This window comes from Serinus canaria, chromosome 18, assembly GCF_022539315.1.
Source record: "Serinus canaria isolate serCan28SL12 chromosome 18, serCan2020, whole genome shotgun sequence".
Classification (NCBI taxonomy): Eukaryota; Metazoa; Chordata; class Aves; order Passeriformes; family Fringillidae; genus Serinus; species Serinus canaria.
The window spans coordinates 2120152-2398698 of record NC_066331.1 but is presented as its reverse complement, the minus strand read 5'-3'; the positions used below and the strand labels follow the sequence as shown (position 1 = coordinate 2398698).

At 50.7% G+C, this 278547-nt stretch overlaps 10 protein-coding genes and 1 long non-coding RNA gene across 16 annotated transcripts in view; 6 read left to right on the top strand and 5 right to left on the bottom strand.

The window, feature by feature from the left end:
• SLC16A6 (solute carrier family 16 member 6) overlaps positions 1–5294 on the bottom strand; it is an 8888-nt gene extending 3594 nt beyond the window's left edge. The window contains exons 1-5 of one of the 2 annotated variants that reach the window (XM_050981305.1): positions 5119–5294; positions 2825–3066; positions 2079–2222; positions 1284–1412; positions 1–407 (exon numbers count right to left, since the gene is read on the bottom strand). The exon at positions 1–407 is cut by the window's left edge and continues 415 nt beyond it. In XM_050981305.1, the coding sequence (XP_050837262.1) occupies positions 1–407; positions 1284–1412; positions 2079–2222; positions 2825–3059 (915 nt within the window). In that variant the 5' untranslated portion in view covers positions 3060–3066; positions 5119–5294. Of the gene's footprint in view, positions 408–1283; positions 1541–2078; positions 2223–2824; positions 3067–5118 lie in introns of those variants that run through there. The other variant, XM_018918877.3, reaches the window with a different exon arrangement.
• LOC127060242 (uncharacterized) lies at positions 3077–12103 on the top strand. Its single transcript, XM_050981306.1, has 3 exons — positions 3077–4354; positions 8369–8549; positions 11966–12103. The coding sequence occupies exons 1-3, from the start codon at positions 3675–3677 to the stop codon at positions 11975–11977; spliced, it is 873 nt and encodes a 290-aa protein (XP_050837263.1). The 5' UTR covers positions 3077–3674; the 3' UTR covers positions 11978–12103.
• A 374-nt stretch (positions 12104–12477) lies between these two features.
• ARSG (arylsulfatase G) lies at positions 12478–32438 on the top strand. Of its 3 annotated transcripts, none has more exons than XM_050981303.1 (11): positions 12478–12879; positions 13190–13377; positions 14158–14205; positions 14284–14395; positions 14681–14881; positions 17455–17645; positions 18375–18455; positions 22235–22343; positions 26782–26902; positions 31475–31565; positions 31862–32438. In XM_050981303.1, exons 1-11 carry the CDS (start codon positions 12677–12679, stop codon positions 32137–32139), a joined length of 1623 nt encoding a protein of 540 aa, XP_050837260.1. In that variant the 5' UTR covers positions 12478–12676; the 3' UTR covers positions 32140–32438. The 3 variants fall into 3 exon arrangements, with proteins under 3 accessions (XP_050837260.1, XP_018774419.3, XP_009092562.3); XM_018918874.3 differs by having other exon boundaries at positions 12479–12879; positions 14741–14881; XM_009094314.4 differs by having other exon boundaries at positions 12480–12879; positions 14744–14881.
• Positions 32439–33285: 847 nt separating this feature from the next.
• On the bottom strand, positions 33286–53513 carry WIPI1 (WD repeat domain, phosphoinositide interacting 1). Its single transcript, XM_030231109.2, has 13 exons — positions 53348–53513; positions 51531–51613; positions 50102–50271; positions 46503–46599; positions 43068–43165; positions 41953–42045; positions 41638–41708; positions 40853–40960; positions 40330–40494; positions 40092–40199; positions 38635–38756; positions 37832–37932; positions 33286–33825 (listed from the first exon to the last, which is right to left on the bottom strand). The coding sequence occupies exons 1-13, from the start codon at positions 53416–53418 to the stop codon at positions 33778–33780; spliced, it is 1335 nt and encodes a 444-aa protein (XP_030086969.1). The 5' UTR covers positions 53419–53513; the 3' UTR covers positions 33286–33777.
• Positions 53514–63296: 9783 nt separating this feature from the next.
• On the top strand, positions 63297–81123 carry PRKAR1A (protein kinase cAMP-dependent type I regulatory subunit alpha). 2 transcript variants are annotated; one of them, XM_030231578.2, is made up of 12 exons: positions 63297–63417; positions 64336–64399; positions 67260–67438; positions 72478–72651; positions 73274–73365; positions 73557–73618; positions 74098–74144; positions 74675–74833; positions 75260–75320; positions 75585–75706; positions 76290–76371; positions 78588–81123. In XM_030231578.2, the coding sequence occupies exons 3-12, from the start codon at positions 67262–67264 to the stop codon at positions 78758–78760; spliced, it is 1149 nt and encodes a 382-aa protein (XP_030087438.1). In that variant the 5' UTR covers positions 63297–63417; positions 64336–64399; positions 67260–67261; the 3' UTR covers positions 78761–81123. The 2 variants fall into 2 exon arrangements, with proteins under 2 accessions (XP_030087438.1, XP_030087439.1); XM_030231579.2 differs by lacking the exon at positions 64336–64399 and having other exon boundaries at positions 63299–63417.
• Positions 81124–83629: 2506 nt separating this feature from the next.
• Positions 83630–102072, bottom strand: FAM20A (FAM20A golgi associated secretory pathway pseudokinase). Its single transcript, XM_050981490.1, has 11 exons — positions 101712–102072; positions 95539–95720; positions 94832–94882; positions 93472–93550; positions 92248–92340; positions 90717–90832; positions 88595–88775; positions 87925–88034; positions 87363–87444; positions 87205–87264; positions 83630–84277 (listed from the first exon to the last, which is right to left on the bottom strand). The coding sequence occupies exons 1-11, from the start codon at positions 102017–102019 to the stop codon at positions 84013–84015; spliced, it is 1527 nt and encodes a 508-aa protein (XP_050837447.1). The 5' UTR covers positions 102020–102072; the 3' UTR covers positions 83630–84012.
• LOC127060250 (uncharacterized) lies at positions 101921–107931 on the top strand. 2 transcript variants are annotated; one of them, XM_050981491.1, is made up of 2 exons: positions 101921–102020; positions 104882–107931. In XM_050981491.1, exon 2 carries the CDS (start codon positions 105250–105252, stop codon positions 105706–105708), a length of 459 nt encoding a protein of 152 aa, XP_050837448.1. In that variant the 5' UTR covers positions 101921–102020; positions 104882–105249; the 3' UTR covers positions 105709–107931. The 2 variants fall into 2 exon arrangements, 1 of the variants encoding a protein (XP_050837448.1); XR_007779056.1 differs by lacking the exon at positions 104882–107931 and adding an exon at positions 104286–104719 and having other exon boundaries at positions 101931–102020.
• A 6352-nt stretch (positions 107932–114283) lies between these two features.
• LOC127060246 (uncharacterized) lies at positions 114284–114996 on the top strand. Its single transcript, XR_007779049.1, has 3 exons — positions 114284–114581; positions 114805–114825; positions 114965–114996. It is a non-coding gene; the product is annotated as an uncharacterized LOC127060246 (long non-coding RNA).
• Positions 114997–122953: 7957 nt separating this feature from the next.
• LOC103819966 (ATP-binding cassette sub-family A member 9-like) lies at positions 122954–156175 on the bottom strand. Its single transcript, XM_018918872.3, has 39 exons — positions 155791–156175; positions 152024–152136; positions 149779–149989; positions 149398–149556; positions 148775–148875; positions 148005–148228; positions 147019–147157; positions 146238–146423; positions 145564–145696; positions 145008–145173; positions 143920–143978; positions 142861–142971; positions 142288–142463; positions 141871–141990; positions 140643–140781; positions 139661–139751; positions 138986–139125; positions 138411–138530; positions 137697–137856; positions 137286–137452; positions 136706–136833; positions 135964–136101; positions 135014–135127; positions 134352–134522; positions 133967–134080; positions 133665–133772; positions 133048–133116; positions 132410–132501; positions 130574–130685; positions 129451–129565; positions 129101–129192; positions 128017–128180; positions 126755–126830; positions 126165–126259; positions 124805–124924; positions 123717–123857; positions 123472–123551; positions 123324–123379; positions 122954–123223 (listed from the first exon to the last, which is right to left on the bottom strand). Exons 1-39 carry the CDS (start codon positions 155807–155809, stop codon positions 123134–123136), a joined length of 4809 nt encoding a protein of 1602 aa, XP_018774417.3. The 5' UTR covers positions 155810–156175; the 3' UTR covers positions 122954–123133.
• A 1789-nt stretch (positions 156176–157964) lies between these two features.
• ABCA5 (ATP binding cassette subfamily A member 5) lies at positions 157965–196688 on the bottom strand. The gene is made up of 40 exons (XM_009094311.4): positions 196589–196688; positions 193247–193381; positions 192298–192409; positions 191924–192128; positions 191291–191449; positions 190287–190384; positions 188817–189046; positions 187450–187591; positions 185986–186174; positions 185036–185183; positions 184026–184194; positions 182702–182760; positions 182136–182246; positions 180526–180701; positions 180036–180155; positions 178710–178848; positions 178502–178592; positions 177694–177833; positions 176119–176238; positions 175038–175239; positions 174629–174798; positions 173429–173562; positions 172422–172559; positions 171468–171581; positions 171064–171234; positions 169421–169534; positions 169027–169164; positions 168275–168349; positions 167735–167826; positions 166490–166616; positions 166295–166412; positions 166106–166197; positions 165774–165949; positions 165167–165242; positions 164994–165088; positions 164115–164234; positions 163399–163548; positions 162005–162084; positions 161741–161796; positions 157965–160895 (listed from the first exon to the last, which is right to left on the bottom strand). The coding sequence occupies exons 3-40, from the start codon at positions 192400–192402 to the stop codon at positions 160788–160790; spliced, it is 4947 nt and encodes a 1648-aa protein (XP_009092559.3). The 5' UTR covers positions 192403–192409; positions 193247–193381; positions 196589–196688; the 3' UTR covers positions 157965–160787.
• A 9412-nt stretch (positions 196689–206100) lies between these two features.
• Positions 206101–248836, top strand: MAP2K6 (mitogen-activated protein kinase kinase 6). The gene is made up of 12 exons (XM_030233301.2): positions 206101–206192; positions 230830–230896; positions 231771–231819; positions 233475–233588; positions 236343–236462; positions 237033–237149; positions 237596–237647; positions 239853–239980; positions 240993–241070; positions 242477–242616; positions 245543–245588; positions 248623–248836. The coding sequence occupies exons 1-12, from the start codon at positions 206177–206179 to the stop codon at positions 248698–248700; spliced, it is 1005 nt and encodes a 334-aa protein (XP_030089161.1). The 5' UTR covers positions 206101–206176; the 3' UTR covers positions 248701–248836.
• Positions 248837–278547: the final 29711 nt, after the last annotated feature.

The window sequence follows — 278547 nt, the reverse complement described above, 5'->3', positions numbered from 1 at the left end:
CAGGCCAAAGAATGCATAACAGATAAAGCTATAGTCTCTCATCACAGAGAAGTCCAGTAGTTTGGTTTTTGGTTCTGGAGGGGTGCTGTTATTGTCAACGGGGTTCTGTCCGTGTTGCTTTGGTTCTTCACTTTTCGGCTCTGCTTTGGTTTTTCCAGGCACATTGCTGGGTGAGGTAGTTATATCGACTCCTGAGTCTATGGACTCTATTGAGGTGCACGTTTGTTCGTTTTCAAGCATGTACTTTGTCTCTGTGGACTCCTCTGGAGGCTGTGCTTTCACTTCTTCCTGCTCTCTGATGACGATGGGGCGCAGCAGCGAGCCACAGGCGGTGATGCCCAGCTGCAGCACCCCGACAGAAAGCATGCTGTACCTCCAGCCAATCTGCTCCTTCAGGGCCGTGATTGCTGAGGGAAGAGGAGAAGTGTAACTGGGAAAGCCTGTAGTCACACCGAGGAATTGAATTTACAGCCAGGGAAGGGACTGGAGATGCACCCCCGGAAGGTTCCAGGTGCCTCTCGAAAAGGCTGAGCAGGGGTCCCTCTACCCAGGGGTCTGGCACCCAAATTCCTCCCCTCTGCTGCAGCAGACAGAAGCTAAAAGCTGTGGCTTTTACCACCTGGCTAGCAGATGCCACCCTCTAGGTAGCCTTTTTTGAGGTCTCAGCAGGTCCAGGGACAAAGGGGCTGTTGTTTCCAGTGAAGGAGGGCAAACTCAGTGCTTGAGTGTCCTTTCTCAGCTGCCCCCACCCTGAAACCAGGTAGCAGAGAGAGTCTCAGCTCTGCTCAAAGGTGCACGTCACCACCTAATTACCAGCCTTCCTTTGCACCCAAAGCAGCTTTGCAGCGAGGATTAGCCCAGAGCACACGAGCACAGCAAGCCACATGAACCTCAAGGGCAGAGGTGACAGGGCTGTGATGCCTGGGCACAGGTCCCCAAAAGGCTGGAGCACTTTGGCAGCCCATGTTGAGCACAAGCCCAGTAACCTTTAGGAGCAGTTCTGTGCACTGTGTGTTTTAAATAGCTGAAGTTTCTCGGGCTTATTTTTAGCCTGCCAGATCTATATAGGGAGCCCGGCGGGCTGCATATCAGCCAGGCATGTCCTGCACTGGCACATGGCACCGGGGGGGCTCGGGCAGTGTCACACCCATCCCTGGCACTGCCCGTCACTCTGGGTGCCACAGGCATGTGAGCAACCACTTGTGGGCACCGAGCTGGCCTCTGGCTGTTTGCTTGGGGAAAGGATTTGTGCCTTTGGCACTCCCAGCACGTGGGCATCGTACCTGGTGCGAAAGAGAAGACGGCGAAACATTCCCCTGTAGATGCCACCGCTGTGACCAGCGAGCGCCTTTTGTCAAAATACTGTGATAAAATGGTGACAGTCGGGAGGAAGGAGAGGCAGTATCCCAGGCCTGTGAATAAATGCCAAAAATTGCCATAACAACAAGTAAAGGAGGGGGAAACACCGATGCAAGAACCCGTTAAGTCGGTTTTCCCGGTGGTCATTACAGTATCATTTCGGCCAACTCAGCAAGTCACCCTGGAAGAAAATCATTGGGGAAACCAGAATGTTATTTTTTTGTAAATTGGAAGGGGGAAAAGAAAAGAAGAAAAAAAGAAAAAAGGAGAGTAAAAACCCAAACCAAGAGACCCAGCCTCCCAAACCTGCTAGACAATGCCTTCTGCTCCCAAACAGCCAGCGGGGTCCACTTTGAGGACCTCATCTGCTTAAAAGTATTTGAGCCTGTAGCAACTGTTCCCCTAAGCAAGGCAAGCTCCTGGCCATGGACATGAGCAGAACACCCAGGCCAGGCTGGAGAGGGGGAAAAGTATCAGGAGAAGAAACCAGAGACAGAGGGAGCATTAGAGGATTTGGTGCTGGGCACAGCTTTGGTCTCCTCAGCCATCCCAGCTCATCAGAAGCCACCGGTGCTGCTGCACGAGCTCAGGGCCAAGTCCAGGGCGGTGCCCGGGGTGGCACAGGCACAAAGCCAAGCCTGGGGCCCATCCTCGCTGCGGGATCAGCTCGGGAGGGGCAGCAGCATGGAGCACAGGCAGGGGACAGGAGGGTGGCTCACCGGAGACGATGCCGATGGTGACGTACATGTCCACCACGCTGCGGGCGAAGGAGGCGATGACCATGCCACTGCTGACCAGCAGCCCCCCGGCCATCACCACCAGGCGGTGCCCGAAGCGGTTGCTGAGGACCGTCGACAGAGGAGCTGGAGAGGGAGAGAGCCATGGTCAGCACCCACCTCAGCAACTTCACGGCCACCATCTCCTGCAGAGGCTTTCCTCATGCTCCTGCCCGGCTCACCGTGAGGTGCCACCTCCTTGCACAGCACGGCATCACCCTGGAGCCACCCTCAGAGCACAGCTCACAGCATTTAGGACGTGCTACAAAATCACCAGAACCGACTAAAAGACAAGCACGTGGCAGCCTGGGACAAATCTCCAGCCACATGCCTGGATACCACTGGATTTCAGCAAGGCTCAAGTTATTTCTAATCCTTTTCACTGCAGAGTTTGCTTTGAAAACTCTGGGTTTTGCCCCTTGCTGGTGAGACCTGAACAACTGGGTCAGGCTCAGTGGCACGGACCCTGTCCCTGCACCACCCACAGACATGAGCTGGGGCTCAAAGGGACTGCCAGGCTGAGCCAGACATTTCTTGGCATTTGAGGAGCAGTCTCTGAGCTTTATGGCTGTGATTTAATTTATAATGGAGCCATTAGAGGCACAAAAGTCACAAGTGCCAGGTCCTTGTGTGCTGAGTCAGCAGCAGGACTGCCCCTTGCACCTGGGTCGAGCGCCTGCTCCTCTTACCTGTGAAGGTCTGTACAAACACACATATGGATATTATCCAGGATATCCTGCTGTTGGTTTCGTCAAAGCTGTCCATCAGGTCGTTGAAGAAGACTCCAAATGATTTTATGATGCCGTATGTCAGGGCTTCCACCACAAAGAACGCAAAGGCGACCGTCCAGCCCCATCCTCCGTCAGGCACTTTAGTATAAACGTTTGCAGAGGTGCACGGCATCTTTACAGCTTTGACCGTCATTTTGGATCTGGGAAAAGAGGGGAGAGGCAGCCAGGCATCAGTTTAAGCTGAATTTTGCTGGAAGAGGCACAGCCTGGGAGCTGTAGCACCCCTAAGGCACCACGAGCCGGACCCTGTGCTGCCAAGTGTGGGAGTTGGGCTGGTGTTTCTGCCTCTGTCCCTCCGTGGGCTCCTTCCTGCTGCTGCCCTGTGAGCCCAGCACCAGAAACTCACAGCTCAGCACCCGGGCGAGCTGTTCCCAGCAGGCAAGCCCGGGAGCTGGGAGCTGTCATCTGTCTGTCGGTGCACGGGGGCGGATGGATGCAGTTCGTGAAAGATCCACCGCGGAGCCCAGCGCGGCTGGGCTGGGCTGGTGGAGCCGCAGGAGCCCCCAGGGCACCCATCGTCCCCAGCCTGGCTGTGCCCAGAACGGCAGCTCAGGGCTGCCCACACCTCAAAACAGGGGTGGGGACTTCCACACTACCACCAGCTCCCCTGCAGCCCTTGGCACCACTGCCATCCCCGGGGCAGGAGGGGCTCGACGGGATCACCCCATAAGATAACAGAGTGTCCTCAGCGTTGCCCCGTGTCACCTGGGTGCTGTGGGGGTGGCTTTGGTCCCACACAAAGCTCCCCATGGAACCCCAGCAGTGCCACGACTGCACGGGAGGGACAGCACTAGTGTCACAGTCAGGGACAGGACACTGTGCTGGGGTCACTGCTATAGCTGCACAGGGGGACAATGTCAGGGTTACAGTCCTGGGCTCACTGCCACACCCGCAGGGGGGTCCCACTGTGCCGGGGTCAGCACCGCACCTGTGCAGGGGGACAGTGCCAGGTCACTGCCACACCGGCACGGAGGGAGCACGGAGCAGAGGCCACTGCGGCACCACACGTGTGCAGGGGGACAGCGACAGGATCACCTGGACTGGGGTGGGGGGGTCAGTCCTGGGCTCACTGCCACACCCGCAGGGGATCCACTGTGCCGGGGTCACTGTCACACCTGCGCGTGGGGACGGTGCCGGGGGTCACCGCCGCACCTGTGCGGAGGGGACGGTGCCGGAGTCAGCACCGCGGGACACAGCGCGGGTCAGCACCGGCGCTGGCTCCCGGCAGGGCGCGGAGCGGTGCCCGCGGTGGCCGCCCCGTGAGCCGCCCCGTCCCGCCCGGACCTGCGGCTCGGGCGTGCGCTCCCCCCGCGCCGCCGTCCCCGGCAGCCACCCGGCATTTCCCTCCTCCATTTTAGACTCGGCTCCTCGGCTCCGCGCTCCGAGCCCCGGCCGCAGCCCACCGCGGAACTCGGCACGGCGGAGCAGGCGAGTGCGCGGCACCGGCCCCGCGGGAGCCCGGCCGGGCTGCGAGCCCACGCCGGGGGTCCCCGAGCGGGGCAGGGGGGTCCCCAGGCCCCGCAGCCCCTCCTGCGGTGCCGCATGGCGGGTGCGCGGCTCCCGGGGGATCCGCTCCGCCAGGGATGGAGCGAGGCGTGGGCTCCTGCATCCCTCCCTGCGGTGCTGCCCGCGCCGGGCTCTGCTGCAGCCGGGCAGGGCGAGGGGCACGGGCGGGACCCCCGAACTTTGCGGGAAGTGCCTGGAGACCCCCCGAGAGAGGGGACGGGGCTGCCACGAATTCCTGTGTCACTGCACGGGGAATAAGGGGGCGAAAAGCAGATCGGGAGGAAGCACGCTTAGGGAACAGAAAAAAAAAAAAAATAAGGGAAGGAAAAACAACCCAGAGAAACCGCAAACCTGGGCGTATGTTTTGTACATTTAAAGATTAAAAGAAATAATGGTGGCCGGGGAAAAAAATTGAAAATGAAGAAGCCGGAGCGCAGGGGCCCGGCGTGGCCCCCCCTTCCCTGCATCACTTTCCCAACATTTCAGCCCTGATTCCTGCATCGCCGGGGCCGCGGGCTAAAAATACAGGGATGCGGGCGAGGGGAGGTGGGGAAGGAAAACGCTGGAAAAAATGAAAAATAACGTTAAAAAGCGCCCTAAAAGAGGGGGAAAATTAAATAAAAAAGGGAAACAAAGCCCTCCCCCACCCAGCTCCCCCGGAATGCCCGGGCGGGAGCCCCACTCACCCGGTGCTGCGGCGGGGTCAGGGGCTGCCCATGGCCCGGGAGGGCGAGCGGGCGACCCTCGGCGAGGAGGCGGCCCCGCTGCCCGCCGGCCTCCGGCCGCTGCTGCTCCCGCTGCCCGCGGCGGCGGCTGCTGCTGCTCGGTGCTCGCTCGCAGCCCTTTTATACCGGCTGGAGCCGGTCTCCGCCGGCGGCTCCGCAGCGCCCATGTGCGCGGCGCCGGGCCCGGCTCGCCCAGCGGCGGCACCGCGTGTGCGGGAGGGGCGGTGCAGGGGCGGCCCCGCGGGCTCCGGAGCATCCCCGGCAGCCCCCGCAGCCCCCGGCCCGCACCTGCCCCGCACGGGGAGCTCCGGCAGGTGCGGGCTCCGGAGCATCCCTGGGCTGCGGGGTCCGGAGCATCCCCGCGGTGCGGGTGGGATGCGGGAAGCACATGCCGGAGCCCCCCCGCCCCCCGGTGGTTTTGTCCCCTCCGAGCATGATGCGGTGTTGGGGAAATATGCCCCTTGTTTGTATTTTTCAGGACAAAACATCTCATTTAGTTGTGTTTCTAGGGAAAAATGTCACTCTGGGTTGTATTCTTAGGGGAAGCCACTTCCTTTAGTTGTATCTTTAGGGAAAACCTCCTTTCCCTTAGGGAAAATCTCGTTTTGTTGCAATTTTAGGGGAAGAACATCTCCCTTGGTTGCATTTTTAGGGCAAACATTTTTCTTGCTTGAATTTTTAGGGGGAACCATCTCTCGTGGTTGTATTTTTAGAGAAAAAAATCTCCCTTAGTTGCTTTTTTTGTTTTGTTTTTAGGCAAAAACCTGTCCCTTAGTTGTATTTTTGTGGAATACATTTCCTTTAGTTGCATTCCTAGGGAAAAAAAAAACATCTCCCTGAGTTAAATTTTTAGGGGGAACTGTCTCTATCAGTTGCATTTTTTGGGGAAACATCTCCCTTGCCTATATTTTTTTTGGGAAATCATCTCCTTTAGCTGGACTAAAGAAGATGATTTTTTAGGGAAAAACATGCCCTTTTGTTGCATTTTTAGGGAAAAACATCTCATTTAATTGCAATTTTTTAGGGAAAAACATGACCCTTGGTTGAATTATAAGGGGAAAACATTTCCATTGGTTGCATTTCCTAGGGAAAACCAACTCCTTAATTGGATTTTTAAGGGAAAACATGTCCTTTATGTATAAAGCTTAAAAAGTAGGGATTTGTGAGTCAAGCAGAGCAGGAGAGACCAACTCAGCACTGGGGAGGGAGGGAGGGAGCAGGGATTCAGTCAGCCTGAAATCACAGAACACCCTGAGCTGGAAGGGACCCACAGGGATCATGGAGTCCAACCCCTGGCTGTGCACAGACACCCCAAAAACCCCACATTGTCCTTGAGAGCATTGTCCAGGCTCTCTTGGAGCTCTGGCAGCCTCAGCTGGCTGCTGCTGCTCCATCCTGCTCCTGCTCTCCGTGAGCTGGGCACAGATGGATGCTGCCAGGAGGATTTGGAGTCTTGCACCATTCCCAGTGGGCTTCTGCCTGCAGGGAACAGCAGAGGGGTCAGACTGGGTGGGTGACCACACTTCTCACCTCAGCCAGGAGCCCACCACTGGGTGCTGGGTTAATGTGGAACCTGCTGATCCTGGTTCATACCCCTGGCAAAAGCAGCCAGGTTAAAATGTCCCTGCACTGCAAGGGCTGCTGTGTTTGGCTTGGCCAGAGTCCCTTCTGCTGCTTTTCCCTTCATTTTTCCCAATGGGATTGCTGCACAGCCAAGGGCAGCAGGTAGTTGGGGTAAAATTCTCCAGATTGCCCCAAATGAGGCAAATTGTTCCATTTTTTTGGGGAACTTTGGGAAAGCTGCTGCTGGTTTCTCTTGGCAATGCTGGCCCAATAGCTGCTGCCTCCAGCAAGTGCTGCTGCACTCTGGGAGGTTTCTGCAGTCCCCTCCTGAACAAGCTGAAATCCTTTTGAAATCCATCAGAAATCCATCAGAAATCTGAGTCCTCAGCCATGGGAGTGCACCCTGTGTGTCCTTGAGAGCCTCTTATCTCCCTGTCCCACAGGAAACCCCTTCCTCAGAGGGAGCCTTTGAGCTGGGTGTCCTTCACCCATGCCCTGCCTTTCGGGGGGCGCAGATAAAGGGTGAGCACCAAAATCCCGTTATACAAACTTTTCACAAGCTTTTCCTTGGGAATGGGTCACCCTCCCCGTGCTGAAATTCTTCCTGGTAAGGACAGTGCAAGTGCTTGTGGGACAACAAAAGAGGTTTGTGCCTCCAGGGCAGAAATAAGAATGCAAATATCTTTGGCATGAAAAACCCAAAGCATTTGCTCCTCGGTATTTCTTGTCGTGTTCTGCATCTCTCTCTGCCTCACCTTCCCATTCCTTTCCTTTGGGCTTTCCAAGAGCAATAAGGCTCTGGGGAGCCCAGGGGGCTGCAGGGACTCTGTGGGGGGACAGGGATGGTGGCTGCAGCCTCCCCAGCCCCACTGTACAACCCTTTTCCCCCATATTTTGGGGGAATTTCCCTGCTGCCTGCCTGGCTGTGCCTCACTGGGATCCTTTCCCCGGCACATCCATGGTGGGTCCGTGCCGTGCCTGGCAGCGCTGGCAGCAGGACGTGCCTCTCCATCATCCCAGCAACTCCAGCAGCAGGGCTGGGGGCTGAGGGCTCTGTAATCCACGGGGAAGCCGAGCAGGAGTCCTGGCTGTGGGCATAAATCAGGCGGGAGCTGGAAAAGGGGGCGGGCTGGGCAGAGCAGGGGAGCGCGGGCCCCTGCGCCGAGCGCCGGATGGCTCAGGGACTTCCAGTTCATTTATTCTGCCGGGGTTTGCCCAGCCCTGCTCGGCATGTGAAATGTTTTCTCTGAAAGACCCAGCAGTGAGATGGGTGAAAAACATTCTCCTGTCCCAGGAGCTGGCAGAAATCCTGGTAAATCTGCAGAAGTATGTTTTTGTCGGTGCTGCTTGTTCTGTGAGGAGAACTAGTATAAACTATGCCAGTAGAAAACCTTTTTCCTGGAATGAAGTCCTGACTGTGCTCAGAGCATTGTCAGGACGGTGGTGCTGGGAATGGAGCTTGGCTGGTAAACATGTCAGCCCTGGGGAGGGCCCAGGGGGCAGACACAGAGCTCCTGCCCCTCTGCCCCACGGGCAGACCCCTCACCAGGTGCTTGCTGCCCTTCTCTGCTCTAATCAAAATCTCTGGAATCTTAAATTGAAAACAAGCCATAGATTTGTTTTTCTGCCCTGCCATCCATCCCCCCAGGCTGTGGCTGGACATCCCCCCACGGGGTCAGCACCAAGAGCCTCACCATGGGGATGTGTCCCCATCCCGTGTCACAGCACAGCTGAGCCATCACTTCTGCTTGCCTGCCTCAGTTTCCCTGACCCCTGCTGGCACAAGGGGTGACACTGGGAGCTCCTGGAGTTGTCCTGGATGGCAGCAGGTACCCACTCTGCTTTGAATTTCTCATCCTTTGCTGTGTCCTTTTCTCCCTGCTCCTCGTGGCCAGGATGGGGGATCCTGCTGGGACTTTGGGCAGGACCACTGGGCGGGTTTGGGCTGGAGATCAGAGCTGGCACCCCCTGGGTGGGTTGTGAGCCCCGGGAGCTGGCAGGGGGTAGCTCAGCACAGCTGGGTGTGCTTCAAAGGGCGTCAGGTTTTTCTGGGCTCCAGCCACTGCTTTGCTCTCCAGGCAGGCGTGAAAATGTGAAAGAATGTGAAAAATGTGAAAATGATCATGCTGGCCCCAAGATTTGTAAACTTTCTGGTTAATGTGTAATAAATACATGACAGATAATGCCAGCACAGTGTGGGTGACCCCTCTGTGGTGTCACTGCCAGGGGTGACATCCCAGAGAGGCATCTCCCCTCCTCTACACTGGGGCCAGCCCGGGGGTGTCCAGCTTGGAGAGGCTTTGGGGCTTTTCTAAACTGGTTTATCTGGTTTGGACTTCTCCAGGCTCCTGTGAGTGCCGTGGCTGGCTCACAGAAGGCAGGTTATTTGTTTGTTCAGGGCTGCCCTGGTCCAAGGTGCGTGCTGTGCCAGGTGTGCCATGTCCAGCTCTGCCAGCGCCGCTCATCCCCAGGCTCAGGTGCTGGGAGTGATCCCTCCCAGCCACTCCTCCAGCTGCAGCCACCTGGGCACTATTTCCTGCTTGGCACAGGGTGAGGTGCCACAGTGTTCCTGCCAGCCTGGGGAATCTCTCCTGAGTCGTTTTGATCTTTGCAGGAAGAGTTGAAAGTTGGTGGGGTCAGCTCTGGGTGGGGCTGGCTGCAGCAAAGCTGGAGGGGAGCAGAGGGGGTGCAGGTCCTGGTGCAGGGGGGGTCCCAGGGGGCTCCCACCTCCTCCAGGGGGATGTGAACAGCCTGGACTCACCGGGAATTTGAGCTGGAAAGGGTCAGAGAGGGCTCAGAGTGCAGAGTTGATGCCAAGGGTGGCCTCACACTCATGGATGTGGTCTGGATGTGGGCATTCCACAGGCTGTGTTCCACCTCGCCTTCAAACAGCTCTGAGCATCAGGAATCAGCAAGTTTTGTTTGATCCTAATGCATGAATTTGAGCCCTGAAAGACTTTCCCTGTAATTTAGGGAGGAGAGAGTGTCCTTTGAAAATTGTTTGGGTTGTTTTTGTTAGCTGTGTCATCCTGGCATCCCTCCCCAGAGTAAATGGAAGGGACAGAGGTTTGTGGGTTCGGCCGCTTTGAGGTGGGCTGGGTTTTTCTGTGGGGCTGCAGGTGCAGCTGGGGGTCCCTGGGGCACTCTGGGGGTGCAGGGCACCCCCTCAGGACCGGGACTGGGTCTGGGATGGTGCTGCTGGGAGGATGTTTGGACAGGCTGGGATTTGGCACAGAGACCAGCTCAGCCTGGGAGGGGCTGGGAGCTGCTGGGTGCCAGTGGAGGTGCCAGAGGGCAGGATTAGCTGGTGTGTCTTCCCAGAAAGCCTGAACACCACCTGCCTGAGGAGATCAGCTCAACTTGTGGTGCTTTGTTCTTTCCCAAGCCCCAGTTCTGGCACAGGGTGATATCCTGCTCTGTTGTGGAGAGTCCCAGACAGGGGACCGGGATAGGGCTGGGATGGGGCTGGAAAGGGACTGGGATGGGATTAGGATGGGGCTGGGATGGGGTTGGGATAGGCTGAGGTCTCCCTGACCACTGTGAAGTTGGAGGCTCAGTTCTGTGCTGCCCTTGGCCCAGGTGGGCTCAGCCCCTGGACCCAAGCAGAGCTGCTGCTCCTTTCGAGTCCCCATCCATGAAGAAATCCAAGGAAATTGCAAAGGAATTTTTGTTTTGAAAATAAAGGCAGTTTAGTCACCATCAAACATGTCCAGAGACCTAATCTCAATTGTTGGAGCTGTGGGGATGCAGAGGGTGCAGATCAGGACCTGAGCTTGTGGGCTTTGTTGGGGCAGGGCTGAGCAGCCTTTCCCAGAGCTGAGCCCCCTCCCACAGCTCAGCCCCACCACCCACCAGATCCCACCCCCATTAGGTGATGTACTGAGAGATCCCAGCCTTCATAAATTAACACTCTGGGCTATGAATTATGAATGGAGCCACATCTCTGATCACTGCACTGCTCTGCTGACAGCCCAGGAGATGCTGATCCAAGTGACAGCCCAAAGCTTTAAAAGATGAACAGCAAAACCTGGGAATAATTTACTTTGCAAGCTACAAACCGCTTGGCCTACAGATGGGGCTCATCCTATTCCCTCTCCTGCCTCCTCCTGTCCTGTTCTTCTCTTTTGTTTCCCAGTACTGTCTTCTCTACTCTCCCTCTCTGTGTTAGTGGGTGTTGTCCTGCTTGGCTGTGTTGGCCATGCCATGGCAGCTGCATCCCTCATGCCATGTCCCTGCCCCAAGGTTGCTGGTGCCTCTGGGGACAGCTGGGTCCTGGCCATCCCAGCCCAGCACAGATCCCACAGCCAGTGCAGAGCTCCTGGTGCAGGACCCAGCAGGATTTTGGCAGAACTCTGCGGCTCCATCCCCCTTTGGCCATAACTTTGTGTTCAAGACATCATATTCCACAGCTCCATCTGCTCCGTGGAGCTCTGCCACAGCTCCCTCTCTGCCATGGTCCTTGGAGGCTTTGTCCTTGAACCTTTCCATCTCTGGAGGCCACATCCTGCCCTAAGCAGCTGGATGTGCTTAATCCTGGCTGGTCCTGGGGGTTTTTGCCTTCTGGGTCTGGATTCCTGCCTCCTCACCTCTGGGGCAGCTCCCTCCAGCAGCCGGGCTGTGCTCCCTGCTCTGGCAGTGGTGGGGCAGAGGGAGCAGAACTGAATTCAGACAATGAGCTTCAGACACTTGCCAGCTGCCACAAGAAAGGCAGGGCCCTGTATGAACCCCTCACAGGGCTGCAGCACTTGGAGAAAGCCCTTGGCAAGCAGGAGGGAGAGGGGGATGGCAGGAGCTGGGGATGGCAGGAGCAGGGGATGGCAGGGACAGGGGATGGCAGAAGCAAAGGATGGCATGAGCTGGGGATGGCAGGAATGTGGGATGGCAAGAGCAGGGGATAGCAGGAACATGGGATAGCAGGAGGAGGGGATGGCAGGAGCTGGGGACGGCAAGAGCAGGGGATGGCAGGGACAGAGGATGACATGAGCTGGGAATGGCAGGAACGTGGGATGGCAGGAGCACAGGAAACCATCCCAGCCTGAGCAGTGGGTGCAGGAAAGGGGCACTCAGCATTCCCAGTCCTTTCCAGCAGTTGAGCCATTGTGAACCAGGCAGCAGAACAACTTCAAAGGCAAAGGCCTGGTGTCTGCAGAAGCTGCTTTGCCCTGGTGTCTGCAGAAGCTGCTTTGCCCCGCGCTGGGGTGCAGGAGCACTCCCCTGTCCTGACTATATTGTTTCCCTTGCACAGGGGATGCTGTAACCAGGTGAAGGATGGACTGACAGAGCCCCTTCAGTTTCTTCTCAGCCTGCAGGGAAGGAGCCAGTTTTGGACACAAACATCCCTCTGGCTGCGGCGAGGGGAGAGGAGCTGGCGGATCGAACCCGCTCCTGGAGGGGAAAATACCGCTTCGGTTTGGTGTCTAATTAGATATTTACCAGGAAGGAAGGAAAGATATAAATAGGGTGACAGTGACTTCAAAGGGTGTTTTTTGACTTCTAAGAATAACACCTTTGCTGGCGCCGGTTTCGGGAATATCGGCTGTGCCTGGGTGTGAAAGACGGAGGAGGTGTCGCAGCTCGGTCGGCAGCCAAGGGAGCAAACCCAGACCCCAGCCCTGCTCCAAACCCAGACCCCAGCCCCACTCCAAACCCAGACCCCAGCCCCACTCCAAACCCAGACCCCAGCCCCCCACTCCAAACCCAGACCCCAGCCCCACTCACCCGACCCACCCCCTCCCAACCCAGACCCCAGCCCCCCACTCCAAACCCAGACCCCAGCCCCACTCCAAACCCAGACCCCAGCCCCACTCCAAACCCAGACCCCAGCCCCGCTCCAGCCCCACAGGACCAGCTGAGGAGGGGACAGAGTCCCTGGAAAGCTCAGCTGCATCCACAGAGACACATCAGGGACAGTTTGGGGAAGACAGACAGTGCTGCAACACGGGCAGGAGTTGGCACCATGGGGACCCCACCCCTGTCCCCGTGGGCAGTGCTGGTGCCCACCCTGGTGCTGGTGGGGCTCTGGGCTCCCTGTGTGGTGAGCAGGCAGCCCAACTTCATCGTCATCCTGGCCGATGATGTGGGCTGGGGGGATCTGGGTGCCAACTGGGCAGAGACGAAGGAGACTCCGCATTTGGATCAGCTGGCTGCCGAAGGAACGAGGTAATGTCTGTCCCCCTTCCCTGCCCTCACCCTGCACCCCTGCTTACTCTGCCCTGCAGCACAGGGGAATTCAGCCCTGCGGGACTGGCAGGTGAGGAGATTTTGTTGGTGTGGGTTTGGGTGCATGGGGAGGGCAGCCAGAGCCTGGCACCTTGGGGTGCAGGTCCATCCATCCCTGCTGGACCCTTCATCTGCCACTCCTCACCCTCATCCCCAGAGGAAAAGGGGGAATGTCCAGAGGAGCAGGGAGGGGCAGGGCAGTGTTAGAGCACACGGGGTCTCGTGAGTTGCAGGGTTTTTCATTTTGCAGGTTCGTGGATTTCCACTCAGCTGCCTCCACGTGCTCCCCGTCCCGCGCCTCGCTGCTCACGGGGCGCCTGGGGGTGCGCAACGGGGTCACCCACAACTTCGCCATCTCCTCTCTTGGGGGCCTCCCCCTCAATGAGACCACCCTGGCCGAGGTCCTGAGGGAGGCTGGCTACAGCACAGGGGCTATAGGTAATGCCCAGAGTGCCAGGGCCAGCTGGGGAGGTGGCAGGGGGTGCCCTTGCAGAGGAGGTACTCGGGTGAAATGCTGGCAGTGAAAGGGAAACCTAAAGGGTCACGTGAGAGAGATTTCACACATCCCCCTTGGATTTTGCAATGCCAAGCTTAAAATCTTCCTTTTCAACGGTGCTGCCGGAAATCCAGACTTCTCCATTTCATCTCTCATTGCTTTATCTCCCAAGGAATGTGCTGGGTGTTCCTTAGCAAACAGGACTGGCTCTGCCATCCTGCATCCCACACCACGGGCGATGCCACTGGCCGTGCCACTTTGGTCACCCTCCTGTCACTGTGGGTCCCCCTCAGCCTGCACAAACCCTTTGCATCTGCAGCTCCTGCTGCTGTGCTGGCAGAAATTCCCTCTGTTTCTTCATCCCCCCCAGTTTTTGCAGTTCTCCCTCTTGGATCAGAGCGTTCAGTGGGAGCAAGCACGTGCTGGAGGTCAGAGGATGAAGCTGGGTTTAGGGAGGGGTGAGGAAGCTGTCTGCTCAGAACACAAACACATGAAAGAGCCTTTTAAGGCTGGAAACACTCGCTTTGCTCAGCCATGAGATACCTTATGCATTTTTTCTGGGTTTTCTGCAAAAATAGACGGCATTCTGGAATGGCAGCCAGCACAAACAAGGAACCTTTCTTGTAGCTTGATTAAAGCCCCCAGTGCTGCGGGCACCTTGTGGGTGAGGGCTGCCGGTGGCTGTGCCACCTCTGAAATGATGTTCTGTGACTTCCACGCAGGCAAGTGGCACCTGGGACACCACGGCCGCCATCACCCCAACTCCCGTGGTAAGGGCTGTGCCAGCAGGGACAGGCAGAGGGCCCTGTGGCCACCTTGACCCTGCTGACCCCTCACTTGCCTCCCAGGCTTCGACTACTACTTTGGGATCCCCTACAGCCACGACATGGGCTGCACAGACACCCCTGGCTACAACCTACCGCCCTGCCCGCCCTGCCCGCGGCACAGCCCCGCTGCCAGGTACGGGCACGGGGTTCCAGTGCTGGCTGTCTGCAGCAGTGTCCCCAGCCCTGAGGATGCCCTGGGCTGTGTCTGCAGCAGTGTTCCCAGCCCTGAGGGCGCCCTGGGCTGTGTCTGCAGCAGTGTCCCCAGCCCTGAGGATGCCCTGGGCTGTGGTCACCTCCCCTCACGCTCTGTGCACCCAGTTTCCCCCTGCAGGGCATGGGCTGGGAGCTCCCCGTGCCATGGGGACATTGGCATCACTCCCTTTGTTCTCCCTCCCTCCCTCCCTCGGCTTTCTGGAAGCCAGGAGATCAGCCAGGCTCCGTGCCTGCTCTGTGACAAGCCTGGGGTGCCTCTTCCCAGCAGGGTGGCAAGGAAGGACTGTTACACAGAGGTGGCCCTGCCTCTCTTGGAGAACATCACCATCGTCCAGCAGCCCGTGGAGCTCGGCAGCCTGGCCAGGCGCTACGCAGAGGAGGCAGAGCGGTTCATCCAGAGGGCCAGGTGAGGGCCACCCACTGTCCCCTGTCTGTCCCCTTTGCTAGGAGAGCTCCTGGGTCACTGCAGGACTTCTCTGCATTACGCTGGTGCAATGCCAGGGGAGATGGGTGGCTCAGATTTGGGGTATCCATGGCTTGGCTTCCTGCTGGAGGAGGCACTGAGGCTCCTCTGGTGTCCTCTAAAGGGGAGGTGTGTTTTTAAAACCATCGTTTTTGAGGAAAGTCAAAGCCTTTGAGTGGGGCTGTGCCTCCTTTCTGGGGGAATGTGGGCGATGTCAAGGTCTGTCCATCCCTGCATCCCTGCGGATGAGGTGGCAATGGGGTGGTGGAGGTGCCTCCATGGGTGTTAAGTGCTGGTAGGGGCTGTCAACAGGCGCTGAGTGGTGCTCAGGGTGGGACCAGAGCAGCACCCAGAGGTGTTTGAACACGCCCCACGTGTGAGATTGGATCCATTTTGAGGATAAAGCACCCGGAGATCGCCGGGCTTCAGGATCTGCCTCCCCAGCCTCAGAGCACAGGAGGGGCCCGGCTGTGTTTGTCCCCGAGGAGCGAAGTGGCTCCTCCGAATGAGGCCCCCGAGCCCTGCTGACGGGTTGTGTAATTTTAATCCCCATTACTGGCGGATTACGAGCTGTGACTTTGCAAAATGCCTCCCTGCAGAGTGAGGAGAGGAAGCGCTGCCGGGCAGCCCTGCCTGAGCCCATCCCCTGCCTGCATCCCGGGATAACGCAGGCCCGGGGAAGGCGGGTCCTTGGGGTAAGGTTTGTGTAACAGAGGTGAATGAAGGGCTGGGCAGGGAGCAGCACATGGGGAAATGGCTCTTTATAAACCTGGCTGCTCTTTTGTTGCATAAAACCTGTGGTTTGTCCCTTTGGGTGCCAAGGATTGGCCGTGGGGTGGCTTGGTCACATTTGGGATGCTGAGGGTGCCCAGGCTCTGGGCTGTGGGGCAGCACCAACCCCTTCTCCTGCCAAACCCCCAGCCCTCCAGGCTGCCTGGGTGCTCTGTGAAAACGGGTGTGTAAACTCCGGGTTAATAGGAAAAGCCTTTAAACTCCCAGAAGTGTTTCGGGGTTATCTGTGTTCGTGGAGAACAGGATTAGGCAGGTGCCTGCCTTTTCTTCCCTTCCCTTTGATGGCTTATTCCAGTTTTCCCCTGCCTGACTCATTCATTACAGGGCAACAAAAGAACACCGGATTTGCCATCTCGGTGTTTTTTTAACCAGTCGAGGTTGAGCAATTTGTGACAGTGAGACGTGGCACTGCTCGAGCACAAGCGAGCGTGGGAGCAAAAGTCAGGGACTGCTGTCTTCAGTTATTGATTAAACTTTTGCCTCATCTTCAGGACAGTTCCGAGGTGTCTGTGTGGCAAATGAGAGGGATGTTCAGCTGAGCATCACAGCCACGAGTCCATCTGGATGCTGGAGCCAGGAAGCAGCTTTCCCTGCTCCAGGGGCTCTGGCATCCCATGGGAAGAGGTCTCACGGTGGCAGTTTGCAAGGGGCACATGAGCTCTCCTGACCCCCACGTCCTGCAGGAGCAGGCAGGGTGCCAGGGGGACACAGGGGAGATGGGTGTGAGCACCATGGATACCCCAAATCTGAACCCCATGGCTCAGATCTGGGGTGTCCATGGCTTGGCTTCCTGCTGGAGGAGGCACTGAGGATCTTCTGCTGTCCTCTAACGGGGTTGTGTGTTTTTTAAAACATCGTTTCTGGGGAAAGTCCAGGCGGGGATTTTGAGCAAACCCTTCACGGGGCTCCAGCACCGTGAGGGGATGCAGCAGCTCTGGGCAGGATGGGGTTTACTCATTTTCCAGGCCAGGTGGGTGCCGGGCAGAGGAAGGAAGTGCCGACACGCACGTTGGAAGGGCCCCAGGGCTGGCAGGAGGCGGCGATGGGGCCGGGCGTGTGGACGGCCGGGACACGGCCCCAGGATCCGGCCCCTCCTCGCCGCTGGCCATCCCACCCTTCCCCTCCGAGGTCCCTGAGGAAGAGCAGGCCTCGTTGGAGCAGATAAATATAGCTGTAAACAAGCAAACAGGACGTGTCCTGGGCTGATGCAGGAGCGGGCGGGCGGCGGGGCAGCGCACGGTGGCGGACATGCTGCGGGGCCGGTGGCACTGCCAGGGCTGTGCCCGGGGCGTGTGGGTGGCCTGCTGTGCCACATCCTCTGCCCACAGTGCCACCAGGCCGGGCACCTGCTGGGGAGGGGGAAAAAGGGCCAAAATGGGCCCTCTGAGGGAGGGGAGGGAGGTGTGTGAGCGCAGCAGCATGGAGTGTTTGGAGATGGTGGAAGGGGCAAATCCACCCCAAATGGGGGCACAGTTGACAACAGGGGGGCAGGGAGGAGAGGTTTAAGCAGCAGCAGGGGAGAAGTGGCTCAGCTCAGCCAAGCCTCCTCCCTGTAAGGAGAGGGGTGCCTGGAGCTGGGTGATGTACGTGGGGTGTTTTCCCCCCAAGGAGCTGCGGCAGAGGCAGGAGTGGAAGGGCCGCTGGTTTGTGTCCCCAGGCTCAGCAGTGCCACCACCCCAGTGACCTCCTGGAGGCTGAACTCTCTCCCTCTGTGCCCTTTGCAGTGACAAAGGACGTCCCTTCTTCCTCTACCTGGCCCTGGCCCATATGCACGTCCCGCTGGTCCCCCCGCTGCCCCCCGCTGCGGGCAGGGGCATCTATGGAGCCTCCCTGGCAGAGATGGATGCGCTGGTGGGACGGGTGAAGGAGCTGGCTGACAGCCTCGGGAGGGGCAGCACGTTGCTGTGGTTCACAGGTACTGCAGGAGCACTGCAGGGCTGGGGTTGTGGGGTTCACATTCTCTGAACCTGAGAGAAGCAGAGAAAACAATGATCGAAACAATTCTTATCTCATTCGCTGCTCCTGTGTTCTGCCAAAGGGGGGTGACACTGGGGACTGCACCTGCAGGTGGGGGCAGGATCTGTGCTTGTCCTCTGCCCTCGATGTCCCCTGCCCTCGATGTCCCCTGCCCTCGGTGTCCCCTGCCCTCGATTCTCCCCCTGCTCTGGGAGTGGGGAGTGGTCCCGCCATGGGGATGGGTGGGGGTCCCAGGCCGCTGTGGCCACTGAGCTGGGTGGTGCCCACCCTGCCACCCCCCTCCGGCTGCGGGGCTGAAGTGCTGGGGCCGTGACTAATTAAACCACAAATCCTCGTTCGTTAAGAAGCCCAAATCCGCTCTGTGTCGCTGAGCAGCCTCCCTAATGAGGATGTCTTGCTCCTGATGACAGGAACCGCTCGGCCGCTCATTAACACCCAGAGCTGGTGGCACCGTGCCCCCCCTGCCCTGACCTGGCTGCCCTCCAGCCCCTGCAAACAATCTGCTAAAAACCAAAATCCATCAACCAGCTGCTCTCGCTCGTGTGGGGAGGCATCACAGGGGTGGCAGAGAGGGATGGAAGGGTCACTTGTCCTTGTCTACCCCTTCTACTGTGGGTGTCCCCTGTGGTCCTGGTGTCCCTCATGGGGACATTTCTTTCTCTTGCAGGTGACAATGGCCCCTGGGCACAGAAGTGTGATCTGGCAGGACGCCTAGGGCCATTCGTGGGTGCCTGGCAGAGGCAGAGAGGTAACCTGGCAGCGTGGGGGGGTCCCAGTCCCCAGGGGCACAGGGGGGCTGCTCCACAAAGCCCCCAGTGCCCACCGAGGGGACAGGGGCAGCATTGCATTCCCTCCAGCCTCACCCTGGCTGCTGCCCTGGGCTCAAACACACCCCAGTGCTATTTTTTTCTTTCAAACAGTCAAGCTTCCCCCAAAACTGCTGCGCGGGGTGGGCTGGGGTCCCCATTACCCCGGAGCTTGGGGTGAGTGTGGTTTGGAGATGGGATGTTGCTATCTGCCCCATCAGGGTCTCACAGCCCCCAGCCCCATCCTGCCCGGAGCAGAGCACCCACCACCCTCCCCACACCCCAGAAATTTGCTTTTCTTCCTCTCCACCGTTTTGTTGGGTTTTGTTTTGTTTTGGTTTGGTTTTTTTTGTTTTTTTTTTTTTTTTCCTTCACTCTTTCCTCCTTTTCCGGCCAAGCCATCTGCTTGGTGGGTTTATTTCTGCCGGGGCAGCCAGAAACATTCATGAGTCAGGCGTTTCCCACTTCTGCTTGTATTACGCGGTGTTAACGTGCCAGGCTCGGCTGGCCGTGCCCGGGGTCAGCAGTGAGGGTCATCCTTCTCCTTTTCCTGACACCCTGGCCACTCCACCGTGACCATTCCCTGGGCAAACAGCGCTGGCTCAGTCCCATTCCCAGAGCCCTTCCTTCTCCTGGCCCCGGGGATGGAACGGTAACCTTAATTTTCTAGTAAACAAACCCCGCTGCCGGCCCCGGGTTGTTGCTCTTGAGCAACCCCCGGTCACAAGCCCGAGCAGATGGTGCAGAAGCTGTTCGGGAACAGGGCGAGCAGAACACGAACCACGGCCCCTTCCAGCCCCTGTGCCCTGCAGAGCCCCCGGCAGGGAGGGAAGGACGAGCTGGGGCTGGCAGAGCGCTCCGGGCTCCTGCAAGCACCGCCCGCCTGCCAGCCTGGCTGCAGGGTGCCCGCACTGCCCGGGCTGCCAGGGCTGGGCTGGCACTGCCCGGGGATGCCAGGCTGGGATGCTCGGCCTTCCCAGCCCGGGGGATTGTTCCTGGGCAGGGAAAAGCCCCCGAGGGGTGGGAGGGGAGGGGAAGGCAGGCTGCTCCCTGGCTAAAAACAAAACAAACAAAAAAACCCCATTTACTTCTATATGTTTCATGTGTTTCCGTATGTCTCTAAATGTTTCTATTTGTTTCTATGTTCCTGTACATTCCTACATGTTCCTATATGTTTCTAGCATGTTTCTACACATTTCCAAAATGTTTTTACACATTTCCAACATGTTCCTACATGTTTCTGTTTCTAACATGTTTTTATATCTTTCCAACATGTTTCTGCATGTTACTACACATTTCTATATGTTTCTAACATGTTTCTATATGTTTCCACATGTTTTTGTATGTTTCTGCATGTTTCTGTATGTTTCTACAGGTTTTTATGTGTTTCTAACATGTTTCTATGTTTCTACATGTTTCTATATGTTTCTAACATGTTTCTGCATGTTTCTACATGTTTACAGGTTTCTAACATTTTTCTATACGTTTCCAACATGTTTCTTCATGTTTCTACATGCTTCTGTATGTTTCTGCATGTTTCTATATGTTTCTATATGTTTCTGTATGTTTTCTATATGTTTCTACAAGTTTCTATGTTTCTGCATGTTTCTATATGTTTCCTGTAGCTCCATCTTTTGTTTTAGGGTCCAACCCTAAATTCCAGAGGTGTTTTCCACCGATTTCAGGTGGTCCCTGGAGCTGGGAGAGAGCAGCAGATCCGTGTGTGCTGCCCCTTTCTCTGTGCTTCCCACAGCCCCCAGAACTCCTCTCCCACCTTGGGGTCAAAAGTCCAGCAAGGGGAGGGATACTGGGAGAGAGAAAAACATTGAGGGGATGTGATGCTGGGCATGTTTTGAGGCAGGTTGGGGAAGTTCCAGACCTGGTGTGTCCCTGTGCTGAGGACCTGCTGTGTGTGTGGTGGGACCAAGGTTTTCATCCCACCACGGGAATGCAGAGTTCAGCTTTCCTGGAAAGCCTGGAAAGTCCCCACAGCAGCAGGGCTGCATCATCCCCACTCTGGAGAAAATTCCCTGGTTGGGTTTGGGTGTTTCAGCCCTGTTTACTTCCCAAAGTGTTAATGTGACCTCATTCCCAGGCTGCTCTGACCTGACCAGAGGTGCTGGGGTGGCTTGGTCAGGAAATATCCGTCTGATGTCCTTCCAGAGACCCCTGACCATGCCTGGAAAAACCCTGCAAATGCATCCAGGAGGATGAGATTTTTCATTTATCTGCAGAGATGGGGCTTGATATTAATTGCTGTAATTGCTGTGGTTTCCTGGGGGAAAGACCAAAACTTTGGGTGGGGAATGGGACAGATTGGGGATGTGCTCAGTCCGTGCCAGGGTCAGAAACCTTTTCCCTGGGCTGGTCCTTGTGGCACCTGTGCCACTGGTGTCCTTGTGGGCATGGCAGCATTGCCTGGGGGCATGGATCAGCATCGGGTGGCTTGGGGACAGCTCAGGGGACAGCTCAGGGGCTCTGGGGACAGCTCAGGGGACAGCTCAGGGGCTGTCTTGGGCGGGCTGGGAACAGCTCAGGGGCTCTCTTGGCCAGGCTGGGGACAGCTCAGGGGCTCTCTTGGCCAGGCTGGGGACAGCTCAGGGGCTCTCTTGGCCGGGTTGGGGACAGCTCAGGGGCTCTCTTGGCCGGGTTGGGGACAGCTCAGGGGCTCTCTGGCCGGGTTGGGGACAGCTCAGGGGCTCTCTTGGCCGGGTTGGGGACAGCTCAGGGGCTCTCTTGGCCGGGTTGGGGACAACTCAGGGGCTCTCTTGGCCAGGCTGGGGACAGCTCAGGGGCTCTCTTGGCCGGGTTGGGGACAGCTCAGGGGCTCTCTTGGCCGGGTTGGGGACAGCTCAGGGGCTCTCTTGGCCGGGTTGGGGACAGCTCAGGGGCTCTCTTGGCCGTGCCCCCAGGAAATGGCTCGGGGCGAGTGCCGTTGCCATAGCACGCTGAAAGGCAGCAGCACAAAAGCTGCTCCTGGGAAGTTTCCTCTGTGAATCGCCCTGGGATTTTCTCTTTGCCCCATTCCCAACCCCTTCCCCCTCCAGCTGCCTGGGGCCCTTTGGGCTGCAGCCAAGGCAGAGGCTCTTCAACCCCCTTCCAGCCCTTTTGATGCTCGGTGCTCCCGTTTTGGGGCTCAGCACCCCGATTTTGGCGCTCAGCACCCCAGCCCCACTGCTCAGCACTGCAGGTGGAGGAAGGCACTGGCAGCTTCCCCTGCATCTCAAATCCAAGGGCAGGGCAGAGTGCTTTGGTGCTGTCAGGGAGAGGATGGATCAGGTTCATTAACTGGCAGGAGGGTTATTAGCAGGATGGTATTTTTAATGAGGCAGGTTTCCAGCAGCTGGGGGAGGGGGGGCTGTTGGTGCTGAGCCCTGCAGGGGACAGAAGCCCCTGGAATAAATTCCTACATTTCCTGCCTGCTCCATTCTCTCACCTGGCATCAAAAGGGGATGGAAATGCAATGGCTCTGGCAGCTGCTGCATTTCTCATCACTCACTGGAGCAGAGAAACGCAAACCAGTGCCCAGCTGAGACCTCTTTCTTTTCCCTTTGAAAAGCTCCTGCAGTTCTTCTCCCTTCCCTGGCCCAGTGAAACCACCCTCCTTTGGGGTAATTTACACCATCTCTGCCTCTGAACAGTTCCTTTTCCAGGGGAACTCCCGGCTCAGGAGGTGTTCCAGCATCAGCAGGATGCTGAGCACTGCCCTGTCCTCCTGCAGGTGGGAGCTCAGCGAAGCAAACAACCTGGGAAGGAGGGCACAGGGTGCCAGCCCTGGTGTACTGGCCTGGCCGTGTCCCTGCCAGGAGGACGAGCCAGGCTCTCCTCAGGTAAGAGCCCCTCGAGGAGGGGGAGACCCCATTTGGAGGGACCCCCCCACCCCCACGCTGCCACCCAGGCCATCACCTGGGTTTTGGCAGCAGCTGCCTGCTCTGGTTATCCCCTGCCTTGTGCCAGGCTGTACTTTTGTCCTCTCCCAAGACTTAATGGCTCAGCTGAGAGGAGCTGAAAGGGCTTTTTGTGCGGCTGGAGGGCTGGAGCTCGCAGCCACCGCCGGGCTCCGTGTGCTCCTGGCCGCGGTGGCCGAGGGCTGCCGATAATTAAAAGATGACGATGTCGTCTGTGCCCAGCACGGAGCAGGCTCGGGCTCTGCGGTCTGTGAATGGCTTTCTGTGGAGGAGGGTGCGGTTGAGAGGAGGGGTGGCGCTGGCAGTCCCTGCAGGAGGGCAAGGGGAGGGTCTGTACTGCCCCTCTCCCTGCAGCACCTGCAGCCCTTCATGTGCCAGCTGCACCCATCCCTACAGCCCTCCTGGGCAGCAGATGTGGGGCACAGCCTGGGGCAGAGCGGGGGGAATGTCCCTGATCATCCCTGATGGGTCCCCATGGTGCTGGGGTCAGGCTGGAGGGGCTGGGGCCTTGTTGGATTTTAGGATACCCTGTCCCCTTTCATCCCTGATGGGTCCCCACGGTGCTGGGGTCAGGCTGGGGAGGTTTGGGATTACTGGGCATTGGGATGTCCTGTCCCTTTTCATCCCCCATGGTGCTGGGGGTCAGGCTGGGGGGGTTTGGGGTTACTGGGAATTGGAAAATTCTGTCCCCTTTCATCCCTGTTGGGTCCCCAGAGTGCTGGGGGTCGGGCTGATGGCTTGTTGGATGTTGGGATGTCCCCTTTCATCCTTGAGGCACACGGGGTGGTGGGGCTGAGGGGTTAGTGGGCATTGGGATATCCTGTCCCCTTTCATCCCTGATGGATCCCCATGGTGCTGGGGTCAGGCTGAATTTGGGGTTACTGGGAATTGGGATGCCCTGTCCCCTTTCATCATTGAGGCACACAGGGTGGTGGGGGCTGGGGGATTGTTGGATTTTGGGATGCCCTGTCCCCTTTCATCCTTGAGGCACACAGGGTGGTGGGGGCTGGGGGATTGTTGGATTTTGGGATGCCCTGTCCCCTTTCATCCTTGAGGCACACAGGGTGGTGGGGGCTGGGGGATTGTTGGATTTTGGGATGCCCTGTCCCCTTTCATCCTTGAGGCACACAGGGTGGTGGGGCTGAGGGGTTGCTGGGTACTGGGAAAGAATGTCCCAGCTGCTGGAAGCAGGTCCTGACTGGTGGGCCCTGGGGCAGGGTTGGGTGTTTCCAAGGTCCCTGAGATAAGCTGGAGACACTCACTCGTTCCACAGCCCCAGGGCAGCTCTGGGAGCTGGGTGTTTGCAGGCAAGGGAAGGTCTGAGCCATAAGCTGAGTCACTGGTGTCTGGTGGAGGGGATGGGGAGCACGTAGCACCCGTGGCTTCCCCTCCAAACCCCCCGGGCCGTGGGGCAGAGCTGCCAGCCCCTCGGGCAGCTGGGGCAGCACGTGCAGGATCAGTGCCCGTCCCATCCCCCTGTCCCTGCCTCCAAGCCCAGGAATTCTGATTATCTCCTCGAAGATCTTATCTCCTGCATTTCCCAGCTCCAGTCTGGCAGGTTGGACAGCTGGAAATCTAGAAATCCAGCAGAGGCAGGTGCAGCACTCCGGGTGCTTGGGGAGTGGCTCTGTAGCTCTCCAGGAGCCACATCCAGCTGCTGTCCCCCCCAGCAGAGGCTGGCACTGCCACGGGGCCATGCCCAGCTGTGCAGGGTGGTGGTCTGGCATCAGGAGGGGGCACCCCCTCTTTGGGAGCAGCACAGAACCAGCCTGGGGGGCTGTGAGCGATGGGTCACGCTCAGGAAAGTGTCACCAGCTGTGGCCTGATGTGGGACAGGGAATGTGGAGGGACACGGAGGTGCTCACAGGACTGGTGGCTTTTCTCTGTGCCTCTGTCCCCTCGGGAACAGCCCCCAAGGACCAGCAGGTACAACAGGGACACTGAAACCCCCCCAGCTGATTGGGAAGAGCGAGCAGCTGGGGAGGGAATGAAGCAGGAGGGGCTGGGAGCCCTGAGCACACAGAGGGACCTCGGCCAGGTGGGATCCCCGGGAGGAGGCAGGGCTGGGCAGGGCAAGGCCTCACCCATCTGCAGGGATCTCCTCCTCCCCTGGGGTTATGGAAACACCTGGCTGGGGCACAGAGGCTGCTGGAGCTGCTCAGGACCTCGTGGCTGCGTGTGCTGCCTGGCCAGGGAGCGCAGGGTGAGCCAGGGTGAGCGTGCCCGGGGGCAGGGAGCTGCAGCCAGCACAGAAACGCTGCTGCCTCAGCCCAGACCAGCACCTGCACGCTGGGCTCTGCACAAAACTGCCTCGTCTGCTTTTCTTAATTATGGTTAATTGTCAGAGCCACCCACTGTGCTCCTGCCCTTCCCTGCCCCAACCCGAATTAGGGCATGGAAGAAGTAGGTCAGGAGGGTGGTGAAGGAGGAGATTGCACCATCCTGGCTGTGCTGGCAGCGTGGGGCTGGGCAGGTTGGCTGGGCTGCTGGGGTGTGGGGAGAGCTGCCTGCAGGCCAGGCAGGGCAGTGTTCTGTGCCCCATGGTGCCCGGGGTGCTCAGCACCACGGCAGGGCAGGGCTCCCAGCCTTCAGGATGCCCATTGTCCCACAGGCAGGAGCTGCTGTCCCTGGGCACTGCCAGGCCCTTTTCCTTGGTGGTCAGGTGGCAGCAGGATGCTGGAGTGGCTGTATGTGTCAAATCTCTCTTGCCAGGGCAGGGGCTGGCAGCATGGCTTCTCTTTACCTCAAGTGGATGCCAGGATGTGCCCACTGGTGCCTTTGCTTTGATGCCAGCTTTGACCAAAATCCTACTTTTCCTGCCTTTTTCCACGGGTTACACCTGCCCATGGCTGGGGAAAGCTTCAGCCACCTCTGCCCTCAATGATGTTGCTCTCCCAGCCCAGTGCTGCTCTCCAGAGCTCCCACCCACTGGGGCAGGGCTGCCTGGGACCATCCACGTGCATTGAGGTGGGAGCTGGGTCCTGGAGGTGCTGGGCAGCCCTGGCACCAGGGGCAGGCTGTCCAGGTGAGCTGCTGTTCTGGGGGTCCTGCAGTGCCCCCAGCAAGGTGCCTGCAGGGGTTGCAGTGCAGAGCCAGGATTTTCTGGGCGCCTCCTGGCTCTCAGCAGTGTTTGTTCTTATTTGTTCTCTCTGTCTCTTAGCAGCTAAATGAAAACTCCTTCAGTGGGAGAGCCGGGGGCTGGTGAGCCCAGGGCTCTTTCCTCTCTCTGCTCACTCAGCTGCCACCAGCTCCAGGCAGGAGGCACCCAGGGGCAGGAGCGTGGTGGTGACAAGGTCACAGGGGCAGGACCAGGGCAGCACCCTGGTGACCCCAGTTCCTGGTGCTTTTGCCTCCTGTAGCAATTTCCTTGTCCCAGCCAAGCCCCCCGAGCTGCTGGCACGGGGGTGGGCTGAGCCCTGGCAGCAGTGCCAGCTGTCAGCTCCTGTGCCACAGCCTGGTCTCTCAGGGCAGAGCTGTGATGTGTCACTTGGCCACTGTCCCCTGGGGCCACAGGACACACCCTGGTGTGGGTGGTTCCTCTTAGAGGTCTGGGGTCACCTTGTGACTGCATCTGTGAGGGAGAGATGCTGTTGGTGACATTGAGGGGACAGAAACTTGTGCCCCAGAGGATGTGGAGGGTGAGAACTGGACATGGGGGCTGTGAGCAGGACATTCCCATCCCACTGGAGTCGAGTCTGGACCCCTTTGGGACACTTGGCCAGAAGAAGGGAGCCTGTGCCCAGGCTGTGAAGGGCTGGGGGATCCCATCCCACCCCATGCAGCTCCTTCACATCTCAGGATGTGCCAGGTGGGGACAGTCCTGTCCCAGGGCACAGGCAGCAGGTGGCAAAGCAGGGACTGTCCCTCTCTGCATCCCCAGGGAGCCAGAGGCCCTTCCCCGTGTCCCTCTGCTCCTGGAGGGACCGAGGTGAGCCCTGGCTGCTCTGCTGTGGCTGTGCCAGGCTGGGGCTGGCACTGGGGAGGCTGATGGGGCTCTCCTGTCCCATCCTGGCAGCTCATGCTGTGCTCTGTAACAGCCACTCTGCATCTCCTGGGCACCAGGAGCTGCTGGCTCTGGCCTGAAAACCCCTGGGGGGCACTTTCTGCAGGGGGTGACTGACCTGCTGCCTTCCCACTGCCCAGGGGTTCAGTGCCCTGCTCCCCCGTGCCCCTGCCCCAGGGAGAGGCACATCCTGACTGAATCTGGGGGTGGCAGGGCTGTGAAGCCAGGGCAGAGCTGGGTTCAGCCTTTTAACCCTGGGTTCCCTCTCCTGGGAGGGATGTGGGGCACAGGTGGGGTTGGGGAGACCCTCTGTGGATCCTCACTCCTTGCTCTGACGACTGTCCCCTCTTTTCCCAGCATCCTGGACATCTTCCCCACGCTGGTGGCCCTGGCTGGGGCAGCACTGCCCCCAAACAGGCGCTTTGATGGCTTGGATGTGTCCCCAGTTCTCTTTGGCTGGTCGGATGTGGGACACAAGGTAAGGCAGAGCCACCCCTGGTGTCACCCCCCCCGACAGCAGGTAAAACAGGTAGGTGGTGCCTTGGTTTGAACAGCCAGGTGTGTGCTGAGGAAGGCAGGAGCCAAACCTCTGCCAGAGTCAGACCATGCCCTGCCCCCTGTGTGTCAGGGTGGTGGCACAGTCCCATCCCAGGGGGGCTCAGGGTGGTGGCACAGTCCCATCCCAGGGGGGCTCAGGGTGGTGGCACAGTCCCATCCCAGGGGGCTCAGGGTGGTGGCACAGCCCCATCCCAGGGGGGCTCAGGGTGGTGGCACAGTCCCATCCCAGGGGGGCTCAGGGTGGTGGCACAGTCCCATCCCAGGGGGCTCAGGGTGGTGGCACAGTCCCATCCCAGGGGGGCTCAGGGTGGTGGCACAGTCCCATCCTAGGGGGGCTCAGGGTGGTGGCACAGTCCCATCCCAGGGGGGCTCAGGGTGGTGGCACAGTCCCATCCCAGGGGGGCTCAGGGTGGTGGCACAGTCCCATCCCAGGGGGGCTCAGCCCTCCTGCAGTGCCAGCTGTGGCTCTGCTGGAGCAGGGATCCTGCACAAGGGGGGAGTTTTCCTCTGCAGCTCCAGGGCTGCTGGAGATGGGCCTGCTCTCCCTCTGGGAATGCAGGGCAGCAGAAAGCTGCTCCTCTGGGAATGCAGGGGGCAAAGGCTGCTGGGGTGTCCCAAAGCTCAGATTGGATCCAGGGAGGAATGCTTGGCTCCTCCTCTGGACGGAGCATCTCCCCATGGGATGGTGGAATTTGATCAGCCCTGCAGGGACACTCCCTGGCCCAAAAGGGCTTTGGGTTAATGAAGATTTTTTGTGCTTCATTCACAAACCTGGGATCAGAGGTGGAAATGCCTGTGCCTGCAGCTTGGCACCTTCCTGTGTCTGTGACCCCAGGGACCCCAGCCTGCGGGTGCTCAGGCTCGTGGCAGCCTGCAGTGCCCAGCACAGCCCCTGTGGAACATCAATGTGGGCAAGGGCAGCTCCCAGGGCTTCAAACCTGCTTATGCCCATTTATTTATTGCACCAGATCAAGGCACAACAAACTTGTGTCTTGATCAAACAGATCAAACATGAACTAACACAAAAAGTGTTCAATCAGGACAGCCCTCCCCATATCACCCCAAAAAACACAGTTTGCAGGACAAGCAGGAACCAACAAAAAAAAAAAAAAAAAAAAAAAAAAAAAGAAGAAAAGAAAAGTGGCTTTAATAGCAGTCCCGTGGATAAATCCTGATTTTGCTTTTAAAGTACACCCTCCTGCAAGCACAGTGAGCCAGCTCCCAGCGGGATCCTGGATTTGCTCTCAGTGTCCATCAGGGGTTTGGTATTTGCTTTGTATTTATGGAACCCTCTGCTGAACTGGGAGATGGAGCAGGGAAGGGGATGGGATGTGGCCAGCACGCTCTGCTCTGCTCTGCTCTGCTCCTCGGGATTAACCCTGCTGGGAGCAGGGCACTGGGGGCTGCTGGGAGCAATGGTTTGCTGGGAATGAGCCTTTCCTGGGAATGAAGTTTTCCTGGGAGCAATGGTTTGCTGGGAGCAATGGTTTGCTGAGAGTGGTGGTTTTTTGGGAATGATGGTTTGCTGGGAAGGAGGTTTTCCTGGGAGCAATGGTTTGCTAGGAGAAATGGTTTGCTGATAGTGGTGGATTTTTGGGAATGATGGTTTGCTGATAGTGTTTTTTTGGGAATGCTGGTTTGCTGGGAGCAATGGTTTACTGGGAGCAATGGTTTGCTGGGAATGATGGTTTGCAGGAGCAATGGTTTGCTGGGTGTCAGGGTGCAGCTATTCCTGTGTGGGACTCCCCCCAACGGATGGGATCACCCTGCCATGGGGTGGGGTGCCCTCAGAGGGCCCCACAGCCCCGTGGGGTGGGGGCAGCAGCCGTGTCCCCCTCCCTCCCTCCCCTCCTGGCTCCTCGCCTCCCACCCCGTGCCCCGGGGCGGCCGACAGTGACCCCGTGCAGGGTTTCCCTTGACACAAATCCTCCTGAAAGCAGCTCCTTTGCTCACTCCAATGCCCAATTTCCACACTTTCCTAATTGGGGTCGCTGGAGCTCCCAATGTGGGCTGTCCCAGTGTCCCAGCCTGTGCTTGCTGCTGGCACAGGCGGGAACGGGGCTGGGGTGACACCAAGGTCCTGCTGAGAGCAAGGGCTGTTGGCAGGAAAATAAACCACATCCTCCAAGGAGCATCGAGGGTACCAGGGGCTGTAAATCCCTCTGTCCATCAGCTCAATGTGAATAGCCCAGAGCACCAAGTTCAAGCAATGAATTTTCAGGAGAGAAAAGGCTTTCCTACCCCGCTGCTTCTCTATTTTTTATTTATTAAAATAATGGCCATGGATTAATGGAAGAGTTCCAGATCTGGGAATGTTTCTTGAATCAAAACAAGCTCCTTAATTATGCAGTAAATTATAGCAGATTTTCTAAGTGTGGGGTTTTAAGAGGTTTAGGAACGTGGCTGTTTGTAGGAAGGGAGATTTGAGTGCCCTTGGCAGCATCCCAGCTGTGCTGTTAAAGGTGTAGGCAAAGCTTTAAGGCTGGAGACAGATTAATTGGTTCAGTTCCTGGTCCTTGGCTTCACAGGGCCTTGAATATTTGCTGATTCTTGCTTTGGAGCTCTTTTATCCTGCCCAAGGAGTGTCAGCAGAAGGGCACTCTGCAGCACAGCTTCCTCCTTGCTGCACCAGGCTGCACCACCTCTTCCACTTTACACCCTTCTTATTTTCCCCCAAAAACAGAAAGATCCAACCAAATTACAAAAGGTGATTTCTTAACAAATAATTTGCCTTACAACAGAGGGCAATAAGAGAAAAGTGAGAGCATTTGGAGATCACCCCCTACCCTGAATGCTGGCATTTCTTGCATGAGGTTCCAACCAGTCCCATGTGAGATAGTGGCTACATCCAGACCAGGCAGCATGGGATGGACACCTCGGGGTGCCTGGGATCCCTGGAATGCTCTGCCAGGCAGTGTGGATGGACATCTTGGGGTGCCTGGAATTCCCTGTGCCAGGCAAGGGTGGGATGGACACCTCGGGGTGCCTGGAATTCCCTGTGCCAGGCAAGGTGGGATGGACACCTCGGGGTGCCTGGAATTCCCTGTGCCAGGCAAGGTGGGATGGACACCTCGGGGTGCCCAGGGTGCCTGGAATGCTCCCAGAGGGGCAGGGCTCTGTGCCGGGCACCTGCTCAGGCACTGCTGCACTCATCAGCTGTGAGGGCTGTTACTAAACTTGGCACTGCAGCTGCCTACAACTCCAGCAGATGTTTCTAATTTTTAGCACAGTGGAAATTTCTTGAATCACTTTTAAACTCAAATCCCAGGGAGGAAACCTCAAGTGACTCATCCCTCAGCGAAGGCACTGGCTCCGCGGCAGATGTTATCGGAGAGAGGAGCTGCTGGAGTGTCCAGCTCACTTGTCTCCTCACTCCCCAGTGCCAGAGCAGCCATCCTGTGTGGATCAAGTGTCCTAAATACCAAAAGGGAGAGATGTGACCCAGCCCTCCCTCCTTCCCTCGCTGCTCACCCCGTTCCTGGCTGTTGTCAGGGAAGGGAGCCCTCGCACAGCGGGGTGAGTCAGACGGACGGGAGGGATGTGGGAGTGATGTTCCAGCACCTCACCTTCCCCTCTGCTCCATGAGCTCACCCTCAGCTTGTGGCTGGCTGCTGGCTCCAGCCTGGGGCTCAGCTCCCTTGGATGTCCCCACTGCTGGCTGAGCTGTGAGCACCCAGTGAGGTGCTGGGTGCACCCAAGACCACCCTGGTTCCCAAATATTGCTCAGGAATTTAGTGATGGGACAAGGGGGAATGGTTTTAGGGTAAAAGATGGGAGATTTAGATTGGGTGTTAGGAAGAAATTCTTAATTTTAAGGGTGGGGAGGCCCTGGCACAGGTTATACCAGGTTGTGTCCCGTCCCTGGAAGTGTCCAAGGCCAAGTTGGATGGAGCTTAGAGCAACCCAGGACAGTGGAAAGTGCCCCTGCCCATGGCAGGGGGTGGCACTGGATGGGCTTTGGGGTCCCTTCCAACCCAAACCATTCTGTGATTTTTTGATAATCTGCCCTGCTCTGCTGAAAGCCCCAGAGCCTTTGTGATCCCTTTCTTTCCAGGTAAATTCAGAGGGTCCTGCAGGGCCAGGAAAGTCCAAGGGAGATGTTGGTGATTCCTGGGGCTCTTCTGCCACCATCCCACCGTGGTGGTTTCAGTTTGAAACCGGGCAGAAACACCAATTTCACGCAGTGGTTTCAGTTCACCAACTTGAGATTTCCCAGCCAATGCACCAATTGATGTGGTGGGTTCAGTGTTGGCTAAATGCCCACGTACCCTTCAGAATTATTTACTCATTTTCTTGCTGTGAAACACAATCAGGAGGAAGGCAAAGCAGCTTCAGCACTCACAGCTCTGCTGGTTGCTCAGAGTCCAGGGCCTGAATGATGGCTGTGAATGTGTTCAGGGATGGGATGTAGCTCATCTGGGGAGGGATTGGATTTCATGGAGCAGGTTTACCCTGCCATGGGCTGACAGGAACTATCCTGTCCTTCCTGCAGGTTCTGCTGCACCCCAACAGCGGCGCAGCCGGGAAGGTGGGCGAGATCGAGGCGCTGCGGCTGGCTCAGTACAAGGCCTTCTACACCACAGGTACTGCATCCCTACCAGAAGGTCTAAAGTCCAGGAAAAAGGCTTCTGGAATTCTTAGATCCCTGCAGATGCAGGTGAAAACCAGCTCAGGTTAATTCAGCCAGGAGCAGAGCCAAGGATGTGCTGAGCTGTGTCTGCAGGGTGGTGCTGCAGCTTGGGGTTGGTCTCAGGAATGCTCTTGGAATAAGAGTTGGGATGGGGTGGGAATGGGCCATCCTGGGTGGGTGGGTGAGGAACACAGAGGTGATCCCTGGACCTCTGTGACTCCGGGGTTTTTCTCCCATTTTCCTCCCTAGGAGGGGCCATGGCCTGTGATGGCAGCACTGGGCCGGCGCAGCGGCACCACCCACCCCTCATTTTCAACCTGGACCGCGACATCCAGGAGCAGGAGCCTCTGGATGTGGCCTCCAGGGAGTACCAGGCAGTGCTGCCTGCCATCAGCAGGGCTTATGCCCAAGCCCTGCAGGACATTGCAGCAGACAATGTCTCAGTTGCAGATTATTCCCAGGATCCAGCTGCAATTCCCTGCTGCAACGTGCAGCACGTGGGCTGCCGGTGCCACGAGGACCACTGAGCCAGGCAGGATCCCCACGTGGAAAGCAGAACACCCTGGCTTTGTCTTTAAGCAAATAATTGCTCAGGCTGCTCCTTTCTCAAGGGTGGTATCTGTGGATTGCAGGCTGGAGGTGGCCATGGAGAGGGATGGAGGCTGTGGTTCCCTTTGCTCCCTGCTGGGAAGAGGGAGGTGAGCTGGGTGTGGGTCTGGGGGAGCACACAGAGGGTCCCCTTTGGACCCTGGGCATGTGGAGGGGTTTTTGTAGGGCTCTTTATCTGGGAAACAGACAGCTCTTGGATTAAAACTACCTTCTGTGAGAGCTGGCTTTGGGAGAGGAGTCCTCTGGGAAATTTGTTTGGTTTTCCTCTAAACAGAAACCTTACAGGAGCAGCTGTGGGAGCACAAGGCAGGGGAGGATGGGGCTCACAGCCTCTGGGGAATCAGCCCTTCTGCTGCACAGACCCTGCAAGTCTGGTGGCTGCAGAGGGAAAATTCCTGGCTGGCACAAGGGGAGTGCTCTGGGAACAAAGCACCTGCCCCTCAGCTGCCTGCTGAGGCTCTTCAGAGGGGTCATGGCAAGACCCAGCTGCCTGTGGAAAGAAGGAAGGGGGTCCTGGGCCATCCACGTGGGAAGGATGCTGAGCTTGTCCGGCCATGGTGGAGCTCAGGACTCTGCTGGGACATCCAAGGGTGTGGGAGAGGCTGTTCCCTGAAGGTGGCAGGGAGAGAACTGGGGCTGCTCCCCATCAGCTCTCAGCAAAGAGAAGGGTCTAACTGTGGGGTTTAGGGAGCTCAGGGTCCCTGCCCTGGGGTCTCCCAGCAGATCAGGGCTCCAGGCAGAGGAGCTGCTGCTGCTGATCCCAATGCAGGCACAGATGGAGTGGACCAGCTCCTGTGGGGCCAAAAGCCTGGGGAGCTGCAAAGGCAGAAATGAAGGTGCAACTGAAACCTGAGAAACCACTGGGATTTCTCAGCAGCTGAGTGAGGGTGTTCTGAAACCATTCTGGATTCTGATTTACACACCCAGATCTTTCTTTGGCTGTAAGAGGACTTGTGTGGACTCACCCAGGTGTGCTGCCCTCACCCCAGCCCCCAAAACCCCTCCTACTCCCCAAACCTAATCCAGACTGACACCTTTAGGGCCCCAAAAAGAACAGCAGGAGCTGCCAGGGACAGACTGTGACTTTATTCTGTCTTTCAACATAGCAAATGGCATCTTCTCTAATATCACTGCAAAAATACTTTGCCTGGGTTAAAATAGTCTGTATATACTGTACAAAGACATAAGTTTAATATCTCTTCCTATAAGTACATTTATACACATAAAACAGCATAAATTAGAAAAGGGACAAATGGGTATATAAAATTCTGGTTACATACAAATCTGATTAAATTAGCATTTACACTGTGGTTCTAACATAGAGTTTGTTAAATAGAGCCATGTGCATACAGTACATTGACACCCCACCCAGACACAAATTACAACAGGGGCTAACAGGGCCAGGTGTTCACTTACACAGAGGAAAAACCCTGGCCCAACCATCATTTATATTTTTTTTTCTCATCTCGGGGACTCACAGATCTGTTCTTCGAAACTCCTGGCTTTTCCAGAGCACCTCCCAGCAGCTGTCCTCAGCGTGGCTGTTTTGCTTCTCCTCACGACCTCTTCGCCTTGCCCGGCTGACCTCCACGGCACAAGATTATCTACCAAAATCAAAACACAAGGGCCTTACTTTTCCCAGCACCAGGGAGCTGTTCCAGTCGGTTTTACGCACATGGGAGGAGCAGGGGGAGGGATGTCCCGCAGTGTTTTACTTTCCATTCAAAGGCAGATTGGGGAGAGGTTTATTTATTTGCTCTCCCCCTCCCCAAATTGACAGTCCTGGGAACAGGAACCATCTGGATCAGTGATAAGTGGGTCTGGCCTCTGGCTGGCACTGGGCTCAGCAGAGCCAGGCTTTGGGGAGTGCAGCTCCTGGGGGTGAGGTGCATTTGCCTCACTAAGTGCTCCCAAAAAGCTCAGCTCTGGCGTGGCTGGAGGGAAAGGTTTGTGCTGGGCATCCCTGATTGCTCTGGGGTCTCTGGATGGATCCCAGAGTTCAACTCCAACATGTTAGACAGGATTAGGGGAGAAAAAGCCCAGCCTAAACACCAGCAAAGCCTCTGAGTGAAAGAGTAAAGCAGGAGCAGAGAAGAACAGGCAGCAGCAGACCCTGATTCACCTCCCATCAGCTCCTCCTGCCACAGAGATCCTGGGTGAGATGTGCCCCTGCTCCTGATGAGGTGTGGGCAGCCCTGGCACAGATCTGTCCCAGCTCCAGCCTTGCCAGGCATGACCTGGAAGGGATGTGAACCCCACAGCTCCTGCTGCAGAGGGCCTCTGCCAGCTCCTCCTCCCAGGTCTGTCTCTCCACGAGCTGCAGGACCATCACTGGCCAGGTTTCCAGGCACAAGCATTGACACTGGATGGCACAACTCCCAAGGGACCTCAGATAATGTACTGATAAGCTGGGCTTAATCCTGCAAGCCCCAGCTGCCCAAAATGCCACTCTGAGCTACAAGGGCAGGAGCCAGGTTCTGCCAAGCTCCCTCATCCCCTATGACACATAATTACAAGTAGAGCCTCAGTGGAAAGTCTGTGGCCTTTCCTCTGCTACCAGCCAGCTGTTAAAAAATAATCACTTAAAATAATTAAGTGTCCATATCCATGCAACAGAATGAGGGAAACACCATCCAGCAAAGAGCCAGGAGGAATCTGGGCCAATACTGCTTCCACTGAGGCAGAGATGTATCTGCAGCCTGGTTTGTTGCATCAAGATCTGTGGTCTGGAGCAGCAGAGGGGTGTGTGGACCCCATGATAAGGCACTGATTTCTGCCCTGTTGTAGATCCCCCTGGATTTTTGCCCTCCAAAAAGCAGCAGCATCCTTTGGCAGCACAGCAAAGTGCCCAAACTGTTTTTGGAGCATCCAAAAACCGATGGGAAGGAGATGGTTTTTAAGAATGATGGAGGACCAGTGATGGGAAGCTGCCTTTGAAGAGCTGATTACAGTCTCACTTGACTTAATGAAATGGCTCTCCTGACAAAACCTTCAGCTCTGGGCCCTGCAGCTAAATGCAGGATGGATTACCTCTGCCTGGAAAGCACTGACCAACCTGCTGGAAGAAACCATCCTTCCTGCTGAATCCCAGGAGTTTTGGGCAGATCCCCAGGTTGCACTCCCCAGCTGCACACAGGCTGTGCTGCTTGCAGAATCCTGTAGGATTTATTTTGCCAAACCTCACAGCACCACTGCAGTGCCCTGCCTGGCCCAAAATACACCCCAGCAGCTCCCTGCACCACTGGAAACCTCACTCCCAGCTACACCCACAGAACAGGGGTGGCTGCTCAGGCAGGTGTGCAGAAAACAGCCCAAACTGCCACAGTTTTGCAGCCAGAGCTGGCTTTGCTCTTCCCACCCTGTAAAATCTTCTGATCCTGCAGGGTGAGAGCTCTGCAGCCTCCTCCCTGCACAACCAGCACAGCACCCATGGCTTCAGCCCCCTGTCCTCCTCAGTAACGCCTGAGTCCTTCCTGCCCAAGACCAGCAGTGACTTGGGAGTGCTTAATCCACCCCATCCATGCAGGAATTGTCACTGAACTGGTTTAACCTCCTTCTGCAATCCTGGCAGCAGCAACAGCAGCATCCACGTTCCCTCTTGTGAGGACACTTTTTATGAGTCCTCCTTGGGCTCCTCATCTCCTCTCTGATCTGTCCCTCCTTCCACTTAATGAACAGGCAGGGTTTGACAGATTTTATGTCAGGCTGAAGCTGGTTTTCCTCAGTCTTTAACAGCTGAGCCTCTGAAGTCTTGTTTGAGGTCAAGGGAAGACAAGAGGTTTCAAAATGGGGAGAAACTGTGGGGTTTGAGCACTGCTGTTTCTCCAGAGCCATGTCTGAGTTCAAAGCCATACCGTGGGCTGCGGGTGAATATTCCATTTTGTCACAAGTTTTGAGGTTTTGAAAAGTCTTTTTGTTGCACACTGGAAAACAAACAAAACCCTTCCCATGTTTCCGCAAAGCCGAACGCTGTCAAAACATTTTTGTTGGATAAGGTCAGGTTTTCTCCCCCTCCTCCTCTGCACAGGAGTGACCGATGCCTGAAACCCCCTTCACTGAGACTGGAGATCTCAAGTGCTGAGAAAACAGCCAAGTGCAGCGAAATCCAGAGCATCCAAACATCCTGAGTGCTCCCGCTGCGAGGGCAAACCCCAAACCAGGAGCGGGGGCTTTATCTGGAAGCTCCATTTGCTCAGGCAAAGTTATCAGGGAGTATTTTTGGAAAGCACCTTCCCTTCCCACACCACCTCCTCCCTAACAATACACATGTCACTGCTCTGTCAGGTTAATGACAGGATTTGGAGGGATCAAAGTTCATTTCATAAAGCACCTGCTGTGCTGCAGCAGGGGTTTGGGGCTGCTTTCATCCAGCACAGTCCCAGCAGGAAGCCTCATTCAGGAGCAGCGTGATCCCTGCCTGCTGGCATTTGCTTGTCCCCAAACCATGAGTTCAAGAGCAGGTTTAGCAGAAGGAAACAAAGGATTTCTCTCTGTCCCTGCTGCTCCTTCCAGGGGCCTGGGCCATCACCTTCTCTGTGGGCACAGCGAGGGAGACATTTTAAATATCCTTCTTGAGTAATGGAGTTGGACAAGTGGGAAATTCCTGCTCCCAGTTTGCAGCAGGGAGTGCTGCAGGTAAGGAAAGAAATAATCTGAGGGTTGTGTGAGTTGAGCTGGGTTTAGGTGGTGCTGGCTCAGAGGGAGTCATCAGCCAGCCTCCTTTTATCTAAGTAACACTTTGCCTCAGCTCAGAGGAAGGTGCCTCACAGAGGTCAGCTCAGCACATGGAATGAATCCTGGAATAAGGTTTGTACTTCCTCCTTTTCAGGCAAAACTCCAACAGCAGGATATGTAAAAATGAAGTAAGGAATTCCAAAAGCCTGCCAAGGCTGCAACCTGAAATCCATTACAGTGTTCTGCTGCATTACTGCTATGAAGACACCACTGATTACAACCAGATCATAGCACAGACCAACATTTGTCCAATTAGGGGTTAGATGCTTAATTAATGAGTGTGGAATAGGAAAAGGAGCCAGAAAGACACTGCCAGGCTGAAGTCAGATTGAAAAATCCACTAGCTCCTTCCAACGGTAACTGAGAAAGTGCCACATAAAAATCATAAAATGGTTTAAAACTCTGTTATTCCTTTCATCTTTGTACTTGGAAAAGGAGTTTCCTTCTCAGTTACCTTGGAAATGAAGAGACTGGTGAGGTTCAGGTATGTTCCAGTTGCATTCCATGAACTAATACAACTGACTGAAAATGCAACGGGGTATTAAGTTTTTATTTCTAAATTCTTCCAATTAAAACTAATCCTGGTAATATTAGAAATCTGCTCAAGGCACAAAGGTTAGGTCTGGATCTGAACACCATTCAGGAAGTTTGTTCAGATCTATCTCTGCTTAGGTTTGATCACTTTTGCCCCATCCCCAGCTGCTGCTTAGTGGAGGTGTCATTTTCCTGGCACTGTCCCTAGAACCCATCCAGTTATTTGAGGCTTCCCAGTGAGCTGGGACAAGGAGGGGGCCATGGAATCTCTTCTGGGAGAGGTTACTACTTCCTTCTCAGCATGAGGGTTGCACTGCAGGTTTAGGGGTCCCGAATGCTCACAGGAGGAAACTCATTCTCATCATCCAGACAGACTGGTCCAGTTGCAAACTCGTGCTCCGGGATAACCTCCCCCCGCAGGGCTCCGCCGTCCTCCGAGTAACCTGGCCAGGGGAAAGAAAACACCAAGGGTTACTGCAGGAAGGGATGGGAGGAGGCTGCACAGAAGCAGCAGACACTGTTACCACCTCTTTAGCACTGAGCTGCTTCCTCTGGCTTCATGGACTGAGGAAGAGGAAGGTGTCTCCATGGATACTATGGATTATGGATGAACTACATGGCCGACTCCTGTGGCAGCAGCTTTCCTCCTCCTGCCACGAACCTAAGCACCAACTTCAGAGTAAGATCTGCATTTGGATGTGGATCTTACACTTGGGAATATGAGATAGTCACTCTGTCTTTTCCTGCAGCAGTTTAGTGCAAGGTGTACCAGCTTCAGAGACTGTGGCAATCTCACCACAAAAACAGTGACTGTGTCAGTGACTGATACAAAAACAGTGTACACCCATGGTTACAACCCCTTGAAACCACCTGGCAGCAGCTGCTGCCTGCCAAAGAGTGGTTCCTGCTCTGCCCTGGGCCTGTCTGTGGCATAGGGAGCAGAGCTGGCACATGAAGCAGAGCAGAAAACTCGTGCCCTGTTTTTGTGGCAGGGGATGAACCTGGTGAGCTCCAAAGTCCTGCAGCCCCAGAGTGCAGTGCACCTGTGGTGATCCTTGATGAGCCCTTGGAATGTGGGACACTTTCCACTTTGCCCCAGGTGGTTTTGTGGCTTCTGCCTGAGCAAGGGCAGATGTGGTGCTCACCTGGCATGGTCGAAGTTGAAGGCACTGTACTTTGTCTGGCTACAGTTGCTGCATAAGATTGAGGTACTGGAGGCTGAAGGTCATTTTCTTTGTTCTCCTCCATCTTTCCTGAGCCAAGCAGACTAATTGAACAGATGAAGAGATAGGAGAAGAGTTAGTTCTGATCCTGACTGTTCCTTCCCAGCTCCAGCTAAGACAAGCCCATGCATCCCCATCTCCTCGAAGCACATCACCCATCCCCATCACTGCATGCAGCAGCCCCAGCAGTGCTGTGGACAGGGGAGCATTGTGCTCCACAAGGAAAGCAGGGGGTGAAGAAGGAGATAGGGGAAGCACCACTTCGGCTGGAGGACAATGCTGGCATGGGAACAGAAGGGAGCAGACTGACCACAAAAGCTTTAGGTTACAAAGGCAAACAGTGTTTCTAATCACAGAGGGGGCTCCGAAGGGCTTCCAACAGGAGCAGACTAGATGGGAAAAGCAGCCCTGGCTAGTTTAGGACGGAGTTTGAGCAGAGATATCGTATGATGTAATGTAACTCATGACCCAAGGGCCCTTTTCAGCCCTCTGATGCTCAGAGGAGCCCACATGACAAGGCTGGGGGCTGCGGGCGGCGCGCGCTGGACAGCGCAGCTTTGAAGTGCTTTTGTTTTGTGGCTTTTCCAAAAGCTGCTGGCACTTTCCTGGCTGGCAGCCACCTCCCGGCCTGGAGCACATGTTACATCTCACCCCACCCCAAAGGCTTCACATCTGGAGCCAAGCAGCCCAGATGTGTGCGGGGGGGTTACGTGCTTAATGGGATTTGCATATGGCCTGAAGAGCGGCGGGGGAGGCTCTGTTTTCACAGAATCCCAGAGTGATTTCAGTTGGAAAAGACCTCTGAGATCATCGAGCTCAACCTTTGACTGATCACCACCAGCCTGTCACCAGACCAGAGCACTGAAGGCCACATCCAGTCAGTCCTTGAACAACTCCAGGAATGGTGACCACACCACCTCCCTGGGCAGCCCCTTCCAGTGCTTAACAACCCCTTCCATGAAGAAATCCCTCTGCTTTGGCACTGGCCTTTGTTCACAGAAGCTCACAGTGTCACTCCACACCATCCTACCCCCAGTCAGCTCTCCAGCACCCACTCCAAGCTGGAGAAGGTGCTCTGCTCTCCTGCCACCATGATGGTCAGAGCTCTGCTGCTGGAGGCATCTCCTAAAGCCCAGCCTGCCCAGTCTAAGCTGGCATGTCCCACAGCTGCCATGGCATCTGAGATGTCTCAGGTTTCTCCTGTGTCCCTGCCTGCTGATGTGCTCCCCAGCCACGCCTGGCAGATCAGGTAGCTCCAATCACAAACTCAGTTCTAACTTTCTTGCTCCTACAGCTCCATTTTGTGCTGCCAGGTGAGATTTCCCTTCGTTTCTTAAAATATCAGCTTCTGAATGAGGTGTGAGTGGAGGTAGAGTTACCTGTGAGTTTTAATAAGGACACACTCCCCTCCATCCTGGGGGTCCAGGTTATAGATGTAGAGATGTCCATCCGACGTCGTCACCAACAGCCGAGGCAGCTTCTGAATCCTGCTGGGAAAAGCATCCTGAGGCCAAAACCCTCACCCACACAGACACAGCAGCACCCAGAGCACTGCTCTGCAGGCAAGGGGGTGAGGTTAGGCTGGCCTGGCCAGGGCTCAGCAGGGTCAGTACGTACGTGGACAGGGCACAGATGTTCCTCTGCCCGGAGATGTTCAGCCGGACGGTGGCAAAGGCTCGGTCCTGGCTCATCATGCCTGACACCTGGGCAGGGAGGTAGTTGGTAGCAGCCTGGAACATCTTTCCCATGTAACCACTCCAGGTTGGAGGCTCCTCTGGCCGGCTGAGGGGGTCACAAAGCAGGGTCAGTGGGGTTAGCATGATCAGGTGACAGAATGTCAGGAACAGACCTGATCTCACACAGGTGAAGGGTTTTCTGGAGCACCTTTACACTGTACACCAGCATGGCTGGAGATCACAGGGGACAGTGGCACCTAATAAAGCAGAGAGGCCTGGAGAGCCTGACAGCAGGGGTGTGTGGCTTTCCAAAGAGTGAGTCCCTCGGGACACAAAGACACTGTGCACCTGGAATTGCTCATGGAGAGTACACGGTGAGGACATGGAGAGCAGCTGTGTAAACACAGAGCTATGAAGCAGACACAGCCCTGGGGCAGGCAGGTTAAGCCAGGCTAACCCCTCACCTGTCTGTGAGATGCTCCAGTTTGAAGATGTGCACGGTCTCCGTGTTGCTGGAAGCACAGAGGAACTGGGAATCCATGCTGAACACCAGGGAGCTGATGTTCACATACCTAGAGCCAAGGACAGCACTGGTCACTCCCACAGCAACCCATTCAAGGGCAACTGCTGGGTTTGGCTCACAGAGGAGGGGATGGGCAGGAAGGAGACCCATCCATGGTGAGGATCACCCTGCACAGCTGCTGCTGAGCCTGTGGGCTCACTGATGAGCCATTCCCTAATCCCTTTGCTCAGCAGGGCTGGGGGTAGCCTCGAGCTAGTGCCAAACAGCCAGAGAGGTGGAAATGTCCTTGCTCACAGAGCTGCCTGTGGAGGGAACATCTGTGCCAGCCTCACTGCAGCTTCTGGTACTGCAGAGACCAGGGAAGATATCCAAAGTGCTGAGCAGTAGGATACAAACAGCATCTCCTGCACAGGTTCAGCAAGAATGAGGTCTCTGACAATTTTGGGGACTTCATTATTTCAAATAAGAACAAAGAAAGGACAGAGTAAATGGAGTGACCCCACGTCTGTTCCCTGCCATCGCCCTGTTCTGTGACACACTGGAAGGAATCAATGAGCTGGGCACAGCCTGGCACAGTGACATTTCCAGCTGATACGTTTGCTCTTGTTTTCCTTCTGCAAAAGATGCCAAAGCCACCAGGATCTGACGCTGCCCTGTGTCCCTGTGTTTACACTTTGGCTCCGGGAGCCCTCTGTGTACTCGTCACTGCCAGAAGAATGAACTGACCTTTTCATCCCTCGCCGGAATTCATAGAGTTTTTGCCCCCCAGGAATGGAAAATACACGAATGACTGTGCCCTGCAAAAAATGCAAATGGAAATACCACGTAGGAGCAGGCCAAGGAGCCTGAGCCCATTCCCTGACACACCCAGGAAACTCAGGATGTGCAAATGCTCCTGCTGTTTGCCAGCTGGGCTCAATCTGATCCCATACACTGACCAGTCAGCGGCCCTTCTGTGCTGGCTGTGATTAAGAAGGGGCAGCTCAGGGTGCTGATGCAGCCCTGGGCAGAGGGAGGGTACTTGCAGGCACACTCACTCACTTTTTCAGAAGCACTGGCCAACTTGGAGCCGGTGGAGTTGAAGGCGAGAGCAGCCAGAGGCCCATCATGGGCAGGAATGGTGCAGGCTGTTTTCTGTAGGGCACAAGGGAACGTGAGAGCAAAGGCACACAATGGTCCTTGGACTGTGTGGGCAAAGGGACACAATGGTCCTTGGACTGTGTCAGGACAGGGCGTTCCTGCCTTGCAGGCTATCCACACCTGCTGATATGGATTCACAGGATCATCATGTGCTGATGGCATCCCTTCAACATCCTCAGCACTTTACCTCTGCCCTGCCTTGAGTTCATTCCCCAGCTATTACAGCCACTGTGATTACAGGACACTCACCTCAGGGGCAGAGAACCTCAGCTCCCTCCCTCTCCAGGGTTCAGGATTGTGCCTGCAGCCTCTCCAAAGCCTAGCCCTTCCCTGCAATTCCCTGTGCTGCACAGTATGTCCTGCTGCAGTGACACCACCCTGGTACCTGCAGGGAGCCCCAGCCCTTGCAGCACCTCCTGGAGCAGAAGCATTTTCCCTTTGCTCTGCTCCTCCCCTGCTGCAGATCCTCAGCTCTGGCTGCACGTACAGAGCCACCAGCCTTATGTAACTCAAAGCCTTGGCATAAACAGCAGATAATCATGACCCTGCATCCAGCCAGGGACAGATTTCCTAAGGGGACTTTGGACACTTTGCCCTCTTTGTGACTTTGGGTCAGGCATCCCTTCCAGCCCACGGCGAGGCAAAGCTGCTCCAGGTCCTGTGCCGTGCCTGGAGCAGCTCCAACCCCCCTGACCCACGCTGGCCACATCATTCCCATGGGATCTGCTGCTGACGCTCCCACAGCAACCCCAGCGTGAGCCTGGCAGTGGCCTCGGGCTGCAGGGCAGTGGGTCACGTTTCCCTGAATATCCTGTGCTGGGAGATGCACGTCCTGATCTCAGAGCTGTCTGCTCTAAGCAAGGGGATACGTCCAGATGTGCCTGTCAGGCAATTCCCTCGCACTCCAGCTCGGTGGAGTGTATTTATTCATCCTTCCCAAGGGCCCCGTTGGCTTTGCTGTGGCTCTGTTTGTTTTCAGCCCCTGCCGGTATCCAAAGGCTGAGCCTCGCACTTACCAAAGTATTTCCGTCGTAAAGCGCGATCTCTCCGCTGGTCGCGCTGCCGGGATAAGCCAAGTAGGAGTTGGCGTGGTTGATGGAGAGAGCACACAGACCTGGCAGGGGGACAGGGACACGGCTGAGCCTGTGACTGGGGGGAGGACAGCACGGGGCACGGCGGGGGTTCGGGCTCCGGCTCCTTCTGGGACTGCTCGGCCCCGGCACTGGGAACAAACACCTCGGCCGTGGGGACATCTGCTGGTACGGGACAGAACGGCGGCTGTGCCCTGCCACCCTCCCTGAGCACAGGGAACCCAGATCCGGCTTTTCAGCACGCTCTGGGCTTTCCCCCTACTCCTGCATTATCTCCCTGGAGAAGGCAGGAGTAGGTGCATGAAACAGCACATGTGGGTCTGAGCGCTGACAGCACTCCTGTCCAGCCACATCTGCACATGTCCAGATGTGCACAAGGTGTAGGAGCTGGGTTGGAAGCTCAGAGGAGCAGCCCAGTGTGGGTGCAGCTCCATTGCAGCCTGGCTGAAGGCAGTGCCATTTCCTTCTGCTCTGAATGGAAAAGGGAAGCAGAGAAAGACAAAGGAAATGCGCCAGCTGCGCAGGGAGTTTCCAGGCGACAAGGAACTTGACTGTAGTGAAATCTCAAGCACAGGGGGAATTCTTCCCCATAAGAGCCATGTGGTTTTGTGCCAACATGAGCACAAAGGTACCCAAATGCTCCTTTCAAAGTGGGCAGGAATTGCAGGATGAGACAGGGACGGATGGATACGTGTGTGGGTACATCCATCCGCCTGTCCCCCAGGTGACCTCGGAAAAGAGCATCTCTTCCTGCCTCTCGTCCTGCTGCTGGCTGAGGATGCAGCCCAGTGAATCCTGTCACACACCAAACGTGCCTTGCTCGCTTCCTGCCCCACATCCGTGTGCTCCCAGCCCTCCCAAACCCGACTCAAGGCTCCAGCATGACCTGAGCTTCCGGACCCGCGGCGGGGGTCCCACCTAATCCCACATGCGGAGGAAGCCGCAGGGTCAAAGGCAGCGGGGACACCCCGAAGGGGACAGCAGGACAGCCACACACTGCACGTAGATGGGGCGGGATGGGACTGAAGGGGCCAGCAGGACAGCCACACACCGCACGTAGATGGGACGGGATGTGCCGTGCCGTCCCGTGCAAGCCCCGTGTCAGGACACGGCCCTGGCCCCCACCCAGCAGCAGCGGGGAAGGCTCGGCCGGAGCTCTCGTTTTAGGTCATTGTTTATAACCAAACAAAGAGAGCACAGCGCAGCCAGGAGCTGCAGGATCGGCCAGAGGCCCCAGGGATCCGCTCCCCATCCATCCAGAGGCATGCACATCATCCAGGAATGGTGCACCGGGAGAGGCACGAGGAGAGCAGCAGCAGCAAAGGCGGGCAATTAAAAGGCAATTAAGGAGGGAGGGAGGGATGGGAGGAAGGCAAAGATAGCCCAGAGACTGCGGCTGTGATGAGCATCCTGCCCCCTCCGGATGGTGATCCCCCGGCCCGGGCAGCACGGGGGGATCAGCAGAGCCCTTTCAGACAGGATCAGGGAAGGCTGGAGCTAAACAAAGCGAGCTCTGAGGCGGCGTGAGTCACCCGCTCCCTCTGCTCCTCTGGCCAGCAGAGCAGCCGGAAAACCAGGCCAGGGGAAAACACAGATGTGAGTGTACTGGGCTGACCTCGGGGACACACAAAGAACAAGGATCACAGGGCCACAGGCAGCCTTTGAAGATGCTCCTCTCCCCTCAGCAGCAGCCCCCCAGCCACAGTGAGGGTTGGTGCTGCAGTGGTGGGCTCAGGCAGGCTGGCACTGCTCAGATGGCACCTCTGGGAGTGCCACGTCACAGGTGGCTTCCTCAAGCAGCATGGAAAAATGCTACTGTGTCCAGGAAGCCCTGCCTTGCCCTCAGGCCAGCAGGTCCAGGCACATCCAGGGCTTGGGGGGAGCCACAAGGTGGTTTCCAAAGCTGCAGTCACTCCTAAGATGTGCCCCTACACACACAAGTCACCGCAAGCACTGTGACCTCCTTGGTTCAAATCCTGCCCCCGATGTGACTCACATGAAAAACAACTGTCTTGGACACCGTGGGCATTTTCCTCTCCTACGTGGAGGAGGCTGGATCAGGAGCCAGGTGCTGGCCAGGAACAGGCAGAGGTCTCATTTTGACTGGCCAGTGTGGCTGCAGCAAACCCTGGTCCTGCCTGTGCTGCTGTCACTGTGCCCAGGGCACACACTTTAGGGGGGTGGCACATTTTCTATGTGCTCCTAAACCCCCCAGCACAGATTCCCACTCCTAAACAAGCTGCACAAAGAGCACTGAGGCTGGACTGCCCTGACCTACTGGACACACTGTCCTTGGGTCAAGCTTAGGACCAAAGCAGGTGGCCCAGGGACAAGAGGGGCACTGCACTTGTCACTCAGCTCATTTCAATGACAGCTGCTGCAGTAAAAGGGGTTTAAAACACTAAGCCCATATGAAGCCTGTGATCTACAGCATCCCAGTCCTGCCCTGCTGCTCTTAAACCATGATCTGATCCTCCAGCCTCTCTGCAGAACAGCTCCAGGCCTGGGTATCCCTGCCCATCCTGCTGCTGGGCCTTCTCAGGAAGGTTTTAAACTTTAATTATATTTGCAGCATTTAGCATGTTTAATCCACACAGAGAGCCCATCTGGTGAGACCTGAAGTAGGTCAGGGGAGCTGCTGGCAGAGCATCCCTTGAAAGCCCCGAGGCCAAGCATGAGCACATCAGCAGCTTCCCAAGCACCCAGCCATGAAAGGATGCTCAGGACAGCCCAGCACCACAGGCACCCAGCCAAGCTTCCCTCTCTGCTGCTAAAAATAGCCTCTCCCAGCAGCAGGAAAGCCGGATTCCCCCTGTGCCACACCCACAGGATCTGTGCTGCAGCCACCTGCCCTGCCCCTGGGCTTTGCAGTAACAGCAGGTGGCAGCTCCTGGGAACTCCCTGGCACGGACTGAGGCTGTGCCTGGCTGTGTTCTGTCCCCAGTGATCACTCTGGGAGCTGACCCCAAGGGCAAGTCAGACCCTTCTGCCCATTTCTGCTCTCCTTTGATGTATCTGCTCTGGCCAGAGCAGGGGTTCACTCCAGACAGGGCAGGGTTTTGCTCAGGACAGAGCTGGGTCACAGCCCCAGGGCTGACAGAGCTCAAGGAGAGTCTGGCAATGCTCTGGGCTCAGGGTGGGATGTTGGGATGCTGCTGGGCAGGGCAAGGAGCTGGATTCAGTTATCCTTGTGGGTCCCTTCCAACTCTGCTTATCCCGATTCTCCCAAGCCTGCCTGACTGCCTCCATGCACTTCTGACTTCCCAGTGCTGGGTTAGCATGCACAGGCCACAGGCTGGCTTAAATTCCAACAAAGCTGTGGCTCTCCAAAGCTCCCTTTCACAGTTCTCCCATGCTCACCTGTTGTGTTGGGAGGTGTATCCATAATGGTCTTCAGAAGCTTCATGTCCTTGATGTTATGGATGTAGATGGACTCTTCCAGGCACACCACCAGCCTCTGCAAGGACACAGGGGACATGCACAGAACCAGCAGTGCCTCTGGCTGCTGGTCCCACACTTCCCAAACCCAAACCTTTGCTGTCAGACAGACTCAACAGGAATTTCCCACACACTGAAATGGAACAGAAACGTGATCTTTTCTGCTTCTCCATCCCCTCTCACATTGGGGTTTGTACAACTCTTGTTTTCAGAGTTTTTGCATCCAGTCTTGCTTTAGAGAGAAGACAGAACACTGTGACTTCTCTGCTCCTCTGCCTCTTCCACACCCCCAGGAACAGGAAAACCCACCATGGTTACACCCCACCACAGGCCTTGACTGCCATCTACCCCTCCCTCAACTTTTCCTTGCAGTTCTTAACAAATTACTTTCTGATCACCAAGACCTGGCAGCAGAGGCTGCAATCCTGCTTGTCAGTGTGTCTCCAGAGGGGAATGCAGGCCCTTTGCCCTGACTGCTTCCTGATTGGGGACACAAATGGAGCTGCTGGCTCTGCCACGGCTGCTAAACTTAATGCACCTGCCCAGCACATCAATGTTTCTTTTCCCACTTGGTATCAGCAGGGAAAACTCTGCTTTCTGTGCCCTGCAGAACTGCAGAAACACAGAGCTGAGACACATTTGCTCAGGGACAGTCACCCTTGCACCATCTTGGCTGAGGGGCTGGGGTTTCCCAAGTTCAGGTGCTTGTACCACTTCTGCTGACCCTGCCAGGAACATCCAGCCAGCCACGAGAGGCTGCCAAGCCAAGGGGAGGCAAGGCAGAAAGGCAAAGGGAAGCCTGATGCTGTAACCTTAACCCTGGGCCACCACCTCTGTGGCCACTCAGCTTTGTGTCACCACAGAGGCTTTTTGCACAGAGGCTTTTTTTGGGACCAGGCTTTGGGTCTGGCTGAAGGGCTGAGCTTTGTAAGTCCAGCAAGTGCACAGCTTCACCTCCCTTAGTGCCAAGAGTCCAGAAGCACTACAAACATCCCAATAAAAGCCTAAGCCCAGACCCCATCCATCCTGGAGCACCCAAATCCATGTCCAGGAAGCCTCCACCTCTTCAGAAATGAGGCCACTTATTTAGTATCTAAATGTGGAGCTTAGTCACTCACTTGAAACACCCACATTAAAAATCCCTGCCTTGCTCCACCATTACTCTCAGATCAAACTGTTTCCCACTTCTATTCCTGCTAACCACAGCATCTGGGGCTGTGTCAGAGCCATTTTGCATTTCCAGGAAGACTTTGCCTTTTCTACAGTAAGAGCCATCCACTTGCAAGCAGAGGAGTATTTATACAGCTGATTTGGGCAAAGCCACCATGTGCTTTCCCAGAACGGGCTGCTCTTGATGTCCAGGTGAAGGGAGGTTTCCAGATGATGGCAAAGCAGCAGCCAGAGATGCTGGCACCCACAGGGACAAAATCCAGGAAAGTTTGGGATGTGAAGAGGCAGAAGAGGTCTGGACAAGCTCAGCAGGATCTAGAGAGGGCTGGTTCACCCCTCCTGGCCTCCATGCAGCCCTGTGGCCATGTAAGGGGCACTGGGATGGGGTTTATCCTCACTGTGCACACAGACAGAGCCTCAGAGAAGGTGCTGTGATTGCTACACGGGGTCAAGGCACTGCTAATTGTCCAAAATGTCACTGCCCACCAGCTCGTGCTGTAGTTTGGATGGATCAGGTGTGTTTGGGGGCTGAAATGGGTTTGGACACAGCCAGATAAACACCTCAAACCTCCCCAAAGAGCTCACCAGGGTTTCAGAAGTGAATGAAAACCCAGCAGTCCCAGAGCACAGCCTGATTCCCCACTTTGAGACAACTCAGGATTTACCTTCACACATTCAGAGTTAACATGGAGCTTGGAACTAAGAATTCCCTCAACAACAGAGGGGTTCGCTTGTTTGCACAATGAGGACTTTTTCACAGAGAGAACAGATTAAAACACGCACCTTTTGTTTGAGACCTGTTCCTGGTTAATTTGTCACCATTTCCCTGAGTTAATGCCTTGTCTGGATTTGTCCTTCTGTGAACTCCCAGGGGAGTGCAGCTTTCCTACAGAAGCTCAGGCAAGAGTTCAAGTGTCACATGCAGAATCTGATGGGCACCAGTTTAACTCCTGAATGGAGACTGAAATAATGATTCCTCTTCAGCCTACCCAAACTGGGAAGGTTTAGATGGGACTTGAGGAAAAAGTTCTCTGTGGAAAGCATTGCAAATGTTCAGGGCAGTGGCGGGGTCACCATCCCTGGAGGGATTTAAAAAATGTGGCACTTTGGAACAGGGTTTAGTGGTGGCCTTGGCAGAGCTGGGGAATGGTTGGACTTGATGGTTTTATTGGTCTTTTCCAACCTAAATGACTCTGTGATTCTGTGTTTCTAACCATCTGTAACACCTCCAAATCCCTCCAGGTGTGTCTGTGGCACAGCCAGAGGATGAGCTCAGGCCAGGATTTGAACCCCAGCTTACAATAGAGCCAAGAAATGTGGATTTAAGGTTGGGACTGTGCATCACTTTCAGGCAGCACAAGGGGAGTACCCCAAATGTATTTTATGTATTTTATTCACACCAATCTCCTAGAGCTGCTCAGCAGAACCTCCCAGTTTATTTATACACACACATACCTATCTGCAATTCAAAGGAAGTCTCTCTTTTGCCAGTTTCACTGTAAGCTTAAGTGAAAAAAATCAATTTAGGACAGATTTAATTGTAGTGCAGGAACTCCTGGTCAAAGACAGCTTTACTGGAAGCTCAGCCCAGAGAGCTCACTGCAGGTCTCACTGTTGCTAACTGAGGAGAGGCTGATTATATACAATTACCCAGACTGCTCATTTCTTCATTGTAAAATGTCCTCTGCTTCTTAGGGCATATACTTGGAAAATAATTATGGACAAAAAGAAAAGATGACTTAAAATGCTCCAGAAGAGCTCAGGGTTGCATGAGGCTGTGTCACATCAGAGAATAACACTCTAAAACTCTCATTGTAAATGGCCTGAGTGGGTTTTATACCTTTAAAACAAAACCAAGGCTGTTGGCAGCACTTGGAAAGCAGCTTTTTGCCTTATCCACAGATAAGTGTGGAAAAGTTACTCCTGGGTTACAGATAAGTTACTCCTGAGTTTTTGTAACCAACTTTGAAGGTCTCATTTTCAACCAAGATGGCAGAGGTGGGCCCAAAATCAGGATGTGGAATCCAAGGGAGGGAGGAACATGAAAAGGTGTTTTTTTGGCAGAGCTGTGTCCTGAACAGGCAAGAAGGCAGATGACAAAAAGCCTTTGTGTAACTGCCACCAAAACAAGGCCTTGGCTTTGTTTTCCTGAAGGAAACAGTGAGGGCAGCTGATAGCACAGCCCTGCAGCTCCTGCCAGAGGCCTCTCACGTGGGGCTGGGAGGAGAAGACAGGCCCACCCCTCCAATCCCACTCAAAAACCTCCCTGCAAACCTCCCAGGCTGCTCCCAGCTGGAAGGGCAAAAGCAGCACAGAGCCAGAGCGGGCTAAGTGTGGGTAACCCCTCTCACCTGCCGGTTCAGGCGGATGGACAGGATTTTACTGGAATAGCTGTAGTTGCAGATCTCTGTCCCTTTCTTGAAGTGGTAGACATTCATTTGCTGTGGCTTGGCATGGCTGACCACAACCACAAGGCTGCTGGAGAACAGACGCTCCACGATGTAAACATCTGGGATTTCATCTGGGCACACAAGGAGAGCAAGGCAGAGCCTTCAGCTGGGCTTCACTGCAGCAACAAGACTCAGCTCAAGAGGGGATGGGGTTGGGAGGCTCTGTGCTAAGGTGTTCTATCATTTTGTAAAAAATTTCCCATGCCTGGCACAAAGCAATTAGGTGGGAGCAAGAAGGGGTAAAAGAACCTTCCCCTGAAGGCAGAAATGAAGCACCAGAGAACACATCCACTGGATGAACATACCCAGCTCTCTTTGACAGTGCTGCTGTGCCTCCCTCCCGAGCAGGGCCCAGCTGAAGCCAATGCTCAGGCCCTCCAGCTGCACTAGATCCTTGGGAAGGGGACATAAAGGAACTCCCTGCCTTTGGTCAGGGGAGTTTCCTGGGGATGTGAGGGGTTTAGTGAGGTGAGGCAGGAGCTGGCTGTGGTTTGGTGTTTTTCTGTGTGGTGTCTGGTTTCTCCCAGCCTCCCTGGGGAAGCAAACAGTGGCTGCAGTGACTGTGTTTGGGATGGCTCCTGCTGTGTGGAGAAGGCACCATGCAATGGTGCTGGTGGCCCTGCACCTAAATCCCCAGGGACTGCAATTTCCAGCCTGCCCAGCCCTGGGTGATGCTCACCTTGGGCTGGGCTGCACTGGAGGAACAAAGGCTGCCCCACAACTGTGATGTGGGACTGGCTGTGCCTCAGCCCACCACCCTGAGTGTGTCACCAGCAGGGACCTGCTTCCCTTTGCCTGCTCTGGGGAAGGAGCCTGGACCCTGCTCCACATGAGGCAGCTGTGTCTGATTGCTGAGGCTCCTCCTGCAGCCACTGAGAACATATCCAGGGATGAACATACCCAGCTGGGAGGTGTTATCCTCAGTGCAGCTCAGCTGAGGCAGCCTGGAGTCCCTGCTCCATGAGGCCAGGCTTGTTTTGGGCTGCTCAGTGTGTGCTACATGCTGCTGTGAGCACAGCTAAGAGCTGCAGGCCTGCTGGGAGTGACCTTCTCTACATGGAAAACCTGTTAAAAACATCTTGCTTGTAAATACCACACTGGATTAAAGCCTGGGAGTTCTCCAGCAGCTGAACTGGAAGCCTGTGGGCTGCTGCTCATGTACCTGAAAAATTCTAGTGGGAAACTGCCTCGGAGTGCTGGGCTGCAGCAGAGACTGCTGCTGTCAGGATGGCAGCAGTGGAAAAGAACTGGGCCCTAACAAAGGTGAGGGATTCTCACAAATTGAAGGTGCTGCTGGTCAATGTTCCTCCCAAGGAAACAGGAGACTTACTGCTTTCATGGACCTGGTCCAGTTGCTCCACAGAACTTAAGGAGAAAAGTCTGTATCCAGTTGTGGTTCCAATGGCCAGGGAGCTGCAAAGACAAAGCAAAACCCTGCTGGTTCAGAGCTGAAGCCTTCCAGGTGACAGCAGGAGTCCCTGCAGGGATGGTGTACTGGTTTTAACTGGGATGGGGATTTTTTTTGCCATATTAGCTTGGACAGGGCTGTGTTTGGGGTTTGTGCTGAACACAGGGTTGATAACCTGGGGATGTATTTGTGATTGTTGAGCTGTGCTTGCACAGCCAAGACTTTTTCTGCTCCTCACCCCTCCTGTGAGGAGGCTGGGGGGGCACAAGGAACTGGGAAGGGACACAGCCAGGACAGCTGACCCCAAGTGACCCCGGGTACATCCCAGGCCATCCATGTCAGGCTCAGGGGATAGAGGAGGAGGAAGGGGAGGACATTTGGAGTGGTGGCCCTTGTCCTCCCTGCTGTCCTGGGGATGGCTGAGCCCTTGCCTGCCATTAAAAGTAGGGAATTAATTCCTTGTTCTGCTTTGCTTGCATGCGTGGCTCTTGCTTTAATAATTAATTTGTCTTTGTCTCAGCCTGTAAGTTTTCTCACTTTCATTCTTTTGGTTCTCTTTCCACCTCCCTGAGCAAGGAGTTGGCTGGGGTTAAACCCTGACATTGAGGAAATGAATAGTTCCTGGCACAGGGTCTGTGAAGGCACAACTTCAGATTCCAACCTAAATAATACAGAGTAACAAACTCAGGAATTCAGGACTCCATCTGAGCCTGCTGCAGTCTACAGAAGGCAAGCATCCCTCTGAGAGAGCAAACTCATCCTCTCCTATAGCCCTGTGGCTGCTGGAGGAACAAACAGGTCCAGATCTACCTGGGAGGATGCAGACAGGAACTGTGGGACACAGAAGGGGCTGTTTCCTCAGCCAGGGGCTGATCCACCTGTACTGACACAGGCTGGGGAAGCTCTGCTCTCACTGTTAAGGGTGGTGGGCAGAGTCTTGCCAAGCACTGTCTCTAGCCAGTTCCAGATGCAGTAAGCAGTGAGATCTAGGTCTTAAACCAGCAGCCAGCCCATAATAGCAATGTACAGCGTTTGCACTGCGGACAGCGACCAGCAGGTTCACGTCAGCAGCACATCCACATCCCTCAAAGCACCCTTTGTTCGGGCACACCAATGCAAAGCAGGGCTGCAAAGGAAAGGGCATTTCCAGGTGTGAGTGAGGCCGCTATCTCTGTTTCTTATCTCTGGGCCGATCCTGGCTCCGGGCTCCGGCTGCCACATCCGTGTGTGCCTCGCTGCTCCGGGCGGCTTCTGCTGTCCCGGCTGGGAAACGGGAGCAGGTTTAAGGGTGCGAGGAGCGCGGCTGTAATTTATCCCGAGCTGGGGCGGTGCTCTGGCACGGCTGCTCACCGGGAGCCTCCGGGGGGTGCTGGTGGCCCTGGGCAACGCCGCCACCGCCCCAGTGCCCACACAGCGCCCGGCAGACAAAGCGCCGGGAGCGCCGCTGCCCTGCCCGTCCCCAAGCGCTCCCTGGGCTGCGGGGGAGGCAAAGCCCGGCGATCGCTCGGCCTCCCCCGGGGCCGCGGGGGAGCTCACCGACAGCCAGCGGGGCCGGGGCCGCTCGGCCGGGCTGGAGCAGCCCGACCCCGGCCCGTGAGTGCGCGATGAAGCGGGGGTTTCTGCCGGGCCATCCCTATGGGGACCTGTCCCGCTCCGGGCCGCGGGGCCGGACCGACCCCGCCCGGCGCGGCCCGGCCCGGCCGCCGTCCCCCCCGCCCCGCGGCGGCCGCCCCGCTTACGTGCAGTCCTGGTTGTAGGAGAAGCAGCTGAGCGCCGCGGGCGCCCCCGGGGCCTCGGCCGCGGCCTCCATGGAGCGGGCGCGGCGCCTCGGCCGCTGCGGCCCCCGCGCCCGCCCCGGCCCCGCTCCGCCGCCGCACGGGCGGTGCCGCCGCCCATTGGCTCGCTCGCCGCTGATGGACGCGCGGGATGACCTATGGGATGAAGAGCAGGCGGGGCGGGCCCGCCCCCCGGAGTGGCGGAACCGCCTGCCATTGGCTGGCGGCGCGGAACAGATGCGCGTGGCCACGTGGTGATGTTGTGGTTGCATCAGACGGGCGCGGGCAGATGTTGAGAGCGCATCTGGCGGAGCGCGGCTGCAGCGGTGCTGCGAGGGGGACACGGCGACAAGGGGCCGGAGGGGGCCGGGGGTAGCCCTAGGGAAGGCGTGGGCGAGGGGATGGGGCGGGGAAAAGTGATGGTGGCGCCGCCGACCAGAAAACCAGTCAGTCCGCCTCTCCACTTCCTTGGCTAAGGAGTGCTTTGAAGAGTTGTTTTTGTCTTTTTATAGCATTGACATCCTAAAGCTAACGGCATTTGTGCATCGTTCCTGTGCTTAACACCGCTGCTGCCGTGGGGGGTCAGATCTACCGGTGAAAACACAAAGGAAAACAAACTCCCGAGCCAGTCGCTAAATGACAAATATTCCAGGAGTCAGTGCAATGACATTACCGGCGCACAGAAACTCTGCCGGGACAGAGCCTGCAAACCCCCTAATTAGATGAGTAATCCTCATGTGAGTGCTGAAGTCATTGGGCCCGGATCACTTGATGCGCACCGCAGGACTTTTGGAAAAAGAGCCACATGCAATACCATCCCTGTGAGGCAGATTCCATGTGGACACATATATCTGCCTGGATTAATCCCCCTCTGCTGCATGGGGGCCTTGGAGTGCCCGTAATATTCCCCTGTGAGGGAGTTGGAAGCCTGCAGCAGTGAAGATAGATTGATTTTGGGGAGGAAGTAGGAAAAGACACATCTTCAAAACACCATTTTGGAGGGAGGTGGATGATGGATCATCCCTAGGACTCAAAACACATGAGTGACACTGCAGGGGAATAATTTTCAAGACATCATGTTTGGGGGGGAAAACATCTTCTTTTCCAAGGGGCCTAGTGGGAAGTTCTAATAAAACCCAAACATGAACTAGAAAAGCTGTTTTTCCATGTCCTGAAACTGTCCCTGTGGATCAGCATAGTTTGACTTTGAAACAGGGATGTCAGACAGGAAGTGGGGTTGTGGAGCAGGAAAAAATTTAAAAACAAAACAAAGCCCTCCAACAAACAAAGCCAGGGAGACATTGCCTTGTGTTTCAAAAAAAGCAGTTTCTGAGCAACAGCAACAGCTGGATGTTTGCTGCTTGGGCAATCACCACAGTTTTAAAATGAAACCTTGATAAAGCACCCGAGACTTGGGTAATACAATTATTTTTGCAGTTTGATGCAACCATGTTGGTCAATCCTCTGAGCTCACTGCCTGCAAAGGCTGTTTGATCAGCAGAAGTGGGAGAAACAGGGAGTTCTTGTCCTCTGCTGCAGCGTGAAAAGTGTGGGTGGCCTTTGGAGCAGGTTGGGTACAGCTGTGTCACCATGATGGGGGTGAGGTCAGGGCAAGCTGCTCCTTGGGCTGGAAAAGCTTCTGTGTGTTGGTGAAGCCCTTGGAAATCTCAGGATCTGTTCCAGCTCTGGAATGTTGGAGCAGTTGGGTGTTGGGTGTGAAATGGAAGCTGGGGTGCTCTGGGTGGAAACTGAGTCTGATGCCTCAGGTTCAGCTTCTCTATTTTTCACATTCTGTGCTGCTTCAGTGTGTGGGGCTGGGTTCCCATCAGGGCATGCTGAGCTCTGTGCCCAGAGCAGGGAGACAAAACAATTCCTGCTCCAGCTGGGCACCAAGGACAAATGATCCCAATCTCAGGCCAGGAGCACAAACCCCGTGGGCTGGAGAGAGAAAAACAAGCAGGGTGGGACTGGCTGGGCCAAAGCTGGGCTGGGACAATGAACTGCAAGGTGGGAATGGAGCAGAGCTGATCCCAGGGAGAGACCCCGTGCCCGGCCGGGCATTTTGGGGCCATTTTGGGTCATCTTGGGGGCAGCCCTGGCTGGGCTCTGGTGCTGCCCAAGGTGGATCCATGGAGGAGATCCTTGGAATCAATCCCTGCTTTGTTCTGGGACTCTGCCCAGCCTCTGCTCCAGCTCAGCCTGCACAAGGCATCATTTCTGGTAAAGAGATGAGGTGCCTCAAACATAAAGAAATAGCTGAAGTGATTTTTCAGGAATACAGCTTTGGAGGGAGGTGACAATTAGGGTAGTAGTTAAATCCCAAGATATTTCCTGGGATCTCAGTGTTTGTCACACCTGGGGAAAATGGTCTGGCAAGGCCAGCAGAGAGCCCTGCCAGGCACCAGAAGGAGAGTCCTTGTGCTGATGCATGTGTTTGCTGGGAAGAATATATCAGGAATTGGCCTCCCTTTCCTGACAATCCTGTGACTGCAGTAACTACTGACAGTAACAACCTCAACTCAGTCATTAACTCCAAACCCAGTCCAGAGTGTGACCATTTGATCTTAAATGTTTTCCAGTGCAGAAAGCATGATGTGAGGGATGTTGGTTTGTGATCTCCACCCTGGGTGTTTGTACTGAAGCCTTAAAGAGGAAACAGAGGTGAAGAAGCTGGGAAACCAGTGCTGTGCCCAGAAGGGCCTCTCCCAGCCATGGCATCTTGTGTGCTGCCATTCCATATGGGAAGGGTTTTGAGAGCTTTCAGGCTTTTCCAAGGCTCAGAGTTTAAATTCCAGCTAAGTTCTTCCCTCTCAGATAAAGCCTGCTCCCACTGATAGGTCTGGTATTTGAAATCTGCTACAGGAAAATAAAAAGGTCTTGGCAGAGCTAAACCTGTTAAATATCTTTACATCCTTCACTGGAATTCCTGATAACCAGAAGCCTGTTCAGGCACTACAGCCTTGCAGGGAAAAAACAGGCAAAAGGTGAATGTGTAATAAGGTGAGGAAGCATTTCCAAGAGCAAGGAAGCCACGTTTTCATGTGGAAGGAGCGGGAAGATGTGGCACAGACATTGCTTTGCTCTTTTTTGTCACCCTTCCCAAGAGTATCGAGCAGGTGGAGGAGGAAGAAGGGGCTGCATCCCGACCTTTAGGAGCTTGAATACACCAAGAGTCGAGCACTGAAGTGCCAGTGGTGGCTGCTTTAGGCTCTCAGACAGACAATAAATGCTGCCATCTGGTGCCCCGAGCAGGCTGCACACAGCCGGGCCAGCGTCGCACCGCACACGGCGGTGCCTCCACACCGGGCTCCTTAAATCCTGCTCTTTGGAGTATCCCATGGGTTACACTGGGTTTGTTCAATCCTGCTCCTTGGAGTATCCCGTGGGTTACACCGCGTTTGTTAAATCCTGCTCCTTAGATTATCCAAGGGGTTACACTGGGTTTGTTAGATCTTGCTCCTTGGAGTATCCAATGGGTTACACCAGGCTTGTTCAGTCCTGCTCTTTGGAGTATCCCATGGGTTACACTAGGTTTGTTCAATCCTGCTCCTTGGACTATCCAGTGGGTTACACCAGGCTTGCTAAATCCGTCTCCTTGGAGTATCCCATGGGTTACACTAGGTTTGTTCAATCCTGCTCCTTGGATTATCCAGTGGGTTACACAGTGCTTGTTAAATCCTGCTCTCTGGACTATCCAATGGGTTACACCAGGCTTGCTAAATCCGTCTCCTTGGAGTATCCCATGGGTTACACTAGGTTTGTTCAATCCTGCTCCTTGGATTATCCAGTGGGTTACACCGGGTTTGCTAAATCCTGCTCCTTGGATTATCCAGTGGGTTACACCGGGTTTGTTGAACCTGCTCCTTGGAGTATCCAATGGGTTCCCTGTCCCTCCACTGCAGGAAGAAGCACTGACATCAGAGAGGGTGGAGCAGCCCTGCTAATGGAATGATAGAGAAGGGAAAGTGGAATTTCTACCTGCACTCTCCTCATGCATTGATGAGTTTACTCATTGTTTCTGGGCAGATATCTACCAGGGCAGATAAGAAGATTTTTCCTCTTGTGCAATGAAAAAGTGAGAAGAAAGCAGAGAGCTGAATTGGTTGCCAGAGGCCATTCTGAGTTTGGAAGAATCCTGATCACAAGATGCAGGTACCCCAGATGTCATCATTCAAAGCCTTTTTTTAATATTGTGATTCCTGTATTAAATATAAAAATGTGGGAAAGTAAAAAACAACAGACAGAACACATTTGCAAGAGTCACCAGCAGACTAACTGGTCTTGCTAAATTGTCTGGACGGGTTCTAATGTGGAGTGGAGAGCTCATAACTGGATGTTGCATTTCTTTGGAAGATGGATTAATGCTCTTTATCCTGTCCTCACTCTGGAAATGCTCCATTTCCCTAAGTAGCATTAGGCCATCACACTTGCCCTGCTCATGGATTATCTCCCTGGGGGCCTGACACTGCTCACAGGAGTGACACAGGCCAAGGGTGGCTCATCTTCCTGGCTCTCTGGGGTGCACACTAGACTCTTGAGTCTTGGAGTGTTTTCAGCTGAGAATCATGAGATTTGTACCACAGAGAGCAAAGCGGTTAAAACTGGGAGAGAGAAACTTTTCCCTTCCCTTTAACTCTTGGATACAGCATGAATTGTAACTCCTCTGTAATTATCTAAAGATCAAAAAATGTTCTGACGTGAGAGATCAGAACAAGCTGCATTGTGAAAGGGAGACTGGGAACACAAGAAGGTCCTGACAGCCAGAGGAACGTTGGGTTCCCACATGGCCTGGAGTGAGCAGAGCAGGGAGCAGCTGGGAGGGAGAACTTTGGGAGAAGCAGGCTCACTGCCCAAGCTCTTACCATGGAAGATTTATCACCTGGGGGACTTTCTCCTCTTCCATGCTAGAGGAGACAAGGAGGGGTTTGGAGGAGAAGTGCCACAAAACATTGGTGTAATAAATGCATTAATAGCAGAGTTCAAACAGAGAATGCAGGGCAGCACCTACACTGCCCACAGCACTCTGTGGTGCCCACAGAGCCAAGGGAGCCTCCATCCATGTGGATGCCATGCCCTGACTTCTTTTGCCAGCCACACTGGATCAGTTCTCCTGTGCCTGGCTTGAGGCTTGTTAAAGCAGTTCAATTACTGATCCCCATTACTGGAGCATCCAAACCTCTCATGAGCTTGGATCCATGCTCAGCCCAGAAAGTGCTTTTATCCTCATTGTGCTGGAGATAGAGTGAGGCTAAATGACTTCCACAGGAGAGGCTGGAAATCAGTAGGACAGCAGGGATCTAGAGCTGCAATTCTTAATCATCTTGCTGCTTCAGATGTAAGTGTTACAGCTGGAGAATGAAAAAAGGCTCTATCGTTTTCCTGTGGGCACACAGCGCGGGCCAAGCAAGCCTGAGCTGACATTTCAAAGACCTTTTGTTTTTCAAGTGGGTTCCTTCCATCTGGGAAAATGCTCTATTATCTTGGGGGGAGGGAGGCAGCAACTTGCAGAAATGGCTCGATTCTGTAGCCAGTTTGTTAGATGTTGGTCCAGACATTGTTTGGATGTCAGTCCAGACCAAGGAGAGTGGATCTGACCAATGTGTTTACTTTGCCACCTGCTTTCAGAGAAAAGCACATAAGCAAATTCAAATGCTTTGAATGCTTTTATGTGTGCATTTATCTTGCAGGAGAACTGTGTCCCAGATGATACTGGGAGAGGGAGCTCTCCCCAGACTGTGTTAAAAAGCACAAGAACTGAGCATTCTTTTCAATGGGGGTATTTACATTCTGTTACAAAAGAAACACTGGGAGTATTTCACAGGCATTCCCGGAAAAGAAGTGGGCAGTAGCTGCACACTATCTCAGTGCTCTTTAATTTGGTTTGTGTCAGAGAGATCTCAAAGTCAAGAATCACATTTGCAGATGCTTGGGCAGTTCATGAACTGCTGAGGCTGCCCAGAGGTTGTATAAAGTTAATGATGCAGAACAAGCCTGCTGACATCCAAACTGCAGGAGGCACAGACCTGCTGCTCTCCCATCTCCTTCTTTCTCTCTGGAGGCAAGAGCCTTTTTTTGCCCTACTTCAGGTGCTGTTTTCTATCTCCCGGGTCTTGTGGGGCAGACCTAGAACTGTTTCCCACTGCATTAATGCCTGTCCTCACTGGAGCTGAGGAGAGTCCTTGAAGTGCAGAGACACCTGAGCAAGGAGTTCCCAATAAATATTGTCAGGAGGCTGCTTAAAGACTTCTTGGCCTGCTGTTGAGGTGGAGGTTAATCCCTGGTCTAGGACAGAACTCCCTACGTTAGAAAAGAGACTGCTGAGTTCAAGTTCAGCCTGGCTGGGTGGCAGGAAGAGCACCATTATCAATGTCAGAATTCAACCAGGGTATCCTGGCTTTTTTAAAATGTGGAGCCTGTGGTTCAGCCAACACAGGAGAGCTGTGTGTGACAGAGCTCTGCTAATCACAGCCTCCCTCACGCTGAGCTCGTCAGCACTGACTCAGGAGGTGAAATGTTCCCAGTGTTGCCCCTTGGGTGTTGGGAGCCTTCCAGCTGGGAGCCACACTGGGAGTCTGAAGGGCTGTGCTGCAGCAGGCACGTCTGGCAGATGGAGATGGATTCCCCCAGTGGTCTATCTGTTAGATCTGGCCACTTCAGGGCATTTTCTTCTTGGCACTTGCTTCCTCTGTTTTGAGTCTTAGCAGTCATTTTCTTCTTCAAAGTAACATATGGAAATGGTTTGGGATCTGCCCATAGCAAACTGGTTCTGCACTGGGGACTGTTTGACACAGCTGACGTCAGGCAGACCGAAGGCTGCACACACCACCTCCTGCACACACCACCTCTCAGGGTCCACGGGGGTTCTGAGCCCATGACTCATGCTGGGCTGACAGCAGGAGGTTCAAGCACTGTCTTTCAGGCTCTTTTTGGATCAGATCAATTCCTTGCTCTGTTTCTTTATCACTTTCATGTGGCAACATTACAGATTTTACACTGTAATACTCATCCAGAGGCTCAGACTCCCTGGAAACACTGCATTGCTGAGGAACAAGTGTCCTTCTGCCTTCTGTCCCTGCATGCAGGGACACTGAAGTATCACACTGAAAGCTGTCAGCATCCAGAGTTTGACCTGGAACCCAGACGTCCTCAATATTGTTAAAAAGAATATATTTTTGAGTGTTTGGGTTTCTAATCTATGGATCTTCCTGTGAATCACTGTGTGGTGCTGTGAGCCAAGGTGTGCAGCAGTAAGAGAGGGTTATTTTCAGTGCAGTTAAAGCTTAAACAAAATACAAGGAGCCATGCCCAAAGGATACAGTGTGAGCTCATGAACACCTCATGGTCCACAGAGAGCTCGCAGGTTTTAATTCCTGATTTTCTGATGTAGATTTCAGGGCTGTTTGGGATAATGGCAGCTTCTGTTTCTGGATGAAACCTTTCTGTGCCACTAAAACTTCTTCTTTCCCCATTTACTCCACCCTGAGACAGCACACATGCTGCAGTCACTGGTCGGGAGTGTTCCAGGTTGTGCTCTACCCCTTTGAAACCCCATTTTTACCTCATGGGTGATGGGCATGCCTGATTTAGCACCTAAATCTGTGTGTGTGTGACAAAACCACTGGCTGCTTCAATCTGCCACTCATTTGATTCGTTTGGTTTCAATCCCAGAGGCTGCTCCAGGACTCTGCTCACAGAACATGGTCCTGAGTTGGGTGGTACCTTCAGTAGAAGCCCCTGGCAGTGCAGCCCCTGTGCAGCACCCCAGCTCCCCACTGTTAATTTGGCTGTCATTGTTAATTTGGCTGTCACTGACCTTTCAAGCAGCTCTTTCTGTTCCACGCACACAGCAGGGGTGGGTGACGTCTGTGCTCTTATTTCCCACCTTGGCTCACACCCTCCTTCCCCCTGAGCTCTCCTGTGCTCTCCAGCAGCCACAGCCCTGGGCAGCAGATTGCTCCATGAGAAACCCATGCATGAAGTAGTTTGAAATCAAAGTTGTGGGAATAGTGCTGACGGTAATGCCAGTTATTTACTCAGGAACGTTTAATTAGATGGTTAAGACCAGGATCTGACTTTAATTCAGACCAGACCAAATGGAACAGGGCTTTGTTTGTTTTTAATTTCCCTTACGTCTTCGGCGGTGTGAGAATTAACGCGTGGGGATGTAGGAGCATCAGCTCACGGAAGTGAGGTTTAACTTTGAGAAGTGTGATTTAACTTTGAGAGATAACCAGTGCTGACTCACTGGGGGAAGCTGTGTCCAGTGGCTTCACAAGACTCCTCCTGCAAGCTGGGTCTGTTCCCCTCCTCCTGGCTCCGGGACTCCAGCAGGGATTGCATCAAGCACAGGGGAATACTTGTTTCCCTAAGAAAGAGGACGTTGCAGAACAGGTTTTACACAGGGGCAGAGCTTTGTTCCAGATGGGATCTATCCCAAAACAGCACCAGGACTTGTCCAAACAAGGAGTGAGATGTGACACTAGCAGGCAGCTTGTAAAGAAAAAAGGGGAGGTAAAAAGCTGAGAAAGAAATGTATAGGTGGGAATGCAGATAAATTTTTGTGGTGTTCAGAAACTTCCAGTAGTTTTGAATTACAGAAGGAACTGTTCTATAACCAGGTGAGCAAGTAAATTGGTATTTCAATGCTGTTCTCTGACAGTGTTTTCAAAAATATTAATTACTCTTATTTATATTTTTCGTAAAAGTACCAGCTTTGAGCTTAATGTCAGAAAATCCTGGACCCTGGCTTCTAATTAACCCAGATCAGACAGAAATTATCAAAGATTTGGGGAATGTGAGCTCAGGGGCTTGACTGGGTCTGTCAGAATTGCAGGTCCAAGATCTACACCCAAGTTATTACCCTTTATTTCTTTAATATAAGAACTAATAAACAAGAAACCCCTCAGCAGGTAGTTCCTGATGGCTTGTGCATCACTGCACAAACACCACTATCTTCTTATATCAAAATATACATTATACTGTTGCTATTGACAGTAATTGTCACTGTACATTACGTGATTCTCCCATATGGGTTAAGCACAAGTGAGTGCTGGCTGAATGATGTAACATTAGAGGAAAAAGCTGAGTTATGTTTTGTGTTGCAAGATCAGCAAATGCACAGTTCAGGGTTCATTTTTAGGGCTCATTTCTCCTTCCCAAGCCCAGAGATGGGCTCTGACCGTGCCAGCATGGCCCGGATATAAAAATAATGTAAATTATTTCTTACAGCTTGGAGTTCAAAAAAGTGAATGGAGTCAAAGGGCTCATCTCAGCATAAAGACACATGAAATAATTCCCACATGGATTTTCATCGATTAGAGCGAAATCTTTGCCAAACTTGAATATCGTTTATTTCCCTCCACCTATAACATTCTCTGATCTTTTAGCAGGGTCCTTTCCAGGCCGAGGATTGCCGCGGCCGTGTCGGTGTGGAGTTGATGCCCCGGCGGATCCCGCTCCCCTCAAGGGATCCCTCTCCTCTCGCCATTCCTGCTCCCCTCAGGGACACACTCTCGCCATTCCTGCTCCCCTCAGGGACACACTCTCGCCATTCCTGCTCCCCTCAGGGACTCCCACTCCTCTCGGCATTCCCTCTATCCTCAGGGTTTCCATATCCTCTCGGCCATTCCGGCTCCTCTCAGAGTTTCCCACTCTTCTCGCCACTTCCTCTCCCCTCAAGGGATCCCACTCCTCTCGCCATTCCCGCTCCCCTCAGGGTTTCCCACCCCTCTCGCCATTCCCGCTCCCCTCAGGGGATCCCGCGCCCCTCAGCAGACCCCCACCCCACCCCGTTCCCGCCAGCCCCGCGCGCCTTAAAGCCGCAGGCTCCTCCCGCGCCTTTCCCCGGCCTGTGCCCGCGCCGCGCCCACCGTTGCCCCTTTAAGGTTACCGCGGCGACGAGCCCGGGCGAGAGCGAGGCGCATTGACGTCATGGCGGGCGGGGCCCGTCCGGCCGGTCGGTTTCCGGTGCCGCTGCTGCAGCGAGGCCGCGGCCGGGCCGGGACTGGCGGGGGGTCCCGGTGGAGCCGCCGCAGGTGAGCGGGGCGGGGGCAGCGGCCGGGTGGCCCCGGGGCGGTGGTGGGGCCGGGCGCGACGAGAACCGCGCGGGACGGGCGCAGAGCGGGAGGCTGCGGCCTTGGGGCGGGGCCGGGCCGGGCCGGCTGAGGGAGCGGGGCCGGGGCCACGGCTCCGGGGCTGCTGCGGGGGCAGCGGCGCCTTCTCGGGCCGGTGTCCGAGGGGGCCCCGCGGGCTGTGGGGTCGGGCCCGGCGGCGCTTCCGGGCGTTTGGGCCGGTTTGCCCCCGCGGCTCCGTGTCCCCCGCCCCGGGGGTACCGGGTCGGTGCCGCCCCGGTGGCTCCGGGTCTGAAGCGGCTGCAGCCCCACGCTGCGGAAGGGGCTGGGCGGGGCAGCCACGCCTTGGGCAGCTCGGGAAAGCTTTGGGATTGTGCAGAAAAAAAGGCTTGTAGGAATACATAGCGGAGTTTTCATTTTGCCCGTGATAGCGCATTTCCTGCACCGCTCTTGCCCTTCCTTCTCGCGTGGCCCGTGGCCGCTCACGGAGCCGCCGGGGCTGCTCAGTTAGCGCTGACCTTCACCGGGCGGGCTGGCAAAACAAAAGGAGTGGCTGGAGAACTTCTCGGCGCTTTCTTAGCCTGTGGGAAGGCCACGCTTTATGTTTATGCAACGCCCGATACACGTGTGTGTGTGTGTGTCCTTGAGCAGGGACTAGGTGTGACAGTCACGACACCTGGGTGAAGTGTTGGTAATTCCATATTAACTCGAAGCCTTCCGTAATCTCCAGCAGCAGAATTCGGAGGGGCACGTTGCTGTGTTGCCTCTGTGCCCTGGGTTTTCTTGCTGCTGCCTCAGCAGGATAAAACCCATGATGTGACTTCAGTGACTTGTCATTTCTCAAAATTATTTTGACTGAATCCGTTTTTTCCCTTTCAAAAGCTGATCCCGGGATCAACATATCTTACTGCATATAAATAAGCTGTTGCCACACTCCCTGTACCAGGTAACTTTCTTTATATTTCATCCAAAAATGCCCTGAGAAATTCTTTCCTGTTTCTTTGACTCTCACAGTGTTAATTTTCTTATGAAAACAATTGCATGAAATGTGTGTCTGTATACATGTATACGTAGAAAAGGTATTTTAAGATGGTTTTACAACCTTGTGGTGGTGTGAGCCAGGCTAGATGCTAAGCACCCACCAAAACTGCTCCATCACTGCCCTCTTCAACTCAACAACAGAAGGAAAATATAAGGAAAGGTTCCTGGACTAAGATAAGGGAGAGATCACTCACCGCTTGCCATCATGGGCCAAACAGACTCCACTCGGGGAAATTGGTAATAAATTAAACGAAATAAATTTGAGTAGGATAATGAGAAATAAAGCCAAATCTTACAAACATATTCCTGGCCCTCTCCCTTCTTTCCAGCCTTAACTTAACTCCTGATGTTCTCTGCCTCTCCTCCCCTCAGAGGATGGGGATTGCAGTTGGTTCCTTGCACGCTGTCTCTGCTGCTCCATCCTGCTCAGGGGAAGATCCTCACACCTTCTTGTGGGAGACAGTCCTCCATGGACTTCTCCGACATGAGTCCTTTTTGCAGGCTGCTCTCCAGCCTGCTTTCCCTTCCATGGCCACAACTCCTGCCACAAAACCACCCCAGCACAGGATTCCTGTGGGTCACACTCTGTGCATTCCCCTGCTCCAGTGTGGGGTCCTCCACAGGGTGTAGGTGGGTGTGTGCTCCCCCATGGATCTCCAGGGGCTGCAGGTGGATCTCTGCTCCCCCATGGATCTCCAGGGGCTGTGGATGGATCTCTGCTCCCTTTGGATCTCCAGGGGCTGCAGGTGGATCTCTGCTCCCTTTGGATCTCCAGGGGCTGTGGATGGATCTCTGCTCCCCCATGGATCTCCAGGGGCTGTGGATGGATCTCTGCTCCCTTTGGATCTCCAGGGGCTGTGGATGGATCTCTGCTCCCTTTGGATCTCCAGGGGCTGTGGATGGATCTCTGCTCCCCCTGGATCTCCAGGGGCTGTGGATGGATCTCTGCTCCCCCATGGATCTCCAGGGGCTGTGGATGGATCTCTGCTCCCTTTGGATCTCCAGGGGCTGCAGGTGGATCTCTGCTCCCTTTGGATCTCCAGGGGCTGTGGATGAATCTCTGCTCCCCCATGGATCTCCAGGGGCTGTGGATGGATCTCTGCTCCCTTTGGATCTCCAGGGGCTGTGGATGGATCTCTGCTCCCCCATGGATCTCCAGGGGCTGTGGATGGATCTCTGCTCCCTTTGGATCTCCAGGGGCTGCGGGTGGATCTCTGCTCCCCTTTGGATCTCCAGGGGCTGTGGATGAATCTCTGCTCCCCCATGGATCTCCAGGGGCTGTGGATGGATCTCTGCTCCCTTTGGATCTCCAGGGGCTGCGGGTGGATCTCTGCTCCCCTTTGGATCTCCAGGGGCTGCGGGTGGATCTCTGCTCCCCTTTGGATCTCCAGGGGCTGTGGATGGATCTCTGCTCCCTTTGGATCTCCAGGGGCTGCGGGTGGATCTCTGCTCCCCTTTGGATCTCCAGGGGCTGCGGGTGGATCTCTGCTCCCCTTTGGATCTCCAGGGGCTGTGGATGGATCTCTGCTCCCCTTTGGATCTCCAGGGGCTGTGGATGTATCTCTGCTCCCCTTTGGATCTCCAGGGGCTGTGGATGGATCTCTGCTCCCCTTTGGATCTCCACGGGCTGTGGATGGATCTCTGCTCCCTTTGGATCTCCAGGGGCTGCGGGTGGATCTCTGCTCCCTGGGCTGCAGGGCACAGCTGCCTCACCATGGGCTGTATCACAGGCTGCCAGGGAATCCATGTTCCAGGGCCTGGACCACATTCTGCTCTGACCCTGGGGGCTGCAGGGCTTTTTTTCCCACTCTTCTATCTGGCTGAAGGTACCATTTCTCCTCCTTCCTGAGATACTTTGTCCCAAAGGCTCTGCCGCTGTCCCTGATGGGCCCAGCCTCAGCCAGTAGCAGTTTCATGCTGGAGCTGACTGGTGTTGGCTCTCTTGGACATGGAGGAAGCAGCCAGCAGCTTCTCGCAGAACCCCCCTGTACCCCAAAATCTGGAGTGGAAACCCAGTACAAACTTGAAAGGGGAGAAAAATCTGCTTAAGAACGTTTTTGAAAGTGTCGTAGCTGAAGTCTTTGGAAAACATGGCATCATAACAGATGTTTAAAGCTGTACTCTTCATTATTTACAGTTGAAGAGGTATTTTGGGATCGCAGTGTATCCATGAAATAAGTGATGAGGTATGAGCAGGTTTCAATTACACAGGAGCTTTTTAGGAGCCATGCCTGTAATCCATAACTTCCGTTAGCAGACTCTGCCCTGACATTTTGGCTTTGCCTTCAACCCGAGCGTGTTTCACTTCCGAATGCTGGTCGTGCTTGGCCTCTCACATTTCCAGCTCCCACCCACCTCTCTCCTGGCCCTCATCCATCCCCCATAACCCCATACAGACCACACAGCTCCTGACAGGAGCCTCCACTCCTACAAAATCCTCAGTTCAGGCAGCAGGAAGTTCAGGTGGGATCTTCCCTGACTTGGAGCGCTCACAGAGCTCGAGTTGTTGAAGCTTTCTCAGATTTTCCTTTTCTGCCTGTGGCTGTAGAGCCCCCAGAGTTTTGATTTCTGATTTCTTTCCAGGTGTTAAATAAGTTCCCAGCATTTTCTTTAGCTTAGTTACTGCTCTGATAGGTAAAGGTGTTTTTTTGCTGTGTATCAGTAAGAACTGCAGCATAACTTTGTTTTAGGCTGCACCATCTTTGTTTCCAAAGTAGTTTCCAGTAGTTATGTATTATTTAACCTTCTCTTTCTGTTCCCTTCAGCCATGGCAGCTTCCAGCAGCAGCAGCAGCGAGGAGGAGCGGAGCCTTCGGGAGTGTGAGCTTTACATCCAAAAACACAACATCCAGCAGCTGCTGAAGGATTGCATTGTGCAGTTATGCACAGTGAGACCTGAACGGCCCATGGGATTCATCAGGGAGTACTTTGAGAGATTGGAGAAGGTAAAAACACAGAATGGAAGGGAAGGAGGGTGGGACAACTTATATTGGAATGTATCTTTGTCATTTAGGGGCTGAGCTGCAGATTTGACTGGTTGTGATGACTGTTTGAAATTGGAAATGGTTCTTTTGGAAAACAGATCCTGTTTTCCAGTAGTTTGTGCACCTCTGTCACACCAAAGCCTGTAGGACAGACCATAAGGTGACAAGGAGACTTACCCAGCTGGGATGCAGGTGTGATCCCAGCCCAGTGCTCCCTCATGGAAGCTGGTACACAGCATTCATGGGTGTGTCTGGAGCTGGAGAACTGGGTGTGTCTGGAGCTGGAGAACTCTGGAGATTGACCTTGCTGAATGCTGCTGAGGGCATTTGGATTCTTATATTGATTTCCAGTAATGTGGGCAGAGACAGGTGGTGCCACTGGTATTATCCAGGCCTAGTTGAAGATAAATGAAGTATTTGCATTGCAGGTCTTGGGAAGAGCAAGTCTTTTTCTGCCTTCTCTTGGGAGTCCAGTGTTGCTGTCTCTCTTGTGTTTGCCCTGAGGTTCCTTTGGTGTTTTTGTTTTTGTTGGTAGCATTCTGGGATCTTGGGAAGGGAAAGCATTCAGAGTTGAAACAGTGATTTCACACTCTTCTGACCTGTTAATTTCGTGTATTGATCACTAAGCAGGCAGGAAAAGGAGCTGCAGTGGAAATGGAAACTTAAAGGCTTGTGCAGAGGAAAGGTTGGATGCAACTGTACTCAGAACATGGAATTAGTAAATAATGCAGCTGTGACCTTGTGCAGCACTTGTTTGCAGGTGCTGCTCTCAGGACTTGTATAAGGCAGTTAGATATTTATCTTTTTTTTTTTTAGTGAGTTACTAATTGCTGCTATAAAGAAAAGGAAATTAACACTGGAGATCATAAATATATCCAATGGAAATTGTATTTTAATGGAAGTGTTCAGGATAAATACTAGAAAATTACCAAGGGGTGCAGACTACCTGCTATAACTCTTAGTTTCTTTGGGGGACATTTTGCTTATGAAATTAAGAGCTCTGACTTTTTTTAGTTGTGTGTATCAGCAACAAACCAGTGAATAATTGAGTTCTTAAAAATCCCTCGTCCCTTCCTGTTACAATGACTCCTTCCCCTCCTTGGATTCTTGAGTTTTGAGGTACTGCTAGGTTGGGAATTTTAAAACATCACCACAGGTACCTATAGACAAAATTTTACCAAGTAAACCACATTTCTGTGCTTAGAATAATCCTAAACCAATCCATATGTGGGGATGTAAAATGGGATTATTTGGGTACTTTTGTGCAGTGGATTTATGGTCAACATGGAGTATTTGGGAACTTAATTTGTTTTTTAGCAAGATAACAAGATCTGCTCTGAATTTAATGACATGAATGTTGGAATTGAATAAGTTGATGATTTTATTCTGGTGCACAGCAGCTTTTTGTGTACTTGGTCAGCCTACACTGAAGCTGAAAATAAAACTGGTTAGGTAATGTTTTCCCCTTAAATTGCTCTCACAATTTTGGTCAGGGTCTTCTCTCATGGTTTCCAAGTGCCCTCTAGTGCAGCTGTAGCTACAGGTGAAACTGGAGCAATTTTTGTGCCTCCTAGGGTTTCAAACTTGCTGCAGGTTCTCTGCGTGTTTTCCCCACTCAGCTGGGCTGGGCTGAGGTTCCCCAGGTGCTGTGGAACCTGCCCAGCTCTCAGGTAACAGAGCAGTGAGCATCCTGTGCTGGGCAGGAAACTCCTGACACCCCTGTCTGGAGAGCACAAATGCTCAGGAACGTTATGAACCAGCTCCAGCCCAGTCCTCAGCTCTGCTACAGCAAAAATGCCCAAAACTCACTCTGCTTCACCTCCCAAAATAATGTCTTTTACACCTGTAATAAAGCAGAGCAACTTTTCAATGTGCTTTCTGAATTTTCCTCTCTCTGACTGAATCTCAACCTGAGGTTTTTCTTAATAAGATTGATTTTTGAAGGAACACCATTGAAGACTGAAGTGAGCTTGCTATTTTCTCTCTCATTCTCTTGACAAGCCATCTCTTCCACTGCACACAAACAGAGCTGATTCACTGTCATGTTATTAAAATATGTTGAAGAAATTTAAACATGCTTTAGAATTTCTGTTCAGCAACATTAAAATTGCTGCCTCCGAGATGGTTACAGCTACTACAGGAATTCAGATGTCCTCCTCTGGGTTATGAAAGCTGGTAGATGAATCTAATTACTACTCATTGATTGTATAAATGGTTTTATTTCATCTGGTTGTGGTGTGCTAAGGCCTCTGTTGTCTTTGCTGTGTAGTGCTGCTTGAGCTATGGAAATTTAATGTAGCGATCATTATTGCAGCCTGCCAGGTGAATCCTGGCCGTTGGACATGCTGTCCTCTGGAATAAGTGCATGCTTGAAATATTGTGTGTGGTGCAGTTATGTGCACATCAGGCTTTACAGAGAGCTGGAATTAGGAAGTGTGATGGACATGTAGTCACTGCCCCCACTCCCCACCACCTGCCCTGAATATTTTGCCATTTTCCTAATGTTTCTTTTGCAAAGCTAGCTAGTTTAGGAGGATATATTCTGAAGTTGTGAATTTATGGCAGAGTTTTTTAAAAAATGCTTTTACCAATGTTTGTGGTTTTTTAAATCTGATATAAATGAAATACTAATTACCAGAGGAAGTTGAAGCTGTGTCTGGTGCAATGACAATTAGCAGGTTTTACAGTGTACATATTTCTGAAATTGTGAAGGTCTTCTGTAGCTGATCGACTTAAATCTGAGTATGTGGAGTGTCATCACTTCAGTATTACTTGTAATAATTGAAATGGAATTAAAAAACATTTGTTGTTTGACAGGAAAAATGATGCTTGCAGTTCATGACTGATGCTGAAAATTGTGAACTGCCTCATCAGCTGAAGGATCAGATCAATGCTTGGATGTAATAAATAGATTATTCCTAAATCTTTCTGTGATCCTGGGAATGTTTCTACTGATGAGTACAGAGCAAACTGAGTGTCTTTATCCATGATATGTTTAAAGTGAGGAGCTTCTAGACTTGAACAAGCAGGTTTTCCTCATAAACACTGGCTAGATCCAGAGGTGTCTGGGAATAACAACTGGCACCCTTTCTTTAGGTCCTACTGTAGTTTTCCTCTGATCTGTTGGTTTAATAAATGGGGTTTAGTGTCAGGAATTGTAAAAGGTGTCTATTAAAAAGATGAAAACTGAGATTATAGAATGTCGTGGCACAGGGTTGTCTGGCAGTGTAATATGAATATCTGGAGATTTACAGTTGATACAGTGATGTTTGGGGCTGATGATCTTGGAGGTCTTTTTTAACCTCATGCTATGGTTCTGTTTTGTCTCAGGGTGAATCTTGGTGAGTGTGTAGGGACTCTTTAGAGTAACTGGTGTATTTTAAATTAATACCTTATTTTACCCACCTGTGACTTGATTCTGTATCCATCTCCTGTGACTTGATTCTGTATCCATCTCCTAGTTTCTATCCTAAAAAAAAGAACATTAATATTAAATTTTGGGTCAGACAGAAGTTACCAGTTATAATTTTTTGTGTTAGTGCAGTTTCCTTCTCCCTGAGTGGGGCATTGCCCTGAGGAATCTCTTGAAGAGTTTTTTGATAACAACTCCCTCACTAAATGCTGCTGAAGTGCTTCAATGTCTGATCACAATATTCAATATTTTATGTGATACTGGAAAAAAACCAGCAGCTGGTGTTCACTTATTCAAAAACTGTCTTTTTTAATGGGTAAAGTATTTTGTATGTGAACAAACATGTTCTGTGGTTGATGGTGGGGCACTTTACATCAAACACTTATTACTGCTCAGGCTATTTGTAATTTCATCTCTGTTGAGACTCGTTCCTCTAAAGTCAGAGGACAGAAATGTGTTTTAAATACATTTTGCTCCCATGGTTGGGAAATGTGGCACCATTTGATCAATGGGCAAAGAGCAGGAAGTGAAACGTGAGGCTGTGGAGCTCCTTGGCTCTGGGAGAGGGGCAATGGAAACTCCCAGGAATGGGTATCCCATGGCCCTTCCCTCAGGCTGGTGTTGTTATCCAGAGCCTCTGCCCAGCTGGGATCAAGGACACTGGGACAAACCCAGCTTTTACAAGGGCTGGACCTCTGGGAGAACAGATGAGTCCTTGTTCTTTTACAGAATGTCCCAAACCCCTGTTTCCTAACGCTGGGAAAGTCATTTGAGCTGTTCTGATGTCAATGCTCTGACTCCAGGGTTGGCTGTTTTGTTTTTAATCTGATTTTAGTTGATTGAGGTGAATCTTTCAAAGAATCAAATTTCTGTGTGTCAAGTTAATTAGAATTTGTGTTATTGTAAGTACCCTGCTCTTCTAGGGTATCACTACAACACAGTAAGTAACTGAAGGAAATAAGGAAAACAAGTAACCTTGTGCAAGGTTTGGATGTGGTTTGCATAAAAAAATCCCACTTTGGCCTCCAGCATCCTTCCTCCAGCTCTTTTGAAAGCAGTGTTCGTGTTTCTTTCTCCCAAAATAAATGCTGGTTAATGAGTATCAAGTTGGTCCATGACTCAACCTCTTTCAAAAGCTTCTCATGTAGCATGGATTTCTGAGGAATTGCTCCTCTGTCTTTCAACTCCAAAAAGGCTTTAACACCTCGCAGCTGAGGGGAGCAGTTGGGGGTTTGCAGCTGGGGAAGTGCCTTCAGCATTTGAGGAATGTCCTCATCACCTGTTGAACACACTGGCAGAAACCAGAATCAACTTGTTCACACCAATAGTTTAATCAATGAAGAATAACTCAATAAAATAAACACCATTGTGATGTGAGTGGTAGGAATGAAAGGCTCATCTACCACGTGGTTTGAAAGGCCTTTGATCTCGGATGCTGCAGTCTCCTGTTTGCCTTAATGTGGGAATAATGGTACACAGGAAGCTCCCTGGTGTTGGCAGGCTGGGCTGGAACATGATACATCACTGCTTTCTTTTTCCCCCCCCCCTTTGGATTATGTGACACAAACATGTCTTCCTTCCTGTTTAGGAGGAAACAAAGCAGTTGTTGAATCAGCTGAAGTCTGGTTCTCGCTCCGACTCCCGGGAGGACGAGATCTCCCCTCCTCCCCCCCTCAACCCTGTGGTTAAATACCGATCACGACGTGGGGCCATCAGTGCAGAAGTCTACACAGAAGAGGATGCTGCCTCTTATGTTAGAAAGGTGCTCTGACTCTTAAACCTTGCTCAAAATTACACCCACAATCCAAGAGTTTATCTGAACCCACCTTCTATCCAGGGCATTAAATAACACGAAGCTCCTGGAGCCTGTTATGTCCTAATTGCTGTGAAAAGCAGACCTGTGTGTGTGGCTGTTTAACTGGAGGACAGAATAACCCATCATGCAATTAAACCATTCGTGCATTACTTAGACCTGTTCCCTTTGAAGTCATGTATATTTAGATGTGCATATATTTAGATATATAGAATGTGCTTCCAGTTATTTGGCAGCTGCAACAACATTTGGCCTAATGGCAGAGCAGGCTTGCTGCTGTTCCCAGGAAAACACAGGTTGAACAGATATTTCTTCTCCTGCAAAAAAACTTACAAACTGAGCATGGAATTATGCTTTTCAGTTGCATAAAATAATACAAGATTATATTTTCCTTGTGTTCAAACTCTCTGTAAACATTTACTATATTTGGGGTTGTATTTATAGTGCTTGAAAGAAAATGGAAAAACTCAGCCAGTGTTTTGTAACAATTTAAGTTGTTTATTTACCATGGGAAATACAGAAATTTTTCATGACAAAAATTAACCATTTGCTTTCTCTGATTCTCTCCTAGGTTATTCCAAAAGATTATAAAACCATGGCTGCTTTGGCAAAAGCAATTGAGAAGAATGTGCTCTTTACCCATCTTGATGATAATGAGAGGAGGTAGGAGGAAGTCTTGGTGGGGTTAAGGTTTGTGGAAGGGCAGAGTTCAGAAGAGTAAATGTGTCCCAAATCTGCAGTGACTGCAGTGGTCAGTGGAACACACTGAGCTCCAGGAGCAGTGTTGATGGGTTGGGGGTACAGATGTGTGGAGTTGTGCAGGTTTTGTCTGATTTTGGTGTCCTCTCCTTCAGTGACATCTTCGATGCGATGTTCCCCGTCACTTACATCGCAGGAGAGACTGTCATCCAGCAAGGCAAGTGACACTGGTTGCTCTGGGGAGGCATTTGGGGATGGGGAGCTGGCCTAGTGCTCTTAGTTTGTGTTTATTTTTAATATAAAAGCAGGCTCACTGCAGCCACACAATTTCTTGCTGTGTTTCCTGAAGCATTTCATACTAAAGTGAGGAGCTGGAGCCACTGGAGGAGGATGAGGCTTCCTTGCAGAGATTATCTGTTGGGAATATTGTCCCTTGATGACTGTAGAAATGTTATATCAATTTATGGATCTGATTGGCCTTTCCAGTAATCCTGGAGCTGCTGCTGATCTCCTGGGCACCAGTAGATGTCCCCTTTCACGGGGCTGAGAGGAGTGTGAAATCAGCAAAATGTGACGTTTCACCCTGCAAACTGTGCAAAAATTTGCCAACTTTGTTGGACTCTCAACATCAAAGTTGGCAGAGATGCCAGTTCTTTCAGTTTAGTGTATATTCAATTTTTTTTTTCTCTTCTTTAGGTGATGAAGGTGATAACTTCTATGTTGTCGATCAAGGAGAAATGGATGTAAGCGTTCGTGGTAGTTTATTAATGATCTGTTCATTCCTAGAAGAAGAATACTCTGATATTTGTAGGCCTCTTCTACAGACCCTCCCTTTAACAGCTTTGCTCATTATAAATTCTTACTTATAGAAGTTGGTTTTGCCCCTTAAGAGCTCAGTCTGGCTGCACAGACTGAGTTTAAAAATGAATTATTTGGACATGATACAGATGTTTTAAGCGTGCAGGGAGGAGTTGAGGTGTGGGGCAGGCTTTAAGAACAACCAGATTTTATTTTCTAGCCCAGCTCATTCATAGCTCTTTATGACACAGACCTTGTTGAGGTGTTGTTTCTCAGGAGTCTGTGTTGAGTCTGTGCATGAGATGCAGAAGAGAATCCCTTTGTCAAGGAAAATTCAAATTGTGCTGGGGTTGGAAGCATTGATAAAACCCTGAAATGATCAACCTTAGTACAGATGTGAGAATTTCCTTGTACTCCCAAGGGAGTAGAGGGCAGCAGGAAGCTGAGGGGTGTCTGACCATGCTCTGCCTTCCAGGTTTACGTGAACAGTGAGTGGGCCACCAGTGTGGGTGAGGGAGGGAGCTTTGGAGAGCTCGCCCTCATCTACGGCACCCCCCGAGCTGCCACCGTCAAAGCCAAGACCAACGTCAAGTTGTGGGGCATTGACAGGGACAGCTACAGAAGGATCCTGATGGCAAGTAGCCCTCAAAACTTGGATTTGTGCTTTGGGGGTTATGTATCCTGGGTGTCTGTCCTTCTGCCTGTCCTTTGCTGGAGTTATTTATTCCAAATCCTGCTGTCTCTTCAGTAATCAGAAAGCTGATTACTCAACGTGCATCTCTCAGGCACAGGGCAAGGGGGGGATCTTGCATTAGTGAGCAAAACAATGCCAGTGTTAAACTGAGCTGAGAGTGAAATAAGGCTGCAATAACTGCTGAGTGCTTTAGGAATGTTGCTCAACTGGAATATTACTGAGAGAACTCAATTTCAAAACATTTCATCTTGTGGGTTTGGGGTCTGTGAGACAGAACACTGTGTGTCTGGCTAAATTTGTTTATGTCTGGAGTTTTATTTAGAGTAGAAAGAAAACTTACTTTGTGTCCTTTCCTTTTTTTAATAGGGAAATACTTTGAGAAAGAGAAATATGTATGAGAAATTCCTTAGTAAAGTATCTATATTGGGTAAGTGAGCAGATTTTTGTTCTGGAGTGGAATCAGTTGCCACATTGTAATGAAGCTGTTACCCAGCATTATGATGATTACAGGCTGTTGTGGTAACTCATCACAACTGCTGCTCTGCATCAATCCAAAATAGCTCTAATTCAGGTCTTGATCACTGATGCACAAATGCAGGCAGAAATACACTGACCTCTGTATAAATACAGAGCAAAAGGTGTAATTTTTGCCTTGAGAAGACACTCCAGTAATGAACTCTTAACTCTGCAGAATCTCTGGACAAGTGGGAGCGTCTCACTGTGGCCGATGCCTTGGAACCGGTACAATTTGAGGATGGGCAGAAGATTGTGGTCCAGGGAGAGCCAGGAGATGAATTCTTCATTATCTTGGAGGTAAGCAAGCTCAAAATTACAAGCTCAGAACTTGACTTTTTTTGGTTGTTTCCCTAAGCAGGCACTTGGAGAAGAGCAAAACATAAGAATGTACTTCCAGAGAATCACTAAAGAAACATCATCTTGCTGGACATGCAGTAACTTGGATTTCGTTTTGCTGTTTTAATAAATGATACTTCCAGGAAAAGAGTAACAAGTTTCTGACTGAAAGCAGTTTATCTTTTTGAGAGTAGAGGCCTGTTCTAGAGAGCTGGTAATGCCTTACTAGTGTTCTGTCTGGTGGTTTGTGATTTTTCTGGCTTTTTTTGCTTGTCATACTATAATATTTCTACTGTTCTGAGGAAAAGCAGGAAGAAGTCACTGCTGTAGATATGTAAATGTTCAAGATGTTTAATGCCTAGGGAGGAGAGGAGCAGTTGTTCTTGTATATCAGTTAGATGACCTGTGCAAGGGCTGTGAAGTGGCTTTTGAACTGAGGCATCCTAACAATTTTTTCTGCTAAGCAGCTGATTCTGTGTGAAATTCAGTGTGTTTGGAGTGATGCTGGGAATTGCAGTTGTTTGACTGCTGTCATTTATTGAAGGGCACAGCTGCAGTGTTACAGCGCCGGTCAGAAAATGAGGAATTTGTTGAAGTGGGCAGACTGGGACCTTCTGATTACTTTGGTGAGTTATGTTGTGACAACTGTGGCTACAGACACCACTGTCACCATTTTGTCTGTGCTGTGTCAATGGTGGAGATGAGATGGATTTGCATAATTACTGTTTTGGGTTTGTGTGGTTGCTCTCAGTGTCGGGTGAGTATCAGAGTCACTTGGCACTCAGGTGTGCACACAGGATGTGATTGTTCCACACTGCTTTACTGGAAAAGATGATTTGGCCTGACCTCCCTGCCCTGAGCAGAGCTAAATTTTTAAATGTCATTGCTTTCCTCAGGGCTGTGTCCAGTTGAGGTTCCTGTGTCTCCAGGGATGGAGATCCCATAGCCTCTCTGGGCAATTTCTTTCTCTGGGTAACCAGCCTTGTTGTGCAGAGGTTTTTTTCCTTCGTGCCTGACAAGAATTTCCTGTTCTGCAGCCTGTTGCTTTCTCTCTGTCTTTCCCTGTGCAGCCTGGGTTTGTCTTTGTAGTCACTCATTACACAGCTGAAGACAGCACTAAGATAAGAAAATTCCTTCCTTGGCCTTTTCTCCAGGTCAGACAGGAACCTGGTCAGAACCTGCTCTTTAATGGTTAAATACAGCCCTCTCCTTCTCTAAACCCCTAACAATTTTCTCATGTTTTGGGTAATTCCTCTCTTTCCTCTTGCTAAAACCTTTTGGTTGTCCAGGTTTGCAGCTCTGTGGATGATGTAAGCAGCAAATCCTCTGTTGCAAGGCCTGAATTGGGATGGACTTGGGTGCATGGGCTCTGCCAAAGGCCTGCTTGGCTCAGGATCTAGGACTAGACTTCATTCCCTGTCATTTCATATTTTCTAATATTTCCCTCTGTGTTCTCTTGAGTTTCCCACTCTAAAACTAAATATTATCACAGTCACTGTGTTCAGGTGCTGCAGATCTTTCCTTCAGGGGTTTAACTCTCCCTTAGAACCTCCTAATTCTTTAGCAAGCCTCTCTTGTGGACGCTGCTGAGTTCAGGAGTTTTAATTGGGCACAGAGGAAGAGTTTTCCTCATTTCTTTGGAACATCCCTTCTGATAATGCAGGCAGGAGTGTTCTCCAAGGAACACCGAGTTCTTTCCTCAGTCCTGAACATGGAAAGAGCTCAAGTCCAAAACCAAGCAAACAAAGCCCAGAGTTGCTGCTCTGGTTTGTTCCATGCTTGTAGGAATGTTAGGGGTTGTTTCTGTTACTGATAACAGGGGCTTGTTAAAAACTGCATTTCCAAACATGTTGTTCAGCAGTTGAAACAAAGTTTCTGGCATGTTTGTGCAAAACTTAAAAAATGGGGATCCAGTGGGACTTCACAATGCTCCTTTTCCCCAGCCCCGTGACAAAGTCAGAGTTTTGATTCTGGCCAGCAATGGGTCAAAGGCTTCTGTCTGGTGCATGAATGTTTTATTTGTTTGTTTACTTCAAAACCATGCTCTTGTTGTCCTGAGTTTCCTAGAAACACCAGAATTGAGCAGTACTATTAGAAAAATAACTACTTGTTGGCTAGGAAGATTACTCTGTGAATTGAAACACAATCTTTCTTCAAAGAGACACAGTATTGAAAATTGTATTGAAAGTTTTTTAAGGTTTTTTTCAGAGAGACTTGAATGTGGACAGGCTTTTTAATAACAATCCACAAGAAGGGTTTTTTTTTTTTTTAAACTACCTTTACAATTGCTTTTAGTGTAATTACTTAGGCACTTGTTCTGAGCAGTGCTAAAGCCTGAATTACCTTCTCTGCAATTTCAAGTGGAGAAGTATTGTTATTTGCAGCGTGCTCCGTGGCAGGAAGGAATGATGCATCTGACTCCATGTGCTCAGAAGGATAATTTATTATTTATTGATACTATATTATATTAAAAAATGCTACACTAAACTGTACTAAAGAATACAGACAGGATACAGACAGAGGGCTAAAAAGATAATAATGAAAACTCGTGACTCTCTCCAGAGTCCTGACACAGCTTGGCCCTGATTGGCCAAAGAGTGAAAACAACTGCCAGCAGAATGCAATGAAACAATCTCCAAACACATTCCAAAGCAGCAAAACACAGGAGAAGCCAATGAGATCAGAATTGTTTTCCTTTTTCTCTGAGGCTTCTCAGCTTCCCAGGAGAAAAATCCTGGGCGAAGGGATTTTTCAATAAATGTGAATACCACAAAGAAGGGTCATTTCTTTGCCTCTTTTTCCCACTGATTGGTAACTCTGTTCCCTGTTTGTGCTGTCCCAGGTGAGATTGCTCTGCTGATGAACCGTCCTCGTGCTGCCACCGTGGTGGCTCGTGGCCCCTTGAAATGTGTGAAGCTGGACCGGCCCCGGTTCGAGCGCGTGCTGGGCCCCTGCTCTGATATCCTCAAGAGGAACATCCAGCAGTACAACAGTTTTGTATCACTGTCTGTCTGAAACCTTCCTCCCTGTCCAAGCCATGCTTCACGAATGCAGACTGCTTCCTTCCCCTTGTGCAGAGCCACATCGCCACTGGCATTTGCAGCTTCCTGTCCGGTTAAAAAAAAGAAAAAGAAAAAAAAAGAAAAAAAGGAAAAAAAAAACCAAAAAAAAGGAAAAAAAAATAAACTGCTTATCATGGCACTGTCATTAATTTAGAGCATATTATTTCTGTGCTCTCTGTCCCATTAAATTAATAGAAAAAGTTCAGTGGAGACATTTGCTTCTCTCTGTGCACCAGTGTCCAACTCAGGCCAGTGCTCAGCGAGGAAGAGACCTCCTGGCACCACGCCATTGCCATAGAGTGAGGATGTGACAGTAAAGGGGGGAAAAAAGTTCTTTTAAAGGTGTTTCACAAATTATTGGACAGATTTTAAGGCTGTGGTCATTACCTGCTGAATTTCTTTTCACATGAGAGCTACCCTTGTAATTGAGCTTCTCGGGGCTTGGGGTTTTCTGGGTTTCGTTTTCATTTTCTGGGTACTGTAATCCTAGGTTCAATCGTGAGGCATCAGCTGCTAAGAAAGCCACAGTTGGAATTTACCAGTATAATTGTTCCTGTGTCTGCTGGTTTAAGATTGCTTAGTTCTGTTCTTGTCAAGTGTAAATCAAAAGCTTTCCAGGTTAATAGTTCTGGTGAACTACTTCAGCTGTTGATCCATTTGCTGACTTGCTGCAACTGATCTTTTCCACTTGTTCTTTCTCCAGCCATAGATTTGCCATTTAAAACTCTTCCTGTTCCAAGTGGCAAGAACCAAATGCTCCATGAAATGCCTGACTGTGGTCTCTAGTGCATAGATTGGTGTAAGAATGGTGCAGCTGTCCAGCTGTTAATACTGTTTGAGTGCTTAGATTGGTGTAGAAGTTGAAAGCAAATATTTGATTTTCCCTGTGAATTGTTTTGCTAATCCTCAGTTGACTTTAAAAAAATCACCATCAGTTCAAGTGACCCTTTGTCACCAGGGAAAATAAATGCTGAGTGTTTTGGCCAGTATCAGTTGCAGGTGACAAGATTGCTGGTCTGTAGAGCTCCATTATTCTTAGTAGAGAATGTGAGGCAAAAAACCTGAATGTTTGAACTTTCCTGCAACACTCAGTTGTTTTAAGTTCTTAAGAGCTGTCAATTCATCATTTTAAAAATGGTTCACTATAAATCTAGCTCAGAGCCAACAGGTGAATTCTCTTTTCTTGCTTATGGAATTTCCACCACACTTCCTTAATCCTTTTTTTTTCCCCCAAGTTCAATCTGTTGCGGAGTCTTAAATGTATTTCAGTATTTCCCAGCTTTGTGTTCCATTACTCTGTGCTCACCAAGACTTCCCAAAAGTTTTTACTGAATTCCACAGTTCAATAAGTGTAGGCAATTTTTAAGGTTTCCTTTAAACTGTAATTTATATCAAGTAGCATAGGTTTGTATTTGGGAGTGACAGCAAGCAGTTTGGCATTTGTTGTGCAACTACTTTAACGATGGAGCCCTCGTTTTGTTTCCTTTCTGAGGTGGAGTGGATGCAAATCCAATGTTTTCCCAGGCAAGGAGAGAATCAGGAAGAATCTGCTAATTCATGCAGAACAATACTGAAGGTATCAAGCCTTTACAAAAGGTTTCAGGGTATTTCTGAAACTGAAATCCCAGGAAGGGGATTGAAATGCTTGTGGTTTGAGTTCTCTATTCAAGAGACGTTGAATAGGGGATTTCTGCCAGAGTCCTTAAGGAATAAGCAAATGCTACCTTTTTTTGTTTTTTGGGGTTTGTTTCCTCTTTTTTTTTTGGTAATACTTTTTTCTTAAGTTTTGACTCTGCAGGTTTTTTTCTTCATATGTGTTTTGTGTTACATTAAAGCACCAAAAACTGTGTAAACCAGTTAGAGCTCCACAAAAAAAAAAAATGCACATTTTTTTTATATAAGGCTTTCTAATCAAGTTTCACTACTGCATCTTTTTAGCTTGCTGTTTACTCCCTTTTGTAGTTTTACCTACAAGATTTTAAGATAAATCAGCTAAGTCTGAGTTAAATATTAAACACAGTTATAGCTTTACCTTTGTGTGCAATTTCAATATGTTTGAAACCACAATTGGCATAGTTTTGCCTTAGCTAACATTCAGGGCTTTAGAAGTAATTTTTTGCTAGTCTATCTTCAGCAAATTGATGAAGTCTATTGCCCTAGGAAGCTATAGTCAACCAGAGGACCATTTTTGTATTGTTACCTGACTCTATAAGTCTGATTTACTGTATGTGCTAATATATTATATTATATTCCTTTTGTTATAGATTGTCCTAATGGCAGGTAAAGCAATAAAATGATTTAAATTCTTAAATGCAATCAGCCTCTTTTATTTTATTCCCTGCCCCTGCATTGTGTTTTCCTTTGGCTTTAGAGGATGTGTTATGAATGAGGCAGCAGAAAATAAGCAGCTTAATGGATTAGCTTGGTGTAAACTCCAGAGGGGTGAGTTCAGGTCCTGGCTTCCCCCTGGAGCCTGGGGAGAGCTCAGCCTCCACGTGCCAGCCTGAGAATTCCTCTGCACTTGGACCTGTGTCCTGTTTGGCTCCTGGCAACTTTGATCTCTCCCAAAGTGTTCATTCCCAGCCCAGCCATGATTTTTGGATTTCTAACTTGGCTGCTCCCATCTCTGCAGCCCCTTAATGAGCATGTGATGGATAATCATGGATAAATTGTGGTGGGAAATGGAAAAGGTAGGGGTTTCCAGCTGTGATGAAGCAGGAAAACCAAGAGTGACCTGAAGAAGCTCAGACTTGGATGTGTTTTACAGCCAGCTCCAAGAAAGCTGAGTCAGCCAGCTTTGAAGGTCCAGTAAAAATGTTATCTGTCGTGTAAAGGAGAATAAAAGTGAGAAGAACCCTGTACCAGCCATTTAAATATCTGTGGGTTACTTTCCTTATCCTGCCCTCCCTTTCCCAATCCCCTCCACTGGAAAAACCAGGCTGAAACCAGAACTTTTATTACCTAAAGTGAAACTTTAAACCCTCCACTTCCAGCCTTATAACTATAAATACACACTTTATAATTACAACTTAATTTAGGCTTATCTTCTGTTGCCATGTGCTTCCTGTTGAAGCAGCAGTCACCATTCCACGGCAAAAGATGGAATTAATTCTGGGTTTGTCCTGTGTCGGGAGAGCACAAAAAGTCACCGGTAGAGGGAGATAAAACTTTGGGAATTCACTGTTCTGGACAGAAATAACCAACAGAGCAAACGTGCTGAGAGGGAGGCAAAGCCTCTTATTTTCATCTGTTCTCTGTCCACAAGAGCAAAAACGTCTGTAAGTCCCGAGAGTAAAAAGGTCAAGAATCTGCTTGAGACTGTTGAAAAGTTGGAAATGCAAGGACTTGTCTGAACCACAGTCTGGGAGAGACTAAAGGAGCCTGGAGTGGGGTTTTGGTGGGGTTTTTGCTCACTTTTGTGGCTTCAGAATATTGGAGGAATTTCTTCACTAAGAAGCACTCCAAACTTCCTCAAACACAGAATGGGCTCCTGTAGGACACACTCAGAGCAGAGCTGCCCCTCTCCTGTGGCTTTGCAGTTTGGAGCCAGGTGCATGATCAGATTACTGGGGAGTTACATGAAGCACCAGCACAACCCCCTGTGACAAACAGCTGTGGCCAAATGAGCTTTGTCCCTTGCTTGCATCATCCAGGCACTTGTTGGTGTCACTGAGCTCCCTTTAGGTCAGGCAAAACTCCAGCCTATGTGACAGTGAGCTGGTGGTGCTGGATCCTGTCCAAATCCTGCCTGGCAGCTTTTGTGCAGGGATTTGGGGATCCTCTGCAAGGTCTGCAGTGCTGTGGGTGGCTTTTGTTTAACTTAAAGGTTACTTTAGAACGAGTTTCTGGTGGATTGGTTATGGTGTGGGGTTTTTTGTTGGCTTTCTTTTCCCCCTTAAGGATGATAAATTATCAACAGAGTTCTCAGCTACTTTCCCCAGGCTGCCAAAAGGCTCAGTGTAGTAATTCCTAATAGTTAAAGGAAAAAGCTATTAAGGAGAGCTTCACTAATCCAGTTATTCTTAAACCTTGTTGGGAGGTGAAGGCTCAGCTGGGAACTGAAATACCCATGAAAACTCTTTCCCCATGCTGTTTTGGTCCCCAGTTTCTGTTGCATCTCTTCAAAATGCACAGATCTGGAAAGGAGGGGAGAGACTGGGATACCATTTCTATTTTCCAGCTAATTATGACAACCTAAATGATTGTGAAAGATATGAGGAGATGACCTGAGATAGATTCCCCTGAGAAAACAGAGATAGATTACTCTGACAAAATGTTTTCTCCAGAAATGGGTGGGGTTTTGAATTGTCAATACAGTCCTGTGTCTCAGAGTGGTTTGATTTTCAGCGTGATTTTTTTAGTTTGATTTTTCCCCTTGGGGTCTGAGGCAGCACAGAGCTGCCTGTGTTCCATACCCAGGCTGGCTCTTCAGGCAGGGCAGAGAAGGGGTTTCAGTGCCTGTGGGGCTTTGTGAGACGTGCACAGGTCAGTGTGGGCTGGGGTGACACTGCTCCTGACAGCGAGCACGTGCAGATCTTGGCCATAGCCTAAAACTCAAACTATTGTTTCATGTCCTTGCTTGCTGTACTGTTGTAACTTTTCTACTTTCAGACTCTGCAGCTGCAGCCAGCTCTGAGCTCTCTGCTCTTGCTGTTTCTGAGCCTGCTGTCACAGCTTTCTGAAAGTCTTCTTACCTTGACTGTGTTTCTCACAAAGCCCTCTGGTCTGACCAAGCTGGACCAATGCCCTGTCTTGTGCCAGGGGCAGGTATTTCTCAAATATTCACTCCTGACCACAGAACAAAGTCTTACTAAGAGGAAAATGCTCTTGGCATCTCTTTATTCAACTCTCACCCATGGGTCGAGTTCGTGTCCTTCTCTAGCAAGACCAAGCCCCTGTGGAGGTTGAGCAAACCAAGGTCAGGTGTTCCCTCAGCCTCCCAAGGCCAACTCCAGACCTGGAGATCACAGCTTGTCCAGCCCAGGGCTGTGTTTGGGGTGTAGGGATCAGCTGCAGCCACACCAGCACTGCAGCCCCACCAGCACTGCCCGAGCACAGGAGCTCTGCTTAAACACCAGCAGAGGAGCCTGGTGGGACTCTTGGTCTTCTGACATGTCCCCTCCGAGTCTCTGCGAGGGTTTGTGGGTGGAAATGAGCAGTGCTGGAGCTGCCACTTGCCTGGCAGGGTTCTGCTGGCTCTGAGCTCTAAGTGTCCAGCTTGGCTCTGTGCACCGCAGGGCGCTGGGGCTGCGTGGTGTCGTTGGCCACCACCGTGGCCTCTCCAAAGGTGTCAATGCACCTGCCCACAGCCTGCAGGATGAGCTGTAGGCGCCTGTCCAGGGCCAGCAGGTGGGGCTCGGTGAGCACAGGGGCCAGGGGGTCCTGCAGGAGCGATTCCCTCATCACCTCGCTGAGCCGGTACTCGGGCTCCGCCAGGAGCTGCAGGCGCAGCCACGTCGTTCTCTTTATTCTGGAAAAAAAAACCAAATCAACACTTTAATGCCTCCCAGCAAGAGCAGCTGAGCTCCTTGACAGCAGCAGGGCAGAGATGGGTGAAGGAATTTAAAGAATTTTAGAACAGAAGTTCTGTAATGTTAATTTTGCAAGGCAGTGAATTTTTTTTTTTTTTCAGAATAAAAATTTCATCAGTAGCTCCTCTACTTCTCTCTTTGTTTTCCCAGAGTATTTGTACTGCAAATTTCTGTCAGCAGAGAGAAAAACATGACTGAAGTTCTCAGTAGTGAGTAAGTCAGAGATGACCCAGTTCCCCAGGTTCCTGCAGGGTGGTGCCATCTCCCCAAGGATGACATTTATGAGATGGGAGCAGAGGAGGAGGTAAATGAAAACACATGAATGAGAAAATATCTTCTGTCAAAACTCTGAGCACAAAGAGGGAATATTTCCTGGAACTGGTGTAACTGTGACTTTCCACCTTAGGGGGTACTGAGGTTCAAATGTGATTTGCTTTGACAGAAAATGGGATGAAAAGCTGCAATCTTGGAGTGCTTCTGGGCATGAAATGAAGTGTTCTGAAATCATTTGTTTAATCCTCAGCAGAAATGTGTTGACTTCAGCATGTATAATACTGAAATAAATCAGTGGCTGTAGTTGTTGCCCTTTGAGTCTTGGAAACAAAGTGGTTCATGTTTATGGAACCATTTGGATTCAGCCCAGCCAGAATTTTCAGGTGGAAAAAGGTGAAGTCAGATCCATTTTAGGCAGCTCAAGAATTTGTATTTTTAGGCTGTTGTTTATCAAGGGCATCCATGGGGAATGTTGATCTGGATCTCTGCAGCTCCAACAGGCCATGTGCTGTTTGGGAAAGGCTGCTCCAGGTGCTGGGGACAATCACTAAGGAAGGAAAGGACCTTTAGGACCATCAAGTCCAGCTGCTGTCCCAGCACCATCAAGCCACGTCCCCAGGTGCCACATCCACACATCACTCAAGGAATTCCAGGGATGGTGACTCCATGATTTCCCTGGGCAGCCTGTGCCAATGTTTTACTACCCTACTAGTGTGCTTTACTACCCTTTCCAGGAAAATTGTTTCCTGATATCCAATCTAAATCAGGAGCGTGTGTGGAGCGAGGTGTGTGCGGGCAGCGGCACAAGGGAAGGAGGATGCTGCTGCCACAGGGCCAGGCATCACCTTCCCACATTAATATCCCTGAAAAACCTAAAATAATCAATTGATCAAGTGTGAGGGCTGATAAGAAAGCTTTAAACCCCAGCTGTGAGGTGCTGCTGCTGCCAGGGGAGGCTGTGCCCAGAGCAGATGTGAATGAGAATCTGTGCGCTGTCCTTCGAGGCAGGGCCGGCCCGGGAGCTGCTGTGGGTAAACACCAGCTGTGTTTGCTCTGGTCCCAGCAGTGCTTGGAGGTGGAGAGAGGGCTGCTGTGACCCGTGGGGAGCAGCTGGTGGAGTGCTGGAACAGTTACACAACAAACAAACAGAGCACAGAGAGGGCTGGGATGGAAACGCTGCCACCAGCCCTGCTCGGCTCCCACGGGGGCTGTGACCCTGTGCCTGGGCTGGACTGCTGAACCTTTCACCCCGAGCCTTCCAGGGACTCCAGCAGCCTGCCCGGGGCTGCTTCCAGGCCTGGCTGTGCCTCCAGGAGGGTTTGGATGCTTTCAGGGAAAGGGCCATCTCATGGCATGGCTGTATTTGTGCCACTCGTTGGCTGGGAGAGGAGATCTGCAGGCTCCAACGTGTGGGACAGGCTGGGAGCTGGGAGAGGCACATAAAACAGACTCAAATCTGCTGGAAGCCAGGCTTGGAGAAGAACTCAGCTGGGAATGAGGTGGATGTGTTTAACAGGCTGCTCTCAGCATCCCTGTGCTCCCAGGGATCCTGGCTGGAGGAACTTCCCTGCTCACAAGGCTCAGCTTGGTGTTGGAGCAAGGAGGAGACTCGGTGGGCTGAGTCCAGGTTGGTGGTCAGGACAGGCTGAAATTTGTGGCCTCTGTGTGCTTGCTCAAGCAAAACCTCTTCCCTTCCTTCCTGAGTGGTTTTAGATGCTCTCCCACTCCAAATGGATTGGCTCTTGTGGGAAATGAGGGTTTGTGTGTCTCCCTCAGGTAGCACAAGTTGTTTTTATGCTGCTCCTGGCCCTTGTTTGCTTATGTCGAGGTGTTCAGCTCCTCTTACCACTGCCTTTTACAAGAATTAAATTATGAGGAGTTTCTGGGAGGTGGATCTGGAAGAATAGGAATGCTGTGACCTGTGGATATCATGGTATGAAGGTCAAATTAAGAGGCAGAGTTAATTTCAAACTGCACAAAATTTCAAGAGAAGGATTCCCTGCGAGGCTGCAATTAGAAATGAAAAGATTTGCTGAGTGCAAATAACAGTTCTTGAAATTAAAGGTGTGTGGGGAGAGTGCAGTTACCACCCTGAGGGGGAGAAGGAGCAGGTAGAGCAAGGAAAAAGGCTCCACATCTCCTGAAGACAAACCCTAGGAAAGAGCAGCTGCTTCTGCCTCCTAAATTTAACTTGCAGCTGCTGATTTATGTGAATGAATGAAGGGGGAACATAGGGTTGAAATGATGAGCTTCTCCTTCATGCCTTGAGAAGAGGAAGCTTGATGAAGTGCATCAAAGCTCCACCAGGATTTTGGATGGAGATTTCTGTGCTCCTTGAGAGCACCTCGTGCTGATGGGCTGGGAAAGGCTGTTAGAACTTTCTGGAAGGGTTTGATCCATTGGACAGCATCTCCTGGTGTGCCAGTGGATGTTTTTCCACTCGTGATTGCCCTGCTCCAGCATCCAGCCCACCCCTTGGCTGGGATTAGCAGGGTCCTCCTTGAGCTGCTGGAGGGAGCCAGGCCAGGGTGACCTCCCCAGTGACAGCAGGAGCTCGGACATTCCTGGGAAGGAATCTGCAGCTGGAACTTACACACAGCACTGGGACAGCGGGGCCAGGATGGAGATTTCATCGTGGGAATGCCGCCCAAACCTGGGGGGTGAAGCAGAGTTCAGAGCCTGCCCTCTTCCTCCTCCTCCTCCTCCTCCTCCTCCTCCTCACCACCCCTCCCCACTCCTCCCCTGCCTCACCCTCTGGCGTTGTCCAGGTGCAGGAGGAAGCCATCGTCCCCAAACTTGGTGAACATCTCGTAGTGGTGCCTGTCCATGTTCCCTGCAAAGGCCACACAGAGGGACACAGCTCGCCTTGCAGGGAATTTGCTGAATTATCCCAAGATTTCTTTCAGGTCTGCCTGGAGGATTTGTTGTCATGCTGGAAGTGCCCAAGGTGCTGCTTTCCCTTTGGTGGGGTGGGTCTGGGGGCTCCCCTGTGCCCCCACAGTGGAGGGGCTGTGGGGAGACAGCAGCCCCTCTAAAAAAGGAAAGGAAAGGAGAAAGGAAAGGGAAAAGGGGGAAAGGGGGAAAGGGAAAAAGGGGAAAAGGGGGAAAAGGGGGGAAGGGGGAAAAGGGGGAAAAGGGGGAAAAGGGGGAGAAAAGGGGGGAACAAGGGGGAATAGGGGGAATAGGGGGAAAAGGGGGAAAAGGGGGAAAAGGGGGAAAAGAAAAACGAGAAAGGAGAACGGAAAGGAGAAAGGAGAAAGGAAAAGAAAAGGGAAAAGGGAAGGAAAGGAAATCCTTTCCCCCCAATCATTACCTATCAGGAAGTCGAATATGGCCATGTCCACAATGTTGAGCAGCCGGTTGCTGTTGCTGTAGGGGTAGATCTCCCTCACTGTGTTGCAGTAGAGTGGGTTCACTTCCCACCTGCAGGAGATGGAGAAAAGGAGACACTCTCAGCTGCTTCTGCCATGCCCCAGAAATACCCCCAAACCCATCTTCCATGGGAAGATGTACAGGAGAAGGAAATAAATCTCCCCTTGTGCATGCAGGAGGCTGGAATTGAAACACAGCCAATGGAGCAGCAAATGTGGGAAAGGCTGTTAGAACTTTCTGGAAGGGTTTGATCCATTGGACAGCGTCTCCTGGTGTGACAGTGGATGTTTTTAATCCATGTTCACTACAGGTGTTTTTGATTGGTCCTTTACTGAAAACACCATTGGCTAATTAAGTAACCACCCTTTGGTAAACAAATCTCTGTAACACATCTACATGCTCACAATACCAAGTGCAGCAAGTGAAGATAAGAATTGTTTCTCATTCCTTTCCCTGATCTTCTCACAGCAAATGGTTTTAAGGGTTATTACACTGATTATTACACCAATGATGGGCTCCCTGAAGCCTGGCCTGGGTTATTTCTGCAGCTCTGTCCGTGTGTCCATGCCCTGCAGTGCAGATTTGGGGAGCAGCCTCATTTACCCACTTACTCCTCTTTTCCCTCGAAGGAGTAGGAGCGGATCCAGGGGTTGGGGATGGAGAGCCGTGGGGCCAGGTTGAGGGAGGGCAGGAAGGCAGAGAGGGAGCCCTCCAGGAGGTGGGGGCTCCCACACACGGCGTACTCCGTCTTGCACATGTACGGGCACTTGGCGAAGAAGCAGACGTTGCTGGCTGGGAGGAGAGCAGAGAACAGGGTGTCCCAGACTGCAAGGCAAGGTGTATTCGATTTGCCATCTGTGTGGCAGCTGGCTTTTGTCAAGTGGGCAGTTCTCCTTATCTCTTCCACAATCATTCTTCCCTCTGTCTGCTGATAAGAGGCCATTGGATGTCCCTGCATGGCTGATAAGAACTGCAGCATCCCACTGGGAGATGCTCTCCCAGAGGGAGGAGCCAAGCATTCCTACCTGGATAGAATCTGGAGATTCTGGAACACCAGCACGGCTTCTCCACTGGATTTCCCAGAGGAGCAGCAGCTGCCTCTGCCCCTTCAGAGGCAGAGTGCACCCTTCTCCAGGATCCCTGCTCCAGCAGAACCAGCCCTGGCACTGCAGGAGGGCTGAGCCACAATTCCAGTGGCACTGCTGCCAGCCCCTGACCCACAGGGTGTCAGGCTGTGCTCTGCCTCTGCCAGGGCTGGTTTGGTTCACTGCATTGTTCATTTTATCCTTTTATTTTTCTTCCCTATTAAAGAACTGTTATTCCTGCTCCCATAATTTTTACTTGAAAGCCCCTTAATTTAAAATTTATAGCAACTCAAAGGCATTCTCCATTTCAGGGGAGGCTCCTGCCTTCCCTTAGCAAGCAGCTGTCTTTCCAAACCAAGACACAGGGAAAAGGGGCTGTGGTCTCCAGGAGGGTGCTATTGTGGCAGCAAACCCCTAAAAGGGGAATAATGTGCATTGACTCCATGACTGCAGAAGGCTGATCAATTGCTTTGCTGCACTTGATTGCTTTTTTATTTTATACTACACTATACTCCTAGAAAAACCCACAACCCTTGCCAGCTTGGTACAGCTTTGGCCTAATTGGCCAATCAATCAAAACACCAGAGTCCAATTAAGAAATCCCTCTTTGGTAAACAATCTCCATAACACAATCCACGTGTGCACAACAGCAGGTGCAGCAAATGAAGAGAAGAATTGTTTTAATTCTTTAATTTAATTTAATTCTTTCTCTGAGCATTCTCACAGCCTTTCCCAGGAAAATCCTGTGGAAGTTTCTCTCTGTTCAGAGGATGTGTGGTTACCACAGGGTGCAGAGTGGCCTGGGCTGAGTCTTTCCCTCTCTTGTAGCAGGTCTCTGGTTGGGTAAGAAGTTCCATAGACTCTATGGATCACAGAAGGTTGATGATCTTTCTTTATTAAGAAACCCATTGCTTTTATAGACTAGCTCACTACAGCTGTATTTGACTGGGCCTTTACTTAAAACACCATCACCACTGGCTAATTAAGGAACCACCCTTTGGTAAACAAATCTCCGTAACACCTCCTACATGTTCAGAATACCAGGTGCAGCAAGTGAAGATAAGATTGTTTCTCATTCTTTTCCCTGATCTTTTCACAGCCTTTCCCAGGACAGTGCCTGGCAAAGTTGTGTTTCTCTCTGTGCCCACAGAGCTGCTGCCACTTTTCCCCACCGTGGGACAGTGATTGTTGCTTGTGGCAGGGATGGAGTGAGGGGGAGCAGATGGGAAGAGGCCCAAGGAGCTGCAAATGAGTGCAGAGCAGTTTAGAACCCCCTGTTTGATGGCTGTTTCATGGAAACACTCTGGGGAATCCAAGGGAAAACCCAAAGCATCCATGCCATGGGTGTCAAGCTGCCAAATCACAGATTTGGGTCCTGTGCTAAGGGAAAGGTTAAGAAAAAAAGGCCGAATGAGAAAATCTGGTAAATGATTCCAGCTGGAGGGAACCTCTGCAGTAACCATGTCTTTGTGCATGTTTAAGCCAAGAATTTAATTTCTGCACCACAGCATGAGTCCTGCAGCCCCTTTTCCTGCAGCCCCTGCCCTTCCTCCCAGTGTGGAACACCACAGCTTTGGGTCAGCTGTGAAGGGACCTTAAAGACAATTGGGGCCACAACTTGCCTCATCCTGAGCCAGCCTTTGCCCACCTGGTGACACGAAGAAGACGCTCTGCAGGACCTCGTTCTTGGTGACCTCCAGGATCTCCTTGGTGACGTTGATCAGCCTCCCCACTGTGGGTGGCACCCTCCTGAAATCCAGGATCCTGCACAGAGGGGACAGGGGATGCTGCTGCTGCACAGTGGGCTGGCAGGTGCTGCCCCTGCCCCTTCCATCAGTGAACCAGGAGCACTTGGATCGCTGCACCCAGACACTTTCCAGCAAAAACCCCTCTGGGCCAAAATACATCTCTCTGTGTTTGGATTTTGGTATTTTAATAGCTGCTGTCTGGAACAATCTGGATGTTCTCCAGCATTCCTGTCTCTTTCCCTAACACTGCCTTGGTTTCTCCCACCCTTTTACACAAACAGGGTCCCCCAAGGGCCAAAGCAGCCCTTCAGGCCCTTCAGGCCCTTCTACAATGTTGGTTTGACACGGAGCAAGGAGGTTGATCCTGCTACAACGTGGCTGAGGAGGCACCCCTTCCTCCAGAGGCACTCATGCCCAGCTAATTCCTCAAAAATACTCTGAAAAACCTCAGGGCCTGGGGCAGGAAAGCATTCCTGGCAGCCAATGGGGAGCTGGTTGCTGAGTCAGTAACACGGGGAGAGCTGGCTAATGCTCTGCTTGGCTCCTTGGGTAATGCCCCCTGCTCCTGGGAATTGGGCACAGAACAGGATTTAGCCTGTTACTTATTGAGCAATGTTCAGAGAGAAAAATAATGTTTGCTTTTATCCAGCATCTTTCAGCTCTAAAAACCACAAAGCATTTCAGAAAAGCAGCCTGGCCTCATTTTTGTGGCAGTGGAGCTGCAGGGGTGAGGTGGTGGTGGCTGAGTCAAGCAGAGTCACTGTGAGGATGTTGGGGCAGAGCTGGGAAGGGAAACTAGCTCCCTTTCTTCCCTTTCTCAGAGTCTGAGCTACAGGACTTAATTTAGTCCTGCTTATCCTATGGAAACTGGAGATCTCCACCCACCCTGACCATCAGAGATCACCTTCCTCTGGTGTTCAGAGGAGGCAAGGGCTGCTGCCCTCATCTTCTGAGAAGGATATTTTTGATTTTGTTAAACACACACCCTGCTGGGAAGAGGTGCCAGGTTAATTGCTCATGATCTGAGGGCTTAAAAGTGCATTTCTGCAGTTTGTTAACCCAAAGCACACCTTGATGGCTGATGGAGTGTGTGCCTCCCTCACCAGCGGGGCACCTAGGCTGTGCCCTGAGCTCAGATTGGCACCTGGAGGCAGGGGAGGGACAATGAGTGACAGCCAGGTGAGAATCTGACCTGTTCCCACCTGGACTGCACTGCCCTCATGCAGTGGGCAAGGCAAAGCTGACTCTGGGGTGTCAGGCGAGATCCAGGAGGATCTCCTGGAGGATTCCTTTCCTTTCCCCTTTCCTTTTTCCTTTTCTTTCCTTTTCCCTGAGCCCTGCAGGGCTTTCCCCAGAGCTCTGGTGGCCGGAGGAGCAGCAGGAGGAGCAGCAGGAGGAGCAGCAGGAGGAGCAGGGCCGTGCCAGCCCTACCTGTCCAGGTGGAAGGCAGCGATCTCCGCGTTGTGCCGCTGGAAATCCACGAAGTAGAAAAAATCCTCAGGAGTCTCCTCCTCACGTTTCTGCCTGGGAGAAAGCAGGGGGTGAGCCCTGGGCAGCCTGGACGCTGAGTGGTGGCACAAGGACAGCTGGTGGGCTCGGGGACAGCCCCTGTGTGGCTGCACTGGGGACAGGGTCAGAGCCCAAGGGCTCAGTGCCCAGCTGGAGCCACCACCCACCGTGCCAGGGAGCAGCACTTGCACCCTGGGGGAGGCAGAGGAGCTGACTGGGGCTTTACATCTGCTTCAGCAAGAGCTTAGACCCCCTTAGGACAAAGTTTCAGGTGGTGTTTGTCACATCCCCTGGAGGCAGAGGAGGGCTCAGGTCTGATGCTCTCCAATCCCTGATGTGGGAGCTCCATTTAATTCCATTTTCTGGCTGGCACACAGTAGGTGCATCACGGGAATTTGATGCTCAGCCTTAACTCCTGGGAAAAGGGGTGGTAACTCCTGGGAAATGGGGTGGTAACTCCTGGGAAATGGGGTGGTAACTCCTGGGAAATGGGATAACTCCCACTGGAGTGTTAACTGCTGGGAAATGGGACAGGACACAGGAAATCCCTCCTGGCTCAGCAGGCCATGGATGCTCTCCTTCCCCCCCAGGACCTGATGGACACTGGGCAGAGCTGGATGGAAACCCAGGGGAGAGGAGCTGGCTGCCTTCTGGGTGAGGATTGATGATCCCAGCCCACGTGCTGCCAGCTGCTCTGCTCACACATGGACAGTGAGAGGGAATTGATGTGAAGAGTCCCAAGGGGCTGCAAATAAGAGCAGAAGGAATTTAAATCCCCTGCTTGATGGCTGCTTCTTGGAAACACTCTGGGGAATCCAAGGAAAACCAAGGCAAACCCCAAGGTCTGCTGGGGAAGAGCAGTCCCTCATGGCAAGGATCTCAGGAGAACAAGTGTCCCAAGGTCCTTCTCCACCTGGCACCCATGGAATGAGACATTTCCAACATCAACAGCAGTGTGGGAACGCTGGTGTTTACCCAGGTGTGCTCCTGGGTGTTGTGAGCAGCCAAGAAAAATGAAAAATAATGGAACATTTTCAGGTGCCCAGGTAGGGAGGGCAGGAGAGGGGAGGTGTACCTGGGACCTTCCTGTGCCAGGGAGGGTCCCAGCCCACCCTGCAGGGGCTCAGGGGGCTCTGCTGGCCTTACCTCATGGGCTTGAACATGGCTTTCCCAAAATCCTGGAACCTGAGGACCAGCTTCAGGTGCACACCGCTGGGCTTCACCACTTGGGGAGGAAAGGGGGGGTTAGCTCCTGGGAGGGGGGGGGTAGCTCCTGGAAATTGGGGTTAAATCCTGGAAATGGGATGTTAACTCCTGGAAATGGGGTGTTAACTCCTGGGAAATGGGGTGTTAACACTTAGGAAAGAGGATGCTAACTGTCTGGAAAGTGGGTATTAACTCCTGGGAAATGGGATGAGAACTCCTGGGAACATCCCAGTTACACCCCCCGGCCCAACCTGGCTTTCCAGTGCATCCCATCACTTCTTCCAGCTATTCCCCTCTCTCTCTTCCCATTTATTTTCCCCTCCCCCTTGTGCCATAGAGCAGATTTCCCTTCAGCCCCTCTGTTCCATCCCCTTGGGGGCTTTTTCCTCCCTCCCCAGCAGAACCCAGTGCTGTCCTGGTGTCCTGACACCCACAGCGATCAGGCTGCTTATGGAAGTGCTGGAATTATCACCCCTGAGTGTTAAAAAAAGCCTGGACGTGGCCCTTGGGTTGAACTCCATCATTTCAGAGGGCTTTTCCAACTGGAATAATTCCATGCTCTATGATCCCAACCTCTGCTGGGTTAATGGGAGGGAGCAGAGCCTGGCTTGGCATTTCCCTGGCCGAGCTGTGTAGCCACACTTCTCTTCACAGAGAAAAGCAAGGCACAATTCTTCCCAAGAGCATTTCTGGGTTTCACACTCTCTGAACCTCAGAGAAAGGAACAACAATTCTTATCTCATTTGCTGTGCCTGTGTTTGTGCCAAAGCAGAATGCAATGTGGAGATTGATATCCAAAGTGATGGAGTTTTGGTTCCTTGGCCTGCCAGGGCCAGGTGTGTGTGTGTGTGTGGGTGTGTGTGTGTGTGTGTGAGGAGTGTGGGCTGACAGTCATGATGTTCAGTGCAGGTGTGTGCAGAGTTGACTGCTTGGCAAATTCAGCTTAGATGTAATGTAACATAGTGTAATATAGTATAGAATAATATTACTATGATTATTATTATAATTATATTATTATATTATATATGGTGATTATTATAATAATCATAGTGTAATATAGTATAGAATAATATTACAATATTATTATTAATAATAAAGTAATAATTATTATACTATAATTATAATATAGTTATATATTAATATAACATAAATATAATTAATAAAGTAATTAATTAGCCCTCTGATAAGCTGGAGTTCTCCTCATCATTCTCTCCCCTCGTCGGGGCTGCCTGCAAATTCCACCGAGCTGAGGATGGAGCAGTTGGCGATGGCACGTGGGGACCCCGGGTGTCACACTCACCCTGGCTGCAGTCACAGGCTCCCAGCAGGGCCTTCTCATCCTGGCTGTAGTCTGCAAGGGCAGGAGGAGCAGTGAGAACCTTCCAGGCTCCATCTCTTGCTGCTGGCCCCCGGCAGGCTCCAAGGAGCCAATCCCCCATCCCCAGCCAGTCCCTGGGTGTGGGTGCCGTGGGACAGGGAGAGAGAAGCAGCAAGCGTTTCTCACGGCGGTTCATGAGGATTTTTAGGGAGTTGTAAGGATGTGATAACTGGTTAAGAATGAGCAATCTGCAGGTGGTGTTCTTCTAGTTTGTCTTTCTGTTCTTTACAGGCTAGATTTAAGGAGGAAGTTTTTCACAGAAAGAGTGGTCAAATACTGGAATCATCAGCCCAGGGAGGTGGTGGAGTCACCATCCCTGGATGTGTTCAAAAAAAGACTGGATGTGGCACTTAGTGCCATGACCTAGTTGAGCTGTTAGAACATGGGTTGGACTCGATGATCTTAAAGATCCCTTCCAACCTAGAAATTCAGTGATTCTGTGATTCTTCTCAAGGACAGAAGGTGTGTGAGGAAGGTGTTTTTGCTAACGAGCCAATCAAACGGAATGTATGCTATCACTCTATCCAAACCTCACGGTTCTCTTGAATAAAACCCTCTTTGCTCTTTCTACAACCCCTCCTCCCGCCCGTTCCTGTGTCATTCTCCGTGCCCGAGCCCTGGGTGCTCACCGGCGCTGATGGTGGGCAGGTCCCGCAGGTCCCGCAGCAGCCTGCTGACAGCGGCGCTGGAGCGCGGGTACAGCCCGTCCCGGCTGATGCCCAGCTGGAACTGCAGCCAGCCGGCCTCGGCACGCAGCGGCAGCGGGGCTGCCACCGTCAGGTTCAGCTCCTCCCGGTACTGCTTGTGTCTCCTGCAAGAGAGGAGGGATGGGGATGAGGATAAGGGAGAGGTTCAGCTCCTCCTGGCACAGCTTGTGTCTCCTGCAAGAGAGGAGGGATGGGGATGAGGATAAGGGACAGGTTCAGCTCCTCCTGGCACAGCTTGTGTCTCCTGCAAGAGAGGAGGGTCAGGGATGAGGATAAGGGAGAGGTTCAGCTCCTCCTGGCACTGCTTGTGTCTCCTGCAAGAGAGGAGGGTCAGGGATGAGGATAAGGGAGAGGTTCAGCTCCTCCTGGCACAGCTTGTGTCTCCCGCAAGAGAGAGAGAGGCATGTGAGAAAATAGCTTTGTTTTCTCACAGGGGACTTGTGAGACTTTTTTAGGGAGTTGTAGAAAAACGATGCTAACTTGTTAGCACAAACAACCTGCAGGTGGTGTTTTCCTCCTCTGCTTTTCTGTCCTTCTCAAGGGCTGTTTGTGAGAAGGATGTTTTTGTTAGTCAGCCAATCAAGCAGAATGTGTCAAATCTGTCTATAAAAGAGAGGATTATTTTTGTATTAAACACTCTTCTCCTGCAACCCAGCCTTGGAGTGCATCTGTGCCATTTCTTGCTCAACAGTGACGGAGACCTCCAAGGCTGGAAGGGAAAGGTCACTTATTGCAGCCAGCAGAGGACAGAGCTTTGGTTTCTCATTAACAGTGTCCAGCCCACGTGTGGAGCAGCCAGTCCTGACACAGGGAAAATGGAGTTCAGTTTGCACTGAAAGTGCCAGGATCCATGCAGGAAAGCAAACAGGAGCTGGGGGCTGATAAGGAGTAGGACATTAACCAAGGCTGGGATGGAGAGGCTGGACAGGGGAAAGTGCCACATGCCTGGCCAGACCCCACCAGAGCCTGAGCAGCGAGGTCTGACCATGCCCCGAGGCATTTATCAGCCAAGGAACAGCGCTGGGGGCTGGAAAGGGCTCCTGAGTGCTGGGGGTGTCTTTATTTCCCTGCTCAGCCCAGCAGCTGGGGCTTGGTTGGGATTTTTCCATCAATTTTCCATCACCCTTCTCCATCCAAGCAGGCTGAGCAGAGTGGTTAATCTGGCTGTGAGCAAGGCTTGAACCCTTCCAGAGGTGTTCCAGTGGTGTAGGAAATGAATTTGTAGAAAATTCTTAAAGTTGGATAGAAGGTTTCCATAGTGTGTATGTAAACCTTGAGATAAGAAATGTTGACTTAGAAATATTATGGAATAAGACAGACATGATGGAGAGAGAAACTGAACTAAAAAGAAGTTTTAAATGATAGCTTTGCAAATGAAAGTAGATAGTTTAGAAAAATAGAAGTGTGAAAGATGCATTGTAGTAAGACTTCTGAAGAGTAATTTTAGATGGTTAGCTTTAAAACATTTATAACATAGTGTATCAATACTATCATTTGAAACTTGTTTTTAGTTCTATTTTTCTCTCAAAAATGTTTTATTCCACAGTATCTCCAAGTCAGCATTTCTTATCTCAGGGTTTATATACACATACATACTATGTGAGCCTTCTGTCAGGCTTTGAGAATTTTCCACAAATTCATTTCCCACCCAGTGGTATCCTGGGAGACCTCTGGGAGCTGGAGGGACAGGTTGGATGTGCAGCTCACAGGAGCCTGTTCCCTCTCCCAGTCTGTTTGTCTTTCCACTGCACTGGGCCAGCCACAGCATGAAATCCACATGTGCATGGTCAGAGGGAGCTGGAGCACTTCCCTCCCTGACCAGCTCTTTGCTCAGGAGGCAGAAAATTCCCTATGCACATGGAAATGGCCCTGGATGCCATCAGCTCCTCTTCCTGCAGAGGAAGCTGAAAATTCCCTGTGCCCATGGAAATGGCCCTGGATGCCATCAGCTCCTCTTCCTGCAGAAGAGGCAGAAAGTTCCCTGTGCACAAGGAAGTGCCCTGGAGTGCCATCATCACTACCATGCACAGGAGGCAGAAAATTCCCTGTGCCCATGCAAATGGCCCTGGATGGCATCAGCTCCTCTTCCTGCAGAGGAAGCTGAAAATTCCCTGTACATCTGGAAATGGCCCTGGAGTGCCATCAGCTCCAGCCTGCACAGGAGGCAGAAAATTCCCTGTGCCCATGGAAATGGCCCTGGATGGCATCAGCTCTAGCCTGAAGGGGAGGCAGAAAATTCCCTGTGCACATGGAAATGGCCCTGGATGCCATCAGCTCCAGCCTGAAGAGGAGGCAGAAAATTCCCTGTGCCCATGGAAATGGCCCTGGAGTGCCATCAGCTCCAGCCTGAAGAGGAGGCAGAAAATTCCCTGTGCCCATGGAAATGGCCCTGGAGTGCCATCAGCTCCAGCCTGAAGAGGAGGCAGAAAATTCCCTGTGCACAAGGAAGTGCCCTGGAATGCCATCAGCTCCAGCAGAAATGCCTTGACCCCCGGCCTGCTGCCCTTCCCATGGATAAGTGAGGCACAACCTTAATGAGTTGTGAGGCACTAATAAAGCCTTAATTAATAAATGAGGTATTAACCCTGCCACAGCCAGGGACGACAAACCCCAGTGCCATGCACAGGAGTGACTCAGGAGTTTTCCCTAGGGAAGCTGCCCAAATATTTTACCATATTTGCTCTCCTGCTGCCATACACACAGGCTGTTCCCCCAGGGTGAGCAAGGCATTACTGAGGGGGGAAAAAATGCAGTGGTTATGCAAGGGGAGGCAGATCCCAGCCCTGCATCCACATGGTCCCTGCCCAGGCTGAGCCAGTCCCTTCCCAGCCTTTCAACCCAAAACACAGCTCTCTCTGCTTCCTTCAGGATTCCTGAAATATTTCCCTGGAAAAAACCAGATCTCTGCAAAAGGCATAATGATATAAAACCAGGGTTCATGTCTACCCTGCTATAAATAGCCCTGGGGTTGCCCTGGCTTTCAGCTCTCTGCTGGGCTGGGAGGGAGGCACAGCATGGGGTGACACTGCTCAGGCCACCACCATCCTGAAGTTTGGGGTTTTGAAGCTGCTCCTTCAAGGATAAAAATAAGCTCTGGAGTTTCTAAGGGATTTTTTTCACTTTGTTTTGAAGAGGTATGGCGGTTTTCTTATTTTTCTGTTTCCTCCCTGCATCCTCATCAGTCTCTCCAGCTGGTTCTGCAGCCTGCAGTCAAAGTGCTGGTCCTGACAGGTGCTGGGAGCAGACAGGGCTGGGCAGCAGCTGGTCTGGAGGAGCACCGTGGAGCAGGACACGCTCTGGCCATGGGTGTCCCATCAGGATGTCCTGGGGCTGCTCCAGCTGGCAGAGCCCCTGTCCAGCTGATGTCCATCTGCCTGCAGAAAGGAAGGCAGACACGCTGTGCTGGAGGAACTGGCTGAAACTGCAGCTTGTTCCACTCAGGGGAGCGTCCTGCTGCTCCCAAAGCTGCTCTGCCAACACCCACATCCAGGGGTGATGAGAAAAGTGCTGTCATTCTGTCATGGTGAGCAGAGGATGCCCATGGGCACTCAGCCCTGAGCCCCTGCTGCCTGGCTCTGCATGTGGAGCTGCTGTGGACCTTTTGCTCTTCAGTCCTCAGCAGCAGCAGCAGCAGCAGCTTGGTTGAGCCCATGCAGTGGGAGAGAAGGCCATGGATTCCTGAGTCCCACGAGGACCCTGCCCTGGCCACATCAGAGAGGACACGGGCTCTGCAGGTGAGGCAGAAATTCCTCTGTGCCCACAGCAGATTAACAATCCTATAAAATCCATCAGCTCTGGTGAGTGCCACCTGATTACATGTTCAGTTTGCAGCACTGCTGGTTGTTGGCAGGTTTTTGCAGGAGCAGTTGTGTCACCTCAGCCTGTGCTCTCTGGAGGTTTCACCCACTTATGAGCATCATATATTTTATTTCTGAGTGAGGAATAATCAATACTCTGCCTTCTTCCCTTCCTGGAGGTGCAAAGCGAAGTCAGTCAAGGACAAAAGGCACCAGAGTGCTCCTCCCAGTCACAGCACAGCCAAACCTCGGGGCAGGAGGGGAAGGGCAGCACAAACTCCATCTTTTAACAATGTGGTGAATAAAGCTGGAGAGGGCAGACTTCTGACTCTCCTGCAAGAGAGGCTGCAGCAAGGGGCTTCTGATGGTGCCATCAATCTGTGAGCTGCCTTGGTTGAAATCCTCAGTTCCCACTGGGATTTTGCTGGGGAAACATCCACCTTGGTACCCAGATCCTGATGTCTTCAGCAGGCAGTGCTCAGCTCTGAGAAGATGCACCCAGGGTGGGTCTGTGGCACAGCCAGGGGTTCTCAAACCCACCAGCCATGGGTTTCAAGTGCTGTGACAAAGGATTCAACAGGATCCAGACTGGAGACAGGGCAGAGCCTGGCAGGGATGGCCCTGGCTGAGCACCGAGGTGGCTCCAGACCCTGGTGCTGCTCAGGCCATGAAGGTTCATTCTCTGTTCCTTCCATTATCGCTTCCCATCAAAATCTCACGTGGAGCCAGCACTGGGAGAGTCCCACAGGAGCAGGAGGAACAGGCATGGAAGTGGAGAGAGCACTTGGGAATCCTGCCTGTGCAGCTCAGCAGCCACCTCACAGGGGATGGGAGGAGTGGGGGCTGCTCCATGCTGGAAACCAAACCTGGGCAGCGGGGAGGTGCCAGGACAGGGGTCCCTGGGGTGTCTCCAGGACATGCTGCCATCCCCTTGCAGGTGTCCTGTCCCACAGAGGGGACAGTGGGGGAGGTGATGCCATGAGCTCAGCATGCTGGGAGCTCTGTGCTCTGCTGTATCCAAGTTTGTGCTGGAGTGGAGAAGTTCTGGGGGTGCAGGGAGCAGCTGTGGGGTGCTGAATGCTTCCAGCCCCAGCCCTCGTGGAAGGGGGGTTAGATCAGGGATTCCAGGTACAGATAATCAATGCTTGGAGCTGGCACTGAGGGTCACTGTACCCCCCCAGGCAGTGACCACAGGGCAGGGACAGTCCCACCCCAGGGGCAGGGGATGAGGGAGTTTCCTCCTTGCTGGGCTGGGAGAGGCAGCAGGAAGAGGGCTCTGAGCTGGGGGTCCCTTTCTCTGGGGCTCTGGGAGACACCAGGAAGGAGCATCCCAGCAGAGCCCCTCAGCCCAGCCCTGGGGGCTGGAGGGGGGAGGGCACAGAGCCAGAATGGGGGGGGCAAGCTGGACTGGGGATGCCAGGGGATACCCAAGGGACAGAGGTGCCCAGGAGAGCTGCCCAGAAAGGGAGGGGTACCTGAGAGGGGGTGTCCAGAGACGGGGTGCCTGGGGGTGCCCATACAGGGAGTACCCAGGGGATGCCAGGGCAGGGGAACCCCTGCAGGGGGTGCCCGTGCAGGGGGTGCCCAGGGGGTGCAGGAGGTGGACAAACAGAGGGTGCCTGGGAAGGGGGTGCTCAAGACATCCCAATGCATGGGGGAGTCCAAAAAAGGGGTGCCCAGGTGATGCCAGGGAAGGGGGTGACCATGCAGGGGGTGCTCAGGAGATGCCAGAGAAATGTCCCCATGCAAGGGGTGCCCAGAAAAGGGGTGTCCAGGAGATATCCGGGAAAGGGGTGTCCATGCAGGGGTGCTCAGAAGGCACCCGGGAAGGGGGTGGCCGGGAGATTCCTGTGCAGTGGGTGCTCAGGAACGGGGTGCCCAGGAGATGCCCAGGGAGCGAGGGATCATGCAAGGGGTGCCCGGTACGAGGGTGCCCAGAATCTGCCCACACAGGGATTGTCCGGGAAGGGAGTGCCCAGGAAAAGAGTGGCCACGGGATATTCGGGAAGGGGGTGCTGGGGAAGGAGGTGCCCAGGAGATGCCCAGGAAAAGAGTGGCCAGGAGATGTCCGGGAAGGGGGTGCTGGGGAAGGAGGTGCCCAGGAAGGGAAGGGAGTGCCGGCAGACACTGGCGCACGGAGTGTCCAAGAAAGGGATGCCCAGGAAAGGGGTGCCGGGGAAGGAGGAGATGCCCAGCAAGGGGGTGCCGAGGCGATGCGCGGTGCGGGGTGCCCGGGAGCCGGGCCGCGCGGGGGATGCGCGGTGCCGGGCGCGGGGGAGCCGCGGCTGCGGGACGCACCTGTTCCAGCGAGCCGCCTTCCGCCGGTAGTAGCGCAGGGCTTCGCGGGCGCCCAGCAGCGGCTCGGCGGGGCCCGGCGGGGCGGCGCGGTACAGCGGGTGGGCGAAGAGGCGGCGCAGCGCGGGGGCGGCGCGGGGGGCGCGGGAGAGCGGCGGGCGCGGCGCGGGGGGCGCGGGGCAGGGACAGCCCGGGGAGACCCTGCCCAGCTCCCGGCGCGCCCGCGGCCAGAGGTGGAAGTAGAGGTCGGCGGCCAGCAGCGCCCCGAGCAGCAGCAGCACGGCAGGGCGGTCCCGCCGCGGGCCCGGCATGGTCGGTGCGGGCTGGGGACGGGGACAGGGACAGGGACGGGGACGGGGACGGCGCCGGCGGCGGCTCCCGGGGCAGGGCGCACGGGGGAGCTCGAGCGGCGGAGCCGGGGGGTGCGGGCACCTCGGGGCGGGGACCGGGCAGGGCGCTCGGGGCCCGGCGCGGGGGAGCGGGGGTGGGGTACGGCAGCGTGGGAGCCTCCCCCGGACACGGTGCCGGTACCGGTACCGGTGCCGGAGGGGACCGAGCCTAGCGGACCCGGGCTCTGCCGCCCGCCCAGCGCAGCCCCCGCGCAGGTGGCGCGTCCCCCGGCCGCCCTCGTCGCCAGCTTCTCGTCCCCTCTCCCGAAGGCGGAAAGCGGGCCCGGGAGAGCTTTGACCGCAGCTGGAGGGTGTTGCTGAGGTGCCGGGGGCTCTGTGGGAACGGGGAGGAGGTGCTGGAACCCCTCCCGTGTCTGCGGGCAGGGCGCGGGTGGGCTCTGTGCCCCCACAGCTGGGCTTGCAGCCCCTCCTGGGGCTGGCGGAGGGGTCAGAGGCCGCTTTTATTTTCTTAATTCTTAAAAAAAAAACCCGTATAGTTGAGGGAACTCCTCCCTGCCGTTTGCTGGGAGCGGCTGGGCCGTGGGGATGAGCTCGGGCTGGAGCATCCCGCGGGATGGAGAGCGGGGCGTGCAGCCCGGCCGGGGACCGGCTGGAGAGCGCAGCCAGGCAGCGAGAGCGGCTGAAAGTGGCGGAGCGTGACCAGACTGGGCTGGCTCCGGCTCTGTGCTGAAGGGAGAACAGAAAATAAACTGCAGAAAGAGCGAGAAGTCGGTTTTGTTTTCAGCTGGCCGGAGCAGCACGGCGAGGGGAGGCTCTGGGAAGTGCCAGCGCTGGGATGGGGAGGTTGGACGGAGCAAAACATCGCAGGGGCTGCTGGCTGAGCATCTCCTGATGTCCGAGATGCTCCTTTGATCCAGAACGAGGGATAAAACAATCCCCTAGGCTGCGTGGTGGCTGCAGAGACCTGAAGCAGTCCTGTCCTCTTGGTCCTCTGCTCTTTGGCAGACGGTTCTTCCTCTCCTTTAGAAATGCAATTTCAAAACTGCTCAGTCTTTTGGCATTTGAAGAGTTTGGGTTTCAGGTTTGTGGGTTTTTGCCCTGAACTTCTTTTTCTTTATATTATTTTTCATAATACCAAATTTTATGTGTTTTCCACTGAAGATTTACAAGCACAAAGTGCAGCTGGTGCTGCTGTGGCCAGCAAGGATCAGGGGGAGGAAAGGATGTGGAACACTCCTTGGCTTTTGGGGACACAAGCTGTGCCCTCTTTCTGTGCTCTTTGGGGACAAAATTGGTAAAATGATTGCACTTGGTTCCCTTCAGGCTCCAGACCACACATGAGGTGTCCAGAGGGGAAATTTTAGGCTGTTGTGCTGGAAAGGTGGGGGGCAGGCTCAGAGGTGCTGGGTTGGGGTCTGCAGGATGGGAAGCCACAGAGCTGATCCTTCTCAGGAGGAGAGAAGGAGCTTTCAGGACATGAAGCTGGAGGCAAACAGGGGGAAATGAGTGCCAGCTCACTGTCAGGTGGCCTAGGGGAGAGCAGAGGGGCTGTGCTGCAGCTGCACACTCTGCCTGGGGACACCCTGCTCCTCAGCCCCTCCAAGGGCAGGTGACCTGGCAGCTTCCCCAAACAGTGACATCATAAACCCGAGATGGAGCAACAGCCTGTGTCTAACAACAAGAATCTTCTTCTTCTATTTTTTAAACTCATTTTTATAAAGATTGCCCCGATTAAGTTAAGCCCCCAGATGAATCCCCAGCCCTGCTCCGTGGCTACCAGCCCGTTGAGGGACACCCACAGACTCACTTCAAACTCAAAGAACAACTTTGGACAAACACTCCACCAAAAACTGGCTGATACTTGCTTGGCTCCTAATCCTCCCTGAGCTGTTTCCCCATTGCTAATCTCTGCCAGGAACCATTAATAAATCTTCCCTGGTTTGCTAATTCTGGACAAAGGCACCAGGAACCAGCAGTGCCTGGGCCCATGCCCTTGTTGTTTGCATGCTCTGCAGGAAGATTGTTTGGCTTTTAATGAGGCTAATTAAAAAGAAACAAAAAAATAATAAATCAATCCCATTAATCTGTAATAAGTGCTACAATCCTTCCCAAAGCAGTTGGGACTGCCAGCTCCCAACTGGCTGCAATGCAAAATCACTGTTGGTGTTATTTAGAACAACTCAGTGGTGCTCCATAATTCCACAGTGGTGCTTCCATAATTCCACAGTGGTGCTTCCCTGCTCACCCATGGCCTGGAGTCCCTTGGAGCAGGGGGATCCTGCTGAAGCTTGTCCCACACACATCTCCTCGTGTTCTGCTTTCTTGGCTTGTGGCTCCTCCTGCCCAGCCAGGGTCCCTGGGCTGCAGGTGAGCATCACTGCCCACCCCAGGGCTCAGCAGAACTCATCCCAGCCCTCTGGAAGGGGTGGATGTGTTCCTAAAATTAACCTGGAAATACTATTTTGATAGGCCACTGACAGCTCCAGCGGAACCCAATTACCATTTGGAATTACCATGAGATAATTTGCCTCATTTGCTATTTAAAGATGGGGGAATAAAAAGCTCCTTCTTCCAGACAACTGCAGAGGAGAAATGTTCAGGCGTAGATGATGTCCCAAAACATATCATTAAAGCTTTAAATAAATGTATGATGACATCTCAGAGTAAGAAATACTTCCTTTGTAGCTCAGATAGGAGCCAGCCAGGTAATTTTCAAAGTCATTTTTTAATAAACAAAGGATATTCCTCTTGTTTTTCCAGACACACAACTTACAATATTTGGAGTTTTAAGTATGTTTTAAAGTTTTAAATTCTTTCACACAGTATGGATTTAAAACCCATCTTCCTTAGAGATGCCTCTGACTTGCCAAAAGGTAAATGCCTCTGTCTGCTGCTTTTTGTCTTTTTCACTTGAAATGCTGCAGAGCTGCCCTGGTCCCACCCTGCAGACTGTCATGTTTGCAAAAGGGAGGAGATGAGAATTATCCCTTTCTCACTGCCCTTAATTAGGAGGATTAAACACCAGGGCAGCTACACAGCACCACAAAGGAGAGGAAAAGATCAGCTGGAGCAGAGTTCTGCATTTGCTGCTGCACTGAGAAGAGCACAGAGGTGCCAGGAGCAATCCTGCAGCTCTGCTCCTGCTCCTGGTCCAGCTGGGACTCAGAGCAGCAGGGCCATGTCCTCTCTGCATGGTGCTGGTGGTGATGGTGGTGATGGTGGTGGTGCTGATGGTGATGATAGTGGTGGTGCTGGTAGTGGTGATAGTGGTGGTGCTGCTGATGGTGGTGGTGATGGTGGTGGTGGTGGTGGTGGTGATGGTGATGATGATGGTAGTGATGGTGCTGATGGTGATGATGGTGCTGGTGGTGATGGTGGTGGTGGTGATGGTGGTGATGGTGATGATGGTGCTGGTGATGATGGTGATGGTGGTGATGGTGGTGGTGATTGTGGGATTCACATTTTCTGAACCTGAGAGAAGCAGAGAAAAGAATGATCAAAACAATTCTTATCTCATTGGCTGCTCCTGTGTTTTGCCAATTAAAATGCAATATGGAGATTGTTTACCCAAAGCGATGGTGGTTGTTTCCCTTGGCCAAATGTGTGTGCAGACTGTCGGTCAGCAGAGTCACAACATTCTGAGCAGTTGAGTTAAATTAACTATTTGTACAGATTCAGCTTAAATGCAATGTAATATAAAATAATATAGTATAATAAAGTAATTAATGAACCTTCTAATAAAATAAAGTCCTCCTTGACATTTCCTGCCTTCGTCGGCATTGCCCCGCTTTTACGATAGGTGATGGTGGTGATGGTGGTGATGGTGGTGATGGTGGTGATGGTGGTGATGGTGATGGTGGAGATGGTAGTGGTGATGGTGGTGATGGTGGTGATGGTGGTGGTGATGGTGGTGGTGGTTGTTTTGGTTGTCCTCATGGTCCCCAAACAGCACCTCCCAGCCTGGGCACAGCCTCACACCAGGGCTGGGATTTTGGTTTCCCAGGAGGGTGGTGCCTCTCACAGGGGGTTCCCCTCTGCCTGACCCCCCAGGGCTGGGGCTTTCCCCCCCACCCAGGATGGTGTGAGAGCCCTCCCAGTCTCTGCTGGTTTGCTGGGAGGAGCTCGCGCTGTTGCTCTGGGCTGTCTCACGCTCGGTCTCAGCCTGTAATTAAAAATGAAATATTTGGGCCAAGTGCTCAAATTAAGAACACATTTTGACAGCTAACAACACCGAGGAGAGCCCTGGAGACCCTGACAGGGCAATTAGTGCCTCTCCACTCGCATTGGAGAGGAGTCTTGAGAGAAGAAGCGTGTTCACTCCGGAGGGTTTTTGGTACAAAAATGCAATTATAGGGTATAAAAGGAAATGTTTAGAAACACACAAAGCGGGAGTGAGTCAGGAGCCTCCTTCACCGCAGGACAGGGAAGGCAGAAGAGAAGAGGTGCCCCAGACATGACACTCTAACATTTCCCCACCCCTGGCTGCAGCTCCCATCAGTGGTTTCATTTCTCTCCTCCCATCCACCTCTCCTGGCTGCTGTTCCACGCTCATCCTTTGGCCTCAGCGAGCTCCCAGCTGCTCAGCGCTCGGGAATCTGGGTGGACCCTCTCCCTCTTGGCAGTGAACTTGCACAGCTAAGCCCAAACAAGAGGAAAGCACCTCCATGGACCGAGCGAGCTGCTCTTGTGTGCCGGGACCTCCAGCACAGCTTTGCTTCCCCCTCCCTCCCTCCCTCTGAGCATCCCTGGAGCTGGCTTAGAGCAGAATCCTGGGGAGCTGTGGCAGCTTTCCATGGTGAATCCCAACACCAAACCATCCTCTTCCAGGAGGGAGGGGTGAGCCATGAACCTTGTGGGGTGTGTGGGGGCTGGGAAGGCTCCGCACGCTCCCAGCGCTCCTGTCCGAAATCCAGCGGGTGGACACCAAGCCTGGGAGCCTGGAGAAGCTCTGTGCAGGCAGAGCTGGTGGAGAAGGGTGACCTGCAGGCCCTGAAGAGCTGGGGTGACGTGGAGCACAGATGACACAGGGCTGTTTGTCTTGGACACGCCGGGATCGACCGGAAAGCGGCGCCGACCTCTTGAGCAACACCGGGGCTTTGGCCGGCCGGGCAGGGGCTCAGCCTCTGCTCAGCTCATAGGATCTGATTTCCAAGATAGCACAAACAAAACAATCCCTCTCCAGTGGACTCCTGGCTGGAGCCAGCCCTGCCATGGAGACAGGAACAGCCTGCTGGTGCCATTAAAGGTTAAATCACAGCAAATCCCATCCCTCGTCTGCAAGCGTTATTTAATGAGTATTTACTTTGTGGAATTGCCTTTATTGGTAGTTAACTGCATAGAGGTCTCCGTGGGACAGCTGGTGCACCATTTGAAAGGAATATTCCTCAACCCTTGCTGAGTGAAATTGTTTTTGTAGACAAGTGGAGGCTTTGGGGCCATTAAGAAGATAAAACACAGATTGTTTGCAGAGGGTTTTTATTTTATTTTAATGGCTTTTGAAAAGAGCAGCTTTTATTGTTTTATTTGTCTGTTGTTAGCAGGCAGAAGGGCTGGAAAGAGGCACAGATGTTCATTTGCTGTTTGGCTGGGCCAGGCCCCAAACCCAGGGCAGAAGGTTTGAACCTCTCTCTGAAGCTGCTGAAACATTTTCCAAGTCTTGAAATGGCTCCTCTGCTCAGCACTTTCTCAGTAAAACCACTGAGGGCTGGGGTGGGACTCCCTGCATAATAATTTAAAGCCTTGCCAGTGGATGAGACAGTGTACAAACCAGAGGAAATGAAGGGCTTTGTGCTTCCTTCCAGTGATGGGAAAATCACAGATGGATCCCAAACCTCCAGCTCTCAGCCCAGCTCCAGTTCATCCAGACCACAGAAGAAAACAGCCAATGTCCAGTTTTGGGCCATGGCAGGCTGTGATGGACATTGGGACACCTTTGTCCTCAAAAGCAAATCCTCTCAAGGGAAGAGCAGCATTCAGGAGTTAACTGAACATTGTGTCCCTCCGTGGAGGAGGCAGCCTGACTCCTCTGTGTCTGCAGGAACACTGGGTTCCGTTGTTTAGAGGGGGAAATTTTTTCTCATTTTCTAAATCACCCGCCTTTCTTCCCAGCCCAGCTGATGGGTGCAGAAGTTTTGGGGGTGCAGAGGACAGGCCCTGCACTCCATCCCTCTTTTTGTTGTGTGAGGCCTCCACAGGACAAATGTGAAGGGTCTGTTGTCAGGGAGAGATCAAAAATGAATATTTACTCACTTGCTGCCCATCTTCCCCGTCAAGCTGTGAGTGGTGATTGCAGCCATTGCTGAACTCCCAATTTATTCATGACATGCAGATTGCAGGGCCATAATTACAGCTGGGGTTGCTGTCATTCTGCTGGATCCCTGAGGATCCACAACTCCTGAGGGATTTCCTGCTCATGTGGCAAGGTTTGGCTTTAGCTGGAGACACAGTTAAGGAGGGGAAAGCTGCAAAATGTCCTTGAGAACAAGGTGACAGCTGAGCTCCTTCTTTCAGCAGCTTCTTGTGGTGACAGTGACAGAAAGGGACACCAGAAGGACAGGACAAGAGGGAGTGGCCTCGAGCTGCACCAGGGGAGGTTCAGGTTGGACATCAGGAGGAATTTCTCCAAGGAATTGGTGGTCAGGCATTGGAAGGGGCTGCCCAGGGAGGAGGTGGAGTCCAGTCTCTGGGGGTGCCCAAGGAAGGCCTGGATGTGCCACTCAGGGCTTCCCTTCCCTTCCCTTCCCTTCCCTTCCCTTCCCTTCCCTTCCCTTCCCTTCCCTTCCCTTCCCTTCCCTTCCCTTCCCTTCCCTTCCCTTCCCTTCCCTTCCCTTCCCTTCCCTTCCCTTCCCTTCCCTTCCCTTCCCTTCCCTTCCCTTCCCTTCCCTTCCCTTCCCTTCCCTTCCCTTCCCTTCCCTTCCCTTCCCTTCCCTTCCCTTCCCTTCCCTTCCCTTCCCTTCCCTTCCCTTCCCGTCCCTTCCCTTCCCTTCCCTTCCCTTCCCTTCCCTTCCCTTCCCTTCCCTTCCCTTCCCTTCCCTTCCCTTCCCTTCCCTTCCCTTCCCTTCCTTCCCTTCCCTTCCCTTCCCTTCCCTTCCCTTCCCTTCCCTTCCCTTCCCTCCCTTCCCTTCCCTTCCCTTCCCTTCCCTTCCCTTCCCTTCCCTTCCCTTCCCTTCCCTTCCCTTCCCTTCCCTTCCCTTCCCTTCCCTTCCCTTCCCTTCCCTTCCCTTCCCCCAAACTCTGTCCCTGCATGAATTAATTAAATATTCACACACTTTCAGATCAGATATTGCACACAAACTCAATTTTATCCCAAGTCATTAAATTCATTCTTTAAAGCCCATTTTTAATGTGTCCCAGTGGGAGCATTAAAAGAACATTTTGTGGAGTTAGAGAATTGTAGCTCTCTGCTACAAGCACTAGAAGGGGGACTCAGGAGCTGGGGACACAACCAGGCAGATTTCAAACCCAGAAAGGGTCAAAGTTAAAGGTTGAAGAAGAAAAGCAGCAGCTCCTTGAAAGGCATAAGGTGAGTTTGACTCCAAATATAATTTAAAAAAACCAACTTTGTCTTTCAATAAGCTGTGATCCAGAATGATTCCTTCCCAGCCTCTAAGGTCTTCCAAACAAACAATATTAATTCCTGGGGACAAAAAAAAAACAACCATTCCCCTCTCTCACAGGTGCCCTCTGCAAATTGAATTCACAGCCCTGAAAACCCAGAGCTGATGCCAAGCATTTTAATCTTACCAGAAGTAAACAGTGAGCCCCAATTTACATAAAAATCGAGGTGTGAAATGATTTCAGTGCTAACATTGTGACACTCTGAGTGTCTGGGTGACTTTGGGGCCTCTCAGGGCTTCCTAGGTGGATGCTGCTGCCACAAGAGATGCTGGCCGTGGTTCTTTTCAGGGGTTTGTAGGAAAAATTACCTGGGGAGAAAAAGCTTGCCTCAGGAAAAACCCCAAAGGCAAATGGAATGGAAAGAAGGAGCAGGCTCTCCAAGGAAAACTCTGGAAATCTTCCTGGCAGGGGAATTTGAGGGGGGTGGGAGGTTTGGGATGCTCCCTGTGCCAGGCACGTGGTGCCAGGGAGTGACATCTGGTGGCACTGAGGGTGCCCAGTGTTTGTCCCTGACTTTCCTTCATGCTCATGTTGGCCAGCACTGCCTGAGAAACCCCTGGGAAGGAAAAGGGGAGCAGAACTCCTTTGTGAGTGAGGAGCAGCCTCTGTGGGAAGGGCCCTGGCAGGGGGAGCAGGAGCTCAGCTGGCCCTGGCCTGGGCAGGGCCACTCCTTGCAAAGCTCTGAGGTGTCAAACCTCCAGCCCTCTCCACTTATGGGATGAAATTTCAGCTTGTGGTGAAAAGAAGCTCAGGAAAGATGCTTTAATGGCTGCCTCTGATCTGAAAACCAAATATTCCCTGAATTGCTGCCCACACAAGGAACACATCCCTGAGCTGTGCTGGAATTTACTGCAAGAGGATGCACTGAAGTTTATCCAAGCACAGAGGCTGCATTTGGAGACCTTTGGAGATTACTTTTATCTTCTTTCCACTGTTAAATCTGGCTCAGCTCTGCTGTGCTTTCCCACGAATAAAATGTGCTGCTGATTACTTCTAGGAATCATCCATGGAGTGTTTCTAAGGAGCTGCTCAGCTGTGTGTTTGTGCTAGACGGGAGCAGTGCTGTGTGATCCACCGTGCTCCCTCTGCTCTGGGATCATGTTTTGGCTGCTTTATGTGGGAAGGAACCTTCCCTGCTTCAGCACCTGGCCTGTCTTATAAATCTGAAATTGGGGTGGAGTTTTTGGAGAGGAGTGTGGAGACTGCAGGGACTCTTCAGGAATTGTAGGGACAGGACAAAGGGGAATGGGATCAAACTGAAAGAGATCAGGTTTAGATGGGATATTGGGAATCAATTCTCCCTGCTGGGATTGAATTCCCAGAGCAGCTGTGGCTGCCCCTGCATCCCTGGAATGTCCAAGGCCAGGCTGGACAGGGCTTGGAGCAGCCTGGGATGGTGGAAGGTGTCCCTGCCATGGCAGGGGTGATCTTTGATCAGCTCTGCTCCATTCCCACCTTGCAGTTCATTGTCCCAGCCCAGCTTTGGCCCAGCCAGTCCCACCCTGCTTGTTTTTCTCTCTCCAGCCCACGGGGTTTGTGCTCCTGGCCTGAGATTGGGATCATTTGTCCTTGGTGCCCAGCTGGAGCAGGAATTGTTTTGTCTCCCTGCTCTGGGCACAGAGCTCAGCATCCCCTGGTGTGAGCCCAGACCCTCACACTGAAGAGCACAGAACCTGAAAAATATAAAAAAATATAAAATATATAAAAGGCATCATGCCCATGGCAGTGGAGGCAGCTCAGACCTTCTGTCCTTTTTCTGCAGGTTCCTGGCCTCCATCCAAAGGCAGAACCCACCTGTGCAGAGCTTTGGCTGTAAGTGAGCAGGCAGGGAGTCTGGAATCAGTGACTCTGGAGTCAGTGAATCTGGAATCAGTGAATCTGGATCCCAGTGGGAATTTGAGTTTGAAAAATCACAAGATTTTCAGGCCTGCTGAAGCTTTGGGTTCATGGTATTTCTGCCTCTTGGACTGACACACCGTATGTGGGCTGTGCCTCAGGGGCTGATGTGTCAGGACCCATAAAGAAATCTTAATTCTCATAAGAATGTGCTTTCCCATCCATCTGGTATTAGGTCTGCCATCCCAGGAATGGCAGAGGAGGTGCCCAGGATGGTCAGTGAGGGCCTTGCACCTTGGAGCAGCACTCACTTCTTAATTTACATGCAGGGAAATGGACACAGAGACCTTCTGTGCTAAACTCCATAACAAATGCTGAGAAAACCTGGGAAGCCCTGCTCCCATTTCCTGCTGCAAATCTCCCACAACAGACCCTGATCCCCAGGGCTGGCAGCCAAACCCTCTCAATGGAAAGATTCCCCTTGACTTTAATGGTCTTTGCATGAGTGCCTGATTCCTTCCTGTTCACAGCCTCTCTTGGCCTCAGCCATGGAAACAACAGCAGCTCTCAAGGGCTGCAGTGAGCTGTAAGCCCTTCAAAGCAGCACCGTGGCAGATTTCCCTGTGCTGCCAGCCACTTGGAATGGGATTTGTTTGACAAAAAGCCTGATCTGTGTGCTGTGGCTGCAGTGGGAATGAGGGCTTGAACAGAGGCTGGGGAGGGGCTGGGAGCACAAACCCTGTGAGGAACCCCTGAGGGAGCTGGGGGTGCTCAGCCTGCAGAAAAGGAGACTCAGGGGTGCCCCCATCCCTCTCACAGCTCCTGGAAGGTGCCTGTGCTCAGCTGGGCTGGGCTCTGTCTCCAGCAGCACTGACACAACCAGAGCTCACAGCCTCCCCCTGCACCCAGGGAAATACAGGCTGGAGAGCAGGAAAAGTGTTTTACAGAAAGGGGATAAAGTTCTGGAATGCTCCTACATCGAGGCTTTAGGTTGTTTTTATTTCACTGCTCAAACACCAGATGGATTTTGATGTTTTTTTTTCTTTTCTCCCAAAGGCAACTGGGTGTCTGCACCTCCCACCTGCCCATCCCTCTCATCCTGTGCAGCCTGAGTCCAAATGTGACCCAAAGTGTGATCCCAAAATGTGACCCAAAGTGTGATCCCAAAATGTGACCCCAAAGTGTGACCCCAAAGTGTGATCCCAAAATGTGACCCCAAAGTGTGACCCCAAAGCATGATCCCAAAGCATGATCCCAAAGTGCAATCCCAAAGTGCAATCCCAAAGTGTGATCCCAGCCTGGCCTCCATGCCTTGGGCACAAATCCCCTTTCTGGAGCCAGGTCCTGCTGGAGGAAGCTCAGCCTCACTCTCCCAGCTGTGCATGCCTGAGATGAAGAGGCAGCTCAGGCTGGGGATGTTTCTCAGCAGAAAATCCAACCTGGGAAATCCATGGAAAAGTCTGGCAGCTGCTGGATCTGTCTGGAACAGCCCGGGCTGAGCTCCCTCTGCCACCCCAGTTTGGGGAGCTCTCCCCTTTTGCCCTGGGGAGTGTTTGCCCATCAGTCTCCCTAGAAACGTGGCTGCTGGAGGCTCCCAGTGCAGCCACGTGGGAATTGGGCTGGCCTGGCTCTTTGGGAAGGATTATTTGCTTTTTACAGCCCTTTCTGCAGGAAGCTGATGGTTCTGTTGCAGAGGAAAAAAGGCAGGAGCCTGAGACGTGGGTGAAGTAATGAGTTCATCTCTCTGCAGTCTAGCCAGGTACATTTTTTCTGCTCCCAGGACTTCATTGAAATGCAGGCATCTTTCCTCACATTTTTATGAAGCTCAATGGCAAAGAACAGCCACCCTCTTGTTACATCACCATGAACTTGGTTTTTTGTCTGAAAAGGAGAGATCCAAGGGCAATATCCTTGCTTGCCCTGCATTTGGTCACTCTGGGCTGTGCTGTCTCCAGCAAGCAGCCAGAAATTCAGGGTTTATACCACGACCAGGACTGTGTGGGGACAGGTGGAGAGACTTGTGCAGTGGGAAATGCCTGCATTAGCCTTGGGTGGCTGATAAATCCTCACCTGGCTGATGCTCTCCCTGTTTGTGCTTTGGCACTGTCCCCATGGACATCATCCTGCCTGGGCTCTGCAGCCCTCTGGCCCTCTCCTGCCTGGACTCCTCCCAGTGTCCCCAGGGCTCACTGGAGAAAGGGAAAATGAAAATCCAGGCACGTTTCATTGAGTAATGAGTTTATTTACTTTGCCCAGCCACAAAACAAGGCATATTCACCCAGAAGGAAATGAAACAGAGGTGCACAAAGGAAACCACCAGCTCCTTGTGGGAGGGGTGTAAAGCTGTTGATGGGAATGATCATGCCATGGTCCTGTGGCCTTGCAGTGCTCTGTGATTTTGGTTACAGCCAGACCAGTTCTCATCCCAGTCCAGCTGGCCACTGGCCCCAGTGGCTGTGGCTGCTGAGCCTCATGGCTTCAGTTTACACAGTCCCAGAAAAGTCTTTGTGCTGCTTTCTGCAGCTTGGCTGCACCCTGCAGGGTTCTTGGTTATGAAACTACAGGGCAATTTAAAAATTCAGCTCTTTGTAATACAGAGTTGGTGTCTCCTGGCATGAATATTGCAGTGCTGTGTTCTGCTTGGAATGATGCTGCTCCAGCAGGCCAGAGCTCAGCACTGCTTGTTCATTTTCCTGCCTGACCCTGGCCAGTCCCATCAAATCAAAACCTGCCCTGCAATACTGCAGTTTCTCAGATTGCACTTCATGCATGGGGAATGGACACAGTTAGATGATGCTGCCAGGATGGCTGCACTGGGAGAGAAGGTTCTGCATGAGGAGAGAAGGTTTTGAATGAGGAGAGAAGGTTTTGCATGAGGAGAGAAGGTTTTACTCTTTGTGGAGAAGGTTTTGCTCTGTGGGAGAAGGTTTTGCTCTGTCTGAAGAAGGGTTTGCTCTGTGGGAGAAGGTTTTGCTTAGTGTGGAGAAGGTTTTGCACTCGAGGAGAGAAGGTTTTGCACTGTGTAGAGAAAGGTTTGCTCTGTGGAGAAGGTTCTGCATGAGGAGAGAAGGTTTTACTCTTTGTGGAGAAGGTTTTGCACTATGGGGAGAAGGTTTTGCTGCATGGAGAAGGTTTTGCACTATGGGGAGAAGGTTTTGCACTATGGGGAGAAGGTTTTGCTCAGTGTGTAGAAGGTTTTGCTCCATGGAGAAGGTTTTGCTCCACAGAGAAGGTTTTGCTGCATGGAGAAGGTTTTGCTCCATGGGGAGAAGGTTTTGCACTATGGGAAGAAGGTTTTGCTCAGTGTGGAGAAGGTTTTGCTCCATGGAGAAGGTTTTGCTCCATGGAGAAGGTTTTGCTCAGTGTGTAGAAGGTTTTGCTCCATGTAGAAGGTTTTGCTCAGTGTGTAGAAGATTTTGCTCCATGGAGAAGGTTTTGCACTATGGGAAGAAGGTTTTGCACTATGGGGAGAAGGTTTTGCTGCATGGGTAGAAGGTTTTGCTCAGTGTGTAGAAGGTTTTGCTCCATGGAGAAAGTTCTGCACACGGAGGTTTGGCACTGTGGGAGGCTGTGCAGCCCAGCTCGGCCCCACTGGTGGGTGGCTTGGGCCAGGTCCCAGCTGAGCAGTGTGAAGGAGCACACTGGTGGCTCTGGCCATCTGCAGGGGGAGGAGGAGGTCCCATCCCTCAATCCACCCTCCAGCTTCTGGAACTGGAGCTGGAAGGTGCCGTGGGCATAAAACAGGACCAGGATGACAAATGGCTCATCCCTTGGGATTTCCTCGTGGCTGGAGTGATGGGAACAGCAGCAGGAGCAGAGGGTTCAGAGGGCTGGGCTGGCCCCAGGGCTGAGTGACCAGCTGGAGCACAGGGCTCAGTGATGAGCACAGGGAGGCCATGGAGCTAAAGGAGCAGCAGGGACAGCACAGAAATCCTCCTGGTGTTGTGTTGTGAGAGTCCCCAGGACGAGGTGAGAGATGGGAAGCGATGCCAAGCGCGAAGCGGAGAGTGCTAGATAGGCTGGATATGAAGTAGGAGAGAGGAGAGGAGAGAGAGAGAGAGAGAGAGAGAAGAGGAGAAGAGAAGAGAGAAGAGAAGAGAAGAGAAGAGAAGACAGGAGAAGGAGGGACAGAGGACAGGAAGAGTAGAGAAGAGAGAGAGAGGAGAGTAGAGAAGAGAAGAGACAAGAGAGGGAGAGGAGAGAGAGAGGAGAAGGAGAGAAGGGAGACAGAAGGAGAGAGAGACAAGAAGAGACAAGAAGGAGCGAAAGAAGGGGAGAGGGAAGAAGGAGGAGAGAGGAGGAGAAGGAAGACAGAAGGAAGATGGAGAGAAGAAGACAAGAGAAGAGGAGAGAGGAGAGAACATAGAAGGAGAAGAGAAGAGAAGAGAAGATAAAAGAGAGCAAGAAAGAGAAGAGAAGAGAAAGAAGAGAAGAAGAAGAGAATATAAAGCAAGATAGGACAGTAAGGCAGGAGAGCAGGAATAAGGAGAGAAGGAGGAGAGAGTAGTAGAGGAGATAGGATGATGAGTAGTAGAGATAGAGTAGAGATAGAGTATGATTATATTATAGAGATGGAATAGTATGATATGATAGATGAGTATATTATATTATTATATTATTATATATATTATATTATATTATATTATGATTTATACATAATTTATTATTACTATTATTACATTATATTACATTATTATAAGAAAATTATGTACTAAAACTACATAAAGAAAGAGAAAGGAGACATCAGAAGGCTAGACAAGAATGAGTAATAAAAAACCTGTGACTGACCAGAGAGTCCAACACAACTGGGACTGGATTGGTCATTAATTGAAAACAATTCACATGGAACCAATCCAAGCTGCACCTGTTGGGGAGCAACCTGCAGACCACATTCCAAGCCATCAGATAATTATTGCTTGCATTGCTTTTCTGAGGCTTCTCAGCTCCTCAGGAGAGGAATCCTGGAGGAGGGATTTTTCAGCCAATATCATGGTGACATGCTGGCAGTGTGATTTATGGAGCTGGGAGGGCGGCTCTCACTTCCAGTGGCAGATGCCTCATGGCATGTGACATTTGAGCAGGCTGAGAGAGGTTTCAGGGCAGGGAACAGCCTCTGTCTGCCAGGGGGGCACTGGGCTGAGCTGGTTTGGGGTGGGAGGGAATTTTCTAAATCAGGTTTTTATGAGGTGTCTAATTGAGTCATCATCCCTGCCCCCCCTCCGTGCACAAACATTTGCTCTGCCCTGAAATGTGAGATGAGCAAGGCTGGTGAGAAATGTCTGCATACAGCAGGGGAGCAGAGGAGGCTGAGGAAAGAGAGAATTCCTCCCCTGCCAGTCTTTAAAACAAGATTGTAAAAAATCCCATATAAAAAATAACAACAGCAGAAAAAGCTTGTGGTTTCCTTAGACAGTTTGCATTTCTGGAAGTTGATGACCCCCTGGATTACTGTTGTTTTTTTTTTTAGATCTCTTTCAATTTTTTTTTTAGGATAGTTCGTCTGCAGTGTGGCTGTGTGTGGGTAGAGGACTGGAAATATGCAGAGGGAAAAAAAAGCTAAAAATGGGCAGGAAAAGGAGGACTGCATATGCTTTTTTCTCCCTATATATATAATTTCTTTTTTTTTTTAAAGAGCTTGAAGCTGTTAAAGATTTGGGTTTGTAGGGGTGGAGCACAGGCAGATGGAGCTGATCCTGAAGACCATGAATAACACAGGATTTTTTTTGCCTCCCTCCTCGATTCCAGGAGAGCTGTGCCTCAGTTTGCAGAACAACCTCTCCAAACTCCTGATTTACGTCCCTTGGAAGCTGCAGAGAGCAGAGGGGATGCAGCCAAGGCATCCCAGGGAGCTGGATGCTCTGGTGGCCCTGCAGCTCTTGTCCTGCTGCCACCAGGAAATTGGTTTCTTTTTGCTGTCCAGTTTTTGGTGTCACATCTCATTTGGGCCTTTTTGCTCCAAGAACAGCCTGGTCCTCCAGAAATGTTTCTCTTTTCTCTGTGGTGCTGGTGCATGAGCTGAGCTGAGCCCTGCTGTCTCCTTGGGACGTGGCTGCTTTGCAGGAGCTCCAAAAAAAGGGAAATTCTGTCCCTGAGTGGGGCAGAGGGCCAAGGGCTGCTCCCATCTCTGTGCAGCAGCCAGCGGCAGTCCTGCCCACTCTGCTGCTCTCCTGCTCTGCATTTTCACTGCTTGCACTGCAAGAGGGTCCAGAAGGGACCTGGGGAGGGAAATCAGAGCAAAAACCACTTGTTGCCAATCCTTGTCTGGAGGTGATAAATGCCACTTCCCACTCTGCAGGGTGTGAGTGGCTCTGTGCTGGCAGGGGTTGGCTTGGGCACCAATGCCCATTAAATTTTCATTTTTCTCCACCCTGAAGCTCTGAAGAAAGCTTTTTTTGTTTGTTTTATATTTTCCCCGTTACCAACCAGAGCATCCACCTGGTTTATTCTGCACCCATTGCTCCTTTCCAGCACTAAAAGGTTTTATTTGGAAAGTTCAGCTTTGCTCTCTCCCTTTGTTTCCCTCAGCTGGAAGCTTCCCTTTAAAACATTATTATCCCTATTATTTATTTTTCCCCAGCAGGTTAATTAATCCTTGATTCATCACCTTGAAAGCTGATCCAGATCCTGAAGGCAGTGAATGCCTGAATAAATAAATCCCTATCCCTGACAGCCCATCCTTACTGATTCTCCTTCAGGAAGCCACCTCTGCCTGGCTCTAAAGGAGTTAATCCCAACCTTCTCCCAGGCTTAGTCTGGGACTGGCCTGGCTCCCTGCTCTCCTGCTTGAGCTTTACTGTGCAAACATGGTGCTTTTAAAGAGGGAAAAGAGCAGATTTGTGGGGAGAGACCCAGACAGCTCAGCAGGATCTCTCCAGCCTGGGTCAGCAAAAGCCACTGGAGGTTGTGGGTGTTTTTATGGGCTCTGGCTCTCTCTGAAATATTTAATTTTGGCTCTTGAAGAGCCTTTTCCAAGTTCTCATCTGCTTCAAATAAATGGTGTTTATCATCTTTGTCTCCAGCCATTGTCATCGGTGACCTTAATTAGGTCAGATTGAAAATGATGTTGAGTTTGTCACTCATGCAGAATTTAAAATATCATTATTTACTTCTGCACACGTTCCTCCTGGGTGCTGCTCTGTCCCCATGAGAGCTCCTGGCTGCTGTCACCTCAGCAGTGACACTCGTCCTCAGGCAGCATTAGAGGAGACAAACGAGCTCATCCCACCCCTGTGGTCAGAATTTGGGTTTCCCCATAAGTGAGGCCATTTTTGGGGCTCAGAATTTGGGGTTTCCCCATAAGTGAGGCCATTTTTGGGACTCAGAATTTGGGTTTCCCCATAAGTGAAGCCATTTTTGGAACTCAGAATTTGGGTTTCCCCGTAAGTGAAGCCATTTTTGGGGCTCCGAATTTGGGGTTTCCCCATAAGTGAGGCCATTTTGGAGCTCAGAATTTGGGTTTCCCCATAAGTGAGGCCATTTTTGGGACTCAGAATTTGCGTTTTCCCCATAAGTGAGGCCATTTTTGGGGCTGCCCCCAGGAAGCTCCAGCCTCTGGACCTCCATGATTGTGTAACTTTCTCAGTTTTTGTACATCCTCCCACTCGTGGAAGTGTCAAACCCAAAGGAGCAGCCAGACATTTTTCATTATTATTTTAAAATTCGTGCTGCTCTGGATGATGAACTTACATTTTTTTATTTCTATTTTTTTTTTTTCCCAGGGACACTGGCTCATCAATTTTTAATTCTTGATCTTGGCAGCACTGGTTGAATTAGAAACAGAACAACTGATTTTAATGAGTGCAAGATGAATGCAGATGAGCTTGGCTGGGACTGTGATCCAGCTGAGGAGGGGTGATTGTCTCAGCTCCCTCCTTGGTGGGCTGTCACATCCCAGCACCACTGGAGCAGGGAATAGTCTCATCTCAGCTCCTCACCTGCAGGAGAGATGCTCATTAACCAGGTTCACTCAGGATATTGTGCTCATTAACCAGGTTCACTCAGGATATTTTGCTCATTAACTTCTGGCAGCTGCTCTGGACCCTCCCCAGCCCTGAAAGGTGCAAGGGGAGGAGGAAGGTGAGGGTGGTGTGCATGGGCAGAGGGGGGATCCTTTCTCTGGATGGGAAGGAGAAGATGAATCTGAAGGAAGGAATGATGACTCCATGTGCTCAGAAGGCCAATTCATTATTTTATGATATTATATTAAAGACTATTAAACTATACTAAGGAATACAGACAGGATACAGACAGAGGGCTAAAAAGATAATAATGAAAACTCCTGACTCTCTCCAGAGCCCTGACACAGCCTGGCCCTGACTGGCCAAGGAGTGAAACCAACTCCCAGCAGAATGCAATGGAACAATCCCCAAACACATTCCAAAGCAGCAAAACACAGGAGAAGCCAATGAGATCAGAGTTGTTTTCCTTTTTCTGTGAGGCTTCTCAGCTTCCCAGGGGAAAATCCTGGGTGAAGGGATTTTTCCAGAAAATATGACTGGAATAAAAGGCAATCCTTGTCTGGATCTGAGCAGCAGCAGGGTCAGGGTGGGGAGGATCCCCTCAGAGTGCAGTGGTTCCACCTGAGCCTTTTCCACCTGATTCCCAAATCTCAGCGTCCCCTGTGTGCTCACAGCCAGGACAGCCAGCTTGGCCCTGGTGCCCTGGCCTCCCTCCCTGTGTACCCCAAAAATGCCTGGGCAGGGGGGCAGTGCCAGGCTCTCCCAAGGGTGCCTGGCACAATCCCCTTCCAGTGGCTGGAGGGTTCAGGGCTCTGGAGTCACCAAACCCTCAGCTTTTCCTCAGCTCTGCCCTTCCCATCACTGTCCTCAGCATCTCCCCAGTTCTGTGCTGCTGACCTGGCCAGGTGGAGATGTCCAGAGAAGTCAGGGGGGTTTTTTGGGGGGGGGTTTTCCCATTTTCACCTTGTTACAAACCCTTGTTTCCTTCCCATCTGCCAGCTCAGGGCAGGAGTGCTGCTTTAGCTCCGTGTCGCCAAGGAGAGCTTAAATATTGTCATTAAAAAATCCCAGCCTTGCATCATCTTCTCAGACACACACACAGGAAGAAACCTTTGCAATTAAATTCCCTCTGCTCCAGCAGGAGGGCAGAGGTTCCTCCATTTTTTCCCCTTTTCAGTGATGATGATATTCTGGGATTTTAGAGCAGCAGGGGGGGAAAAAATGTTTGATTTTCCTCATTATGTTAAGCCTGGTTTTACTTTCTGATTGCCAAAGCATGATAAATGGAACACAGATTACCTAGAGATTTTCAAAGATTTGCTTTCAATTTGATTTTTCCTGAGCCTTATTAAGCCTGCAGGTTTTATCTACGCTTTGTTCTTCCAGTGGAGTAACATTACCATGTATTAACAGCCATATTTTTTTTCCATTTTAAATGAAAACCAGACAGAGTCTTCTCATGTCTTGCTTTCAAATCCTATTTTAAAAAATATTGATCATGTGTGTGTTGTTTTTCCTTTCCCCCTGACCCTCCTGGCTCTGTAAAGGACATTTCCCAGGGAAATGCATCCAGTTGTGGATCTCCTTCTTTTGTTCCCTGGCTTCCTTCTCCTTCCTGGCTGGCAGAGCTCCAGCTTTATTTGTGTCAGAAGGAGCAAACAGAGCACGTCGCTGTTGCCTTGTCCGAGAAGTTAACTCAGGACATTCTTGAGTGGTGGCCAGGGAAGAAAAACCAGCCCCACAACAAACCACACAAAAACCCTTTCTCTGGCAAACTCTGCTGTGTTTCTCAGTGCAGCAAGAGGGGCTGAAGTCAACAGCGATGTCACAGCACAGGGGAGGACAAGAGGTGACAAACTCTTCCTGTGGCATCAGCCACAGAGCAGGAGCAGCAGAGAAGTGCTGCCTCCTGGATAGCTACAGCTCTTCCAGCTAAAAAACATCTTGGAAATGCTGAAAGAAACGTCTCCTGACTAACTCTGCACTTCTAAAGGGGATGGGTTTGGTTTCAGCCCAGGCTCTGGAGCGTGGCTGCCCAAAGCAGCATCCCTGGGCTCCTCAGGGCTGAGGGACCAGGGGTGGGAGGAGCAGCTGGGACAGAGGCTGGGCTTGGAAAAGTGGAGCAGCTGGATGTGCTTCCTTCTGCTCTGCCTGAGGAAAAACCCACCCTTAAGGTTTAAATCCCATTCAGATGTGTCAGAGCGAGGCAGACAGCAGAGGGGCAGGAAGTCAGGGCACGGGATGGAGTTAAACCCGTGCCCAGAACATCTCCTGGGTGTCCAAATCTCCTCCTCTCCTCCTTGCAAAAGGAAAACAACAACGCTAAGGTGAAGAGGGGGAGACTCCAGGTCCCAGCAGTGAATCTCAGTCTCCTCCCTGCCCACCTCCTTGGCACAGCCCCGATGTTGGGAGATCCACGTGGAGAGCAGAGCCCCGGGGTGTGGGTGGCGGCTCTGGGCACGGCTCCTGGCAGGAGCAGCCCATCCGTGAGCCACGGCAGCCACCTGCTGGCACCTGCCTGCCCACATCCCTGCCTGCCCAAAGCACCTGCAGAATTCTCCCTGCTGTGTTCCAGCCCAGCACCACCCCTGCCTGCAGCCCCAGCATCACCCACACCTACCAGGGCAGCCCAGGGCACGGTGATGGTCGTGCTGCTGTGTCCATCCCATGGCATGGCACTGCCCCTGGCCTCCAGTGGGTCCCCAGCCTTTGCCAGAGGGTGCTGGGGGAGAGGGCAGCAGGGCACAGGGGGAAACACCTGAATGCAGGGAGTTCCTGTTGTATTTATTTATTTTTTATTTTAAATTTACTTTTTAACTCTAGCCCTGGCAGGCAGATAATCCAAGAGGAGATGCTGACCTGCTCAGACAGGGTCAGGGTGATGGAGCTTGCCCCCAGCTCCCCATCAGTTGCTCCATCCCACCCACAGGGGTGGGTGCTGGTGAGGATCCCCCCTCTCTTCCCAGTGACCAAAGCAAGGCTCAGCCTGCTGTCCTTCTTCAGCTCTATTTTGGGTCAAGGCACACCTTATTTTGACTCTAAATAATTGTGGTTTATAGATGATAATATAAGAGCTGCCAATTCTCATTACATTTATCCAGCCACTGCTGACTCCTTTCCTCTGTCCCTGGCCCCAGTGGTGGGGATGAGATGGGCCAAGTTGTCCTGAGCTGGAACTCACAGCAGGAGCAGCTTTTGGGGTCAAAATACAGCCCTGTCCCTCTCTCTCCCAGGAATCAGCAGCTCTGCTGGCCAGATGCCACCAGGCAGAGGGTGATTCTCAGAGGGCTGACAAGGCAGAGACCTGGTGTCCTCCTGCCATGGATGAGTGAGGTGTCAGAGCCTCCCCAGGCTTTGCTCCTGGTTCTCCCCAGGGACTGAGCTCCTTTCCCAGCCCAGTGTCCCTCACAGCCTCGGGGTCAGGAATTCAAACTCCACGAGCCACCCTGAGCTGGGGCACAGACGAGAGTCAGGCATCAATGTGTCAAAGGATAAAGGCTTTATTTATTAAAATAACAACTCTTTTTTCTCTGTGAGGCAGAACACCTGCAGGGCTGTGTGTGCTGTGACGTGGGTCACCGAGTGCTGGGGCTGCAGCTGGTCACAGCTACCAGAGATTTCACTGATGAAATGCATGGGATGTTTCCCACTGTGGATCCAGAAATCAGGGGTGAAGGGGTCTCTGCTCCACAGCTCCGTTGGATGCCACCTCCAGGTCGTGCTCCTCTGCATCCCTGGTGAGGTCTACAAACACCTGCAGGGGAAGCACCCATCATTGCCATGGGCTGGCTGTGTTTGTGCTGGTCACAGGTCATTTCTTCCTTTCCCAACCTGGAGCTCCGGCACAAACCTACCTGGTGCAAAGTGTTCAGTGACAAGCTGTACTCCTCAAGCTTGAAATTCCGTTTGGCTGCGGAGGGATGGAGAAAGCATCCTTAAAAACCAAATCCACAGAAACCATTTGAGAGTGATTTCCTTATTTAACTGACTGCTTCCTTTTACCTGCTTCTAGCTGGGAGAAAGACCTGGACAGAGGGAGTGCATCTGCCACTGGAATCTTGTAGGTGAGCATGGAAGAAGTCCTGAAAAAGTAATTTAAAAAATGAATTCTTCATCTTGTGACTCAGCAGTGCGGTTTGGGGGGGTTTGTAGGATAACAGTGCCAGGTAAATCACTGAGCAAGGTCAGTAGGAGGAAGAGAGCATCCCAGCCCAAATCCAGGCTGTGGGCAGCCCACGGGCTCTGACCTTTCCTGCCGAGCTGCCTGGGGGAAGAGGTTCAGGATTTCGGCGTGCACAGCATCGCTCTGCCCCGCCTCTGTCATTTTGAGTTCTAGGCGGTAACTTGTGCCAAACTTCCTCTTGAGATCCTCAAGGGAACCGATGTACCTGCAGAGGGGGAAACATTGCTCAGATCACCACAACCAGCAAATAAATCCATGGCTTGAGGGAGCTGAGGAATGGCTGTACATGCTCTTATTCATCAGCTCTTCATACCGTGCTACCTCTCACAAAACTGATTGTTACACACGTGGCAGCATCCAAACCGGTATTTGCCACTAGATTAAGAACTGAAAAAACCAAACTAACCCCAGCTAATCCCAAAATAACCCCAACCCCCAAACTAAACCAAAACTAACCCAGACTAACCCCAAACTAACCCAGATTAACCACAAACCAACCCCAAACTAACACCAAACTAACCCCAACCCCCAAACTAACCCAAACTAACCCCAAAATAACGCCAAATTAACCCAAACCTCAAACTAACCCCAAGCTAACTCCAAAATAACCCAAACTAACTCAAATATAACCCCAACTCCCAACTAACCCAAACAAACCCCGAACTACCCCCAAACTAACCTCAGCCCCAAACTACCCCCAAACTAACCCAGACTAACTCCCAACTACCCCCAAACTAACCCAAAAATAACCCCAACCCCCAATGAAGCAAAACTAACCCCAACTGACCCCAAAATAACCCCAACCCCCAAACTAACTCTAAACTAACCCAAACTAACCCCAAACCAACAGCAACTAACCCCAAACTAACTCCAACCCCCAAACTAATCCCAAACTAACCCAGACTAACCCCAAACGAACACAAACTAGCCCCAAATGAACCCCAAACTAACCCAAACTAACCCACAACTAACCCCAACCCCCAACAAAGCCAAACTAACCCCGACTTAACCCAAACAAACACCAAACTAAGCCAAACGAACCCCAAACTAATCCCAAACGAACCCCAACCCCCAGACTAACCCAGACTAGTCCCAAACTAGCCCAAACCAGCCCCAGCCAGCCCCAAGCCAGCCCCCAGGTGCCGTGCCCACCGCAGCCGGCCGCTCGCCAGGACGGCCACGCGGTCGCACATCGCCGCCGCCTCGGGCAGGGACTGCGTGCAGAGGATGGCTGCCCTCTCCCTGCTCCTCGTGGAGGCCTCCATCATCCTCCTGGCAACAGAGGGATCACAGTCACTTCTGGGAACAGCCACAGAAAACCTCCTGCTTCCTTTCCCTGCCTCTGCCAAGGTCGGGGTTGAAGCGCTAGAGATGGCGTTTCGCGCTCAGGTTTAGATGTTTGTTATTTCTTATCTATGTTAAAAGTCCTGCAGGTTACACAATGGCTAACTGTCTTTCTCTACAAGGTCATTTGAGGCCAAACTATCCAATTAAAGAATCACACCTAAATTATTTTCACTTTTAACCCAGTAACTGATCACTCCAAGTCTGCAATGCAGATTTTGGGTCCAATTACAAAATACCACCCAAACTCACGAAGAAGGTGGTGAAGGAGCAGCCTCCAACCTAAAACCTTCATCTTGCTTTATATATATCACTATATTCTAAACCCTTAAACTCTGAGTTTTCCACCCTGTGATATCACACACTTCTATCAACCTCCACACCCACAATCCCAGTGCTATCAATCGATTTTGGAATCCTTCTCCACAGCCTCAGGTCAAATATTTTCTTGTGGGTCTGTGCCCTTCAGCACAGGAAGTTTAAAATTCTCAGCATCCAGGACTCCAACACTGGTCTATGTCTCCCTCCCTAGAAACAACTTTTTAAAGTTATTTTTAAAGTTATTAAAAAGCAGAGAACTATTTAAAAGACTTCAGTTTCCTCATTTAGAAATGATCTGAATGGCTGGCATCTAATGAGATTTTTTGGGGTGTATTAATGACCATTATGGGGTCATTTTTTGGGGTATATCAATGACCACTATGGGGTCATTTTTTGGGGTATATCAATGATGATGATGGGGTCATTTTTGGGGTGTATTAATGACCATTATGGGGTTGTGTTTTGGGGTATATTAATGACCATTATGGGTTCATTTTTTGGGGTGTATTAATGATATTTATGGGGTCATTTTTGGTGTGTATTAATGACATTATGGGGTCATTTTTTGGGGTGAATTAATGACATTATGGGGTCATTTTTGGGGGTGAATTAATGACATTATGGGGTCATTTTTTGGGGTGTATCAATGACCATTATGTTACAGGGCTTGCTGCCAGCTGGATGAGGAGCTCAGCAAGCTCTCCCCATCCCCTGGGCGCTCGGAAAAAGGGAGAAGGCAAATCTCCACTGCCCCCTCTGCCTGGCCAAGAGTTCCTGCCATGATGGGTGAGCCCATCCTGTCAAACCTGTCCCAGATTCCCATTCCTGCCAGGCCAGGGCTGCTCACCACATGCGGCGCTGCCCTTTGGGGTCCACGCTCACCGAGGGCTCATCCCAAAGCATCACTGCTGGGCCTCCCAGGATGCTCAGAGCAAATGAGAGCTGCAACGGGAACAACATCAGGTCAGGGCTCCTTAATCTACCTGCAAAACTGGCGCACCTTAATCCCCGTGAATCTTTTCAAAGCTGAAGCTCTTGATTCCAAAGTACAAAAGGAACAGGGATTTTAAAAAAAAACCCTCTTCAGGTGTTCTCAGTTAACATTTTAATCTCTGAAAATCAGATTTCCCCAGAACCCTGGAGCCTGCCAAAGATGTGAAAGTGGTTTTCCATCCCATTTACTGGAAGATGTAGGTGGTGGGGTGTGAAGAGGTGACTGCAAATCCAATTTGTGGTTAGCACTTATTAAGGACACAGTGCAGGGGAATGGGAAAAGGGGGTGAGGAGGAGGGAGGGAATCCTGCCAGGATGGATTCAAAAGGTATTGATGAAAATGAATGATGCCAGGAACCCACTCAGCTGAAGGTTTCCTCTGCACCACGTCCAAGACAGAGTGAGCAGGGTTGGGGAAGTAGCAAAGACAACTCCAACACGTACCTTTCTGGCTTCTCCAGCAGATAAACTCCTTGCTGGGGTCTTGAAGTGCTTCAGGAGATCCAAGGCCCTTCCTATGCTGTGGGGAATGGAAAGGGAAAAGCCTCAAATGACCATCTTGGTGTGCAACCTCTGTGGTCAGGGGTGCTGAGGAACCAGACACTGACGTATTCTGGTTGATACCCATCACCTTGGGTTACTTGGGATTCTGCTCCTAGCTTGGATGTTAAATTGAGGAATTTCTGCAGAAATTCAAGGCAGGAAGTGCAGCTAATGAGAGAAGTGAGTTACTCCTGCAACTAGCCATGAACTAAGTTTGATTTTTTTTCCGGAATTCTCCCAGGTAAACTTGGGCTACAATCTACATGGGCAAGGGACTGAGAACAGTATAAAACAGCAGATCTATCAGCAGAAGCCACCTCTCTAAGGGGAGAGGCACTGAAGATGTCTCTGAACCACACGAGCCACTTTTGTTAACAGAGAAACCCTTCCCCACCCTATAAAATCACAGAGTGATTGGGCTGCTGTGGGAATCAGAAAAACAGAAACTTCCACAGACACTGAAGGATTTAATCTACAGCCTTGGAAGAAGCTTAGATTGATGCAAAAATACAATACACAGATATTAAGCAGAAAAATCATAAACTGGTATTTCTATAGTTGTAGGTGAGAGTATGCCTTAAGTAAGTGAGAAACTGTATTGATAAGATGGTGAAGGATTTACAATAAGGGTGGGGTTGTATGGAATAAGCTGAGAGTTCAGAAGTTATAACAGAAGCATTTGTGTGCAAGTGAGACAGAAGCCATGAGACAAAAGTATCTGCACTGCAGCAGAACTAAAGGTGATAGATTAGAAAAGCAAAATAAATATAATATAATAAATAATATAATAAATAAATTATAATATCATATGCAACAATATATTATATTATATATAATTATATATTATATATATATATAATATTATATGATATATAATTTATTCTATAATATAATAAATAAATGGACAGTGGCAACTGTCCATTGGTTTAGAAAGTTCTATATTGCCTTGTAATGAAGAAACTTGTGACTACTCTTGAGCCATGGCCAAATGCTTGCTCCTGTGAAATCTCACGGGCTCTGAGATGGATGTTTATCTGAACAATAAATCATTTTTAGCTTGAAAACAGTCCCATCCTTCCTTTCCAGCGGCGACAGACAGGCTGGAAGGCTCCCCACCTCAGGAGGGAGGGAGAATCAACAGATGAGATCATTTGGCTCCCTACCAGCTGATGGCAAGAGCAGCATCTTCCTCCCTCATTCCCCTGATGGCAGTGAAGGCCTCCAGGTGCTGCAGTACTGTCAGGTGTGGCCAGAGTGGGTCCTGCTGTGGGCACCAGCCCAGGGACCCTGGGCATGGGGGAGATTCATCCTGGCTCCTGAGCAGCACCTGCACAGACACACAGCTCTGGTTGTGTCCCACAGTCACAGGGTGCTTTGGATTGGAGGTACCTTAGGGCTCATCCCACCCCTACCATGGGCAGGGACACCTTCCACCAGCCCAGGGACCCCAGGCATGGGGGGGCTTCATCCCAGCCCCTGAGCAGCACCTGCACAGACACACAGCTCTGCAGTTGTGGGGTCACACAGGGTGCTTGGGCTGGGGGTACCTTAGAGCTCATCCCACCCCTGCAATGGGCAGGGACACCTTCCACCAGCCCAGGTTGCCCCAATCCCCATCCAACTGGCCAAGGCAAGCAGTTGTGTGGCCAGCAGCCCCTTGGGAGTGGTCACTGTGGGGCTCCAGGGTGATGGTGCTCCACCTGTTTTTTCACTTTGGGTGATATTACCAACACCACTCTGTCTTTTCCCATTAATACTTTTCTATTTCCAACCTTCAGTCCCAAATCTGTAAGAGCAATGGCATTTCCCCTCCCCCAGCACATGCCATTAATCATTCTGCATGTAATTAATGATGGATTGTCACTGGCCCAACGCTGCTCACATTCGTTTTCAATTTCCTGGTTTTGCAAGGCTGTTTATGGAGAGTGTTATTTTTGGGGTTTTTTTAGATGTCAACAATTCTTACAGGGCTTGAGACATTTCACAATGGGTTTCCAATGTCAGCTGAAGATTTCCTGTTGCTCAAACTCTCAAATCTGTAACACTGACTTTGATGAACGCTAGAATTTATGCTTGGCATAAATCAACACTTTTCCTCAGCTCTGTAAATATCCAGGGCACATAAATTGTAAATAAACATCCATCCATCCCCTGACTGAAGGAAGATTTTGCTGGCTTGCCTTATCACATTCTTAATGTATAAATGCATCAAGGTCATCTCTGCAGCTGCTCCAAGGAGCCACCTACCTCCCCAGCAGTGGCTGCTACACCTCCAGAAATCATGTTCAGAGTTGTGCTTTTCCCAGCTCCGTTGGGTCCTAACAGACCTAAGACTTCTCCTGAACAAATATGCAACAACTGTTATTAATATTTATTGGTGATATGACTTCTCCCCTGTATTCTCTGTAACATTTAAAAGTCCAGCAGGATAAAGGATTGTTTTATCCCCATAAATTAAAACTTTGAATGCAGGAGCCCAGAGTGTCAGCTCTCAGTGCCCGCAAGAAAATTCTAACAAAAAATGTTGCCTCCAAACGAGGCCTTCCCTTTAGATTTTAGTCATTTATATTACAGGGAGTGCAGAAAAGTACTTGAACCTTTTTTGACACCAAAAGAGAGGTTTCTGACAGCAAGTTTCTTCTTTTTCCTAAAGATGGAAGTGGCTGTCCTGACTTCGTATTCCTTGCGCAAACTGTTGGCAACAACCAAGTCCTGTGAACAGACAGAGAGGGAAATAAAAATTCTCCTCCTACCCCACGACAGAGTTGATCTGTTCTGACCATTAAGCAGGACTTTGAAAAAGAGGAAATTTCTAAATTAAAAAGCCATGAAACAGAGGTTAAAAAATAAAAAAACCAAACCAGGAAAATATGCAGGATGGGAATAAATTAACGGGGCCAGCTAAAGTCCTTGTGGTGCCACCGTGGGCTGGACAGAGAGATCACATCTTCCCGGGATTTCTGCTGGTCAGAGTGACTCTGAGATATGTACAAGTCTCTTTTCTCAGCCTGGCAGCTGAAGGAGGAGTCAGGATTCTTCTGTTCTCAAGGCTGTTTATTATTATTTCTTATTTCTAACATTATTTTTGTGACTCGCCGAGTCTGGCAGGTCGGGGTGAGGAACACTGCCCAACTCCCGAGGTGGTGCTGTCTTTTATACTAAAAACTACATGTACATTATTTACAATAACTTCTTATCACATGTTAGACAGTGAGTTTCTACCTTAAACTAAAAGTGCTAGAATCACTTAGAAGATGGAGGCTAGGAAGAAGAAAGAAGGAGGACAGGGCAAGCTCAAATTCTTCTATATTGGGACTTCGAGCCCCCATTCTAAAACCCTCAAAATTCTACTTTTCACCCTGTGATAAGCTAACTACCATTCTACTCCAACTTTCGTGGCTTGTAAATCCTCATATAAGGTTGGTAATTTTTTCCAATTAAAAAAATCCAATTAAATCCATTTTTTTCCAATTAAAATTAAAAAGTTTTTCATTTTTTCCAATTAAAAAAATTAAAAATTTGGGTCAAAATCCAAGGCACAGGGGTCTGGGGCTCTGTGCCAAGGTCTCTGAGCCCCCTGGCAGGGGTCTGGGCAGTCCAGGGCAGCCAGAGGGATCTCCTGGGCTCGACAGCATCTGAGTGGATGAGCTAAGAAAGCAGAGGATGAGGATGATGGAGGAAGGCAAGCAGAGCAGGGCAGAGGGCTGGGTTTGGGCTCACCTGCTGCTGCTGCAGCGCGCCCCGCACGCGCTCCCGCTCCGCCTGCACCTCGGGGGGCTCCTCTCCAGCCGCCTCCTTGTTCTGCTGGGGCTCCTCTCCTCTCTGCTGGATCCTGCAGGGCAGCAGGCTCACACTAAGCCCTTTGCTGACCCACAGGTGGGGCAGCTGGCAGGCGTTTTAAAAACTTTTATTCCATTTTCAGTCTCACGAGGAGGGCGAGACAGCACAGATGTTATAATTCACAACATCTCAATCAGAGGCCAGCTATTTCCTAATCACAAAACACTCTAAGTATTTACTAACCTACCAACTTTGACCACACTGGATTATAAACATCATGTCTAATCATCTAAATGTCTAATCATCTAAAATTACCCCTCATGAATGCATCTTTCATAATTCAATTTCTCCAAAGTATCTGGTCTTATTTACAAAACCATTGTTTAAAACTTATTTCTACTTCAGTTTCTCTCTCAGCAATGTCCATCCTATTCTATAACATTTCTAAGTCAATATTTCTTACCTCAAAGTTTACACACAGATCCACACTGTGTGAGTCTTCTGGCAAATTTTAAAAACTTTCTGCAAATCTATTTCCCACAGAGGAGGAGAGATGCTTTCACTGGGAATCACTTCCAAAAAGGGTTTGCATTTAGAAGTTTTTCCCCAGTATCATTAGAGAGGACATAAATGCATATTTATATCTATAAATAAGGATAAAAGTTTTCAGATTTATCTCCCATTGCACAGACTGGGGCCTGAACTACCCACCACAGTGGCAGGAAGGAAATGAATTAAATTGCCTCAAAGCATCAAATTCCCTTTTAAAAAAATTTAATTTTTTTTTTGCCAGCTGAGGTTGAAGCTGGTGACACAAACATTAGAAAGGGAGCTGTGAAATGGCCCCTTCCAGGCCCAGATTTTGCCAGATCAGTGTTTTTGATAAGCTCCAAACCTCTGGGGCAGTGAAATGTGTTTAGAGGAGCCCACTTTTACTGCTGCCATGCTTTAAATTTATTGCAGGGCTCCCACTTAAAGTGTGGTCCCTTAAATTTATTTTGCTGGCAGCACCAATGAAACCCAAAATTTATTTGCCCTCGGGGAGCTCACAGGCTCAGAGCTGGGAGGGACACACAAGGATCACTGAGCTGTTCCCCAGGTGGTGTTTGCTCAGGTATTTATTCCTGGGGAGGAAAAGCTAAACTCCACTGGCATGGCGGAGAAAATAAAGGCCAGCTTTGACTTTTCCTTCATCTTCAATTATTTCTGGTTCCCTGCTCCAGACATGCCAATCATCTGGTCAAGGGGAATTAAAATATACGTGGCAGGTTTGCAAAGCAATTTGGGCATTTAACCCCCACACTTGATAATGTTTGGTAATTAAATACTTTATAAATCTTTTAATAAATATAAATAATATAATATACTTTTTATAAATCTTCTCCCACGTGACTCGGGTCACTTCTTGTTGGTGACAGTTAAGCAGGGAGCACTTGGACAACCTCAACCTGATGAAGATTTAGGGAAATTCTCCATCCTATTTGGAGCAATACTGACACCTTTGAAAAGGAGCTAAAACTTTTCTGTTTCAATTTGGAACTAGAATTTCTGAAATGTCCTGAAATCTCAGCTAGGAGCCATAAAAAAAAAAAGCTGAAAGCACAATTTTATCCTCTCAAGGACACAGAAATAATTGAAAATACTAACTTTATCCACACGCTGACAAACATTTCTCACACAACACGTTTTTCCCCCTGCTGTCAGGAGGCTGTGCAGCTCCAAGCCCACCCTGCAGACTGGGACAGCTGAGGCTCACAAGGAACCCCTGGGACCCACCTGAAGATGGGATCAAACCCTGGCACTGCTTCTCCATATCTCATCTCCAAACAGCGCAGGAGGAAAGCAAAAACCACAGAGTGGATGTAGGGCTGAAAAGGAGACCCTCATTAGGGTACAGTCAAGGTAACAACACACCCCCTAATTTTAATTATAAAGGATTGCAGTAACCCATCTCATTAATTTCAGCTGTTGGAAAGGTCTGCAGGGGCGAGGAGCCAAACTGCTGCTTTGCAGACATTCCTCTCTGATATGCAGATTATTTCCAAAAGCCTTGGTTTCTTACAGCAGCTCCAGCCCAGATGATCCACCTGCACCCCAGCAGACATCCCGTGGGGTGGGAGATCCTCTCCTCCTTTTGCAGAAGCAGTGTTGGCATGATCACTTTATTCATAATATCTCTGCCTTCTACATGAGCTCCACTTAAGCCCCTGCCCCATTTTTACAGCATCCAAGGGCCACATCAGGCACGAGCCCAGGATTTCTTGGAATTTGCCTCCCCTGCCAACACTTAATGGGAATTTTTGCCTATAAACCCCATCCTTTCTTTATGGGGAGAGTTTACAAGCCCAGTGCAAGCCCACTGCATCAGTGACAGTCACCCCTGCCCAAGCAATCATCTCCAAGTGCCTCCTTACTGCAAAGACAGGCATGTAGATGTAATTCCAGGTCTCAAAAATGGTGAAATCGTGGTACATGAGGAAATTCTGGAAGAAAAGGAGATGAGTCAATCACAGAACTCCTCAGCACAGTGTGTCTCAGGGCAGGGTCAGAGCAAGAGGGGCAGGCAGGGATGTTTAGCTTTTCTTCAGGATGGGATAAAGGAGCTTTGATCTGCATTTCTTCTTTGGTTCTTATTGCCTCAAGGGGTTCCTTGGCTACAGAAATTCAGAGGCCTCGAATCAGTCAGGGTAATTTGACCTTTTCCATCTTCTCTCTTCCCAGGTCTTTGGCCTTCTCCCAGCTCACTTCCTCCTTCCTGGTTTTCCCACTCCAACACCTTTCCTTCCCGTCCCACCCTTGCTGCCAAAACACAGCCACTGTAACAGCTCTTAGTGACTAAACAAACCAAAAAAACCCCAATCAAACAAAGGATGAACAGGTCAAATCTCGGCCTCTTCTCTCACTCAACAGCCTGGAACTTCTCCTGTTTCCTCTTCCCTCCTTCTGACTGGGAATTTGGGAAGTGCCTCTTGCTTTGCCAGTTTGTACCGTTAGGATAATTACTGAATTTAGCAGGATGTGTTTTGCTTACTAGTCCAGAGAACATGATCCAGCCCACAGGAGGAAACATAGGAATCAGCATACAGATGTAGTAAAGAACTTCATGATGGTCACTGTGCATAAAAGCAGCATAATTCACCTGGAACAAAGCAGAAAAACTGTTTCCAATATTATTGTAGAGTGGGTAAAAAAACCAGGACATTTGCCAGTGATTCAGTTTATTCTGCTCAATATTGCTATAAACTGAAATTTATTGATGTAAATTTGAAACAAAGCCCCAGGTGGCAAGGAGAGTAAATGAAACATTTCAGAGTGAAGGTGCTCCTCACTTACCAGCACGAAGGTTAAAGACCAAATGTAACGATTGCTTCGCCCCATGCGAAATTTGAAGGCCATTAAATAAACGAAGAGGACGAGAGATATCCCATAACCAAAGATGCAAATGAGCTGGAGAGAGAGAGACATCAGCAACCAGGAGGTGCCTGTGCATAGATGACAACCTGCCCAGAGAAGCCCATTGCAAATAAACTCTCTGAAGCCAAACCCTGCAATTTTTATCCTCTCAAGGACACAATTGAAAAGGAAAAAATTGAAAATACAAACTTTATCCACATGCTGACAAACATTTTTCACATAACACATTTTTCCCACTGCAGTGGGAATGAGTGGAATGAGGGCAGGGAGCTGCTCCCATCCACCCGTTCTGCCCAGAGCTCACCAGGGTCAGCACAGCACGGGTCTCCAGGGGGCAGATGCGGGTGAAGAGCACCAGGAGCCCAAACATGAGGCACATCAGGCTCCAGAAGAAGGGGATGTCCACCAGAGCCTGCCCACACCAGTAGGCTGAGGGGAAGAGCCCCGCCAGCCGCAGCTGGGAGCGAGCCTGGAGCTGCAAAAAGGGCAAAAGTGAGAGAAGGGAGAGTCTAAAACATCAACCCTGCTCCTTCTCTATTCCTTTGCTCCTCCCTCCCTCTCCTTTCAGAGCGCTTCCATTTCTTAGTTCAACCATTGTTTAAAACCATGTCATTCTTAAAATGAAAAAAAAAATTAAATCACTCTGATCTCTAAAGCTTTTCTAACATCCAAATTATTGTGAGCCCCAACTGGGATGCAGAGAAATGCACTTTGGTACTAATCTGACTGATTTTCTTCTATCATCCTACCTAGAAACCACAGAATCACCAAATGGTTTGGGTTGGAAGGGACCTCAAAGATCATCCCTGTCATGGCAGGGACCCTTCCACCATCCCAGACTGCTCCCAGCCCTGTCCAGCCTGGCCTTGGGCACTGCCAGGGATCCAGGGGCAGCCCCAGCTGCTCTGGGCACCCACTGGTGCTCTCCAGACATTTTGCAGTGCATTCACTCCTCGGGCTCTTTACCTTGTAATCCTCCACGCTGCCCATCGCAAAGAGAGGAGGCAAACCAGCAGCCAAAACCAGCAGGTAGGTGAATAAGCCAAAAAAAATGTAGTGCTTCAGCTCTGGGTTTTCTCCCTGTGGGGAGAAATTCAGTCGTGCATGACTGATGCTGCCCAGGGAAAATGTGGTTGGCTCAAAGCTCATGGGATGGTTGGGCACACCAGTGAGCAAGAGCACTAATGGTAAATCAGAGGTGCTTAAGAACAGACAACAAGGCAAAAAGAACAAAATAATGACATTTAGCATCCTAAAATTTGCAGAAATAATTTGGATTATTGTAAATTGTTGAGGATGGAGACCAACATTTTTGTTGCTGAGGAAAGGTGGAGTTTGCAAAGATCACTGCTGTATTCCCACCATGCTCATCAGCACAGCCTGGCTGGAAAGGACCTTAAAGATCATCTCATCCCACCCCTGCTGTGGGCAGGGACACCTTCCACTATTCCAGGTGGCTCCAAGCCCTGGTCAAGCTGTCCTTGGGCACCTCCAGGGATCCAGGGGCAGCCGCAGCTTCCCTGGGCACCTGTGCCAGGGCCTGCCCACCCTCCCAGGGAACAATTTCCTCCTAATATCCAATCTGAACCAATCCAGGTCAGTGGGAAGTGACATTCCCCTTTGGCCTGTCACTCCAGGCCCTCATAAACATCCTCTCTCCATCTTTCCATCAGGAACTGGAAGGCCAAAATTAGATCACCCTGAAACTTCTCCAAGAACAATCCCAATCCTCTCCAAACAGCACAAATTCCTCACGGTATCGAAACCCCGCAGAACCCTTGGGAAAATCACCACTAAACACCCCCAGGAGCCAGCAGCAGTGGGACCACCACCCTCAGCCCCTGGGAGGGGCTCCCCCAGCCCCCAGGCTGGGCAGTGCCATCCCTCCAGCTGGCCCAGCAGGGAGGGACCCTGACCGTGTAGAAGAGCTGGCTCCAGACGCGGAGGCGCGCGGTGGAGTTGAGGAGCCGCAGGAAGGTGTTGCTGAGGATGTTCACCAGCACAGGGAAGCAGTTGATGGGCTCTGGGCTGCACATCACCGTGAACTGGTGGCTCTGAAGGTGTCAAAACAGAAAAGGCCTTCATGTCCCTCAGAGGTGTGAGCAGCACTAGTGAAATTCCTTATTATGCCACAAAAACATTCTCCCTTTTCTGGTGCTCTCGTATCTGCGGGGTTCCCAGACAAAGGGAGGAATGATGGATCTGACTCCATGTGCTCAGAAGGCTCATTTATTATTTTATGATACTATATTAAAATGAACTAAACTAAACTACACTAAAGAATACAGAAAGGATACAGACAGAAGGCTAAAAAGATAATAATGAAAACTCCTGACTCTTTCTAGAATCCCAACACAGCCTGGCCCTGACTGGCTAAGGAGTGAAACCAACTCCCAGCAGAATGCAATGGAACAATCACCTGTGGGTGAACAATCCCCAAACACATTCCACATGGGCACAGCACAGGAGAAGCAAATGAGATCAGAATTATTTTCCCTTTTCTCTGAGGCTTCTCAGCTTCCCAGGAGAAGAATCCTGGGCAAGGGGATTTTCCCAAAAAATATGACAGCCACAGATGCATTTATTTCTCTCATTTAAATACTTCTCAGGAAATCCTGTTGATGTACAGGATGGAAGAAGGAAAAAAATATCCCTCACCTTGCCTTCCAGGGATATTTTTATAGCTCCATTATAATCTGGAAGGCTTGTGATGTTTTTCTCCGAGGTTATTTCTGGGGTTATGTTTTGAATCTTCAAAGCAGCAATGAAATCCTCGATTTCTGATCCTGAAATCAAGTCAAGGACCAAAATTAGAGTCATTAGAGGGATTTTTTTTCTTTAAATAGAAACAGTTTCATATAAACAAGTTCCTACTTGCAAAGCAGAGTTCTGTTCAAAACCCCAAATATTGATATTCTAAGCAAACACATATTTTGTATATCTTTTGTATTTATTTAAACTGGTTAAACAAAATATATGTTTCAAACTTAGTTCATGTGTTGATTTTTTTTTTAAACCTGCCTGGTTCATTACTCTTTTACATATAATCTATATCATCACTAGAACTGCATTTGCTTTTCCTCAAAATAAAACACCTCCCAATGCACATTCCTTTATATATTTGTGGCATTTGCAAGGTTCCTCTGTCAATTAGAATAAAATTCACATTTTAAAATTCAATTACAACAAAATTCACATTGATGCAGAAAGTGAGTCAGCCTCACATGTTGCTGCTCACCTGTGTCATTGAAGATGAGGAGGTTTGTAGACCTGTTTTGAATTTTCTCTTTTGTGGGAAGAAAATACTGGCTAGATGTGATTTCCCAGCTGCTGGAGGTGTGCCACAGATGAAACATCATTAAAACCATCAGCGGTGGAAGGATAAATATTCCAAATAACAGCAATCTAGATGGAAAAACAGACCATAAGTGAGGCCAGGGGAAATCCACCAATGAGTAATTGTGTGATTTATGGGGAAATGTAAAACTTAAGCAAGCCAGAGTTCCCCTGCTAAGGCCAGACTGCCCCTGTTTTTACAGCTTTGAAACATTTCCTACCTAATTCTCTGCTTCCAAACATCTCCAGCAGTATTTAACCCCCCCCTCAGCTGCTCCAGGGCTGCAGGGCAGGTGGGACCTTCTGTACTTACATGCCCCTGAGGAATTTTCCATCGTGCTTCAGCCTGAGCAGGTGGATTCTCAGCACAGCACACACCTGCTGCCTCCAGAGCATCATCCCACTCATGGCCAGGATCCCTTGCTTGGAGAACCACGGGAGGTTCTGGTCCCTCTCCTCGAGGTCTCCCTCTCCTGTGTGGTCACCATGAAATGCCATTACCCACAAAGAGCCTTCCAAGGACACCTTCTAATCCCCAACAGTCATCAGGGATCTTCTGCTCTGAATTGTTTAAATTTTTTTCTTTTTTTTTTTTTTTTAGAGAGAGAAGAGTTAGAAGTGCAGAGAAAAAGGGCCACAATTCACCCAGAACAGAATTTATACTGGTGAATTCAGTCTGCCTGCTGTGGCAACACATCCAAGATCTTCAGTGGCCTTGGGAAGTGCCTTCTGCAAACTTTATCCCATCCCACCTCCTGATGGGCTGTACAACCCTCCAAAGGTCAATAAATACCTTTCTAACATGAGCCCTAATTCTCATGCTTGAAACTCTTTGGGAAGCCAAGACAGGATAGTTTGGGCTTCTCCAAGATGATGTTCCTCTCTGAAGGCAAGTGGGACACAACTAAGCCCCTCTAGGCCTATCAATATTGACATTTAGCAGAAATGGATTGGACATTCAATTAAAACACACGTTTAGATGGAACTTTAGGGATGCCACACTTGCAGGAGGGAGTGAAGGCTTTACCTTCGGGGTCGACACCTTCCTCACCCTGCAGCTTCAGGAAAACATCTTCCAGGGTGGTCCTGGTCACCTCATAATCAACCACCCCCTGCAAGAGGCTGCTCTCCAGGTGGTTGAACAGATCTGCACAGAGAAACAACCAGGCTCAGCCCAGGCTGAGTGCTGAGCACAGCTCAGCCTGTGTTAATTAACAAACTCAGCCAATTAACACTGGATATTCCAGCATTCACATCATTAATCCACGTGATCTAAAAGTCATCACTAATTTATTGTGTTCTTTAGAAGTAACTAGTGGAGAATTCAGTGGTTTTGGTTTTCATGGACCATCTTGAAAACAGAAGAGGGTCAGTGGATTTTCGTTTGTAGATTAGTTGGTGGATTTTCTCTTTTTCATCTTCATTATTAATATTATCATGTGCACTGAAGGGTCTCCCTAAAACTGATATTAATGCATCTTCCTAACACCACACACCATGGAACCAAGGAATATAATTATTCCCTTCACAGTAACTTTGATTTCTGCTTTTCCCACCAGTGGGTTTCCCTTTAGAACCGTGGCACAGGGACAGGTTTCTTACCTGGGAAGCTGTCAGTGTTTTCCAGAGGCAGCCTAAAACACAGCTCATCCCTCTTCTGTCCCTTCAGCACAGCATCAGGGATGTACTGTCTGACCACAGACGACACAAGCTCTGGGTCACACAGGTCATTTATGTGCATCCTGTTAAAAAACCCCATTGTCAGAATGTTAAATGAGAAATTAAAAATGTGTGCCTCATCTGGTTGGAGCACAGAGCCAGTGGTGATTCTCCCACAGGGAAACCTCCAAAACTGGGCAGAACTTCAGTGGGAAATTTTACAGCCACCTGCAGTGCCCCTGGTTTTGCCATGCATGCACAAAATGGTTGAGGGTAAGAATTATGATCCTGGACAATGCTGCTAAACCAAGAACTCAGGAATCAAACTCCTAGGAGGAAAAACAACTTTGCAGCAAAGCCATTGACCATCACAGATCACCTCACACTGCAAAGTCATTTCAGCTGCGTGCTCAGAGCTTTCAGGGCTGGGTTCCAAAGAAAGGCAGCTTGTTGTCCAGAGCAGGGAAAATTTTGGCTGCCTTAAAGCTCTTCTAAAATGAATTGTCAGGATTTCTATTCCTGTCCAGATAAACTCGACAAAAACACAGATTCTACAAGAAAATATGAGAATGAGAAGCTTCTCACAAAAAGAGTGATGACCAAAACAAAAGGTTTTACCTCAAGTGATAGCCAATTCCCCACTTTCTCTTCAAGTAGAGAGATGAGCCAACACTCTGTAACCTCCCACAGGAGAGGAAGGCTTTTCGATCTAAGGAGGAGGGAATGCAAAGGATTTAGGGGGATTTACAAGAGTGCAGCAGACTGACCTCACCCTGCTCCTTCTGAACTCAGCAGACATTTTAATAATAAATTGAGAGGAGTAAAGCCAGGCCAGCCCTGAAGGTCTTTTTTTAAAAAAATATTTTTAAACCAATGTCTTTCTTCTCAACTTCATAGTTAATTATTTTAGTGCTGCATTCTTGTGGGCTTTTGGAGAATCTCCCATGCAGCACAGGAATAATACGGAAATGGGAATAGCAGCAAGTAAAATAAAAATAAAGGAAAATAAACCGAGTTTTACTGACATAAAAGAGACAAAGCCAGATAATGTGCAAGTGCTTTATCCTAGAGAGGAGCATGAGCGAAGAAGAATGCTTTATTCTGGGGAGGAGCATGAGCAAAGCCTTGGAGGGACACATCAGCCCAGTTTTAACCTTTGTTCAGCTCAGCTTGGGTGGTCCCTGTCACATAAAACACTTCCAGCTGTGCCACAGTGGGACCCACACGTGGGCTGTGCCCTGCTGTGGCTGCCATGGGACAGGGAGAGAGAAATGGCAAGTATTTTTCGCAGTGGCTCGTGAGAAATTTTAGGGAGCTGGAAAGGTGTGATAACCTGTTGACTATAAACAATTTGCAGGTGCTGTTTTTCTACTTTATTTTTCTGTTCCTCTCAAGGACAGTGTGTGAGCAAGATGTTTCTGTTAGCCAATAGAATAGAATCTATGGTACCACTCTATAAAAACCGGGTGGTTCTTTTGAATAAAGCCTTCTGTGCCTTTGCTACGATCCTGCCTCTCGCCTGTTCCTGCCCCGACCCCGGCACACGAGTGACACCCTGCAAACCCCTGGGGTGCACCCCAAGGTGCCAGCCTGGGCTCACCAGCCTGAGTGTCTGCCTCCTCCATGGACTGGGTGGCCACCAGGGTGACGCGGCCGGCGCGGCGCTCCCGCAGCAGGCTCCAGACGTGGTGCCTGGAGCAGGGATCCAGCCCCGCCGTGGGCTCGTCCAGCAGCAGCACCTGCAAGGCACAACCAGCTCAGAACTCCCCACGCCCCAGCCTGGGCAAGAGGTTTTATGTGGCAGCAGCTCTCTGGCCACAGAGAGAAACACAGCCCTCCCAGGCATGGTCCTGGGGAAGGCTGTGAGAAGATCAGAGGAAAGAAGGATGAGCAATTCTTATCTTCACTCGCTGCAGTTGTTGTGAACATGTGGAATGTGTTATGGAGATCTGTTCACCAAAGGGTGGCTTCTTAATTGGCCCATGGTGATGGTGGTTTTAGTAAAGGACCAATTAGGTCAACCTGTATTGTAATTGTCTATAAAAGCAATGGGTTTCTTAATAAGAAGAGAAGAATAGAATAGTATAATAAAGTGACAGAATAGTAAAATACAGTGATATATATATATGACTATTTTATACTATAGAATAGTATAATAAAGTGATTGATCAGCCTTCTGAGAATCATGGAGTCAGTGCTAATTATCACCCCTTCAGGGAGCCACACTACGAGTTTTACAGTGACTTCTGTGAGCCAGAGAGGAGTTTGATAAGAGGATCCATGTTCACCCCTGGAAGAATTTCCTACCAAGGTCAGGGACACAGAAACCAAGAAAGAGAGAAGGATAAATAAGAGAAACCTGCAGCTGCCTGTTCCAGTGAGCACTTTCGTCTTTCCTGACCAATAAGTAAAGTGTAAACTGATGAGTTTGGTAAGAATGGATAAAAAGCATTCATGCTAGAATAAAACCAGGTTTGAAGCCTTCTGAGAATGGAGTGTGTTGCTTTATATTGTGTCCATCTCAACTACAGGACCAGCCCACGTGGCTCAGTTCCACACTTTCATGATTTTGATGGTCTTGCTCAGAGAAGAGAATGTACCCTCAAGTATGGCTTGTTTTTATTGCTCCTTCTCCTGTTGCAATACCACCACCCTTCTAATTAAAAATATGGCTCTGATTGAACCAGATTCCCCAGTCCTTCCAGTAAGTGAATTAGCAGCCTGGAGTGGCAGGGGAAAACCACACCAGACTCTGTGCCAAGTCAGAATGCAACGCTATGTCCCAAACCAACACATGTTGTGTGTGCATAAACACCACCAGTCCCTACCTGGGGATTCCCTAAAATTGCAATTCCAAGAGACAATTTTCGTTTCTGTCCCCCACTCAGGGCTTCAGCACAAAGGTCCTGAACATCAGTGAGGTCCATCATGACGAGAACTTTCTGCACCTTGGGAGCACACAAAGACAAGAGTCACATTTCCTTTGAATTCCTAAATGGCTACAAACATCACAGCTTCAAGATTTCAAACTTACCTACCCATGATGGCTTTGCTTGGAGAAAAATAAGACAAGTTTGAGTTTTAACTCATGACATGAGGATAAGAAAGAACTGGAAAACCACTTTGCCACTAAATCAGGTTTGTTCTCATTTCACAGAACAAGATGCAGGTGATCATCTTTTATCAATAAAGAACAAAGTGCCCAAGATGCCATAAAAGAAGGTGGCTGAGAGGCACATACCAACCTCTTCATCTACTTCCTTCCACTGAATCCCCTTGATGTGAGCAAAAATTCTCAGGTTTTCCTTCGCCGTTAAGGCTTCAAAATGCAAATTAATTTGGGGGCAAATCCCAACCCTTTCCTTCATTCCTTCCATATTCCACATTTCAGAAGCATTGTAGTTGTAGATCACTGCAGAACCTGCACGGGGGGGAGTGAATGAAATATTTGACATTATTTCCAGCACCATGGGTGTTTCCCAAGTGGTAAATTAAAAAATCAAGAAGGAAAGAAGCAAAATAACCTGATAGCTCAAAGATTTAATACCTTTAAAAAATCGTTTAGAGCACCAAAACCCTCCCTTACAAATAAAACCATATTTCCTGTAGGTGTGCAGCTCATGGAAAGCACCAGATCATCCAGATGGAGAAATGGCCATGGTGCACACATGAGGGATCCACTATCCCTGGAGTTTGTGCTGAAGGAGAAATCTGCATTGACAACACAAATCACTGAGGGAAAACTTGGAGGTTTTTTGCTCATTTTCCCCTTACACTTGAAAAAACCAACAACTCAGCGTCCAGGGCCATCCTCTCACCTGCTGAAGGCTTGGAAAATCCACTGAGCACGTTTAACAGAGCAGTTTTCCCAGATCCACTGTGACCCAGCAGGGCAGTGATCTGCCCTTCATACACATTTAAGGACAAACCTGGAACAAAAACAGGACAACAGCAGGATGGAAGTGTGTGAGAAGTGCACTTGGACCTGCAGCTGTTGCCACAGGTGACAGAAGTGACATTTCTTCAGAAGCTGAGAGGCAAAACCAGATCCAAAAGCACAGCTTGGCTCTTCAGGAGTTAGGCCTAAGCTTAGTAAGGAGTTCTGTCTTGATTGAACCGAGGGAATAAATGTATTCTCTTCAATATCTAAAAAAATTTGACTTCAGTTTTCTACGAGGTTCATAACATTTCCTTTTAGTGTGGCTCAAGAAGAGTCCTCAGGAAGAGAAGAGCCCAGAGCTTTTCCAAGATGTGAGATCTCAAGACATATTTCAAAGCAGCCAGACTTTGCCCCCTCATTTTCTTCTTTAAAAAACATTTGTCTTTCTGTGAGTTGTTCAGGTTGTGTTTGTTTGGGTTTTTTCTACTCAATACAGACCTTGGAGGCCATAATGATATTTTTAGTATTTTTCATTTTTGATATTTTCACTTGGAGTTCTTGTTAAACAAAGGCATTTAAGAAACACCCCATGACTTTACTATGGCTGTGTCAAATATTTGCATTGGCAAGTGTCTGGGGAACACAGCTCAGGCAGGGACAGCAGATCTGGCCATAAAATCCCAAGTTTGCCCAAAAGAGTTCACATTTTGAAAGGGAGGTTTGAGAGGGGATTTCTAGAGTGGTTCATCACTGCAAAAACACAGCTTTTAAGGAGATTTCTATTGCAAAAAATAATAAACAGTGATTTTCCTGGAGGGAACAGGCAGATAACAACCTGGTAGAAATTTGCCAGTAATTTACCTCAGCAGAAATAACCATTGCAAAATATAATTTAACAGGCCCAGAGGCAGAATTCAGTACAGCCAGACCATTTCCAAACACTTTGGGTTCTTATCTAGTGAAAAATGAATGAAATAATTGCAAAGCCTCTCCTTACCCTTTAATGCTTCGGTGGTCTTGTTGTCCTTCTTGTATATTTTTTTAATATTGTTTAGCCTAAAGAAAAGTAAGGAGCCATTAATTATTGGATCACAATTTGGGGCTGTTTCCTCTGCCTCAAATTAAACTTTGAAAACATCTGGGGGGATATTTCCCAACCTCCTCCTCCAACTGGTCCTGCAGAAGGAATCCCTTGATGGAATTCATTTCTGGTACCTTTAGAGCAGGATTGGCTGTGCTTTTCTAAAAGCTGTTTAAAAGGTTTCAAAACCAAACTCGAGGAACTTTCAGTGAGTGAAGGAGGAGGATATAAATGTGGATATTTAATTAGGAGTGATGACCTAGCTGTTATTTTTGGCACATTTCTGGTAACAACCAGAAGGCAGCACCAGCCACGAGCCCACCCAGCCCTGCAAGGATGGACAGGGCAGCATTTTCTGCAGCACACCCTGTGCTTGAAGATGCTGGGGAAGGGGAAGAGAGGGAAGGGCAGGGAGGTGGAGGATGCCCCACATCCAATAAATGTTCAAATCCAGCTCTGGAGTGGAACAAAACACAGAACAACCCCTGCTGTCACTATGTTCACAGGGATCCCAGGATGAGGGAAGGGATGAGAAAGTTGACTCCATGTTCAGAAGGCTGATTTATTATTTTATGATCTATATTATATTAAACACTATACTAAAAGAACAGAAGAAAGGATTTTGTCAGAAGGCTGGCTAAGGATAGAAAAGGAATGAATGACAAAGGTTTGGGACTGACTGAGACAGTCTGGACAGCTGGGCTGGGATTGGCCATGAATGAGAAACAACCAGGTGAGACCAATCCCAGATCCACCTGGTGCATCCCACAGCAGCAGAGAATCTTTGTTTGCAGTTTATTCCTGAGGCCTCTCAGCTTCTCAGGAGGGAAAATCCTAAGGAGAGGATTTTTCATAAAGCACGTTGGTGACACCCTGCCTTTCACACTAATCTCCTCCACAGTGCCAGCTGCCAGCCTCACAGTCCCCAGTGCAGCGTGGCTGTGCCCTCTGGAGCCAAACAATGCACACAGAGCTGTGTTTTCCTTTTAAAGGGAGCCCCTTACCTGATGGCCTCCTTGCCATCGAAGCCCGGCGGCATCGGCTCGGTGTCACCGCCCAGCACGGGGTCGTGGCTGCTGCCAGCTCTCACCCCCACGTACCCACTGCCACCCCTGAGCCAGTAGGAGGGTCTCAGGAAGAAGGCAGGAGGATGTGGGACCCCGTACTTGCCTGGATCAGAGGCAGAGAAGGTGAAATATCAACCCCAAACCCTCCATCTGTCAGCTCTGATAAATGCCCGGCCACCATTCCCCCTAGTGCAGAACGTGAACTTGCAGCAGAGGGAAAGAACTGATAAACTCTGCAATTTAAAAATGCAGGGGGGGGGGGGTTAATCAAGCCCACGACCCCATTTACAACCTCTTTGGTTCCAGAAAGTCAGAACAAATCCTGCAACACCCCTCCACGCCCAGTGGTCAGGGCTGTCGGAGCAGGATCTCACCACAGGGCTGCAGTTTTCTCTCTCCCACCACCCCCTGGGTAACTTTCTCTCTACAAAGCAGGGAATTATAGAAGAAAAAGCAATGAAGTTTGCATTTTTCCCCTCTCATCTTCACTCACCAGGCAAAACCTTATCAAAGTAGATGGCCAGCAGGAAATACAAGACACTGTCAAGGCTCAGGATGAGGTACAGCTTATAAAAAGGGTACAAGTCTGGGGGAAATGCTGGCCCATATTTTTCCAGTTTTACCATCTAGGGGAGGAAAAAAAAAAGAAGCAAAATTCAGATGCAACATTTCCTTCAGACAGAAATACTTTGTGTGAGCTACTGCTGTGTCATCACAGCCATTTTCACTCAGAACCAATTCACTCGTGACCACGACGCTGTTCCTGAGGAGGGAAAGGGTTTATTCTGACCACAAGCACCAGAAATGCCTCAGTAAGCTGAATTTCCAACCATGCAGAAGTTACAGAGTGCTGTTTGCAAAGGCAGCACTTCCAGCCCTCAGTTCCTGCAGCCCCTGGTACCCACCAGCCACATCCCAGTGCTCATTTCATAGATTTAAATCTGTTGCAGTAAAATTCGTGATGCCCTTGAGTGTCCAACCATCTCTGCCACGATTTAACACAGATTTTTTAAGATTTTTTCAGATTTTTTGAAGCCAAGTTTTCTTTTTAAAAGCCAAGGGGGTTGACTGGGTTGTTCTGATGATGCAAATCGTGGATTTTGCTGCTCTCTGGGAGAACTTTGGGGGCTGAGCTTTTGGGATGCACTGGTTTTCTTATGGACATACCGTTGCAAGGCCAGCTGTGAAGGCAAAAGGACTGAAGAGGTTCAAAATCCATTCCAAACCTCGTGGCAGCTTTTCAAACAATGTCAAAAAGCCCAGTGCCCCAAAGAGGATGTGAAGGAGAAATCCCACAAAGCTGGAAACGTTTGGCTGCTTGAGCAACGAGCTGAGCAGGAAAGTGAAGTGAATCTGCAGCAGAGAAAAGCAGTGGTGAGCAGGATGCATTGCTGCTGCAATTAAAAATAAAACAACAGGAAAACAGGGGGGAAATTAGAGACCCAGCTGGGTTTCAGTTGTTCCCTCCAGATGCACAAGGCTTTGTCTGGCAGCTCTGGGATTTAGGGCAGGTTTATAAGGTTTATAAGGTTTATAAGACAAATCACTCCCAGCCTCATTTCAGCACCTCTCTTTACTCTGATTTTAAATCAGAATGTCACAAAATATAATGCAATAAAAAATATACCAAAAACAACATGAGACAAAAGATAAAACCAGCACTGAGAGATAAAAGAAACAATGGGAAGGGTTCCACTGATTGATGAATGGAAAAAGAGATTTGCCTTTACTTCAGGTTTGCTGATAAATGAAATTAGACATTGAAAGATGAAAGAAGCAATGGGGAAAATCCCTAAAACCTAGCCTATAAAAAAATAACAATTAATCACAGCAGAGTATTTTTGTTACTTTCCCATACAATACCAGCCCTAAAAAACTCTGCAGGTATTTTAATTAGGAAAAAAAACCCAAAAAGGTGCATCATAGAAGAATACAAAAGCAAACTTACACATGCCATGCCATAAAAGAAATAAAAAAAATACATTTCCAAGAAGCTGTTGTGATAAAAAACTTCACTCAGGGTGACCCAGGTCAGCAGGCTGGCTGTGATGGAGACATACACAGTGTACAGCAAACTCCAGGATAACCTACAAGGGAAGGCACAGTCACTCCTGCCCCTGAGATAACACCTGCCATGACACAGCCAAAGTGGTACAAATTCAGATATTTTGTATTTTCACCCATTTCCAGCTCCCAGGCAGGTGCAAATATCAGAGAGGCCCAGGAAGGGTCAGGGTGGATGTCTCTGCTCAAAAAGGGACATCCCAGAGCACAAGGCACAGGAATGTGTCCAGCTGGGTCTGGAGTGTCTCCAGGGAGGGCAGCTCCTCTCTCAGCAGCCTGTTCAGTGCTCAGGAAAAAAGTTCTCCCTCAAATCCAGGCCTGGCAGGTGCCCAGCTCTCTGCACTCAGGGATGGCAGCAAGGGGACACAGAGAATCTGCAGCCAGGACCTTCCCTCCAGGTGCTTTTCCAGTGATGGGAAACATTCATGCCCAGATGGGTTAGGAAGCCTGTGGGGACACACCCAGTGTCCCTCCTCTGCTCCACCACGCAGGGCTCTCTCCAGAATTTGCTGTTTCTTTGCTGTTTCTTTGCTGTTTCTTTGCTGTTTCTTTGCTGTTTCTTTGCTGTTTCTTTGCTGTTTCTTTGCTGTTTCTGTGGGTTCCACCCATTTTCTGCTGCACACCCCCCTGCTCCACCAGGAGGGCTCCTCCTCTTTTTTGGGGAGGAGAAAAGCAACAAAACAACTCCCAAAAAAACCTGTCTCAGAGCAACAGGCATGGAAACAGAGGTCCCCCAGCAAGGAGAACCCCAGAATGGTTCAGACACCTCAAAAATCCCCTAATTCCACCTCCCACCAGACCAGGCTGCTCCATCCACTTGATAAAATAATTATTTTGTAATTTTTTCTGTAATTACACATTGAGGCTTACCAGAAGGAAATATCCTGCAGACCCATTGCCCTCATCAATATCTTCAGCTTCTTCTTCTCCTTGAGAAGCCTCACTGATAAAAAGTGCATGTATGGGCAGTAGCTCAGGATGGCACAGATGATGAACCAAAGGTAATCCAGTTTGAACAGAGGTTTCATCACAGTTTGCAGGTGAACTCCAGTAAGTGACTTCATTTCTTTCCACACAGAGTGGTTGGTTTTCATCTCCAGGAAATCAGAAGTGAAATTAATTTCGTTTTTGCAATGAAATAGCCAACATCAGAACAAACAGGGGGTGACAAGCATTAAAATTATTGGTTTGTCAATAACAGGGTTATGTTGATAAGCAGTAACCAGTAATTAGTGTGGTTTTGTGCTGAGCTGCAATGAACACAATAAATCCTTGTTCCAGTCACTGTCCAGAGCCACAAGGATGATCTGTCATTCTTTTAAACTTTGAATTACACTAATTATTTAAGAAGTTGATGACCACAGAAGGTCAGAGCATCACAGGATCCCAGAATGGTTTGGGTTGGAAGGGACCCCAAAGATCCCCTTGTTCCACCCCCTCCAAGGGCAGGGACCCCTCCCACCATCCCAGCCCTGTCCACCCTGGCCTTGGACACTTTTAGGGCTGGAAAATGAACTGGCTTGGTGGATTTCATGCTGTTTGGGGTTTTTCCCCCCTCTATTTTTGCTTTAATCCATTTGGGTTTTATGTTTGCACAGAGCTGTGGGAAGAACAGCAAATTCCACCATGGGCACACTTACTTCTATGACTGCTGCATCAATGCTGGTCTGCACTGAGAGGAACCCCCCATACCAGTACAGAGGGACCCTGCAGTGCCTTGCTGAAAAATCCCAGCAGGTTTCTGTTGGGGAAACAAAATTTTTAAAAAACAATTAATCAGCATTAATCAATACATTTCCATATACATGTGCATATAATGAGGGTGACATGTGGGGTTGAAAATGAGTTTTATCAAAGTGTGAGGAAATCAAGGTTTGGGTTTACTCAGCCTTTTATCTTTTAATGTGTTAAATCTCTGGCCAGGGACATTAAGGCACACGCAATTCTCATTTTCCAGGCATGATTTGATGTGTCAGGGTACAAAAGGGAGAGGGACAAAAGGCACTGGGTGATCTCTGAGCTCCCTTCCACCCCAAACCATTCTGGGATCCTCTGACTGTGGATGACATTTATGTCCTTACAGCTTTTTTCTCTGCTATTGTTTTTCCTTTTACAGACACAAACCCTCAAATTTTAAGTCATGTTTTTCTTGAGCCATTTGGGACATGCAGCCTCCATCCCTCTGGGGTGGCACAGCAGCACAGAAATCCAGCTGAACAGTTTTTAATGCAAAATCAAAGCCTGGTTTCATTTATTGTGTTACCTATGTGCTCAAAGCCTTCATTTGGAATCATTGCTCTGCCCACTTGAAATCTGAGAGTGTAGGAGAAGTCATCCTTAAAAACAACACCGATGGCTTCCTCCTCCAAAAGTCCTTTTTCTTCCATTTTTGCCTCGTTTTCCACCTCTTCTATTATTACACCTGCCATCAGAATAAAGAATTAATATTGAAAAAAGGAAAAAAAAAAAGAATAAAACCAGCACAGCTGTTGTCTGAATATTCAGACCACCATGAAAATGGGCATCACCACCATTTTTCCCCTTCAAAACTCAGGTGGGACAAATGCTCTTGTCCCTGCCTGCCCCGAGGGTGGGTCAGGACCACCTCAGCCCCTGCAGGAACATGGATTGAAGAGCTTTTTACCCCTCAGTGACGAGCTGGAGGCCACTTTGGCCATGATGCTGCGGGTGCTGTTGGTGGCAGGGGTGTACAGGAGGGTGACCCCCGAGGCGTTGAAGGCGGGCTCGTCCAGGCGCCCCAGGGCCTTGTAGGGGAACTCCTGGGTGGGGTAGTACATGATCAGCCCTGCAGAATCCCTCAGGATGTACAGGAACACCAGAGAGGCCACCCACTCCTGCAGGCAGGGAGGAAATAAATGCAGAGGTGAGGGGCAGGATGTGATCAGCCCTGCAGAGTCGGGCAGGATGCAGAGGAAAAGCAGTGAGGCCACTCATTCCTGGAGGGAAGGGAGGAGGGAAATGCAGGGGTGAGGGGCAGTCCATGATCAGCCCTGCAGAGTCACACAAAACCAGTGAGGCCACTCATTCCTGCAGGGAGGGGAGGAAAGGGAAGGTTTGGGAAGGTTTGGGAAGGGAAGGTTTGGGAAGGTTTGGGAAGGGAAGGTTTGGGAAGGTTTGGGAAGGTTTGGGAAGGTTTGGGAAGGTTTGGGAAGGTTTGGGAAGGTTTGGGAAGGTTTGGGAAGGTTTGGGAAGGGAAGGGAAGGTTTGGGAAGGTTTGGAAGGGAAGGTTTGGGAAGGTTTGGGAGGTTTGGGAAGGTTTGGGAAGGTTTGGAAGGTTTGGGAAGGTTGGAAGGTTTGGGAAGGGAAGGGAAGGGAAGGGAAGGGAAGGGAAGGGAAGGGAAGGGAAGGGAAGGGAAGGGAAGGGAAGGGAAGGGAAGGGAAGGGAAGGGAAGGGAAGGTTTGGGAAGGTTTGGGAAGGTTTGGGAAGGGAAGGGAAGGGAAGGGAAGGGAAGGAAGTTTGGGAAGGTTTGGGAAGGGAAGGGAAGGGAAGGGAAGGGAAGGGAAGGGAAGGAAGGGAAGGTTTGGGAAGGTTTGGGAAGGTTTGGGAAGGGAAGGGAAGGGAAGGGAAGGGAAGGGAAGGGAAGGGAAGGGAAGGAAGGGAAGGGAAGGGAAGGGAAGGGAAGGGAAGGGAAGGGAAGGAAGGGAAGGGAAGGGAAGGGAAGGGAAGGGAAGGGAAGGGAAGGGAAGGGAAGGGAAGGGAAGGGAAGGGAAGGAAGGGAAGGGAAGGGAAGGGAAGGGAAGGGAAGGGAAGGGAAGGGAAGGGAAGGGAAGGGAAGGGAAGGGAAGGGAAGGGAAGGGAAGGGAAGGGAAGGGAAGGGAAGGGAAGGGAAGGGAAGGGAAGGGAAGGGAAGGGAAGGGAAGGGAAGGGAAGGGAAGGGAAGGGAAGGGAAGGGAGGAAATGCAGAGGTGAGGGGTGGTCCATGATCAGCCCTGCCAAATCAGACAGGATGTACAGGAAAACCAGCCAGGCCACCCACTCCTGCAGGGAAGGAGGGAAGAGGGAAATGCAGAGGTGAGGGGCAGCCAGGGAAGTGCTGGTGCCTTTGGATTCAGCTTTTCTGTTTTTCAGACACACTGCTTTAGGGTATCACTCTGCAACTCCACAGCTAATGTTCTCCTGTTTTGTCCAGACAAAAAATTCCTGTCCAGGCCTGGGAATCAAGGACACCTCACTGCCTCAGGCCTGGGGAGCTGGAAACAGCAGTGAAATGGGGAGGAGATTTGGAGTAAATGACTCCATTATCTGAAGCTGTAATTGGAGGATTAACCCCTGATATGTAAAGGGACCAAATTTATAATTGCCTGAAAAACTCGTGACATTCTCCATCCTGGGTGTGCCCCTTAGAGGTTTCTGGCTGCCCAAGGGGTATTTATTGAAGGCCTGCAATAAATCCCCACTTTCATTCCCTTCCTCTTGCCTCTGGTTTAGGCAGCCCCTGCAGGGCACTGGGGAGGCTCCCCCAGGACCCTTCTCACCCAGCCCTGCCCCCTCTGCCCAGCCCAGCTCAGCCTTTGCCCCGTGCAGAGGGGGAGCTGCTCCACAGGTGTGGTGGCTTTCCTATCCCAGCAAGGTCTCAGATGGAAAACATGTTTTGTTAGTGCCGGAGCCAGCGAGGTCTGTGGATAATTTGACACTGGAACCATGAATTGGACATTGTGTTCCTCTGCACAGGGCAGGATCAACAAGCAGAAGCCAGCAGCCAGCTTTGTCACGAGGCAGATCTGCAGTGTCACAGGAAGAAGGAGCTGCTGACATTTCCCAGGGAGCCACAGCTGAGCCTTCTCACATCCCCTCACACAAAAACAATGCAACGTGGAAATGCTCTGGAGCAGAAATCCTGATTTCCCCTGGAAGAACTGACACTTGCCTGGAAGCTTTTTGACTTCATCCTCCACACCAGAAGAATATTTTTCCACAGGAGAGCACAGGTTTGCTGAAATATTTGTGAGGCTTTCTTGGATGCCCCCTGCATTTTTCCAGCTAAGACGGGAAAGAAAATGATGTAATTTAGAATAAAACAAGTCACTGGGAGTTAAATAGCACTTCAGAGGAAGCCAACAACATGCCAAAGGGGGAAAACTTGTCTTAACTATGGACAACCAAAATTGGAAGGAAATAGACCAAGATCATGCAAGGGAACAGAGAGCTGGGCTGGACTCTGAGCTGCCTCATTGTGCAGAGGTTCATCCTTCCTCATCCAAATTCATCCTTCCTCACCCAGATTCATCCTTCCTCATCCAAATTCATCCTTCCTCACCCAGACTCATCCTTTCACATCCAGGTTCATCCTTCCTCATCCCAAATTTATCCTTCCTCATCCATGTTCATCCTTCCTCATCCAGATTAATCCTTCCTCATCCAAGTTCATCCTTTGTTATCCAGATTAATCCTTCCTCACCTAAATTCATCCTTCCTCATCCAGATTCATCCTTCCTCACCCAAATTTATCCTTCCTCATCCAAATTAATCCTTCTTCATCCAGGTTCATCCTTCCTCACCCAAATTCATCCTTCCTCATCCAGATTAATCCTTCCTCATCCAGACTCATCCTTTCACATCCAGGTTCATCCTTCCTCACCCAAATTCATCCTTCCTCACCCAGATTCATCCTTCCTCATCCAAGTTCATCCTTCTTCACCCAAATTCATCCTTCCTCATCCAAATTCATCCTTCCTCACCCAAATTCATCCTTCTCCACCCAAATTTATCCTTCCTCATCCAAATTAATCCTTCTTCATCCAGGTTCATCCTTCCTCATCCAAATTCATCCTTCCTCATCCAGATTAATCCTTCCTCATCCAGACTCATCCTTTCACATCCAGGTTCATCCTTCCTCACCCAAATTCATCCTTCCTCATCCAAGTTCATCCTTCCTCACCCAAATTCATCCTTCCTCATCCAGATTCATCCTTCCTCATCCAAGTTCATCCTTCTTCACCCAAATTCATCCTTTGTTATCCAGATTAATCCTTCCTCATCCAAATTCATCCTTCTCCACCCAAATTTATCCTTCCTCATCCAAATTAATCCTTCTTCATCCAGGTTCATCCTTCCTCATCCAAATTCATCCTTCCTCATCCAGATTCATCCTTCCTCATCCAGGTTCATCTTTCCTCACCCAAATTCATCCTTCCTCATCCAAGCTCATCCTTCTTCATTCAAGTTCATCCTTCCTCACCCAGGCTCATCCTTCCTCATTCCAGGCTCATCCTTCCTCACCCCAAAGAGGCTTTGTGGAACAGACAACTGCTCACTTTCCACGTCTCACTGCAGGAAGTGAATTTGTGGCTGGCCCCAGACACGTGGTTGGCTGGCAGAGCACTGCTCACGTGCCCTGGGTTCTGAACCAGACCCTGAATCACTTCACAAACACTGGGCAGGTGCTAAAAATAACCTGAAATAGAGGCTGCCACTGCCTGCCTTCACCAGGCTGCTAAGAGACCAGTTTGTTCTGTTTTCACCCAAATATTAAGGAACTTTAATGCAGCTGGAGCAGAGCAGGATTGGGACACCCATGTGCTCCTTTATCCTCCTAAAGGCTGAGCAGGGAGTTTTTCTCTGGGATATTCCTTTCAGCTCCAGATTTAATCCTGTGGCCAAGCAGCAGGAGCAGGAGCAAGTTCAGAGGGATGGGTTTCACCCCCTTCCCAGGGGAGCAGGGCAGGGAACCTCCCAACATGTTTTTGTGGTTTCATCCTTTCAAATGGCTGAAACCCAAAATCATAAAAACCCCGAATCAAAGCAACCTCAAAGGCAGAGTGCTCCATTCCCCCTGGACAGCATTCCTGATTTCATGGATTGGGCAGCTGGAGTTAATAAAGGGCTGCACTGCTCTGTTCCCTTCACTTGTTTTTTGGGATAATTCAATATTTGTGTACTGCAGGGGCAGGGGATCCAGGGTCCCAGTTATCACAGGGCTTTCCTTATCTCATTTTATCTCTCTTTCCTCTGCCCAAGCTTCCTCCCACCCTTCCTCCCTGCTGCCTGCACTGAAGATTAAAGGTAAATAGGAAGAGCTGTCTAGGAAGTGTCACTTTTTTCCTTGTTTTTTTTTTGCTCAGGTCTGGATTTCAGTCATGAACTGGAAGCAGCAGCTCAGCCCAGGATGTTTGGGTAGTAAACAAAGCGTGGTGGTATTTGGATAACAAGGAAAACATGATGGTCTTTAAAGGGTGCACGGAATCTCTGCAGTCACAAGAAACAATTTTAAAATGATGGAGCAAATCTACAACTTTTTACAAAGTTTTAACCAAATTTCTACCAGTTTTAATTTACTTTTTGCCTGTGGAGCAAGGAGCAAACACCACTGGGAGCCAGGTATGAAGCCAGGAATTCAAACAAGTGATGCTTCCTACAAGGGTTTTGGAATTTAGCTTTCAGTCAGAAACCTAATAAATATTAGCTGTTATTAACTTTAAATTACTTCTCTAATTAATCTTTGGATAATTATCAAAAAGTTAAAAAATACAGCCAAGAGAGAATCCTCTGTGTGGCCTGAGGCTCAAAACTTCCGATGCAAAAGGCAAAATAAACACATCAGAAACTGGAGGCAGTGATGTTTGGGAAACTTTAATCCAGTCAAGAGCATCACTTGTAAAGCTGGATGTCTCCAGGGGCTCATTAAGTGCATCCAAACTTCCTGCTCTCCAGGAACTCCCTGCCAAGGTGTTGCAATAACTTCTCCTGGATCCTGTGTGCAGCTCTGCTCTGCCAGAAGCTGTCCCAGGAAGGCACATCCCATATAATCCCTTTATTTACTATCCCAGGGAATTCCTCTTTGGCACCTCTCCACACTGCTTTCCTCTATAAATTTAACTTTTGGAGGTCTCTTTGAAGATGTCCTGCTCATTGGACTGGGACACTTCCAAAGGTCCCTTCCAACCCGAAGCATTCCTGGGGTTGATGATTTTAGCTCCTAAAATCAAGCTGCTCCTCAGGAGCTCTGGCAGGAGCCTCTTCTCATTTTCAATTTTGAGTTCAAAGGGAGAAATCCATGGTGCATCTCACACTTCCCAGAGGATCCAGTGGCTTTCCCAGAGCCAAGGATGAATCCCTGCACGTGGAGAGTGCAGAGCTCTTTCCATCCCCTCCTCTTTGCCAGTTCTTGCAGTTTTTTGTGTTTGTATCTGATAAATCTGAGACAGATTTGCACTGACTCCACTCCAGCTCAGGCTGGAACAGGTTGTTTTTTTCCTACTCTCAACTTGAAAATAACAACTCCAAGCCTGTCCTTAATCAAAGCTCAACACTTCAGCTCTTAAAGAGAAGTGAAATTTGGGGGTTTTGTATTTTTGGATGCCTTTAGTGACAGCAGGGCAGGAGGAGGAGAGCAAAGGGAGGGATCATCACCCCGTGCTCAACCTGCAGCCACAGGGAGAACCAAAATCCACACACCCCCAGGAAAGCTGAATATTTTTAGCTCCTTTTCCTGTAAAATATTTTGTTGTGAGCTTATAGTCCACCAGAAAACAGAGCTGGAAGGTGCAACTTTTATGCATTCACCATCACAAAGCACTAATTAGGAAAAACCCATCATCCCCTCATGCAAACTCAAACCCTGCATGGAGACTTTCTCCATCCCTACTTCTAAATTAATTTTCCCCTGGAAAACAGGAGAGATCTGTGGCTGCTTACCTGGGGCTGTGTTTTCCATGTTCTCCTGCAGCTCTGGGGTGCTGGGGCTGCTGGTCCCTTTTCAGCCCCAGGGAGGCTCAGCCCGGTGGCCCAGCCCGGTGGCCATGCCCCTCTCCAGGCTGACGTCAGCCGGGCAAACCCTCCCAAAACTTCTGCAGGGATGACCCAACCTTGGAACAGCACCTACAACCAGCTGGCCCCGAGCCTGGGGGTGTTGCCAGCACGCTTTGGAGGAGTGCACTCCGCTCCTGCAGATGTTCCAGCAGGCAGCAGAGCTGGGGTGGCCTGGGACGGGGTGAACCTTCACTCCTGAGAGGTGGCAAAGCCACTTTGTCCCTGGCCCAGCTTCTCCACAGGCAAAACTCTGCTGCCTTGTCCCCATCGTGCCCAGAGCCTGGCTCAGCAAACGCTCCTTCCTCTGCTCAGACCAATCCTGCACCCCAGCACCGAGGGGGTTTTTAGTTCTTCTTTCTCCTTTCCCTGTTGTTTGGAGCGGGTTTTTTCCCAATTTCCACTCCTTTTAATTGCTTTTCCAGCAGCTGCCGCACAGCTGGAGGCAGGATGGAGTGTGCAGGGTGTTTAAAAACAAACCATCATTCCAGAGGGTCTGCATTCAGAAGAGGGAGGTGAGGAAATCAGAGAAGGCAGGGAATCCAGAGGAGCTGGGAGGGTGCATGGCCACGGGATAATTCAACCAGTTAAAAGAATTTGACTGTCCCGGAACTTCCACAGCTCTGACTTGCCTCAAACCACAGGGTTGTTGCTTAACAAAAGGCTGGGGCTCTGCTGCAGCTGCTGATTTTCTCATTTTCAAGGCATGAGCTCATTTAGGAGAGGAGCAGAAGTGTTTTCCGGCATCCCTTCGTGTTGGGCAACAGGGGAGCAGCAGGCAGGGCTCCTCGTGACTGCAGAGAGCCCATCTGAGTGCACCTCACCCAAAACCTGCACTTTTCTGACCAAAACCTGCCCTGGGTGGGACCCAGCCCTGCCCTGGCTGCAGGTTAGCTGCAGAAAAGGCTTTTGGACAGAAAAACAGCACCTGCTCCAAGCACTGCCCATCCTGCTCCTGGCCCTGCTGCTGGAGTGGGACCCCAACCCCTCAGGGCTTCAGATATTAAAATTTCTGCTGATATTATTGTATCTGCTGATATTATTGTATCTGCTGATATTATTGTATCTGCTGATATTTTTTCTGATTAATTAAATCCCCCTAGCAGATGCTCCAGAGGATTTCTGAGAAGGGGACTCGGGACCAGCCCTTGAATCTGCCAGGAGGAGGAGAGGGGCTGGGAAAGGAGCCAGACCCTTCCAGGGGGACATGCCAAGCAAAGGGAAAAGGAACAGCAAGAGTTCTGGGAAGCCCTTATCAAAGGGAAATTCAGCATGTTAAATCAGGGACTTTCTGGACATCTCTTAAAAGAAGCATTATAAGGGAACGAATTAATTTTACAGATTAAAAAAAAAATAAAATAAATGCATGGCACACTGCCCTTCCACACCAACAGAAACAAAGGAGTATGAACTGCTGGGAACTGTCCCCAAGCTCAGATTAAACTTCTTTGGGGTTATTTCCTCTCCACTGAGGAGCTCAGGGAGCACAAACTCCTTTTATTTTGCTGGACTCTTCACTGACCTGAGAGGCTGGAGGTGACCTCAGCAGGGTGTGTGCAGGAGCTGGCAGTGCCACAGGCCAGGCCAGGAGCTGGCAGTGCCCTCCATCCCTGCAGGGCACCTTTCATGTCCCACCTGCAGCCAAACCTCCCCCATTGTGGGGCCAGCACCCACCCAGTGAGCTCACCTTGGGCACAGCTCCAAGGACAAAAATGAATGGTTTGATTTTAACTGGGGTGAATTTCCTGGTGGCTGGAGGTGATTCAGCCCTGCAGATGGACAGAGTGCCATGCCAGGAGCACACAGCTGCCGTGGGGTCACTGCTAGCCCACAGCCGGGCGGTCGGATCCCAGTGTTGCAACACTGCAAAATTCCCCCAAATTCAGTTTAAAAGATGTAAATACTGCAGCCTGAGAGCCCTGGCCATGCCCACAGCCAGAGCCCCCCATGCTCTGCCTGAGCCCAACCACCTGAAACTCTGGTGCACCCCAAAATCAGCCCAGGCTTGGAGAACCATCCCCCTTTCCAGCACAGCAGAACAACCAGCAAGCCAAGAGTTTAACAACCCAATCCATCTTTATTTTGGAAGTACTTCCAGCTGGGAAAGGAAAACCCTCACCTTTACAAGTGCAGCCAAGTGCTGAAAGAAAGGCAAGTGTGTAAAAGGAGCTGCACGTGGCCCAGCAGCAGGAGGAGTGTCCCCAATGTGTCACCTTCAGGCTGACACCCTCTGCTTCTGCTGCCAGAGCTCTGAGTGCTGGCTGTGCAATAAATCTCACTTGCTGAACAGAGATACTCTTAAATGAGGACATTTCTTGGGAACCTAAACAAAAACCAGACAGCTGAAACTCTCCATAGAAAAACACAACCTTGTCACAACAGCACAAAGGGTTCTCCAAGCTTTGGATGCATCACAACAACCCTGCAAGGCAGCTCCAACCAGCTCACCTGGGAATGGGGACCCAAACTGGCTGGATTTACCCCAAATCCCTCCAAATCCAGTTTATCTCTGGGAGCACAGGCTGGGGGTGTGTTGGCTGGATGGGGTTTGGAATGGCACTGATAACAGCTGAACAAAGAGCTTCAAATGCCAGGAATAAATCTGCTCTTCCCAGGGCATTCCCTGCTCTAATTTTGCCTGGCTTTTCCCTTATTCTGGTAATTACAGAACATTTAGGATGCTTTGAAACACTTCTGACATGAGGACAGTGATACTTTGGGGTGGAATTTCGCCCCACTTTAACACATGATGTCACCAGGCCAAACAGGTCCCACCCAAAGAGGGAATTAATTAAATGAGCCAAATTCTCTGTCCTTTCTGGAGCTGCACAAAAACCAGTGCCACCATCCACTGGGCTCCTCCAAGATAAACAACAGCACCACACTGAGCTCATCTGGCTTCTAATCCAAAGTTTTCCCATCTGGAGTGAGAGGAAACATGGAAACATCTGAAACAGACAGCACAGAACTATTTTACAGACTACTAACTCCAAGTGAAAGAATAAATTCAAGGCAGACACCAAGGCTGCTCACAGGTCACACCAATTCCCTAAATCCAGGTGACAAAAATGTGCTGGATTGATGGGCAGGTGACACTTGGCTGAAACACCACTGGCAAAAAGACACCAAAGAAATGTGGGATTTGGGAAAAATGCTCTCCACTTGTGCACACCTTCATGGGGAAGTGCCAAGAGAATTCTGAATCCCAAACTGCTCCAAATAAAGGCAAAAGCTCAGAGCTTCCAGCCAGCAGCAGGGCTGGGGCTAAATAAATACAACACCTGAATTTGGGGATTTTTGTTTCTTTTCCTGTCCTTTTAACCCATCATTTCCAGGAGGAAATGAGGGATTAATTAATTTCCAGGAGGAAATTTCCAGGGCTGTGCTTCCCTGGGATGTTCAGGGCTTTCTGCAGGGCTTGGGCTCAAATTTTAACTACAAACCCAAAGCTGTGCAACCTATGGGTATTAAAGAGGAAGTAAAATTCTGCATAAGGAGTTCACATTTCCCTGTGTAAGAAACTGATGGGAACAGATTTAGGCTGAACACACTGATAAGCCATTATCAGATATATCACACACATTATTGCCTGATAATTACAAACAGCTGGGACACACAACTCCAACTTTACCCCTTTTTTTTTTTTTTTTTTTGAGTTTTCTCAAGGAAAACCAAGGTTTTTCTAACTTTAAAGTGAAGATACATAAATGATATGACTTATGAAGCCAATGTCTCAATAGAAACACATCTCTGTATCTGTTCATTGCAGAGCAAAATGAACTGGGAGCAATCTTTAATTTCCCCTTATAAAACTAAAAAAAAAGTGATGATAGCTTTGTGTAGAAAAAAACCAAAAAAATAATATATTTTCAACACACATCTGTCATATCTCAGGCTAAAGGACCCCATATTCTACTCTTTTAGTGCTTCTATGCAAACCAAAGGCACCTTTCTTATGGGTGAGGCTGTGAACTGGGACCCTTTTATTTGGGGTTTTACAAAGGGGGTGACAAAATGGGCCCTGTGTTACTGACTGCAACCACAACAACGAGGGGCTGGGGAACACTGGAGCTCGTGAATGCACTGGCAAGGAGAATGCAGCCATCTCCAAACCCTGTGAGGGCAGCTGGCAGGACACACATTGTCACAGCCAGGGCAACAATCAGACTGCTCTGAATGGAGACAGGGCACAACCACACCCACCCTGTCCACCCCCCGTGCCCCCCAGCAGGCAGGACAAACCCCAGTGGCACCCTCAGGGCAGCACCCAGCTGCCAGCCTGCAGGGCAGAGAGCTGGCAGTGCCAGCAGGTGCCAGGGTGGATCTGCAGGGGAACACTCCCAGGCTGGTGGGATGCCAAGCTGAGCTGGCCGTGCAGTTCAGGACCCTCCTTGCAGAGGGACAGGGCCTCTGCAGAGGGATTCCCCCCTCTCTTCTGAGCAGGTGCATCTTCAAAGCAGAAGCAGGGGTGGCTGGGCTGGAGAGGGGCAGGGATGGGTGAGCAGGATGGGCAGAGTGCCCAAGATGGGCACGGCCAGATCCTGCAAAGCCCCGGGGCAGACGCTCCAGCAGAGGCTGGCTCTGCTCAGACACTGAAGGACAGCCCAACCTCCTGCCAGCAGAGCCAGGGGAGGGCAGGTGGCAGCTCCTGCTCCAGCCACCAACTCCAGGAGATGCTGTGGCAGAGCCCTCCTGCCCAGCAGAACCCAGGAGCAGCGAGGGGAGGAGGATTTGGGGTCAGCCAGAGGAGCAGCGGGATGCTCACAGCTCCTGTGGAGTTATTCCAAGGCAGGATGGTGGGACAGGCTCAGGGCTCCCAAATCCAGCTGTCCTTGTCCAGGAGCAGGGGGAGGGTTGGTGCTGGCACCGACAGGAGCACGAGGAGCTCAGAAAATGACTCGGTCCTCCTGTGTCCTCTCCCACCACAGGCTGCTGTTCAGGGTGCCAAAGCTGCTGTCCTCCTCCTCCTGCTCTTTAGCCAGCTCCACAAACACCTGGAAAACATGGAGAAGACCCCATGCTCCTTGTAGGAACTTCCTTGGTCACAATACAACTCATGCTAAAATCCTCATGAGTGTTCAATGTATTGCTTCATCTCTGAGTAAGACATTTCTAGTATTTTTAGTATTTATAGTATTTTGAGGTTTTTCTCCTTACTCCTACCCTTCCACCTCTTTTCTTCAAGAGTACAACGAAAGGGAAGTTCAGCACTGAAGGACATTAATTGTCAGCAGTAATTAATCCACAATAAGCAATTACAAGTCTCAGCTTCACCCTCCTTCCAGCTACAAACAGCAAATCTCTGTTCTTGGAATAAATCAGAGCAGCTTTTCCACTAATGCCACACATTTGCTTTCTTCCAGTCACTGCAGTTGGCATCTTATTTTTAGGGGGAAAAACAGGAATAAAGAGGAGCTGGAGAGCTGGCAGATGTGATTCACTCTGCAAAAAGGGAATTCAGTTTCCCAAAAATGCCCCAACAGGCATCAGGAAAGCGGCCCCAGTGGCCTGAGAGCAGAGCTCGGGGGATGAGCTGCCTGCACAGGGTCCATCATTGTGGGATCATGGAATGCCCTGGGGTGGAAGGGACCTTAGGGATGGGACCAGATGATCTCTATCAAGGGCAGGGACACCTTCCACTGCCCCAGGCTGCTCCAAGCCCTTCCAACCTGGCCTGGGACACTCCCAGGGATGAGGCAGCCACAGCTGCTCTGGGAATTCCATCCCAGCCCGTCCTCACCACCAAACATCCCATCCACCCTGCCCTCTGACACCTCCACCTGGCAGGGTTTACACCCCAAAAACAGGGTTTAAACTCACAAACCAGAACTCAACACACCTGTTCCAGTGTTGCTTGAGAAAAGCTGTAGTCCTCGATGTTGAAGGTGTGTTTTACTGGTGAAAGAATCAATAAGAGCAGATTTAGGGACACCTCACTCACTCTTGATGTCCCAAGAAACAGAGTTGGGACAAACATCAGTAAAGGAAAATAAAGTTAAATAAATTTGGAACAGAAATGGAGGAGTGACATCACAAGGCAGAAGTGTCAGTTATGGGAGACAAAAGGATTTGTGTGTGTGGTGTATGGCAAGGGCTTCATTACCTTCCTCCAGCTTGGAAAAAGAATGTGAAAGTGACTGTACATCTTCTTTAGGGATTTTATAAGCCAGGATGGAAGCAAAGCTGGAACAAAGAAGCAAAACAAATTTAGCTTCAAGAAAAATCACTCCAAGTACAAACATGAATTCCCCATGGAATGGATTGGAACTCCTTTCCTGAAGGTTACTGCAGGAATTCTGAGTGTCAGGATCACACAGGAGAACAGCAGTGATGCAGCTCCAGGTGCATCAGCTGAGGATTGGATTTGCAGGGACCCCCTTGGCAGGGAGGAATGATGGATCTGACTCCATGTGCTCAGAAGGCTGATTCATTATTTTATGATATGATATTATATTAAAGAATGCTACACTAAACTGTACTAAAGAATACTGGAAGGATACAGACAGAAGGCTAAAAAGATAATAATGAAAACTGGTGACTCTCTCCAGAGCCCTGACCCAGCCTGGCCCTGACTGGCCAAAGAGTGAAACCAACTCCCAGCAGAATGCAATGGAACAATCACCTGTGGGTGAACAATCCCCAAACACATTCCACATGTGAGCACAACACAAATGAGATCAGAATTCTTTTCCTTTTCTCTGAGGTTTCTCAGCTTCCCAGGAGAAAAATCCTGAGCAAAGGGATTTTTTCAGAGAATGTGAATGGCACAGCTGAGACCACCTGAGACTGTTCTAAGCTCATGCTCTTCCACTCAGATTCAATCTTTTCTCCTCTGCTTACTCATGGCAGGTTTGCTCCCTGGAGCTCCCAGAGCCCTGAGGGTTTGGATTTCAGCAGAGCTGGGAGGTCCCAGCATGTCCTGGAAGTTTGCATCAGGAAGCCTTCCTGCAGCCCAGGGAGCTGCTCTGCCCTGCACAGGGAACTCTCCCCTCCCTCCTCCCATCTCCCATGTTTGAAGAAAGATCTCAATCCCAATCCCTCAAGGATAACCCTGCTCTGCATCCCTGCAGTGCCCTTGGTGGAGTCTCTCCAGTCACAGAGCCAAACCCTCCGGCACCGAGCTGCTGGTGGAACAGCAGCCAGCCCACCCTGGAACTGAGACCCCCAGAGACCTCAGGCATTTCCAGGTAAGGGCAAGAGTCAGAAACTCGGGTTTCAGCCCTTTCCCAGGGGCCCTGACTCAGGAGGAAGCTGTCAGGCAACAGCTATGCAGAAATCCAGTTTTGCTTCCTCCGTGCCAAACATCTGCGTGGGCTCTGCCCCCCCGCCCTGCCAGCCCGGGCTCTGCTGCCTTCCAGATCCCTTCCTTTTTTTATTCCTCATTTTTTTTAAAGCTGTGTGTAAATATTTACATTCCTTCCCCAGTGCCCAGGAGCTGCTGTGAAATCAGAGGGTTTGATTAATATCAGTGTTTGCTGGGTGTCTGTCAAACCTCACCTTTCCTGGCGGTTGGCGTTGGGGAAGATGTGCAAAATCTGGCTCTGCAGATACTCCACCTGCTGCACATCTGCTGCTTCCCTTAACTTCATTTCCAAGAAGTATCCTCTGCCAAACTTGCTCTTCAGGTGCTGGACAGTGCCTATACACCTATAAATTACAGACAGAAAACACAAGCTGTGGTGGTGTTCACAGGGTTCTCAGGATGAGGGAATGGATGAGGATCTGACTCCGTGTTTCAGAAGGCTGATTTATTATTTTATGATCTATATTATATTAAAACTATACTTAAAGAATAGAAGAACGGATTTTGTCAGAAGGCTGGCTAAGAATAGAAGAGGAATGATAACAAAGGTTTGTCTCTGACCAAGACAGTCTGGACAGCTGGGCTGGGATTGGCCATTAATTAGAAACAACCAGGTGAGACCAATCCCAGATCCACCTGTTGCATCCCACAGCAGCAGAGAATCATTGTTTGCTTTTTATTCCTGAGGCCTCTCAGCTTCTCAGGAGAAAAGATCCTAAGGAAAGGATTTTTCATAAAACATGTCAGTGACAAGAAGTTGTACCCAAGAACAGCCTAACCTCAAACAGATCCTTTTTGCTGGGAAGGATTCATTTAAAGTACCAAATTGAGGTACCAAATTTTTTATTTTCAGAGGAATATATCAGCAGAGCTGCCTGTGCCCCCTGCCCCAGGGGGGATCTGGGGGTACCTGAGCTGCCCTGACACCAGGATGGCCACACGGTCACACACAGCATCTGCCTCCTCCATGTAGTGCGTGGTCAGGATCGCTGCTCTCTCCTTGTTCTTAAAGGCTGCTCGGATCGCCCGCCTGCAAAACACAACCCAAAGCACCCCTGGACACAAACATCTGGCAGGGAACAGCAAATCCTGACTCAGGAGGAAAGGGGGGCTGGGATGGACCCTCTGTTTATGAATTACTGCTACTCCCACAGCAACAATTGACACCTGAGTTTCCTAGAGACAGCTCAAATCCTTGTATTCTTTTCTGGATTTCTTTCAACCTTCAAGCCTGTGATTCCCAAGTTGCTCTGGGAGAGGACACAGCTGCTCTGCAGCTGGCACACAGGTTGGGCTGAAGCTCCCCTTCTTGTGAGAGCCCACCTGCAGTCCTGTGTCCAGCCCTGGGGCTCCCAGCACAGGAGGAGCTGCTGGAGAGAGCCCAGAGGAGGCCATGGAGATGCTCCAGTTCTGCTGTGGGCACAGGCTGAGTGCTGGGGGTGCTCATCCAAACAGGAGCTCTGGGGAGAGCTCAGAGCCCACCCCAGGGCCTAAAGGGGCTCCAGGAGAGCTGGAGAGGCACGTGGGACAAAGGCTGGAGGGACAGAACACAGGGAATGGCTTCCCCCTGCCACAGGGCAGGGCTGGATGGGATACAGAGCAGAAATGATTCTGCTTTAGTGGAAGATATCCCTGCCCACAGCAGGGGGGTGGAACTGGATCATCTTCACGGACCCTTCCAAGCCAGCCCACGGAGTTATTCCCTGCCTGTGGCTCCCAGGGAGGGATCACTGAGCAGGGATGGCTGCCCCAGAGCAGGCTGGTGCCCCGAGCCAGGGGCAGCACTCACCACATGTGCTGCTTGGCCTTGGGGTCCATCCCGGTGGAGGGCTCGTCCAGCAGCGTCACCCGCGGGTTGCCCAGCATGCTGAGGGCAAAGCAGAGCTGGGGGAAGGCAGAGGGGCAGGCTGAGCACAGGGAGGGTGCTGGGGACCCCCAGGGGGACCCCAGAGCCCCCCTCACCTTGCGTTTCAGCCCCATGCCCAACTTCTTCGTCGTCTTCTGCAGGTGGTCCTTTAAATCCAGCACGCTGGCGATGCTGGGGAGGGAAGGACCAGGTGGGAAAGGTTGGGAGGGGAGGGTTTGGCTTCCCCTCACCTGAGAATGCAAAGCAGCTCCTCTGGAAGAGCTCAGTTACAAGTATTTGTGAATCAAGTTTAAAAAAAGCAGAGCAAAAAGCAGAATTGGAGCTTCCAGACAAAGCCCCCTGTCCTGGAGGAGCCTTGGTGACAACAGAAACAGCTCCAAGCTCAGGGCTCCCCATCCTTGCAGCTTCTACACAAGTCACTGTATTTAATAACCTTAAAAATAATTTTAAAAAGACATATATCAAAATTAAACATCCCAAGTGGATTTTGTGTGGATGAACCTTCATCTCCTCGTCTATGAATCCACAACTGCAGAATTTCAACTAAGCTTAAAACCCAACTGAAATGGAAACAAAAACTGCATTAGGAAAGGTGAGAAAGGAAAAAATAAACCACAAAAAAAAGCCAAAACCCCTCCAGCAATAAAAAAAAGCTAAAGAACTTCAGCTCAAGCACAAAGATTTCTGTAATTAACTACTCACCGCTTGATGACCTCTTTCACATCAGCCTGGCTCATGCCTTTGATGGCACCATAAATCTCAAAGTGCTCCTGCAGTGTGATCTCTGGCCACAGAGGATTTGTCTGGGGACAGTACCCCACGAATTTCACCGAGTCATCCTCACTGCTCAGCCCCAAGGAATCACCTCCCATCAGAACCTGGCAGGGAAATGCCCAGACCTTAATTCAGAATATTACACATTTCCAACCTCTTTTTGTATGGTTTTAGCAAAATGGCCTCAGGAGGGCTTGCAATAAAAACAATAAGATTGAAATGTGGGTTGATTTTTTGTGTGACTGTGGCATGGAACATACCTGCCCACTGGTTGGCTCAATCTCTCCAACAAGCATATTAATTAATGTGCTTTTCCCAGCTCCGTTGGGTCCCAACAAACCCAGGATTTCTCCTGAAAAGGGACAACACAAACATTGCCCACAAGATCAGAGAAATGGCTCCAAGAGTTGGTTTTGTAACAGCTCAACAGCAAGCAACTGAACTCCAACCTTTCTTCACACAGAGGGAAACATGTTTGGTTGCCACTTTCTTTATTTTTCTCCCCAGAAGAAATTCCTTCCTTTCATCAAACTCTTTGTGCAGGCTGCTGACCAGGATGGCTGGCATCTGGCAGGGAAGAGGGAGGTGGCTGCAGATCCCAGCAGCTCTGGGGGGAGCCCCAGATGTGGGGGTTTGGGTTTTACCTCCTCACTCCTGGGGCTGCTCAGGATCTCTTTGACTCTCAGCCTCTCTGCCTTGACATCCTCGTCCTCGTTCTCCTCGTGAGGCACATCTGGGAACTTCCAGGGCTTGGCTTTGGTGAAGCATTTCCTAAAAGGGAGGGAGCAGCACGAGGCCCCTGCTCAGCTCTCAGCTGAGGCTGGCTCAGGGCTTTGGTGCTCTGTGCTGTGAGTTTTTTGGGATGTATGATATGGTACAGGAGGGACCCTGTGGTGTTCACAGGGGTCTCAGGATGAGGATCTGACTCCATGTTCAGAAGGCTGATTTATTATTTTATGATCTATATTATATTGAAACTATACTAAAAGAATAGAAGAAAGGATTCCATCAGAAGGCTGGCTAAGAATAGAAAAGGAATGATAACAAAGGCTCAGACTGAGACAGTCTGGACAGCTGGGCTGGGATTGGCCATTAATTAGAAACAACCAGGTGAGACCAATCCCAGATCCACCTGCTGCATCCCACAGCAGCAGAGAATCATTGCTTGCATTTTGTTCCTGAGGCCTCTCAGCTTCTCAGGAGAAAAAATGCAAAAGAAAGGATTTTTCATAAAACATGTCTGTGACAGGACTCCTCCTGATGAACTGAGAATTGATTATCTGAAGGGTGGTGATGGACTGAGAGCTGGTGATCTGAGGGATGGTAACTGAACTGAGAATCCAAGGTTTTGTCTCACTGTGATGTGTTGGAAATTTGGTGGGGGGAGGAGGAATGTTTGGAAGGTTTTTATTCTGAGTTCTGTGTGTTTCTTTGTACAGATAGTTGTGGATTAATAAAGTTTTTTTCCTCTATTCCTAAGCTGGAGCCTGCTTTGCTCTATTCCTGGTCACATCTCACAGCAGACACCAGGGAGAATGTATTTGCATGGGGGCACTGGCATTGCACCAGGGTCAAACCATGACATGCTCCAAGGCATCTGCAGATTCCTGCAGCTCATCCCAGAGCAGGAGGAGCTCAGGGACTGCCCCTGTGTCCCCTCCCTGCTGAGCTCTCTGTCCATGCACTGGGAATGGCAATTCCCTTGTTTTTTCCCTTACAAAAATCCTGATTTTGCTGATGTAACTTGAGAGGAAACAACCCCCCCATTTCTGTGATAATGAGAGAGATTTTCTTTCTCCCACTGCACACCCCAGTTTAACCAGCACCAGCACCTTCCAAACCAGTTCCTTTGGGCAATGTTTTGGATAAAACCCATTCAGGAGACTCACCTGAAGAAGGGATCCTCTCTGACCGTCCTCCCCCCGTTCTTCAGCTCGAAGCAGCGCAGCAGGAGCAGCCAGAGCACACACTGCAGGTAGGGCTGAGCAGACACAGACCCCCCTGGTCACCAGCCAGCCTGGGCACCCTGGGCTGACCCCCCCACAGTGACAGGGACCAGAAGCTCCAGCCCTGCAGCACCACACAAGTGGTGGTGTTGCCAAGAATATTGAATATATCATTGAATGCTGCTCAGCGGGTCTGAGGAGGCACAACCAAAGGGGGTTGAGATTTAAAAGCAATTATTTGGGGTTTTTGGGCAGAGAGGGGACTGTCCCTGCTCTGGAGCTCTTGCCCCACCAGCAGGGATCCCCATAATAATCAGAATTAACACTGGCAGTGTTAATCAGGCCATGGGGGCACAGCAGCTCTCCTGGCTCAGCATCAGAGCAAAGCTTTACTGATAAAGATGATGGGCAGAGGGGATCCCAGCAGGAGCCACAGGAACCCTGTTTATAAAACCAGAGGGTTTTTAATAAAGCCATGCTCACAGCCAGAACTGCCACCAGCAGCCGGTCCCAGGGGTCGTGGAATCCCCCACTCTCACTCTTGCCTTTCCAGGAGACCTGGGAATTCAGGGAGAAGCAAGGGTCAGGTGAAGAATCACCTGCAGAGACTCCATGTCTCACACTTCCACCTCATTCAGGTGATCAGGCACTTCCTGAGCTCTGCAGAGACTCTCCAGAAAACAAAATCCAACAGCTCCATCCAAAGCCTGGGGCTGCTCCTGCTTCCAAGGCAGCCAATGAACCCTCATCCCATCCCTGCCTTTGCTCACCTGCTTTTCCTTGGAATATCACAGAACCATGGAATGGTCTGGGACCTCAAACCCCCTCTCATTCCATCCTCTGTTGCTCCCAGCCCTGTCCAGCCTGGCCTTGGGCACTGCCAGGGATCCAGGGGCAGCCACCTGTGCCAGGGCCTGCCCACCCTCCCAGCCAGGAATTCCTTCCCAAAATCCAATCCAACCCTGCTCTCTCTCAGCTTGGAGCCATTCCCCCTTGTCCTGTCACTCCATCCCTGGTTTCAAGTCCCTCTCCATCTTTCTTGTAGGCTCCCTCCTCTCAGAGAAAGGAAATTTCATGGAAAATTTGCTGTTTTCCCCATTTTAAAACCAAACCACTTTGTTTAATAGGAGAAAGGTGATTTTTCTCCTAAAGTGGCTACAGAGAACACACCAAAGACACCCACCCAACCCAGCCACCTCCAAGGGCTCTGCAAAGGACCCCTGCAGTCCCCTCACCTTGATAAAACAAATCAGGCAGCCAATAAGGGGATAAATGGGGATGAAGATGGAGAAGACATAGTGCAGGATGGTGGTTACCAGGTAATGGTCCAGGAAAAAGGACACCTCAGTGACAACTGTGCACAGCAGGGCTGTCTGTACCAAAGAAAAGGGAACAAAATGTCCATTTTCATCCACTTCAGACACTCTAAGCATAAGTTAATTAATTTAAGGTATTTTTTCTTAAAGCTTTTATCACTCAGGACATGGCAGTGAGTGAGACCTTGGTAAACATTTCCCATTTCCTGTGCAATAGGGACACACAGCTGCACAAAACAACTGGGATTTTCTGCTGTGACTTTGGAAATCACCAATCTTCCCACCTAGGCCAGCTCCAGGCCAAGTCACTCACCACTGAAAATATAAATGACCAGAATTCCTTCGTGTTCTGGACTTTTCTGAAGGTGAAGGAGACCACGTAGGTGAAGAGCACGACTGAGGGGACGTAACCAATCAGGCAAAAAATCTGCAGAGACAGGAAAGGATTCTCAGGGGATGTGCAGCAGGAATTTTTTTGTATAAAGATCACCTGGAATTACCTCAGTGTGATACAGAACTCTGGATTCATCTTTGTCATTTTATTTCACGTATTTTGCTGCCTTGGTGCATAGAGAATGTATTATTAAAAAAACAAATTAAAGAATGTGTGGAGAGGCAAAAACTCCTCCTCTTCAGCTTCCTTTAAACTCCTTCCCATTTTTAATTTTTTATTTTTTTGTAACACAAGCTCCCATAAATGCTGACCTCAAGACTCTGGCAAATACAAAGAATTCCACCATGGCATTTTTTGTAGAAATTCAAACAAGGGTAGGAAAGCAGCCCTGCAGCCACATCCCCAACCTGATTAACTCTGGAAAAGCAGCTGGGAAAAGCTGATTCCTCTCCATTGCAGCCAGGGATCACAGGGAAGCCTGCTCTGAACATCAAAGCCATGGAGCCTGGGGGTGTCCTGCACCTCATCCCATCTGCAGTTCTCTGCAGAGATGGGCTCTGCCCAAAGTCACCGTGCCCTTGTCCCCAGCAGCAGCCACCAGCCACACACAGGGCAGAAGAAGGGAGCATTTCCTTGGGAATTCCTGCTGGTTCAGGAATCAGCAAGGCTGGAAAAGAGCTTTGAGATGTGAGCCCAGCCTGTGTCCAGGCAGAGCCCTCCAGGGACAGAGACTCCAGCACCTCCCTGGGCAGCTGTAACTGAGCTGGATCAGAAGGCAAAGTGGTAAAAATTCTGTTTATTTCATCCTCTCTTCTTTTAGAGCTTAGCTTGCTCTACAGGTGGACTTGACTGGTCATTAATTAATACATTTCACTTGATGGGTTAATTAACAAGGCACCCATTTGTAAACAATCTTACTGGAAAAACAGATTATTGGAAAAACACTACTTGTAGGTTGTTTTAAATATTTGGTTATCATGGATTATTTTTAGCTCTTTAAAGCTTTTCAGGTTGATTCTGAAAAGCTAAAAATTTAAAAATTTAATTAGCTTTCTTTCTCTCTGAGCAGGCTGTCACATCCACAGGCAGCCCCATCCCAATCCCATTCCAATCCCATCCCCATCCCTCAATTTAACCCCAACTTCAGTGACCCTGATCCAGCCCAATCACACCCATGGCAGGTATTTAAAGCTGACACAGCAGAAATAAAGGAGCATTTCCTTGGAAAACCCTGGTGGTTTAAACCCCCTTCCAGTCCCAACCACCCTTTCTGTGAAGAAATTCTTCCTGTGTCCAACCCAAACCTCCCCTGGCATAAAATAAAATAAAATCCTGCTTGATTTTATTCCAGCCCTGAATGAAACTCCCAACCTGGAGCCATTTTCCCCATCAAAAACTTTCTGTCTTTGTTCCAGCAGTGTTTTCCCTGTGTGTCCAGGGGGGGGAAATTCAGCTGAGTCAGGTAAGGGGAATAAAAGACTTGTGGAAAAGAAGGCAGGTAAGGGAAATAAACGCCTTGTGGAAAAGAAGGCAGCCCTGCTGTCAGCCCAGCCCAGCCTCACCACAGCCAGGAACTTGCCCACGTAGAAATAAACCCCATAGTGGAAGGCAAAGAGGCTGCCAATCATCAGGATGAGGATGAGGAAGAACAGAGGCAGGTCCACCACAGCCTGGCCAGTCCAGTAAGCTGAGGGATAGAGCCCTGCAATCTTCAGCTGGGTGTAAGCCTTGATCTGCAGCAGGGGAAGAGAGCACAGAGTTAATCACAGCGTTCATTAAAATGAATGTTTTGTCAATCCTCTCCTGTGTTACACCGTTATTGCCAAGCTTGGCTTGGCACAGAAAAGCTTCTCCCAAATCTGCTCCACCCTTAGCATTGTTTTAAACCCCTCTTTGGATCTTTCCAAAGAGGAAATCCCAGGATTTTTAAGTCCCTGTGCCTCTCACAGGGACACCTGGGAGTTACCTTGTGGTTCTCTGCGTTGTCCATGGCGAAGTAGGGTGGCATCCCAGTGATGATGATCCCCAGTAACACGGCTTCAAAATAGATCTCCAGCCTGAAAATGGTGTCTGGAAGGTCCTAGGGGAGAAATCAGATTTATTCAATTGCAGAATGGGACCAAAACAATGCTGGGTTAGGAGCTGGAACAGTGAATGCTAAAATGAAAAGTCTCTGGGTGTCAAGATCACCTGAGCTGCAGCAGGAAGAAAAACACCTGTGGAAGTTTGGGGAGTGTTTAGATGAGGAATAAGTAAGAACTAAAGAAGTTTTCAGAGGATTTATCTCCTGCAGCAGGTCCTCTCCTCTCCCAAAGGCTCCTCCAGCTCTGCACAGACCAAGAACTGCTGGTAACCTAAAACAAACCCATAAATAAAGAATTCCCAGGAGCATGGAATGGTTTGGGTTGGAGAAACCCATAGGGATCATCTCAGCCCAACCCCCAAGTCCTCCCACCAGACTGGGTTCTCCAAGCCCCACTGAACCTTTCATTCCTGACACATCATCCTCTTTCCAAGCCCCTTTCTCCTCCCCTCCCACAACCTGCAGAGCAAAGTGCCAGCACCTTCCACACCCTCCTAAACCCTGCAGGCAGCCCCAGCCAGCTCTCCCTTGGTTTGTGGGGTGCTCTAGGACAAAATAAAACTATGTGGACACTGGGCTTTCCAAGGAAAAAAAGTGTTTAATTTAGTGTTTAATTTCTGACTTCAACATCTACAGATTTCCAAAAGTGACAGTGGATTGGAGGGTGGCAGTGCCACCTCTCCAGTGACACTGCACAAACCAACAGTCCATCAAATTTCTCCTCTCCATAAAAGAATACAAACCAATAATTATTGACACAAACCAGCATCCCTGCACTCCCCCTGCCCCCCAGGGATGCTTTGCCTCTCCCCAGGGTGGTTTTTGGGAGCTGCTCACCTGAATCAAGGGGTTGCTCCAGACCTGGATGCTCTCAGTCACGTTCAGGCTGCGCAGGAGGAGGTTGCTGACAACATTCATCAGAACTGGCAGGGAATGCACCATGGTGCTGTTGAATATGATGTTGAAAACATAATTCTAGGGAGAAAAAATATGTGCTGCATGAATCCCTCTGCCCTGAGAGGGCTCTCCTTAATTAAACCTGAGCACTGGGATAAAGCTTTGCATAATCAGGGGCCTTGCAGGAAGCTCAGGGCTGCTCAGGGTGCTTGGCACACACAGCCTCATTCAGGAAATCAGTCCTGCTCTCAGGGAAGAAACTCCTGGGAATAAATTCCCAGCGTGTTTCAGGAGCAGTGAGGCTCTGACAAATGGCACTCCAGACAATTCCAGCCTGGGAAACAGAACCCATGAGGGCTGATCCTGCTCATGGGTTTCAAACCAGACAGGCAAAAGGTGCAGGAGCTGCACTGTCACACTGCTGGCACACAGCAGTGGCAGGGAGGAAAGATGGGGACAAGAGCCAGAGCTGGCACACTGTAAAGCAGTTCCCTTGCTGGGGATTAAATATGATCCCAAAGTTCAGATCTTCCTGTTACTGTGAGCACATACAGCCCAAGAAACTGATTTTTCTTTACACACGAGAGCACCATGGGATTATAGTTCTGTCAAACTGTAATTCAGTCAGTACAAATGAAAAAATCTCATAAAGCATTCCTCTGGCAGGTGTCCTGTGAAGTAGGATATTTCTCCTGACTTTCTGTGTCCTTGTGGGGAAGAAGAGGATTGAAGTTTGATTGGCTTACTGTAATAATAATTATATAATTATAATTATGGAAAAATATTTATTTTGCTGATATTCTCACTGTCCTCTTTGCAGCCTCTTGTATAAGCAATATTGTATGATATTTGATTCCATGACTCCAGAGCTGCTTTTCAGGTGGGAATTTCCCCCAGCAGCCCCAGGAGCTGCTCTCTGGGCACAGCCCAGCCTGTGTGTGCCTTACCTGCCTGGACTGGAGGGCAAACACGTTCAGAGCTGCACTGTGAGGGGCCACTGAGACATAATCACTGTCATTGAACATCTCCCAGAGGATGTTCATGCTCCCCAGGGAGTGCACAATGTCACTGATATCCGACTCTGGGGACACAAAACAACAGGGAATCATTTCAACTGGAAGAGACCTTCAGGATCACCAAACCATCAAATCCATTTCTGCCCTGTGCTCAGCACTGGTGAGGGCACACCCTGAGTGCTGTGTCCTGTCCTGGGCTCTCAGTTTGGGAGGGACATTGAGGAGCTGGAGGGGCTGGGAGCACAAACCCTGAGAGGAACCCCTGAGGGAGCTGGGGGGGCTCACCCTGGAGAAAAGGAGACTCAGGGGTGCCCCCATCCCTCTCACAGCTCCTGGAAGGTGCCTGTGCTCAGCTGGGCTGGGCTCTGTCTGCAGCAGCACTGACACAACCAGAGCTCACAGCCTCCCCCTGCACCCAGGGAAATACAGGCTGGAGAGCAGGAAAAGTGTTTTACAGAAAGGGGATAGAGTTCTGGAATGTTCTGCCCGGGGAGGTGCTGGAGTCCCCATCCCTGGGGGTGTTTAACAAAGCCTGGATGGGGCACTGGGGGCCAGGGTTTGGGTGAGGGGTTGGGGCTGGGCTGGACTCGATGGGCTTGGAGGTCTCTGACAACCTGGGGACTCTGGGAATTCTGAAATGCAGCCACTCCCCACCCCAAGGCATCTCCCTGAGTGCCACATGTCCCTGAGTGCCACATGTCCCTGAGTGCCACATGTCCCTGTCATTTAAATCCCTCCTCATCAGCAGCCTGGAATATTTTACACACAATTATCCATGCACAGCTCAAACAGGTGCTGGTTTCTACTGCCTGGGTTCCTGCTGGGCACTTTTAAAACATCCCCATTTGAAGCAAAAAGGGATTTTCCCAGATGTTTTCTAGCAGGATTTTAATGTTGATTTATCTCAATGTTTCTGGCCACTTCTTTCACCTGAATCATCTTCTGACACAGCAAGAACAAGGTGATGGAGATGGGAGGAGGATCTCCAAACCAAACCCCGTGGCACAAACTGACAGTTTACCAGCCCTGGGCACTTGGAAACTCTTCATCTGGGTTAATTCCAAGGGAAAAGTTCATTCCCAACCCCAAAACCTGGGAGAAGGAGAGAGGGGGAGGCAGGAGCTGCCCTACCTGTGGAGTTCTGCAGCAGGAGCCGACTCCTGTACTTGTGAGAGTTCTCTCCAGGCTTCAGCAAGTACAAATCTGGGGAGAGTTTGATAGCAGCTACAGCATTTTTGATGATGTGGTGTATGAAAAACAACAAAATCTGAACTACAAGGAAAATGAGGAAAAGCAACAACCTGAAAGAAATAAAAAGTTTGGGGTTTGTTACAATTCAGTGAAAGCCAACCCAGTTTTATGTGCATGCTATTACAAAAACCATCTCCTTCACCCCCCAAAAAAAACATTTATGGACAGAAATTACAGCTCCACACCTGCTGTTTTTTAAATGGGGAAAAATGAGGGACAGGATGTGCCTTCCCTGGTGCCATTCAGGCAGGTTTGGGACTCCCACACAAAGAGGAGCCCCGGTACTCACATAACTCTGACACATTTGTTCTCCCTTTTCAGGCTGAGGAAGTGCACTTTGGCTATGGTGGAAACCTGCTTCTTCCACAGGGCTGAGTTGCTCATGGCTGGTGCCTTGGCCTCAGAGAGCATCAGCAGGCTCTGCTCCATGTCATCCAGGGACTTGGTGTCCATCTCCTCCTGGGCTTGCTGCGAGTGGAACACGCTGTAATCTGGAACAGGGCAGGGAAACCCAGGGCTGATGCTCTGCTCTGACAGCTGGGGGGGACATGGGGCAGGAGGGGGAGCCAGGGCCAGAGACGCCGTGCTCTGCCTGTTGTAGAAGTCACCTCACCCATCCCACCCCATCCCATGCCATGCCATCCCTATCCCCATCCCAATCCCAATTCATCCCATCCCAATCCCAATCCCAATCCCAATCCCATTCCATCCCATCCTAATTGTGTCCCATCTCCCAATCCTATCCCATCCCATTTCATCCCATCCCAATCCCAATCCTATCCCATCCCATCCCATTCCAATCCCATCTCACTCCACCCCAATCCCCTCCCCATTCCATCCCATCCCATTCAACCCTCACCCCATGCCCATCCCAATCCCTATTCCATTTCATTCCATCCCAATCCCATCCCATCCCATCCCATGCCCATCCCAATCCTAGCCCATCCCATCCCCATCCCCATCTCTCAATTTAACCCCAAGCCCAGTGACCCTGATCAGCCCAAGCACACCCCTGGCAGGTATTTAAACTGACACAGCAGCAGTCAAGGAGCATTTCCCAGGAAAACCCTGGTGGTTCAAATCCCAGACCCAGCAAGGCTGGGAAGACCTTGGAGATCCCCGAGTCCAGCCTGTGACCAAGCAGACCATGGCACCAGGGGCCATCCCATAAACACCCACCCCATAAACACCCCCAGGGACAGAGTCCAGCACTCCCTGGGCAGCCCCATCCAGTTCCAGCTGGGACTCATTAAAATTTTGCCACCAAAAGCTGCAGATCTGCCCCAGTTTCCTGCCCTTGGCCTGTGTGTGCACCTGCAGGTGCAGCTGTTAAATCCCCTCAAAGCCACACAGAAACTGCTCCTTCCCACCTGCTTGGTCGATCTCTGCCTCCACCTCCAGCTTCAGGTACACGTCCTCCAGCGTGGTCATGGACACGCCATAGGTGATGACCCCCAGGTGGGAATGGGTGTCCAGGTCAGAGAACAAACCTAGGGACAGAGGCAGCTCTGAAACTCTGCTCCAGCACCTGCCAGGAGCACCTCAGGCACATCCCACACACCCCTAAACCTCCTGCTGCTGGGAAAACCAGGAATGTGGGAGCAGCCAATAAACCAGAAGGTTGTGGTTTGAGAACCAAGGTGGGACAGGCTCCTTTCAGCATGAAATTTCAGTCTCTGTGCTCAGGAAATGTGGCTTTGCTGAAGTTGTGGGGCTTCTGGAAACTGGCTCAGCATCCTGAAGCTGCTGGGCTCCAAGTTTCCTCAGGGCAGGTTCAAGGGGAGCTCTCCTGGAAAAATCATAGCCAGGACAGCTCATCCTACCTAAATCCTGCTCAGGCACAAAGGATCTTACCCATAAAACCACAGAGTCATTTTATATCTATAAAAATAATTAACAGTCATTTCATATCTATAAATATATAAAAATGTGTATATATATCTACATATATATAAAAGAATCCCAGGTGTTTAAGGCCAGGTTAATCAGGCAGGAGATGCTGGACAGGGCACAGAGCTTGAAGACCAACATGAGGTTCAGAGTGGGAGAACTTCACAGCACCTTGGGGTGAAAAATGTTACTGGGTTTTTGTCAATCCTATGGAATCAGGACTTAAAGCAGCTTCACAGCCAAGGTGAGGCTGAAGGGGAATTCAAATGTGTAAAATGGGACTTGGATATTTGACACTACTCCTCAATCCTGCACAGCTTCTCCTGTTCCCAGCTGACAAGGTGTGTCCCCAACCTCAGCTTCCCCCTGAAATAGTTTGAGTCAATCTCAGCCTTTTTGCAAAGCTCATAAATCATTAACCCCAATGCAAGAGGGAAAAAAAGCCTTTATGGAATATCAGCTGCATGTTCCCATCAATACTGATCCTCCCCTGGCTTCCCACACAGGGTTTATTCCATTTATTTCTGGGAGGAGAGCAAGGAGCCCAGGACTGCTCAGATAATTGCTGCCATCTAGTGAAATCCTCCCCTCTGCTCCCTGCTCCTTCTCTCCATGGAATTTCAAGGCAGTCACACGATGCTCTTTGAAGTTCACAAGAGTTTGTAGGTTTTTTTAGGGTTTTTGAAGGATTTTTGCAGGATTTGGGGCTTTCCTGCCTCCTGCTGCAGGCCAGCCCTGCTCTTTGGCCACTCTGCAAGAGGATGGTGATTCTGCAGGACCAGGGAGGGGATGCTCAGGTGGAAGGGACTCCTCACCACAGAGGCATCTCCCCAGCCCTTGCTGTTGGGCACCCACAACCCTCACACCTCACTGGGAGAGGTGACAAAACCCTCACTCACCTGAGAAATCCCTCCCTGACTCCCCACCAAATAATAACAAATATAAAACCATCACACCACAACTGACACTTCAGCAAGAACATCAGCTAAAGCCACGCATAATAAACATCCCCTGCTGCAGTCACTGATCCCTGCAAGACCAAACCCCACAAATACCTGCAAACTTGTCCATGTCCTTGAGAGGGAGGGTGTACACGAGCTGCTCATCGTTCTGCTGGATCAGGCTGGCTGCAGGGATGTGCTGCCTGATCAGAGACGTGGTGGCCTCTGTGTTGCAGTAGGCATCAATGTGCATGCTGGAAAAACACAGCAGGGATTGGGCTTTAGAGCTTGGCCTGCTCCTGACACTGCAGCAAACATTCAGTTGTACCATTCTGATTTGCATTTCCTGTTTTTCAGATTCTGTTTTTCAGCTTTTCTGATTTTCAGATTCTTTAGTGTGTGGCTCTGAGCTTCACATTAAATGTCGGTGAGCTCTGTGCCCAGAGCAGGGAGACAAAACAATTCCTGCTCCAGCTGGGCACCAAGGACAAATGATCCCAATCTCAGCCCAGGAGCACAAACCCCGTGGGCTGGAGAGAGAAAAACAAGCAGGGTGGGACTGGCTGGGCCAAAGCTGGGCTGGGACAATGAACTGCAAGGTGGGAATGGAGCAGAGCTGATCCCAGGGAGAGACCCCGTGCCCGGCCGGGCATTTTGGGGCCATTTTGGGTCATCTTGGGGGCAGCCCTGGCTGGGCTCTGGTGCTGCCCAAGGTGGATCCATGGAGGAGATCCTTGGAATCAATCCCTGCTTTGTTCTGGGACTCTGCCCAGCCTCTGCTCCAGCTCAGCCTGCACAAGGCATCAATTCAAGGATAAAAGGATCTTTTTGGGCCGTGATTTCTTAGAGATTCCAACATAAAACAGTGAAAAAAGAGATGCATGATGGCCCCTAAGAGGTACAAAACTGGGCACAGCATTACCTCAGGCGGTAGCCAATGCCCCACTTGCTCTTGAGGAAGAGAGAAGAGCCGAGGCATTTCAGCATCCCTTGGGAAATCACAGCTTTACGATCTGGAAAGGGAAGTCAGGAAGCAGAAAATGGACAATTTCCTCCCAAACCCTGCTCTGGGTTGGACACCAATGGTACCCCAGGGCTGGGGGCTGCAGCTGGGCTGGGGCAGGGCTCACCAGCCAGGATGTCAGCCTCGTCCATGAAGTGGGTGCTGAACACAGTCACACGGTTGGCCTTCCTGCTCCTCAGCAGGTTCCAGACGATGTGGCGGGAGCAGGGATCCATCCCTGCCGTGGGCTCATCCAGCAGCAAAACCTGGGGGCAAAACCACCAGGGCTGCTCAAAGCCACGGCCCCTGAGCCCAGTAATCCCCCCCCAGTGTAGCCACACTGCTCTTCCCAGAGAAAAGCAAGGCACAATTCTTCCCAAGAATATTTCTGAGTTTCACATTCTCTGAACATCAGAGACAAGAAAAAACCAATTCTTCTCTCATTTACTGCTCCTGTGTTGCTCACAGGTGGAATGCATGGTGGAAGATTGTTTACCTGAAGGGAATTGATACCTGGATTCTGGTGTGAGTGCTGTGATTCACTGACCAATTGAATCCAGGGGTGTGGGGGACTCTGTGGGCTGACAGTCACGAGATGCTGTGCAGAGTGCTTGGCAGATTCAGTTTAGATGTAATATAATGTAATACAGAATAATATAGTATCATAAAGTAATTAATTAGCCTTCTGATAAGATGGAGTCCTCCTCCTCATTCCTCTCCAATGTCTGAGAAAAAAATATCTGCTACACCCCAGCACAGCCAGAAGGGTTTGTTTGAAACCTGCCAGTTAATTCCTGTAAAATAGGAAACAGCCCAGACTAACAAGGCAGCTTTTGTCACTGTGCTTTGAATGCATCCATCTCCCTTGTGACAAATGGAAAAATCCTGTGATAAATTAATGCCACAGCCTGCTTTATTCTGCTTCCAACAGAATTATGTGCTAGAATCACAACTTAGCCACGGATTCACTCTTTGTGCTGAGGGATGGTTAAATGCACACACCTGCTTTGAAAACCCCAGGAAATGTCACACACACCATTTTTAAGCACAGATCTCAAAGCAGTCCCCCTCCTCACAGGGCAGAAATTACAGAGCTGCACACAAGAGAGCTCTGTGGCTCTGCTCCTGCTCCCAGCTCCTGGATGGCTCTGGAAGGAAAGCATCCAACAATTTCACTGCTGGGGGATAAATGCTACCTGCCAGAAACTGCACACAGAACTTGCCACACTATTTATTTGCCAAAGAGATCAAACCCAAGGCTGCTGCAATTACCTGAGCCTCAAGCACAAAGGCTGAGAGATGGCAATAATTGTAATTAAACCATAAACAAAGATAAAAAGGTGCTCAAAGGAACAATTTCTGCATTTTGCACATTAGTTGGTTTTGACAAGGGGGAGACCAAGCCTTCCATGGATCAGCAAGACCAAGCTGAGAATAATTCCATTCCTCTCACCTTGGGGTTCCCAAGAACAGCAACTCCCACTGACAGCCTCCTCTTCTGCCCCCCACTTAATTTTTTGGCTTGATTGTCCCTGATGGGCTGCATCTCCAAATCCAGCAACACCTTCTGGACCTTGAAAACACAAGAAATACGTTTTTGTTTTTTAAAAAAACTGTATTATTTTTAAACCAGATTGTTAACAATTAATATTGAAATTAACTGCTGCTGATTCCCAGAGTGTTCTGTATCTGAAGTGCACAACCTACACACAAAGTTTATTGGTGTCTATAACTGGACCTAAATGCCAGATTGAAAAGATTTCATGGGCATTTTAATCTTAGGAAAAATTAAAGGTTATCCTTGTCTAAATATCTGCCTGTACCTCTTTGTCCACTTTACCACACAGGAATATTTCCCTGCAAAAGGAAAACCCTGCAAGAGTATTTTGATTTACAGGTTAAAAACATTCATGTAAGACACCACCTGTGGCCAGGTGAGTTACCTCTTGTATCAAATCGTTCTGAGGGATGCCCTTGATGGCAGCAAAGATGGAGAGGTTCTCCTCCACAGTTAAGATGTCAAAGTGGATGTCGGCCTGGGGGCACACGCCCGCGATCTGCCGCACCTCCAGCATCTCGTCGATCTCAGACACCCTGTGCCCATACACTGACACAAACCCTAAGGGAAACGAGCACAGAATCAGGCAATGGTTTGGGCTGCAGTGGGTTAAAGCCCATCTCATTCCAACCCCCTGCCATGGGCTGCTGGCTCAGGTTGGAAGGTGTGGCTGGGGATGTGTCCAACTCCCATCTGTCAGAGCTGGGGCAGCTCTCTGCTATTCATGGGGCAGGTTCCTTAATCTCTCCCACAGCCAACCCTCCCTCCAGGAGATCTCTGCTGTTCATGGGCCATTGATTATTAATTATCTGCTGTCCATGGCCAGTGAGTGTCCCTGCAGGGCTGATCAAATTCCACCATCCCATGGGGAGATGCTCCGCCCAGGGGAGGAGCCAAGCATTCCTACCTGGATCCAATCTGAGGTGCTGGGAACAGCCCAGCAGCCTTTGCCCCCTGCATTCCCAGAGGAGCAGCTTTCTGCTGCCCTGCATTCCCAGAGGGAGAGCAGGCCCATCTCCAGCAGCCCTGGAGCTGCAGAGGAAAACTCCCCCCTTGGGCAGGATCCCTGCTCCAGCAGAACCACAGCTGGCACTGCAGGAGGGCTGAGCCCCCCTGGGATGGGACTGTGCCACCACCCTGAGCCCCCTGGGATGGGACTGTGCCACCACCCTGAGCCCCCCTGGGATGGGACTGTGCCACCACCCTGAGCCCCCTGGATGGGACTGTGCCACCACCCTGAGCCCCCCTGGGATGGGACTGTGCCACCACCCTGAGCCCCCCTGGGATGGGACTGTGCCACCTCCCTGAGCCCCCCTGGGATGGGACTGTGCCACCTCCCTGAGCCCCCCTGGGATGGGACTGTGCCACCACCCTGAGCCCCCCTGGGATGGGACTGTGCCACCACCCTGACACACAGGGGCAGGGCCTGCTCTGACTCTGGCACTGGTTTGTTTTCTTTTTTTTGTACTACTGCATTTGTATTTTTAATTTTTCTAGTAAAGAACTGTTACTCCTATTCCCACAAGACCCTTATTTTCAAAATTATCAAAATTTGGAGGGAGGGGGTTTCCATTTTCCATTTCAAGGGAGGCTCCTGCCTTTTGTAGCAGACACCTTTTCAAACCAAGACAGCTGGGAGCTCTCCACTGGAATCAGCACTCAGCAGAGAGGATTTTACAGCCCTGCGTGCACAGGAATTGCAAGTGGGCTCTTTCAGACTTTATCCAAAGAAATTTTGGTGCATCCTGGAATACCCACTGAGGTTCCCAGGCCTGGTGCATCCTGGAATACCCACTGAGCTTCTCAGGCCTGGTGCATCCTGGAATACCCACTGAGCTTCTCAGGCCTGGTGCATCCTGGAATACCCACGGAGGTTCCCAGGCCTGGAGCATCCTGGAATGCCAACCCAGGTTCCCAGATTTGGTGCATCCTGGAATACCCACGGAGGTTCCCAGGCCTGGCTGTGGAGCAGGGCAGCCCCAGGGCAGCACTCACCATCAGAGGGAGGGCACAGCCCACACAGGATGTTCATCAGCGTCGTCTTCCCGGTGCCGCTGTGGCCCAGCAGTGCCGTGATCTGCCCCTCGTAGATGTCAAAGGACAAATCTGCTCCAGGGCACAGCAAGAGGAGGTGTCAGGGTGGGGTCCTGGCCCCCCGAGGGAGCTCCTGGCTCAACCCCAATGCTCACATTCACACCCTGCCAGGGGGACAGGACTGGCCTGGCACGGTCCCACGGCCCATGGGGGTGGCCACGTCCCAGAGCCACCCAGGGAAAGGAGGTGACACGTCAGGGAGGTGGGGCAGGGGAGATGACACCCTACAGGGGCATTGGGAAGTAGGGGTGATGCCAGCTTTCCTCAGGGATGAAGGGCTCATTTTGGTTTAGACACCACTGTGTGAGAGAGGACACGCACAAGCACACCTGGCACTCGTGCTCCAGGGCCCAACCCCACCAAAAGAAACCAAAACCAGCCTGAACTGAAACCCAAGAGATCACTCAGCAACTCAGCTACTGCCCCTCTGCATCCCACCAGCAGCGAAAAAGCTGAAATGTTCTTACTTCTGAGAGCCTCCACGGTTTCCCCCTTTTTCCTGAATGTTTTCTGAACACAGCTGATTCTGAAAGAAGACACGTCATGGCATGAACTATTTCAGCACCTTTTCGTGGCATTTTCACTCATCAACACTCAGCAACAATCACAGACTGAAGTGGCACCAGATGTGTTACAAACTGATTGAGGCAAGTCAAGAGACAGAGCAGGTTCTCCCAAAACTTTGCCCATCTCCACCCTGGCGTCACAAAGCTTCTCCTGGTCACCTCCTAAGGAATTTCCTGTGATGATAAACTGAATTATTTCAAATCTGAGTCTCCTTCACATGGTGGAACAATGCTCTAGAGGATTCCCAAGCTAGGAAAGGGAACAGATACTCCCCAGCAGTTGCACAACACAACAGGAGACTCCAGAGACACGACACGGAAAAGAGGTGACAGCAGAATGGACTCCAAAGATGTGATTCCTGACAGCTCTTAATCAAAATCAGGTAAATTCTTTTATATATATATATACAATAGCAAGTATTTTATATATATAAATAGCAAGTATTTTATATATATATATAAAAATATTTATATATATATATTATATATATATAAAAATAGCCAATATATAATTTATATACATATTTATATATCTATTTTTATATATACATATATATTAGATATATATATAAAATAGCCAGTATTTTTCATATATGTATATGTATATGTATATGTATATGTATTATAGCAAGTATTTTTATGTATATAAATAGCAAGTATTTTTCTTTTCAAGAGAGGCAAAAACCTTCCTTCCAGCCCTGCTGGTTTTCCAAGTGAAAGGAACAGCCAGTTTTTCTGGAGGCACCAAATGAAGGGTGGATTTTGGAAGCCTCATCACCCTGAAAAGGAGGATGGTGAGTGGATTATGGAGGGTGAGTAATGGGGAAGAGAATGAGTATGAAAGCAAATAAAAGTTGCACATGGAGAGATGAAAAGACTGAGTGAACTTGCTGGGGCTGGGGGAGGGATGATGTGGGAAGAGTCCTGGTGGGTGAAAAATGCAACAACAGCCCCCATGTTCTCAGGGGAACAGCAGCTCTAAAACTGGACTCCTGAACCTGCAGATAATAAAAACACCTTTCAACACTTAGAAAAATCAGCGTGTATCTCGTCCATCCCTAAGATTACAGCAACAAACCCCTCACCCTGAGTGATCTGCACAGCCCTGAGGATGGGGCTGTGCTGCGTGCAGGGCTCTGCAGTCCAGGAGCTGCTGGAGCCAGCAGTGATTTTCCAGCCCTGAAACTGCAGGTGAGCTGCTGGCCCAGGCAGGGCAGGGCTGTACCTGATGGCCTCCTTGCCCTGGAATTCTGAAGGCACAGGCTCCACAATCTCACTGAAGCTCAGGCTGCCGTTGACGCTGCTCTCGTACAGCTCCTTGTAGTTCTTCCTGTGCTTTGACCAAAAGGAGGGTTTCATGAAGAAAAAGGGCGTGCGGCGCAGGCCAAACTCCCCTGGGGACAGGACACAAGGCAACTCCTCAGCAGCAACCACAAAGGTTATATATAATATAATATAATATACAATATACAATATACAATAATAATATAATATATAATAAATATATAAATATAATATATAATATAAATATAATATATAATATAACATATAATACATAATATATAACACATAATAGATACATATATACATAATACATAATTATATATATTATGTATAATATATATTATATATTAATAATATATAATATATAATATTATGTTCTATTCTATTCTATTCTACATACTATATTATATATTATTCGATATTCTATATTATATTGGGTAATATATCATATATCATATCATATATTATAATGTATTCTATAGTATTGTTATATTCTATTCTCTTACATTACATTATCATATATTATTATATATTATTATTTATTATTATATTTTGTATAGAATTTAATAATAGTTTCTATAATCATATATTATATATGTTATATTATATTTATATTATATATTATATTATATATATATGGTATATTATGTTATATTATATATGTTATGTTATATGTTATGTATATATGTTATATGTTATATATTATATATTATATTTATATATATATATTATATATTATATATTATATATTATATATATATATTATATATTATATATTATATTACATTCTATTCTATATAGAATAGAAATGATTTCAGCTAGAAGTGTAAAATCCCATGTGAGAACAGCATCACCTCCTTTCCCCAGAGAGTTCAGGGAGGAGATGCCAGCAGCCTGGGGCTCAGGATTCCAGGAGGATCCTCCAGAGGCCAGGCTCTGTCAGGAGCTCACCTGGGATCACCTGGTCCAGGTAGACAGCCAGGAGCAGGTAGAAGATGCTGTCCAGCACCAGGAGGATCAGAGAGATGCACAGAGGGTAAGGACCAGCATTGATGTTTGCAAACGTTGCCCCATCCTCATAATCCTCCAGGTGCATCACCTGCAGGGAGAGATGTCACACACCAAACAGGCCAAGCAGTGCAACAAAACCACAAACTTGGCCAAAAAATTGGCAAAAAACCCCCGAAATAATGAGAAAGGGACTGAGATCACAATGGACACAAAGAATAACAGCTCCTTTAGGGTGCTGGATATTCAACTGCTATGGAAAAAAGCATATTTTAAAAATATAAAATAATATAACATAAAATAATATAATGCAATGTAATACAATATAATGCAATTTAATGCAATATAATATAATGTAATGTAATGCAGTATAATATAATGTAATGTAACATAATGTAATATAATGTAATATAACATAACAATATAATATACATAACATATTATAATATAAATTTATTTTAAAATAAATATCAATTGATTCTTTAATAAATAATATTAAATACTTAATATTTTATAATATTATATATAGTATTATATATTATATAATAGATAGTATTTTAATAAATATAATGAATAAATAAATAAATATAATAAATATAATACATATAATAAATAATTATCACACAATAAAGATACTACATATATAATATAATATATGTAATATATTATGATATAGTAATTTATAAATAATTATATTATAGATATAAATAATTATAATAGAAATAATATAATAATAAAAAATAAATATTAAAGACAATACATAGAAAAAATAAATGTAATAAATACTTAGTAAATAAAATAAAAATTGTGTAATAAAGAGAATTTCAATATAATTTCTTTTTTAGAACTAAAACCTCCATTCCAAAGCCCCCTGAGGGGCAGGGGGGATTTACCTGTGCCACCCCAATGAGGAAGGTGCACTGGCACAGAGGGCTGAGGATCCACACCAGGGACTTGGGGAAATCCTCCAGCAGGACCATGTTGAGGCCCACGAAGCCAAAGAGCAGAGTCGCCAGGAACTCCACTATGCCCACGTGCTTGGACTTCCTGAACAGAGGGGTCAGCAGCAGGGCAAAGAACACCTGAGGGCAGACAGACACACGGACAGCCAAGTGCTGGAGTAATGATAATGATAATAACAATACAGAAATTGTGTGGGGAAACTAAGGGAAAATACCATCATAATAATAACAATAACAATAATAATAATAATATAGAAATTGTGTAGAAAAACTAAGGGAAAACACAATAATAATAATAATAACAATAATAATAATACTAATAATAATAATAATAATAATATAATAATAATAATAATAATAATAATAATATAGAAATTGTGTAGAAAAACTAAGGGAAAATACCATAGTAGTAGTAGTAGTAATAATAGTAATAGTAGTAGTAATACTACTACTACTACTACTAATAATAATAATGTGGGAAAAACTAAGGGAAAATACCATAGTAATAGTAATAGTAATAATAATATAGAAATTGTGTAGAAAAGCTAAGGAAAAATACCATAGTAATAGTAAAAATAATGATGATGATGATGATAATAATCATAATCATAATAGTAATAGTAATAGTAAAAGAAATTGTGTGGAAAAACTAAGGAAAATACCATAGTAGTGGTAGTAGTAGCAATAATAATAATAATAATAATAAAAATAATAGTAGTAGTAGTCGTAGTAGTAATGAAATTGTGTAGGAAAACTAAGGGTAATAACAACAATAATGATAATGATAATAATAATAATATAAAATTGTGTAGACAAATTAAGGGAAAATACCATAGCTGCCTCTGACAATCACATAATTAATAATCCAATTTTCCTGGTACAATCACTGCAGCACGGATTCATGGAATAATTTTCAGCTGGAAAAGACTTTCAAAAGTCCAACTGTTCCTCTCATCAACTCAGACAAGCAACTGGATAGATAAATATATTTCTGATGGATTTTTTGCCATTCTCTGACAGTTTATTAGGGTTTTACATGACACTCTGCAGTAACAGGAAATGCTTTGAAGAGGACCTGGACTGCAGAATGCTTCTGTGGAGGGCTGAAAACTCAACACCTGATGAGTTTTCATCACATACAAACCCATCATTATAAACTCAAACATTTCAGGAAGGAAAAGCATTTTTCATGGTGATGGGTGACACCTGTACCACATCCCCAAAACCAGGAGAAAACCCCAGCAAGGGCTGGGACAGCTCAGATTCCCAGCCCTGCTCAGCCCCACAGCAACACCAAATATTTGGGCAGGGGGAATAAACCAGGTGGGAAGGGAAGAAAACAAAGCAAGCCCCAGGGAAGGGGAGGCTGAGCTGCTCAGGGCCAGGGATACTCACAGAGGAGACTCCATAGAGGAAGAAAAGGAGGAAGATGACAAAGGCACTGCTCTGGGGGAACAGGGACGAGGCTGTGGCAATCACAGCCATCAGGATGGACATGACAAAAATCAGGCTCACGTAGAGCAGCACCCAGGACAGCCTAGGGAGGGAAAAAAAGAGCAGAAAAATGAATGAATCCCCAGCCACACAAACAGCAAAAGCCAGCACTCCTTAATATTCCACACAGAGTTCTCCCTCGAGTTAATTTCTAACTCCATGTCTCACTGCACCAAAGGGCAAGTGTGCAATAAAACCTGGATAAAAAAGCTGTTTGTTTGGAACAAAACCTGGATAAAAGAACTGTTTGGAACAAAACCTGGATAAAAGAACTGCTGTGAACATCCTGGGGTTGTTCTCAGCACACAGCGAGACCCAGGGCAGCTAAAGATGCACAATCAGGGGATTCACCTTTATTTTTTTGCATAATTAATTCCCTGGTATGGGCAGAAGAGGGTAACAGAGTCGTAGGTTTCAATAATTCAAGGAATTCTGTTTAAAATTTAAACAGAATTTAATTTATTACCCTGCTGCTGGGCAGGGTAATAAAATCCTGCTCTGTTGAAAAACAGAGCTGTGAGTCTGGCAGCAACTCTGACCTCAGCAAACAGGGGTGGTTTGTGTGCAGGTAGCAAAAAGTGACACATTTCATCTGAAACAACTGAAACAATCCTCATTCCAGCCAGCCCAGGGTGAAAACCCTGCCAGAAAGGACAAAGCAAAACCTGCTTGTATCCCCTCAGCTCTGAATGATTTCAAATGAACACATCATTGGGAAGAATAATCAAATATTTTATTGGCCAGGCCAATTTCCATCAGGGTGAGGAAACAATTGAAAACAATTGAAAAGCCTTTGCTGAGACTGCTCTGGCACGTTCAAATTATAGAGCTGGGTTCATTTCATTACGTGCCAGGCTGCAGGTTACCTGCTGGGCTTCTAGGAAGGGAGGGAGTGAGCAAAAAATGCTTAAAAACCTCCATAAAACCTCACACTTGATGAGGTTTAATCCCTCTGATCTGGGGTAGCTTTACATGAATAAATGCAGCAGGATTACTCATTAAAATATTCATATTTTCATGGTATTGCAAGTGTCTCTCTGTTTGATTGCAGAGAATATTTCAGTTTTTGGCTGTTTTCACTTCAAGACTGAAAGACATTTAAGAACTGGAGGGTGGGATGGAAGAGGTTAACTAGACAATTTTTTAAATACAATAAAATTTTAATATAATAATTTTTCTTTATATGTATTTAGTTTTCTTTTTCCTTTACATATATTTAATTTTTTTTTTCTTTTCTAAGGAACAGGCTGCACCCAACACTCACATACCAGAAGGCAGTGTCATGGAGTCCCAAAATTTTCAAGAACTCCTTCAGCTTCCTCTCCTTTTCTGCCACGATGTGAATTGCCAAATAATACCCAAAGGGGGAGAATGCAATCACCAGGTAAATCAAAATGATTGCACGAGGGAAATTATCAATTTCCACCACTGCAGCCTCTCCCATAACCATGGCTCTGGTCAGCTCCAGCTGCTCCCAAACAGAATGATTTGTCTTCAGCTGGAAGGAAGAGGAGGAAAAGTTATTTTGACTTTTTTTTTCCTGATTTTTCAGCCCCATCCCAATCACTCCACCCCTGCTGGAAGGGGAGATCTGGGGAGCCCAAAACCTTCCTGGCCCCAAGACTGGAAAACACCTGAATGCCTGGGGATAAAATGGGGAAATGTGGAATTTCTGTCACTTAAAAAGATGGAATTTGCTGCCACCACGAGGAGGGTGAGGAGAGGGAAATTGGCAAAAATTGCTGAGCAACAGTGGCACCAAAATAATGAATTTTGTAGGTAAATTCTGGAGTGGCATTTTGAGGCGAGCTTTTGAGGAGGGTTGTGATGGATGTTCAGCATCTCTGGGATGCAAATGGAGACAAAAATCCTCAGAATCCAACCCAAGAGGATTGGGGGAAAAAAGTCCTCAGAATCCAAGAGGATTGGGGAAATCCTGGACAAAACAGTCCTGGACAGAACATGGCCAAACCCATCCCAAAACTTCTGCCTTGTCATCAGATCCCAGCTGGGATCTGACACAGCATCTCCCAGGATTAACAAATAGATTTAACAGCCCAGGCAGCCCCAAATCTGCCCTTTTTTGGGGTGAGGATGGGATTTAGGGGGATTTTATGGCATTTTCCCAGTGGTACCTGGACAGAACATGGCCAAACCCGCCCCAAAACTTCTCCCTTCTCATCAGATGCCAGCTGAGATTTGACACTGCATCTCCCAGGACTGACAGGCAGATTAAGCAGCCCCTGGATCTGCCCTTCCTTGGGGTGAGGGTGGGATTTAGTGGGATTTTCACAGAATTCCCAGAATCCCAGGCTGTCAGAGACCTCCAAGCCCATCGAGTCCAGCCCAGCCCCAACCCCTCACCCAAACCCTGGCCCCCAGTGCCCGATCCAGGCTTTGATAAACACCCCCAGGGATGGGGACTCCAGCACCTCCCCGGGCAGAACATTCCAGAACTTTATCCCCTTTCTGTAAAACACTTTTCCTGCTCTCCAGCCTGTATTTCCCTGGGTGCAGGGGGAGGCTGTGAGCTCTGGTTGTGTCAGTGCTGCTGGAGACAGAGCCCAGCCCAGCTGAGCACAGGCACCTTCCAGGAGCTGTGAGAGGGATGGGGGCAGCCCTGAGTCTCCTTTTCTGCAGGCTGAGCACCCCCAGCTCCCTCAGGGGTTCCTCACAGGGTTTGTGCTCCCAGCCCTATTTGATGGGATTTTTTGGGGGGTTTTGGTGGGATTGCTCACCTGGATGATGGCAGCATCAATGCAGGCCTGCAGGGCTGTGAACCCCGAGCTCCAGTAGGTCACGGACTCGCAGCTCTTGCGCAGGCTGGAGCACGTGGCTGCAGGGAAAACAGGGAATCAGCATCTGCTGGAGCCCTTCCATGCCACAATTCCAGGGTAAAATCCCAAAAAATTGAGTTACAGCTGCTCCACTCCCTGATAACAGCACCAACAACACCCACAAAATAAAACACGCAACACCAAGCCAAATAAAACCTCAAAAAATGAAAATTTGGGATGATTTTCCAGCTCATTCCCTTGCAGGTTTACCTCTGGATTACATTACTATCTGGATTTACTATTAAACAGGAAAGAATCATCCTCAGGAGCCCTTTCATGCCACAATTCCATGTTAAAATCCCCAAAAATTGGCATTTTTCAGCTGCTGCACTCCCCGATAACAGCACCAACAGCCCCCACAAACCAATATACAGCAACCAAGCCAAACAAAGCAGAAAAAGGAAATTTTGGGGTGATTTTCCAGCTCATTCCCTTGCAGGTTGACCTCTGCATTACCATTACTATCTGGATTTACTATTAAATAGGGAATCAGCATCTTCATGGACCCTTCCATGCCACAATTCCACGTTAAAATCCCAAAAAATAGAGATACAGCTGCTGCACTCCCCAGTAATACCACCAACAAATATACAGCACACCAAGCCAAAAAAGAGCAAAAAAAGGAAAATCTGGGATGATTTTCCAGCATGTTCCCTTCTAGGTTTACCTCTGGATTCCCATGACTATCTGGATTTCCTGTTAAATGGGAAATCAGCATCTTCAGGAGCCCTTCCAAGCCAGGCCATGGGATGGTAAAATCCCCAAAAATTGGGATTTTACAGCTGCTGCACTCCCCGATACCAGCACAAACAACCCCCAGCAACCAAAGTACACCAGCCCAAGCCAAACAAAGCAGAAAAAGGAAATTTTGGGGTGATTTTGCAGCTGTTTCCCTGCAGGCTGACCTCGGGACTCGGTGTAGAGGGAGCCCATGGCCACGGAGTCGCGGAAGCGCAGCTGGTAGGAGAGCGGGTCCTTGAACACCACCCCCACAAAGTTGGAGGGCTTGAGGGCACTGGCCTCCTCCAGCTCCTCCTCACTCAGGTACTCCTCGGTGACCAGCCCTGGCACGGGGAACACAAACAAATTAATAGGAAATTATAATATAAATGTCAAATAGAATGAGATTATAAAACAGAAATACACTGGAAATAGAAATACAAATATAGATGTAAAATTATTGTAAGTGTATTATAATATTCAAAATAGAACAGAATATTTAAAATGGAATATAAGATTAAAATATAGAATATACTATAGTCTACTATAATATAGTATACTATAATATACTACACTATAATATACTATACTATAATATACTATAACATAATACAATATACTATAATATACTATAATGTAATGTAATGTAATATAATAAAAAAAAACCCTAAAAATCAACAAAAAAACCCAACACCTTCACATTCCCTGCTCTGAAAAATTCAGATTTTTCCTATTCCAGCCCCACTGAGTTCCCCCTTCAAACCCAAGTTCCAGCATGAAATAATAGGGGAAAAAAAGAAGATTTAGGGTGTGAATACCATCCTCAAAGTTGTCAAAAGCCACTTTCTTCATGATCTCCCGAGCCAGGGCAGTGGGGGGGGTGTAGCCAATGACAAAATTCACCAGCACCAGGGGGTCCAGGGGACCCAGGTCTGTGTTGGGCACCTCGTCATATTTCCTGTGAGGGTGCATCATGCTCATCAGGATCAGCCAGAAGAGGAAAAACAGAGGGAAAAGCACCTCCTGTGGGAAAAAAATGGAATATTTTATAATTTGGTGTTTTTTAGGGTCAAAAATATTCAATGTATGCTTATTAGGGTCAGCCAGAATGGGAAAACCAGAGGGAAAAGCACCTGCTGCCCCCAAAAATGGAATATTTCCAACCTAGGTGCTTGCTGCGAGGAGCCCTCACCTGCACACTGCTCTTCTTGGTCCTGCACTTGACCAGACAGTTCTTGAAGAGCAGAGCTCGGGTTTGCCTCCACACTCCGGCTTCCCTGGCAGCTCCTGGGGCCATCTCGGGGCTGGTTCCAGGAGAAAAACACAAATTTGGGGTGAAATGCCCAAAGAATTCCAGCGGGAGCCTCCGGGCTGGGAATGTCACAGAGAGGGCTCAGTTCGGTCTGCAGGTCTGAGAAAGTCCTGATCCACGGGTGGGTCTGGCATGGGGACTGGGAATGGGAACTGGGAATGGGGAACTGGGAATGGGGAACTGGGAATGGGGAACTGGGAACGGGGAACGGGGAACTGGGAACAGGGAACGGGAAAGACTGGGAATGGGAAAGAAAGACTGGGAATGGGAAAGAAAGACCGGGAATGGGAGAGACCGGGAATGGGAGAGACCGGGAATGGGAGAGACTGGGAAAGGGAACTGGGAACAGGGAACTGGGCATGGGAAAGACTGGGAATGGGAAAGACGACTGGGCATGGGAAAGACGACTGGGCATGGGAATGGGGAACCGGGAATGGGACAGACTGGGAATGTTCTCCCAGGAGATTGATCAATGGGATTCAATGGGAATGTTCTCCCAGGAGATTGATCAGTGGGATCCAATGGGAATGTTCTCCCAGGAGATTGATCAGTGGGATTCAATGGGAATATTCTCCCAGGAGATTGATCAGTGGGATTCAATGGGAATGTTCTCCCAGGAGATTGATCAGTGGGATTCAATGGGAATATTCTCCCAGGAGATTGATCAGTGGGGTTCAGTGGGAGTGTTCTCCCAGGAGATTGATCAGTGGGATTCAATGGGAATATTCTCCCAGGAGATTGATCAGTGGGATTCAGTGGGAATGTTCTCCCAGGAGATTGATCAGTGGGATCCAATGGGAATGTTCTCCCAGGAGACGGCTGCACGTACCTGGGCTGGGCTGGGGGGCTGCAAGGGCTCTTCTCTCCTGGGTTTTGCCACCCTTTCTGCTGCCTGAGGTTGGCACTCAGGGCTCAATCTCCATCTCCCTCTGCTGCCTCAGCTGGGAACCTCGGGACATTTCACCTGGGAGGGGGAGACAACACAGGAGCTGCTCAGAGGGGACAGGTGGCACCAAGGCCACCTCCAGCACACCAGTGACAAACTGCTGGGGTTTGGCTCTCTCCTGCCTCTGCCAAAGTCAGGATTGAAGCTCCTGAGATGGGATTTTGTGTTCAGACTCAGGCGTTTATTTCTTATATGGATAAGAAGAAAGAAGATAAGAAATAAAGATGGAAATATGGATGAGAAATAAAGAAGAATCTTTATTTCTAATATGGATAATTTCTTACCTAGATTGCAGTCTCACAAGGGGTGAGTTCTGCAGTGTTTCACTAACAAGCTACACAATGGCTGTAACTATCTCTCTCTCCAAGGCCTTTGAAGGATAAACTGCCCAATTAAGGAATGACACCTCAATTATTTTCACTTTTAACCCAATAACCAACCACCTGTGCCTGCAATGGGGACTTTTTTATCCAATGACACAAAACCACCCAAACCCACGGAGAAGAAGGTGAAGAAGAAGGAGCAGCCTCTGCCCTAAACCCTCCATCCTGCTTTATATCTATTACTGTATTCTTACCCTTAACTTCAAGTTGTCCACTCTGTGACATCACACACTTCTAACCAACTCCACCCCCACAATCCCAGTGCCATTAATCAATTCTGGAAGCCAAAATTAATCAATTCTGGAAGCCTCTCCACAGCCTCAGGTCAATGCAGAGCTCTCTTGGGGGTCAGTGCCTGCCAGCACAGAAAGTCTCCAACTCTCAGCCTCCAAAACAAGAAACTGAGTAATTCCTCAACCCTTCAGCCAAAACACAGTGGAAAATATGGAATTTATCCATATTCCAGCCTTCCAGCTCCCAGCACTCCCTCCAGAAGCAGGCTGATGTTGTTGGTGCCTGGGCAGAGCTCTGGGCTCTCAGTTATCTGTCAGACACCACATGGCCCAAACTTCCTTCCCTGGCTGGGTTTTAATGGGCAAATCTTTTTTTGGAGCACAGGAACGGGACACAGGAAGCTCCTCAGATGTCAACACCACTATAAATACACAAATATTTTATACACAGAGCCTGTCTGAGCGTGTGAGGGGTGAGAGGAGGGAAAAGGGGCTAAAAGGAACCAAATTCCCACTCCCAGGCTGGCTCTGGGGTCCTCCGTGGAGCAGAGACCCCACGAGGGATGTAGGATACAATCACTACAAGAGAATTTCTGGGAAGGAATCCCATCTCCAGCCTGGAGTGCTGCCCTCACACTGAGACTACTTCAAAAATTAAAAAATAACAAAATATTTTGCTTTAAAAAAAAATAAATAAATCCAACAACAAAATGCTTCAAGCTATGACAGTAACCAAGCCCTGCAGGAAAAATGAGTACAACTCCTCTGGATATTTCCAGGCAAAAAAACCTTTCCCAGTGACAGCAGAGTGTTTGAAAAATAATCAGAAGCAGCAGCTCTTGCTTACAGGTCATGAAAATCACTGTGCTTCTCCCTCTGCTCACAGCACGCCCTGCAAGTGCCACTGCTTGCACATTCCAAAATCACTCCCAGGAATAAAACTCCACCAAGGGCCCTCCTCAGCACAAGGGTCTGACCCAGCAACCCCTTCCCTCAGCCACAATATTTTAAATAGATTATAGTCATAATATCAATTACAATATTAATTATAATAAAACCTGGCAAAGATGATTTAACAAGATTCAATCACCAGTGCCAGTTACTGTTTTTCTCTAATTTGTTTTCTCTCCACTTCCAAAACCCAAAACACTCCCACATCTCCACTGGAACCCTGCCATGCTTTCATTTACGTCAGCCAGGTTGGAGGAAGGGTCATTTGAAGAATGTTAATTAATTTTTCATATTACACCTGCCACCTCCACGCAGGCTACAGAACGATGAAGGACACTGAAGAAGCATCACATGAAGGGTGAAAAATTGTATTTGGGGGAGGAAAAAAAACCCTCTTTGAAACTCCAGATGAAGGAAAGGAACACAGAGGCCCAGCAGAAAAAGCTGCCAAGGCATTTGAATTGATTAATAGCAGACAAAATGAAGATGGGCTCAGGCTGTGAGAATCCTGCTCAGTCCAGGCACTGCCTTGTGATTTGTGCTGCTGTGGCAAGTGGGTGACACACGAATGCTCGTGGGCATCTCAGTCAGAGCCATCTCGAGGGAATGGCTGGATCTGGGCTTTAATCCCCATCAGAGATGCCAGTGCTTCTTCAACACAGCTCAGCTGATCCCTGGGAAGGCTCCCCTCCCTTCCCCAGGCACCAACCTGGCAACGGGCTTTAAAGGTCACATGGCGACAGTGCTGCACAGCACGTTTGCCTTGTCTCTCAAGCCAAAAAAAACCCAAAAACCCAAAGAAAACCAAACAAGAGGGGTGTCAGCCACAGCTAAATGAGCTGTGGCTCGAGGCAAAAACAACTCATGAGTGAACAACAGCAGGAAAATGAGATTATTGATCTTGCTGCTACAAGGCAGCAGCCGAGGTGGTCCTTCAGCAAAACTCTGCTGTGCTCTTTACATTCTTTAAATTGTGACTACAACAACACACAATAACTTAAATGCTTTATGTGGGAAGTCTAAAAAATCGGCTGAATTTTCTCCCTTTTCTGAATTTTCTTCCTTCTCTGAATTTTCTCCTATATCAGCCCCAAGGGGAACCCCCACGTGCCCGGGGCTGCAAACCCCTTCCCTCCGAACTCATCCCTGCTTCCCTGAGGGGACAAGGAATGACACGGAGCAGAGCTGGGTCGGGCTGTCCCTGCACAGTTCCCGCAGCATCCCCAGCATCCCTGCACATCCCCGAGCATCCTCCTGCATCCCTGAGCATTCTCCTGCATCCCTTAACATCTCCAGCATCCCTGCACATCCCTGAACATCCCCGAGCATCCTCCTGCATCCCTGAGCATCCTCCTGCATCCCTTAACATCTCCAGCATCCCTGCACATCCCTGAACATCCCCGAGCATCCTCCTGCACCCCTTAACATCTCCACCATCCCTGCACATCCCTGAGCATCCTCCTGCATCCCTGAGCACCCCCCTGCATTCCTGAGCATCCCACGGCATCCTTGAGCCTCCCCGAGCACCCCCCTGCATCCTCCCGCCTGCCCACGGCGCCCCAGCCGCGGGTGCCCCGCGTGTCTCACAGGGAGGACACTCCTGTTTTGCACATCTCCCTTTTCCCCGCTCCGAGTCCCTGGAAATGCGCTTTTCTCACCGTTCTGCGCGCAGCCCCGCCGGCTCGGCTGCCCCAGCCACGGGCACCCGCGAGTAATGACGCGCACCCAGGTGCAGCCCAACTCCTCCTCTTCCTCTCCGCTCCTTCCCCTTCCCGTCCCACCCGAGCCGGAGGGGCCGGGCCCGGCTCCTGCCACCGCCCCCGGCCCGGGACCGCCCCCTCGGCAGCGGGGCCGGCCGTGCCCCGAACCCCCCGAACCCCCCGAACCCCGCCAGTACCCCCCGGTACCTCTCGGTATCCACTGAACCCCGCCGGTACCCTCCAGAACTCCGGTACCCGCCAAACCCTGCCGGTACCCCATCCTTGTGGGACCACCCCTCCCAGGGACTGCCATCCTCCAGGTGACCACCCCTCCCAGGGACCCCATCTTTGTGGGACCACCCCTCCCAGGGACTGCCATTCTCTGGGTGACCCCCTCCTCCAAGTGACCTCCCTCCCAAGGTTTCTCTTCTCTTGGGGATCCCATTTTCTCTGTGGCCACCTCTCCTGAGGACTCCCTCCCAGGGACCCCCATCCTCTGTGTGGCCACCCCTCCCAGGCACCTCCATCCTCCGAGGGACCCCTGCTCCAAGGAACCCCCCTTCCAAGGAGGACCCCATTCTCCAGGTGACCACCTCTCCTGAGGACCCCCACCCTGGGGACCCCATCCCTTGGGTGACCCCCTCCTCCAAGTGCCCTCCTTTCCAAGGATTCTCTCCTCCTGGGGATCCCATTTTCTGTGTCACCTCCTCTCCTGAGGACCCCCCTCTCCTGGGGATTCCATTCTCTGAGAGACCCCCCTCCCAGGGACCCCCATCCTCCAGGTAACCCCTCCTCCAAGTGCCCTCCCTCCCTTCCAAGGATTCTCTCCTCCTGAGGACCATTCCTCCAGGGACACCCCCTCTTTCTGCAGCCCCCAGGGACACCCCCCCCGCTTCCAGCTCCCAGCACAACCTCGGTGGGGAGCAGAGGAAAGGGGCTGGAAATATGTGCTGAGAGGTTTGAGGTTGGGCAGTAGCTGCCTCACTCCATCCACTGCTCCCAGCTCCTGCCTGCATCCACAAGGTCAGCAGGACTTTATTCCATTCCCCAAAATGTAATTAAAGCATTGGAAATGCAGCCCTGAACAGCAACACTGAATTCCTGCCATCTACAGAGGGGGGCTGGTTCCTGTGATGCTTCCCATGGAGTTGTTCCCCCTCTGGAATTCTTGTCACCCTCTGGATGGGCCTTTTGCTGCCTTTGGGATGTGATCAACCCCACGGAGCTGTTTGCTCATCACCCTGTTCCCATTCTGGGAGCACAATCTGAGCACAATCCCATGGGCTCTGATGTTCTGAGTGCCTCCTGTGAGCTGCTGGGAGAGGCTGAGCTGAGCAGGAATCCTGAATCCTGCTCATCCACGCTCAGGAAAACACCCAGCAGCTCCTGCTCCAGCAGGGATTCACTGCTCAGATCCCTGCAGGGCTTGGGAATTCCGTGTCTGGGTTGGTTTGTGCACAAGGATCAGCACAGCAGTGACCAAGCTCTGTAAGCACAGCACGGACTCCACATTTTTATCCTGGAAAATGGAGATCAGGACACTGTGTCCTCATTTGGAAAGAAGAAAAGGATCTCACAGCACAGATTGAAGTGAAAAGCACTGTTTGCATGAGGAGGTCTCAGCCATGCAGAAGCATTTGCATTCCCTCCTTCAGCCCCAGCAATGGTTGGGAATATCCAGGGTTGAAGCCCCAGCCTGGTCCCAGGGCCCTCGATGGCCCAAGCCCCACAGGGATCCCTCAGGTTCAGCTTTTCTGTGTTTCAGGTTCTGTGCTCTTCAGTGTGAGGGTCTGGGCTCACACCAGGGGATGCTGAGCTCTGTGCCCAGAGCAGGGAGACAAAACAATTCCTGCTCCAGCTGGGCACCAAGGACAAATGATCCCAATCTCAGCCCAGGAGCACAAACCCCGTGGGCTGGAGAGAGAAAAACAAGCAGGGTGGGACTGGCTGGGCCAAAGCTGGGCTGGGACAATGAACTGCAAGGTGGGAATGGAGCAGAGCTGATCCCAGGGAGAGACCCCGTGCCCGGCCGGGCATTTTGGGGCCATTTTGGGTCATCTTGGGGGCAGCCCTGGCTGGGCTCTGGTGCTGCCCAAGGTGGATCCATGGAGGAGATCCTTGGAATCAATCCCTGCTTTGTTCTGGGACTCTGCCCAGCCTCTGCTCCAGCTCAGCCTGCACAAGGCACAAAACTCATGGAAACTTTCTTTTTTTTTCCTTAGTTTCCACCTTAACCAAGAGTATTAGCTCAAAGGACTCTAATTAAATAATTGCCAACAGAATACTGAGTAAATACAATGACATAACTACAACTTCAATAAAAAAAAACAACCCAGAAATTTTTATCTTCATCCCCCAAGCATTATACACAATAAAAGCCCATCTGGGGCTGAATTCTTCTGGTCACTTTGTTGTGGTCTCTGTTTATACTTCAAAAGTTGTAACTGCTCATATTCATGTTCTACTTCTTCCTGGCCAAGTGGAAGTTGGAACGAGAGGGTCTCCAGGGTTCCCTCCTGATGCTGGTTTGGCTTTTGCCTTTTTTTCTTTTCTATATTCTCTGTATTCTTCACACATACATTTGTAACTCAGTATTGCAGTAGTGGCTCCTTTTCCCAGTACTTTTCCATAGCCCTTCCTTAGACAAAACAGATTCCAGAGCTCCGAGCTCCAGGGGGCACAAGGCCCCAGTGCTGTTGTGGTTCCTGGGAACCAAGGCTGAGAACAACTCTTGGAGATCCAGAAGATCTGGGGGTGCTCCAGAGAAGGGCCCTGACCCAGGGGGGAATTGCATCACCCCTTGTCCTCCTCATGGGTGCTTTTTACCAATCATGCTGATTTCCCAAAACCTGGAAATGTGTGCTCATCCCTGCAGGGGTGGGCTTTTGTGGACAGCAGAGGAAAAAGAAAAAAACCCAAAAAAGGCTTTAAAATCACAAAGGACCATTCCCAAAACCTTTGGTGCATCCCTGCTCCAAAGATGCTGTGGAAACCCTTCTGTGCTGGATGTGGAGCATCCAGCACAGGATGGAGGTGCCTCCAGCAGGGCAGGCTCTGCCTCTTGAAGGTAAATCTGGGAGGTTCTGTGCTGTGCACGAGTTCAGTAACAAATAAATGGCCAGAAATGAACATTACCCCGGGATTTCAGGCTGGGGATGTGGCCCTTCCATCCCCTCTGGCTGGGAAGAGCATTCCTGCTCTGGCTGCCCTTCCCAGCCCTTTCAGGAGCCCAGGAATGCTGGAATGATTTTGTGCAGTGGTGCAGAAGCTGCAGGTAAACTGCAGCTGCTCTTTCACAGCTTCTTTTTATATCCAAGCTTTTGCAGAGCCCTTTGGGAGCCAGAGGCCCATCACAGAAATTACTGAGATTCCAACGAAGAGAAACCCAAATTATTTTACATTTTCCTTTGGACTTATGAACCAACTCGAGCCCTGCTCCTGCCTGAATCTTGTCACTGTTTAGAGCTCTTTTTCTTGTGCCCACAGCTGGCTCAAGCACTGGCTGAGGAGATCTCCTCCACATTTACTGGAAGTGATGTGTTTGCATCAATAAACCTGTGGGTAAGCACAAGGACGATGCATTTGCACCCTCTACAGCCCAGATCCCCAGCCAGGGAACCCCTTCAGCAGGAATTCAGAGCACCTCATTTAGAGGCTTCCCTTTTTCTGGGAGCTGGAAAGAGGCTGAAATGAACTGTGCAAAACCCAAATTGCTCCAGTGTTCACTGCTCCAACTGCAGCTGCACCAAACTGCAAAGGGTCCTCGGCCACTGTCAAAGCCCCCAGCTCCTGGACACCAAAAATGTCCTGATACTCAGACCCAGGGCATGATTAACAAGTACAATTTATCCCTGGATTTAAAGGAAAGGGCTTAAAACCCAGCTGAGAATTGCAGCATTTTGCACCCCTAGAAGTGACCATGCAAAATTCAGTTCTTTAGGAGTCAGCTTTGCTCACACCATGCAGGACAGGGTTTTGCTCCACACCCTCACCCCCCTTCTGGAACAACATCCAGGCTGGCTCAGAATGAAATTTCATAAAAGAAATTTCAATCTTGGCCTAAGACTTGGCACAAGAAGTCCCAGCCCAGAATAGATTTTTACGGGAAGTTAAAAACCTCTGGGGGGAAAAAAAACAAACAACAAAAAACCAAAAAACCCCAAGCTTTAAAGTGAAGCATCAAGAGAGCTCAACAAGAGCCATGGCAGCAGTTCAGTGCACAATATATACATTGTGTGCAGTGCATATAGAATGCCATAATTACAGCCAGATGGGTACAAACATAGATTCACTCTGGCCATGAGTAATACCTCATGATTGCAGAAAAAAGAAGCCAAATGCCTATTTTAAATCAGCAGAGTTTGAGAGGGGAAAATGTGACCTCTCCCAGATGGGGATGTGACAGAAAATGAGTATTTTTTGTCAGCACTACTGTCGTGGGTGGCACCATCCCCTGGTCCTGCAGCCACCTGCCCACCTCCAGCTGTGTTCCCTTCCCAGCGGTTTTCCTGGTTGGATTATTAAATATGATGGGGTCATTTAACCCCCCTGGAGCTGCACCCAGCCTGGTGGCAGGGCTGGGCTCTGGGTGACTGGGCAGAGTTTGGATTCCCTGGATTGCTCCTGGCTTTGGGAGGGAGGCACTGGGCATGCAGACAATGCCTGCTGAGCGAGCTGCAAGTGTTAAAGCCACGGGGGCTGAGGGTGCTGCACCTGACCCTGCAAGATGGAGCAGGCAGCTGTCCCTGCAGGGCTGAGCAGGTTCAGGGCAGTGCAGAGCCTGCAGCTCGGGATGTGACCCTGGCAATGCTCAGACACAAAAGGGCTGGGGCTGAGGGCTGCTCTGAGAGCTCCCAGCTGCCCCAAGGGTGCATTTGAGTCCATTAGTGCATCAAAGCAAATCCAGAACGTGTTACACACACAGAGGGCACAGAGGAGCAAATGCAACCACTAAAACAACCCTGCAGTGTTTGTTTGCAGCATTAAAACCCACAGCAGCAGCTGAGGAAAAGCCACCACACTCAGCTCTGTCCCAGAGTGTGACAGAGGGGTGGCACCTCTGGCTTTCTGCAGCAACACAGAAAAAGGTGACTGTGACAGTGTTCACAGGGGTCTCAGGATGAGGGAAGAGATGAGGATCTGACTCCATGTTTCAGAAGGCTGATTTATTATTTTATGATATATTATATTAAAACTATACCAAAAGAATAGAAGAAAGGATTTCATCGGAAGGCTGGCTAAGAATAGAAAAGGAATGAATAACAAAGGTTTGTCAGTGACTGAGACAGTCTGGACAGCTGGACTGGGATTGGCCATTAATTAGAAACAACCACAGAGACCAATCCCAGATCCACCTGTTGCATCCCACAGCAGCAGAGAATCATTGTTCACAGTTTGTTCCTGAAGCCTCTCAACTTCCCAAGAAGGAAAAATCCTAAAAAGGATTTGTCATAAAACATGTCTGTGACAGGTGACCACAAAAAGAGATGCAACTGGTAAAATTTCAGCATTTTTCTAAGAAACAAAACCATCCTCGAGAGCAGGAGTGCAAGGCATAGAGGGAAGGACAAGCAGTTTAAGAGAGGCCATGTAAAACCCCTTTTCCCCCAGCCCCAGATCAATGATTTCAGGAGTTGAGGCTGCCTTACTTCACCTGTGCATCCATTGCATTTTTTTTCTAAAAATTTAAAATTCCTACCTGCTTTTCCAGCTCTGTCCCTCCTCTTTAGGTTAACACACACAAACATCACCCTCACCCCTCCTGGAAGAGCAAGCTTGACTCATCATTATTGTCCAGCCAGATTTATGGCTCTAAAACCTTCTTATTACTAAGCTGAAAGTCATTTTTATTTACTGGCCTCTGCCTCTTTTATGAGCTGCATGTATTTCTTGGATCATTTTTCCCTCTCAGTTCTCCTCTTCAGCTAAAGAGAGATTTTACCAACATCCCACCCTGTGTGTGCTGGGGCAGCACAGTTTGTTTAACTTCTGAGAATTCCAAGTTCTCCTGGGTTTTCATCCATCAGCTCAGGAAAAACTGGGAGTTAAGGGCTGCAAGAGGTGAGGCTGGAAGAGGAGGAGGAGGAGGAGGAGGAGATTGAGGAAATTCAGACAAAAGGTAAGATGGGGCTGAACTGCAGGGGCTGTGTTTGGCTTTAAATTCCTGCAGGCTGCAGCTCCGGGGGAACAAAGGAATGCAGGATATCAGCGGCAGCACTCAGACCCTGAGGAGCAGATGGTGCTGCTGCCATCAGCACAGCTCTTTGTTTCTCACCTCCTCTCTCCCCCAGCCACATTCTCCTCCCCAGCATCTGCACCCTCTGTTTGCTTCGGTTTTGTTCCAGCTCCCTCCCCAGACATCCCTTGGGAGGGTCCCTTTTCCCAGCTGGGAGAACTTCCTGCAGTTTATTCATCCTCTGCAGCAGAGAGCCTGCCTTGGCTGCTGCCTCATGGGTCATTATTCCAATTATTTTGAATTTCCAGCTTCTTCCTGTACCTCAGGAGCGTTAGGGAATAGTTGAATTCTCTTGTCCAGCTGTTCTGTGGGCACTGACCCCTACCTGAGCTCAAAAATAATGAGAAATTTCATGAGGTTCTGTCCAGAGGATGGGATCACACTTGAAAATGGGATCACACTTGAAAATGTCACTGACTCGTTGCCTCTCACAGGACAGACCAAGCCAAACCTTGCTACACTCTTCCCAAATCATCCTTCCTTCCCCACAGTTCCCATTCCCATCAAGGGAGGGATGGCTGGGAGCAGAATAATCAAATAAAAACATAAACCAGAACCAAAGAGACTGAAATAGCCACTGGATCCTTCAGCACAGCAACTGCTGCAGCCTGTGCCACCTCCTGCTCCATAAAGTTGGATCACCAAGCTCCTCTGCCTGGTTTCTCCATTTGCAAAGTGCATTGTTTTGGGGAAAAAAAAGGCTTCTGTCTGTCCCTGCACAGGGCTGGGATCCAAAATACCCAACAGCTTCACAGCAAAACCTGTGGCCCCTTCCCTCCCCATGACATGCTGGGAAAATCCTGATTTAAGCCCCAAAACCTGGTCTGGTGTTCAGGGAAGCACCAGGAGGCACCACAGGTGTTCTGGACACAGTTTTGCTCCTGTTTCCCACCACCTGTCACAGCTGAAAATCCCACGTGAGCAGCACCTGGATTTTCCAAAGAATTCCTTGTGAAGGGAGATGGAGCAGGGGCAAGCATCCCCTCCCCAGAGAGATGGGAAAGGGAAACAACCTCTGGCACAGCTCCTGCATGAGGGAAGCAGGAGAATCTGGGGAGGCTGGAGCTCACTGCTGGCTGAGGACAGAGCTCTGGGGTTAATTTCTGGCCCAGGAGTGAGTGTTCACACAAACACTGACACTGAAGCTCCAATTGTGTTCTCCTGGACAAACCCAGCACATGACTGTGCTTGCCTCCCGAGCTCCCCGATCAAAGCACGGCAGGGAACGGCCTCGTGTCTGAAACAAACAACATTTCGGGGCAAACCTTCGGTTTGCAGACACACAGAGGAGATTTTTCAGCAGTCAGACCACAGAAATTGCTTGTCCAATTCCTCAGCAGCAAATTCATTCCTTAGCAATGAGAGTGAGTTGGGAGGGGGAATAAATAAATCAGAACTCATAGAAAATTCAAACTACAGCAGGTAGGGAGTCCTAAGGAAGAGAGTTATGGCCAGACCCAGATGCAGAAGTTTGAGCTCTTCAGTCAGCTGGGCAATAACCTCTCCTCTCTCCCCTCTCTCCTCTCCTCTCCTCCCCTCCTTTATGTCTTCACAGCCCATCCTTCCTCCAGATCTCTGCTGTTCATGGGCCATTGATTATTAATTAACTGCTGTCCATGGCCAGGGAGTGTCCCTGCAGGGCTGATCAAATTCCACCATCCCATGGGGAGATGCTCCGCCCAGGGGAGGAGCCAAGCATTCCTACCTGGATCCAATCTGAGGTGCTGGGAACAGCCCAGCAGCCTTTGCCCCCTGCATTCCCAGAGGAGCAGCTTTCTGCTGCCCTGCATTCCCAGAGGGAGAGCAGGCCCATCTCCAGCAGCCCTGGAGCTGCAGAGGAAAACTCCCCCCTTGGGCAGGATCCCTGCTCCAGCAGAGCCACAGCTGGCACTGCAGGAGGGCTGAGCCCCCCTGGGATGGCACTGTGCCACCACCCTGAGCCCCCTGGGATGGGACTGTGCCACCACCCTGAGTCCCCTGGGATGGGACTGTGCCACCACCCTGAGCCCCCCTGGGATGGGACTGTGCCACCAGCCTGAGCCCCCCTGGGATGGGACTGTGCCACCACCCTGACACACAGGGGCAGGGCCTGCTCTGACTCTGGCAGGGTTGTTTTGTATCACTGCATTTGTATTTTTATATTTTCTTATTTTTAATTTTTAATTTTTTTCCTAATAAATAACTGTAATTCCTATTCCCATATCTTTGCCTGAGAGCCCCTCAATTTCAAAAATATAACAATTCAGAGGGAGGGGGTTTGCATTTTCCATTGCAGGGGTGACTCCTGCCTTCCTCAGGACACACCTGGCTGTTCAAAGCAAGACACTCAGGGGAGCTCACTCCATCTGATCTGCCTGCAAGGGCAGAAATTAAAACACATGGATTGAGAACTTGCTGAAGGCAGGGATGCAGGCAGGGATGCAGGGATGGATACAATGGATGCGATTTGAAGATGTTGGAAGCGGTTTGAAACAGTATGAAGGGGTCTGAAGCGGTTTGAAGAGACCTTAAGCAATTTGAAATGGCCTAAAATGATTTTAAATGATTTGAAGAGATTTGAAGTGATTTGAAGCCATTTGAAGCAATTTGAAGCAATTTTAGAGTGGTTTGAGGCGATTTGAAGTGGTTTGAAGCAAGTTGAAGCAGTTTGAAGTGGTTTGAAGCGTTTTGAAGCGGTTTCAATTAGTCTGAAGCAGTTTGATGAGACTTGAAGCAGTTTCAAGCAGTTTGAAGCGATGTTAAGCGATTTGAAGGGTTTGAAGCGATGTTAAGCGGTTTGAAGGGTTTGAAGCGATGTTAAGCGGTTTGAAGCGTTTGAAGCGACGTTAAGCGGTTTGAAGCGGGCGAACCCGGCCGCGCTCTCCGCGCCCCCTGCCGGCGCCTCACCGGGGGATGTGAGGCCGCAGGACTACAGCTCCCATGCGGCACCGCGGCAGCGCCGCGCGCGCGCAGTGCGGTGCCCCCCGCCCCCCCCCCGTGCGCGCCGGAGGCCGGGGCGGCCGCCCCGGCCCATCATGTAGGTGCAGCCGCGCCGGCCCCGCGCCAGCCGCGCAGGGACCCCCCCCCTCCCCCCGGCCCCGCCTGGCCCGGCCCGGCCCGGCCTGGCCCGGCACGGCGCGGCCCGGCGCGCCCCGAGCCCCGCGCCGCCCAGGCGGGAGCGCGCGCGGCGTTCCGGGGGGGAGCGCGCGGCTCGCATCTTTTGTGTGTGTGTGCGTGAGCGCGCCGGGCGGGCGGGCGGCTCGCCCCTCGGCGGGGCCGCGCGGGGGACGGCTCTTTGTGCGCGCGCCCTGCCCCCAGCCCGCCGGGGGACAATGTCTCAGCCCCGAGGTGAGAGCGCGTGCACGTGCGCGCGCGGGCGTGCAGCCGCGGGTGGGTGCGCGTGCGTTTTCCGCGCGTGCAGCCGCGGGCGCGCGTGCAACGGCCGCGAGTGCATGCACGTGCACGCTCGTGCACGCGCGCGCGAGCGTGCACTCGCTTGTGCAACTTGTGCGGGGGGGGGTGGGGGGCGGGTGCGCGCGCGCGCGCATTCGCTTGTGCAACTTGGCGGGTGCACGCGCGGCCGAGCGCGCGTGCAAGCGCTCGTGCAGCTGCGTGTGCAGCCGCGCGTGCACGGGTGCGCGTGCATGTGCATGCGCGGGAGCGTGTGCATATGCGCTCGTGCAGCTGCGCGTGCAGCCGCGCGTGCACGGGAGCGGGTGCGTGTGCATGCACGGGTGCGTGCGCCCGCGCGTTTGCACGCCCGCTTTGCCCGGGGGTCGCCGCTCCCGGTGCACCCCCCGGTGCCGCTCCCGGTGCCGCGTTTCCTGCCCGCTGGCGGTGCAGCCTGTCCCGGGATGAGCGAGCCCCTCGCCTGCCTTTGGCACGGCCCGGAACGCGCGGGGGGTGTTGCAGGAGCAGCTGCAGCCGGGGCTCGGCGCGGGGTTAAAGCAAACTTTTAAACAAGTCCGCGAAGGAGATGAAAGGTGAAACTGGAGTGGAGTTACCGGGAATTAAATATATACCTATGTTTCCATGGGAAAGTATTGTTCTCGTGCCAGCGCTGAGATCATTTTCCACCCATTTCTTTTCCCCCCCCTTTTAATATTTGGTAACTTTTGGTCGGAGGCAGCAGTGGGGTTTGTCACACCAGCACGCTCCGAGCGTGCAAAAAAGGCAGGAATGGAGCGTTTGGAAGTGCAGGAATTGGGGATTTGGGAGCTGCAGAAAGGCAGGAGTGGAGCAGTTTGGAGCTGCAAGAACTGGAGCATTTTGGAGCTGCAGGAATGGAGCGTTTAGGTGCTGCAGAAGGGCAGAATTTGAGAATTTAGGAGTTGCAAGAGGGCAGGAATTGTGAATTTTGGAGCTGCAGAAGTTGAGAATTCTGGATTTGCAAAAGGGCAGGAATTTTGCATTTTGGAGCTGCAGGAATTGAGCATTTTGGAGCTGCAAAAAGGCAGGACTGAAGCACTTCAGAGCTGCAGGACTGAAGCATTTCAGAGCTGCAGAAGGGCAGAAGTTAATAATTGAGCTGCAAAAGGGCAGGAATTGGACATTTTGGAGGTGCAGGAGTTGACAATTCAGGATTTGCAAAGGGGAGGAGTTATGCATTTAGGAGCTGCAGGAATTGAGCATTTTAGAGCTGCAGAAGTTGAGAATTTTGGAGTTGCAAAGGGCAGGAATTGGGCATTGTGTAGCTGCAGAATCGAGCTTTTTGGAGCTGCAGAAGTTGAGGATGTCAAAGTTGCAATTGGGCAGGAAATATGCATTTTGGAGCTGCAGAATTTGAGAGGTTAGGAGTTGCAAAAGGGCAGGAATCATGCATTTCAGAGCTGCAGAAACTGAAAATTTAGGAGGTGCAAAGGGGCAGGAATTGGGTATTTGAGAGCTGCAGGAATTGAGCATTTTGGAGTTGCAGAAGTTGAGAATTTAGGAGTTGCAAAAGGGCAGGAATTGGGCACTTTGGAGCTGCAGGAATTGAGGATTTCGGAGCTGCAGAAGTTGAGAATTTAGGTGTTGCAATAGGTCAGGAATTATGCATTTTGGAGCTGCAGAAGTTGAGAGTTGTAGAGTTGCAAAAGGGCAAAGCTGAGCGTTGAGGAGCTGCAGAAGGGCAGGAGTTGAGCCCTGAGGAGCAGCGGGAGGGGGTTTGGGAAGGGGACAGCAGTGATTTATTTCTGCCAGCGTGGTGGTGGCAAAGAGGAGCTGGCTCTTTGCTTTTCAGCTGGCTGCTTATTCCGGACTGCCTCTGCCTTGTGCCCTTGCAAGGGCGGGGGGAGCAGGCTGGGAGGAGGTGGAGAATTTAATATTGCAAAAATGCTGCGGGAATGCAACAGGGAGAGCTTTAAGGAGGAGTAGCTGTGGCCATTCATTGTGAAAATCCATGCCCGTGACACAGATGCAGCTTTTGGGAGTGCTTGGGTTGGATGTTGCAGCTTGGCTCTCCCTGCATCCTGCACATATTTGGGATTTTGGGGGTGAGAAGGCAGCGTGTGGCCTGGCAGGAGCAGGTCCCAAAGTGGGTTTGGAGCTCGTGCTGTGTTTATTTATTTATTTATTTATTTATTTATTTATTCAAACTAAGCCTTCTGCAATAATCCTTGCAAGGGAGGACGTCAGGAATGAGGTGCCTGCACAGCTCTTGCCACGCAGTTTTCCTTTATAAAAGAAAAATGTAAAGTTGTTGTATAATTTATTCCTAATTTGGGTTTGCTGCACTCATCTTTTCCAGCCGAGCAGGGAATTGTAAAAGTTTCCGATGCAAAGAGCCAAGGGAGTTTGATAATGCAGGATTGAACCCGGGGATACCCAGAGCCCTCTGCCATTGCCAGCAGGGTCCTGGGGGGGACAGGGGGTCCCCAAAAAGCCTGGGGGGGTGACAAAGGGGAGCGTGCAGAGGTGGTGACAGGCAGGGAGCTGTGCAGGGGTGCTGAGTGTCCCCCAGCAGGGCCTGCTGCGTCCTCCCCAGTACCAGGAAAAGGGAGGATGGAAGTAGCCAACCCACAAAACATGATCTCAATGAATGGCATCATTCTTGACTCCCCTTGCCGTCCTCCTCGCTCTCTGCAGCACCAGTGCCTGCATTCCTGGCAGAGATAACTTTTCCAAGCTCAGCTGTTCAGGCCCAGCTTTTGCTCAGGAAAGGGTTTCAGCTCTGGGCTTTGCAGCAGAGGTGTCGTTCTTTGGGATAATCTGAGTTTTGGGATCAGCTTTCATGTGTTGCACGGGAGGTTCCTCAGCAGCTCTGGAAAGCAGAGCCCCAGCCAGCTGCTGAGCCCTCTCCCTGCTTTGAATCCTTTCCAGAGTTGTTCTGAGAATTTGCCAGAGATTAATTTTTTTGGTGCAGCGTGTGAGCAGCAGAGTTGTTTTCACTCCCTGCAAGAAATCCCACCTGGTTCAGGGAGACCCTACCTGTGCTATGCAAAAAAATGGTGGGGGGGATTTGCTTCCTGCACAGTCTTAAAGGTTAAAACTCCCCCTGGAATTCCAAAACAACACTTTTCTTCTGGCCCTTTGTGCAGCAGGAACCAGCAGATGCCTCCAGCATTGTGCTCGTGGCTCTGAGCCACCTCACCTGCCCCTGAGGGCCCACTCAATACAGAACTCACCTGAAGTCAAAGACACCCCTGCCTTTCACCCTGTGCCTGTCCATTCCCTCTTTCAAGCTGCAGACTGGTGTTATTTGTTGGATGTAGCAACCCACAGCAAATCAGCTTTTCCTGAGCACAGCAGGGTCCTGCAGCCTGCTCCTCACCTTGGGAGAGGAGGCTGCCCTGGCCAGCAGGGCCTTGGTGTTGATGGGAACTCAGGAGTTGAATCCTTGCCCAAATCCAGCCCATTTGGCTCTCATGACTAATGGGATATTATTTTGGAAGAGGAGGAGGGGGGGGGGGGGAAGAGGAAGCCCATATTCATTTCAAGCCAAGCACAGTTTGAGGCTGTAAATCTGGACTCTGGTGGCAGCAGATATATTCAAGAGTTTCCCAAACTCATTGCAATGGGAGGAATTATCCCTTGGCCAAGCCCACATGGTAGAAAACACCTGCAAATATGCAAATTTCTCCATTGCAATAAGAAAAGGGAAGGGGGAGCAGTACCCAGGAGAGCACTGATTCATAAATACACTGAAATGATGTTTGATCTCAGCCTTGCTGCCTGTTGATCTCACACCTAACCCTCAGACTCGTGTTTCAAACACAATTTCCAGTGCTCCAGCTGCAGAGGGAAGCTGAGATTATGAGCAGCCCATCCCACGTGATGCTGGCTGAGCATGCACCCTATGGACTTTGACCAAAGGCCCTGCACCTAGTCCAAGTACCAGAGTTTCATGTGAAACACTCATGTTTTCCCCAGCCAGAAGTCTCAGTGGAGCAGCTCTAAAGCTGAAATCCTCCTTGTTGTTGGGTTTTTTTGCAGCCCTGGGTAGGTGGCAGGTTGTTGCTGGTGTAGGATTAACCTGCAAGCAGCTCCTGTGAGTTGTGCAATGTGAATTTTGCCTCATCAGCACCACCTCAGCTTCTCTCCACTCTCACACTCCCATGACACAGGCACTTGGCAAGGGCTCAGCCAAGCCACGGTCAGCCAGGTGCAAGCCTTGCAAAGCCTGGACTAGCAGCAAATTTCAGCTGGAGTTGTTGATTTCTTCTTAATTAATATTTTTTTAAGGGTGCCCTGTTGAATTAGTTTAAGTGTTGAGGTGCCTGTGTGCCTGCTTTGGGTTAAGAGGGGGCAAATGTTTCTAAAGAGGTTTAAAAACCTCGTGCAATGCCAGGCTGGAGGAATTACCCTGCTTGGGGAGAGGAAAATGGGGTTGAGGCAGAAAGTTTGGCTGGAGATGAACCCAAGCTGTGCCCAGGTGAGAGCTGAGACACCTGGGTGAGCCCCTGCTTGTCCTGTCCCCATGTCCCAACAGGTCCCAGCATGTCCCAACACCACTGCTCAGGCCAGCAGCTCCCTGCTGCCACCCAGGACATATTTAATAGTTAAAAGCTCCAGCTAGGAGCAATTCTAGCAATGAAAGTGCTGAGTTGCAGGAAGAAGGGAGCAGAGAGCTGAGCGCTCCTGCCAGGCTCCTCAGTGCTGGTTTTGGTGTTTAAGTCACCAAAACCTGGGGGCTTCCTTAGGGCTCAGTTCCCTCCCCTGACACATCCACGAGCTGCTGAGGTGAAGCAAATGATGCTCCATGAAAACCACAGGAGTGATTTGGAGAGATGAGACACTTCCCATGGTGCTTACAGCAGGTTTGAGATTCTGGGCCACCTGCTTGAAAATACACAAGATGATTAAAAAGTTGCCTTTTCCCCCCAAACAGAGCCTGTGTTTTTTGTCACTTGGGCTTCTTCTCTTTCTGGAAAGAGCTGTGACAGCACCTCTAGGAGCCTCTCTGAAAAGGATTGAAAACCAACACACCTGAAAAACGCTGGGAAAAGAGGAAGAGTGTGGGAGTTCTGCTAGCACAGGAGTGGGGATGCTTCTCCAGCCCTCTGCAAATGTACTGGGAGGCCCAGAGCTCCTTGGCCTGGTCATTGTGTTGGTTCCCAGCCCTGCCCCGAGGGATTCCCCCCATGAACTCGCATTCATGATGCTGCTCCAGCTCCTGAGGCAGAGCTCTGCCCTTCCCAGGGGGTGAAGGCACAGCACAGGTCACAGCGGTGGCACAAGCAATTCTGGGCAAGAATTCCTCACCAGGAGTCCCTTCCTGCTGTCACTCACGTTTTGGGGATCGTTTTGGGGTGCATTTACAAGTTGGCAGCATCATGAGATGAAATGTTGAGTCAGCCTCCAGTGGCCAGGGGAATTGCAGGAGTGTTCTTTTGGTCTGAGACATGGACAGAGCTATAATTAAAAAGAATAAAAATCTCTTTCATTACCTGTGGAGTTCCTTAGCTCCCTTCCTTAGGGCCTGTCTGGGAATAGTTGAAGGGATTAGCATTATCACTGGAGCAGTGTTAGCAGGGAGGCAGATCCAGGAGGCTGGAGCTGTGCCACCTCACATATTATGGGCTGTGGTGGCCAAGTGGTGAAGGCCATTGGGTGCAATTTCCATAGCTGCTCATTGTGCAAAAACTGTTTGTTTTTTGTTTTTTGTTTTTTTTAGTTTGCTTTTGTCTTCCAAATCAACAATATTCTGCACTTGACAAGTGTGAATGCAAAACTGACTCCTGCTCAGTGGCCTTGGCTCAGTGAAAAGCAGATTGGAGAGGGGAAGTCTGAGCCCTTGCAGGGCTTTCTGTTGCCTCAGAGCCAGAATTAAACCCATCCTTCCAATCTCCCCATCCTTTTAAACTGGGGATTCCAAACACAGAGGGTTCATCCCACCAGCACAGTTTTGTGGGGTTCTGAAGCATTTCTGAGTCATCTTTCCTTTGGTGCAGAGAGGTCGTGGTGCACATCCTCTGGGGGAGCTCCAGGAATCCTCTGGTGCATCGCTGGTGCTGCCAGGGCTGTGGCAAATCCCTGTGGATCTGCATCCCAGCCTGGAGCAGGAGCCTGGATTTGGAGGGGCAGGGTCAGAGATGGCACCAGGGAAGGCTCAGGGGTGGGAGCTGCTCTGGCTGCATCCCCCAGTCGATGCTGGAGCAGGGGCTGTGGCTTTTTGGGCTGCACAATCTGAGTCCTGTGAAGCCCAATGCAAACAACCTCTGCATGCAGCTGGGGTAAGGTTTCACATTTGTAAGAGAAAAAGCTTTTTTTTTTTTTTTTCCCCTACTCTTGCAGGAAAACTTCACAGAGCTGAGCTGATCCAGTTTCTTGCTGGTGCTGTTTTGTTAGCCTACTTAGCAATTTTATCATCAAGCCTGGGTTTTCTTAGCCTGCACCCAGGCAGATCAAAAATCGTGAGAAGAACTGAAGCCACTTTTACTGCATTCAGATGAAAACAGTGGGGGAGAAAAAATAAATAAAAAGGAAGAAAAAACCCAGCAGAAGTTGCAGATGAGATGCCAAAGATAAGGCAGCAATAGAAAATCAGTGCAGGAGTCAACACTTGAGTGTTGTCTGCAAGAAGAGGCCTTTAATGAAGGCTGAATCAGCACGGACTTGGGAGCTGCTTTTGAAGGAGAATCTTTTCCTAAACAAAAATATGTAATTGCACTCAGTGAGAAATGCTTATCAGTGCCAAATGGCCCCAGAGCACGGTGTGGCTGCTGTGTGCAAGTGCCAGGGCTGGTGGGTTTTGTGCCTGTGCTCCTTCTGCAGTGGGGGCTGATCCCTGACTGCCTCACTCCTGGCTTATTCCACACTCAAGCAACAAGTTATAAAAATTACAGCTTCTCTCCGTGGTGTCATTCCTCTTCTGAGTGTTTATTGCTTCTGCAGTAGTTCAAGGTCAGATATAGAAAATGACTCAAGTGTCTTTTGTTGTTCTGAGAGCTCTAAAGTGATGGAAGGCCCAATCCAGCAGAGACAAACCTTCCCAGAGAACCAAAAGGGAAGGGAAAAAGACTGTTTTATAAAGGCAAACCCAGCACTGATTACTGACTTTTTAAAGTAGGTTTGGATTAGATATTAAAAGAAATTTACTTCCTCTGAGGGTGGCGAGGCACAAGGACCTGGAGATGTGATGGTTGTGTTGGCAAAATTCCACAGATACCAAAAAACTTAGATTTTAACTCTGTTCCCTACTTTATGCCTTATTTCAGCCAAGAGCTCCTTGTCTCAGCCTGGTTTCTCCTGGAAGGCTGTTAAGGTATTGTGGTTTTCATCTCTTAGGAGTTAAAAAAGCAGAAAGCTCAGGGTGCCCAGAGGGGCTGTGGCTGGCTGGAAGTGTCCAAGACTCCCCTGGAAGTGTCCAAGGCCAGGCTGGATGGGGCTTGGAGCAACTTGGGACAGTGGAAGGTATGGGATGAGCTTTGAGGCCTCCTCCAGCCCAACCCATTCCATGACTGGGTGATTTTTCCCTGGATTTGCTCTGCTCTCTCTGCTCCCCCATCTCTGGTGTGCAGCAGCCGCAGGCAGAGCCCACTGCAGTCACTGCCTCAAGTCCCTGCAGGCAGGAGGGGGACAAACCCTGCCACAAGCCCTGCCACAATCTCTGCCAGGGCAGGGCACAGGAGCTCAGGAGGTCCTGCTGGCAGCAGCTCTGCCCTCAGGGTTGCTTTGTGCAGCACCAGGCACAGCCCTGGGCACGGCTCCTGCTTGCAGGGCACCTCTCCAGCCCTGGAGTTAGAGCCACACTTCCCAGCTTGGATTTCAGCACAGCCCCTTTTCCTAGGGTTGCTTTAATTACCCTCAATTAGGGTCTCCAGTGCTGCAAAAATTGTAAAGAAATAAAAGGCAGTCTGGCTTTGTAAGGGCTGGGATTGATTTCTTCTCTCAAGCTGCTGATGCTGTGACCTTTTAGAAAGGAGCTGTCAGCCTGTGACTGTGGGGTTGGTGCATGCCCAGGGTTAAAGCCCAAATATGAGATATTTATTGCAGTTTAATCCAAGGAGAGGAACACCTGTAGGAGCTGAGAGCAGCTCAAGGAAGAGACAAGGACTTTACATGCTGTCATCAAAATGCCAAACGCCCTTTGGGTGAGGTGGAGTTGTTTAAGCACTTGACCAAAAGACCTGGAGCAGCAATCCAGGGCACAGCACAGCCCTGAGGGTGCAGGGGTCACCCCAAGCCCTGCAGAAGCTGCTCAGGGTCTGGCCAGAGGTGCAGACACAGGTCTGACCATGATTTCCTCACAGCTGTGGCAGCAGCAACAGGACAGAGAAGCTGCTGCAGTGAATCTGAGCAGCACTGAGGTTTGGGATGGGGAGATGAGGAGAAATCCTGCATCAGTCCCCTCTTGCAGGTTTGCTTCTCTGAAGAGAAAGATGCTGCTGGTTAATGCAGGAGTTCCCTCCCAAGCAGACCTTGGTACTTAACTGTGTTAATTAAATGCTTTCAAAAACCACAAGATTGACCTTCACTGCTTGCCCACAGATTTTTCTCTCATTTAACAAGCAGAGGGCTGTCAGAGTAGCCTATTAAAGGAGGAGAAAGGCAATGCTCTAATACTGTTGGGTTTTGACCTGTTCCAAAGTGTTTTTCTGCTTTTTAACTCCTAAGAGATGAAAACCACAATCCCTTAACAGCCTTCCAGGAGAAACCAGGCTGAGACAAGGAGTTCTTGGCTGAAATAAGGCATAAAATAGGGAACAGAGTTAAAATCTAAGTTTTTTAGTATCTGTGGAATATGCCAAGACAGCCATCACATCTCCAGGTCCTTGTGCAGCCAGAGAGCTCTGCTCTGTGACATGGAATTGTCCTTTGGGAGAGACCCTCTAGGAAAAACAAAGGCAAATAGCACAGGCTCTGACTTCCTCACCTTTCCCAAGGACACCAGCAATTTGCTCATTGCTCATAAAACTCTGGAACATATCTACAGAAAGCTTTGGATCCCTGCCAAGCAATCAGTTTTATAAATGAAGCAAAAGAGCAGATTGTGCATGGCAGGGAAGGACATCCCACATCCCAAAGCAGCCCCCGACTGGAGGGAGAGCCCAAAATAGCCCCTGGCAGCTGGGGAGGGTGGCACAGATGCTGCATTCAGAGATGATGAGAAACAAGTTGTTTTCTGGAGGCAAGAAATGAAAAAATCCTTCGCTGAAGGAGTGGTTGGGCACTGGGATCACCTGCCCAGGGAGGTGCTGGGGTCACAGTCGTGTCACATGTCCCTCAGTGCCATGGTTTAGTTGATGAGGAGCTGTTGGGTCACGGGTTGGGCTTGATGAGCTCAAAGGTCTTTTCCAGCCTGCTTCACTCTGTGATTCTGTGCAGTGAGACAGGGCTGGGTTCACATTGCTTGGCAGAGAGAAGGAGCTCAGGGCTTGCACCTCTGCGTGTCCCTGTGGGGTGACAGCAAGGGAATGTGCCCTGGCAGTGTCCCTTGCTCAGAGCCACCTGAGCTGGGCAGCACCTCAGGCTTCCTCCCAGCGTGACTGCAGCTCCATTCATGTCATCAGGCAGCTTCCTTCAGAGACAGCCATGCCTTTTTTTTCCTTTAGAGCCTTTTCTTTTTTTTCCTTTAGATCCTTTTCTTTTTTTTTTTCCTTTAGAGCCTTTTTTTTCCCTCCTTTTTTTTTTTTTCCCTTCCCCTCAAAAACATTTGGTGCTTCCCCCGCAAGAAATCAGGAGCTCTCTGTCTGATAAGGGGCTGGAACAGCTTCCTGCAGTAGGAGAGAATTTCTCTTCTGGCTCTTCCTGCACAGAGCCAGAACAATGCCAGCACTTCCAGCCTCTCTTTACCTCGGATAATCTCATTTAGGGTCCATCCTGTGCGAGCATCTCCTGCCAAGGGGGGATGCTTTTCCAGCAGTTTGCTTTGAAAAGGTTTTTAAAAGGGTTTTTTTAAAAAGGCACTGCCACAGCAGAAAGGCAGGAGCAATCCTGAGGCTCACTCAGGGCTGATGCAGAGCAGGGCCCTCTTTGGAGCAGTGGGGGCTGAAGAATTTTTTTCTTTTCCCTTAATGGAGAGGCTAAATAGGATTTTTTTGGTTTTGATGTCTTCATCCTTAAAGTGCACGTGGTAAACTCAGAACATCTGAGTCCTTTTGCAGGACTCAGTGGGACTGAATGTGCCTGGTTGGGGTTGAGCACACCCATAAAAGAATTTACAAGGCTGGGATGTATTTTGTCCTGGTTGCTAAGTGAGATGGACATTATGGATCTGTGTTGATGATTTATGTTATCCTGCTTCTCTTGGTTCCTTTTTTCCCCCTGTTTCTGCTTTCCTTTTTGCCCAGTTCTGCTTATCTGCTCATGGGAAGCAGTCTCCTTTTTGGGGGTGTGTGAGTGAAAGCACAGCCTCAAAGCTCACATGGAGGCTTTGGCAGAAAGGCTCCTCAAGGGAGGTTTGTGTGTTCAGCTTCTGCTGTAGAGACCTGACCTGATGGGCTTTGATCCATCTGGGCATATGCAGAGAGAAAAAAATCTGCCCACTTGTGTCACTTCATTGGAGGACAGGAGTTGCTGTCACAAGTCTGTCACAGTGCTGTGCTGTCATGGATTTCTTCAGTGTGTTTTCCAAACTGAGATAAAATTGCATGGTGAAACCTGGGGAGAGGCTTTTGTTCTTTATAAATGGCTTGTGTTCTTTATATGCCAGCCAAGAAATGTGCCTTCCTCAGCCTGGAGGAGCTGAGGGGAGATCTCAGCAATTCCAGCTTCTCCCCTGGGTGCCTCTGCTCTCTGGGACAGGGACAGGGACAGGACAGGCAGTGCTGGGGCTGTGTCAGGGCACTGGGATGGATTTTAGGAACAGGTTCTTTCCCCAGAGGGTGCTGGGCACTGCCCAGGCTCCCAGGGAATCAGCACAGCCCAAGGCTGCTGGGGCTCCAGGAGAGTTTGGACCCTGCTCTCAGGGACAGGGTGGATTTTGGGGTGTCTGTGCAGGGCCAGGAGCTGGACAGGATAATCCTCAAGGGTTCCTGATGGGTTCCTTCCAGCTCAGGTTGTTTTTAGGATTTGAGGGCATTTGAGAGGGTGTGCTGGGAGGAGTGGAAGGGAGGCTTGGGCCAAGTCAGGCTGCTGGGTGAAAAACAGTGAAGGAGGTGGCTGGCAGGTCGTGCTCCCTGACCTCTGCTTAAACAGGTTTGGACTTGAAGGAGCTTTCCTGGAAGCTGCATCCACCTTCCCCTGCTCAGCCTGGAGCTCCTGGAGCCTCCCTCCTGTGCCAGCAGCACCCAGACCTGGTGATGGTGGTGGTGGAGCAGCTCCAGTCCTTGGCTCTGTGTGCCCCTGGGCTCCTGGAGCAGCCCTGGGCAGTGCCATGAACAGGGGGCAGTGCCTGCCAGGAGCTGGGGCAGTGCCCAGAGCTGTAGGTGGGACACAGAGGGGTCACAGCTTTGGGTTTCCTGCAGTTCCCATGGCTTCCCCTGACAGTGGTGGCTTTAAAGTGCCCACAGAGGGGTCACAGGTTTGGTTTCCTGCAGGTCCCCTGGCTCCCCCCAGCAATGGTGCTCCTGGGTGGTTTTAAAGTGCCCACAGAGGGGTCACAGCTTTGGTTTTTTGGGTTTTCTGCAGTTCCCCTGGCTCCCCCCAGCAATGTTCCTGGGTGGTTTTAAAGAAGGACCTCCAGGTTTGCTGGAGGCATTGCCAGCAGAGGGAGCAGGAGTTGGTTCCTCCCCTCTGTGCTGATCAGAACTATAAATTTGCTTTAAAAAAGGTTGAAATTCCTTGAAAAGTAAGCGAGAGCTCACTTGCTTATTTTTATATCTCAGTTATTAAAGAACCATCTTCAATAACTGAGATATAAAAATAAGCAAGTAAGCTCTTGCATCATTAAGGAATAGCAGGAGAGCTGTGTGATGGTGTGGCACAAAGGCAGGAGAATCAAAGCCTTGGCCTTCACGTGTTGAAATTTGCCCAGTTCTGCTTATCTGCTCATGGGAAGCAGTCTCCTTTTTGGGGGTGTGTGAGTGAAAGCACAGCCCCAAAGCTCACATGGAGGCTTTGGCAGAAAGGCTCCTCAAAGGAGGTTTGTGTGTTCAGCTTCTGCTGTGGAGACCTGACCTGATGGGCTTTGATCCATCTGGGCATATGCAGAGAGAAAAAAATCTGCCCACTTGTGTCACTTCATTGGAGGACAGGAGTTGCTGTCTGTCTCTTGTGTGTTCTCTGCTGCAGAGCTCCCTCTGGGCTGCTTCAAAACCCCTCTGCAAGATCTGCTGGGTGAAAATCCCAGCTGCACTGAGCAGGGGAAAAACCTGAAAAGCAATATTGGGACTGGAGAGAGAGCTTGGGCAAAAATGTGTCTGTGGGGTGGCTGATGCATCTTGTCACCCTGAGAAAACTGGGGTTTGAGGCTCCACATGGCAGTGGGGAAAGGAGTTGAACTTGATAATCTGGGTCCCTTCCAGCTCAGGATATGTCTGATTGCATGAGTGGATGCCTCACCGTTGGGAGCAGTGGGTTTGGGAAGTGCAGAAGTGTTTGTAGCTGGGCTGGGCCTCATGGATTTAAGGCAAATCCTGCTCCCCTGGTGGCTGAGGCAGATGGAGCCCCTGCTGTTGTGTAAAATATTGGACAATTGCTGCTGCCTGTTGGGATTCCTGTGGGAGGTTGGCCAGAGCCCTGTGGTTGCTCCTGGTGGTGCTCACAGGTGGAATCTTGGTGGGTGAAGGGAAATATAAAAAACAAGTGCGGTCCTGGGAGTGATGCCCAGCTCGTGGGTGAGCTCTCAGCTCCCACCCTGGTCTGGGAGCTTCATCCCCTCACCCATGGGGCTGCTGGGGAGCACCCCCTGGCATGGCAGGGTCCCCTGGGAGGCTTTTCAGGGTGCTGCTGGTGGTGCCCTCCCTGCCTGCTGCCAGAGGCACAGAGGCTTGGCTGAGCCTCCATGCAGGAATGTTTGGGAAGCTCTTGGCCCTGTGTGCTGCTTTGGCACTGCTGGAGGTGTGGGAGGTGTCCCCTGTGCCTGGCAGAGCCCAGCCCCTGCTGTGCCCACCTCCTGCCCTGCCAGGGCCAGGTGCTCTTTGGCACAGGGAAACAGACACAGAGGTAGGGCAGTGAAAGCAGCCTCGACCTCCAAATCCTCCTGCACAAAAGCCCTTTTGTTCCCAGGGTGAATTCCAAGAGCTTTTCTCCAGTTTTGACTCCAGCAAACTCCCACTGCAAGAAGACAGGCGAGGGCTGAAAACAAAGTGGCAGCAAAATGAAAAGTTCCTTGTAAAAAAAAAAAAGCCCAGGCAGGGCTGGAGGCTCTTTTCCAACAGCTTCCCTGGCTTGCAGCTCCTGTGGATTTCCTGATTTGAGATAAGCAGTGAAGAAAGCATGGGATGCCCTTGGCAGAGGGAAAATGGGGCTGTGATTTATGTGTATGGGGTGCTGATGGCTGGGGGAGATCACTGCCCAGAGCTCCAGTGCTGGGATTTCTCCTGATACAGGGGAAGGGGGGAGGCCATGAGGCCCCAGTGGCCTCTGTGGCTCTGTGGGATCTCCATCCCTCTCACATCTTTCCCAGAGCAGCAGGAGGATGTGGCCATGCCACTGCTGGAAGCCACCAGGGATGCAGCCCTTGGTGCATCCCCAGCTCCAGTGACCCCGAGGAGCAGAAAGCCAGGTCCTTTAGGAGGGCACCTCTTGGACCCTGTAGGATTTCCCTAAACCTTGCCTCTGTTTCTTGCAGCTTCCCTGTGAGTGGTTTTTAGGGTTTTGGGGTGTTTGAGGTGGTGTGGTGGGAGGGGTGGAAGGGAGGCTTGGGCCACCTGTGAAGTCAGTTTGCTGGGTGGAAAAGCAAAGGAAGGGGAGAGGGAGTGAGAGGCTTTGGTCCTGGTGCCTGTCAGGCTGTTGGAGATGGACAAAGCGTGGAATTCTGCACTCTGTGGGCTGCATCCTTTGGCAGCTGCTGAAATCCCCATCCATGGAAGTCCCTGGTGCTGGATGTGACTCAGAGCCCACAGCAGCAGAGGTGTTTGTGCCTGAATTCCTCACTGCACACGCCAGGCAGAGGGGACACACAGACAAGGCTTGTGCAGCTCTGGGAGTTGGTGACATCCTTGTGGGTCCCTTCCCATGGGGTGTTTGTGACTCTCCCTGTCACCCCTGGCCATGCATGGGGCTAAAAGGGCTGAAATGTGTGTGTGCACATCCTGGTGCTCCATCCCTTGCAGCATCACCTCCTCCCATCTTCATCTTCATCTTCATCTTCATCCCATGGGTCTGAGGCACTGCCTGCTCCTCACAGAGCCTCTTGCAGGAGAGAGCTGAGCTTTCCCTCTTGCACCATCTGGGAGGAGGCTGTGTGGGATCCTGTGGGACCCCCAGGGCTCTGCTGGGGGCAGCTCTGGTGGGTGGAATTCCCTGGGATCAGGTGCTGCTCCTGCAGGGTGGTGATGCCACGGTGTGCACAGAGCTCTGGGGAGAGCTGTGCCCTCTCCCCCAGGCCCCTGGGGCTGGCTGCACACGCCAGGTGGGTTCAGCCAAAGTGTTGGAACAGGGATTTTCATATTCCCACCTCCCATGGCCTGTGCTGAAAGCTGGAGGCAGGCAGAGCTCTCCTGTCTCCCATCAGCACCTGAGGGACCATGGATGTGGGGCTGCACTGCAGCTGCTGTCTGGAGGGAAGCTGGCTGATCCCCAGGCTGCTGCCAGGGCAGGGTGGCAGGGCAGGGCTCTGTCTGCCCTTGGCACATCTGCAGGTGCCAGCACCACTGCTGGCAGCAGCTCAGCAGGGATAGGATGGCCCCACATTGTTCCTGCATAGACTGGAAATGGCTGGGAAGGGAAGGGACATTAGCTGGGAAGGGACATTAATGGGGAAGGGACATTAGCTGGGAAGGGACATTAGCTGGGAAGGGACATTAGCTGGGAAGGGACGTTGTCTGGCAAAGCTGTTTGTTGTCACCTCCCCATCAGCATCGTGTGGCTGCTCTCTGCTGATCTCTGAGTGTGGAAATGGGCTCTGAGGGTTTCCTCTCCTGTTGGTGTTCCTGCAGGCCAGCACTGGGATGGGAGAGAGGAAATGGGGCAGAGCGCAGCTGGGAAGTGAAATCCACAGTGCTGGGATGGCCAGGCCACTGTGGGAGCCCAGGAAAGAGCTCAGTGAGGTGTCAGTGACTTCCCCAGGACACAGAGGATCCTAAACACCCATAGCTGCAGGATCATCTCCACCAGCCTTCATCTGCACACTGGCCCTGGGTGCTGGTGTCCCACAGAACCTGCTGGATGGTTGCTCCAGCCTGGGATTATCCCAGAGCTCCCTGCAGGAGCTGCGGGGGGGCTCAGGTCTGTTTGGTGGGGGTTCCAGAGCTGCCCCAAAGCTGTATCAGCTGTCCCCTCCCCAAGGTCCCTGCAGCCCCCTCCAGGGCATGCCTAGCACAGGATCCCACCTCTGGTCTCTGTCTGAAGTGGCTCTTCTGCTTTGCACTCAGGAGGTCTGAGCTCCTCTGAGATTTGGAATGCACTCTTATCAGGGGGACAGACAGACTCTGGTAACCAAAATGTGCAGATAAACAAGAAGAAATTGCATCCTCTGGTTTCAGTGTTGTCACGAGTAACCCAGCAGCCTGCAGCCCTTTTGCAGGGTGTGTTAAGAGGAAAATGGGCAGAGTAGGAGAGATTAGCCCGAATCAGGAAATTACCTTCAAAACTGAATTACTGCCATGCAGAGCTTGCTGAAAGGCAGGCAAATAGCTCCTGATATTTGCAGAGTTTGGTGACATTTCTGTCCATGTCTGCACCGCAGGAGCCGCAGATTGAGTCTGCTGGAGTCCTTATTGCACAGCTCCCTGCTCTGCCTGTTCCAGCGTTTTCTTCTGGAGCTGCTCAGAGCTTCTCCTGCTGGAGGCCGGGCTGAGGCAGGCACCCAGCCCTGACCTTGTGATTTCACCTGGCAGCAGAGCTGCAGATCTTTGTCTGGGCGGTGTGGGTGCCTCAGCAGGGCTGACCCGGGCCCGGGACACAAATAACCCTGGCATTGCTCAAGCCTGCCCCGGTTCAGCGGGTGCACCTCGCCTCTCCCTGCTCTCCCTGCACAGCCCTGCTATTTTGGTTTGGAGCCTCCCCTGCCCGAGGTTATTGCAGCCTGTGGGGCTGAGTCAGAGCAACGAGTGCAGCCCTGCAGTGCAGCCCTGCAAGTGCAGCCCTGCAAGTGCAGCCCTGCAGTGCAGCCCTGTGAGTGCAGCCCTGCAGTGCAGCCCTGCAGTGCAGCCCTGCAGTGCAGCCCTGCGAGTGCAGCCCTGTGAATGCAGCCATGCAGTGCAGCCCTGCAGTGCAGCCCTTGGAGTGCAGCTCTGCGAGTGCAGCCATGCAGTGCAGCCCTGTGAGTGCAGCCTTGCAGTGCAGCCCTGCAGTGCAACCTTGTGAGGGGCAGGCACTGGAGCTGGGACAGGGGTGGGTGCTGGGACAGGGTTGGTTGTTTAGGGACCCATCTGTGTGCTGGGGCACATCTGGATGTTGGTACACAGACAGGTGCTGGGACACATCTGGTCTCTGGTGCACATCTGGGTGCTGGGGCACAGCTGGGCTCTGGGGCACAGACAGGGGCTGGCCATGGCCACCCTCAGGACAGGACAGTGACTTTCATCCCCACCATTCCCCGTGGGTGCTGATGGTGTCCTGGGGAGTTTGGGATCAGCTGGTGTGTGGTCAGCAGGGCAGCTGTGCCAGGCCATGCCAGGCCGTGCTCTTCCCTTCAGGAGCCTTGGGAGTTAAGCTGGGATGCCAGTCCAGCATCCCCTGCTCCTGTGGTGTGCCAGGGTTTCAGGGTTTCCTGCTGTGCTCTTCTGGTACATGTTGGAAAAATTCACCACAGCCATAAAAGTGCTCTTGCCTTTCCTGCTGCACGGCCCAAAATGTGACTCCTAAACACAGAAAAGAAAATAAATAATGCTTTAATTCAGACGTTAAGGTGTGAGTTGCAGGGTGGACACCGTGGGGCCGTGCTGGATGTGCCAGCAGCCACCAGCTGTGCCAGCAGCTCCATGGCACCCAGAGCAGAGGAGGAGAGGCTGGAGCTGGGAGCCAGCTTGGCCCCAGGGCCGTGGCAGGCTCAGCTCCATTCCCCAGGCAGCCCAGAAATGTTCTTAAGGAAACCCATCCCAAGTTTGCTGTTTCCAAGGAGTTGTTGCAAACAGCCGGGAGGCAAGACACAGATAAAGGAGGTGTGGGGAATGTCCCTGTCCTGCACCACCATCCCTGGGGCATCTCCATGTGCTTCCAGCACATCCAGCTGCAGTGATGGAGGAGCAGCCAGTGGCACTTGGCCACTTTCTGGCAGGGCCAAGGAGAGAGAAGCTCCCTTTGGCTTCAAGGAGAAAATTAAAGCACAAATCCACCTCATCCCATCCCTTGGCTTTTGCTTGAAACTTCCACAGCTTTTAAATATCTCTTGCATGTTAAAATCTTTTTGTGGCTTAATGAGGGGTTCTAAACCAGATTTTCAGAGCCATTGGTGCTTACATGAACACCTGCCTTTTGGTTTTCTCCAGAAATTAGGGCTTGGCTAAAACTCTGCTTGTACAAACGGGATGGTGGGCACAGCTCAGCCACCCACCCAGGCTGTCCCTGGCACAGAGGGGATTTAGGCACCTTTACCAGAATGCTGCCAAGGCACACAGAAGGGGTGGGAGAACTTCCCTCGTGCCTCCCCACCTTGGTCACCAAACCACTGTCACCAGCACCCCCCTCCCTGTCACCTGCAGCTCCATCCCATGGGCGTTTAAATCCGAAATCCATGGCCTGGTTCCACACCTGGGCTGCCCAAAGGGCAAATTTCAGAGGGTTTCACCCATTTGGAGCCCGTGGCAGGAAGGTGGTGGGGCAGGAACCGCTGTGGAGATGCCACATGGGGGGGACACGTGGGGATGTGGCATTTTGTACTACAAACCCCCCAGAAGTGGCTGCTTGAGGAATGTGCCCCCTTCTGTGTTCTCTGAGAGGGCTGGATTCCCATTGCAGCTGGAGTGGGGCCAGCAGGAGTCTTGGAACAGCTCCAGCAGCTTCTCCTCAGGCCCACTCATTGAGAAGAGACTTTGTTATCTCTGTGTTTTCATTTCTCAGCTGGGCAGGGAGCCCCGGGCTGGGCTCAGGCCCTTGTTTAGTCTGGAGCAGGCAGTGTGTGGCCCTGGGGACACCAGGAATGCTCCTCTCACCCTGGCCTGGGATGTCCCCCCGTGTGGGGGAAGAATTGGATTCCTTGGAGAGAGACCTGGGCAGGATTAAAGGTTCCAAACCTTGAGCACAGGGCAGTGGTGAGGGGTGGTGCAGGTGGCAGGACATCCCCAGCCCTCAGACTGTGCCAGGATGCTCTGTGGAACAGCCATAAGAATCCACAAGGATAAATAATGAACCCATCAGATGATTTGTAATACTTGCTAAAAATATTTTTTAATTTCTTTGGTCGTTTTGTCAAAATATTTTTAAATTTAAGGTTGCTACACCAGCAGTTGCTGCAGGTGACCCTGCTCTGCCCTGGGTGCTGCTTTGGGATATCTCAGTGTTTGTGTCCAGGAGGGTTCATGAGTGGATTTCTCAGAGATTTGGGTGTTTCCAGGTGTCCTGCAAAGTTCTCTGTGGCAGCATCCAACCCACCATTGTGGGTGAAATGTGGGCTGGAGCAGAGCTGGGGATTAAAGAAGCCCTTTGCACTTGCACCCCAGAACTTTCTCCTGCTCAGCATCTCCAGGGTGGCTGGGACACAAAAGAAATGTTCTTAATTCCTTGGTTTTGCCAGAAGCAGCTGGGTTGGGAGTTTTGCACCTGAGCCATGGCCATGGGTGCTGTCCCTCTGCAGAGTGGCACTTCAGGATCAGGGCAGACTTTGGTTGTGGAGCCTTGGGAGCTGCCAAAATTCACTTTTCTTCCATGGAAACCCACCAAACATTCCCAGTTTGCCCTCCTTTTTGGGGTGGGAGTTTGCTCACACAGAGACTACAGCTGATAGGGGAAAACCAGATCATTTAGCTTTCAAAACCTTCCAAGAAATCAGACAAAAAAAATCCTTGGGAGAGGCAGGAATCGTAAATGAGCCACTTCTATCTCCTAAAAAATGGGAGAAAGAGGCATTTCCTGCCTGTGAAATTTTACCAGCAAGAGTGTTGCTTGAAAGAAAATGTTGCTACATGGCCATTGAACACATTTTTAATAATAAATTGTGGTGAAGACAGAACTAGTTAATATCCTCTGAAGGAAATAAGAGCTTTTTGTGGCAAGGAACCATTTATTTTGGATTATATCATAAAAAGTTTCTGACTGCAGTGAAAAGTCTGGAGACTGGGATTTTCCTTCAGAAGTTGAAGTTTATTTTCTGTTACAGCCCATGTGGGCAGCAAATTCCTCTGTCTTCCCTTTCTTTGTTATTCTCTGTTCTTTTCACTGTGAAATGCTGAAGTTTCCTTCTTCAATTAAATATTCAATTAAATATTGTTTAATTGGGGGGGGTGTTAAAGCTTCAGCACCATCCCTGTGCTCTGTCAGTGGGAAGAGGTTAAGGAGCCCCTTGGAAAAGTGCTTTCCTGGCCTCCCTCAGGAATTGGCTCTGAGACCTTCCCAGGGAAGTGTTGAATGTGTTTTCACAGAGTCAGGGTTTCTTTTTCCTGCCCCAGTTTTGCTCTCAGGCCTGGTTTGGTTCTTGGCTTGGTTGGGCCCTGCAGGAGCAGTCGGGGTCGGTGCTGGGGCACGGGAGCTGCCAGGGATGCTGCAGCCAGGTGCTGGCATCAGAACCCCAAAATCAGGGAATCATTAGGGATTATAAATTATTATTATAAATTAGGAATCATTAGAAAGCTCCCCAAGCTCGTTGAACCCCAACATTCACCCAGCACTCCCAGGGCCACCACTAAACCACGTCCCCACCTCTCTTCAGGGATGCTGGTGCCACCACTGCCCTCTCCCAGTGCCTGGCCACCCTTTTGGAGAAGAAATTCCTCCTAATTTCTAACCTGGACCTCTCCAGGCACAGCTTGAGGCTGTTTCCTCTCATCCTGAGAGGGAACTTGCAGGAAAGGCTTTGTGAAGGTGGCACCTTCCTCAGCACCAGGTTCAGTATTTACTGTGAATTTTGGTTTTTTTTTTTTGCTAAAAGAAAGTAGATTTCAGCTTCTGCTTAATGTCACAGATACCCTGGAAGTTTTGTTTATCAAAACTGGGTTCTGGAGATGTCTCTCAGCATCACTCCAAACCAGGCTTGGTTTTTTCTGCCTCAATTATTCTTCAAACTTGGCTTTTGATTCGAGTGCTTGTGGATGTCTCCATGTGCCAAACTGCAGGGAGAGCTCTCGAGTGAGCTTCAGCTCGAAGGCTCAGGGGCCAGCAAAGCTCCAGGGGTTGTTTACACAGAAAATTCATGGTTTTTTGGGTGCTGGGCAGCAGATGCACCATCCCATCTGCTGAGGGATCCCATCTGCTGAGGATCCCACCAGCAGAACCCTCTGCAGAAGGAGCCACATTTAGGCTTTGAGCTGTGTGTGGTGGTTTTCTCATGGGGCTTTCCTTACTGCCAATCCCCAGGGATTGCAGCAATCCCTCTTCCCAGATTTGCAATCTCCAGCAGCTCAGTTTCTGTCTCAGGTGGGGCTGAGAGGGGCCACGGGCAGCACAGACAAACACACACGGTGCTTTTGTCCAGGAAACAAAGCTAAAAATAGTAATGGTTCACAAAAACACCCTGGAAAACACTGCTTTTCTGTGCATGGAGCAGCTACCATGCAATTTCGTGTGTTGTTGAGCTGCCCCCGCATTTGGAGCTCCTGTGCAGATGATTTTAATGCTCCCCAAGCCAACCTCTGCTCTGGCAAACTGGGGGATTTTATTTTGACAGAGAGACACTTGCTTGCAAGTTCCTATTGAACAGAGCTGATCTTGAGACTTCCAAATATTCTTTTCCTTTTAAAAACCAAAAAAGCCTTTTAAGTGTGTTTGTGTTTGGTGAGAAAGTCAGTGGTGTGAATTCTGGAGTGAAGGGGGATCCTGGCTCCTGCATCCCCTGCATGTCCTGCATCCCCTGCATCCCCTGCATCCCCTGCATCCCCTGCATCCCCTGCATGCCCTGCATCCCCTGCTGGGGTGGTTCTGCTGCTGATTTTGGGTTGAGAGCAGTGCCATGCTCAGGATTGCTGCTGCCTCCTGCAAACCACTCACACACCTTGGCCCCAGAGGCTGGGAGAGACGAGTGCTTTGCATTTTGGAACAAAAGGAGCTCAGCAATTTGGCCTGATCCAGTTAAAAGCCATGAAATTCCCTGATTTCAGCCCAGGATTCCTTAAATAACCACGAAGTCAGCACACCCCCCACCATCCACACACCTCTGGCTGCTGCAGGTGCCAGTCCTGGCCGTGGCAATTCCCATTTCCCATCCCTCCTCTTGGTGCCATGGTGAAATCCATGTCTGATTCAAGCTACTGTTGTTGCTTTTCTGCTTTCTTGAAAAGAAAACCCCAAAGAATGTTAAACTCTGCCTGTGCCTTGGCAGCTCCGAGGCACGGACAGATTGTGCTTCAAAAAAATGGCAAAGTTTCAAAATATTGTGTTCTGTGAAGAAGAGACAAGGAAAATAAACTCCCCAAAATGCAGATTTTATTTCCCTGGGAGGAAAGGTTTTCAGTGTTTATTTGGGTTTGGCTTTTTTCTCCCTGGTTCTGCTGACACCACTGGTGAACCAGGATGAGATTCAACGCTGCCCAACCTGTTCTGGGTCCAGTTCAAATCATCTTCATTCCCAGCAGGTTCCTTTTCTCCCTCCCACAGCAGGTCCCTGAGCCTCAGGGACAGCACGTGGGGTGGTGCAAGCAAAGCTTGGAGGATAAGATGGAAAAAAGGGAACAACAGAGCAAATCTGTGCCTGTTTCTTGTTGGATTTTGGTCGTGCCAGCGTGGCTGCAGCAGAGTGAATCCTTGGGGGAGCTGCTGAGTGCTCACAGGGACAGTTCAGCCCTGAAAGGAGCAGTTAGTTCCTCCACAGGCAACAGGGTGGGGGTTTGTGTCTTCTTTTCCACGTGCAAAATCAGTGTGAAGGTGCTTTTCCTGTGCCTGTCTCGTTTCCTTGAGGATGCAGAGAGTGGCTGGGATGGCAGCTGGGAAGAGGAGCAGGGAATTTCTTTGCAGGGAATTTGTTTGCCTGCACTGCCAGCCCTCTATTTTTGAGTTTCCTTTTTGTGGATAAGGTGCCAGGATCCAGAGCAGCTCTGCCATGGAACATCCCACAGGTCTGAGGCACAGCTTGGGCAGGAGAGGGGATCTGGAGCACCAGGGAACTCTACAAATCAACGTGGCTCCCCAGCAGTGCTTTGACTTCCCAACCCAAAATTCCAGCACAACCCAGGAAGGGCAAAAAACCCCAAATTTTCCACCCAAAGGGTTGCATTCAAAAGAGTTCCACTCATCCTGAATGCAAAATCGCAACAGAATAAAAATTTGCTGAAGATCTTCAATGTTCAAACCACAGATGGGAGGAGAACTCTGCAAACCAAAAAGGTTCCTTGAGCCCCACCTGAGCCAGGAAGGGCCAAACCCCAGGATTCCCCCCCAGAGAGCCCTGATCACCCCAAAACCCCATGAAAATTCGGTCTTTGCAGGGATCTCTGTCCTGGTCAATGCTCCTAAGCAGGTGTGGGTGAAGACAGTGAAGCCCAGAATGAGCAGAACCCAAAACCCCACCAGAACTCTGGAAGGGCAAAAAAATCTCAAATTTTCCACCCATTCCATAGGGTGGATAAAAACCCACCAAAAACTCACTAAAAATGAAAAAAAAAAACAAACCCCAAACACCAAAACTCAAACACCAAACTACAAAAAAAAAACCTCTTTAAAAAAACCTCAAACAAAAACAAATAAAAAACCCCAACAACAACAACAGCAACAAAACAACCCAAAAACCAAAACTCTAAAAAAAAAAGCTAATGTGAATTGATTAGTTGATTCCTACAGGTCATTTTCCATCCTGGGTGCTGCCCTTTGATCCAGCACCCCTCTGGCACTGGGATGCACAGGCATCTATTGATGTGTCAAAAGGAAAAACAAATTCAGACATGTGTAGGTGAAGTTTGAGAGAGAGAGTTGGGAACTGAGAGTAAAACTCCTGCTTTAAAAGAGATTAATTAATAGAAATTGTTAGATTAAAAATGCTGAATGCCTCAATTAAATTGTGCCTTTTTTGGGGGGGGATGGACCAAATTATAGGTGAAGTTTGAGAGAGAGCGTTGGGAACTGAGAGTAAAATTCCTGCTTAGAAAAAGATTAATTAATAGAAATTGTTAGATTAAAAATGCTGAATGCCTCAATTAAATTGTGCTTTTTTTGTGGGGGGGACGGACCAAATTATAGGTAAATTATATGGATGGACCAAAGAATAGGTGAAGTGTGAGAGAGAGGATTGGGAACTGAGAGTAAAACTCCTGCTTAAAAAAACAAATAATTAATAGAAATTGTTAAGAATGAGAATGTTAAGAATGAGAAATTGTTAAGATTAAGAATACTGAATGCCTCTATTAAATTGTGCCTTTTTTGGTGGGATGGACCAAATTATGGGTGAAGTTTGAGAGAGAGGGTTGGGAACAAAGAGTAAAATTCCTGTTTAGAAAAAGATTAATTAATAGAAATTGTTAAGATTAAGAATGCTGAATGCCTCAGTTAGATGCTTGTGCCTTTTCTGGGGGGATGGACCAAATTATGGGTGAAGTTTGAAAGAGAGAGTTGGGAACTGAGAGTAAAACTCTTGCTTAAAAAGAAGATTAATTAATGGAAATTGTTAGATTAAGAATGCTGAATGCCTCAATGAGATGCTTGTGCCTTTTTGGGGGTGGATTTTATTAGCCAGCCAAGCAGGCAGGTGTTTCCCTTGGGCTTTGGTGCCATGGGTGATGTGTCCAGGTTGTTTCTGCCGTGCTGAAGTGGGGCTGGATCTGTGCAGTCAGAAAAAGCTTCTTGTGTTTCTCTGCTCTGCCTGGCTCTCGTGGCTGCTGCTTGGGAGCCCCTTTCCAGCAGAGCTGCAGCTGAGCTGCCTCGGATCTTGAGCTGCATGCAGCTCAGGAAAGCTTGGCTGGTCAGTGTCAATAGAAACAAATGGCTTTGAAGCCTCCAGACTTGAATTCTGCTTTATTTTTCCTGGGTTTGCATAACTTTAGTGCCCAGGAGAAGAAACGTGCAGTTAAGCAGAATCACAGTCTGCACTTTCAGGTGCAATTTCCAGATGTTTCGTCCTGCCAGGGTTTGAAGTTCTGTATCTGGAATGGTTTTAAATCTCAGAGGTGTTTGAAGGGATCCTATGTGGGTAGGAGGAGAAATACCTTTCCCTTTGCATGTTCTCCTGGCCTGCCTTTGCCAGAGCTCTTGCCTGTTCTCTGGAGCAAGTTGGCAGGCAGAGCTCGCAGGTTTTAATGAAACCCTGCTGAACAAAGGCACTTTCTGTTTGAACTCTGTGCCCTGGGTCTGCCCCACCAGCCTGGCCGGGCATTGCTGTTAAATGAGCTCAACAAATAGAGACAAGCTGTGTTTTGCAAATTAACCCCAAACAAATCACACCAAACAACAACAACCACCAAAAAGTGCCTTTCTTTAACTCTGCCTCTTTCTTGTTTCGCAGGCAAGAAGAGAAACCCTGGGCTGAAAATTCCTAAGGAAGCATTTGAGCAACCACAGACAAGCTCCACGTAAGTCTGCAAGCACTGGGGCAGAAGGAAAAGCAAACCACGAAGCCCAGCTGCCTCCCAGCCTTGGCTGGCACCTGGCAGTGCCCAAAGCCAGGCTGGATGGAGCTCAGAGCCCCCTGGCATAGTGGAAGTTGTCCCTACTCATGGCAGGGAGTGGAATTAAATGATATTGGATATAATGATCCCTTCCAACCCAAACCATTCTGGGATTTTGTGATGATTTCTCTTGCATTTCCCAGGGGGAAATTCTCAGCCCCATCTGAGGTGCAGTAAAAGATAAAGAGCAGGAGAAAAAGGTAAAAACAGATAAAAACCAGCATGGGCCCCCAGTTTTGACTGGTGTGGCACTTTGGCAGCAGTTTGAGCAGCAGGCATTTGTCAAGGCATGGAGCTCATCCCTTCCCTGCCTGCTCAGCCTTGCAGGAGGAGCCCCTCTGGGTGTAGGGCCCTTTGTGCATCCCCAGCCTGCCTGGCTGCCTTTGCTTCTGTGCACGGAGTGTCTGCAGCCTGTGCTGTGTGACTGAGGGGAGGATTCACAGCAGGTCTGGATGCTCCTGCCCCTCTCATCCACTTTTCCTCCAGGCTGGCAGAGGTTTGGTTTGCTGCTGGCCTTGGTTTCACAGTGAATCCCTCTGGGATCCTGCAGGGCCAGGCTGGGTGTGAGAAATGCCCATTCCAGTTGCTTTTTTTATTCTTTTTTTTTGGGGGGTGACTTTGTGGATCTGTTGATCCTGCAGAGCCAGGAGGCTGCTCAGGGCTGCAGGGAAGGTGTGAGAGCATGGCTTGGGGGCTGGATTTAGTCACTGAGGGAAAATTGATCTTTGTAGGGAATATTTCAAATATTTTTCCTTTTTTTTTTTTTAATTTTGTGCAGGCCACCCAGAGATCTGGACTCCAAAGCCTGCATCTCTATTGGTGAGGAGGTAAGGCTGAGAGAGCTCTGGGACCAGAGACCATCCTGGGCTGGCTGCTTCTGATTTGCTTCACTTCAGAAAGGGCAGAGAATTAAAAACCAGCCGTTAGAATGAACATTTTACCTGAAAGACAAAGCAGCTGCTGGAGGAATAAAAGCTGAGAAGCTCCAGCCTGGGAGCTCCTGAGCTCTGGGGGTTTGTGAGCCACGTGCAGGCAGAATTGTCAGAGTGGCCCCTGGTGTTTGTGCTCCTCAGCCAGGGCTGTGTGGGTGGGAGCTGGCACTGCCCAGCATCACCCTCTGCCTCCCTGCCACGTGGGCATATTTTCCACCATGGAAATTCCTTCCTTGCTGCACTGAGGTGCAGCTAATCCCCTGGAAATGACCATTATCATTGGGGGTTGCTAGCAGAGTTGTTTTACTCTCCTCTCTGCAGTTCCTTTGCTGGTTTAAAGCCTTCACCCAAAATATTTCTCTTTGTTGATGTTGAAGGTCATCTCCTCCAGGAGCTGAACTCAGGGTGGGTGTTCCTACCCTGGAAGAAAATCATTCTGGCAGCATGGAAACCAATCCCCCTGGATTCAAAAAAAAATCAGGGAAAGAAACAAGCCCCAGGACAGTTATTTTGATAGGAGGAAAAGGCAGAGCAGAATTCACAAAAAGCCCTTTAAAGCTGGACAATAAATGTGTGAGGTGCAAAGGAGAGGCCTTGGTGTCAGTGAGTAATTTCTGCAGTGAAGTGCCAGTCCAGGAGTGGTTGGGAATGCCTGGTTTTGGAGGCTTTCCTTTCATTTTGGAGTTTGTGTTTGGAGCAGGGGCTGGGAGGTGGGAACAAGGTGCAGCAGGGAGGCAGAGCAAGCTCCTGCTCCACCAGGAAGGAACGGCCCTGCAGTGCCAGGGCCATATCTATTTAATATTATTATGCCATATCTATTTAATATTATTTATACTTATACAGTATAAATAATATTAAATAGATAAATTGTATATTACACATAGATTATAAATAGTAAAATAATAAATAATAAATAATATTCATTATAGTTACATAATTTATATAATATATAATATATTTATATATAATTTTAGATTTTATTTATTTTTATTTATATATTTTAAACAATAAAATATTAAATAGATAAATTATAGAATATAGATTACATACATATTATATGCAGAATAAAATACTGAATATAGTTATATCATTTATATATATTATATTTATATTATGTTTATATATCTTAAATAATATTATATTTAATAGATAAATTGTAGAATATATCACATACAAAGATATTTTATTAATATTAATAAATAAATATATATATATATAAATATATAAAAGTGTATATGTATATATATCTATAAAAATAAAATTATAATGCAGAGAATCAGCCAGCACCACGGTGACCCCAGAGCTCTGAGGGGACATTGCTCACGGGTCTGTGTCACAACATCCCAGCCCCAGCAGGGGAAGGGTGGGAGGGACCTGGCTGGGGCCACCTGGTCCCTCTGTGCCAGGAGCATCCTGGGCAGGGCTGGCACTGCAGGGCTGCACGGGGGGTCACAGCACGCAGCAGGGCTGCACGGGGGGGCAGCAGGGCTGCATGGGGTGGGTCACAGCACAGCACAGAGCCCCAGGGCATTGCTGCCTTTTGTTCCCAGAACTTTGAGGTGAAGGCCGATGACCTGGAGCCCATCTCGGAGCTGGGCCGGGGCGCCTACGGCGTGGTGGAGAAGATGCGGCACATGCCCAGCGGGCAGATCATGGCAGTGAAGGTACCGGGGGCCTCTGGCCCTGCTGGGGGCTGGGCTCTTGGGGAAGGTGGAACAGGACACCCTTATCAATGTGATTGCCTGGCAAAAGGTTCTGAGAATATGGAAGCTATAAGTGAGAGTGAAATGAAAGCAGCTCTGAGATCCCTCAGTTACTGAACAGCTGGAAAACAATGGCATGGCCAGCTGAAAGATAGAACAACACCCTCTGCCTGCAGACAGCTCCAAGGGGCAGAGCAGACCCTGCTGGTTCGGCAGAAGGGCCCAAAGAGGAGTTTTTAGGTTTAAAATGTAACACAGGATGGTAATGTAATGATTCTTATAGGCTGTGTGTGAATGCTGTAGGATTTGCATCTTGTACTAGATTGGTCAGAGAGAATTAGAATATTCAACACAGAAGATGATTTATTGTATTGGAACAGGAACCTTGCTCTCTTACCCTCCTTCTCTCATCTTCTCATCCTCTCTCTCTCATCCTCTTTCCCTCTCTCTTCACTTCTCTCAGGCCTGCTCTGAGCTGTGGCTGGCAGCTCCAGCAGGGCCCTGCCCTTGGCCCTTTGCAATAAACCCCAAGTTCCAGACCTGGCTGCAGAGATCTCTCATCTCTGTTCATCCCCACTGTCCCACCCTGACACTCCTACAGCCTGGCACCCAACGTGGGGCTCGAACGCACGACCCTGGGACTAGAGAGTCTCACTGGGCACACTGGGATCATTAGGGGTCTCACTGGGCAGACTGGGATCGTTAAGGGTCTCACTGGGCACACTGGGATCATTAGGGGTCTCACTGGGCAGACTGGGATCATTAGGGGTCTCACTGGGCACACTGGGATCATTAAGGGTCTCACTGGGCACACTGGGATCGTTAAGGGTCTCACTGGGCAGACTGGGATCATTAAGGGTCTCACTGGGCACACTGGGATCATTAGGGGTCTCACTGGGCACACTGGGATCGTTAAGGGTCTCACTGGGCACACTGGGATCATTAGGGGTCTCACTGGGCAGACTGGGATCATTAAGGGTCTCACTGGGCACACTGGGATCGTTAAGGGTCTCACTGGGCAGACTGGGATCATTAAGGGTCTCACTGGGCACACTGGGATCATTAAGGGTCTCACTGGGCACACTGGGATCATTAAGGGTCTCACTGGGCACACTGGGATCGTTAAGGGTCTCACTGGGCACACTGGGATCATTAGGGGTCTCACTGGGCACACTGGGATCATTAGGGGTCTCACTGGGCACACTGGGATCATTAGGGGTCTCACTGGGCAGACTGGGATCATTAGGGGTCTCACTGGGCACACTGGGATCATTAGGGGTCTCACTGGGCAGACTGGGATCATTAAGGGTCTCACTGGGCAGACTGGGATCATTAGGGGTCTCACTGGGCACACTGGGATCATTAGGGGTCTCAGTGGGCACACTGGGATCATTAGGGGTCTCACTGGGCACACTGGGATCATTAAGGGTCTCACTGGGCACACTGGGATCGTTAAGGGTCTCACTGGGCACACTGGGATCATTAAGGGTCTCACTGGGCACACTGGGATCGTTAAGGGTCTCACTGGGCACACTGGGATCCCCTGTGTCCCCTCCCTGGCAGTGCTGCTTTCCTCATCCCCTTGCCACACTGGGAGGGTTGGGCTGCTGAACCAAGAAAAGGGGGGTGTTTTAAATTGGGGTGCCCCAGCTTTGTGGCTCTCTTGTGCCCAAAACCTGCTGATGGAACAGAGCTGCACTCCAAAAATCCCAGCTTTGCACAGCTCAGAATGTGATTTCCTGCTCCTTTCTCCTCTCCCAAGCCCCCTCTTTCTTTTGGCTCTTGCACAAAGAGTGGTGTTTGCAGGGAAGAGCAAAAACCACCAGTGCTGAGGAGACCCCTGGGGGCTCCTGCACCTAAGCTTAGAATTAAACCCAGGATTTGATCTGAGACCTTGGAAAAGGCTCCAGACTTAAGTGCTGGAAGTGAAAATGTGGATTTATCGTTTGAAGCAGAGACACGTTAAGAAGAAGAATGTTTAGAGTTTTAGAGGTTAAGATATATAAAAAATAAAAGGAGTTAAAAAGGTGAACAGGGAGTTTAGAATGCAGTTCTGTAGGTTTGTGTGTCATAACACGAATGGCTAAGAAAGCTCACGCTGCAGCATGAGTCCATAAGAAAAAACATTGAAGGATTGGGTCAGTATTGTATTTGTGGGGACCCTTGTGGCAGGGAGGAATGATGGATCTGACTTCATGTTCTTAGAAGGTTAATTTATTGTTTTATGATGCTATATTATATTAAAGAATACTAAACTATGCTAAAGATTACAGACAGGATACGGACAGAAGGCTAAAAAGATAATAATGAAAACTGGTGACTCTCTCCAGAGCCCTGACCCAGCCTGGCCCTGACTGACCAAGGAGTGAAAATAACTCCCAGCAGATGCAATGGAACAATCACCTGTGGGTGAACAATCCCCAAACACATTCCACATGGGCACAGCACAGGAGAAGCAAATGAGATCAGAATTGTTTTCCTTTTCTCTGAGGCTCCTCAGCTTTCCAGGAGAAAATCCTGGGCAAAGGGATTTTTCAGAAAATGTGAATGTGACAGGTCAAACCCATAAACATCCTTGTGAACACCCTGTGGGTGCCAGGCTGGGGATGTTCCTGTGACAAAGGTGGTGACAGAGGGGTGACATGAGGGGTGCTGGGGGGTCCAGGTGTGGTGCAGGGCCCTGGGGCAGCCAGCCTGACCTGCTCTGTCCTGCAGCGCATCCGAGCCACGGTGAACAGCCAGGAGCAGAAGAGGCTGCTGATGGACCTGGACATCTCCATGAGGACAGTGGATTGTCCCTTCACTGTCACCTTTTACGGGGCACTCTTCAGAGAGGTGAGGCTTCCTGGGGCTCAGTTCCCACTCCTGCACTTCCTGCTGGTGCCAGGGGTTTAATCTCCACCTGGACATGGAGGTTTTAGTCCTGGCCTAAGGATGTGTCACTTTCTGTGGCTGTGGGACAGCCTGGTCCCGTGGTGGTAAAACTGTCCTGGCTTGGTTTCATCCACATGGAAAGCTCTGGAAAGGAGGATTTATTGAAGGGCTTCAAGCACAGCTCTGCAGAGCTGAACTTCTCCTGGCTGGGCATTGGGAGCCTCAGTTCCTGATAACTTTCTGGGCTCCTAAATCACTGTGGCTCTGCTTTGGGAAGGGGACGCCCTAAATGGTAGGGAATGTGCACAGCACTGAATTCCAGAGCAGGGAAAAGAGAGGCCAGGACAGGTTTGAATGGGTTTAAAAAAACAAAACAAGAAGAGGGGAAGGGAAGGAAAAAGGAAAGCGGAAAAAGGGGAAAGGAAAGGTGGAAAGAAAAAGGAAAGGAAAAGGGAGAAAGGGAAAAGGAAGGGAAAGGAAGAAGAGATGTTTTGTTCAAATCTCTGGGTACCTGCTTGCTTTGCTCTCCAGGGAGATGTGTGGATTTGCATGGAGCTGATGGATACCTCACTGGACAAATTCTACAAACATGTCATTGACAAAGGCCTGACGATTCCCGAGGACATCCTGGGGAAAATCGCCGTCTCTGTGAGTACAGCAGGGTGAGGAGGGCAGGGAAGGGGTTTCTCTTCAAAGCCAGGTCCTACCTGACCTGAGCTCCCTGCAGTGTGGGCACCAGGAGGAGGGTGGTCCATGTGCCAGCCCATGTGGCCATTCCCAGATCTGCTCTGGAGTGGTGGTGTTTAAAATCCATGAGTGTGCCCATCCACACCTGTGGTGGAGAGCTGGCCCAGTGGGAGATGTGGGGAGGCTCCTGCAGCTCCTTTCCCTTCTCACTGGGGTCCTGGAGCCCCCAGGAAGATCCCTGTGTGCCCACCAACTCTCAGGCTGCTGGCAGGGTGCAGGACTCACAGGGGATAAGGTTTTCCTGCCCTCCTGGTGGGTCAGGGGGTGAGGGCAGGTGGTGGCAGGTGGTCATTTCCTCCTCCTCGTGGTGCTGCCAGCTGTGACTGACTCTGGGTTTGTTGTTGCAGATTGTAAAAGCCCTAGAACATCTCCACAGCAAGCTCTCCGTGATCCACCGAGGTGAGTGCCAGGCACAGCCTGCCCTGCCCTCAGCCTGGCAGGGGCTGAGTGAGCCTTTGACAGCAGAAATGCTCCCCAGCATCTCCTGGCATGCAGCAAAACCCAGGCAGAGGAGGTGGCTGCTGTTTGCTCCTCAAAATCTGCCTGCTGCTCCCTGTGTTTCCCTGAAGGGGAGCAGGAGGGGCTGGCAGAGGAAGGGCTCTTTCCCTAAACCCATGACCTAAACCCATGGTGTGCTTCATCACCTGGGTGAAATTCAGCCTTTTTCCCTGAGCCTGGAAAGCTTTGGAGCAGGCTGTGCCCATGTGTCCATGGCTCTGTGCTGATGTGAGTGAGAGGGGATGTTGGAGTTCTGGATGCTGAGAATTCCAGACTTTCTGTGCTGCCAGGCACTGACCCCCAGAGAACACTGCACTGACCTGAGGCCCTGGAGAAGCTTCCAGAATGGAATGGCAGAACTGGGATTGTGAGGGTGGAGTTTGAAAAGAAGTGTGTGATATCACAGGGGGGAAAACTCAGAGTTTAAGCTTTTGGAATATAGTAATAGATATAAAGTTTTATATATATAAAGTGTGTAAGTTTTGGATAAAAAACTCCACAAGGGATCTCCCTGCCAGCCTCATCTTCCCATCCTCACCCCTTCCATGAGCTTCCCTGAGCACCAGTGCAGCAGAGCAGTCTGACCCCTAAACCAGCCTCAAATCCAATCACAAATCCCCTCCCTGAACTCTTCTGATGTTTTTCCCTCTGGAGGGTCTCAAAGCTGCCGTGAACCCACTCAGAAACAAACATGCAGTGCTGCTTGACACCTTTATTTTTGAAGGGTCCTTTTCAATGTGTCCTGAGGAGGAAGGAGCCCTCCCTGGAGTGTGGGAAGCAGCAGAGTTCAGCTGGAGCAGGCAGTGGCCCTGGCTCTGTTCTTCCTGTGGCTGGGGTTTGAGTTTCTGCCTTCTGTCTCACTCACAGGAGGTGCAAAGCCCTTCTTGGCTGCTGGGATTCTGTGTGTACTGGTTTGATTTCCACTGAAAATTGTCTTATTTCAGCCTAGTGACAGATGGGTGAGGGTTTTGGGTACCTGATTGCAGAATGCTGATTAGGGAGCAGATGTTAACGAGCTGTAAACCCACAGTTCTAATAAGCAGGGCTCAAACCCAGCTCCTGGCATCCTTCAAAGGGTGTTTCAGCTCTTCCATTTAACTCTTTGTCATGTGGAGACACAGGATCTTCAGGACCTGTTATTTCTGGGTGGCAGCAGGGAAAGGATTGCTCCCTTAAGAGCATCCCAGAGGAAGCAGGGTCACCTGTGCTGGAATTCCATTTGGGATTAGCCTCCCTGCTCTGCAGGAGAACACCTCTGTGCTCCCCTGGGTGTCACCTCCTGCCATCTCTGGGTGCCTTAATCCCCTTTCTGCTGGGGGTTGGAGCTGCCCTCAGGAGCCTGATGAGCACCCAGGGATTTGTAGAGCCACAATGGGAAGAGATGAATCTGGCAGCAATAGAGAGATGAGACTCAGGCCTGATTTCCATGGGTGTGCAGCTCCCCCTCTCCTGCTGCTGCTCACGCTGCAGTCAGGCTTTGTATCCTTAAAATCCCAAAGGTGTCTGAGCCCTTCATCCTTGTCTCAGTTTACTGCTCTCTCCTTCCCCTGCAGCCCTTTCACCCTTTCCTACCCCACATCTTTCCCCCATGGGTTTTTCCTTTTGCTGGCATCACTCCAGACCCACGGGGCATTGCCAGAGCTGCAGCCCTTTGCAGACACCCCATAGAATCACCCCACAGAATCACCCATAGGATCACCCCGTGGGATCATCCCACAGAACCCACCCCATTGGGTCACTCCAGAGGATCACCCCATAGGATCATTGCACAGGATCCCCCCCAGGATCACCCCCAGCCCCTTGGAGCTGTTCCCTGTGAGCTCCCTGGTGTCCGTGGCCGTTCCCTGAGCACTGGGATGTGATGGTGACACACAGAGTCCCCTCCTGCTGCCCTGGCTCAGGCAGGGGGTGTGTGGGTGCAGGGACACTGCAGGACACACGGACAGCCCCACACTGCACACCCACAGCGCAGCCAGCGGCTTTTGGCACGCCTGGCTCTGCTGGGCTCCTTGTGCCCTCTGCTGCTGCTGAACCCTCTGTGACTGCTTGTGCCTTGGCCCAGCACCCCCAGGTGACAGTGACTGTGCTCTGTGTTCCTTCTTGCAGATGTAAAGCCCTCTAACGTGTTGATCAATACGCAGGGGCAGGTGAAAATGTGCGATTTTGGGATCAGCGGTTACCTCGTTGACTCTGTGGCTAAAACCATGGATGCAGGATGCAAACCCTACATGGCTGTAAGTGGAGCAGCCAAAGGAACATGAGCCTGGGGGGAAGGATCAGCAGCACCTACGCTGGGGATTCCTTTGGGGGGCCTGTTGTGTTTGCTCGTGGCAGGGAGGAATGATGGATCTGACTCCATGTGCTCAGAAGGATCATTTATTATTTTATGATACTATATTATATTAAAGAATGCTATACTAAACTAAACTAAAGAATACAGACAGGACACAGACAGAAGGCTAAAAGATAATAATGAGAACTTGTGGCTCTCTCCAGAGCCCTGACACAGCCTGGCCCTGGTTGGCCAAAGAGTGAAACCAACTCCCAGCAGAATGCACTGGAACAATCACCTGTGGGTGAACAATCCCCAAACACATTCCACATGGGCACAGCACAGGAGAAGCAAATGAGATCAGAATTGTTTTCCTTTTTCTCTGAGGCTTCTCAGCTTCCCAGGAGAAGAATCCTGGGCAAAGGGATTTTTCAGAAAATGTGAAAGCCACAGTAGTAGGGATACAGTCCCCTTGGGAGGGGAGGCAGAGCTCATGGCTCAGGCCACATCTCCTGGGTACAGCTTCCTGCTGCCCTCTCTCCTTCCTGCGACCTTGGGGAAGGTTCTGGAATTGCTCCCCATTGCCTGGTTGCCATTTGCCCCATGGGGACAGCACTGCTTAGCGTGAGGAGGAAAAACACCCAGGGGCTGGGTGCCTTGGGCTGCTCCTGGGAGCTGCTGTGCAGGGTTCACCCTTCATGGAGCACTTGACCAGGGTGGGAACAGTCCTGGAGAGCTGAGGCTTGTCAGCCGTTGGTGCCAGCTGTGCCAGGGCAGCTCCACCAGCCCAGCCCTGGGGCAGGTGCCACTTTCTGGTGACCCATTTCACTGCCTGCCCTTCTGTGAGGATGGGGAAGCAGCACAAGCAGGAGGGTGAGGTGGCTGTGTGGGCTAAGGGGGCTGGGTGCCACCCTGGGCGTGGGCAGGGCACTGGGGACATCCCTGTCCTCACCCTCCTTTGTGTCTGTTGGCAGCCGGAGAGAATCAACCCCGAGCTGAACCAGAAGGGATACAGCGTCAAATCAGACATCTGGAGCCTGGGCATCACCATGGTAGGGGCACCAGGGCTGTCACCTGGGCATCACCATGGTAGGGGCACCTGGGGCACCTGGGTCACCAGGGCTGTCACCTGGGGGTCACCATGGTGGGGTCACCTGGGGCTGCCAGGGCTGTCAGGGCTGTCACCTGGGCACCACCATGGCAGGGTCACCTGGGTCACCTGGGGCTGCCAGGGCTGTCACCTGGGGTGGCCAGGGCTGTCTCCTGGACATCACCATGGCAGGGTCACCTGGGTCACCTGGGGCTGCCAGGGCTGTCACCTGGGGCTGCCAGGGCCACCAGGAGTGCTCAGTGTGGCTCATGGGTTCATTCTCCTCCCCACAGTGGTGCTGGTGGCACGGGGTGGGAAGGGGGAGAGCTCAGGAAGGTGGCCCAGGGTGGGAAGGTGGAGAGCTCAGGAAGGTGGCACAGGGTGGAAGGGGGAGAGCTCAGGAAGGTGGCCCGGGGTGGAAGGGGGAGAGCTCAGGAAGGTGGCCCGGGGTGGAAGGGGGAGAGCTCAGGAAGGTGGCCCGGGGTGGAAGGGGGAGAGCTCGGGAAGGTGGCCCGGGGTGGAAGGGAAGGAGCAGCTGCTCTGTCAGCCCCTGGCTGCTGTGGGCTGTGCAGGCTGCGGCTGCCGGGAGATGGCAGCATGGGCTAAGGCAGGGAGGAGCAGCTCCCATCCAGCACACAGCGTCCTCCCAGCGCTCAGCCATCCACAGAGCCCCCCTCGGGAGAGCAGGACAGGGGGGATCCCAGGCAGTGTTTTGGGGAGTCCATCTGCTCCCACAGTCCCGGTACCCTGTGCAGGGTGGGCTGGTTTGAGCCTTTCCCAGGGGGTTCTGGCACGGGGGTGACAGGGATTGCCTGTGAGCTGGCTGGGGCTGCTCCTGCCTCTCCTGTTTGCTGGGGGAGGAGAGCATTGTGCTGTGGCTGGGGGGTGAGGAAATCATGGAATCCCTGAGTGGTTTGGGTTGGAAAGGGCCTTAAAGACCATTTCATTCCACCCCTGCCATGGCCAGGGGCACCTCCCGCTGTCCCAGGCTGCTCTGAGTCCTGTCCAGCCTGGCTTGGGCACTGCCAGAGATCCAGGAGCAGTCACAGCTGCTCTGGGCACCTGTGCCTCACCACCCTCACAGGGAAGAATTCCCTCCTAATATTGATCTATATCTCTCCTCTTTTAATTCCACACCAATCCCCCTTGCTCCATGTAAAAATCCCTCTCCCTCCTTTCTGGAATCCCCCTTTAGGCACTGTAAGGCGCTCTAAGATCTCCTTGGGACATTCCCATGTCCATGCTGACCAACCCCATTTGTGTGCAGCCACAAAACCACACCCAGGGTGGGCACAGGGCCGTGCCAGTCCCCTGGGGTGGCTGGCTGTGGGGTGTGCCCCCTCCTGAGCTGTGGGCTCTGTGTTGCAGATCGAGCTGGCCATCCTGCGCTTCCCCTACGACTCCTGGGGCACTCCCTTCCAGCAGCTCAAGCAGGTGGTGGAGGAGCCCTCCCCACAGCTCCCAGCAGAGAGGTTCTCAGCAGAGTTCGTCGATTTTACCTCGCAATGGTAACGCTTCCCCTCTTCTCCCTCTCTTTCCCTGGCCCTGCTCACCTTCACCACGTCTCCACGGGCAGCTCTCAGTTTTGGGCAGAACATTCCCTATGCCCTCGTGCCTAGGGGTCTGTCTGAGGGGCAGGCTGGGCTCTTGTGGGGGTCACAGAGGGTTTGGGAGGGGTCACACGGGGTTTGGGAGGCTCCTGGCCCTGGTTGTCCCCACGCCAGCAGCACAGGGGTGCTGTGAGCAGGGGCAGCCAGGCAGCTCGTGGCCCTGAGTGTGGAATGGAGCAGGGGATGGAGTGGCTGTGTCCTGTCTCGGGGAATGTCACAGGAGAGACAGCCACAAAACACAGAGTGCCACCATACAACTTCAGAGAGCTTCAGCCCATAGAGAGTTACAGCAGAAGGCTTCAAGCATCCACTCACCCACTCCTTTTATTGTTTAGCCCAACCTTTTACACCCTGCTGTTCCTGCACTGCCCTCTGCTCCCTTTGTGGCTGCTCAGCACCCCTGGGCACTCCATGGCTCATTGCTGTCAGTGCTGCTCACCTGCTGCTCACAGCTGCACCCACTGGGGATGAGGCTGGGCCACAGCCCCATCCCAGTGACCCCACACTGTGCCACACACAGCCCAGTGACCCCAGATTGTGCCACACACAGCCCCATCCCAGTGAGCCCAAACTGTGCCACACACAGCCCAGTGAGCCCAAACTGCCACACACAGCCCATCCCAGTGAGCCCAAACTGTGCCACACACAGCCCAGTGACCCCAAACTGTGCCACACACAGCCCCATCCCAGTGACCCCAAACTGTGCCACACACAGCCCAGTGACCCCAAACTGTGTTCCTGCAGGGGGACACGGCTCTGAGGGCAGGTTTTGCCCCGTGCTGGCCCCCTCTGCCTGGTCTCTGTCCCTCTCCCAGGGCCCTGGGGTGCTGCTGTGCTTTCCCCAGCCCTGGCAGCTGGCAGCAGCAGGAGAATGTGGCTGTGCTGCAGGAAGGGGCTGGAGCAGCCCTGCTGCTGTTTGCAGGCTGCCCTCAGGGCTCAGGCAGCCCCTGCCCTCCCTGCAGGGCTGGGTGTGCCCGGCAGGCCCTGCAGTGCCACCCACCCCACTGCCAGCTGCTGGCTCTGCCCGGTGGCCACAGAGGATGGCAGAGGGACAGTCAGAAATGTGAGACTGTTCTGAGCTGCCAGGGCCAGGGCCAGGGCTCTGCTGTGCCCCAGGAAGGGGACTGTCAGCTGCTCCTGCCTGGGGACTCTCAGTACCCACGCGTGGATTCCTCAGAGTCTTCTTCCAGCGTGTTTCCATGTCCCTGTGCTCCAGCTGCTCAGCTCCTGCCCCACGCTGGGGAATACCTGCCCTGCCCCCTGTGCCCTGTGGCAGAGCTGGCAGCTGCCTTGGCCAAACCTCCCACGAGATGCCCCCCGTTCCTGCCAAGCCCACGCTGAGGTTTTGGAGCAGCTGCTGCTCCTCAGACAGTGCTGCTGGCTCTGCTGCTTCCCTGCTTGTGCCAGGCAGGCTGTTCCTCTCTGGGGGATTTGCTCTTCCAAGCCCTGTGTCTTGCAGCTCAGGTTGTGGCTGCTTTAGGAGTCACATCCACAGCCACTCTGGGAGCACGTGGTGATTCCTGTCCTTGCAAATCCTGTCCTCCAGGGTCACTGGAGATCCCTGGCTGCCAGCAGAGTGGCATGGACTTGGAATGGTGAACTTTGCACCAGTTTTGGGCAAAGGACTTGGAATGGTGAACTTTGCACCAGTTTTGTGTTGTTGGGGTGTGGGAATTCCTTCTGACACCAAACCAGGTCACAGCCACTCTGGATCAAGCCTGGCTTAGGACTGTGTCTGTCCATCTGCTGCCTGAGGTCTGATCAGCTGTAGGCACTGCAGGAAGGTCCCTGGGATATCTGAGTCAGGATCAGATCCCAATATAACTCTTCATTCCTGAAAATTTACATCGATTTCAGTAACTTATCACCAGATTTCCTGCTGTTACTAACCTGGGCATGAATTGGTTTTGTAGAGGGTCTAAATTAAGAGAATTGCACCAAATCTGGACATGGCTAACCTTCAGATTCACCTTGTGTTGGCTGGGGCTGCTCCTGAGCTGGGAGGATGTGACACATCCCGCACCTTCGGGCCGGCGGTATTGGCACGTATGGGCCCTCTGTTCATTCACAACATGACACTGAACACGAGCCCTCTACACACAGCAAGCAGGAAATATCTATTCAGTGTGTGTCCTCTGCTTCCTCTGGCCCCCAGAAAATCCTAGCAGAGGTTCTCACTTTTGTTTTGCTCAGTGTGACACCTTTTCCCTGCCACCGCCGCGTACGTGTGTGAAGATCTTTTCAAGTTGCTCCAAGTTTCTTTCCCCTAAATACACTGCCAGGAAGTGAGTAGAGATTACGTCCTGTCTTTTAAAAAGCTATTTTCTGCTGGAGGGAAACCAAAATAACTTCCAGCTACAACCCTCCAGGGCCATCTGTTGTAGGAGAGGAGAAAAAAAGGATGTCCCATGGAAGCGTCCCCGCTGATAACGGCGCGGTGATAAACAAACAGTTGGGCACGTGCTCTGCAGCCACTCAGTCACTGCTCCCAGGCACAGCCCGGAGGCTGAATCCCTTCCCTGAGTCACTGGCCTGCTGGAGAGCACCCAAACTCCCAGCTGGACCTGGCCCCCAGCAAGAGGCAGTGGTTTAAGGGCTGGTTTTGTGGTTCTAGGTGTCTCGGTGCACCTTGAGTATCCAGCACTGTTGGCTGTCGCTGTCCTCGAGGCATAAATTGTTTCCTCAGCTTGCAGGAGTGGCTGAACTTATTCTGCAGAGTCTTTAAACCTTATTTTGGTCATGGTGTTGTTTTATGGCCTTACTTACATTGCAGACAGAATGTAAATTCTAATTTTTTTCTCTTTTTTTTTCCCCCCGATTAAAGCTTGAAGAAGAATTCCAAAGAACGGCCAACATACCCAGAGCTTATGGTGAGTGTGGCTGCATCGAGCAGTGCTCAGAGCTGGAAAGGGTCTCTGAGGTCCTGAAGGCAGAAATTCCAGTAGTGATGGTGTTTTGGGCTGCTTTACACCTCTTTTTTCATACCAGATGGGAGAATTGTGACGCTGGGAGGGTGTCTGCAAATCAGAGATGCTCTTTGAAATCTCAGCCAGGTGCTTTTCTACCTTTTTGGGACATCAAGGGAGAAAATACACGTTAAAGCAGGTCATGGACCAGAATGGGGCTGTGAAGAATCAGTGGGTGAGGCTCAAATCCTCCTCTGGGGGTTTGTGATCAACTCAAACACCTGAGTGTGCCCCAGGTGCTGCACAGGAGCTGCAGGAGCCCCGTGGCCAACAGGGCTTTGCTGCCCTGGTGCTTTGGAGAGGAGAGTTTTTGGGCAGAGTAATTCCTGGATGATGGGGACAGGGATGAGTCTGTGACTCATAATTCCAGTTACTGAATTTCATCTGCTGCCTAGAGACTGTTTACTGGGAGGGATAACTGAGGAGTAACCAAGGGGGAAAATGCCAATAAAGGCTGGTGCCAGGGGAAATGCAGGGCACTGCCCTGTGCCCAGCCAGAGCTCTGGGCTGCAGCTGGCAAGAACAGATTTTTCTGCTTGGACTCCACAGCTTCACGGCCTCCCCTTCTCCCCTGACTTTCTGGTGCTCCTAAAAGCTGGCAAAAAGCAGGAGAGCTCAGAAGTTGGTGCTTCACTCCTGCAGGCATTTAATCCTTTTTTACTCTCACACAGTTCACAGCTTTCTAAAGGCAGGAAGGTGCTGCCTAAATTTGTCATTTCTGAAGATCCTGACCCTGCATCCCCAGTCCAGTCTCAGTGTCAACATCACCAGGGTTAAGGGTGGAAACTGCTGAGGGATTTCTTTAGGAACTCATATTCCCTACCCCACAATTTTTGGGATGTACATTCAGCCACCAGAGGGTCAGGCCCACCACCACCTCACACCTCCTGCTCAGAGGTCAGAAGGTGCAGGTTTAAGGTGATTTTTACCTGCAAGTCATGCTGGAAATCCACAACCCTGAGTTGTAAGCAGTGAATAATTCCCGTGGCACTTGGTGCTGAGCCCTGTAATGCAATTAAACTATAAATAGATCTGATTGACACACAGCTTGCCCCCAGATTGGTTTCAAACAAAGAGAGGCCTGAGATTTATGGCTTTTTTAAAAAAAAAACAACTTTATTTTTTGGGGGCTATATTATTGAAGAAATCCATCTGTATATTTTAAGCAAACTTCTGAACTTTGCCAAATGGCCTTTTATCAAGAAAGGTTCAGTGGAGCAGCTCTGTCTGCTGCAGCATTAATACCCATTGGCAAGGGAGAGCATTTCTATTGAATTAGCTTCTTGGATCACCCCTGCAGAGTACCTCAGTGCTGTGGTATTTTATGGCTGACATGGATGTTGTGAGGTCCTGTGGTTGAGGGTTGCTGTTCTGTTGGGGTTTTTTCCTCTCTCTTACAGCATTAAGTTGTGGTGCTGGATTGGACTTGTCATTTAGACCAAGACTGCTCCTTTGCTTTCCTGTGGAATTGAGGTTTCTCATGGAAAATGTGACTCTGTGCTATCTTGAGCATCAGGAAAGCTGATAGGGGTGCTTAATTTCATTTAAAACCCCCCTTCCCCAGGTGAAGTGGAGCGTGGCACTGCTGCAGGAGGGGTGGTCTGCACACCCTGCCTGGCACGGGGCTCTGTGCCAGCCTCAGGGCTTGGGGCCCAGGGCTGGAGGGCACTGCTGCCAGCCCTGGCACCTTTTTGGGTGCCTCCAGGCTGTGGTGGCTGTGCTTTGGGTGGCAAAAGCAGGGATAATAACGAGACATTGGGCTCACCTCAGAGTTAGTCAGGACACTTCACTCCTGTGACTGTCTGACCTAGGGGGACCTTCAGTTTTGCCTGGATCTTTGCCTCAGCCCATTCCAGCCCTGTTTCCCACATAATTGTGCTTCCTCTTCCTTACTGCTGTGTCTTTGGATCGCTTCCCAGCCACTCTGAGCTGCCTCATCTTATTCCCTGGGTGACTTTCCACTCAAGCCCACCTTGAAAAATCTCTTTTCTTTGCTCTTCTTCTCCCTCCTCTTGGAAACAGCCAATGCTCAGGAGCTGAGCTGAGGGGCAGCTTGGAAAAACCCTGGAAACCCCAGATTTCCTTTAAAAATCCTACTTGGAATGAGAGGGTTGGAAATCAAAGCCTTGGACAGAGCAGAGATCACTGTGAGCCCTGCAGGGCCCTGGCTGCCTTTTGGTTCTCTCTGACACCCTCCATACAAATAAATCCAATTTTCTGCCAGGCCAGTGGGGGTCCAGCAGGATTTTTTGGGGTTTCAGGTGGGATCTCAGCTTGGTGTGTGTCTGAACCAACCAACCTGAATTGCTGCTCCTGGTGGAGAGGGGTTCTGTTGTTCTGGGGAGGGTTTGGTTGTGTTTTTCCTCCTCACCCGTGTTTTTCCATCGGTGCTGAAATGTCAGCAGGGTTTTCTGGCAGGCTGTCTCCCCACGTTGGTCAGGATGAAGTGGTTAAACACACAGGAGGGGATGGTTTTCCAGTTGGGATGGCTTTCCTGTGTGGTGGCTGGGCTGAAGGAGCCTCTCCTGCTCCGAGGAGGAGCAGCTCAGGGAGGAAATGAGGCTCAGGAGTCACCAGAGGGTAAAAATACAGAGAGGGCTGAGGGAGAACCACTGCAGCCAGCAAGGTCTGCCCTGCTCCAGCTGGATGGGTAACCATGGCCTGGGGGGTGTTCTGGGGCACATGGAGAGGGTTTTCCAAACCTCCCCTTGCCTCCAGAGCTGCCCACTCAGCCCTGCCAGCCAGGGCAGGGTTTGGGGGGAATCCAGGGGGGCATCACAATTCCATGGAGCAGCGCTTGTGCTCGCTGTAAAAACCCAATATTCTGATGCTGAGGAGAAAACCTTCCTCACTGTCTAGAGGATTGTCTGAAAAGCTTTTTTTGCTCAGCGTGGTGAATAATAAACTTTGCTGTTTTTTTCTCTCTTTGCTTTGCCAGCAACATCCTTTCTTCACCCTGCACGAATCCAAAGAGACAGACGTCGCCTCTTTTGTCAAGCTCATCCTGGGAGACTGAGAACTGGACTGGGAAAAGAATTGCCCTTCTGTGGACTGGTGGGTGCAGGGGAGGGGCACGTGGCAGGACTTGTCATGGAAGCACCAACAGAAAGGGCTTTGGTTTGGTTTGGTTTGGTTTTATTCTGAGAAACCCCCGCCTCGCCCGAGATTTTTGAAAGGGTTCTTTGGTATCCATAGTGACACAGAACGAGCTGGTTAGTGGGATGAATTTTAATGAGGTTGGTAACCTTAAAACAAAAAACAAAATGACGACAACTTTTTTTTTTTTTTTTGAATGAGTGATTTACATATTTAATGACAGTCGAGGTTCCTCTTCCTAACTTGCTCCTCATCCCCCTTCCCTTCCCCTTGAACCAGAATTTGCTTTGTCATGGTAATAGGTGCTATGGTAGTCATGAAGTTGTATGTAGATTTATATTTTGTCCCTTCCATTATTTTAATATTTATGTTAAGTGCTTGATGGAATAGATTTCTGTTTTATATGAGGATGAGTGCGTGGTGATGATGATGATGATGATGATGGTGATGATGATGATGATGCAAAATGAGGCCACAGCAAGCAGCACTTGTAGGGCTTTGCTGGGGAAGAGGTGTCTGAGGAGAGGGGAGAGCAGAGGAGAAGCGTCCCTGTTGTGGAATATATTTAATGTGCATCATAAAAGGAATTGATGAGCAAGACTTGCAGCTCAGCTGCTCGAGCTGTGCCAGGGAGGGAGGCCCTGGTGTCCCCTGTGTCACCTCCTGGTGTCCCCCGTGTCACCTCTTCTCCAGACACCACGCTCTGAGTCCAGCTGGTGCTGCTTGGGCTGGGCCAGCCCCATCCCACCCCCTGCCCTGCTGCAGAGGCAGGCTGGGCTCTGGGGGTCCCTGGGACAGTCAGGGACAGAGGAGGAGGGAAGGAAGGGGCTGGCAGAGGAGTTGCACAAAGAAGAGGAGGAGGAGGCTGCCCTGGTCCGTGCCCGCCTGCCCAGCAGCGTTGCAGTGCCCGAGGCTCCCTTGGGCTGGGGATGAGCTGCTTTGGGCTCAGTGGGAGCTCCTCTCTCCTCCTCGGGGGGGGACAGGATCACAGGGTGTCCCTTGGGGTGGGACAGGATCACAGGGTGTCCCTTGGGGTGGGACAGGATCACAGGGTGCACGCTGTGACACTCCTAAGAATGGGCTGGTTCAGTGCCAGGGCTCCTGGCACTGCTTTGGCAGCAATCCCTCCCTGCTTGCCCACAGGGTCTGGCAGTGCCAGCGCTGCCAGGAGCTCCTGCTGGCACATGGACTGGGCTGTACCAGCCCCAGCTGGGCGCTGCAGGCAGCCAGCAGCTCTGGGCTCTGCCCTGGCTGCACGTGGGAGCTGCAGCCTGGGAAACCACGCAGGGACACCACGGCCCACCCTGCCCAGGAGCTCCTCGCTGCTGGGGACAAGCTGCAAGCCAGGGGCAGGAGAAGGAGGCTGGTGAGGTGGGAGAGGAGCTGGAGGTCCCTCTGCCCTGGGGTCAGTCACTGGCTGGAGCAGGAGGCACTGTGAGTGCTGCTGAGCCCAGAGCAAGGCTGCTGGCTCCAGGTTAACGCTGCTTTGAGCCCCTTTGAGCTGCCTGAGCTCCTCTGCCTTCAGCCTGGCTCCTTCCCCCAGCCCTGCACTGGGGCCTGCCTGTGCACTGGGGGGGCTGCACAAGTGCCTCGTGCCCCTGCACGCGCTTCCGTCCCCACCCCTGGCTGGGACACAGCCCCTCAGAGCCAGGTCTGAGCAGAAACACTCCCTGCCCTGCAGGCTGACCCTGTGCAGGTGCCACTGACCCTGTGCAGGTGCCACTGACCCTGTGCAGGTGTCACTGACCCTGTGCAGGTGTCACTGACCCTGTGCAGGTGTCATTTCACCCTGCCCTGCCGGGTTAGCAGCTCCAGACTCTGCTGGTGCAGGTTGGAACAGTGTGAGTGGATTTTGGGAAGGGATCCCCTGGCAGGGCAGTGCTCAGAGCAGGGCTGGGGGGTGGTGGCACCTCCTGTGCTGGGGACATGCCAACCCTTCAGAGAGGCACACAGAGACACCACCAGTGCCTGGGCTGCCACTGGCACTGCCATTGGCACCACAGGCTGGGGTGCCTGGGCTGCCACTGGCACTGGCATTGCCACCACAGGCTGGGGTGCTGCAGCTCTGCCCTGGGCTGGCACTGCCACTGTCACTGTCACCACAAGCTGGCAGTGACACTGGGGTGCTGCCCCTCTGCCCTGGGCTGGCACTGGCACTGTCACTGTCACTGTCACCACAGGCTGGCAGTGACACTGGGGTGCTGCCCCTCTGCCCTGGGCTGGCACTGGCACTGTCACTGTCACTGTCACCACAGGCTGGCAGTGACACTGGGGTGCTGCCCCTCTGCCCTGGGCTGGCACTGACAGAGCAGTTTGTGGGATTTCTCAATGCTGCTGCAGAGCAGGGCTCCCAGAGGGCAGGCAGGAGTCAGGGTGCCACTCAGAGGTCAGGCAGGCTTTGGGGAGGAGGTTCCCCTCGCTCAGCCCTGCCCCAGGAGCCTGCCCAGCCCTGGGGGAAGGACGAGCTCCACGCCTCACCCTGTGCCCAGGGGAACCTTTCAGGTTACGTTTTGTGGCGGGTGAAACTCGAGGATGTTTTACTTCACAGTGGGATTTCAAGAGGCCTGGCATGGCTCATGATCTGCCCTCTCATATTCCATGGTGTGTGTGTGTGTTTTTGCTCTCTCTCACTTTCTCAGAGTCACAGAGCTGTTTTGATTGATTGTCCTCAGCTGCAGCTGAAAGTCCAGCCAGCCAGTTTATAGACTTGGTTCCAGCATCAATTCTCACTTTGAAAAACATGACATTTAAAACCACCCTTTGGTTTTCCTACATATGGATCTGATGCTTTTGTTCAAGATTGTTTTTGCTGCTTTTCCCCTGCAATATAAGTCTCATTTGGACACCGCATCTCCTTGACCTCAGAGCACCTTCATTTCAGTGCCATGCTAATTGACAGGTTGAATTTATGAGACACTGTCAGGGCTCAGTATTAATAGCAGATATTAATGTCACCAGCGTTTTCCAACAGAGAATTGATGGCAGTGCTGTCTGCAGCTGGTAACCCTCTGAAAGGATTCCTCTGGGTCTCCACACAGGCCCTGCTTTTCTGCTTTCTGCTCTAACCCCTTCCTTTTAATGACATTACAACAGGGCACTCAGCAAATCCCTCCCCTTCCCTGCTCCTTCTCCACGGCTTTGTTCCTTCCCAAGTGGTTTGTGTGAGCCCAGAGTAAGAGTGGAGCTCTCTGAGGGTGGGGAGTGCTGGGAGAGGTGCCCAGTGCCGAGGGGAGCTGTCCCTGCATCCCTCGTGGGGGACACAAAGCTCAGCCTGACCCAGGAATTCCTTAGAGAGCAGCCTGAGCTCGGTGGCTTCAGCTCAGGGAGGAGAGCCAGGGGCTGCTGTGCCTCAGAGCCCTGCTGGGCTGCAGGGTGAGTCAGGCTCTTGTCTCTGCTCTTTAGTTGGCACCTCTGTGAGCATGAGAAGCCTTTGGTTGCTGCTCAGGTCGTTGTTTGGCCAGACAATCTCTGGGAAAGCTTTCCTGACAGGCTGAGCCCCTGAGCAGCCCAGGGATGGAGGGTCAGGGATGTTCTTCACCAAGGAGTTCACACAGCACAGGGCTTGGGACTGCCCCAGACTGGGAATTTCAGAGAAGCAGAGCTCAAATGCCATAAACCTGAAAGGACCCCAAAGGCAGGGAGCAGAGAGAGATCAGAGCTGCTGGGGCTGAGCCCTGGGCTGGGGGCTGGCCCAGCTGTGGGTGGGTTTGCAGGGAGGGCAGGGAGGGCCTCTCCAGGCTGCCACAGCCCATCCCAGGGATCCCCAGGGGTGATGTCCCTCCTCCTCCTCCTCTTCCCCCCGCTGCACAGCCCCTGCAGTCCCCAGGATGCTTCAGGCCTTGCCATGCTGGAGCTCTGAGGTGTCACTGGTGGCAAAGACGTTTTCTGGGTCCCCTTTGGACCCTTCAATCTGAAAGAGGAGTCAGAGGGCATTTTCTGGTTGCTGTTTTTAAACACCAGGTTCATGCTGCTGCACTGGGTGCAATGCCCATCTTTCCTGGAGCTCTTCCAGGTGTACAAACCTTGACACAGATATCTCTGTACTGTATTTCTCTGCTTTTCCCTGGCTTTGGATGAGTGTGCTGGTGACAAAGAGGCAACTCTGACTTGTTAAAGAGGTGACACTCCCATTTCTGGAGGCAGGTGAGTGACACAGGAGGCAGTTGGTGGGTCCCTACTTGAAAAAAATCTCTAAAAAAAAAAAAAACTCAATTCTCAGCCCTGTGGTTGAGCAGGTGCTGCTGGGTCAGTGCTGCTGCACCTTGTCCAGGTGGGAAGGGGCTGCCAGGGGCTGAGGGCACAGCCTCAGCTGGCATTTCTCCATGCTTGCTGCCAGCCAGGTGTGTGGCTGCACATTTCCCTTCTTCCCTACACGCTCTGGAAGAGGAAATCCTGCTTGGTCAACACAGCTTTGCTTCAGTGGCTGCTCTGGTGTGCTTCAGACAAGGTTCCCACCAGCTCCCACGTTTAATAAATCTTTTTTATTCAAAACAACCCCCAAACTCCTCTCTCAGAAAAAAACCAGCCAAGATGCTCCTTTATTATTTTATTTTTTTCTTCCCTTTCCATCTTGTTCCTGTTAGAGGAACTCTGGGAGCCTGTCTTGGTGCTTTCACTCTTTCACATGCCAAAGATCCCTCTTAGTTATGCTCCTGCCAGAGCAGATCTTACAGTCTTGCCTCTGAAACCATCCCCTTCCCTGCTCCTCGGGGTTCCTTTTGTTGCTGTTGCTTTTTCACTGAATTTCCTCGTGTTTATTGACATGTCTATTGTTGAGCTTCCTGGACACATGCAGCTCTCTTTTTTTAGGATACAGGGAAAGACAAATAGTTGCCTTCACTCCTGTGCCCCTGCTGCTGGGGAAATACTGTCAGTGCTGTGATTGCTGCAGATGGGATGGCTCATGTGGAGCTGGGGTCGTGGAGGGTGTAAATGGCCCTGCTGCACTGCCTGGGCTGGAGGAAGGCCAGTTTGGTCCAGCTGAGAGTCTGTCCTGAGTGTCTAACAGCCATTGCACACTAATAAAGATGAATGAGCACAAATCCCCAGGGATTGGACAGAAAATGGCAAGTTTGGCTGGTTTTGCTCGTTGATCTTTATTGCCATGTTCAGGTTGTTGGTGTTAGAGCAGTTCCTCTCTCTGCTTTGGATGTGCCCACAGGAGGGGCTGAGCCTGGGAGAGGAAGGGTGGTCAGAACTCACAGCACACACCAGATGTGCCCATTTCACACCCTGTGTCCTGCCCCAGGCTCCTGGTTTCCTTGGAAGCCCTTAAGCAGCAGCTGAGGATGGATCCCAGAGCTTTGCCTGCTCCTCTGGCTGGGCTGTAAACCCCAGATTGTTTCAGGTGAGAAGGGATCACGTCTCCTCATTAATATTTCAGCTCAGCCTTTGCTGGAGCAGATGGAGAATGTGAAATTTGCCCTGTGCTCTGCAGAGCTGAGAGATTCTCCCCTGGGTCATGCTGGAGGAGTGGCAGCTCTGCTGAAGGCTGGAAGGACTCTGCTCCTTCACATCACCCCCCTCCATAAAAACAGTGGCTTTTGGCAATAAATAGAAAAAGCTGCATCTCAGATTGGAGGTGTTTGCAGATGAATAAACACAGCCAGGAGCTGCTGGTGCAGTGCTGCAGGCACAAAGGTCCATTGCTGGATAAATGGAAAGGACTCTGAGAGTGCAGTGAGTTTTAAGGGTGGATTTGATGGCCTGGGGACAAAATGAGTGCTCTGATGGCAGCTGCTGTTAGTCCACTCTGCAGGAGAGGCAGGACACAGCCTGAGAGCAGCCTGGCTGCCCTTGCCCTCCCCACATCTTCCTTCAGACCCACAGCTGGGTCCCACTGATCCCCAGCTCCAGCAAGGGGAGCAAAATCTGAAACCCAAAAGAAACCCACAGGGAAAACCCTGCAGGTGACCCAAGGCACGCTGCTGCTGCTGCTGTGTGGCCTTAAGAAAAGGGAAAAGCCTGGAAGAATTTTCCCTTTGAAAAAAAGGGAACATCCTGGAGGTGTCTGGAGCTGAGAGAGGAGAGGGGAAGCTTTCAAGGTGGTCTCAACCAGCTCAATGCTGGAAATCCCCATTTTCAGGCCAGCAGGAGGAGGGGGTTCACCAGGGACAGCCAGGGAGCAGCAGGGGCTGCAGGATGGATGGGGATGGTCTCCCTCTAAAAGAGAACATTCACCCGTCTCAGAGTGTCCCAGAACACCCAAAAACCTTCAGCATTTTTATGGTTTTGGGGTTTTTTTCAGGGTGGATAGTGTGAAAAGTCAGAAAGGGCCAGGTGTCCTTGGTTTGTGTCCTTGAGAGCAGCCCTGGGGTGCTGCAGAGCTCTGGGCCTCTGTGCACCCCTGACATCCTGGGCACCTTCACATCTTCATTTTCATGTCAAAATATTTCTCATCTCTTTATTCTCATGGGATTTTACTCACAGCCAGCAGGAAGGGGAAGGGGCCTGCAGTCCACGGAGGGCTTTGGGGGAGGGAGGAGCTGCCTGTCCTCTCCAGTTCCCTGCTCCCTAATTCCCCAGCTGGCAATCAGCTGCACAGCCACCCTGCAGGAATTTGCTGCCCTTTGGGAATGCTGGGCAGCTCTGGAGCTGCAGCAGCCCTGCTGTGAGGTGGCTGAGCCCAGCCAGCAGCCAGGATGAGCCACAATCCCTTCCTTGGGAGGCTCCTGGTGTTTGCAGGACGGGGCGAGCGTCCAGCGGCCGCGAGGTTCTGCGGGGATAAGCCGGGAGAAGCTTGGAAGTGGAGATGGAAATCTCAAAAGCTCAGACATCCTTTGGCCATTTCCAGAACTGCCTGGTGTTAGCCAGACCTGAAAACCCTTCCTAGGAGTTTGATTTCGGGGTATTTTGATCTGTTACTTTCGCTTTTGGGCTTAGCTAAATCCAGGAAACTCGCGGCGGTGTCATTTTTGAATCAAGACTAAACACACCCCAAAGTATTCCTGAACCCATCAGGAAAGCTGCTGCTTGGTTTATCTTCCAGGAATAATTCAGGCCAGCTCAGGCTTGAATTCAGTCTGGTTTTGCCCTTAGATAATGATTGTTTTTGAGGAAATAATGAGAGCAGCCTTTCCAAGAGGCTGTGACCTGACGCACCAAGCCGTTCCAGGAGGTGGATGGAGATAAATTCATGAGAGGGGCCAATGTCTGGAGGCTGGAAGAGCAGCCTGGAGTATCCATGGCCTCCAAAAACTCACACAGACACAGTTTCCCCAGGAATTGTGGGATGGAGGTGTTGTGTTCTGCCTTATCTCAGATTTTTCCCTCTAGGGGAGAACATTCACCCACCTCGGGGGGTCCCAGAACACCCAAAAACCTTCAGCATTTTCATGGTTTGGGTTTTTTTTTCCAGGGTGGATACTGTGAAAAGTCAGGAAGGGCCAGTTGTCCTTGATTTGTTCAGCCAGGGTGCCAAAAAAAGATGTGTTTAAAGAGAAATCCCAGTCTCTGTCAGAGCTGTTGAGCCAGGATTGAATTTTCCCAAATCCAGGTACAGCTGCAGAGCTCTCCATCCATTTTTAGCCCAAATTTAGCCACAAATCCTGCATAAACACCCACAGCACGGACTGTGCCTTCTGGGGGGCTTCTTGCAGGCTGGGGCTCAAAATCCAACATCCCCCAAGCCAGGATTTGGCTCTGAAGATTCCCTTTAAAATCCAAGTGTAAAGTGAATTTCCAGGGCTCGGCCGCTGTTTTAGTTTTGGTGAATCGAGTGGTTTGTGCTTGGTGAGAGCTGTCCCCGTGCCAGGGGCTGCTGGAAATAGTCACAACATCCAGAAGAGCTGGAATTCTGCATTTTTTAATAGCAATACAACGAGGGGAAGCTGCTAAATGGAGCTTCTTGTAAGCTGGAAATGTGTTGGAGTGAAATTTGTCATTTCTTGTAGGGAAGAAAAAAAAAAACAAACCCTAAACAACTCTCTAAAATTGTCCAAAATCTTCAATTTAAGGATTTGCAGTTTTATTGGCAAAGATCCATGTTTAGCATCAATAGATGGGATTTCTAGGCTTTATTTCTTAAGATGTGAAGTCTGCTTTTTCTGGAGATGGTGGGAAACCTGTAACAAGAATATTTCTGCATCATTTTGGCTAGGAAAAAAAACCCCAAACACCAAAATATGAGCAAAAAATGGAGAAGCACCCAGCTCCCAGGGGTCTCTGGTGCTGAAGAGGGCACATGAACATGTTAGGAAGGAGAAGACTTTCCAACCTGCTGTAATACAAGTCCTTATTTTACTTTATTTTTAGGATTTTTTTTTTTTTTTGCAGTTACATCATTTGGTTGCTTAACTGTGAAAGTCTCTGCTTTCCCATCCCTGTGGAAGGCTGATTATTTTTTCTCATGTTCTTATTTATTATTTATCCCTTTCTGGTCCTACCCAAGAGGTGCTGAAGGTTTCTCCCAGCCTGCCCTCGAGCCATGTGGGATCCCTGTGGTTTCTCACCCCAGCTGGGATGGCAGTAGACACCTAATTAGGATTTTAAATTATATTTATAGCAACTTAGATTATTTTTCTTTTAGTGTCCTGGTTTGCTCTAGAATTAGGGATGGGGATAATCCTGTTTTTAAAAAATTGTGGTTTTTGGAGTTTTCTTTTAACATCTTGGGGTCTTCTGAAGAAACCTGCTCACTTTTATGTTTTTAGGAGGGAAGCACGAGGTGGGTTTCTTGCTCCTTTGAGAGGGGATTGAGTAGCACCAGGGTTCAGTTTAGCTGGTAAAATGCTCTGTGTCACATCATTAAAACCACCCTGAATTCTGAGAAAACAACCACTCTCCACCTGGAAATTAAAATCTGCTTGGTGACAAACTTGGTTTGTCCAGGGCTCGTGCCAGGCTTTTCTCTGTCAGATTTCCAGGGAGTTTGCAGAGCCCTGGGTGCTCAGGGTGGGCCAGGGCAGGGCAGGGGACAGCCAGGTGTCACCTCTGGGACGGAGGACACGTGTCCTGCAGAAATAATGCAGCAATCCATCTGCAGCTTCCTGCTCTCCAGGGGATGTGGAGGGAATCCCTGAAGTGTGGGAGAGAATCAGGACTGGGGGCTCAAAACCCATCAGGTTTTGTTCTTTTTTATTCCCTTTCTCCCCTTGGAAAGGTGCTTCCAAAGCCTCCCCAGCCTTTCTGCTGAAGGGTAACAGAATCAGAGAACCACGGAGCCAGTCAGGGGAGAAAAACCTTTAAAATCATCGAGTCCAACCAGAAACTCAGCACTGCCAAGGCCACCAGTCCCCCGTGTCCCCAAGTGCCACATGCCCACATTTAAAGCCCTTGCAGGGGGTGACTCCAGCCCTGCCCTGGCAGCCTGGGTGCTGTGCTGCAGCTGCTTTCAGGCAGCTCACGCTGCTCCTCTGGTTTGTTTTCTTTCCCCAACGTATAAGAAACGTTGGGTAGCAGAATGTGGAATTGATTAGGAGTTCATAAAGCAGGGACCTCAGAAGGATGTGGGTATAAATGCTTTTCAGGCATCCGAGGTGAACTTTAAATGGAGCTTTGGCCCTCATTTGCTTTCTGCTTTTCAAAAACCATTTATGAGAAAGTGGAGCTGTCAAAGCCATGCATGAACTTTGCCTTCTTGCAAATAACTTGTCTCAAAGTCAGTTGTCCAAATGCACAAGAAACTTGTCTCAAAGTAACTCCAGTAGCTCTACAAAGCTGGAATTGTGTGCATTAGAGGGTGTGAGGTGTGTGTGTGGGTGTGTGTGTGTGTGTGAGCACGTGTTGTGCTTGGGGGTGTGCAGGGAGTAACTCAACCATTTTGAGATTTACAAAAACACAATGCAAGTGCTTTTAGAGAAAAAAAAGAAAAAAAAAAGGGCAGCGTAAAATATTTATTTCTTGGCAGAAGTACATCAGACCACATCTCCCATCCTTCTTTTAATTGCTTGGTGTTTGTTTGTGTTGTCTCAGGCTTTGCTGGTTTCCTCTGCAGGGCTCTGTCACCTCACACAACCCCTCTGTCAGCCAGGGCACGGGGCAGCTCCAGCCCCTCAGCAGAGCCCTGGGGTGCAGGCAGGGGGCAGAGGCAGAGCTGGTGCTGGGTTAAAGGCAGCACTGTGCAACGGGGGTGATTTCCAGTTCTCAGCCTTGTGGAGGGAATTCTTTCCTTGTGAGACTCCAAACCACCACAGCCTGAGGCAGTGCCCGAGTCACAGCCCTGGGGAGGGTGCTTGGCCAGCCAGAGCAGCTTGGAGGGGGTGAGGTGGCACTGGGTGGCTGTGAGGTGGCACTGGGTGGCTGGCAGTGTCCTGTGGCCTTTGCCCAGGGTTTGGAGCTGCCCTGTGCAGGGTGGATGCTCTGAGCTCCCGTTCCCAGCCAGGTGCAGGCACTGCCAAGTCCCCCCAGGCAGGCACTGCCAAGCTCACAGGCTTGTCCCTGTGCTCCAGAGTCCTTCTGAGGTCACCTGGCTGCCCACCTACATGTCCCCTCCACCTGCAGCACTTCCCTGTGCTGCCTTCACCCATCTCTGCTGTTCCTGGTGCCCTGGAGGTGAGCAGGGGTGGCAGAGGGACAGTAGGAGCGTGTGTGTAACGTCTGAGAGGCTTTTACTCCATGTTGATGTTTTAATGAGATGCTTTTAAGGATCCATGCTGAACTGGTATTCTTTAACCTTCACTGCCACAGATTCTTTCTCCCCACCCTCTTAATTTCAATCAGATTGGCAAAATACATTTGGCTTGAAAAAAAAAAGCAATCCAACCAACTCCAAACCCTGCTGATGGGATAAGTTACTCCTCTTTACTGTGCTTTGATTTGATTTCTCAGGATACTCAGAGGTTTTTCACTGCTGCTGAGAGGGGACAGTACACCTTTTTGGAGACTTCAACCACTGTAACAGTTTTCCAGATGTGAGTGTGCGTGTGCGTGTGTGTAAGCCAGCGCTGTGCGTGCGTGTGTTCTGCTGAATATCGTGTGCATCTCTGAACTGCTTCAAACAACTGCCTGGAAGTCAAAAACCAACCACCTCTTTCCAGTCATATGTTTGCCGTGACTTTTCATAACCACACTTGAAACTAGTGGTCTTGGATGGAAATATTCAAAGAGCAGGGCATCTTTATAGCAATGGTATGTCAGTCGAATTACGGGAAATGTACACAAAAATAAATAAATGAAATTTAAAAGGAACGTTCTCTCAGCCTACCTGTGTTTCCCTCAGTGGAAGTGCTGCCAGTTGTGTCGGGACACGCTTTGGGCTGCTTTTGCCATTCCCATGGGAGGTTTTTGGGGATCGTCTTACTCCCAACAGCTTATCATACATTACTGAAAGCTCAGGAATGCTCAAGCTGCTCCACAGGGATAATTGTCAGCGCTGCTGCCGCTGGTTTCCCTTTCCCTGCTCGGGCTGGCGGGAGCAGGCGCAGCCACATCCCGTCCAGCCCACATCAAAGGCACGGCCCGGAGGGACGGCAGCAGCGGCTTCCTGCCCCCAACCCTCCCAAAAATCAGCTTTTGCAGGGCTTCGAGGGGACCCAGCCCCGTGCCCAGCATCGCTCCCGGCTGGGCTCTGCTGGGTGGGAGGCTCTGCACCTCCCGGCGCTGTGGCCGAGGGCTGGCTGCTGGGCTGGGCTGCAGGACAGATGTGCTGCTGTGTTTCTGCATCCCCCTGCCAGCCCCATCGCTGTTACCTGCCTTTCTTTCCAGGGTGGCTCTCAGGCCACTTTTTGTCCTTTTGCCCTGATGCAAGGCCAGCGTTCACCCCGGGTTTATTGTCTGAGCCAAACCGCTTTGCTGGAGTGAAGCGTGTTGGGGTGGTCATGCTGAAACATGAATCGCTGCTTCCCTCCTCCTCCTCCTCCTGTAAATAAAATTATCCTTCCATTTATGTTAGAACTAGAAAACAACATCCCAGCTCCCTCTGCTGATCCTGCACTCCAGTGAGGGCTGCAGAGCTGATGTGCTGCACAGTGAACTCCAGAGACCCAGCCTGGTTAATAAAAGGCTTTGAGGGGCACAGGTTTGAAATGCAGCTTTGTAATGCAGTTATTTGGGTCGATGAAATGGCAGATGCTGTTGTTCCCTCTGCCTCCCCTGCCTGTTTCATGTATGAAATTGTGAAGTAATTCCTGCGTTGTCACAACCAATGTCACACGGAAGTGAGGAAGAGAACGGGAAGAGCTGAGGTATGAGGAAGATCCATGTTTGCCACCTGGAAGAAGCACAGATGCCTGGGCTGAACACTTTGGGATCGAAGCGGGAATATTTTAACCCAGCAGTGGCAATGCTGGTGATGCAGAGGTTGCCATAAAAATGTCTGAAGGGGAGAGCTGCAAAAGGCACAGACCCATTTCTGAGAGTCCTGGACTGAACAGCTGCTGAAGTTCTCCCTGCGCTGCACATGCATGTGTGTTCTGTTTAAAAGGAAGAAATTAAGAGCCATATTTTTATTTTATCAAATCGAATTACCTCTGTATGCTCAGAATATTTATGCATCAGTGCTTTTTTTTTTTTTTATTAGGGCTTTATCTCACTGTAATCAATTCCAAATACTAACCTATTTTTATCGCTGTAATGCAGCAGTAATTTATAAGATGTAGACGGAACGCACACGAGATGCCAAAAGCAATTTTATGGAGCCTCTTTTGTTGTCATCTACAATGCATCAGCTCTTGCCTTCAGCCTCCCATCAATTTTAAAAGCCCCAGGACGAAAAAAAAAAAAAAAAAAAATAAAAAGGAGCAAGTACAGTGAAGCAGCTGCCAAGGCCTGGAATAGCCTGAGATCCGTGTGCACCTTTGGGATGGAGGTTGATTGAACACGGCACAATAATGAAAACCGTGCTGGGCTCTGTAATGCAATTATCTGGGTTGAAAATGGCAGATCCTGTTTCCTCTGCCTCCCCTGCCTGTTCCATGTATGAAATTGTGAAGTCATTCCTGCGTTATCCCAGCTAACAGCACAGGGAAGTGAGGAGAAGAACAGGGAAAGTTGAGGTGTGAGGAAGAGAAGAGGGAAAGTTGGGGTCCTTGGGGCTGAACAGAACTGCCCTTCTGCATCTTCTCTCCTCTCCTTTGGGAGCCCTCCTGGATGGGCTCTAGGATTGGCTTCCAAAGTGCAGATATGCCAGTGAGCATTCCCGAATCCCCGTCCCAGTTCTCACACCAACCAGCTGCCTTTGAGCGGCTTCCACCAAGCTCTTGTGCCCCTGAGGGGCACCTACTGCAGGAGCACCCATGGGTGTTCTCATGGCTGAGGTTCTCCAAGTCTTTCCAGTCAAGATCTTGCCTGTCAGACATTGCTGCTGCTCTCCCACATTTTCCTGGTGCTACCATTCCAACACACTTTTGGTTCCAGTTCTGGCTCTGGTGCTGGGAGTGCTTGGAGTGATGGTGATATCAATGTCATGATTAGTGATTAGACAAGTGGGAATGGCTTCAGACTCACAGAGAGTAAGGTTAGGTGGGATATTGGGAAGGAATGGTTCCCTGTGAGGGTGGTGAGGGGCTGGGATGGATTTCCCAGAGCGGCTGTGGCTGCCCCTGGATCCCTGGAAGTGTCCAGGACCAGGCTGGATGGGGCTGGGAGCCACATGGGATAGTGGAAGGTGTCCCTGGACTGGATGATCTTTTAAGGTCCCTCCCAACCCAAACCATTCTATGAGTTTATAAATCTGTGAAGATCTTCAACGTTTTTGAAGCATACACTGCACCCAAAGGGGATGCAGTTTATTGATGTTAAAGACACAGATGTTTAATTCTGTTTCATTTACTTGCAGAATCCCACTAACAGACGCTTGGAAGCACCTTCAGACTGAAAGCACATCCCATTTAATACCCAGTGATTGCTTTTAAGGCATGCATATAAATAGGTCTCTTTCAATAGGCTTCTATGAACCACAGGCACTGAAAATAAATGGAGGAACATTACAGAGCATTGACAAATTATTGATGGCAAACATTACCAAGCCACCTTTGTTGTTTGCCTGCCCCTTTCATATTGGAGGGCTTTTGGGAAATAACAATCAAAGCAGCCCCTCCTGGAGGAATCATTACTAAAGCATTTTGCATGCAGATTACTTCAGGCCTCAGCACCGTGCTCGGCTGGGTCAGGAGAGGAAGGCCAAGATTTGCTGATTGAGATCAGATGGCTGGTGGCGAGAAGGAATCTAGATGACTTAACTGGAGGGATTAGACTCAAGTCTTTTGGCTTCCACTTGGCTGTTTTATAAACTGCTCAGTCGGGCCGCGCTCCCCTCGGCGTGTGCGCTCTGCGCGTGGGGCACCAGCCAGTCCCTCGGCGCTGGCAGGGCAGCCCTGCTGGGTGAGAAAGGCAAAACCAGTGCAGGTGCAAGCTAAAATTAGCCCCAGAGCTCCAGGCCTTGCACCTCCAGCCAGGCCGAGCCCGCAGCGCTCTCCAGCCCCGCCGCAGTTTGGTGGGTGATGCTGCGGGGCAGAGCTGCTGCTCCCAGAGCTCCAGACGCTGCTCCCAGAGCTCCAGCCCTCTTTCCCTGCCCTCCCCATGGCCTCAGAGGTACCCAAACACAACCAATGTCCCCACACATGACTGCAGGGTGAGGAGCCATCGCAGGGTTTTGTTAGTGGCAGTTTGAAGCCTCACCCATTGGATGTATCCCCACGGGAGCAGATGGAGCTTTCTCCTTTCTCTCGGAGCCTAACCTTTAATTTTACAAGGCTGATTGAAACCAAGAGTGGAAATAAAAAGTCAGAGCTGCTCTGTTTTCCTTCCCCTCCCTTCCATTATCTTCTTTCTTTTCCATCCATCCTCGTTTCACATGCCTCTCGGATTGCGTCCCCCTGGTTTCCCAGTTATTTATTGACCCAGACCTAATTCCTTATTTCCAGAAATGTGTCATGAATCCTGCCTTTGAGTCATTTGCTTTTTGCTTTCCAGGCTCATCTCTTTGACCACGTTTTCCTGTGAAAGATAAGGATATAGGGTTTGTGGAGTAATCGCAGCAGGATGCCTGGGTTTCATTCATGGATCTGTTGCCACTGGCTCATTATGGAAAATTAGGAGAGTTATTTCACCTTTCAGTGCCTCACCTCGGTGTCACCATCTGTAAAACAAGGCTCATAATTGTTATCTCTTCCTCGCAGGAGAACTGGGGAGCTTCACTAATGACCATCTGCTAAATGCTCTCAGAGCCTCACATGAACATTTCTACTGAAGTGCAAATTATTATTAGAAACCAGGGATTGTTACTGGATTGATATCAAATCATTGTCGACAGCTTCTCTGCAGGGAAAACTTAGGCACAGCCAACAAGAACAAGCTGCATGTTTTGAAGTTGTGCAGTTGATTATGTTGGCTTTCATCTTCTGGTAAGAGGATCCTCTGCCATCTGAACTCTCTGATCTCTGGGAACACAATTCATCCAATCAATCTGGAGGAAAATAAACCTCCGCAGACAAAAACATTAAGTATCCACCTGAGATCAGATGAAGATGGAAGATGTTAATTAATTCCCAGCCCCCAGCCCTTAACTCTTGCACAGCCAGAGCTTCCCTGGCCCACCAGGCAGTGCTGGAGGGGAGCACAGGACACATCCATGGCCCATCCCAAGCTTGCAGAGTCTCCTGGGCTCCGTTTTAATTGGAAACATGCAAATATTTAATGATTAAATTGGTGCCACCAAAGGCTCCTATGGACGGTCTGGGGGTCACGTGCTGATCTCGTGGTCCACTTGGAGACTCCAGGTGCCAGCAGAGATTCCAGCTGTGGCTCCTTCCCAGATGTGGTGGTTTAACCCCAGCCCCAGCAGCTCGGCCCCACAGGGAACCAGAGAGAGAGAGCCAGAGGGGTAAAACTGAGAAAACTCTCAGGCTGAGATAGAGACAGATTATTAATTAGAGCAAAAGGCACCCATGCAAGTGAGGCAGAACAAGGAGTTCATTTCCCACTTCCCGTGGCAGGCAGGGGCTCAGCCATCCCCAGGACAGCAGGGAGGACAAGGGCCACCACTCCAAATGTCCTCCCCTTCCTCCTCCTCTATCCCCTGAGCCTGACATGGATGGCCTGGGATGTCCCCGGGGGTCACTCGGGGTCAGCTGTCCTGGCTGTGTCCCTTCCCAGCTCCTTGTGCCCCCCCAGCCTCCTCACAGGAGGGGTGAGGAGCAGAAAAAGTCTTGGCTGTGCAAGCACAGCTCAACAATCACAAAAACATCCCCAGGTTATCAACCCTGTGTTCAGCACAAACCCCAAACCCAGCCCCACAGTGGCCACTGGGAAGAAAATCAACTCCATCCCAGTCAGAACCAGTCCAGCAAGGAGCCATCCTGGGCTGAGGGACATCCCTGCACCTCGGCTCAGCCTGACCCAGGGAGTTTCCCCCTCCCTCAGCCCCAGTGCTGGCAGCTGCTGGGTTTAGTTGAACCTGGAGCTGACATTTAGGACATACAGACACAGAACCCCCCTGGGGTCTGCCCTGGAAGCTCCCCTGGAAGTATTACAGGCTGGTGGTTACAATCCCACTGCAGTGAGTCCTGCAGCTCTTCACTAACAAGGCACAAAATGCCCAACAGTCTATTGCTATAAGGTCTTTTAAGGCCAAATTATCCAACTAAGGAATGACACCTAAATTATTTTCACTTTTAACCCAATAACTGATCACTCCAAGTCGGCAATGCAGATTTTCTGTCCAGTTACAAAATACCGCCCAAACCCATGGAGGAGAAGGAAGAAGAAGGTGAAGAAGGTGAAGAAGAAGGTGAAGAAGGTGAAGAAGAAGGTGAAGAAGAAGAAGCAGCCTCCACCCTAAACCCTCCATCTTGCTCTATATCCATTACTGTATTCCAAACCCCAAACTCTGAGTTTCCCCCCTGTGATATCCCACACTTCTATCAAACTCCACCCCCACAATCCCAGCTCTGCCATTCCATTCTGGAAGTTTCTCCAGGGCCTCAGGTCAGTGCAGTGTTCTCTGGGGGTCAGAGCCTGACAGCACAGAAAGTCTGAAATTCTCAGCATCCAGAACTGCAAGCACAGGGAGCCTCTGTCTTCAGCCAGAGGAGCCTCTCACCCTTTTAGTGCCTGGCCCCATCTGGGTTTTCCCGGAGCTGGGGAATGGGAGGGAGGATGCCTGGAGGCTACAACCCATCACAGGGCATTCAACAGGGACAAACATCCCTAGTGACAGCAGAAATGGGGCTGGGGGCTGTGAGGAGCAGAGAGCTCAGCCCTGCTGCCACACCAAAAGTGACAATTTCCAGCTGGAGAGGTTTAGGAACAGCCCCGAGTCTTCCCCCACTGACACCATTATGTGCCATTAGGGTCACTGTCTTATTTTGCAGGGTTTAAGTAAAATAAATATGGTTTAATGATGCTGCAGTCTGAAACCATCATTGGTGCTACACTCACACAACCAAAGCATCACTGAGGGGAAAATGGATGAGCTTTTTGGGATCTGCCAGGGGTAAATCAGTGTGGAAAATGGGTGAGGCTGAGATTTTGGGAGCTGTCAAGGGTAAATCAGCATGGAAAATGGATGAGTTTGGGATTTTGGGAGCTGCCAGAGGAATACCAGCATGGAAAATGGGTGACTTCGGGATTTTGGGAGCTCTGAAAATGGGTGACATTTTTGGGATCTACTAGGGATAAATCAGCATGGAAAATGGGTAAGGCTGAGATTTTGGGATCTGCCAGGGGAATATCAGCATGGAAAATGGGTGACTTTGGGATTTTGGGATCTGCCAGGGGAATATCAGCATGGAAAATGGGTGACTTTGGGATTTTGGGATCTGCCAGGGGAATATCAGCATGGAAAATGGGTGACCTTGGGGTTTTGGGAGCTGCAAAAATGGGTGATATCTTTTAGGATTTGCCAGGGATAAATCAGCATGGAAAATGGGTGACTTTGGGATTTTGGGAGCTGCAAAGATGAGTGACTTTTTGGGAACTGCCAGGGGAATATCGGCATGGAAAATGGGTGAGGCTGAGACTTTGGGAGCTGCCAGATGAATATCAGCATGGAAAATGGGTGACTTTGGGATTTTGGGAGCTGCCAGGGGAATATCAACATCCCTGCACTGCTCTGGGTCTCTGGAGACAGGACTCGATTCTCTCTGGCAATGCAGAGCTTTCTGAAAATGGAAAAAAAAATAAAATAACCCAGTAATTTTTTAATTAAAAAAGGATAATAACCTCTTGTGTTAAAACTGTGAAATCAGTCCTCTGCATTTAAAAATGGGCTCGTAAAAGCAGATGTGCCTTTTGGCTATTTCCTAGAATATATGGCTTTGGTCACATGGCTCTCATTAAGACACCAGAAAATGTTGTAAACTGGCATTTATAAGCTCACCATAGGAAATTTCTGTATTTTTATTTTGAATTTATAATCCCACTCCAAGATTTGCTGAAAGATATAAAACTTTACTTGAGGTTTTGGAAAGGGAATGATGTCTGAACAAAACAGTCTCCTTTTGGTAAAAACTCCCATCTGTTCAAGTTCTGACGTGTTCTTCAGGCAAATAAGACTTTTTTTTTTTTCCTACATGTATTAAAAAAACCAACAAAGCAGATCTGGCTAAGAGCACAGTCACTGATACTTTAACTTAATATTTCACAACATTGCATTTTTTAAAGGTAAAATTACTTAAAATATATATAAACACACAGAGGATGCTGCTGTGGATCCCTGGGTGAATTAAACACTGAAAACAAGGAAGTTTTGGTCTCAAAATACAAAGGAACATTAAAATCGAGGGAGATTTTAACCCCATTTTTTACAGAGGTTTGAAGAACACCACCCCAGCCTGTACCTAACATCAGCAGATGGAAACTCCCCTGTTGCCCCCAAGCTCACACCTCTGGGCACGGATCAAAATTAGAAATAAAACGAACTAATTAACCCCTACAAGGCTGGACCGAGGGTTGGTGCCCCTCATCCCTGACAATCGGAGGGATTTGGAAGCAGCAGGTTGTCAGAGCAGCCTGCAGGGCTGATTCCAGCGGCTCTTTCCCAAGCAGGCTGCAGGTGGCAATACATTTATTCCTGATGCTGCCTCTGCCTGAAAGCCCCGGGCTCCGGCAGCAGGAGCAGGAGCAGGAGGAGGAGGAGGAGGAGGAGGGAAATCTGACTGCGGGGAAGGGGGCAGGAGTGTTGGAACCCTGAGAATTTGAGACACTGACCCCCAGGAGAACACTGCACTGACCTGAGGCTGTGGAGAAAGCTTCCAAAATTAAATGATAGAACTGGGATCATAAGTGTGGAGTTTAAACAGAAATGTGCAATGTCACATCGTAGAAAACTTAGAGTTCAACCTTTTAGAATAGAGTAATATATATATATATATATATATATATTATATATATATATATATAAATAAACTAATACACATATACATATACAGAATAGAGTAATACAGATATATCTATATATATGGCAAGATAGAGGTTTTAAGGCAGAAACTACTCCTTCTTCACCTTCTTCTTCATAAGTTTAGACAGTATCATGTAATTAGATAAAAAAAGTCCACATTGCAAGCCACAAGTTGTTGTTAATTTAAAAGTAAAAATAATTTTAGTGTCTTTTCTTAATTGGATAGTTTATCCTTAAAAAACCTTGGAGAGAGAGAGATGGGGCTCCATTTTTAGTTTGTTAGAGTGAAGTACTCACAATTTGTGAAACTGTAATATAGATAAAAACGAATAAACATCTAAGTCTGAACAAGAAATGCACTCTAGCACATTTAATCCCAACTCTGACCAAAAACAAAAATAAAACTCAAGATCAAGGAGGGGATCAGATGGGTTTCCTCTTGGTGGGAAGGGCTCCTTTGTCTGTGTCACCCTCCCAGCCTGTCCCCAGCCCCTGGAATTCGTGTGGTGCCAGGAGCTGAGTGGGGCAATCAGCTGGGAGGTGGGCAAAATATATCCTGAAAGTGGGAAAAAAAATGAAATGAGGCCTTTTAATTCCCCTTCTCTGAGCCCATTGTCGTGCTGTTCCCCCAGGAGCCAGAATCCAGACTGGCAGCTCTCCCTCCTCCCTCAAGGAAAATCAGGCAGAATAAAACTCAGATTAATTAATGAGGTGATGATTTATAGCATCCCTGAGTGTTTTAGAGAGCCCTGACTGTCCACACAGCAATCCCACTCCCAGCAGGGCTTTCTCACACCTGAAGGTGTCTCTGGGGGGATTTCCTGCTGGGGTTTGTGCTCAGCCCTGGGACAGCGTTTTAAATCCTGGGAGATGGAGGGAACAGCCTGGCACAACAGCCTGGGAATACTGGAGGGGAAAAAAAACCCTTTCCATGTGGAGAAATGCTGCTGGAAATGGGGCAGCTGTGCCAGGAGGGCTGGAAAAGGCTCTGATGTCACCCAGGAGCTCGGGCAGAGCTGGGATTTCACCTGGCCGAGGCACTGGGTCTGTCTGGAGGTACAAAGAGAGGCTGGGGAAGGCTCAGGCTCACATCAGCCCAGAGGAGGGACTGCTGCTTTCTGCCCTTTTGTGTGGGCTCTGAATCTTTGATCTCCCCTCTGGAAAATGGCCCTGATTTGCTCTGCTGTGGGAACAGGGTTATTATTAAATGGTGGCAGGGAGAGAGAGTGCTATAAAATAATATTGCAGAGGATTCACTGTGCTCTCCTCAGAACTCCAACACCAGCTTGGCCAGCTCTGAGTGATGCCACTGGTAATCCCCAGGTGGAGCACACACAAGAGAGTCAAAAAGGCCCTTTTGGACAAGAAATGGTGCCCTGTTTCACTGAAAAAACAAGGGTTTGAATCAAACCACCCCTGGTGGAGCAGCCCAGGGACACAGCTCTGGATGTGTCACTGCACCTGGAAATATTCCTGAGAGCTTTCCCTGCATGCTGGGGCCTCTCTCTGATTTTTCCACCTCACCCTGAGCTTTTTTGGGGGGGTTCCCCTCACCCCTGAGCGATGATCTGCCCTCATAGACTCACTTGGGCTGGAAAAGACAAAGATCACCCAGTTCCATCCTCACCTCCCACCATCCCAGGCTGCTCCAAGCCCTGTCCAGCCTGGCCTTGGGCACTCCCAGGGATCCAGGAGCAGCCACAGCTGCTCTGGGAAATCCATCCCAGCCCCTCATCACCCTCACAGGGAGGAATTCCTCCCCAGCATCCCATCTAACCCTACTGTCTGTGGGTCTGAAGCCATTCCCTTTTCCTGTCACTCCTCACTCCTGCCCTGCATCCTTCTGAGCTCAAACCCGCTCCTCAACACCAAGATTTTAGTCAGGGTCTGAAACCTGCTCAGATTTTAATCAGGCTCTGAAACCTGCTCATTAACACCAAGATTTTAGTCAGGGTCTGGGTGGTGGATGGGCAGGACACCTCAACAGCTCCAACCTTCCTTTGGGAGCTTCCAAACTGAAGAATAATCCTGGGGTGAGCAGCTGGGGATGGGGATTTCCTTGGAAGGAATTCCTGTGCTGACACCAGGAGGATGGAGGGGACAGACCCAGACCCAAAATGTGGCTGCTGCCTCTCTTCCCTGAGCCCATCCCAGGGAGCAAAAGGGCAAATCCAGCAATACCTCTGGCTTATCAGTGACAGGACAAATTGATACCAGACTTTTATGAGGGTGGGGAAACGTCTCTCCATAAAAAGAATCTAAATTTACCATCGTGTTAACAATTCTGTAAGAGTTTTTGGCAACTCCTAATGGAAACTTCAGGAGCAGATGGAAATATTTGGAAACGTATAGAACACATGAGCCTGCAACATCCATTTTTATTTTCTCATTGGGAGCGTGGAGTGGTTTCAGGTTGCCTTTAAATTTCTTTTTTTTCCTTTCTTTCTTCTGGATGCTAAGAAAAGCAAGAAGGAAGCAGGAGATGATGGATATAGGCAGGAGGGATTTTTTTTGGTGTTGCTCACTTGATTCCCCTGTGTGGTCTGTGACAGATTTGAGGAATGGCACCAGCACAAACAACCTGGTCCCGGCTTATCTGGGAGCTGGGCAGGACTGGAAGGGCACCTGTGAAGCCCAGTTTACCTTTTCCAGGTTAATTTGAGGTGGATTGCCTGTATCCACCTCCCAGGCAGCACGTGGGGTTTAATTAATGAGTGTAAAACCAGCCCCAGTGTTCTCTGATGGAAGATCATACCATGGACTAAAGGCACAGCCTCCTTTGGAGAGGAAAATCCCTGGACAGCTCTAAAAAGGTGGATCCAATATTTCCAATCCCTGCTGCCCACAGGGCAAGAACAGCTTTTGCTTTTTAGGTGTTATAACCCATCCTAAGCAGGGAGCTCGGTGCCACAGGAGGGGAATGAATAACAGCAATAGACACACACAAAAGCTGAGGGGAAAAAAGCTCCCGGCTGCCAAATTTCTGGACCTCTGCTGATCAGGAATAATCAGGAATGAAGGAGTTTTTCCACTTCTCTGCTGTCTGAGCAGCGCAAGGGCCAATGCACGGCCTTCCCTGCTGCTCTGCTCTGCTCTGGTGGCTCGGGGTTTTGTGTGGGGAGCTCATCTGGAACCCGAGGCGTTTCCCGAGCTGTTTACATTGTCCCGCTTCCACCGGAGCTCGGCGGCTCTTGGAACATCCATCCCTAAAGCCTTTAATTAGGAGAGACTTCTGGGGCTGGTGGTCGAGGCTGTTATTGTGCTTGGAAGGGCCCGGAGCAGAGGCCCCCGGGCCAGCGGCGGCTCCGCAGCGATCGCAGCGCTCCGGGCCGGGGCCGGGGCCGGGGCCGGGGCAGGAGGGGGAGCAGCCCGAGGAAACGGAGCTGGGCGATGACAGAGGGGCTCCTCTCACAGCCACCCGAGCAGCCCTCGGGGACAAGGAGCCTGCAGCCCCCAGTATGTCCTGCAGAGCTTCCCCTGCACCTCCTTGGAACTGAGCCTTGCCCGGCGCTGCTGCCACCCCTGGGCCCTGCAGGGACAGGGGCAGCTCGGTGCCATTGTCCAGGTCACCCCTGGGGCCTCAGGGTTCTTTGTAATTTGTAACCCTGCAGTTCTGCAGTGTGTAACTCCAAACTCCACGTGCACTGGGAGCTGCTGCTTCCCCACTTTGGGCAGACACAGCAATTCCTCTCCAGGCCTGGCAGCCAAGGGCACCTCACTGCCTCAGGGCCAGAGATGGGAACAAAAGGGAGCTGGGGCAGCAAACTTGGGGTCAGTGCCTTCATTAGCTGGAGCTGGAATTGGCAGATGAACCCCCAATATGCAAATGAACCAAACTTAGTGTCAAAACCTATGACCCCTTGTCCATTTTGGGTGGGCTTTGTCTGCCCTAAATGTACCTGAAGGCCCTTCAATAAATAGAACTGCTTTTTATTCTCTGAATTCTGCCTGGCCTCTGTTTTTAGGTGGCCCAAAAAGGCACCATCCCTGCTGGCCCTTGCCTCCTCTGTGCTCCAGTTAAACTCTCAGCCCGTCCCCTCTCTGCTTTCCCTGCTCAAACCCTTTTTCCATAGCAGGATTAGCACGAGGGATTCGGCTTCAATTTTCAATTTTCCTGCCTGTTGGCTGTGAGACAGCAGCACGCCTGCTCAGACCTGCAGAAGTCGTTCAGGTCCTAAATCCCCTCGGTTGTTTCCCTTCCCAGAGGTTTCTGTGGCACAGGAGTATGGGCTGGAGGGCTGGCAGGCTGGTGCCAGTCCCAGCACTGCGGGAAGGTGACACTGGTTTGGTCCTGTCACCTTTCCCTTGGCCCAGAGGCAGAGCCACAGCACCTTCAGGATGTCATTTCTCCCTGGAGAAGGTGCCTTGTGAAACACCAGGAAGCATTTGGAGTGATTACCTGTGTGCTCTTCCCTCCTCATTTTGCTGTGATCCCATGCGTGACAGGGAAGCTGTTGGGCTAATTCCTTTTTTATTGACTAGTAGGGAATAATTGGGTTAGAATACCTGATAAATATTCAGGACACAATTGCAACTGCTCCGAGGCAGGTTGGAACCACATGCTCACACAACTTTACCAGATGTTGTGTACTTCTAATTGTACCAAATCATAAAAAAAACCCAAACAAATTCCAATTTTTTTTTATTTAAAACTGGCATCAGATATAAAAACTGAAATTAATATGGTTCTGTGGGTTGAGAATAACATGCCCATGAAACCATATTAACAAAAACTTCTGTTCTCTTTGCAGGCCAGTTTTTGTCTCTGTAACACTTGATGTGAAACCACTTGAAGATAAACGTGAAACCAACCCAAATTCATTTTATTTGCAAGCATGAGGGACCCAGGTAGGACAGTAATAATAAAAATCGGTTGGGTTTTTAAAAATGAATCCTTTTTTAGTCAGCCAAGGAAGGGGTGTTATTCATAATGCAGGTCTTGCCTGGACCTGTGACTCAGGAGCTGGCAGTGACTCTTCTCTTCCTGCTGTCCTTCCTCTGAGCTGCTTCACCTTTCGGTCCAGACCTTCCTGGATGAGATTTTATCAGCCAAAACTGTTCCCATCCAGCTCTGTGAACATGGAGTGAGGGCTGGGGGTGGCCAGAGTGGGGCTGGGGGAGCTCCCACCCTTGGCCACCATCACTGAGAAGATGTTGGGGGAATAAAACACCTCTGAGCTGAAGGGGAGCCCCAGGAGCTGAACTGGAGGGGCCACAGATGCCAAAATGAGACCAAAAGGGAGTTTTCTTACCCTGTGGCCCATGTGGGCTGGACCAGCTCTTGATCCCTGATCCCTCTGTTCTGTCTTTTATTAAATCCATTCCTAGAGCTGCATCAAGTCCCTCCAGTGCAGCTGGAGCTCTCCAGCCTTTTCCTCTCTCCACTTTGGTCTTCTCCTGTCAGCACAAATGCTCCAAGGCAGAGGGGACGAGTGGTGTTGGAAAACAGACAAATGAGGGGAAAAAAAAAACCCCACAAAACACAAATTTCCCCTTTCCTTGAATGTCTGGAAAACTCTGACCTGCTGGGGGGATGGAGGGAGGTTAAACACCCTCCAGGTAGTAGGGTAAGATGAGCCTCCCCAGGCTGGGGAAAATGATGCTGGGTGCTGAGTGTTTGACAAAAAACTGGCTCAAGTTACACCAAATTGTTTCCTCATCATCAGTCAAAATTACCCTTCCTTTCCTCCTCCTCCTCCTCCTCCTCTCCCTCCTGAAATGCAAGAAGATGAAAAGAAGAAGGGAGGGGGACAAGAGGAGGGGATTGGGACAGCTCAGGAAGTTCAGTTGTGCAGCTCTGACCACTCCAGTGCCTGCCCTGTTCATCCTGCAGGGGATTTGGGAAGAGCTGGGGCTGAAGCCTTGCTGAGGAGTCACACCTGGCCTTTGCAGGGGGGATTTTTCTTTTCCCACCTCCAGTGGATGCCAGAGTGCTTCCCTCACAAAGCCCAGCTGAGGTGAAATGCAAAATTCAGCTTTGCCTTGTGCTGCGGGCTCTGCCCAGGGATTGCTGTGGCTGCTGCTAATTCACGTCAAGATCTACAGGAATAACCATGGAAAATACTTGGCGTGGCTCAGCCCCCCCAGAACACAATTAAATATATCTCACTTATTATGCTTTGTCTAAAATTATAGCCCCTAAATACCTCTCATGCCTCTCACAGCTGGTGGGTCTAAATTTAGGGGTTGCCTGGGAGTGGCATGGTGGGATCAAGCACTCTTGTGGGAGGGGACACTCAGGCCAACCTGTGGCCACAACATTTTGCTTTCCCAAATCCCTCTGTGAACTTCCACAGCTGCTTGAAGGCCCCTCAACTGTGCAGGTGTTGCACAGCCACTGGCACAGCTGGGAATGGGGTTGTGGTTCCCACTCATGCCAGCACCCCTGGCACAGCTCTGCCCCTGCCCAGCGGCCCCAGGGAAGGAAAGGGCTCTTTCAACTCCTCATTTCCCAGTGGGACTTTATTTTTCTTTCCATCACCTCTTGACCTTGCATGTGGAAATAACGTCCAGAGAGCTGAGAAAGTTCTCAGCATCTTCTTTCCTTCCTGCAGACATCAAAAGGGGATTGTGGGCTCCATCAGAGATTACATCATGGCTGGTTTTGATCCTCTCAGCAGAGGAGACATAAATCTTCTTCCTCTTTCTTTCTCTGTTTGGATGTCGATTCTTTCCTGTGTTCTGAAGTTTCTCAGGAGAAAATGTAAACGGGTTTCATAAGCTGATTTTCTGCCCACAGATTTTTACCTTGGTGATTCTCATCATTGATGCTGGGTGGAAAAAAAATTGACAGGGCTTGGAAAGGACCAGAGTGGGGTGAAGAAGGGACAGAAGGAGTTCTAACAGCCCTGATTCTGTAAAACCCCAGCTGTGCTGCTGTAGTGAGGAGAAGCCTCCAGCAGTTTGGGAATGCTGGTAGTGCTGGTGTCAACTTTTCAGCATGGCCAGGCTCCCCAGATAATCCCTGTCATGGACATCCCTGGCATTAACTGGGGAAGCCTCACTAAGACTGGAAGTGCAGGGCAAAAATTCAGTATTTCTGATTTTATTGCAAGGAGGGAGCCTGGGCTCCCCGTTCCCACAGAGCTCCCAGTTTGGCTTTGGGGCTTCTTCCAAAATCTGCTGGGTGACGGAGCAGAAATGGGACCCTGGGGTCTTCTCAGATGAGGATCACCTGGCCAACGACTGTTTAAAGCACCCAAAATCTTAAGCCTCTACCTGGGAGCTCCTGTCCCAGAGGGGTCTGCTCCTACCCCTGCCTGCCTCAGGTTCCTCATTCAGGGCTTCCTTCCCATCCCTGATGGAGGCTGAAGGAGGGAGGAAGGTAAAAAAGGTGAATTACACAGACCAGGAGTGATCAGGGCCAGATCTGCAGCTGCTGGAGCTTTTCTTGAGCTGCTCCTGGAGCAAGGGAGCAAAGCCTGTGTCCCCAGCAGCTTCACCTCCCGTGTCTCATCCTCTGTGGGGGTGACTCCTGCCTGGACAGGCTGCACTGGGACAATGCTGAGGGGGCTGTGAGGTCTTTTTAATCTGCTGGAGAAGCTACTAAATATATTCCAGGGAGGAATTTCTCTTTTCCCGTGTGCGTGTCTGAGAACTCGCTCTGCAGGCAGCACAGGGGTGTGGGCCTGGTCACCACCACCATCATCATCATCATCAAATCACAGAATCACCAGGGTGGGAAAAGCTATTTCAGATTATTGTGCCCAACCCCTCACCCAGCACTGCAAGGCCACCATTAAACCCTGTCCCCAAGTGCCACATCCACACATTTCTGAGCCATCCAGGGGTGGTGAGCCCAGCACCGCCCTCCATCCGTGCCCGGAGCTGTCGTGCAGGCTCAGCTCGGCCTCCAGCCCAGGTGTCCAGGCAGAGAATGCACAAACTGCACGCAGCAACCCCCTGGGGACACCTGGGAGCACGTCCCCTGTCACAGCTCTGTGTCACAGCTCCCACCCCTGTGCAGGACACCCAGAAGGGCACACACAGCCTGGCATCACCCACACCAGCCATTCCCTGGGCTGCTTTCAACCTCTGCAACACAGAAATTGCAGTGATTTACAGCCAGGAGCGTGGAAAAGAAAAAAAAACCATGGGAATGGGGCGGGGGGGAGGGAAGGTCATTCCAGTTTCTTCCTGCTTGCAGCTTTCAGATCCAGGATATGGCTGAATGGCAGCCTCCACGCTGCATTTATTTTTAAGCCACTGATAGCTTGTGGAGTGACCTCGCCGTGCAGCACCAACATCAGCCAAGGAGCTGTTTTTTTCCGGCCCTTCGACGTCAGATTGCTTCCTTTGACACCTCTGAGAGCCAAAAAATGGGAAGCATTCTCTTCCCAAGGTGACTTTATTTTTCCCTCCCCCCCGATGGTGCTGCTGGGGCTCGCTCTCAGGCTGGGGGCTGTCGAGGTGTGCATGGCACTGCCCTGGGGACATGGCCCCTGGGGACAGCTGGAGGTCACTGATTCAGGGCAGAGGTGCCTAAATTATCTGATCCTTAGGGGAAAAAATGGCCTTGGCAGGAGCCAGAGTTGGGGCAACTTGACCTCCATTTAAAAGACTCTGGAATGCACTCGTGATTTTTTTTTTTTGCATTTTTTTCCCTTTTTATTTTTCCTTTTCAGGGCAGCTGGGGCTTTCCAGGATATCCCAGCTCCCATCTCCACAACCTGTTTACTGAATTCTTAGATTTAGATTCCCAAGCTCATTCACAACTTAGTGCAAACAACTGAATGCTGCTGGAGGATCTGAACACCAGGAAAATGCTTCAGCCCCACTTTTGAAAGCATTTGAAGCACCCTCACACAGAAATAACACTAAAATATTCCAGGGTTTGTTTGTGACTCCAGCAAATTTCTTGCCTAATTTTGCCTGTTCCCAAACCATGGCTTTGCACTGAGTTCCTGATTACACCCCACGTTATCAGTGTGGGAGATGTCTCTGTCCACTCCTCCTTGGCAAACTGGAAGAGAGGATTTCATTACAAAATAAAGATGGAATTGGTTCAGCTCCAGGTGCAGGTGCAGGTCCCAATTGCAGCTTCTTTTTCTTTTTCCAGAACCTCTGTGAGCAGCCTGGTCTAGTGGGAGGTGCCCCTGCCCTGGAACAAGATGAGCTTTAAATCTCTTCCAACCCAAACCATTCCATGATGATTCCACCACAAAATTCCCTGGAATTCAACAGGAAGATTGGCAGGAGGACACCATCATGTGGGTAAATGAAGCTGCCCAGTGCTGCTCTGCACAGACTTCCAGGGCTGTTATGGGGCTGGAAAAAGGGGAAAAAGGGTCCCAACCCCCAGGCTGGGACGTGCTGGCTGCCCATCCCCAGCTCTGCTTTATCTCTGTCCTGCTTCCAGCACCTCAAAGCCACAAAAATCTGCCTGACAGGGATCCTTCAAAGGCTCTTCTTCCTGCATCACTCACCAAGGAGAGGGCACCAGGGCTCAGATAGGGATTTCTGAGCTCAGAAATGTCAGGAGGAAGCGATGGACTCGGAGGAAATTCTTGCGACGGTCTCGGAGGAAGCGGGAGATGTGAAAATACACGATGTATTTTCCTCCCACAAGCTGTGTGCTCTGTTTTTATTATCATAAACCTGGGCCTGGAGGATGTCAGCTTGTTTATTTATTTGTTTAAATGAGGTTTCGCTCCTTGTTCAAACATTCCCATGTTGGCAGCTGCTGCTCTGCCAGGCCCTGTCCTCCCCTCCTGTAACCAGGGATGTGCCAGCCCAGGCAGTGTCTCCAGCAGGTGGGAGGTGCTGAATGTGGGGGAAATATTTGGGTGTCCCCCCAGGTTATCACTGGACACCCCTGAGATGGTGACACCACCATGTCCTCGTGTGTGTCACCGCAGCCTCCCCGGGCTCAGGCCTCCTCTCCAAACTCTTGGAGTATCATCAGGAATATCCCATTTTTTGGCTTGTCCCCCTGAGTCAGCGTTTTCCTTCTCCTTCCTTGCCACCCGCCCCGTTCAGAGCAGCTCCTGCAGGTGTGTGCTGGAGGTGGGTGCCACCAGTGTCCACTTTTCTGTCCTTTGGAAAATCCCAGTGCACACCTGGATCCTGAGGGCTTTCCAGGGGCTGCCCAGGCAGTGCTGGATTTTGTGGTGGGGATGGCCCCTTCCACCCTGAGCTCCCCCAACACTTGGGGCTGTTGCCAGGGAGTCTGAAGAATTCCAGGACCCCCAAATAACACTGAGCTCAACCCAGCTCCTGCTCTCCCCACTACAGAGGTGAGTGGGGCTTTATTTATCACCTCACACTGGTCATTCCCAAGACCCTTGGCTGGGGGTCTTCTCCCCTGGACGAGGGGCTTGTCCCCCTGGCTGATCCCGGCCTCTCCCACAGGGTCACTCCGGCAGGAAGCCGCTCTCGCCCCGGGGAGCCACGGGAGATGCACCTGGGAGGAGAAGCACTTTGCTGGAGGAAGAAAACAGGATCTCACATATAAACAACATCCTCAATGGCTCAGCAAGTGAGTCGCTCTTT

What these genes read in the sequence shown, in the direction of transcription:
- ARSG (XM_050981303.1), top strand. Translation starts at nt 12,677, where the DNA reads ATGGGGACCCCACCCCTGTCCCCGTGGGCAGTGCTGGTGCCCACCCTG. An exon ending in CACGTTGCTGTGGTTCACAG is followed by an intron (nt 17,646 to 18,374) that starts GTACTGCAGGAG and finishes TTTCTCTTGCAG; the next exon opens with GTGACAATGGCCCCTGGGCA. An exon ending in ACGAGCCAGGCTCTCCTCAG is followed by an intron (nt 22,344 to 26,781) that starts GTAAGAGCCCCT and finishes CTCTTTTCCCAG; the next exon opens with CATCCTGGACATCTTCCCCA.
- LOC127060242 (XM_050981306.1), top strand. Translation starts at nt 3,675, where the DNA reads ATGGAACCCCAGCAGTGCCACGACTGCACGGGAGGGACAGCACTAGTG. An exon ending in AACTCGGCACGGCGGAGCAG is followed by an intron (nt 4,355 to 8,368) that starts GCGAGTGCGCGG and finishes CCATCCCCCCAG; the next exon opens with GCTGTGGCTGGACATCCCCC.
- PRKAR1A (XM_030231578.2), top strand. Translation starts at nt 67,262, where the DNA reads ATGGCAGCTTCCAGCAGCAGCAGCAGCGAGGAGGAGCGGAGCCTTCGG. An exon ending in GCTACAGAAGGATCCTGATG is followed by an intron (nt 74,834 to 75,259) that starts GCAAGTAGCCCT and finishes TTTTTTTAATAG; the next exon opens with GGAAATACTTTGAGAAAGAG. An exon ending in TAGTAAAGTATCTATATTGG is followed by an intron (nt 75,321 to 75,584) that starts GTAAGTGAGCAG and finishes TTAACTCTGCAG; the next exon opens with AATCTCTGGACAAGTGGGAG.
- MAP2K6 (XM_030233301.2), top strand. An exon ending in ACGGGGCACTCTTCAGAGAG is followed by an intron (nt 236,463 to 237,032) that starts GTGAGGCTTCCT and finishes TTTGCTCTCCAG; the next exon opens with GGAGATGTGTGGATTTGCAT. An exon ending in CAACATACCCAGAGCTTATG is followed by an intron (nt 245,589 to 248,622) that starts GTGAGTGTGGCT and finishes TTGCTTTGCCAG; the next exon opens with CAACATCCTTTCTTCACCCT.
- LOC127060250 (XM_050981491.1), top strand. Translation starts at nt 105,250, where the DNA reads ATGGTGCTGGTGGTGATGGTGGTGATGGTGGTGGTGCTGATGGTGATG.
- FAM20A (XM_050981490.1), bottom strand. Translation starts at nt 102,019, where the DNA reads ATGCCGGGCCCGCGGCGGGACCGCCCTGCCGTGCTGCTGCTGCTCGGG. An exon ending in GCCATGTTCAAGCCCATGAG is followed by an intron (nt 92,341 to 93,471) that starts GTAAGGCCAGCA and finishes GCTTTCTCCCAG; the next exon opens with GCAGAAACGTGAGGAGGAGA. An exon ending in GCTGCCTTCCACCTGGACAG is followed by an intron (nt 90,833 to 92,247) that starts GTAGGGCTGGCA and finishes CCCTCTGTGCAG; the next exon opens with GATCCTGGATTTCAGGAGGG.
- WIPI1 (XM_030231109.2), bottom strand. Translation starts at nt 53,418, where the DNA reads ATGGAGGCCGCGGCCGAGGCCCCGGGGGCGCCCGCGGCGCTCAGCTGC. An exon ending in GGACCAGGTCCATGAAAGCA is followed by an intron (nt 50,272 to 51,530) that starts GTAAGTCTCCTG and finishes TTGTGTGCCCAG; the next exon opens with ATGAAATCCCAGATGTTTAC. An exon ending in GTCCTTATTAAAACTCACAG is followed by an intron (nt 38,757 to 40,091) that starts GTAACTCTACCT and finishes CTGTTCAATTAG; the next exon opens with TCTGCTTGGCTCAGGAAAGA.
- LOC103819966 (XM_018918872.3), bottom strand. An exon ending in GGAAGGAAGTAGATGAAGAG is followed by an intron (nt 141,991 to 142,287) that starts GTTGGTATGTGC and finishes TGTGCTCCCAAG; the next exon opens with GTGCAGAAAGTTCTCGTCAT. An exon ending in TCTACATGCCTGTCTTTGCA is followed by an intron (nt 132,502 to 133,047) that starts GTAAGGAGGCAC and finishes TCTCCTTTTCAG; the next exon opens with CCCTACATCCACTCTGTGGT.
- ABCA5 (XM_009094311.4), bottom strand. Translation starts at nt 192,402, where the DNA reads ATGGCCCCAGGAGCTGCCAGGGAAGCCGGAGTGTGGAGGCAAACCCGA. An exon ending in CCTGCTGCAGAACTCCACAG is followed by an intron (nt 173,563 to 174,628) that starts GTAGGGCAGCTC and finishes TTGTGTCCCCAG; the next exon opens with AGTCGGATATCAGTGACATT. An exon ending in GCAGCCCCAGGAGTGAGGAG is followed by an intron (nt 166,413 to 166,489) that starts GTAAAACCCAAA and finishes CTTCCCTGCCAG; the next exon opens with ATGCCAGCCATCCTGGTCAG.